The sequence below is a fragment of the Eptesicus fuscus genome, chromosome 6 (genome assembly GCF_027574615.1).
Source record: "Eptesicus fuscus isolate TK198812 chromosome 6, DD_ASM_mEF_20220401, whole genome shotgun sequence".
NCBI lineage: Eukaryota > Metazoa > Chordata > Mammalia > Chiroptera > Vespertilionidae > Eptesicus > Eptesicus fuscus.
The window spans coordinates 27,910,194-28,154,408 of record NC_072478.1 but is presented as its reverse complement, the minus strand read 5'-3'; the positions used below and the strand labels follow the sequence as shown (position 1 = coordinate 28,154,408).

General features: G+C 51.4%; 10 protein-coding genes, 1 long non-coding RNA gene, 2 other non-coding genes and 2 pseudogenes across 21 annotated transcripts; 6 read left to right on the top strand and 9 right to left on the bottom strand.

Moving 5' to 3' along the window:
- The first annotated feature begins 3,424 nt into the window (after positions 1–3,424).
- Positions 3,425–8,425, top strand: NMRK2 (nicotinamide riboside kinase 2). Of its 2 annotated transcripts, XM_008150622.3 has the most exons (7): positions 3,429–3,637; positions 5,851–5,941; positions 6,569–6,617; positions 6,704–6,860; positions 7,274–7,345; positions 7,697–7,803; positions 8,085–8,425. In XM_008150622.3, exons 1-7 carry the CDS (start codon positions 3,516–3,518, stop codon positions 8,168–8,170), a joined length of 684 nt encoding a protein of 227 aa, XP_008148844.3. In that variant the 5' UTR covers positions 3,429–3,515; the 3' UTR covers positions 8,171–8,425. The 2 variants fall into 2 exon arrangements, with proteins under 2 accessions (XP_054572892.1, XP_008148844.3); XM_054716917.1 differs by lacking the exon at positions 7,274–7,345 and having other exon boundaries at positions 3,425–3,637.
- A 10,795-nt stretch (positions 8,426–19,220) lies between these two features.
- LOC114234865 (U6 spliceosomal RNA) lies at positions 19,221–19,323 on the top strand. The gene has a single exon (XR_003621047.1). It is a non-coding gene; the product is annotated as a U6 spliceosomal RNA (small nuclear RNA).
- A 3,515-nt stretch (positions 19,324–22,838) lies between these two features.
- Positions 22,839–38,915, bottom strand: DAPK3 (death associated protein kinase 3). Of its 4 annotated transcripts, none has more exons than XM_008150621.3 (9): positions 38,836–38,915; positions 37,777–37,934; positions 31,928–32,288; positions 31,493–31,622; positions 30,860–30,908; positions 27,447–27,473; positions 26,667–26,819; positions 25,861–25,906; positions 22,839–25,408 (listed from the first exon to the last, which is right to left on the bottom strand). In XM_008150621.3, exons 2-9 carry the CDS (start codon positions 37,836–37,838, stop codon positions 24,872–24,874), a joined length of 1,365 nt encoding a protein of 454 aa, XP_008148843.1. In that variant the 5' UTR covers positions 37,839–37,934; positions 38,836–38,915; the 3' UTR covers positions 22,839–24,871. The 4 variants fall into 4 exon arrangements, with proteins under 4 accessions (XP_008148843.1, XP_054573484.1, XP_028015016.1 ...); XM_054717509.1 differs by having other exon boundaries at positions 38,859–38,905; XM_028159215.2 differs by having other exon boundaries at positions 38,828–38,900.
- Positions 38,916–44,047: 5,132 nt separating this feature from the next.
- Positions 44,048–53,784, bottom strand: EEF2 (eukaryotic translation elongation factor 2). The gene is made up of 15 exons (XM_008150620.2): positions 53,672–53,784; positions 52,499–52,713; positions 51,494–51,675; positions 51,198–51,409; positions 50,487–50,665; positions 50,248–50,353; positions 49,688–49,801; positions 49,312–49,450; positions 48,955–49,150; positions 47,998–48,256; positions 47,228–47,335; positions 46,161–46,514; positions 45,635–45,817; positions 45,422–45,554; positions 44,048–44,754 (listed from the first exon to the last, which is right to left on the bottom strand). The coding sequence occupies exons 1-15, from the start codon at positions 53,672–53,674 to the stop codon at positions 44,561–44,563; spliced, it is 2,577 nt and encodes an 858-aa protein (XP_008148842.1). The 5' UTR covers positions 53,675–53,784; the 3' UTR covers positions 44,048–44,560.
- LOC114234874 (small nucleolar RNA SNORD37) lies at positions 50,739–50,803 on the bottom strand. Its single transcript, XR_003621055.1, has one exon. It is a non-coding gene; the product is annotated as a small nucleolar RNA SNORD37 (small nucleolar RNA).
- A 10,418-nt stretch (positions 53,785–64,202) lies between the features above and the next one.
- On the top strand, positions 64,203–87,080 carry PIAS4 (protein inhibitor of activated STAT 4). 2 transcript variants are annotated; one of them, XM_008150618.3, is made up of 11 exons: positions 64,203–64,293; positions 69,482–69,908; positions 77,108–77,192; positions 77,957–77,998; positions 78,358–78,448; positions 78,558–78,686; positions 78,806–78,911; positions 81,707–81,780; positions 81,876–82,036; positions 85,269–85,399; positions 86,261–87,080. In XM_008150618.3, exons 1-11 carry the CDS (start codon positions 64,267–64,269, stop codon positions 86,527–86,529), a joined length of 1,542 nt encoding a protein of 513 aa, XP_008148840.1. In that variant the 5' UTR covers positions 64,203–64,266; the 3' UTR covers positions 86,530–87,080. The 2 variants fall into 2 exon arrangements, with proteins under 2 accessions (XP_008148840.1, XP_054573483.1); XM_054717508.1 differs by lacking the exon at positions 64,203–64,293 and adding an exon at positions 64,333–64,390.
- Positions 87,081–90,412: 3,332 nt separating this feature from the next.
- On the bottom strand, positions 90,413–108,475 carry ZBTB7A (zinc finger and BTB domain containing 7A). Of its 2 annotated transcripts, none has more exons than XM_008150617.3 (3): positions 108,391–108,475; positions 97,404–98,689; positions 90,413–95,320 (listed from the first exon to the last, which is right to left on the bottom strand). In XM_008150617.3, exons 2-3 carry the CDS (start codon positions 98,672–98,674, stop codon positions 94,822–94,824), a joined length of 1,770 nt encoding a protein of 589 aa, XP_008148839.1. In that variant the 5' UTR covers positions 98,675–98,689; positions 108,391–108,475; the 3' UTR covers positions 90,413–94,821. The 2 variants fall into 2 exon arrangements, with proteins under 2 accessions (XP_008148839.1, XP_054573482.1); XM_054717507.1 differs by lacking the exon at positions 108,391–108,475 and adding an exon at positions 107,131–107,397.
- Positions 108,476–123,617: 15,142 nt separating this feature from the next.
- MAP2K2 (mitogen-activated protein kinase kinase 2) lies at positions 123,618–149,478 on the bottom strand. Its single transcript, XM_008150616.3, has 11 exons — positions 149,123–149,478; positions 145,264–145,474; positions 139,231–139,377; positions 133,587–133,664; positions 132,742–132,793; positions 132,535–132,659; positions 131,523–131,736; positions 129,437–129,501; positions 128,001–128,062; positions 126,935–126,980; positions 123,618–125,135 (listed from the first exon to the last, which is right to left on the bottom strand). Exons 1-11 carry the CDS (start codon positions 149,212–149,214, stop codon positions 125,025–125,027), a joined length of 1,203 nt encoding a protein of 400 aa, XP_008148838.1. The 5' UTR covers positions 149,215–149,478; the 3' UTR covers positions 123,618–125,024.
- CREB3L3 (cAMP responsive element binding protein 3 like 3) lies at positions 149,469–188,424 on the top strand. Its single transcript, XM_054717504.1, has 14 exons — positions 149,469–149,705; positions 168,283–168,357; positions 169,383–169,550; positions 169,659–169,791; positions 175,652–175,719; positions 179,103–179,231; positions 179,614–179,911; positions 180,773–180,885; positions 182,953–183,090; positions 183,647–183,753; positions 185,489–185,557; positions 187,036–187,120; positions 187,339–187,435; positions 187,639–188,424. Exons 3-14 carry the CDS (start codon positions 169,440–169,442, stop codon positions 187,950–187,952), a joined length of 1,662 nt encoding a protein of 553 aa, XP_054573479.1. The 5' UTR covers positions 149,469–149,705; positions 168,283–168,357; positions 169,383–169,439; the 3' UTR covers positions 187,953–188,424.
- Positions 163,924–164,543, bottom strand: LOC103294229 (ferritin light chain-like; annotated as a pseudogene).
- Positions 188,425–189,072: 648 nt separating the features above from the next.
- SIRT6 (sirtuin 6) lies at positions 189,073–199,624 on the bottom strand. 3 transcript variants are annotated; one of them, XM_008150611.3, is made up of 8 exons: positions 199,524–199,624; positions 197,092–197,219; positions 195,201–195,383; positions 192,944–193,003; positions 190,907–191,002; positions 190,743–190,823; positions 190,070–190,193; positions 189,073–189,981 (listed from the first exon to the last, which is right to left on the bottom strand). In XM_008150611.3, exons 1-8 carry the CDS (start codon positions 199,587–199,589, stop codon positions 189,640–189,642), a joined length of 1,080 nt encoding a protein of 359 aa, XP_008148833.2. In that variant the 5' UTR covers positions 199,590–199,624; the 3' UTR covers positions 189,073–189,639. The 3 variants fall into 3 exon arrangements, with proteins under 3 accessions (XP_008148833.2, XP_054573480.1, XP_054573481.1); XM_054717505.1 differs by lacking the exon at positions 199,524–199,624 and adding an exon at positions 199,079–199,200; XM_054717506.1 differs by lacking the exon at positions 199,524–199,624 and adding an exon at positions 197,745–197,760.
- A 3,665-nt stretch (positions 199,625–203,289) lies between these two features.
- On the top strand, positions 203,290–227,568 carry ANKRD24 (ankyrin repeat domain 24). The gene is given in 21 exon segments (XM_054716915.1): positions 203,290–203,338; positions 212,284–212,370; positions 212,476–212,606; positions 212,685–212,773; positions 213,741–213,805; positions 214,338–214,395; positions 216,074–216,144; positions 216,334–216,440; positions 216,607–216,794; positions 217,248–217,312; positions 217,879–217,959; positions 218,098–218,205; positions 219,307–219,351; positions 219,440–219,538; positions 220,375–220,447; positions 220,679–220,797; positions 220,967–222,475; positions 224,728–224,895; positions 226,970–227,095; positions 227,319–227,384; positions 227,491–227,568. Coding segments are annotated over 21 exon segments (3,378 nt in total). The 5' UTR covers positions 203,290–203,293.
- LOC129149308 (uncharacterized) lies at positions 227,299–230,511 on the bottom strand. Its single transcript, XR_008556227.1, has 3 exons — positions 230,421–230,511; positions 229,865–229,932; positions 227,299–227,369 (listed from the first exon to the last, which is right to left on the bottom strand). It is a non-coding gene; the product is annotated as an uncharacterized LOC129149308 (long non-coding RNA).
- EBI3 (Epstein-Barr virus induced 3) lies at positions 229,704–236,845 on the top strand. Its single transcript, XM_054716916.1, has 5 exons — positions 229,704–229,764; positions 230,704–230,857; positions 231,922–232,100; positions 233,415–233,572; positions 236,446–236,845. The coding sequence occupies exons 1-5, from the start codon at positions 229,704–229,706 to the stop codon at positions 236,596–236,598; spliced, it is 705 nt and encodes a 234-aa protein (XP_054572891.1). The 3' UTR covers positions 236,599–236,845.
- On the bottom strand, positions 233,109–233,188 carry LOC114234859 (U4 spliceosomal RNA; annotated as a pseudogene).
- Positions 236,846–244,215: the final 7,370 nt, after the last annotated feature.

The following is a 244,215-nucleotide window of genomic DNA, read 5'->3' as shown; positions in this document are numbered from 1 at the left end:
GAGCAAAAGTTGAGCAGGCACACACCCCGGGCCCCTCTTTCTGGCTCTGAAGCTGGCTTCTTAGCTGGTGGTCATCGAGGTCCAGTTTCCGAGTACGAGGTTCTTGGCCTCAGTAGAAATGTCTGATGCTTCTCGACCTGGCCTGGCAGGGGGCTGCGTTTAGAGCTATCCCAACAACAAGAGGGAGCTAGTGGCATTTAGTACTAAGAAAAGGGATGCCCAGCGCTTTGCCACATCAAGGAATTGTCCCGACGCCAGCAGCTCCTGCCTTGAAAAATGCCAGGTTTCTGAGCTGCCTGGGCCTGCATGTTCTGGGACCCAGCATTGCCCTCAAGAGGCCAGGACATGGGGGGGCCCGGTGGGGTTTTTTAATTTGTAGTTCTGCTCTCTTTCCCGAATGTCACATAAAGAACAGGGACCTTGTTCCGTGCCCAGGTGCATCGCCTGGAGCCTGAGGCAGCAGAGGTTGGTGGATGGACCTCTCTAGGCTGCCCTGCGAAAGGCCCCTCTATCCCAGGCCCTAAGCTCCAGGTTCAGGTGACCAGCCTTGCTCATCTGGGCCCGACATGGTCCTGAAAGGCCCAAACTCCACCCCAGTGAATGCAGTAACTCCTGGAAGGCCGGTGCCTTGCTGCAAGGGGAGGAGAAAAAAAAAAAAGGGAGCCAGGGATAGGAAGCAATTCATTCTACCCAATCCCAGGATCAGTAAATGCCTGCAGAGGCTATAGACGGACAAAGGTGCTGACCCCATTCAGCCCTCAAGGACCCTGCAGGCTAAAGATTCTGGCCACACACAATTCCGACAGGTTCGCCGTGGTCTACCACCGCCCCTCCTGACCACCAGCACCACAGACAACTCTTGGACAAGCAGAACCAAGGACCCCAACTCAGCCACAGCAGTCCTTCCAGAACAAAGAGAGACCCCAGAGGAGGCCCTCTCCCGGCCAGCCACCTGTCGCAGGTGTGAGCCGTTCTGCAGCACAGTTCCGTGCAAACAGGGCCGCCATGTCCAGCCAGGCTGCTACCCCACCCTCTGAAACTGGCTTTGGGAAAGATTTGTATCTCTGGGGCAGTTTGGGCCCAAATGCCAAGGACCTGGATCCCTTGTCATAAAGGAACAATGAATGGACTCTCCTCTTGTGACACGTGGGGGCACCCCAAGTCCTGCCCCAAAGTCAAAGTTCACACGCCCATCCTTCCCATGGCAAGTTTTGCGGTTTTTAAAGACAAAAAACAATTCATTATGATTACTGTTGTGATGTGAGGACATCATTTCCATAAACTTTGGGGGATTTTTATGTGAAATAAACTATACCTGAGAACAGAAGTTTCTAGTTTTGCCTATTTCCAAGGGCTGTGGCCCTTGCCGGTCTTAGGTGAGTTTCAGAGGAGAAAATTTCAACAGCTCCATGCCTTGGTGACCTTGGATGACCTTGCGTCATCATCTGTCCTGTGTGGCTTCCATCTGTAGAGGGGGGGCCTGATGAGTTATTCCCAGTGTCCCTTCTGACTGCCTCTCTGTGATTCAAGTTCATTTCCTGCCCCTAATCCTTTCTGGAATCAAACCCAGTCAGCAGTTAATAGTAATAATTAATAATATTAATAATAATATATTAATTATTATATATGCATGTATAATTATACATTCTATTAATTACTATAGCATTATTATAAATTATTATCATTATTATTACTACTACAGAGTGGGAAAACTATTTCCTCTCTACACTCAACACCAACCCTCTGACACGAGATGGGGGGCTTTTTCCCACACCAAGCAATTCTCCAGTTCTTGGCAGACACCAGTTGAATGTCCTATAATTTAACTTAATTCTGACACTGCCCGGAGTTAGTGCAGACCCCACAATTGTCCCATCAGAAGCCGGTCAAAAGTAGCGGGTGCCCAGGTTACCCACACTTCTGTCCCACTTGGCTACAAATCTGGGTTCCCATACATCCCCCCACTTCGGGTTTGACAATTTGCTATAGCAGTTCACAGAACTCAGGAGAACAGCTGACTTGCTAGATTAGCAGTTTTTATAAGGACGAGAGCTCAGGAACAGCCAGATGGAAGAGACGCACAGAGCAAGGTTTGGGGAAGGGGCTGCCTCTCCAGGCACCGCCTCGCAGCCTGTGGATGTGCTCACCCACCTGGGAGCGCCCCGAACCCCTCCCTTTAGGGTTTTTGTGGCAGCTTCGTCACACAGGTGTGGTTGATTACATCGCTGGCCTTTGGTGATTGACTCAATCCCCAGCCCCTCGAGCCCCTGAAAACTCCATCCTCTACCAACACGCTGGTTCCCCTGGCCATCGGCCCCCATCCTGCGGCTCCAGGGCCTTCCCAAGGTCACAGCCTCAGCGTAAACTCAGGGGTGGTTGAAAGGACTTGTCACAAATAGCAAAAGACGCCTCTTTCATCTTTATCATTCATTCTGGAGCTATGTCAGGAATCAAAGACAGAAGTCCAAATATTATAACAAAAGATACTCCCTCTTCTCACTTAGCCTATTACAAGGGTCTCAGGAACTGTGTGCTGGGACTAAGACCAAATATCCATTTAATCTAAATCACAATAATAATAATAACAGCCTGTGCCCCACTAGTATAGTCCTCGTGTTACTGGGGGACACTGAGCACAGAGAGATGACAGGGCTCACCCAAGGTCACGCAGGACAGTTGGGGGGCTGGAACCTTCACAGGGTGGGTAGAACCTTCCGTCCAGATGGGCATCCCAGCGCCATCAGTAAGCAGCTGTTTGAACTTGGGCAAGGGTGTCCCTCAGCTTCCAGGGGTACAGAGCGCCGTGCCGCAAGGTCATGCTCCACCCACCCCATCCCCAGGCTGCCGAGAGGCAGGAGGCCAAACCCAGTGACTCCTCCAGGCCTCACATGATCACTGGATGAACGGCCGGTGTCACGCTGAGAGTTTCTGACGCGGCCCAGGTCACCAGAGCACAGCTATCTTGGCCCTCGCGGTGCTGGACCTTAAGCCCATCTTGGCGCAGCCTCCTTGGAGAGGGAACTTCCCACCGCAGGGGGGTTTTGGGTGGGGTGCTGGCACTGCTGCTGTAGCTGGTGATGGAGGGAAGGGGGGGGGGGCACTGGGGTCCCTTTCCTCAGCGCCACCAGAACCGGTCTTAATGTCAGGGTCAGGCCAGAGGACACACTGGGCGGGATATTTTTAGGAAGGGAAGATGTGTGGCGCCTTATCTGCCAGAGGGGCGGGCGGTCTGGCTGGGTGGGGGGGGCGAGAGGAGAGTAAAGAGAGCAGGAGGAGGGAAGAGGCAGCCGGGGTGACATCCACCCGCACCCCCTCCCGCCCAGCTGGCCCTTGACTAATTTAGGCAAAAGGCAACGTGGAGCTATTTCCATCCAGTGGGAACAGGTGCGGGGAGGGAGTGCTTGCTCCCACCCCGCGGGCCCAGCTGCCAACTGGCCGCGTGTGGCCTCCCTCGTGGCGGCCTCTGGGCCGCCCTCTGGGCCGCCCCGGCCTATAAAGGTGCCAGGTTTTTCTCAATGAAGCCGGGACGCAGCGCAGTGCAGCGTTGGACCCAGCCGAGTGCCCGGGATTCAGCAGGCCGAGCGCCATCCCCGCCGCCCCTCCGCGTGGAAATGAAGTGCATCGTGGGCATCGGAGGGTGAGCGGCCTGGGCGCCCGATGGGCGGCCTCGCGGGGGCAGAGGCGCAGGGGAGCGCAGGGGAGGCGGCGGGATGAATGGAGGGTTGCCTGGGGTCCCAGGGCCTGCCGCCCCACGTCTGAGTGAGTGGGGCCTGTGTGCTTGGTGGCTGGGCGCACCCATCTGGCTGGGCGCAAGGCCCAATTTTAAATTTCCAAACGGAAATTACTTTTCCCCACTGTACTCAGTGTAAAACCAAAAATCAGTGGGGAGAGAAGACTTTATGAAGCCCAGACGGACCCTTCTAGCAGGCTGGGACCGTCTTGGCGGGAAGGTGGGGAGACACATGGGCAGGTGGGGCAGCCCCCAGCATGGCCTTCCCGTGTGATTTCTGTCAGCATCTGGCAGTCAGGGGCCTTGCTTCCCAGGGGTTCTTAAAGTCTCCATTCTGCCCAGCTGGTGTGGGCTCAGTGGTTGACCTATGAACCAGGAGGTCACAGTTCAATTCCGGGTCAGGGCACATGCCCGGGTTTCGGGCTCAATCCCCGGTGTGGGGCATGCAGAAGGCAGCCGATCAATGATTCTCTCTCATCATTGATGTTTCTAGCTCTCTCTCCCTCTCTCTTCCTTTCTGAAATGAATAAAAATATATATGAAAAATAATAAATAAATAAATCTCCATTTTATTACCAATAATCAGGCCTTTTAAGATGATGCTAGGGAAGCATTTCGCCCAAGCAGGGGCTTAGGGACAGAAAGTCCTACCCGGGGAGTTGCCCTGGCCCCATTCCCTCACTTGGTTTAGACTTTTTTTAAATTAAAATTTAGAGAGAGGAAGGAGAGAGAGAGAGAGAGAGAGAGAGAGGGAGGGAGGGAGAGAGAGGAAGAGAGAGAGAGAGAGAGAGAGAGAGAGAGAGATTTGTTCCACTTATTTATGCATTAGCTGGTTGGTTGTTGTATGTGTCCTGATGGGGTGTGCGTGGAGGGGGGGGGCAGGGGGAGGCGTGATTGAACCCATAACCTTGGTGTAACCAACTATACTCTAACCCAGGGGTCCTCAAACTTTTTAAACAGGGGGCCAGTTCACTGTCCCTCAGACCGTTGGAGGGCCAGACTATAGTTTAAAAAAAACTATGAATAAATTCCTATGCACACTGCACATATCTTATTTTGAAGTAAAGAAACAAAACGGCAAAAACACCCGCATGTGGCCTGCAGGCCGTAGTTTGAGGACGCCTGCTAACCAGTCGAGCTACCCAGACAGGGCCCTCCCCCACTTGCTCTGCTATCGCCCAGTTTAAATTCCTAACACTTTTGAAGGAGGGCCCCTACATTTCATTTTGTTCCAGGCCCTGCAAATTCTGTAGCCACCATGAGTGCTAGGTGTGTCCTTTAGTAAGGACCCAAATTAACGTCAGGGATGTTCTAAACTGCTCCCCCTTAATATCCCAGGGTCCCCATTCCTGTCAGCCCTTGTAATCGGCTGCAGCTTTCCCCTGTTCCACACCTGGCTCTCTGCCTCTGATTCCTAGAGTAAACACATAAGGTCGAAGGGACACTGATTTCCAGAAAGGTCTTTCAGTTACCCTTCCATGTCCTTTGTCAGCTCCAGGAGTCCAGAGTCTTGCTCCCTCTGCCACAGGGTGACCCCCCTCCCCCGAACTGGTTTTCCTGGCACTGAAGGGTCCCCAGGATTCGGGACTTTCGGTGCTAAAAACAGAGACATCCTTGGCAAAGCAGGACAAGTTGGTCACCCTGCTTTTACAATTGCTTTTTTTTGTTTCTTTTCCTGTTCATAAAGTTGAGTGCCTCTTTTAGTTTTGCAGTGAACCACTGGCTTTCCTATTGCAAATATTTTTTCCTCCACCAGTTTGCACTTGTTTTAACATTTTGACCTTTAAAAAAAAAAAAAAAAAAGCCCTACTTAGGACTAAATCATGCTTGGATCTCAGTTTCCTCATCTGGCTCCGTCTCCTGGGTTTGCAAAGACGCTGAAATGAGTTCTGTGCTCAGGATGGTCCTGCGCCAACCAAGACTGTTAGCTATTTGTTTTCAGGCTTTCTGCTCCTTTTCGGGGCTTAGAAGGCCTCCTGTGAGTCTAGGCAAACAGCAATATCCGCTTAGCTCTAAGGTTCCCCAGTTCTGTGTTTATATTGGAGTTTGACTTGGGGGGTGCGGGGGGAAGAAGCGGCTCAGACCCCACCAGGCAGCCTCACCCTATGCTGTCTCCACAGCATGACCAACGGCGGCAAGACCACCCTGACCAACAGCCTGCTCAAGGTGCTGCCGAACTGCTGTGTGATCCACCAGGATGACTTCTTCAAGGTGGCTGCCCTCACCTGGGGTCAGAGGGTCACCAGGCTGCCCTGTCCTCTGCTGCCCACTGGAAGGGTCAACGAGATGGTGATTGAGTCAATCACCAAAGGCCAGCTGCCCTGTCCTCTGCTGCCCTCTGCACAGACCCCTCCCCAGTCAGGAGAGCAAGGGGTGGGTGTTCTCACTCACTGAGCAGCTACTATGCACCTGGCACGGCAGACTGGCCTTAGGCCGATGGAGACACTGCAGTTCCCAAAGGGGGTGTGCCGCCAGACCAGTGCCTTCTCCCTCTGCACCTCCACTTTCCCATCTGCAAAATGGGCTGAGCCCACCCTCCATGCTTTCTGGAGGGTGAAGCGTAATGAGGTGATGGATATAAAGTCTCCTCCCTCTTGGTCCCAAGGGTCATGAGGTGGGGGAGGGGAGTGTCCCAGTGCCAGCCTGAACCCGACCCGGCACCTCAGAGCCCGTAAGCATCAACTGCAGAGGGTCCGGGCAGGCAGCCCCGCCAGGCCCTGGGCCCCCCGCTGTGGGCTCTCTAGGAGCCGAGGGGCCCACCAAGATCCTGCCAGCCCAGGGTGGTGGTGAGGCGGGAAGGCGGGCACTGAGCCCGGGGTTCGGGCTCCTCTGTTTCAGCCCCAAGACCAAATCGCCGTTGGGGAGGACGGCTTCAAGCAGTGGGATGGTAAGGATGGCTGGCGGCCCCGCGCCCCTTGCCTGCACTGCCCCCCCTTTCCCCAACTCTGCCAACGCCGCTCTCCCTGCCCCCAGTTCTGGAGTCCCTGGACATGGAGGCCATGCTGAGCACTGTGCAGGCCTGGCTGAGCAACCCCCGGAAGTTCGCTCGCGCCCACGGGGTCAGCGTCCAGCCGGACGCCTCGGACACCCACATCCTCATTCTGGAAGGCTTCCTGCTGTACAGCTACAAGTGAGTGGTGGCAGGTCCCCCCAGACACTCTGCGCCCTCCCAGGGGTTGGGCTCAGCTCAGGGGAAACTGAGTCCTTCTTGGGGAAACTGAGTCCTTCCACTTGAACTCAGCCCTCTCAGGCAGAGCAGGGGCTTGGGCTGGACCCCTGGCCTCACTGTGTGACCCTGGCCAAGACATAGCACCTCTCTTGGCCCATCCAAATTGGGGGCTGCTGTGGGGATGTTCCTGGGCCTAGCAGGAGACTGGCCAATGCTGGTCCCCTCCCTGACCCCTACACCAACAGCCCAGACCCACCCCACCCCAGCCCTCATCACCCAGGAAAGTCCCTGGATGCCGAGGCTGTGGGGATGTGTACCTCTGACCCCCATGAAGCAAGGCCCATAGCGCTGACCGTGTCCTCCACCCCTGCCAGGCCGCTGGTGGACTTATACAGCCGACGGTACTTCCTGACCGTCCCCTACGAAGAGTGCAAGTGGAGGAGGAGGTGAGCCGGGAGGCCCTGTCTGGATCCCCCGGTGGGACCAGGAAACCACCGATGCCCACAGGACACAGGCCACCCTGAAACCACTTTGGCAGCCAGCAGCCTCTTAGCTGCCCGTGCTCTGTTCCAGAAGCCCCGGCCAGGGACCTGGAGGCAGGGCCTACCTCTGCACTGCCCTAGGCATCTCCCAGGCTCAGGGGGTGAAAATGGCAGAAGCGGGAGCACCCAGACCCCAGCCATGGCCCCTGACTCCGTGGTACTATCCCTGAACAAGTTCACATCCCCCAGGCTCTGCTCATGGTACCGCCTTGGGCAACATGGGCATCACTCATTCTTGCCAATCTCTCTCCCCAGTACTCGGAGCTACAAGGTCCCCGATCCCCCCGGCCTCTTTGATGGCCACGTGTGGCCCATGTACCAGAAGTATAAGCAAGAGATGGAGGCCAATGGCGTGGAAGTAGGTAAGGCGCTGAGTAGGACTGAGGCCTGGCCCTGGGGAGACCCTGAGCCCAGCCCCTCCCCCATGGGGACCATTTGGGAAACCTAGAAGTCCCTCCTCAAGTCTCACTGCCAGTCCCTCTTGCTTTGGACCCCGGAGGCTATTCTAGTCCAGCAGCCTGACTGCAGGTCAGCTTCCTCCTGGCCCGGACTGCCCGGCTCCCTGTGTGCGGGCCGCCTCCTCCCGGCAGCAACCCTGGTGGCCCAGCAGTTCCGGCCCTGACCATGGCCTTTCTGATTTCAGTGTACCTGGACGGCATGAAGACCCGTGAGCAGCTCTTCCACCAGGTCCTGGAGGAAATTCAGAACTCGCTCCTGAACCACTCCTAGTAGGGCTGGGAGAGGAGGGGCCCGACCCCGGACTGGAGAGACACACCTACAATTCCGGCCACAGTACGGCCAGGCTGGCGGCGTCCCAGCAAGATACCGCACGACCATTTTCCTTTGTGGATGTCTGTACATATGAGAGTGGAGGCCCCACTCACAGCTCAGCATCTCAGGGCCCAGGGATCCCGCCCTGAGATGCCTCTGTAACCTCAGAGCAGCTTAAGTATTAAACCTGATCCTATTTTTTTAACTGTTGGAGTTCAGCCTGTTGTATTTGAGGTGCCAAAAAGAACCCTCCTGTCCCTTCTCCTTGCTGCATTGGTGGCCTCTGGGGGCAGGGGGGGGGGGAGGGAGGGAGTGGGCACTGAGAGCTCTGGGCAGTTCGTCTCCACCTGTTGGACCCATATCAACATGACCCCAGGGGCTACTTGGGGTTACTTGCGGCTTCAGTTTCCCCAGAGGGGAAATTTCCTATCAGCTTTCTTTAAAAAAAAAAAAAAAAATTTGGCCCTGGCTGGTTTGGCTCAGTGGATAGAGCGTCGGCCTGCAGACTGAAGGGTCTCAGGTTTGATTCTGGTGATTGCGGGCTCAATCCCCAGTAGGGAGCATTCGGGAAGCAGCCGATCAATGATTCTCTCATCATTGATGTTTCTGTCTCTCTCTCCCTCTCCCTTCCTCTTTGAAATCAATAAAAAATATACTTTTTTTAAAAAGACCCCAAATAGCTGCAGCAATCTTGAGAAAGAAAAACAAAGTTGGAGGAAACACAATACCAGATTTCAAGTTATACTACAAAGCCACCGTAATCAAAACAGCCTGGTACTGACACAAGAACAGGCAAACAGATCAATGGAACAGAACAGAGAACCCAGAAATCTACCCAAGCCATTACACTCAATTAATATTTGACAAAGGAGATGAGAGTCAAGACAGTCCTTCAATAAATGGTATTGGGAAAATTGGACAGATACGTGGAAAAAAATGAAACTTGACCACCAACTTACACCATACACAAGGATAAACTCAAAATGGATAAAAGACTTAAATGTAAGTCGTGAAACCATAAAAATCCTAGAAGAAACCATAGGCAGCAAAATCTCAGACATCTCTCCCAGCAATATGTTTACAGATACATTTCCTAGGACAAAGCAAACTAAGGGGAAAATACACAAATGGGACTACGTCAAAATAGAAAGCAAAGGAAACCATTAACAAACAAAAAGGGAGCCCACTGTATAGAACATATTTGGCAATTATACATCTGGTAAAGGGTTAATATTCAAAATATATAAAGAACTCATAAAACTTAACAAAAGGAAAACAAACAATCCAATTTAAAAATGGGCAAAGAGGGGGCATGCAAGAGGCAGCCGATCAATGGTTCTCTCTCATCCTTGATGTTTATCTCTCTCCCTCTCCTTTTCCTCTCTGAAATCAATACAAATATATTTTTTAAAAGTGGGCAAAGAGCCCTAGCTGGTTTGGCTCAGTGGATAGAGCATCAGCCAGCAGACTGAAGGGTCCCGGGTTCTATTCTGGTCAAGGGCACATGAATAGGTTGTGGGCTCAATCCCCAGTAAGGGGTATGCAGGAGGCAGCTGATCAATGATTCTCTCTCATCATTGATGTTTCTATTTGTCTTTCCCTCTCCCTTCCTCTCTGAAATCAATAAAAATATTCTTTAAAAATAAATAAATAAATAAATACATAAATACATAAATACATAAATAGCAAAGAACCTAAATAGACACTTCTCCAAAGTGGACATACTGATGGCCAAGAGACATATAAAAAAAATGCTCAAAGGCACTGATCATCAGAGAGATGCAAATTAAAACGACCATGAGGTATCACCTCACACCTGTCAGAATGGCTACCATCAACAAATCAACAAATGACAAGTGCTGACGAGGATGTGGAGAAAAGGGAACCCTAGTACACTGCTGGTGGGAATGCAGACTGGTGCAGCCACTGTGGAAAACAGTATGGACTTTCCTCAAAAAATTAAATATGGAACTGCCATTTAACCCAGTGATCCCACTTCTAGGAATATATCCTAAGAAAACCGAAACACCAATCAGAAAGAATGTAGGCACCCTTATGTCCGTAGCAGCACAATTTACAATAGCTAAGATCTGGAAACAGCCCAAGTGCCCATCAGTAGATGAGTGGATTAAAAAGCTGTGGCAGCCCTAGCTGGTTTGGCTCAGTGGACAGAGCATCTGCCTCTGGACTAAAGGGTCCTGGGTTCCATTCTGGTCAAGGACACATGCCTGGGTTGTGGGCTCAGTCCCCGGTAGGGGGCATGCAAGAGACAGCCAATCAATGATTCTCTCTCATCATTCATGTTTCTATCTCTCTCTCCCTCTTCCTTCTTCTCTGAAATCAATAAAAAATATATATTTTTAAAAGCTGTGGCACATTTATACCATGGAATACTATGCAGCAGTAAAAAAAAAAAAAAAAAAAGAATCTCTTACCCTTTGAGACACCATGGAGGGACCTAGAGAGTATCATGCTAAGTGAAGTCAGTCAGAGAAAGACAAGTATCACATAATCTTGCTCATATGTGAAACCTAAATAACAAAATAAAGTGATGAATGAAGTGGATCCAGAGACATGGAAGCATGGAATAGAGTGTGGAATCTCAGAGGGAAGGCAGGGGAGGGTGGATAGGTGGGAAGTAATCAACCAAGTACCTTGTATGCATATATGCATGGATGATGGCCACAGGCAATGGAGTGGTGAGGGCTTGGGGAAGGGCTTGGGGAGGGCTGGAGGGAGTTAATGGAGGGAAAAGGGGACATATGTAATACTTTCAACAATAAAGAATTATTTTTAAAAAATGTGACTGTATCTGGAAGTGATTAAAGGGTGATTAAGTTAAAATGGGGTCCTGAGCCCTAGCTGGTTTGGCTCAGTGGATAGAGCATCCGCCTTCAGACTGAAGAGTCTTGGGTTCAATTCCGATCAAGGGCACATGCCCGGGTTTTGGGCTCAACCCTCAGTGGGGGTTGTGCAGGAGGCAGCCAGTCAATGATTCTTTCTCATCATTGTTGTTTCTATCTCTCTCTCCCTCTTCCTTCCTCTCTGAAATCAATAAAAATATATTTTAAAAAATAAAAAATAAAAATGTGTTTTAAAAAAGAAGGAGAAGAAATTTGGACACACAGAGGGACACCAGGGCACATGCGCACACTGAGGACACAGAGAGAAGATGCCCATCGGCAAGCCAAGGAGGCCTAAGAACGGACCAGCCCTGCAGATCCACAACAGAACTTGGGTTCGTGGTTGCCAGGGGCTGGAGGAGTGGGGAAGGGGGACTGACTGGTAATGAGGATGGGACTTATTTTGGGAGGAGGATAAAATAATCTAAAATTTATTGTATTCTAAAGTTGATGGTTACACAGCCATGTGAAGATGTAAAAAAAAAAAAATAGTGTACACATTAAACAGGTAAGTTGTATGGTATGTTAATTCTATCTCAATAAAGCTGTCTAAAAGTCCTTTAGGACTTACTTTAAAAAATCCAATGTGACTTTTACTTAATTCAGCAGCATTTTCAATATGTGTGACTTTAATAAGAAATACATCAATGCCCATTTGCTTATTAACAGCACATCATTGTCATGCTAATCAATTGGGTATATGTTTTAATGGGACACTAAATGTTACTTCATTCAACAAATGTTTATTGGAGCCCGGCTGGCCTGGCTCAGTGGTTGAGCATCTACCTATGAACCAGGAGGTCACCCATTCGATTCCCAGTCAGGGCACATGCCTGGGTTGTGGGCTCGATCCCCAGTAGGGGGTATGCAGGAGGCAGCTGATCCATGATCCTCTCTCACCATTAATGTTTCTATCTATCCTTCCTTCCTCTCTGAAATCAATTTTAAAAAATATTTTTAAATGTTTATTGGATATGTAGTATATGGATTGACAAACTATGGCCCATGGGCCAAATCCAGCTTACTGCATGTTTTTGTACAGCCCTTGAAATAAGAATGACTTTACATTTTTAAATGATGGGGGTGGTTATATTTCACTAGAGGCCCGATGCATGAAATTCATGCAAGCGGCTCGGCCCTCGCAGCCCCTCACAGCCCCTCACAGCCCCAGCCGGCTCTCGCAGCCCCTCACAGCCCCTCGCAGCCCCAGCCGGCCCTCGCAGCCCCGGTTTGTCCAGGTTGTCTGGATGGTGGTTCTGCTATTTAGTCTAATTAGCATATTAGCTCTTTATTATATAGGATGACACATGCAAACAATATGAAATTCAAATTTCAGTGTCTATAAATAAAGTTTTATTGGCACAAAGCCACATCCATATGGCTGCTTTCAAAGTACGAAGGCAGAGCTGAGTAGCTGTGACAGAGATCCTCTAGTCTGCAAGGCCGAAAATAATTACTTTCTGCCCCTTTGCAGAAAATGTCTGCTGACTGGAGTGGTGCATGCAAGGTCTGGAGTGGAGAGCCATGAAGAAAGACAGCCTCAGGGACAGGCCGTGACCGAGGTCACTGTGTCCTGGAGAACAGGTGGGAGCTGGAGCAGGACCAGGAGGAAGCACCTGGTGGGCCTGCCAAGGCTTGCCCCTTGCACAGGCACGGAGCAGATCTGCCTGTCACTGGGCCCAAAATAGTGCGGGACGAGACAGGGACAAGGGAGAGGTGGTTCTGGGGCAGCCAGAGCCCTGCCTGGCCACCCAGACACCTCGGTCATTCTTAAGAGAACAGTAGCAATAAGGTGACCAACTCAAAAAATCAGAAGACAAGTATCGGGGAGGATCTGGAGAACTTTGGAACCCTCATTCACTGCTGATGGGGATAAAAAGGGGGGTAGCTGCTATGGAAAAGAATTTGGAGAGTTCTCAAAAAATGAAATAAAGGATTACCATGCGACCCAACAATTCCACTTCTGGGTGGAATTAGAAGAATTAAAGGTCTCAAACAGATATTTGCACACCTTCATCCATAACAACATTATTCACAACAGCCAAGAGGTGGAAACACCCAAATACCCATCAACAGATGAATGGATAAACACAATGTGGTCCATCCAGATAATAAAATCTTATTCAGCCTTAAAAAGGAAGAAAATTCTGTGAAAGTTAGAGGTTTGTAAGAAAAATGTTAAAGAGAAGTTATATAAATGACACACCAGGACAAGCGCGAAATAGGGAAACAGATAGTTAAACAGCAGTTTGCTGCCATCTAGAAAATCTAGATACCAAGCAGTCCCCAGCCATCTAGTAAATCCTATCTTCCCTAAACCAGGGACACTTAAAAGTAAATGATTTGCACTCCTCCTCCCCAGCCAGAGGGTAAATAGCTTAAATCAGCGGTCGCCAACCTTTAGGATCTCACGGACCACCAGTGATCCGACGACCATCGGTTGGTGACCGAAGGCTTAAATCACCCTACTCACAGAGACAGATCGAAGAAATCCAATTAGTGTCATTTGCTAACCACACCCAAGGACAAATGAAGTTAAGAGAACATACCTCATTTTGGTATATCAGCATAAAGCTGATGAATTGTGTTGAGATCCTCCCCTAAACGCCCAGTCTTTAAAACCCCTCAAAATGAAGGCCCAGCATACCCTCTCCTGAATAATAAATTTAATTAAATGCATCCTATATAATAAAGAGCTAATATGCTAATTAGACCAGATGGACGGAATGACCTTCCAGAATGACCAGTGGGCAGGGGGTGGGCCGAGGGGTGTGAGGCAGCTGGGGTCAAAGGGCAGCTGGGGCCGTGAGGGCTGAGGCAGCCGGGGAGCTTGAGGGCCTACTCTTGCATGAATTTCGTGCATCGGGCCTCTAGTTTAAAGATAAAAAGTAAGCTAATACAGCCCAGCTGGCGAGGCTCAGTGGTTGAGCATTGACCTATGAACCAGGAGGTCACGGTTCAATTCCCAGTCAGGGCACACCTGGGTTGTGGGCTCGATCCCTAGTGTGGGGCATGCAGGGAGCAGCTGATCAATGATTCTCTCTCATCATTGATGTTTCTATCTCTCTCTCTCCCTCTCCCTTCCTCTCTAAACTAAATAAAAATATTTTTAATAAATAAAAATAAATTTTAAAAAAACAACCAGTCACAGCTGACATCAGGACCAGCTGCATTGAATCGTGGCCCCCTGCCCTGGTGCTGGCCAATCAATCAGTTGAGACCACAACCCTGAAAGGACACACCTAGAAAACTGCTCCCCTAAAATTTCCACCCTTAACACCCCTGGGACAGCGGACCCAGGGTGCTCTCCCTCCTGGGAGCACACCCATGCTTTCCCCTTGTTCTTCCCCCTACCCTTCCCTCTCCCCACCCCCCACGTTACCATTAGCTTCCTCACTCCCAAGCTCAAGGGCCTTTCCTTTACCTCCATAGCTTGTTTTCTAAGCTCATTTCTTCTGGGAATTACTTCTACCTCTATGATTTGCCAAATAAATGTTCTCTTACAAAAAAGAAAAAAAATAAGAAAATTCGGACCTGCTACAATGTGGATGGACTTTGAATACACTATGTTCAGTGAAATAAGCCAGACACAAAAGGACAAGTACTGTGTGAGTCCCTGGAGGAGGTCCCTAGAGGAGTCAGATCCCTAGAGATAGAAAGCAGGGGCTGGGGAAGGGGGAGCTAGTGTTTAATGGGACAGAGTGTCAGTTGGGGGAGAGGAGAAAATTATGGAGATGGATGGTGGGGATGGTTGCACAACACTGTGAATGAGCTGAATGATCCTGGACTGGACACGCAGAAATGGTTAAGATGGTAAATGTTATGGGGTTTGTATTTTACCACAATGAAAAAGAATGAGACCAGGGTAACCCCCTCATCCTAGTTTGCCCAGAACTGTCTCAGGTTTAGCACTGAAAGTTCCCTGTCCTGGGAAATTCCAGTCCCAGGCAAACTGGGACAGCTGGTCACCCTGCTCAGAGCCAGCCCCGAGAGGTCAGACTTCCTATGACCTGTCTCCCTAGGACTCAGAGAGGGAAATCAATCTGCCCGAGGTCACTCACTCAGCAAAGTTGAGATTTAAAGTCTGTCCGACGCTGATCCCATGGCTAAGCCGCTCACCCTCACCCCATCTGACCTTTCATTTCCTCACACCCATATCCCCAAAAGAGTTCTCTCCTTCCTCCCAGAACCACCTGAGGGACCAGAGAACCCAGCTCCAATGCTGGCGGCTCCGGGCACAGTGATGACATCGCTAACCTGGACCTTTCCCGTAGCACCTGCCCTCCCGGGACAGAACTTGAGACAAACCCAACGCTCCCCATCTTGTTCCCATCAAGTACCCCCGAGGGTATAACCTCAGTCAGCTCTCCCCGGGCCCCAGGATGGGATACTCCAAGAGTAGGCAGCCCAGAGCAGGAGTGGGCGGCTCCACCATCCAGCTGCCTCAGCCACTGCCTGGAGTGATGTCATGTGCCACCTCCATGACTCAGTTTCCTCACCTCCGCGCTCCGCGCATAATATGCTCATCACTGCGGTGCCCTCCGCCTAGGCCGGCCCTGTGAGCATGGGATGGGGGTGGGGCATTGGCACCTGCTGGACACCCGTCAGGCGATCAAGAGGGCCTGGAGTTCTCTCCACCACTCTGGGCCACAGGTACAATTTATTACGGTTTGCAGACGACAAAACTGAGGCCGACCTCGTCCGAGGCCACACACAAAGGCGGAGACAGGGTTCTGGCCAGGTGGGTGTGCCTGGGAACCCAGGCTGTGTCCCCCGTGGGTCCTTCAGGGGTCCCTGCTGAAGCCACTCCTCCTCCTGCCCGCAGGAGACCAGGAAGCAGGGCCAGAGAGGCCCACAGGACTACTCTAGCATTCACCTGCTTTTCCTTACAACTCTTGCTTATTGTATTGATTTTTTAACTAAATTCCTTTGCAGAGGAAATGTTATGGCAGCATTGGTGTTGATGGGGAAACCTGTTCCCTGATAAGCATCAGAGGGAAGCACCTAACTACTCACGTTACAATGTCTGTGCGCTTATCCCCTAAGACCGGCCCCAGGAATGCCCAGCACTCAGCACCCGAGCCCTTTAAGGCCAAGAACAACCTCAGCACAGCGCTTCCCAACCCACAGTGACCCTGCTCCCAGGGGACACTGGACACAGTGTGGGGACATCTGTGTTTGTCAGGACTGGGGGTGCTCCTGGCAGCACCAGGGGGAGGGTCAGGGGTGCTGCCTCACACCCCACAGTGCCCAGGACAGCCCCCCACAGAGAATGACCCAGCCCCGATGTCCAAGAGCAGAGGGGAGACCAGGGCGGGGAACTGGCTCAAACCCCCGTCACCTGGAGGTGCCCGGGTGGTGTGACTCACTCTGCAGAGAAGGCCCCGGGAAGGGGCTGAGAGCCCGGGACAGGGACAGACCCTGACACACAAACCCACGTGCCTGTCATCCCGTGGCTGACACCCTTCTGGGCCAAGTCTTCTCCTTCCCTGAGGAACTTGCCAGCAGTCCCCCTTCCTCGGCCCCGCAGGGCCCCAGGGTGCCGGCGACCTCACCACATGGAAAGGTGCCTCTGCCCCAGGGTTGCTGGGCGGACAGGAACCAGCTGGGCTCTTCACTGGAAACTGGCCCCCCTGCGGCTCCCTCAGTTACAAAGCCCCACCCCAGCCACCGCAGACAGACATACGGACAGGAGAACTTCCATTCAAAGTGCCCCAACGGGCAACCTCCAGCCCCAGGACGCTCACCCCACCAGCACTCTGTCTGGGCCCTGCCCCAAAGGTCTTAAGAGCTGTGAAAGGAAAACACTGAAACCCACAGCACTGATGGAGGCGGGGCCCAGGAGGCGGAGGGCCAGGCTGCAGTGCCCATATCCCCAACCACCTTGCTCTCACTCTATTTCGGGACCCCACCCCCACCCCAGCATTTGCCACTCACATCAAGTATCACTCAGCCAGCCCTCTTAATCAGCAGTTACTCTGCTGGCACCCTGCCCCCCACATATGTCCCAACAGAGCCAGAGCAGTCACCTCCGAAGGCCATCCTTACTGCCCATCCTTCCAGCTGCCAGGGCCCTGAGGGGGTGTCCCCGGGGCCAACTGTGGGAGGGTCTGCCAGTGCCTGGGAGAGGAGGGGACGATGAGGACAGACAGGGGTGGCTGATGGCCTCAACCACCAAATGCCCTCCACCATCACCAGGAGCTCCCCAAATCCACCTGGCACATTCTGGTGGTCCGGGGGTACCCAAGAATGAACTACTGCCTCCCTGTTCCCTTGAAGTGTCTCTGGCATTCAAGGTCACCAAACAACTGAGCCTCTGGGAGGGAAGGAGGTGGCAGGCAGTGGGGCAGCTCACAGAGCAGAAGCGTCTTGGAGGGTTCGGTAGATGCAAACAGAGTTCATTCTGCATGGGCCTGTAAAGGGACCTTCAAAATATAAAATCCCAAGGGATGGGGAGACACCAGGGTGTCTGGGGACCGGGGAGTGAGGGAGCCCCAACCTCAGTCCCAGCCGTCACTCCCCAAGGGATGCCAGCACTGTGGCCACATCCCCGCAAGACACATGCATTCTGGAGTCACCTGTCCCAGGGCAGGGGGTTCCTGGCTCTGTCCCCTCTAGGACACAGAGAATAGGTGAGGAGGAGGCCCAGCCCCCCCCTCCCCCCCGCCTCCTCTTCGTCCTCCTCGCTGCCCTCTTCCCCACTGGGATGGGCCCCCAAACCGCCTGGGACAGGTAAGTGCCACCGAGGCTGTGTTTCAGACATCCTTGGCATGGGGTATGTAGTTTCACCACTGTTCTGTGTCTCACTTTTCAGGCCACCGCGTGGGGTCGGGCAGAGGGATGGGGGAGATGGTTTACTTACTTTTCTTTTTCTCTCACAACAGGGAGGGGGTAAAGGTCTCAAGGGCTGAAGGAGCCGCTGAGGCAGGCAGACCTGGCTTTATAGGAGCCACCTCCCCATCCTGCCTCTGTGGTTATTAATAGCGACCACAGATTCTTGCTCAAATATGGTCAGAAGCATGACAGCTGCGAGCCTGGCTGGCACCTGCTGGTGGCCACTGGGCCTGGGGAAGATGGCACAGGACTGCCCTCTGACCTACGAGAGATGGGTAGCACTCTGATGAACCCAGTGTGGTGTGGTAAGTCCTATAGCCTAGGCCCCCCTACCCCCCCACAAATCTAACAAGACTCATGCTTGGGACACCCAGTCTGTGCTGGACCCTATGTACCCTTTCCTTCCACTCTCCCCTTCACCCTAGGAGGCAAATAGAAGCAGTCCCTGGGAGAAGGTAAGACTGGCACACAGAGAGATGGCGTCTATGGCAAGAGCAGGAGCCCAATCAGGCTGTGTTTGAACCCAGGACTGTCTGACTCATCTCGTAGGTAGTGTGTGAAAAAACACAAGCTGTGATGTAAGGCCTAAAATTAGGGCTCCCCTGGCCTCCCCACTGCACCTTCTGAGGAGGAGGTCTGCTTGCCCAACGCCCTCCTGATCAAGGGACAGGGCACAGTGGCTGCTGATCCCCACGTATCGGGTTTCACATCCCTGCAAGCCTGAGGAACCATTCGCATCAGTGAATGTGATCAATGCGCCTGCCCCTACCACCCCATGTCTTTCTCTGTGCTGATGGCCGTTTGGAGGACTTGACCTCCTCAGGAAGGCCAGCTTTGATGTTCTCTGAGCTTGGTCCAGCACTGAGACTCTGATTGGATTGGCTGTACCATCAACATGTATGCAGCACTTGACGGTTATAAAACCCCTCTACAAATTCCCACTTAATCCTCATGGCGTCTCAGACAGGGAAAGGAGGAATTACTACGATTTTGCATCTAGGAACACGGAGGCCAGGGCAGGCTACCATGCTGCCAGAGATCACGCTGCAATGTAGGGGGAAGGCCAGCTGTGGGAGTCGGGCCTCCCTCCCTCACCCTGCTGGGCATGATCTTTGCTTTGAGATAAACACCTTCCGAAGAGCTTCACACACACTGCAGCCAAATCCTCAGCCAACATAGGAGTAGACTCCTGACAGCTGGAGGGATGGAATTCAAGGATCACACAGCTCCTGCCTCCAAACCATCTTAAGAAGCAGGCAATGTGCTCGCTTCGGCAGCACATACTAGTATACTAAAATTGGAACGATACAGAGAAGATTAGCATGGCCCACGCGCAAGGGTGACACGCAAATTCGTGAAGCGTCCCATATTTTAAAAAAAGGAGCAGGAGCCCTAACCAGTTTGGCTCAGTGAATAGAGCGTCAGCCTGCGGACTCAAGGGTCCCAGGTTCGATTCCGGTCAAGGGCATGTACCTTGGTTGCAGGCACATCCCCAGTAGGGAGTGTACAGGAGGCAGCTGATGGATGTTTCTCTCTCATCGATGTTTCTAACTCTCTATCCCTCTCCCTTCCTCTCTGTAAAAATGTCAATAAAATATATTTAAAAAAAAAAAAAAAGGAGCAGGTAATAAGGGCAAAACCAGACAACAGGGAGCCCTCACTCCACGGATTTGCTGGATGGTTCACTCTCCCAGAGCAGAAGGAAGATGATGGCCCAGTGCTAACATGTATCCCCAATCACAATTCAGGAAAGAAAAGGGAACAAAGGCACAGCAAACAGACCAGGTGCTAAAAGAGGGGAAACGAGCAGAAGTTGAATAGTTCAGTAAATTGGCAAGTGGTTTGGTGTGCTTTTATCAGTGTACTAGGGGCCCAGTGCACGAATTCGTGCACCTTGAAAGAAACTGTGGGCTGCAAGGCTGCGGTGGGCACAGGGGCAGGTCTTGGCCGATCCTCTTGGCCCTTGCCTGGCCCCTCCCGCTGCAGCCTCCAGTCCCCTGTCTGCCAGCAGCCCGACTCCTGTCACCTCCACTCCCACATGCTGACGGCGTGATTGGGGCCAGCGCCAGCAGCGGGTACGAGCAGCAGCTGCTGCCCTGATCAACCCTCAGGAGCAGGGGGAGATGGATAAGCCCCTCAGGGGCAATCAGGGCTGGCAGCCACTGCTCGCACCTGCTGACAGCGACCAGGACCAACGCTGGGCACCGGCAGGAGGTGTGAGCGGGGGCTCCGGAGCCAGCAGTGGTGCAAGCAGGGCCAGCGCCAGGAGCAGGTGCAAGCACTGGGCAGGACCATGGCGTGCGGGAGCAAAGAATTATCAGTAACCACCAGAGGTTCACCCCAATGACAGTGACCAGCACCCCGCCTCGGTCTGGCGCTCCCGCTCACCTGCTCCACCATCCCACCGCAGCTGATGCCCTCCATGTTCTGCATTTGCCCCCTGGTGGTCAGTGCACATCATAGCAACTGGTTGTTCAGTTGTTCGGCTGTTCGGTCTATTTGCATATTAGGGTTTTATATATATAAATTAGTCAGCTACTGCTGCAGAACAAACCACCGCAAACAGTGGCTTAAAATGTGTGGTTTCTCAGTTTCTATGGACCAGGAACTGGGGCATGGCTTACCTGGGCCTTCTGCAAGGTCTCTCTAGGGGCTGCAATCCAGGTGTTGACCAGAGCTAGATTTCATCTGAAAGCTCAAATGGGTAAGGATCCACATTTTTTTTTAAATAAGAAAATACCAAGGCTTTATTTTGTTTCCTCACAAAGATAGCCCTGCCTGTTGGCTAAGTAGAAAGGATGTACACAGTTCTTATGAGCAAACAAGATTTACCTGCTTCAGAATGCATGCCATAATGCCGAAGAAGTGATATAAAGCCGGTAATGCTCTCATCTTCATAGCAATAAAATGCAAAATAAAACAAAAAGTAAATGAACTATGCCCTATCTGGTTTGGCTCAGTGGATAGAGCATTGGCCTGCGAACTGGAGGGTTCCGGGATTGATTCCAGTCAAGGGCACATGCTTGGGTTGCAGGCTCGATCTCCAGTAGGGGGCGTTCAGGAGGCAGCCGATCAATGATTCTCTCATCATTGATGTTTCTAGCGCTCTCTCCCTCTCCCTTCCTCTCTGAAATCAAAAAAATATTTTTTTAAAAAAAAAAAAGTAAATGAACTAAATTAGTGCTGGACATTCCCACAGGGAAAAGGCAAGAGGACTTTAAATCAACCAGTGGTATTTTTTGTATATGACAAAAAGAATTCCACGAGGCTGAGCCACCTTCACTCCTGTCTCCAGCTCTCCCCACCTGAGGCATACCAGTCTCGAACCCACAGAGCTGGCAGTCAGGAGCTTTTGCTTTAGAAGCCATGAGATAAGGGGAAAGTCTTGGAGGAAGAGAAAGTCTGGCTTTGGTGAGGCTCCTATGTGCATCAGTGTCGCATATGGAAGTTGACAAAATACTCAGCATTAGTCTTCTGCACAGAAATAGCAAAGGGCTCAAGAGTGAAAGGCAACAAGGCGTCGTGCTGGGTGGTTGATGGGGTGGCCCAGTAAGCCTGCCTGGATCTGGAACCTGAGCAGAGTCCCGGGCATAGAAGCTGGTAGGGTGATCGCCACAAGTCTTGGGCTGCTCCATGACTCATCCCCATTTGTCACTGTAGCTGAAGCAAGAAATCAAGATATGGATACTACTGTGAGGCTGGGCACTGGTGGGGAGCTGACCCAGCAGTCAGCAGGCTGATTGGGTGTGTCCTCCATTTACAATCGTGTCTTTAAACCGGCGCTGGATGTGCCTTGGAAAATTGTTGCTGGAAGCTGAGCAGGGAAACTGAACTTCACTATGCGGGTAGTGTTACGGAAGAGATCCCAGATGTTCTCAAAGAGCTCCAAAAGCTCCTCTGAGGTATTCTCAAACACAGCGATGCCTGCGGTGGATCTGTGGTTACCACATCCTCACTAGTGTGCTTAATAAACAGATGGTCTTTAACCAGAGCTATTATTTTCCACATGTGCAGCTGACCTCTACCACCTCTGCTGAATCCTGTTGGTTAGAACCTGCCACTAGGCCAGCCCACTCCTGGGGAGTGATTGGCAAGAACCAGGGGTCCTTGGGTACATCCCGGAGTCTGCCTGCAGCAGTCATGATGAGTAACAGCATACTAGCCCAGCAGGCTTTGCAATGGGTAGCGCTATTTGGTAAGTGCTTGTGTGGGCTACACACTCTTGGGGAGGTGCTTATGGCCCCAAGGTGGCTCCCCATGCCCTCAACTGACAGATTGAGTAAACTGAGGCTGCACTGAGCTGAGCCACTTAAGATAACCCAGGTCAGGAGAGTGGGGCAGAAATCATCTCCAGAGCAAGGACACTTGCCCGTCACCCCCTGAAAGATGCTGCAGATTTAGCCCTGCAGCATGGTGGACCTTGCATACTGAAAGGGTAGGTGTGAGTCCAAGTGAATTTCATTTTCTATCTAGTTTTGGGTTTGTTGTTTTTTTTAATGTATTTTTACTGATCTCAGAGAGGGAGAGGGAGATAGAAACATCAATGATGAGAGAGAATCTTTGATCAGCTGCCTCCTGCACACCTCCTACTGGGGACTGAGCCCACAATCTGGGCATGTGCCCTTGACCGGAATTGAACCTGGGTCCCTTCAGTCTGCAGGTCCACGCTCTATCCACTGAGCCAAATCTGACAGGGCATCTACCTAGTCTTTTTTTTAAATATATTTTCATTGATTTCAGAGAGGAAGGGAGAGGGATAGAAACACCAATGATGAGAGAATCATTGATCAGCTGCCTCCTGCACACCCCCAACTGGGGATCGAGCCCGCAACCCGGGCACCAGGTGACCCAAGCTGGCTACCCAACTTGGCCCAAGCACAGACAATGGCTGAATGTCAGAATTGGAGCTTTATTTCCTTTCGGCTCACAGCAGACACGTTTGCAGAGGTGTTATATGCATTGCAATGGAGCTCATGGAGGGGGTGCAGTGGATCCCACCCCCTCCACCGGACCCTACAGGCAGGCCTCAAGACCCTGCCTCAGCCTTGGCAGTGTCCTGGTAGCAGAAGCCTTGGTCAGCAGCCTCGGCAGGAATACAAGCCCCACCTGCCTGGTTCTTCCCTGCACTTGGCCAGGCTGGGGGTAAAGTGCCAACGCCACCAGTGGAGTCCCTTCCCTGCCTCAGATCCTGGCCCTGCCCTACCAGCCCCTGCCTCGTTCCTTTCTGGGGGTGAAGGGTCTACACAGGTGTCCCTCCCTTAACCCAACCTGCAGCAGAGATCTCTGAGCTCAGAGTGGCCACCAGCTAGGGACCCGTATTTTATTCAAGCCTGGACCTTGGAGAACTTGCATAGGAGGTACAAGATCCTGCTCAAGGGCAGCACCTAGTGGCACATGACAGCACTGCCCACTGCAACCCCTCTTCAACCCCACTAGTCCAGGGCAGGGCTCCTGAGGGTTCCCAGCCAGATGCGCTTGGAAACCAGCAGAGGCAGAGGCAGTCAAATGGGCTTCTCCCCACACAGAACAGCACAGCGTCTGAGGGTGCTAAGGAGTCCTAGGGCTCTCTGGGGAAAGGGACGCTGGGCCCATGAGCCTTTTGCAACTACGACTACTCCATGTGGTCCCTACCTAGGGATGCTGGCCTGGAGCCCTAAGAGTTCAAAAAGACTGGAGAAAGGAACGAGGCAGGGGCTGGTAGGGCAGGGCCAGGAACTGAGGCAGGGAAGGGACTCCACTGGTGGCGTTGGCACTTCAGGAACTGCGTCATGAGAAACTTGCACCTGGCATTATGAGGGAGTGAAGAGGAGATGGCTCCACACTGGGGAGGGCTACAGAGTGGATGACAGCTCTTTACTCCTGTCCCCAGCTGCTTGACCCCCAAGACCTGCCTCACCCAGGGAGTTCCTGGGCCTCAAGAAAGAAACAGACCCAGCTTTTGCAGATGTTTCCTTTACTGCACCTAGGCAACATGCTTAGCCACAATGCCCTCCTACTCCCCATACTACCTCCAGACTGACACCTCAAGGGCTGGGTCATCTCCTCAGCTCTGGCCATGGTGCCAGTTCAGAGTCCAGAGTGCCCCAGCAAGGGACTGGGAAGAACAGTGCTCAGAGGCCCCCTCCACCACTGACCCTGGAGGAGCCACCTCCCATCTCTAGAGGGGGATCAAGCTCGCAACCCCGGCACCAGGTGACCCAAAGCTGGCTGCCCAACCTGGCCCAAGCACAGACAACGGCTGAATGTCAGAATCCGGGCTTCATTTCCTTTCAGCTCGCAGGAGAGGCCCATATCCAGCAGAGGCCCCTCCAATTCTGAGCCCTGGGGCATGCAGGGGCCCTCAGAAACCCGCCCTGAGGCTGGGTGTGCTGGGGTGGGCAGGGAGGGCCTGAAGATGGTGACCAGGCCCTGCTCCATGTCCTCTGACTGCCCTGCAGCCCCCTGACCCGGGACATGCAGGCTGCCACCCTGCCACTGGGCCAGGCATGAAGCATCTGGTCCACCATGGCCAGTCCATCTTGGAGGTACCAACCCTTTGCAGAGTTCAGAGTTCCAGAGATGACACTACCCCAGAAGCACCACCACCACCCCACCCCGTCACCATTGTTGTGAGAATGAGAGAGAGAGAGAGAGAGAGAGAGAGAGATGTGGGGGGATAGGGGAAGCTAAGCCAGAGGGAGACAGGCTGTGCAGAGGAGGCCCAGAACAGCATAGTCTTCCTGGGGCAGAGCCGGCCAAGCCCCTCCTCTCAGCAGTGAATTCTGGGCCCCATGAAGCACATCCCACCCAGTCCAGCCTCTTCCCATCTCAGCCCCAGCCCGGGAACTCTCTAGAGCCAGATAATGACAGAGGGCCTGGCTCCAGGGCTGTGAAGGGGACACCCACCACCAGAACCCTCTGGGCCCACCCCCCACATGTGGCCCTAGCGGAGGCCACATTCCACCTCCTGTTGCTTCTCCTGCTCCATGGCGCGTACAAGATCCTGCACAAACCGCATCTCGGAGGCCACCTGCTTGGCCAGAGCCTCGTAGCGGTTCTCAAGGCGGCTGAAGCGGCGCTTGAGCCCGCTGGCCCCTAGCAGGGCACCCTTGGCCTCCTCCTGGGCCTGCCGTTGGAGGGCCTCGGTCTTGTGTAGCTCTTGCCGCAGCCGTCGCAGGTCCTGGCCAATGCTCTCGTTCTCCTCCCTGTACCAGGCCTCCTTCTCTTCATAGATGGCTGTCAGTGCCTCGATGTCCTCATGGAAGAGCCGCCGGCTGTGCTCCAGCCCACGCAGGCCCTCCTCGGCCGCCGCCACCTCCTCCAGTACCTTGGAGAAGCGCTCGAAGTTGATGTAGGTGTTGTTGGGGGGCATGCTCGAATGTGACTTGATAGTGTACTCCTTGAGGCGGGCTGTCTTCAGGCGCCGTCGCTCCGGCTTCCGGCCACTGTCTTCCCTCCGCACATTCCGCCGCCTGATCGCCTGCAGGGGGAGAGAGAACACAGCCTGGAACAGGGGCAGGTGGTTGACCACCGAGGGCCGCATCCAGCCCTCTGCTTGCTTTTGTAAATAAAGTGTTGTTGGCACACAGACATGCTTATTTGCATGCATATGGTCATGGTGCTTTCCTGATACAAAGGCAGAGCTAATACTGATGCCAGGGACCACAGAGCAAAAAATATAGTGATTGGCCCTTTGCAGAAGGCTGCCAACTTTGGCCTAGAGGTGACCCCTTCTGAAAGTTTCTGTGGGAGGGAGCCCTGCTGCATGCAGAGGGACCAAGGATGCCAGCGGATGCCTCGGTGCGATGGCTCTGACACCATTTCAGGGAGTACCTCATCTCCCACTGCCCAGGGCACCACTCGGGGACCCTCCCTGGATGCTGAGGGCTTGTCCCAACTACCATCCCTCAGTGGGAGCAGCCCCCACCTCACCTTGATCCAGGAATGCTCCAGGCTCTGGGAGATAGTCATTCTCCTCCTGGAAAAGCAACCCCCCCCCAGCCCTGGTTAGTCATGTGTGTGCCACCTGCACCATCCTCCCCCCATGGAGCAGCGAGCAGGGAAGGGGTTTTCCAGGCTCTCCCTGCCTCAGTTCTGCTCTCAGCAGCCCGTCAAGGGCTGACTCAGACACCTGTCCCTGAGGACCCCCAACCCCTAAATTCACCCTTCCAGCCTGGCAGCAAGTCCCTGAAATGACCTTGAAATTATACACAATCCAGAGCACCCACTCGGCTAAGCCAACCACAAGGAGCCTGTCAAGGCCCCTTTGGGGGCATAGGCTCTGGGTCCTCAGTATTCCCTGAGAGATTAACAGGGGGGAGACCTAGTGCTGGGATCAAACAACAAACAACTCACAACGCAGGTACCCACAGGAGGGGCCGGGAAGGCCACAAGAATGGGCAGAATACACAGGGAGGGCTGCAGCCACAGAGAGCACCTCCCTGTGAATGGAGGCTCTGTGCTGCCAGGACTTTAGGTGGTTTTCCTAAAAAAAAAAGTAGCAACCTGGAATTTCATGTGAAACCCCAATTTTGAAGTTGGCAATGAATTAAAGCTTCTTAAGACACAGTGTGGGCCAACCTAAGCCATCCATTGCTATCTCCAGCCCAAAGCAGAAGCCAGTTACAAAGACGTGGTGACCTGGAGAGATGTCTTCTCGGCCACACCACCCATGCTGGGGAGACTCGTTTGGCCTTCCCTACAGGGCTGCCCTGACCCCTCTGCCCGGCTGTGCTTACTTGGGGTCCTTGACAAGCAGCCGGCGAATGAAGTCCTTGGCCAGCTCGCTGGTGTTGCTGAAGTACTCCTCATCGAAGTCATAGTTCACGGCTGAGATATTGGTCAGGGTCTCCTGCTTGGTCTCACCCAGGAATGGGGACGCGCCACTCAAACTGGAAGACAAACACGGGGCTCAGTGTCCCCTGCGTTTGTTCTATCACCAGGCTGCTGCCCGGGCTACCACCAAACTCTGAAGTGCTCACGAAGGGGCGCTCACGAAGGGGCCAACAGAGGAAGGTGGACCTTAAGCCCTAACCATCCCCCCTGGACCTTCCAACCAGCCCCCCACCCCCAGCTGCCAACCAGAAGGCAGTAAGAAGTCAACACCCAGTTAGACAGATGCTAAAACTTGTGAGTAAAAATCCTTGTGGAAGCTCAAAGTATCTCTGTAGATGCACAATCTCAAAGAATCTGGCCCAGAACATTTAGTGATTCCAGTGGAAAAAACAGTCACTTTCCAAGAGAATCTTGGCTGATGCCACCTAGCACACGGCCACCTAGCACCACTGGTGATGACACAGGTGTCACCTGCCTTCCTGATACTCTGCACTGAGTGGGCCACACCACCACCCCTGTGGGGCTCTGGGCAATTGACACTGACTTATGGTAGAAAACATATATTTGGTCTTCAGCCTGGTCCTTGGATACATGGCTCCCGTAATCCTTGGAATTTCCTAAAACATAATGATGGCGGGGCGGGGGGGGGGGGGGGCAGCAGGAAGTGTCAGGCGGGTACTCACAGGATATAGGTGATGACGCCAATGCTCCTAGAAGAGGACACACGAGAAGAGAAAGGTCAGCTTAGCTGTGGGGTGCAGCACCCTGACTCGCAGAGTTTCTACAGGGCAGGGGCCCAGAGCCCACAAGGCTCTTGGGCCAGCTGGGCAGCAGGTCTGTCAGCCCACAGGTCTGTCAGCCCTGCTCCCCTTCTCCTGTCCTGGGGTCTCAGGACTGGCTATTTAAACACCTTTGGCCACACCCTCCTGTCAAGGCTCAAAGGGGCCACAGTGAGGGCAGGGCAAACAGCACCATGGCCGCACAGTCCCTGCAGATCTGGGACCCAGTATAGGGCCAGCAGGATCGGCAAACTATTTTTTGTGTTGTTGTTTTTTTTATAGAAAAGCAAGCAATAATGTACTGACCACAGCAAACACACACTTAGGACAGTGAAACAAGGACCATTTCCCCCTGCTTGTAAATCTCATGGGGTCCCTTAGAGATTAGGGGATACGTGCCTGTGGGGAAAGGAGGAGAAGGGAATGGCACAGGTATGCTCCCGAGGGAGAACATACTGGGACCTTCATTTTCGGGGTTTTTTTTTTTGTTTGTTTTTTGTTTGTTTTTTTAATATATTTTATTGATTTTTTACAGAGAGGAAGAGAGAGGGATAGAGAGCTAGAAACATCGATGAGAGAGAAACATCGATCAGCTGCCTCTTGCACACCCCCTACTGGGGATGTGCCCACAACCAAGGTACATGCCCTTGACCGGAATCGAACCCGGGACCCTTGAGTCCGCAGGCCGACGCTCTATCCACTGAGCCAAACCGGTTTCGGCCATTTTCGGGGGTTTTAAAGGCTGGGCATTTAGGAGAGGTGTTAGGGTGAATCAATAGACTATTCATCAGCTTTATGCAGATGTACCAAAATGAGATTTATTCCCTTTATTTGTCTACCCTTTGGTTGTGGTAGGAAAATGGCACTAATTGGATTTCTGTTATCTGTCTCCCTGAATAGGATGATTTAAGCTATTTACCCTCTGGTTGGGAAGGAGAAGTGAAAACCATTTACTCTTTTTTTTTTTTCCCCCACCAAACTTTTCATTTACTTTTAAGTGTCCTTGTTTTAAGGAAGATAGGATTTACTAGGTGGCTGCAAACTGCTATTGATCTGTCTTAGTTTCCCTATTCCGCCTGTCCTGGAATGTTCCTAGCTTCTTACTATTCTATAACATCTTTACATGCTCTTCCTTCTGTGGCCTAATCTTCTTTTCTTATAAGGACACCAGTCATAACGGCTAGGGCCTACCCTAACGACCTCATTTTATTTCTCTATAGACACTATCCCCAAAGAGGAGATACCGAAGTTAGAATTTCTACATACGAATTTTGGAGGAATACAATTCAACCTGTAACAGTCACTAAAAATAAGGAAAGCCTGAGAAATTGTCACAACCAAGATAAAACCAAAGACACATGACAACTTAATACCCTAAATGGGATCCTGGGACACAAAAACCCTGGGTTAAAATTTAGAAAATATGAGTAAACAGAGACTTTAGTTAATAATAATGTATGAATATTGTGTCCATTAATAATGTATCCATTAATTGTGCGACAAATAAATCATAGTAATGCACATTAATAACAGGAGAAACTGTGTGTGTAATGGGGATTTGGGGTGATTATTTGGGAATTCTGTACTATTGCTTAATTTTTCTGTAAATCAAAATCTGTTCTATCCCAGCCGGTGTGCTCAGTGGTTGAGCATCATCCTGTGAACCAGGAGGTCACGGTTTGATACCCAGTCAGGGCATATGCCCAGGTTGCAGTCTCAATCCCCAGTGCGGCTGTGCAGGAGGCAGCCAATCAATACTTCTCTCTCATCACTGATGTTTCTATTTCTCTCTACCTCTATGAAATCAATAAAAATATTTCTTTAAAAAAAACTGTTCTAAAAAATAAAGCCTATTAGTTTTTTAAAAATTAAATATAGTCTCAAGAACATCTTAAAAGAACTGACTTACTGTTACTTTCATTATAGCCCCAGGATGCTTTACAAAGTAGTCACACAAATGAGTCCTTAGTGTTCTGGTTTGTTCTTATTGCTTTTGCCTTGCTACACTCCTATCAGAAATTCCAAGTTATTTTGCTCTTTTATGAAATAACCACCGACAATCAAAATTTGTCAATTGCCCATGATGATGTTCAGATGACAATAATATCCACCACAGGACAATACAACCAAAACATTGGACACTGCCTCTTTCACTAGTGAAACTTAACACATAATGCCCATCACTGGACAAAACAAGAAAAATACCAACTAAGGAAGCTCATTACAGTGAACAGAACGCATGTGCCCTTGGCTATGCCTGCGTAGTCAGAGCTGCACAGCACAAAAGGTCCAGATCCGGGCCCTCCTCCTCCTCCCCCCGCTGCACCCCGCTCCCCACAGTGGGTTCAGACAGCGCATGTGCAGTGCTTAACAGCAGGTCAGGAGCCCAAGAATTAGTCCCTTCTCATCTTAGAAGAAAACTCTCCTAGTTAAGAGAAACGGGTCATGAGCATACTCCTTCATGAAGAGGACTGGTTTGACTCACCAAGTCAGGCAGACGTCGGGGCTTTGGGGATGAGGTTCCAGCAGTAGCGCCAAGCAGCATTAGCAGCCTACATGTTTTAAGTTACGCTACCTTTGCCACAGAAACCGAGAAGGTTGTAACGCCCCGGCCAGCCCCACGTGTGATTGTTTTCCACCACTTACTCACTGTGGATATGGAACACAGTTGCCGCCACCATTCCTGTAATGCCTCTCCACCCCTTTCCCAAACTGTTTTTACAGAGGGTCAGACAGTGAGCATTTCAGGGCATTGTGAATATTTATGGGCCACTAATGGTCTGTCGCATATTTGTCTGCTTTTTTTTTTTTTATCCTCACCCAAGAACGAGGACATTTTCCATTGATTTTTAGGGAGAGTGGAAGAGAGAGGGAAAGACAGAGAGAAATATCGATGTGAGAGAAACGCATCGATTGGTTGACTCCTGACCAGGGCCCGGCCAGGGAGGAGCCTGCAACTGAGGTACGTACCCTGATAGGAATTGAACCCAGGACCCTTTGGTCTGCAGGCCAACACTCTATCCCTGAGCCAAACCGGCTAGGGCTCTGCTGTTTTTAATGCCCCTTTAAAAAAAGCTGAGACCACCACCCGAGCTCCTAGGCCTGTTCTGGCCACTGGGCTGCATTTGCTGAACCCTATTCTAAGGCAATGGTCCATCCTGCCTATGCCCCACAGCACCAAGACCATGGGATGGGCAATGCCCCAGCCTATAGCTCCTGGGGATGAGCAGGGGGAGATTCACAAGGAGCGGTCCCAGGTGTGTATGCTGGACTCAGCACTGGGCAGCTCTGGGTCCCCAAAGCTACCCCTGACTCACCACATGTCCGCCTCCAGACCTAGGGGTTCATAGTTGACAATCTCAGGAGCTGCAGGGACAGGGAAACAGAAGGCACAGGGTCAGGAACTGGTTGCATCTAAGGCCACACTGGGCACATAGCCAAGGGAAGCAGTACAGTTCCCCCCAACCCCTGAAGTGGTCACTCGGGAAAACACCCACAAATACACAGGCAGGGCCAGTTCTGAAGCAGGAAGGTTGGGACAGTGACAGCACCAACCCAAGGTCTTTTTGTTATTGTTAATCCTCACCCGAGGATATATTTTTCCACTGATTTTTAGAGAGAGTTGAAAGGAAGGAGGGAGGGCGGAGGGGGAAGGAAAGAGAGAGAGAGAGAAAGAGAAAGAAAGAAACTGGATTGGTTGCCTCCCTCAAGTGCCCCCACCTGGACCAGGGGATTGAACCTACAACCCAGGAATCGAACCTGCAACCCTTTGGTGCGTGGGTCAATGCTCTAAACACTGAGGTCTTGAGCTTCCCCTTGCCCAATGCCAGGGCACCTGAGGGCAGTGAGTCAGACATCCAGGGACCAGGCCCACCTCACCCTACACTGCTGGAAATCCTTGAATACACCTACCCAAGCCCCAGCCCCTGTTGCACCAGGCAGGGCCTTACCAACAAATTCTGGGGTGCCAAAGATGTTTTTGAACTCGTTCCCGGCTTCAATCTTGTGAGCGATGCCAAAGTCAATAAGCTTGATTCGTGGGTTGGGCACGTTCTTGTCTAGGAGCATGATGTTTTCGGGCTGGGTTGGGGAAGGGAGAGCAGGGCAGTGGGAGGAGGATCTGCTGCTTCTGCTGGCCTGGCATCTCTGGGAACAGCACCTGGAATTTCCCTAGGCACCCCCCAACTCCCAGCCCGTGGGGTGTGGGCAGGCTGATGCCACCCTGAGGGTCCAGGCCTGAGCAGGTCCCTCTCCTCAACTTCCAGAGCATCACAGGTCCAGGAGGTGTACATTCTGTGCCCATGAAAGTAGAACCCTCTCTTGAGCCCCCATCCTCACCTGCGCCGGCCAGCCAGGCTGGTCCAGAGCTTCCCAGTGGGGCTTACCTTGAGGTCAAAGTGGGCGATGCGCTTGGAGTGTAGGTAGTGGACGCCATCCAGGATCTGCTTAAGGAACTGAGTGGCCTCGTCCTCCGTCAGCGACTCCTTCTCGGCCAGGAAATCAAAGAGCTCCCCACCAGAGACCAGCTCCAGGATGAGCACCACATCGGTCTTATTCTCAAAGATGTCGTGTAGTGTGATGATGTTGGGGTGCCGAATCTCCCGCAGGATGTTCACCTCCCGCTCGATCTCCTCCCGGCTGACCCCCCGCCGGCTGGATGACAGGCGGCGTTTCTTGATGAACTTGGCTGCATACTCCTTCCCAGTGCCCTTCTGCCGGCATTTCCGCACAATGGCAAACTGGCCGCTGCAGGGACAGAGGGGGAAGGGAGGTGACCAGAGCATCAAGAGGGACCTAGGCCCGCCACCCTCTCCTGGGGCACCATGTAGATGCAAGTCCCCACTGCGTCCAAGGTGTACCCAGTAGGTATGCTGCTATGTGAGTGCAAAGCGCACAAGACACAATGGCTGCCTGGCATTTTTTGCAACAGTGAAAAAAATAAAAACAGCTCAATGTTTACCAAGAGAGAACTGAAATCCATCATGGAAATAAATCCAGTGGAATTTTACACCATCATGAAAAAGAATGAAGGCAACTCTTTAAGCCCAGTGAAAAAAAACACCTGCAAAATGACACATAGAATGAGATCTTTTTGTTTAAAAATGGTATATATTGTATCCATAGATACAGATATATGTATGTATGTATATGTAGAAAATAAGGTCTGAAAGACACACACCAAGCTTTTAACAACAGCCGTCTCTGAGGATTGGGATGGAGGAAATAAGGGCCAGCAAAGAGGGTTTCTTATTTATTTTATACAATTCCATACTGATTCAACTTTTTATAGTATATTTCATTATTTTAAAAACCTAAGAAAAAAGAAAGAGCCAATGCCTTCAAGAGAGCTTCTTATTTAACAGGCAGATTGAAAGAAATGCACACATTTTCTTGTTTCTTATTTATTGATTTTATAGCGAGAGGGTAAGGGAGAGACTGATTTGCTGTTCTACTTATTTATGCATTCTTTGATTGATTCTTGTATGTGCCCTGACTGGGGATCCAATTTGCAACTTGGAGTATTGGGATGACACTAACCAACTGAGCTACCTGGCCAGGGTCAAAAATGCACACAACTTTCAAAACAAGAGAAGAGTGAGGATGCGGAGAAATTAGAATGGTCACACACAGCTGGTGGGAATGCAAAACGGGGCAGCTGCTGTGGAAAAGTCTGGTGGTTTTTCAAATGGTTAACACAGAATTACCATCTGACCTAGCAATTCCACTCCCTGGTATGTATCTAAGAGAAATGAAAACATGTGTCCACACAAAAACCTGCACACAAATGTTCATAGCAGCATGATTCCCAACAGCCAAAAGATGGAAACAACATGTTTCTGTCCATCAACACATGAACAGATGTGGTCCATCCACACAGGGGAACATTACCTATGTGAGCATGAAAAGGAGTGAAGCACTGACACTCGCTACAATGTAGATGGACCTTGAAATCATGACGCTCCGTGAGAGAAGCCAGACACAAAAGGCCACACAGTGTGTGATTCTATTTACGCGAAATGGGAACAGGCAAATTCAGAGACAGAACTGGGATAGTGGTTGTCAGGGGCTGGGGAAAGGGGATGGGGTGACTGCTAATGGGGAGATTAAATGTCCTAAAAATAGTCTTGATGGTTGCAGAACACTGTGAATGTACTGAAGATCATGAAATTATGCATTTTTAAATGAGTAAACTGTATGCTATTTAATTATATCTGAAGAGCATATTTTTCCATTGATTTTTAGAGAGAATGGAAGAGAGGGGAAGAGAGAGAACATCGATGTGAGAGAGACACATCGATTGGTTGCCTCCACACACACCCCGACCAGGGCCGGGGATCGAGCCTGCAACCGAGGTACATACCCTTGACCGGAATCGAACCTGGGACCCTTCAATACACACTAATGCTTTATCCACTGAACCAAATTGGCTAGGGCAAGATAGCTGTTATTTAAAAGAGAGATAAATTCTATGTACTGCACTCCAGAGAGCTATCCAATGTCCAAGCTATTGTTTTAAAATATATTTTTTATTGATTTCAGAGAGGAAGGGAGAGGGAAAGATAGAACATTAATGATGAGAATCATTGCTCAGCTGCCTCCTGCTCGGACTGATGCTCTATCCACTGAGCCAAACCGGCGAGGGTCAATGTCCAAACTATTTTGCTACCTAGGAACTTAGTTACATTAACTTGCTTTAACTCAGAAGTTGACTAAAAAAGGCCAAACAGTAAATATATTAAGCTGTATGGGCCACATACACAATTGTGATCTCTGTCACAATCTTTCTGTGTTCTTACAACCCTTTAAAAAAATAAAAAAGCACCCTGGCCGGTGTTGCTCAGTAGTTAAGATTGTTAGGGCGTATGCAGGAGGCAACCAGTCAATGTGTCCTATTCACATTGATGTTTCTCTCTCTCTCCCTCCCTCCCTCCTTCCTACTCTCTCTAAAAATCAATGGAGCCCAGCAGGCGTGGCTCAGTGGTTGAGCATCTACCTATGAACCAGGAGGTCACGGTTCGATTCCTGGTCAGGGCACGATTCCAGGTTGTGGGCTTGTTTCCCAGTGGGGGGCATGCAGGAGGCTGCCGATCAATGATTCTCTCTCATTATTGATGTTTCTATCGCTCTCTCCCTCTCCCTTCCTCTCTGAAATCAATTAAAAAAAAAACAAAAAACTCAGACGTCCAAAGGACAACTACAATTTATACAAGGTGCAACGTGGTATGCAGTGATATGTGTCATTAATCCTTCACTTCATTTATCGCTGAGAATGTTCTGGACCAGTGGTCGGCAAACTCATTAGTCAACAGAGCCAAATATCAACAGTACAACGATTGAAATTTCTTTTGAGAGCCAAATTTTTTAAACTTAAACTTCTTCTAATGCCACTTCTTCAAAATAGACTCGCCCAGGCCATGGTATTTTGTGGAAGAGCCACACTCAAGGGGCCAAAGAGCCGCATGTGGCTCGCGAGCCGCAGTTTGCCGACCACGGTTCTGGACCATTACATACAGTGGTGCTGTCCAAGGTAGCAGCCACTGGCCACACAGCAGCTGTCAGGCCCGTGTAAATTGAAATGTACTGTGAGCATACAATACAAACTAGATTTCAAAGGCTTCATAAAAAAAAAAAAAAAGTGAGCCCAGCTGGTATGGCTTAGTGGTTGAGTGTCAACCTATGAACCAGGAGGTCATGGTTCAAATCCTGGTCAGGGCACATGCCTGGGTTGCCAGCTAGATCCCCAGTGGGGGCTATGCAGGAGGCAGCCGATCAATGACTCTCTCTCATCACTGATGTTTCTATCTCTCTCCCTCTCCCTTCCTCTCTGAAATCAATAAAAATACATATTTTTTAAAGTGATAAAAGTTTTCACTAATGATTTTATAGCGATTACAAGCAAAATGATAATAGTTTGATCAACAAGGTTAAATAAAGTATGTCGTTAGAATTATTAAAATAATTTTTTTATGTTTTTCTTTATTGATTTCAGAGAGAAAGGGAAAGGAAGAGAGATAAAAAACATCAATGATGCCGAAACCGGTTTGGCTCAGTGGATAGAGCGTCGGCCTGCGGACTCAAGGGTCCCAGGTTCGATTCCGGTCAAGGGCATGTACCTTGGTTGCGGGCACATCCCCAGTGGGGGGTGTGCAAGAGGCAGCTGATGGATGTTTCTCATTGATGTTTCTAACTCTCTATCCCTCTCTCTTCCACTCTGTAAAAAATCAATAAAATATTTTAAAAAAAAACAACATCAATGATGAATGTAATACTTTAAACAATAAAATAAACTGTAAAAAAAAACACACAACATCAATGATGAGCGAGAATCATTGATTGGCTGCCTCCTGCACATCCCCTACTGGGGCTCAAGCTCACAACCAGGGCATGTGCCCTTGGCTGGAATCGAAGCGGGACCCTTCAATCCACAGGCCAACACTCTATCTACTGAGCAAAACAAGCTAGGGCCGTGGTCGGCAAACTGCGGCTCGCGAGCCACATGCGGCTCTTTGGCCCCTTGAGTGTGGCTCTTCCGCAAAATACCACAGCCTGGGTGAGTCTATTTTGAAGAAGTGGCGTTAGAAGAAGTTTAAGTTTAAAAAATTTGGCTCTCGCCGAAACCGGTTTGGCTCAGTGGATAGAGCGTCGGCCTGCGGACTGAAAGGTCCCAGGTTCGATTCCGATCAAGGGCATGTACCTTGGTTGCGGGGACATCCCCAGTGGGGGTTGTGCAGGAGGCAGCTGGTCGATGTTTATCATCGATGTTTCCAACTCTCTATCCCTCTCTCTTCCTCTCTGTGAAAAATCAATAAAATGTTTTTTTTTTTTTAAATTTGGCTCTCAAAAGAAATTTCAATTGTTGTACTGTTGATATTTGGCTCTGTTGACTAATGAGTTTGCCGACCACTGGGCTAGGGCATAAAATTATTAAAATTGACACAGCTTTAAAATTTTCAATTAAACTTCAATAAATTTCCTATGTGGCTCACATTATACAAGTTGCCTAGCTCTTTTGTTGTTTTTTCATTGACTTTTAGAGAGAGGGGAATGGGGGGTGGTGGGGAGACATCAATGTGAGAAAGAAAAATCATTCATTTGCCTCCTACACACACCCCAACCGAGGCCAAGGAATGAACCTGAAACCTAGGTATGTGCCCTGACGGGGAACTGATGGTGAGGCTTTCTGGTGTACGGGATGATGCTCCAACCAACCGAGCCACACTAACCAGAGCTGCCTGGCTCTTTCAACGGCTGCACAATATTCCACCCACCGATGAAGGGGCTGTGATAACCACTAAAGAGGCTTCCCATTTTTTGCTCATATAAAATCTTTATAGCAACTATTCCTGTTTCCAGGTCATGGGGCCATGTATGTATATATTCCCACTGAATTAATTCAGTAGAATCGGTGCGTTAAAGGGAATATACAGAGGACATTTTGCTGATTTTTACCAAACAACCCTCAGCGGGAGATTCTCATACATTTTCAACAATAAAGTTTGAGATTGGGAGGCAGGGGGAGGGAGAGACTTCATTCCCTACCACTCAAAACAGAAAATTCCTAAAGGAGAGACTTCAGAATCCCAAAGGAGCCTGCAAAGGCCTGATGCAGGGCTCAGTTATTTACATTCCCGTCTGGTGACATCATGGGGCCTTGGCCAGCAGCAAACTCACCAAATAAGGTTTCAGGCTGGGGATGGGGGGGGGAGGGGGGAGGTGGGGAGGGTGCCTGGCTGGTCTGGGGCAAGTGGGGGAGCAAACTCCCAAGGGACACTCCAAGGTCCAGCCAGGCAGGAAATCAGCTGCCTGGCTGGCAGGGGAAACCTCCTCTCTCTCCCATAAGAATGCTACACAATTGGCAGGAGATTGGGCCCAGGCAGGAGGCCTTCCCTGGAAATGCCAAGAACTGGGAGACTCAAGTACTCCCCCCTAAGAGAGGATTGAAGAGAGGGAGACCTCTACCAACTAAACCTGCTAATAGCTACATATGCCAGGCATTGTGTTAGGTGCCATATGTACTCAATTATGTTTCTTCCCAAAGGAAATGCTCAAAGGATGTCAGAGCAAGGACTCCCAGCCAGGATGTCTGATTCCGAAGCCCAAACTCATTCCACCAGCACATGAACTTGACTCACTTCTTGGAGGGTAGGATACAGGACATAAGGGGACATACTGTCCAGAAAACCCCGGAGTGCCTTTCTCCTACCCCGGAGCCTTGTCAGAGGGGCCTGCTCACCTGCCCAGCTCCTCCCCCATCTCATAATGGTCTTCCACATCTTCCTGCCTGAATGTGGACATGGTAGCCGATCTGCCTTCCAGCACCTTCCACGCCAGTGAAAGCCCAGTCACTGCAGCCTGGGGACAGGACCTCGGGAAGTCCCCTACCAAGTGACCCTGGAGGAGACAGGGTAATAGGGAAGAAAGAGTGAGATGCTAGCCATAATTCCCGGCAAACAGAGCAACCTGCTCACCAACCATAGGTTTCACATCACTCCAAGCTGAAGTTCCACGGTTTCTAGGAAGGGCACTTGCATGTGTCATCTCATTTTGACACCAAACAACCCAAAAGGTCGCCGAGTCAGTCAGCCCCCCTGTGCCACCTTGCTCCCATCACTCCCACCAGCCATACACCTCCTTACACACTGCCCTAGCCTTTTTCTAGGCTTCTCCCAGAGCCCCCACACATCCCTAAAAGTTCCGCCACATACGTCACAGCCCCAAACCCTGAACTCCCTCACCCCCTGCCCAACTTTCTAGTTCTAGCCTCAACACGCTCCCATCCTTCCTGCCCATCAGCAACCTCAACTCCTCTTCGTCCTTACCCATTTCCCCCCACACCTCAGCTAGTCTCTGAAGACCCTCCTCAGCGGTGTGCTCCCCAAGTCTTGAATTCCCCAGGGAATGGGCAATGGCTTCCAAACTCTTGCAAGCCTCCTACCCATTCTTGCCTACCCCTGACTTTCACCGTCCGTCCTAGCAAGACTAACCTCTTCCCTCTCCTCAAAGGCACCCCTCCTGGTATGAAAGGCCTCCACCCCTGTCTCCTTCACTCCAAACGGGGCCCGCAAAGGATCAATCTGTCTTCTCCATTGTCCTTCGCCCCCAACCTACGCGTAAGCTCCAAGGTAGACCCTGATAGCCCCCTTCATAGATAGCTCCAAGGGTCCCAACCCGTAATGTCTCTGCTCAAGCTACCCCGAGGCCGCCACGCCCCCCGCAGGCCCGGACCCAGACCCTTTACCGCTCTCCAAACGCCCCATCCAGACCTCCCCAAGTGTTCTCCATACCCGCAGACCTCGAATGGAATCCGCTCTTCACCTTCCACAGCTCGGAGCCCCGCCGTTCCCTTCGCCGCGCTGACGCCCGTAACGCGCTGATCCGCGCCGACGTCACCGCGTCTGTCAGTGCCCGGCCCTGGGAAGAGGAATCCACCGCCCATTGGTCAGCGCGCCCGCCACTCGTGATGCCCCGCCCTCTGCTGCCTTCCAGGCCCAGGCCCTCTGGCGTCCGGCTATCCACACCCGGATGCCGCCTCGCCATTGGCCTACAGGCTTGCCTTCATGCAGCTGATTGGCCGTAATGAACGCCGGTCAAACTTATGCTCTCCTCTGACGGGGGCTCTGAAGCTGGGAGGCGGGATGCTGAAGTCCAGCATCCCGCTTCCTGCCTTTCCTGGGCCACTAGATACGGGAATCCAAGGCCTAGTTCCGGTAATGGCAGCTCCTGGGGTGGGCTCCGGGGCTGCTTTAGTCCCTGAGTGGCAGTAAAATGTTCTCATCCACATTCCAAATGCATAAATAAAAATGCATATGAGGAGGTCAGTCAAATGTTGCCATTTATGCTTGAAGATCCTTCTGTGATTCCTGTCTGTCTCAAGATAGATGATAAAAAAAGGCTAGCGCCCTAGCTGGTTTGGCTCTGTGGATAGAGCCACGACCTGCGGACTTAAGGGTCCCAGGTTAGATTCTGGTCAAGGGCACATGCCCAGGTTGCCGGCTCGATCCCCAGTGGGGGTCGTGCAGGAGGCAGCCAATCAATGGTTCTCTCTCATCATTGATGTTTCTATCTCTCCCTCTTCCTTCCTCTCTGAAATCAATAAAAATATATTAAAAAAAAAAAAAAGCTAGCATTTACTGAGCCTTAGTATGTACTAATCAGTAAACTGAGTTAAAATATATTAAAATTTCTTCCTTTCTACAGTCAGGGAAACTGACACCCAGAGAAGTTAGGTAACCCAACCAAAAGGCAGTAGTAAATGGCATAGATGAAATTCCCAGATGGACCTTAACCCACAATCAATGCGGATCCACCTCAGATGCCACCAAACAAGGGCCCCTTTATCTTTTGGCCCTTGCCGACTGCCCTAACCACTTGCCATTCTCCCTAACCCATTTGCCTGCCTTCTGACCTCAAACATCACATGAGCTGCTGCTTCTGCCCGAGATTGCCTTCCTCCATTCTTGTCTAACTCCTATGCACACAGCAAAAGCAGCACCTTCTCCCATACCGTTTCCCCCTACTATTACATCTTCCATGCATATAATACTTTTCTTACAACCAATGAACCAACCTTGATACATTTTTATTAAGCAAAGTCCACACTTAATTCAGATTCCTGGTTTTCCCGTCCTTTTTCTGTCCCATGATCCCACATGATTTTGTTGCCACGTCTCCTTAGGCCAGCGATGGGCAACCTTTAGAGCTTGGTGTGTCAAACTTCGCCAAAACACTGAGCATAACTCGAGTAGTGTGTCACTTTAAGGAAAAAACATTATTTCGCAAATGTTTCATCCTCAGGAGCAGCAAATGTTTCATCCTCGGCATGCGGCCGCGTGTCATCAGAAATGGCTACACTTGTCAGTGCTGACACGCGTGTCATAGGTTCACCATCACTGCCTTGGGCTCTTGGCTATGAGTTTTCTCACTTTCCTGATTTTTGTTTTGTTAATCCTCACCCAAGGATAATCTTTCCATTGATTTTTTTTTTTTTAAGAGAGTGGGAGGGAAGGAGGTGAAGGGGGTGGGGGGGACATCAATGTGAGACATATCGATTGGTTACCTACTGAACTCCCCTGACTGGGGCCAGGATGGAACCTGCAACCCAGGTATATGCTCTTGACTGGGAATCAAACCTGAGACCCTTTGGTGGGTGGGCAGACATTCAAACCATTGAGCCAGAACAGCTAGGACTCCCGTTTTTGATGACTGAGTTTTGAGGATTGGTCAGGTATTTTGTAGCCTTTTCCTTAATTGCAATCTGTTTTTCTCAGTAGAGTGGAGTGATCGGTTTTAAGACCGGATGTAAAGTGCCATTCTCATCACATCATATTCAGGGTCCATACTATCAACATGACTTATCACTGTTGATGTTGAACTTGGTCACCTGGCACTAGATGTCAGGTTTCTCTTAAAGTTACATTTTTTTCTCCACTTCTACACTGTATTCTTTGGGAAGCTACTGATGCATAACCCATACTTAATGAGGAGTTGGAACATCATCTTTACTTGAAGAAACCTGACAAACTAGTAATTCAGACTTGTGTTTGACAGGCATTTTCTCAAAACAATGAACAAATCAAGCCTGTCACTTCAAGGAAACAATTGACAGTATTAGTTGCCAATGACAAAATTTGAGGTTTCAAGCAAAAAAATTAAAATTTTCAAAAGCTGCTTTTCACTTTAACACTTTCCTGATGAAATTAATAAATGTGACTTTTCAAGTGTTCTATGAAATGTGTCAACACCTCAAAGCTCCAAACTTGGTTGACCAGTGTTTCCAAATAGTCAACACTTGATGTTACAAAATCATGCATGGGGAAAAGACCCAAAGTGCAAGAGAGACCAATGGATTTTAATGTAACAGTATGAAAAGCTCATTAATATTTCAGATATCACATTGTAATTAATCTTTAAGAAACTACTTGTTGAGTTTTGTTATTGCATCAAAGAACATCCATAATTATCTGAAAGTAAGTATTAATATTAAGATGCTCCTCTCTTTTTCAAGTATGGGATGACTGAGGCTAGGTTATCTCCTTAAAATTCAACCAAAACAATGTATTAAAACTGATTTAATGAAGAAGCAAATGGGACTCCAGCTGTCTTCTATTAAGCCATAGATTTCAAAAACTTGCCAAAAATGTTACTATATTTTGTTTGGAAAATAGGTTCCCCCCCCAAAAAAAAAAAATAGGTTAACGTAATGGGTTTATCATTTTTAAATCAATTATTGAAGTTTCTCAGTTTTATTTTTTTTTTAAATATATTTTATTGATTTTTCACAGAGAGGAAGAGAGAGGGATAGAGTTAGAAACATCGATGAGAGAGAAACATTGATCGGCTGCCTCCAGCACGCCCCCTACTGGGGATGTGCCCGCAACCAAGGTACATGCCCTTGACCGGAATCGAACCTGGGACCTTTCAGTCCGCAGGCCGACGCTCTATCCACTGAGCCAAACCGGTTTCGGCATCAGTTTTAATTTCTAAATATGGTAAATATCAGTAAATATACCCATTTTAACAAAAGCTCTTTGGGCCCTGGCTGGTTTGGCTCAGGGGATGGAGCGTCGGCCTGCGGACTGGGAGGTCTCGGGTTCGATTCCAGTCAAGGGCACATGCCCATGCCGGGTCGTAGGGGCATGCAGGAGGCAGCCGATTGATGGTTCTCTTTCATCATTGATGTTTCTATCTCTCTCTCCCTCTCCCTTCCTCTCTGATATCAATAAAAATATTAAAAAAAAAAAAAAAAAAAAGCTCTTTGGGGTCCTCAATGTTTTGAGTATACAGGGGTCTTGAGGCAAAAAAAAAAAGGTTGGGAACTGCTGGCCTAATGCAACCATAAAAAATAATTAAAATCGGCTAATAAAATGAAAATATAGAGCAATACACACATAAACACTTGTAACAGACCAATACTCAGGTGTCATTACAGATATAATGAAGTCATCAGGCATCGGCCCTTATAAAGGGAATCACTGTGAATGTAACAGCTATAAAAACACGTCAATATGAAGGGGCTCTATTAGCAAGGCATTTATAAGTGGCACTGCCATCAGCTAATTTAGAATTGGTTAAAAATTTTTAGTTAGCCCTAGCTGGTTTGACTCAGTGGATAGAGCATCAGCCTACGGACTGAAGGGTCCCAGGTTCGATTCCGGCCAAGGGCACACACCTGGGTTTGTGGGCTCAATCTCCAGTGGAGGGTGTGCGGAAGACAACCAATCAATGATTCTCTTATCATTGATGTTTCTATCTCTCCCTCTCCCTTGCTCTCTGAAATCAATAAACTATATATTTTTAAAAAAATTTTTTTTAAGTTAAACCAATGCAGTTCCAACTTCTCAATTTGTAGTCATATCCCTGGCAAAACTACTAGGTACTAAAAATGTGCAAAATGGCCCTAGCTGGCTTGGCTTAGTGAATAGAGCATTGGCCTGCAGACCAAAGGGTCCCGGGTTCAATTCTGGTTAGGAACACATATACATACCTCGGTTGCAGGCTCCTCCCCAGCCTGGGCCTTGGTTGGGGGTGTGCAAGAGGCAACTAATCAATGTGTTTCTCTCACATCGATGTTTCTGTCTTTACTTCTCTATTCCACTCTCTCTAAAAGATCAATGGGAAAATATCCTCTGGTGAGGATTAATAAAAAAGCTTTTAAAAAAATGTGCAAATTGAAATACAATGTGGTATCCTAGATTGTATCCTGAAACAGAAAGACATTAGTCCAATGTTTTTGGTTTGACAAATGTACAATAGTTATGTAAGAGGTTATCTAACATCTTTGTAACTTCTTTGTAGGTATGAAATTACTCAAGTATATTTTATAGTGAAGCAATGATTTGAGATAATGGCAAAAAATTCTCACAAAAAGTTCTCGGCAACACGAATGAACTGGTGGGACTTCTTGATGCCAAGGGTCCAGAGTCTAGCTGGCCACGAGAACTTGTGTAAGTGTGGGTATTTGTGGCTTTTCCCCCACTGGACCATGGACTCCACAAGCAGGGACAATTTAGTTGTCCATGCCTGCACTAGGCATTATGGCAGCCCCAACACCAGACCATGAAAATGTAATGTTAAATACTTCCTTGCCCTGGCTAGTTAGTGTAGCTCAGGGGGTTGGATTTCCTGCCTTGCACCAGGTTGCCAGATTGGTCATGGGATGTGTGGCAAGGTGGGGCATAGATGACCGATGTTTCTCTCCCCACCTTGCGGTCTAAAAATCAATTTTAAGAAATCTTAAAAAAAAAAAAATCAGTTCCTTGGCTACACTGACCCCATTTCCACAGCTGTCTAGCCACGTGGAGATAGTGGCTGCCCCTCTGCACAGTTAAGACTGGTTTACCATCACAGCAAATTCCATTAGATGGCCCTGGTCATCTTACATTTGAACTGACACTTCAATGTTACATTGAACTTTTCGTATGACAGTATAACCCACGGCCACGCATACTGGCATAAGAAAGTCCATTCCAGCCTGAATGAACTCAGAAGGAAGTCAACAAAGGCAATCACCACCATAATCAAATTTATTATTCCAATGGCACTAATACAGCTTTGAGGTGCTCATGGTGACATTGCACAAAATTTCCTGCCTTCTAGCTTCTGTCCAAACAGAAATGTCTACCTGTTTATTCTTTCCCCCTTTCTGGGGGAAAATCCACTGTGGACCATTTACCCAAATAAACCTCTTAATGCGTTTTAATTCTTTTTTTTTTTCTTGGACATTTGAGTTTTCCTCAGAAATGGAAAGAAGTGTTGGGTGTCCCATTCCACCTCCCCCACCAGCCAAATAAGTCCCTGTAGCCAGGGCATTTCTGTTGCCTCTGAAATCTTGAAATAAATATAGAAAGAAACAGCATCAAGTGTTCATGTTGAGCGATGGCACAGAGTGGCCCCAGAACCAGCCAGGCGAGCGGCACTGTGTCTGGACAGTCTCAAGATGTTGTGGAGAATGAGGGCTTGTTGTGGTTGATCATGAGCCGGTGAGGGGGTGGCACCTGGGTGGCTGCAGGAAGGGCAACCTACAATTTGTCCAGGAAGTTGTCCAGAGCTGGGATGCCTTCCTTCAGGCCTTTGCGCTTACGTGTCTCGGCCACCACCTGGCTGGGGCGGCTGGTGTTGTCAAAGGGGTCTCCAGGCAGGATCTGCCAGTGGTCAAACACACACTGCGGAAAAGCCTGGCCACCTGTGTTGGATCTCAGATCGGCGGTGAAGCCTGTGGGAGAAGCAGGTACAGGGCTCGCTGGGCAGTCCAGACTTGGTACCCTGGCCAACCCCTGGAGGTGGGAATACTCACACCAGAGAGATCAGAAACTAGACAACTCGGACAGAATCAGACATTAACCTTTTGCACCCGGATGTCGAGTGTGACTCGACACGGTTAGCATCGGTAGCAGGAATCGAGAAAAAGCAAGCGAGTGCAAAGGGTTAAAACCCTTAACCCTGCTCCTCACCCTAGGCTTGCTCAGAGACCACTAAACAAGCAAAGTATAATGCTGACCCACCTCAATTTCCAGCTGTTCACCCTGAGGGTGAGCCTGAGCTACTTCTCTGCCAGACTCCATCTTAAGATCTTACAAATTTACACACCTGAGTGACCACTCCCCCACCCCAATTCAATTCAGAGTTCCACAAGAAGTGGGCCACCTTCTTTTTTTTTTTTTTGGGGGGGGGCCACCTTCTACTCCTACATAACCAGGCTGCTTTTACATCCCAAATGGACAGGGGAGTGGGGAGCAGTTTGCAGATTATATCCATGGTTCCCATTAGGCTGGCTCACTCTGGACCTTGCATAAGAGGCAAGAAACGTGTCTATCCTAAGTCAGTCTGGCTGGAGGACAGTGGACTGTGGGCATTTGAGAGCCACCCCAGCAAGCACTTACCAAAGGACTCATTGACAGGCAGGTAGGCCTTCACAACAAACATGGGGGTGCCAGCCACCTGGGTCTCCTCAAAGACATGGCCCCGCTTCCTGTTCAGGACTCCGTAGATACCACCAACCACTTGCTCTGGACACTGTCAGGCAATAAAAGGCTATTTAGCAGTTGCTAGGTAGGATGGGGACCAGTAGCAGCAGGACAATCAGGACTCCCTACCTGGATTTCCACAAGGTAGATGGGCTCCATGAGTCGGGGCTGGGCAGTTAGCACGCTGGCGTAGAGGCAGCGCCGGGCTGTAGGGATGATCTGGCCACCCCCTCGGTGGATAGCATCAGCATGCAGTGTTACATCATGGACATCAAAGCGTACACCGCGCATGTTCTCCTCACACAGTGCCCCCTACAGAGGAAGTGGCCAAAATCACTATCAAGCTCCTGCCTCTACTGCAGCCTGAGAGGTTAAGGCCAAGTCACACAGTTCTGCCCATGCCAGCCTCCAGGTCTGCAACCACAGAGACCTTGTATCTTTGCATCTCTTGCCAGCTCACCCTCCTCCCTAGCGTACCCTTTCAGGAGGTAGGACCACTGGCCCCACTTCACTAACAGAAATGAAAACAGGTAACCCCAAGGATCCCATCCCCACCAAAAGTCTGCACAGGTGAGAGACTGGGCCTGTGCCAAAGTCCCATTGATGGACTCGGATGCTAATGATTTTCCAGCTGGATGACCAAGTGGCCCCTCACCTCTTTTGTGGCCCACTGGAAGCCAGCCACTACGCTGTCCTTGATCTCGTTGAGATACTGCACACCCTTGGTGATGTCAGTAAGGATATTGGGCCCAGTGCCATCAGGCCCAAAGCACCAGATCTTGCGTGCCTCAGCCACATCCCACTCATACTTCTCAGCCAGGTATCGGGCCCGCTGCTTGAGCTCCTGGCGGGCAGACACTTCACCCTTGTCAATGTCCTCAGCCAGGCCATCAGGAAAGGGCCGCGCCTTCATGTACAGTCGATTGTGCTTATTGGGAGACTTGGACAGACAGAGCACATTCGACTCCTCGCTAACTGTCTCACGATAGGAGACAACAGGATCGGATTTCTGCAAAAGGAGCACAAAAGTCAGGCCTGCAGAAGTGACCGCCCAGGAGAGGGGTCTCCTAATGAGAGTCAGAAAACAGATCGGCAATGGGCACAAAAATCAGAACGACTAGTTTTAATTTAGTAGCACAGAGCCATGCACATCTCACTTCTGCATAAATACAAAGTATGCAGCTCTTCCCTTGCAGGGGGCTACCCACTGCCAATAGGACTGGCTAACGAAAAATTTATCTTGTGAAATTCTATGCAGTTATTACTTGAAAAGAAGCAATATGCAAAATGTAGGCACTAGCCTGATCCTATTTTGACACATGGAAGACAAGATGAAAAAGCAGTTAACTGGGGGGGAAAAAGAGAGATGTTATTTCTATGAGCGGAATGCAATTTAAGGGACTTAATGAACACAGATCCGAACTCAGTTATTTGAAAAAGTAGAGAATGAAAAACAGGGCCAGCAACTGGGCCTAAAGTTGGCTACTAAATGTCTATGCTCTTCAGAAGCTTGTATTTGGAGATTTTGGAAAGCAGACTCCCCACACTCCAACCTCAAAGCTGTTGAGGATGTGTATGAACTGCTGGTTTCACATGGCGAAGTCACCCTAGTTCCTAGGCATGGGTGGAAAGGAGGGAATCATCAGAGCCCAGCCTGGACAAGGGCTCTGCCATCCCTACATGCCATCCATCCCTACCCCTGCTAGAGACAGCATGCTTCACCTTGATGGGAATGCAGGCGTGGTCCTCCTCCAGGTCTTTCAGGCAGATCTCCAAGTGCAGCTCACCAGCCCCAGCAATGATGTGCTCCCCCGACTCCTCAATGATGCACTGAAAGAGGCCATATGTTAAGCCGAGAATCAAAACCAAAGAACTACTTGGAAAACCCAAGGAACTGGGGGCTGAGAATGGCAGGCTCCAAGCATCCCTTCTAGTTGGAGGTTTTTAGTGACATTTTCAGGGCCCATTGGGGGGGGGGGGGGGGAAGCAAGGGGTCATATGAGCCTTTTTTGCTGGTTCTGTGTTAGCCTAAAAAAAGACCCATCTATAGCCAGTCTATAGAGACCCAAGGCCTGGGCTCCTGGACAGTAAACTGACATTAAAAAGAGCAGCAGTGCCCTACCAGCATGGCTCAGTGGTTGAGCGTCGACCTATGAACCAGAGAGGTCACGGTTCGATTCCCAGCTTGGGCACATGCCCAAGTTGCGCGTTCAATCCCCAGTGTGGGTGTACAAGAGGCAGCCAATCAATGATTCTCTCTCATCATTGATGTTTCTCTCTCGCTCTCCCTTTCTGAAATCAACAAAAATATACTTTTAAAAAGGGCAACAGCTCTTTTGGGGAAGGTGTGCGTTAACACACACCTGAATTTCCAAACAGTTCCAATTGGAAGTCCCTCCTTATATGAGAAACCACCCAATCTTTTCAACTCAGACACCAACAAATTGACCCTGCAGGTGGTGGTGGTGCCTCCTGCCAGGGTACCTGCCCACCTGCACCATAGGGTCTGACTTGGCCAGCCGCTTTAAGCCCTCCACCAGCTTGGGCAGGTCAGCCGGGTTTTTGGCCTCCACGGCAACCCTGACGACAGGGCTCACGCTGAACTTCATCACCCGCATGTTGTGGGCGTGCTCGAAGGTGGTGATGGTGCCTGTTTTCACAAGGAACTGGTCCACACCCACCAAGCCCACAATGTTCCCGCAAGGCACATCCTCGATGGGCTCCACATAACGGCCCATCATCAAGATTGTTCTGGGGGAGAGACAAAAGGTATCAATGCAACACCACTGTGGTGCCAGGTCCCAGAATGGCTGGAAAACAAAGCCCTTCCTTCTGGAGCCTGTGGTCAGCCCTCCTGCATTGAGTGGTGGTGCCACCCCCTAGGACGTTAAGCCTTGGCTCTCCACTGTAACCCAGGTTACTATCTCAGCAAAGTGCTGGGCTCCTGGGTACCAAGACAGAGCACTACCTGCCATTCCTACATCCCCCATGCAGGGCTCCATACACCTGGCCCAGGGTTGAGAAAAGGCAGTGTGGTGTGGTCAACCCGTGAGGAGGGGATCCAAGTTCTATCTTCCCACCACCAATGCCTGGTATAGGTTTAGGGGGAGGGCTGACAGAAGACTGGCATTTCTGAGGTCAGCACCTGCTCTCTGCATAGGTGACAATAAACTGTGTTGCCACTGCTGGGAGATCAGGAACATCTGCCTCTAACTCAGGGAAGGGATTCTACCCTGATTATTAGGGGGAGCGAGCCCCCTGCTTCCTGTTGTACCTCATCCACACAAGCCTCTCCAGGTTGGACAAAAGGTGGCCAGAGGGCTCAGTACTACATCCTGCTGGGCACTTCATGTAAAACCCCTCTGAACTCCTACTCCTCCTGCAGCTTGGAGCAGGGAGGGAGGGCTGGGACCAGCCCTGGGTCACAAAGGACTAGCCAAGCACTTCACCTCTGGATCGGCTTCAGGTACAGGTCCTCCTTCTTCCCTGGTGTGTAGTTAGGACCCATGATCCTGACCTTCAGGCCGGTGGACACCAGCCCTGAGAAGACTCGACCAAAGGCATAGAACCGGCCTTTGTCAGAGGTCGGCACCATTTTGGAAATGTACATCATAAGGGGTCCTTTGGGGTCACAGCTTTTAATGCCTGAAAAAGAAAAAAAAAAATCCACCAAAGAAAGCATGATTCCCTTAGGGTTCAGCCTTCCAGAATCCTGAGACCCTTAAGCTTGGCAATGAGCAGCCTTCTAACCACGGGCTGCTCTGCCCACCCCCCCGACCCCCAGCCTTCAGGTGAACCCTACATACCCATGGCTGCCTCATCGTCGGGGGGACCCTCATACAGGAGCTCACAGCGGTACTTCTGAGCTGTCACGGGAGAGGGCAGATGGATGGTGATCATCTGCAGCAGGGCATCGCCAGCGGGCAACCAGCGGCGCATCACAGCCTACACAGAAGGGCCAGGAGAGGCAATTCTGAGGAAAACCTTCAGCATCACGTGCTCACCAAGGTTACTCAAATGCATGGTTCCCTCTAGAAGAGCCATGCAAACACCTGAGGTCTTCTGTCCACCCCTGCTGGTAGCCATGCTGCAGCTGGGAATGCTTCCAACAGCAAAGCCAGAGCCCACCACTGGCAGGGAGCCCTGATGGAGACTCTTGGACAGCCAGCCCCTCATGCTCACCTTCAGAAGTGGTTTGCCTTCTTTGTCCTTATCTTCACTGTCCAACTTGATGTCCAGTTTTTCAATCAATTTTGCTGTCTCCTCTTTCTTGAAATTCATGATAGCATCAAATACCTAATTGGGGGTTTGGGAACGTATTAGGAAGCCTGCAGCTGCTTCCTACTGAGAAGCCTAAGTAAGGCCATACACAGAGCAGAGAGAGGCAAGGTTACAAAAATCCTCACACCTTACCACAAAGGACTTGACCCAGACAGGGTAAGCCTTGGGGACATCTCCCAATAGATCGAAAAAAGTCTATTCTGACTTACAGACCATGAAAACATTTTAACTAACAAGCACTTAAATCCCAGTGGCTGGCAGAGCAAAACCCAGACCTTCCTGTCTCAGCTCACCTAACCAACCCCAGCCAGAGATGCTGATGGCCCTGGGGATTTCATCCTTACTGTGGTGCTGTCTCACCAATATCCCAGCAGCCATCTTGAACCTGGCCCTGCCAGGAGCCACTAGACCCAAGGGCAGCCTAGGGAATGCACATCCATCAAGCACGTGCAGCAGCTCACCTTGAAGATGGGGTCCAGGATAAGCTGGCAGAATGTCCGTGGCAGCTTCTTGCCATCAGGGCTTGTGGCGGACTTGCTGAATTTACCATTGGCTGGATCGAAGTACCTGAGGAAGGCCCAACACAATTAGGCTAGGGGCCCCAAATCAAGGTTAGACAAAATGACCCCACAGACATGAGGTGTCCCTGCCCACCTCACAGATTTGTTGCAAACACCCTGCTCCTCCCTGCAGCACTCACCGGTCACCCCACAGCTTCTTCATCATGTCCTCTACTTTCTTGGCCCGCTCAGCAGGCCCCAGCTGGCCCTCACCCTTGGCGGCAAATTTGGCCACATACATCTCTGCAAACTGCTTCAGAGTGAAGGCCCAACCGTGGAGACCAGACCCGAAGCCAACAGTCCCAAGGACAGGGTCAATCTAAGAGAACAAGAGCAAGCTGTGAATGGGGACAAACAGAAACCCCAGCTACCAAGTCCCTGGGTGCCATGGGCTTCAGACATCAGATTTCATCAATTGCCATCAGGTCAAAGTGAAGAAATTTTAGTCATCATGTACAGGATGCCCAACTTTGCCTTCATCTCCTCCACCAGCAAGGGTTAGCAGTAACAGAGGGGACTGCCCCGAGACTGCTTCAGCAGGCAGGGAACCCCCTACCACAAAGTCTCCCCAAAAATTGAAGTGTTAGATGAAGTCGGTACTAAAAGCATTCCAGCCCCATTCTTTGTCACCCCAACATTCCTAGAAAAACCAACTTTCAGATCCTCCAAGACGACCCAAGGGACCAGACTTGTGGTTCCCCCAGGACAGTCCCCACAGAGGGAGAGGGAGGTCACAGCCCTTTCCAGTCTGTGGGAAGAACACAGCCCACCCCATGGGAAGGATGGGAGGAATGCAATGGGCTAGACGGGAGCTTGTGGAGGATCCCGACTTCAGCTGGCAGGACACTTACCATGATGTTGCCCATGGGGCCGCTCTCGCCCTCTCCATAGGTGGAGATGATGACATTGACATTCTCCACAATGCGCTGGAAAGTCTGATAGAGCTCCTCAGGCTCCAGCTGCAGCTCAAGCAGAGCCCGGTCCATCTTGTTCATCATCAGCACAGGCTTGATGCGCTCTGCAATGGCCTGCCTCAGCACTGTCTCTGTCTGCACACACACGCCTGGGGGTGGACAGAGATTTTTCATCAGCCAGAGAGGGGACACCCCCAGGTTCCCAGCCAGGGATGAGGAAACCTGCTGCTTACCAGACACACAGTCCACTACCACCAAGGCACCATCAGTGACACGGAGGGCAGCTGTCACCTCTGAGGAAAAATCCACGTGCCCAGGAGAGTCAATGAGATTGATAAGGAAACCGGAACCATCCTTGCTCTGCTTGATGAAGTTCAAGTCGTTCTCTGAGAGCTCGTAGAAGAGGGAGATGGCCCTAAGGAGATTGGGACAGGTTGGATGAACAAAAGGCACACCTGTCCCGTTCTATATAGCTCTTCACTGTCCTCCGAAAACCGCAGAGGTCAGCCTGGGGTTCCAGCCCAAGGGCAGTCAGGACAAATAATCCCTAAGCACGACAGTATGTGGTAACAGGCCAGACCCACAGCCCTGAGAGAACACTGCACCACTTTCTCCACTGCATTCCTCTTCCCTAGAGACAGACTTCAGATCTCCCACAAAAGAGCCTTTGCCCACCTCCCTAGTATCAGCTACAAAGGGAAGAGCCCACCTGTCCAGTCCCCAGCATGGGTCCTCCCAAGCTCAACACACCTGATTCCAAATAGCAACTACATGCCCGGGGAAGACCACCTGTCACCCATCCCTGTGCCCTTCAGCCCCAGCTGAAATGGTCTCAGAGCAGATAAAGGGACGCTCACAAATTCCCAACGGAAAACAAACAGCAATTTCAGTCACTTTGCTTTGGGTTCTCACCCCACTGACATCTGGGATCAGGAATCTGACATTGGAGGGGGCACTCCCAGATACTGCCTAAAGGTCCTTGCCCCCTGGAATGGGGAATCACTGGGTTAAGCCCCTCTTCCTCTGCAAGTCCCAATCCCACTCCCATCACTGTCTCTCCCTGGCTGCAGAGCTTCCTATCTTACTATATTGAACCTCATTGTCTCTCATAATTCAAAAATCCAGACTCCTTCCCAGAAGCCCCTCAGGAAAGTGACTGTGTCTGAGGTCTGTCTCCACACCATGCTCCAGGTGAGTACCTCCCCTCCCCAGTCCAAAGAGCACCAGAGCTTGCTCACGTTGACTTGATGGTGATGCAACGCTCCTGCTCATCCTTCCGGGTGTCCGTGAAGCGGGTCTCCCCAGCCCGGGCAGAGGCGATGATACCGGCCTTACACACCAGGGAGTCCGTCAGCGTGGACTTGCCATGGTCCACGTGAGCGATCACGGACATGTTCCGTATATTGGCCTTCTTGTCCATGATGGCCCGGATCTGATCTACTGTGAAGTTCACCTAGGCCGAGGGAAAGGGGTGGCTCAGGCGGGTCCAGGAACCAGGCTTGGCACCAAGACTACAATACGGCCAGCACCATGGCCAGGAGTGGGCTGATCCTGGGACAACCCCAACTCCCACCCAAACTCCCCAGTCTCTGCTGATACCCCTTTAAAAATGCCAATTGTCCCATTTCTGAAAACCCAGATTTCTACTTGTCACTTAGAAGTGACAACCCAGAATGTGGGGCTGGAACTAATGACAACCAATTTCCTGTAGATGGGGTGACGTGTGTGCAATTAAAAAACATGGACGGTATAAAGCTCCCCCCAAACTCTCCCCGCTATTGCCACTGGGATTTCTTATGCTTTACCCAACTAAACAGATTCTTTAAAACCCAAGGTCACCCTTCCGCCTGGGGTAAGACAGGGCCAGCCACCCCTTAAGATTCCTAAATATGCCACCCTCCATCTGGTGAGAAGCTTGCGCACTGCAAGCCTCCACCTCGTGGCTCCGGAGTCGGCTTCACAATTGGGCGATACAAACACAGTTAAGGAACCAGGCCAACATTAGAAAAAGGCTTTTGGGGTTTGGCTTTCTTGGTTTTGCCGTTTCCCTGTTCCCGACAGAAAGTCGAACTTAAACTCCCGATCGGTGGGTTACATAAGGCGGCTCCCCTTTCCCCGCTGCCTTGGCGGCGCCCGCCATTACAACATCTGCCACATCATCATTAACACCCAACCCCGCCTCCGCCCCAGCTCTAGCCGGGCCCCGAGTCCCGTGAGTCGGCGGCGCCCTCGGAAGCGAGCAGCACGGCGCAGACATGGCGGCCGCCGCTTTCCCAACCCCAGGCCCGCCAGCCCGGCCACCGCCATGTCTCCTTCCTGTCCAACCGGCCCCAGCCCTCCAGACCCGGCAGCGCCGGCCCCGCAGGGGCCCCGCCACCGTTCTAGGCCCCCAGCCAGACGGTATTGCTTACCATGGTGGCGGATGGCGGTGGATTCTCCCAGGTAGATCCGAGAGAAGGGAATCGCGCCGAAGATGCGGCGACGCGGGCGGAAGAGAACGCTGACGTCAACACCCGACCTTTTATAGGCCAACGCCGGTTGGGCTGATCATCTGACTGCGCTGCGGGGGCGGGGCGAAGAGACGTCGTGCGCAGGCGTGCGGACGTGCTCTCTCAGGTAACCCTTTAGGTGCGGGTGGAGCTGCTATGGGATAATGCATCCTTCGTTCTGCAACTGGATTTCCCTGGGGTCGGCCCCTTAGCTGGAGGCACGCCTCTGAGATGCAATACTCAGGTTCATAAAGCAAAAGGTGCCGTTTTAGCTGAGAATATTAATCATAGCTTGCAAAATGCCAAACATATTAAAAAGCACAGTAAGTCCTGGCTGGGTATCTCAGTTGGTTAGAGCATGGAGGGGATCACCAAGGTTGTAGGTTCCATCTCTGGTCAGCACACATACAAGAAGCAACCAACGAATGCATAAATAAGTGCAACAACAAATCAATGCTTCTCTCTCTCTCTCTCTCCCTCTCTCCCTCTCTCTAAAATCAATCAATAAAAGTTTAAAATTAAGAAAGCACATTACAGAAGGACAGGTCGCATCGTCACCACCAGGGTGGCGGGGACGCAGGGTCGGCCGCTAGGGGGTGGGGTAGGGCAAAAAAAAGAGAAAAAATAAAAAAGAAAGCACATTACAATAGATTGTACCAAAGTCAATTTTCTGGTTTTAATATTATGTAAAATGATACCACTGGGAGAGGCTGGGGAAAGAGTACTTAGAATCTCTCTGTACTACTTTTGAAACTACATGTCTATAATTATTTCAAATAAAAGTTTTTTTTTTAATCAGGTGCTCATCACTCATTTCCACAAAGACAGGTTGAGTGTCCACCATGTACCAGGCATTGTTATTGGTGCATAGATATCTATGCTATATATGGATATACCAGTGAACAAAATACCACTTTATTAGTATGTGTTCTTACACTAGTTACTTGAATTTCTCTGTGCCTCAGTTCCTCATCTGTATAATGGGGGTACAAACAGGAAGCAGTGCTCCCAGTTCGGGGAGAGTAAATACACATAAAGGGATTAACTAAATACATGTAAAGGGATTAACACCATGCCTGACTCAGTTCTCAATACATATCAGCTATTTTAATTAGCTAGCATTGCTATTAAGACATTTAAGGCCCTAGCCAGTTTGGCTCAGTGAGTAGAGCATCAGCTGTGGACTGAAGGGTCCTGGTTTCGATTCCGGCCAAGGGCACATGCCTGGGTTGCGGGCTCGATCCCCAGTGTGGGGTGTGCAGGAGGCAGCCAATCAATGATTCTCTCTCATCATTGATGTTTCTATCTATCTCTCCCTCTCCCTTCCTCTCTGAAATCAATAAAAATATATTTAAAAAAAAAAAAAACAAAACATTTAAGGTCCTGGCCAGGTAGTTCAGTTGGTTGGAGTACAGTCCTGATACTCCAAGGTTTTTGTTTGATCTCTGGTCAAGGCATATGTAAGAAGTGACCAATAAATACATAAATAAGTGGAACAATAAATCTATGTTTTTCTCTCCCTCTTCCTCTCTCTCTGAAAAATCAATAAAGAAAGTTTTAAAACAAGACATTTAATTCAGGGACTGTTTTACAAAGTCTCAGGACCAGGGCTAAGCGCTTCCTTTCCTGGGCAACCTCACTCTCCGTTTCACTTCCTCTCCAGGGGGAGGTGCAAGAAAACTGTTTTGCATTTGTCCTAATCTAACCCTAAGGAATGGTTGTATTTTAGATCATTGGCTCCAAGGAACAAATTGGCATTCAATTTTGTTATCTTTATTCTTTGTAAAGAGCCCAGCTCAATGCCTGGTACACAGTAGGCACTCAGTATTTTTTACATCAGTGAATGATATTTTCAATAGCGCACGTAAACCTCTTTCAGTGAATCTTCCTTTAAATGCACTCTGTCAAAAGGAGAGGGACTGCAGTGGTTTTCCTGAGCTGGGAAAAAGAGGAGACATGCGTCAGCAAAAAGAGATGTAAAAGCGAGTCTGGAGTCTATAAAAAAACCTATGCACTCCTTCTACTCCCCCACGCTCCGAAAATGCATTGCACATTTTGCTTGGTAAAGTGATGTCCCAACCCTGATTTCTTTTAAGCAAAGATTGCTATCACCATCCTGCATTTAACCCAGGGTGAAACTGAGACAGGCAGGAGCTGCTCAATAAATATCTATTTTTTTTGAGGCTCAAAGCTGCAGAGGGAGTGGCAGGCAGCAGATGTCAATTCCATCTGCTCAAGCTCGGGTCTTTAAACACCCACACCTGTGTTCCTGACAGGTTTTATGTTAATTTTACAAGGCAAGTGCATGTGCCATTTGACCAGTTTTCAGCAATAGGTGTCCAGTTCCCCATTCTCAATAAATTTGTTTAATCTTTAAAAAAAAAAAATTTATATCTTTAAATGCACTGAGCACCTACTGTGTGCTAGGCTCCGTATTAGGCACCTCACAGCACTTCCTTGCAAATTGGGGCATTTCAGAGAAGAAACACATAAGTTTCCATTAAGAGGACGTAGAATTTGCTCTTGAATGAATAGATTGCTTATTGAGAAAATTTAATTAATATAAGTTGCAGAAGCGGGGGAAAGTTTAGGGGGAATAGGTAAATGTAAGTCTCTCCCCGTCCCCACCCAAACACTGTTAACCTTCATGGAGAGGTGTTCAGGCCCACAGCTGAAAGAAGGGGCCTACTGTTGGCTGGGGACCTCTCTCCCAACCGCCATCCTCAAACCCACATTTAGCAAAAGCCTGAGGAGGCACGGGGCTTCAGGAGTGAGCAAAAGCAACCATAGCCTCCTTCAGGGTCTGCAGTAATAAATACAAGGAGGGGACGCGGAGGTGGGGGGCGCGCGGAGGAAGGAATAACCACACGAAAGAAGTGACCTCTGCAGGGAGACTCCACTACGCATGTGCTTCCTGCGGTGCAGGGAGGGCGCAGAAGTGGCCATAGCGGCCCCTGCTGACCAGAGGCAGTTACTGCAACCCCTTGGATTAGACGCTGCCCCCACCCTTTAAATCAGTTAATTCGCTTAATCCTCCCCACCCAGTGGGGCTTTGGAGGGGTTATTTATGCAGAAACAAACTGGGGCTCAGAGAAGTTTAGTTATCTGCTCAAGGCCAACCAGCTAGTAAGAGCCAGAAACCAGTGACTCAAAAAGGCATGGTTTAGACTAGAGCAGTGGTCGGCAAACTCATTAGTCAACAGAGCCAAATATCAACAGTACAACGATTGAAATTTCTTTTGAGAGCCAAATTTTTTAAACTTAAACTTCTTCCAACGCCACTTCTTCAAAATAGACTTGCCCTGGCCGTGGTATTTTGTGGAAGAGCCACATTCAAGGGGCCAAAGAGCCGCATGTGGCTCGCGAGCCGCAGTTTGCCGACCACTGGACTAGAGGTATATACTGATACTGGTACACATAATGGAACATTATTCAACCTTGAAAAGTAGAAATTCCGAAATACAGCATGGATAAACTTTGACATTATGCTCAATGAAATAAGTCAGTCACAGTGATAGTGTTGTAATTTAACCTAGTTATGAATAACGAAGAGCAAAGGGAAAACCAAATAGTATAGGCATGCCATTTGTGCAGCCTTGCCAGGAAGCTACAGTTTAGATGCATGCCCAGGCAAGTCTGGGTAAAATAGGAAAGGTACTTTCCTGTCAGTCACACCTGGGAACAGATCATTGACCAGAGTAGGCATGGCCACTGCAAGCATGGGCAGGTTTGTGGGTTTTTTTGTGTTTTTTTTTGCATGGGCAGATTTAAGATACTTAATCTTTGCCCTAGCGCAGTGGTCGGCAAACTGCAGCTCGCGAGCCGTGGTTTGCCGCTCTGTTGACTAATGAGTTTGCCAACAACTGCCCTAGCCGGTTTGGCTCAGTGGATAGAGTGCCGGCCTGCAGACGGAAGGGTCTTGGGTTCAATTCCAGTCAAGGGTACATGTCCAGGTTGCAGGCTCCATCCCCAGTGGGGGGCATGCAGGAGGCATCCGATAAGCGATCCTCTCTCATCACTGATGTTTCTATCTCTCTCTTCCTCTCCCTCTCCCTTCCTCTCTGAAATCAAAAATAAACATAAAAATAAAACATAGAAAGATATTTAATCTCCTAAACAAAGGAGTTTACTCTCTTGGTTGGCTCTTGCCACTTACACTCCCAGCTGTGGAACTCTCATGCTCCTGCTCGCCTGCATTTCCCCACGTGGCCCACACACAATGGACTAATGGACTGCACCTAGCCGGATACTAAACTGGACCTAGCTCCACCATGGAACAGGAACTTTGGACACTGGCTTTGCATTTAGCTCTACTGAATCCTCAGCTGCACATCTTCCAGGACTGGATTAAGGGAAATGGGACTTTGGAAACCCAAGGATGTAATTCCATGCAAATAAAGCTTTCCACCACATATGCTCTCTTGGGGGCCTCCGGAAATGCTTATTCCAGTGGTACCCCTAGAGCCCCACTCCCACTAGCAACAGAGAAAGACCATCCACGCTTTTCTCCAATAACAACGTAAGGACAAATACTGTGTGATCCCACCTAAAAGAGGTCCCTAGAGGAGTCAAATTCAGAGACAGAATGTAGAATGATGGGTGCCAGGGGCTGGGGGAAGAGAAACGGGCAAGTTAGTTTTTAATGGGGACAAGTTTCAATTTGGTAAGATGAGAAACTTCTGCAGATGGTTGCACAAAAATGTGAATGTGCTTAATAAACTAAACTGTACAATTAAAATGGTAAATTGTACATGCCCTCACCCTCCTACTGTCTGTGCATGTGCTCGGGGGTGGGAACGGCCGGGGAAAGGTCAATGGGGGGAAAAGGAAACATAGGTAATACTTTAAACAATAAAAAATTTAAATTAAAAAATAAAATAAGCCGAAACCGGTTTGGCTCAATGGATAGAGCGTCGGTCTGCGGACTGAAAGGTCCCAGGTTCGATTCCGGTCAAGGGCATGTACATTGGCTGCGGGCACATCCCTGGTAGGGGGTGTGCAGGAGGCAGCTGGTCGATGATTCTCTCTCATCGATGTTTCTAGCTCTCTATCCCTCTCCCTTCCTCTCTGTAAAAAATCAATAAAATATATTTTTTAAAAAAAAGAAGAAAAAAGAAAATAAAGTAAAATAAAAGGTAAAATGTTCGTTATATATATTTTACCACAATAAAATCCACTGGTTTGGCTCAGTGGATAGAGTGTTGGCCTGTGGACTGAAAGGTCCCGGATTTGATTCCAGTCAAGGGCACATGCCCGGGTTGCAGGCTCGATCCCCAGTGGAGGGCGTGAGGAGGTAACTGATCAGTGATTCTCTCTCATCATTGATGTTTCTAATGTTTCTATCTCTCTCTCTCCCTCTCCCTTCCTCTCTGAAAACAATAAAAAAGGTGTGGTTTAATCAGGGAGCAGCTCTGCCTCATTACTATTTTCCAGATGTATTTCTGATTTAGTTGACCCAAGCCAGACATCCTGAATTTAAATTCTAGTTCTGCCCTCACTGGCTGTGTGACCATGGGCAAATTACATAACCTTTCTGAACCTCAGATTCTGCATATAAAATATTCAAGAGAAAACCACAGGCCCAAAATGGTGTCACTCACACTAAAAACCCATGATGCCAGGCTCTCCCTCCCAGAAGCACACACGCCCTGTGCCTTTCCCTTCCCTTACACTCCACCTCCCGCAAGCCCCCAGGCATGTTACTATCAGTTTCCTCACTCCCAAGATCCACGGGCCCTTCCTTTACCTCTATAACTTGTTTTCTAAGCCCATTTCTTCTAGGAATTACTTTTTCTACCTCTGTAATGTACCCAATAAATGATCTCTTACAGTACCCAATAAATGATCTCTTACCGTCCGACCGGTAGCTATGTTGCGCACTGACCACCGGGGGGGGGGGGGCAGACCACAACACAGGAGCTGCTGAGCTGCAGTGACTTGGCAGTGGTGGTTCTTGGGTGACACACCCGGAACCAGAGAGGAGGGAGCCCGATTCCAGGGTGCATCACCCAAGAACCACCCTCTCGAAATCCGGGACCCCCTGGGGATGTCAGAGAGCCTGTTTCGGCCCGATCCCCGCAGGCCAGGCCAAGGGACCCCATTCACTCCCCCCGGGGGACGTCCTTTGAGCTGCTGTGCTGCCCCAGGTGCAGCTGGCCAGGAGGGACCGTGGGAGGTTGGCTCCAGGGCATGTTCGGCCCTTCTCACCAAGTCCTGCCCTGCCCTCCAGCCATCTTCTAATTAATTTCCTTTCTTTTTTTTAATTAATTAATTTCCTTTCAATGTGCACGAATTCGTGCACCGGGGCACTAGTAAATAAATAAAAGCCCATGTTGCCAAACTGATCTGATAGAGTTTCACTTTCTCCCAGAAATGTAATCTTAATCAACCAGTGTGGAATCTTCTGGTAGTCTGGCCCTCTCCATCCCCCATAGAAAGAAAAGGCAATATCTGCATGGTAAAAATGCTTCCCCTTCCTCTTCCCCAAAGAAGAGATGTCCCAGCCCCAAAACAATCCTCCCTTTTCTTTTGTCAATATCCCTTGCTCCACCCTTCTTGCTATAGAACCTATTTTGTACATCATCCTTGGAGCACTCTTTTACTTGCTATATGGGATGCTACCTTATTAGTGAATCACTTAATAGAGCCAATTAAATTTTCAAATTTACTCAGTTGAATTTTACTTTTTATTTATTTATTTTTGAATTTTACTTTTCTGTTTTATTCATTTGTTTGTTTATTTATTTATTTATTTGTTTATTTGTTAATCCTCACCCAAGGATATTTTTTCATTGATTATTTTAGGGAGAGTAGAAGAGAGAGGGAAAGACAGAGAAGCATCCATGTGAGAGAAACACATCGATGGTTGCCTCCTGCACGAGCGCCCAGGAGGACCCCAGTCCGGGAGGAGCCTGCAACCAAGGTACCTGCCCTTGACCAGAATCAAACCCGGGACCCTTTGGTCCCCAGGCCGACACTCTGTCCGTTGAGCCAAACCGGCTAGGGCTGAATTTTACTTTTTAAACAAAAACATTGAACAGTACTTTCCCCTGTGCATAGGGCAGTGATGGCGAACCTATGACACATGTGTCAGCACTGACACGCGTAGCCATTTCTGATGACACGCGGCCGCTGAGGCAGCCGCATGCCGAGGATGAAACATTTGCTGCTCTTGAGGATGAAACATTTGCGAAATAATGTTTTTTCCTCCAAGTGACACACTACCCGAGTTATGCTCAGTGTTTTTGGCGATGTTTGACACATCAAGCTCAAAAGGTTGCCCATCACTGGCATAGGGGAACTTATGAGTAGAGATCCCAATAAAAAACAAACAAACCCTGATACACCCTGCTGTTAACCTTGCCCTATATCAGTGGATTACATCTGGGAATGATTCTAGCACCAGGAGACACGAGGTGATATTTGTGGTTGTCACAATGGGGGTACTCCTGGCATGGAGTTTGTGGAGACCAAGGATGCTGTACAATAGTCCATGCCCGCCACCTCAACCCCGCCACTCAGAACTATCCTGCCCTCAGTGTCCATCCTGGATTATTAGAGGAACAGGAAGGAAGCCCCTGTGGCTGCAAGAGTCGGGGTGGTGGAGAGTAAGTGAGCACTTGTGGACCTCTGGAAGGACTTGGGCTTTTGCCCCAGGGAGGTGGGAGCCCTGGCTCTGGTTAGAGAAGGGGTGGGACCTGACTCATGTGCTCATGGACGCCCTCTATTGGCCATTTATAGATAGTCTGTTGGGGGGCAAGGGCAGAGGGGGACTGTGCTGGTCCAGTCTGGAGATGATGGGAGCTGGATCTAAGTGGCCTTCATGGAGGGGGCCAGAAGTGGGCTGATTTACAATAGATTTGGACAATGGGACAGATAGTTTTGGCTGACGTGATGAATGTGAAGAATGAGAGTCCAGACTGACTTCAAGGTTTTGGCCCAATAAAATCGAAGGACAGAGCTTCCATTTTCTGAGAACATGAAAAGAGCAGGTAGCAGGTTCAGTGGGAAAGATGGAAAGCTCAGCATGGGCATGGTGTGTGTGTGAGAAATGATGAGATCATACCACATGCAAGTGCAAAGGTAGGTGGACATGGAGTCCAGAGCTGAGAAGAGGCTGGGGGCTTTGAGGGTAGATTTCTCAGTCATGTTAGGATTGCAGGAAGTAGGACACATGTTGCAAGATTCCATTTATATGAAATGTGCAGAACAGGCAAATCCACAGAGACAGAGAGTGGATTCGTGGTTGCCAAGGGCTGGGGAGGTGTTTAGGGAGTTACTGCTAAGGGGAATGGCATTTCTTTTGGGGGTGATAGAAATGTTTTAAAATTAGCATGTGGTAATATCAACACTCTTTACCTGATTGTACACTTAAAAACAAACCTCTTGACTCCATCCATTTCTTTCCATCCCCTCTGCCCCTCCCCCTGGGTCACACAAATCTATCTTACCCCATGTGATGGTTAAATTTATGCTTCTACCTGGCTGAGCCACGGTGCCCAGATATTTGGTCAAACATTATACTGGCCCAGGATGGGTGGCTCAGTTGGTTGGAGCTACATCCCGTACACCAAAAGGTTTCAGATTCGATTCCGGTCAGGGCACATACCTAGGTTGTGAGTTTGATCACTGGTCAGGGTGTGTAGGGGAGGCAACCAATCAATGTTACTCTCTCACATTGATGTTTTTCTCTCTCTTTCTCTCCTCTCTCTCTCTAAAATCAATAAAAACATATCCTCGGGTGAGCATTAAAAAATTATACTGAATGTGTTTTTGGATGATATTGATATTAAAATTGGTGGACTGTTAAATAAAATAGATTGTCCTACCTAATATGGGTGGGCCTCATATAATCAGTTAAAGGGATCAATAGAGCCCTAACTGTTTTTGGCTCAGTGGATAGAGTGTTGGCCTGCGGACTCAAGGGTCCTGGTCAAGGGCATGTACCTTGGTTGTGGGCACATCCCCAGTAGGAAGTGTGCAGGAGGCAACTGACCGATGTTTCTCTCTCATCAGTGTTTCTAACTCTCTATCCTTCTCCCTTTCTCTCTGTAAACAATTAATAAAATATATATATTTTTAAAAAGGGGCTCAATAGAACAAAAAACTGACCTCTTATAGCAAGAAGGAATTCTGCCAGCAGATGGCCTTCTGATTTGAACTGCAACTTCAGTTGTTCCCTGGGTTTACATATTAAGGTGCATATCTATATCTATCTATCTATATATATGTTTTATTGATTTCAGAGAGGACAGGAGAGGGAGAGATAGAAACATCAATTATGAGAGAGAATCATTGATTGGCTGCCTTCTGCACGCCCCCTACTGGGGATCAAGCCCCTTAACCAGGGCATGTGCCCTGACCAGGAATCAAACTTTGACCTCCTGATTCATAGGTTGATACGCAACCACTGGCTGGACAGGTGCATATCTTTTTATGCACCTGTTCGAGGTGACCTTGGTAAGTCAGTTAACCACTCAAGACCTCAGTTTTCTCATATGTAAATTGGAACCAATAATAGTATCTATTATTGGGATTGGCGGGTGTGAAGGTGAAATAACATGTTAAGTGCTTAAAACAGGGCTTGACACTTAATATTAGGTAGTATTATTAACATCATCATTATTGTTATTTCCTTCGGAAGTGGAATTGGTGGTTAAAGGTTGACATCTTTTTCCCAAAAGACAGCCAACCCAGTTATTTTTTACACCGGCGCCTTTAAATAGTCTCTGCTTCTCTTTCTCAGAGAAAAACTAATCACCTGGAACATGTAGAAAGTTTGAACTCCGCTGCCTGTGGGCAGTGGGGAGCCACAGAGAGCTCTAGAGCAGGGCTAGGTTCCCCTTACTGCAGATTCCAAAGGATTACTGAGGATGGAGAGGCGGAACTAGGGGCCGGGGGCATCGCCCTCAGGGGTAAGGGATGCAGGCGCTCCGGTGAATTGGGAAGTTGGTCCCGCATTTCTCCACCTGGGGCCAGCCAGTGGGTGCAGAGCCCGCTCCCTCTTGGCCGGGCCAGGACCCGGATGTGCAACGTGCGGGGCTAGCGGCCGCCAAAGCTGCACTGCACTCACTGGCGGCCGCTGCGCTAGGATAACCTTCTCCTCCCCCACGCCGGGCGTCGGAGAACGCAATGGGCCGCGTGACACCTGGCTGCACTGCGATAGCCCCCCCCCCCCCCCCCCGCCCCCGCTCTCGCCTTTCCTCCCGGACGAGACCCAGCACGCGGCCCCACCAGTACTGGGCTCATACCCCTTTAAGAAGCCAGACGGGGCCAAGGGTGGGCGTGGTAGCCGGGAGCGAAAGGGGGCGACGTCCCGCCGTCCAGATTGGCCCGAGGCCCAGGCGGCGGCCCCGCGCCTGCGCAGTGCGCAACGGAGGGCGCCGTAGAGGCGGGGGGTGCAAAAAGAAGGGCGAGCGGGTGCTAATTGGCTGCGGTGGCGGCCCCGCCCTCTAGTGGCGGGCGGTCACGTGACGCGACGCTGGGGGCTCCCGGCGCGGGGGACGCTGGTGGCCAAGATGGCGGCGGAGCTGGTGGAGGCCAAAGTGAGTGAGCGGCGGCGACGCCGGCCCGGGCGGGCGGCCGAGGGGGCAAGGGCCAGGCGGCGGTCCGAGGTCTGCGACTTCCGCATGGGGCTCCACGGTGCGGACCGCCTGCGGCTCGGCGCCCAGCCCCCTCGTTCGCCCCCCGGCCCTGGGGCTCCGGTTGCGGGCGGGGGGCGGGGAGGCCGGAGGCGGGGGGCGGGGCCCCCAAACCTCACCCTAGTCTTCGCGCGGGGAATCGGCCCTGGGCTTGAGGCAGGGTTCTCCCCGCTTCAGCCTGAGCGCTTAGGGTCCACGTCTCTCTAAACTCGGGCACCGGGTCGCGCCTCCCAGCTTGAGGCACAGTCCCCCCGGACAGCATGAGGGGCTGGGCTGCTCGTCCGCTCCTCGCCCCGAGCCGGGGTCCGTGCTCTTTGGTGTGGGGGAGTGTCTTCGCCTCCCCGCCCCTCAGGGCACGGAGGGTCTCAGCTTCCCGGTCCCACCGGGCAGGCTGCGGTTGGCCACTGCCTGCCCAGAAGGGTCCCCTGACCCTTCTACCACCGCTCCCACCCTCCGGGCTGAGGACTCAGGATCCTCAACTGCCCCCAAACAGAGCCTGTCCTCTTGGGGTCTTTGCCCCAGGGTGGAGTTTGGGGCCCCTATTGGGCTCTCGAGTGGATCCCAGAGCCCCGCCCCCTCTTGATGTCCTCCCTCTCACCCCCAAGTGGAGGCGGTGTTCATTGAGCTTGTTCTGCCCCCTGGGATGGAGTCCTGACCCCTGAACTTGGTTCAGAGCCTTCCTAACTACTATCTCTCCATTTTGGGTACCGGGCTCTCTGTTCTTCCTCCATCTTTCCCCTTAGGATAGCATCTGTGAGGCTTTGGACTCTGCGCCTGGGGTCTCTAAACCTCACAGACGCAGTATCAGACCCTAATCTTGGATGCTTCCCTATATTCTACTCCCCAATGAGTCTACTCAGATCGTACCACTCTCCCCACACAGTCCCAGAACCACTGCTTTAGGTCCCTTTATGCACCCAGCTCTGGTTTCTGAACTCCCCTCCTCTTCTGCTGGTCTGTTATGTTGTCCTTGGAGGTCCTTGTTGGTTTCAGGATAGGCCTCGTTCTGTAGGCTAGCTCCCTGGTGCCTCTCCTGCACTCTAGTTTGGGGCCCAGATTCCACATCCCATAGATACCATCCCCTCTCCTAGCTTGGGACCCCTTTAAATCCTCTTAGGACTAAACTGGGAGCACCCCCACCCAAGGAATATACCTTCCCCAGGTGCCTCTCCGAGGACAGGCTCCAGAACCCTTGCCTCAACTAGATTATGAGTCTCCCCTTCTTCCCTGAGAAGTTAAGGAACATGATACCAGGGAAGTTCTTCACTGGACAGAAGCACTGCCTCTTGCCCCCTTCTGGTCTCCCCTCCCCGACATCTTGACCTGTAAATGTTTTCTGTCACTCATCCCTCTCCTTACATCTCCCCTTCACTTCCCCCTGGGATCTGAAATGCAGCCCTCTAGGTTCTGTGATTATAGGGTTTTACCCTCCCTTCACCCAGAGCACCCTACTCCCTTCCCCCATACCTACACCACACACACTTCTGCACTTCTCCAGGGTTTGGAGAAATTGAAACTTGTTCTAGAGTAGAGAGGTCTGAACTCTGCAAGCTCAAGGTGGCAGCCTGCAGGCCTGATGTCCCTGGAGCCCTGAAATTTAATCTCCTCCAGGGGCCATTAGTGTGACTCTGGACCCCCACCCTCCCAGACAGAGGGTAGGGTCTGAAGTCTTTTTTATTCCATCCAGAGCCTTGAAATATGATCCAATGAACTCTATTTGACCCTCCGGTGGCTGGCCCCCCCCCCCCAACCCAGTTAAATTAAGTGGACCCTTTTTCAAGTTCTCTAAAACACTAGCCTCCATTCAAGGGGGCTTGAGACTGCAGCACCACTTGCTCTATCCTAAGGAGCTTTCTTTCTCCCTCAGTCTCTTGTGGTCATTGAGAAGTGCCTTCCATGTAATGGAAATGTCCCCCCTTTTAGGCGCTTTCCTAACCTCTCAAGAGCTGGAGATTTTGTCTTTTGGGGTGCAAAGTAGGCTGGTTCAAGGGAATACTGGACATCTGAGACTTAACCCAAGGCCCCTGATAGGTTTTGGGGAGGAGGAGTCGGCCTGTGAACTCCCTGGGATACCTTGTAGCAGTTTGTACCCATCTCCTATTTCCTGGTGAAAGGGGCTTTAACTTTCCTCCCATGCTCAATAAGCTGGAAAGGGGTTAAGTTAAGCTCAGTTACTCTATCTAGGCTGATGTTTCTCTACACAGCTAGTGCAACTCTGGAAGCGCTTGTGGCCTGGTGCTGTTTATAAACACAGATCTGAGGGGCAGGCAGAGGCAGGATGAAGCCTCAGCAGGAGGTGATATGTCAAGCCCTTGGGGCTTCCTTCTGAATGCTTGTGCCCCTCTCCCAACCCTCCCTCCCACCCACCCCCACCCCCAGTGTCAAGGGCAGGCTCCTCCCTGGTGGCAGCTGCTTAGAAATCAGAGTGACAGCTTGAGGGGTGTGTCCCTGGATGCTGGTGCAGGAGCTCCAGATGTCTAACCTGGTGGAGGAGGGTATGCCCTGGGGCGGGGAGGGGGTCTCCCAGGGGTAGGATGGCGTCAGGAGATGTGTTGTGGTTGGATTCAAAGGCCAAGCCCACCTGCCTGTGGCTCCATGGGAGGCCATCAGCTTGCACATGGCAGCGCCTCTCCCCTCACTGGCCTTGGACCTCTTCCAGAAGAAACAAATCTGTGAGCCTTTTTTCTCTGATCAAGGTAGGAAGTCAGGCTGAGAGAGGTGAAGCCTCTTTGTTTCAAAGCATTCTGGACTCTCTGAGGACCAGCGGACTGCTTAGGTACTTAGGTAGAGGGTGTGCTGTTGAGTGAAGGCCCTTCCAGGCCCCCAGGCAGCTGGGTGTGAGTGGAAGGTCCAAATGCCAGTCCTATCATTGCCACACAGGGAGGCATTGGGCCAACCACTTCCCTCTGGGAGCCTCAGTTTTCTCACCTATATAATGTTCAAAGCCCTTGTTAGATGAGTGACTGAGAACTCCCCTGTGGTAGCTGGCATATGATAGACACTCCACAGCTATAGTGCAGGAGCAGGAGGAAGACACTGCAGCAGAAAAAGGCTTGAGGTTTTGCAGGCAGGACTGGACAGCCCCCTCTGCTATCAGCGTGAGCCTGGTGTTGTACCGATAGAAGGAATCTTAGCTCTTGTGCTGACAAATGAGGAGCCCAAAGTGCAAAGAAGCCTGATGGCAGACCTAGGGTCGTCTGGGAACCTAGTGCAGAATCTGGTTCTGAACCCAGGGCTCCTGAGTCAGACTCCATGCCTCCCCCTTAAATAGCCAAGAAAAGGGAAACATCAGTGTCTCCTGGCATTGAGGCTGCTACGTAAACCCTGGCAGGGTTCCCACCCACCTCCAACAATAACACTTTCTCGGGTTTAGTTTAAGCGATTTATTGGTTTCTTTGGGTGCTATCCTGCCCCATGCTCGCCAGCTTTTCATATCCACTCTTGTCACTTGTACTGTGTTGTTGTTTTTCCGTTCCCCCTGGAAGTGTCTTTTTCCCACCACATTTCATTCAGGCCAGCTTCAGGGCTCAGCATGAGTGATCTGAAACTCTGCTGGCCCATCTTCTTGGTACACTTTGCTTATGAAGCTATTGGGGAACTCTTATTCCCCTTGGTGTCCCAGAGTCTCACAGAGGGAATGTACCTCCAGCTAACCCCAAAGAAAACATTGCGATCAACTGAGCTCTTGTGTTTGGCTTGATTTAGTTGGAGGGACCCTGCTAGACCTCATCACTTTGCCACAGTTCAGTTAACAGCCTCTCCAGCTGCTGGATTCCCAGAGCCTTCTTCTCAGACCCACGGTTCTTTTTTTAAATCCTTACCCCAGGATATTTTTCCATTCATTTTTACAGAGAGTGGAAAAGAGAGGGAAAGGCTGAGAGAAACATCGATGTGAGAGAAACACGGTGATTTGGTTGCCTCCTGCATGCACCCTGACCAGGGCACGGGCAGGGGAGGAGCCTGCAACCGACCAGAATTGAACCTGGGACCCTTTGGTCCACAGGCTGACACTGAGCCAAACCCGCTAGGGCTTGGTTCTTAATCGAGGCTGATCCTGCCCCCAGGGGATATTGGAAGATGTCTGGAGGACATTTGTGATTATCGTGACTGGGATTTGGAGGTGTTCCTAGCATCAAGTGGGTGGGGGCAGGGATGCTGCTTAACACCCCACAATGTCCAGGACAGCCCCCACAGAGGACAGTCCAGCTCACTTGTCTACATTGCCCAGATGGAGAAAGCCTACTGGAATGATCAGCTAAAGTGCTCAGCTGTAGGTCAATGCTGGGACAGTGTAGTAGAGATGAACAACTCCTGGCATCAGAGTCGGGCCTGGGTTTGAATGTTGGCTGTAATGTGGAGCTCACACCAACCTGGGGGTGTTTTAAGAGTCAAAGTTAAGTATATAAGACATGTCCAGCTCAGTTCCTGGCAGGTCATTAGTATTAAGTTGTGGCTATCATCCAGACCAAAGGGAAAACATGTCTGTGGCTGACATTGGTTGCACATTCATTCTGCTTTGCATGAGTTACCTCATCAGGTCCTTCCCACATCCCAATGAAGTGGATCCTGCCATCCTCCCCAATGAAGAGACTGAGGGTCAGAAAGGCCATCAGTGTGCTCTGTTTTGGGAGTGGCTGAGGCTGTTTATGGGAAAAACAGGATTCCCAGTTCCTGCCCTGGGGATGCTTTTAGGCCTGAAGATGTGAAAAGAGAACCTAAAATAGAAGGCGGGGGTGGGGGCAGTCAGAAGAGCTTTTGCTGTGTTGGCAATGCTGAGGAATGGAGCAGGAGGAGGAGGAGGGCAGCAGGGCTGAGCTGGGAGGGGCATCATGTGCAAGGTGAGCTTCATTGGAAGTGGAATCAAGCCCAGGCCAAGTGGGATTGATACCAAAGCCTCCTCCTGGGCTCCCCTCGCACCAGCCAGAATGAAAGGGGAGGGAGCATGGGATCAGGTGGTAGCTGACAAAGGCTTCATTTTGTTATCCCCCCACTCGGCTCAGGCAGTTCAGGGAAGCCCCTATGCCCAATTGGTGGCCCCTGACTCTGGCAGCCTTTCCCTCTGAGCATATGTGTCTGTGGTTGCTCTTCCCAGAACATGGTGATGAGTTTTCGAGTCTCCGATCTTCAGATGCTCCTGGGTTTCGTCGGCCGGAGTAAGAGTGGACTTAAGCACGAACTTGTCACCCGGGCCCTCCAGCTGGTCCAGTTTGACTGTAGCCCTGAGCTGTTCAAGAAGATCAAGGAGCTCTACGAGACGCGCTACGCCAAGAAGAGCTCAGAACCCATCTCCCAACCCCACCGGCCCCTGGATCCCTTGACCATGCACTCGACCTATGAACGGGCCAGCACTGTGCCCAGGACTCCACTCACAGGCCCCAACATTGACTACCCTGTGCTCTATGGGAAGTACTTAAATGGACTCGGACGGTTGCCTGCCAAGACTCTCAAGCCAGAAGTGCGCCTGGTGAAGCTGCCCTTCTTCAACATGCTAGATGAACTGCTGAAGCCCACTGAACTCGGTGAGTCCATGTCCTTTGGGGTCCTGCCTTCCAAGTTCTGGTGCCTGTGGCCATGGAATATTTTCTGAGAAGCAGCAAAGTCGGGCGGCAAAAGTCCTGTGGGTCTTTAGATTAGTAACCTAGTGCCATCGAACAATATATCCCAAATACCAGCAGCTTAAAACAATTGAGAGTCCCAGTTTCCAAGGGTTAGAACTCTGGAACGGTCTATCTGGGTGGTTCTGACTCAGAGTCCCTCGTAAGATCGAAGTCAAGGTGTTGGCCAGGGCTAGGGATGGTTGTCAGCCTGGTGTCAGACGGCCTCTTGTTAACACTCAGATTTTCCGAGTGTTCTCAGAGACCCCGCCTATTATCTCTTACATATCAAACCGCCCCCCCCCCCCCCGCGCCTCCATTTATTCATTCACTCACTCACTCACACAGTGTATACACCAGCTGAGTGGGAGCCCCTACATGTGCGCGCGCGCACACACACACACACACACACACACACACATACCGTTGAACCTCCACATCTTAGCTCAGCCCCTGCTACATGCCAGGCATAGGCCCTGGTCCTGAGTTGGTCCCTGGGTGCTGTGGCAGAGGTCACAGTCGCTTCACTGGCTACTTGGCTCACTCCCTTTCATCCTGCTGACCCAGCATCCTCTCTTGCTCAGCCAGGGGGGCCCCTCTTTGCATGCAGACTTCAGCTTCAGTCCTGTGTCAGCCTGCCCCCTCTGTCCGGCCTTAGGTGTGGGGGAGGGGTGGGGGTGCAGCTGCCTTTCTCTTCTTTCTTACAGACCTTGGGCTTTGTGAATTTGAGCCAGAGGGGCTGTGGTTCTAGGTGAGGCTGCAGGAGGTAGAGGAAGGAGTTCTGATGGTTTCGGCCTTGGAGTCTGAGGCCGTCCTCTGCTTTCTCTCTGACACGAGATGTTTCTCGCCAGCCCCCAGGTGGGGAGCAGGTTGGCCCGGCAGCACCTGTCACAGGGTTGATGTGGCAGTGCTGGAGTCCTCCAGGAAGACTCCCCCTTTATCTGCTCCCTCAACCTCTCTAGATGCTGGAACCCATCCCCACCACACCACTGGTTTCTCTGCGAGGTTTTGGGGTTCTCAGGACTGGCTGGCTAGCTAATCCTGAAGGTTGAGCTGACATTTTCAGATTCTAGAATCATCTTTGAAATGGGGAGGCTGGGTTTTCACCGGGAAGCTCAAGGCAAACCTGGCGCTGGGTGGGGAATGAAGCTTGAGGTGACTTTGAACTTGGGGTGGCTGGCAGGCTCTCATCCCCTGCCTGGACCATGGGCTTCCTTCCTGTACTGCAAGCCTGCAGCCACTCCCACCCCATAGTGCATTGCTTTACTCTGTGCCCCCAGGGACCCTGGTCACCTGATCTCCGGGAGAGTCTGCTCCCCTGACTACACCAGGAATTATTCTACTGGTGGCTCAGAACAAAGAGGCTGACCCCGCCCTGCCTCTGCTCCCACCCACTCCCTGCCCCTGTCCCAGGGTGTACCCCTTCACTGGGAGTCCCCCCCTTTTTTAAAAAAAAAACAAAACACAAAAAAAACACTTGGCTGCCTGGGTTCCTAGGGAGAGGCCTCACTGAGCATAGGCCCTAACCCTGTAGCAGTCTGGTCCCCTCTATTCCCAGACCAGCAGTTGTCCGCCCATCTTACACCCTGGGTACCTCCCCATATGAATTCTGGCACATTGGCCTTGCTCAAGATCTGCTTTAGGAGGCTGTGCTCGGCCAGCTTCCCTTTACCCTTTGCATGACCTGTCAACCATAACAAGGCTGGCTTCTAGATGGAACCCGTACTGGAACAGTAGACATAAGTCACACAGGCTGTGTTCGGGGGAGCGGGAGGGGAAGAATAGAGCCACAGACTCAGAAGTGAAGGACCTTAGGACACAGATGATATCCTCTGGTTGGGCAGGACCTGGCCCAAGGTCACACAGCATTGCTAGGAAGGGGCTCCAGGGCTGTACTCAGCCCTCATCTTGATTCTCATCCTTCTCCACACCATCAGTGCTTGCACCCCTGCAGGGAAGCAACTGTTCTGAACCACATAAAGGTTCTGGATCCCAGGCCTCCTCTCTGCACGTAGGGCCCATCTGTCTTTCCCTTCCCAGCCGGGATAGGCCAGTAGCCAGGCGCTCCCAGGGCAGGGGCACTTGCTTCTAAATTGCAACAGAGTTCAGAGGGGTCAGGAATATGATCCTGGGTCATGCTACTTTAACTTGGGGCTCACTGGGTACCTTACAGCCTGAGGGTTCCCCCAGCCCAGCCACTTAGGGTGTCAGCCAGAATCTGACAAGGAAGGCCCAGATCTCCCTGTCAGGATTGGGTGGGGGGAGGGAGGCCATTATGAGACTTGCGGGCGGAAAGAAGGAAACAACCTGGCGCAGTGCTGCTCTGAGGCTCCCAGCGTCCTGTGGCCAGCTCCTCACAGTGTGGGACATTCCGCCTGCCCCCACTGCCACCCCGAGTGCTGATAACTCCAGATGCCCCCAGTTCTCCACATGCCCCCTAGAGGTGGTCAGCACCCAGGTGGTTGAGAGCTGTTGGTCTGGTGCCTGCCCCATTGTTCATTCAGCCTGAGCTCTTTGGCTGGCATTGCCTAAGCAACAAGAAGGTGGTGGGGTCCCTGGCCTGGCACATTTTGCCAGGAAGTTGCACTAGAGGTGATTATAAACAGTGCCGTGTTAGGAATGGCCTGATTGTGGAATACATGGTCTATCAGTACCAGGAGCTCCTTACTATGATTTGTGGGGAGGTGGCATTCCTGTCCAGACCTGAGGTGTGAGGAGCATAAACTGGACAAAAGAGGGAGCGGGAAAGTGTGTTCCAGCCAGAGGCCCAGTGGTGAGAGAGCTTGTAAATGAAGGCCATTGTGATCAGAGCATGGTGTGGCATAGGAGGAGGAAGGGAGAACAAAGGCCAAAAAACATGAGACGGTGGGCCAGGGGGAAGCGTGGGGATTTTCCCAATGGCTTTGGAGTTGCTGAAGGTCCCATGAGCTTTTCCAGGTCTTGTTTTCTTGAGTTCTTTCTGAGGCAGGTATGATCTCTGAGGTGCAGTGGCCTGCCTGCCGTCCCATAGCCAGTGTGGTACATACCTAGCCCATTCCGTGAAGCCTGGACAGTCCTATGGCATTCCAGGTCCCAGGCTGCAAGCAGACAGGCTTGTGAGATGGAAGACCAGTCCCATCAATGGACTTCTTCAAATCTCCTTTTTTTTTTTCATTTAAACTTGGTAAAATTACGTGTTCATTATAGAAACATGGGGTAGTAGTAGAGAAACGAGCTGTGGCTGTGCTCCCTGGAGCATCCCTACTGGCCGTGTGGGCTTGCCGCCTTCTTTTCTCCATGGTGCAATCCTATGAAGATGTGGCTGTACCCTGTCTGTTGTCTTGTCATCCTCCTCCCACCCCACCCCAGTATATTGTGAGCATCAGGTCCTTAAATATTCTTTGCTGGTGCAGTTTTCGAGGCTGCCTGGTAGCCTGGGGTGGAGATGGATGTGTGGGCCCTCTTGGTTTATCATTATCTCGGGTCTAGCCCAGGGGCTGGTTCTCAGAATTCCCATTCCCTGGCGGACTCAGAGCAAGGGGTTCCCTCCCTCTAGTCCCTGGGAGGTGCAGAGGCATGTGGTTGTAAGCAGGGGCTGGGAGGGGCATATATCCACAGCTACCCAGTTTCCAGCAGTGTGGAGGACAACTGAAGTACTTTTTGGTTCAATTGGTGCCCATGATGATCCAAAGACACCTGGACACTGTGTTGATTCTTAAGAGGTAAAGATTTTGGCCCTAACCGGTTTGGCTCAGTGGATAGAGCGTCAGCCTTCGGACTGAAGGGTCCCAGGTTCGATTCCGGTCAAGGGCGTGTACCTTGGTTGCGGGCACATCCCCAATAAGGAGTGTGCAGGAGGCAGCTGATCGATGTTTCTCTCTCATCGATGTTTCTAACTCTCTATCCCTCTCCCTTCCACTCTGTAAAATGTCAATAAAATATATATTAAAAAAAAAAAGAGGTAAAGATTTTGGAGAAAAATGGAGCAGGGAAGGAGGTGGGAGTGCCAGAATTGCAAGGGTGGTGGTGTAGGTTTGTTTTTTTTATTAATCTTCAGCTGAGGATATTTTTTCCATTGATTTTTAGAGACAGTGAAAGGGAGGGAGGGGGGAGAGAAAGAGAGACTTTGATGTGAGAGAGACACATCAATTGGTTGCCTCAGGCACACACCCCATCAGACCTGGGGATCGAACCTGCAACCCAGATACGTGCACTTGGTCAGAAATTAGACCTGCAACCCTTTGGTGCACAGGCTGACACTCTAATCACTGAGAACACCAGCCAGGACGGGTGGGACAGTATTTATATTTTTTGGTACAGTTTTGTTTTTTTAAAAATATTTTATTGATTTTTTACAGAGAGGAAGAGAGAGGGATAGAGCTGCTTCCTGCACACCTCCTACGGGGGATGTGCCTGCAACCAAGGTACATGCCCTTGATCGGAATCGAACCTGGGACCCTTCAGTCCGCAGGCTGACACTCTATCCACCGAGCCAAACCAGTTAGGGCTTGGTGCAGTTTTTAAATAAAGGTGCTTGGGGAAGTCTTTCTTCCCAGTGCATTTTCACAAATTTAAAAGATACCAGGGAGGTGGAGATCATTGAGGGAGGAATGATCTAGCTAGAAGAGGGGGTGGTACATGCAAAGACCTCAAGGGGGGATGTATTTGACAGGTAGGGAGCATAGGAGGAAGCCAGGGTAGCTGCTGTGGAATTATGGCTACAGAGCTGGACAGATCATCCCCGAGGCCATATGCAGCAGACGGTGAGCCCTGGGAGCCTGGATACCAGCAAGTGGTATTTGTACTGATCAGAACAGGCAGTGGTGGTGGTGGGGAGAGGAGAGCACTGAGTGCCAATAGGACTGGCTGAGGAGTTGATGGGGGAGGGGATGTGACAAGAGTCATGGATGATGTCCATATCTCAGCCCTGAACAGCTGAAGGTGGAACTGGTGAAGGCCTGGTTTGGGGGAATCCCCAGCCCCCTTCTGATAGTGGTGTAAAGTATGCCTTGTCCCAGCTGAGGTGGCAGCTCACCTCCCGCCAGCCACCTGGCTTCCTAGGGGAGCAGTCAGCCACCCCAGGCCAATGACACAGCAGAAAATTAGATTCAGAGTCCTCACAGCAGCCTCACCTAGAAATAGGAGCCATTCCAGGAAAGGGGCCCTGGGTTCTGGTCCTTCCACCACCAGCTTGCCCACCTTTCTTAAATAATGTTTTAAAGAGAGAGGAAGGAAGAGGGATAGAGAGATAGAAACATTGATTGGCTGCCTCCCGCACGACCCCTACTGGGGATCGAGCCCGCAACCCGGGCATGTACCCTGATAGGAATCGAACTAGAGAACTCTTGGCTCTTGGTTCCCGGGTTGACGTTAAACCTCTGAGCCACACTGGCCAGGCTTGCCCACCTTTCTTACACTGTTGCTGCTGGCAGAGCTCCCTGGCCAGTGAGGGTGTGGCTCCCAAGAAGCCTCTGGGGTCCCTTTCCCTTTCTCCCTGGGGGGGGTCACTGTGAGGTGGGGTGGTATGTTCTCCCTGGGGGTCACTGTGAAGTGGGGTGGTATCTTTGACCTCCACCCCGTCTTGACAGCCCAGATAATGTGAAGCCTCCACAAATGCCCCTGGGCTCTTTGGGCAGGCCTGACTGAAGTATCTGCAGGTGGCCTGCCAGTGTCCCCATAACCAATTAGGTGACCCTCCTCAGGACCCCAACCAGGACTCTGAAGGGACCAGCAGGGCCCTCAACAAACAAGCATGAATGGGCAAGTAGTGTGGCAATTGCAGCAGCCACCTCTGTACACCACACCAGCTATAGACTTGGCTGTGCACTCCGAGAGGTGAATCCTATGCATGGAGGGCGCCTAGACTTGGACCAGGATAGGGGTACGTGGCCCCTCACAGATCTGGAGTATAAACTCAGGCAGTCTGGCTTCTAAGCTGGAGCTGGTTTTAAGTTTGAATCACATTTGCTTAAATAGATTACCTGTTGTGGTTTGGAATTCAGAAGGTTCTAAGACAAGGGTTGGCCAATTAGGGTGGGGGCCAACCTCACTGGCTGCCTGTTTTCCTAAACCAGTTCTCTTGGTGCACGGCCACACCCATGTGAACACGTACTGTCTCTGGCAGCTTCCATGGGACAAGGCAGAGTGAGGACATCAAGGCAGAGACCTTGTGGCTCAAAAAAGCCAAAAATATTTATACTCCAGCTCTTTATAGAACAGTCTGCCCACTCCTGTTCTAAAGGATTTGCAGTATAAATTTTAAAAGCTCCCTCCTACCTCCCCCAGTCCTCTGAGGCTGTGATTGTGGCCAGTTCTCACACCCCCTCCCCCAGAGACATCTCTTGCACAAATAAGCCAATGTGCACTTGCACAGACCCCCTCCCTCCATTTGGTTGCACAAGTAGCAGCATGATAAACAGGGCTCTGCATCTGCTACTTTCAGGTGACCAAACACCTTGTAGATTACTCCTTATTAGAACACAAAGAGCATCTTGAGCCTTTGTTACCTGTTTTCCCAGTTGCATAGTATTCCTTTGTATGAGACCTCCTGTAGCATGTCTTAACCAGACCCGGTGGGCCGGCAATCAGGTGGTTAACAGTTTTCTGCTGATAGAAACCATTCTGAGTAATGTATGACTGTGAGCGTTTCTCCTGTATGTGTGAGTGTGTCTGTGCTGATGGGCACGTGCTAACCAAATGTGCCAGAACAGCTGTTTGAGGTGGGGACAGAGTTGTTGCTGGTGTCTTACAGACCTGAAGAGAGCAGCCTGGCTCAAGGGTACGTGGCCTGTCTGTGCTGCATCCTCCCAGTAGCAGTTCTCTGCTACTCTCCCCTGGAGTAGCAGTTAACAGTTTTCCTGAATAGACACCTGAACTCCACAGGGATGATAAGGCTATTGCTCTGAGAGTGACCCTTGGTGGGGGGCATGGGGTGGGTGAGTGTTAAACATTCCCTGGACCATAGGCTGAGGTTTGGCCCCAAGAAAGAGTAGGTTCCCTCTCACCCTCATCCCTGCCTAGTAGGATTCAGTCTCCCATTTCCTGCTTCCCGGCCTGAAGAGGGCCAAGCAATAGAAATGACCGTGCTCATGGTGGGCACCCTTGCCGGGGACCACACATGACCCTGATCCCATGTTTGTGTTTAGTTCCACAGAATAACGAGAAGCTTCAAGAGAGCCCATGCATCTTTGCGTTGACGCCCAGACAGGTGGAGCTGATAAGGAACTCCAGGTGCTCCGGGCCCCACCCTCTGCTGACCTCCATGGCTAGATGGTGGGTGGGTGTGGTCTCAGGTGGCCTAGGAGAGCTTTCAGCCAGATATGATGCAGAACCTGCATTCTCACCCCCATTCCAATCAGGGTCTGTGTGCACAATCAGCAGCCCCAAGGGGTGGGCCAGTGTCTCCCTTTAACACGGTCTGTCCCCCTTAGCATTGTTGACATCAGGGCCAGGTCATTCTCTGAGGGAGGCCATCCTGGGCACTGTAGGGTGTTGAGCAGTATCCCTGGCCTCCACCCTCTCGGTGCCAGGAGCACCCCTAGTCATCATGACCACAGTCTCAGACATAGCCAGTGTCCCCTGGGGCAGAGTCGCCCAGGTAAGGATACGGGGCTGTCCCCAGGTCTCCGACCCTGCTCTCTGAGACTCCATCTCCAGCTGAGACAGCAATCACCACTGGAGCAGCCGCTTGTTGGGGCACTCAGCACATGCTAGGCCCGCATCTACCAACCTACTTAATATCCACACCAGCCCCCCATTGTCCAGAGAGGGGAAGTCATTGCCCCAAGTCACCAGTGAGTAAATGGCAGGAGAGAACATTCTAGGTGGTATCTATTGGTCTTTGATTCCAAGGGAGATAGTGGGTTAGGCTGCCTGGCTTGCCCAGGAGAGGCCAGTGGTCACCCGGCTGAAGGGTTGGCATGGTGTACTAGGTGCACTCCCACCTCACTGACCCCTCCTTTCCTCTCCTTCCCTGTGGTTTCCTTGGGGCACAGAGAACTACAGCCTGGGGTCAAGGCCGTGCAGGTCGTCCTAAGGTAAGCCCAGGTGTGCCAGCTCCCCAAGGGACCCTTGGCTATTTCCGCCTTGGGTGGCTACAGCCCTGCCGTGTCCCACCCCAAGTGCATTGAAGCTAGGTCCCCCTTCCTCACGACAGCCCTTCTGAGGCTCCCAGCTAGAGGTGGAGCCTGTTCCTCCCGTCTTCCTACTGGCTGTCCTTGGCTGTGGACATAACACTATCCATCCCCTACTCAGGCCAGACGGGCCCTGAGATCCCCTTGTGCAGCCCAGAATTGTGATCTATGCATCAGGCTAGACGCAGCCCGGCCTGTCATCCTTGCCTCTCCCAAGGGCCCTTCCCCTGCCCTCAGCCCCATGGTACCCACTGTCATTGCAGAATCTGTTACTCAGACACCAGCAGCCCTCAGGAGGACCAGTACCCACCCAACATTGCTGTGAAGGTCAACCACAGCTACTGCTCAGTCCCGGTGAGCAGGATCCATGGGCAGCCCCCGATCTGTTGTTGGGATGGCGAGCATGGAGGGGAGGGGAGGGACACAGACCATCTACAGTGGCTGAGCCTCCATCTGTTGCCAGGGCTACTACCCCTCGAATAAGCCTGGAGTGGAGCCCAAAAGGCCCTGCCGCCCCATCAACCTCACTCACCTCATGTACCTGTCCTCAGCCACCAACCGCATCACCGTCACCTGGGGAAACTATGGCAAGGTGAGTGGGGTGGGTGCTGCCCACTTGCTCGCCCCATCAGCCCTGCCACCCCTGTCCCACCTCTGCTCACCCTGCCTGGCCCCACCCAGCCCTAACATCCTTCCCCTCTCTATCCTCAGAGTTACTCGGTGGCCTTATATTTGGTGCGGCAACTGACCTCCTCAGAGCTGCTGCAGAGGTTGAAAACCATCGGGGTCAAGCATCCGGAGCTGTGCAAGGCACTGGGTGAGCACTGCAGTGCCTTCCCCTAGGTGACTGAGTGTGGTTTTGGCTCTATTACTGCTTACCCTCCCTTTGCTGGACGTGAGGAGCAAAGGGAGGGTTCCAGGGTCCATTCAACACCCTCGGGGTCAGGAAACTCGGAAGGTCTCTAGAGGATGCTGGACTGTCAGTGCAGAGGCCGGAGGCAAGGACAGGCGAGGTGTACTCATAGACTCGAGTGAGCCAGAGGGTCTGGGTGCGCTGAGCATGTGGGGCTTGTATGGAGCCTTGCAGGGGTGTGGAGGAGAGGAAGACCTCAGGTGATGGGGTCTGGCCTGATGGCTGCAGTGCAGGGAATGGGGTGGGTGGGGCCAGGAGCACGGAGAGGGGAAGTAGAAGCTGGATTCATGGTTGAAGGTGCATAGGGAAGACCCATGTCTGATTAGAAATGGTAAGACTGTTTTTTTGGTTTTTTTCTTTGTACTTCTAATAATAAAAAAATGTGTGTGTGTGGGTCACAGCATTTAAAAAACCAACAAAACATGCCATCAAAAGTGATAGACAAAACCTAGAACTGGTTCTGTCTCTTCCTGTGTCCCTGCACCTGGGGCTGCCCAGCCCACAGCTGTGCTCAGGAATTCCTCCACTTGGAAGCTGTGTGGTCAAATCACTGGCTCTTTCTGATCTCTGAGATGACTTCTGATGCCATCTGACGAGTGGAGTCACTGAGGTGCAGAGTGGCCGAGTTAAGGCCCTATGACCCCGGGGCCTCAATCTATGTACCCCACCCTGCTGCCTCCCCCTTCCCTCAGAGGGTCCTTTCTTCAACCCCCAGTCCCACCTCCCTCTCTCCCTGTGGAGACAGTGGCCAATTTGACCAGAGTGCCTGTTGGCCAGGGGCAGGGTTCAACATGGGGACTGGCCAGGGCTCATCCAGGCACCGGCAGCCCACAGGATGGAAGGGGGGCAAATAGAGGCCTGGCTTGAGTCCTCAGTGAGGAGTCAGGGCCTTGTAGAACTGTGGGCTGGAGGAGTAACAGCCTGGGCCTGGTAGGATGGACTGTTAGGTTTTTGCTGAAGGAAGCCCCGGCTTAATTTCCACAGCCAGCCCCAAGGTAGGCATCATCACCAGTAGAACTTCTAGTGACAACTGGGAAGTCCTGTTTTTTGTCTCACTTGAACCCTGCCTGATGCACATGCTTTCTCTCTGTCAGGGGAAAAGTGAGACCTTGCTTCAAAACCCAGTGCAGCCCTGCTGGGTAGCTCAGTTTAATTAAAGTTAGAGTGTCCCAATATGCCAAGGTTTAAGGTTCAATCTCTGGTCAGGGCACATAAAAAAGCAATCAAATGCATAAATAAATGGGACAACAAATCTGTTTTTTTTTCTTTCTGTCTATCTCTCCCTCTTCCCTCTTTTCCTCTACTTCTCTCTCTTCCCCACCTCTCTAAAATCAATTTAAAAAGGGGGGGGGGGTGGTCATGGTGATGGAAAAATAATAAAATCTTTTTTTTAAACAAATTTTTTGTTTGTTTTTTAAATATGTTTTATTGATTTTTTACAGAGAGGAAGAGAGAGGGATAGAGTTAGAAACATCGATGAGAGAGAGACATCAGTCAGCTGCTTCCTGCACACCCCCTACTGGGGATGTGCCCGAAACCAAGGTACATGCCCTTGACCGGAATCGAACCTGGGACCTTTCAGTCCGCAGGCCGACGCTCTATCCACTGAGCCAAACCGGTTTTGGCTCTTTTCTTTTTTTTTACGTCAGTGATACTGCATCCATTCTTAGCTTCCCAGGGTCATTTGATGAGCCAAGGCCTCTGGAGCCACCATCAGTACTTGTTAGGCAGAGAAGGGAACCATGAGATGGAAATTTATACTGAGGTGTGACTGGCTGTGAGGGAAAAGGAGGCCTCCTGGAGACTGCAGCCTGTTGGGCGCAGTTCTGGCTTCAAGCAGGGTGGCATCCATTCTGCAAGACCCAGAGTTGGTTTGACCTGAGACATCTGGGGATAAAGTTTAACTTCCTGGCTTTGAAAGCAGAACATGCAGCCCTGGCTGGTTTGGCTCAGTGGATAGAGCGTCAGACTACGGACTGAAGGGTCCCAGGTTCAATTCCAGTCAGGGGCACATGCTCAGGTTGTGGGCTCGATCCCCAGTTGGGGGCGTGCAGAAGGCAGCCAATTAATGATTCTCATCATTGATGTTTCTCTCTCTCCATCTACCTTCCTCTCTGAAATCAATAAAAATATATTCTTTTAAAAAAAGGAAAGAAAGCAGAACATGCAGGAAAAGGAAAGGAGGGAGACTGGTCCCAGGGCTGCACTAGGTGCTTTTCCTTCCAGTCTTTTCTCCAGCACACAGTCGAGGAGGGCTTTGGGTGCTACTATGAGCATGTTTCCACGTTGTGTCTGACTTTTTGGTGCCGTCGCCATCTTTTCCTTTATTAGAGAAGTAACATTTGATTGTGCAAGGGAAGCTGTGCTGGTAGGTTTGCTCCTACCCTTGCAGGGCCCATGGTGAGCACTCCTGGACTGGGACTTCGGTGCTCCCTAGTGAGCACTGTCTCGAAGCAGGGCCCTGCCTCCCCACCAAGGCTTCAGAGATGGTTTTCATCAGAATTAACAAGGCACACCAGGTAGCTCTTTTGGTAGCTGTGTGTTTCCTGGATCTTTCCAGAAAAGTCCTGTTGGTTTGCCTCATGGTGCACCCAAGTTGTCAGAAATAACTGTGGCTGCTGCCCAACTTGCCTCCTGGCCTGGCCCTGCGGGCACCTCTGCCCCTTCCCCACTAACACTGGCTGCCCCCTTCTCCACAGTCAAAGAGAAGCTTCGCCTGGACCCAGACAGTGAGATCGCCACCACCGGCGTGCGGGTCTCCCTCATCTGCCCAGTGAGTCAATATGGTGGTCCCCCTCCCTCCCCTCACCTGTGCATTATCTGGGGGCTGCCTGGTGGCCTGCTCACACCTCCTTCCTCTCCCCGCAGCTGGTGAAGATGCGGCTGTCCGTGCCCTGCCGGGCAGAGACCTGCGCTCACCTGCAGTGCTTCGACGCTGTCTTCTACCTCCAGATGAACGAGAAGAAGCCTACCTGGATGTGTCCGGTGTGCGACAAACCAGCCCCCTACGACCAGCTCATCATAGACGGGTGAGTCACTAAGGCACAGGGGGACTGCACTGCCTGCTGGGCTGCACCTCACCTCTCAAGGGTCTCTGGGGAGTGAGCAGCAGAGCCATGCAACGTGAAGGCCTCTGTGCCTTTTGGCAGCTTTGGAAGTCCCAGGTTACAAACAGAGGCAGGATTTATCTGTGCAGGCAGCAGTAGTGTAGCTTAGGGTTCAGAAGTGGGGCTCTGGACCCAGGAAGTCCACTATTCCCTGCATGACCTTGTGTTCTTGGAAGCTGTTTTTCTGCACATAACACGGGGACCTGAGAAACCCTTACCTCCAGTCTGATGCACAAAGCTGCTTCCTGAAGTTTGTTCAGTACAACCTTAGTCATGCCCTCCATAGAAAGGTGAGAAGGACACACATCTCCACCAAATTCTGGTCACATTCTCCTTGTCCCCTTCCTAGATGATGCTGGTGCGTGGCCAGACTGTCCCTCAGCCTAACAAGCAGGCCGTCCCCACACCGCTTGGGGACAAGGGGCAAAAGGCTGTTCTCCCCAAAAGGGAAACTTTGCTTAGGTCTTGGGTTTCCAGAAACTGAGCCCAGCACCTGACTGAGCAGCTCCTGCCAGGCACTGGCCACGCCCACCCCTATCCCTGAATTCTTATGGAGGCAAGGAGAGGTAGCAGCCTAAATAGAAGTTGGTACTCAGCTCTGGACCCGCCAGCCATTGAAAGCTGAGACTCGAAGCTTGGGGTGTGTACACAATAGGGTTGGGAATGACCTGGGGGTGAATTTGTCCCCTCATTCAAGCACTTATTTCAGGTACTATGTTTAGGGTCTTGCCAAGCCCTCCCTCCCAACTGTCCCGGGAGGTGGACCTTAATGGTCCCCACCTTTCAGATGGGGAGACTGATACTCAGGGGGATAGTCACCTGCCCTGGGACCCTCCAGCTCTTAGGTAGCCAGGCCAGGTTCAGCTAACTCTGAGCCTGGATCCCCTCCCCAGAGGGGCTGAACCACAGCCCTCTGTGCTATCCAACCTCATGGTGGAATGAGGAGGCCCCTGGGGCTGGACATGAGGTCTGGGTCTGAATGGCAGCTCTGTTCCCAGCCTGGCAGCTGTGCAGCCCAGCACCCGCCTTCCCTCCCCCTAACAGGCCTAGAGTGGGTCACTCAGGCTCAGGTGGTGGCAGCTCTGGCAGGGCTGGGGACAGTGGCTCTGCCCCACACAGACCACGATCCCAGCAAGCCCATGGGGCCTCACGTAGCCCAGGAAGCTTGCTGGAGGAAGGGTTTTTGGTTTATGTATGTACTAGAGGCCCGGTGCACGAATTTGTGCACAGGTGGGGTCCCTCGGGATGGCCTGCAGGGATCGAGCCGAAACCCGCAGTCCAACGCCACCTGCAGCTCCTACCTGCCGCTCCCACTCATCCCGGCCCCACTGTGCCTGGCCTGCCTCGCGCCCAATTAGTCCCGATCCAGAGAGGCTCGTGCTGCTGCCGCCGCAGTGCTTGCCATGAGCCCTGCGTCACGTACCCTCCTGAGGGGAATGGCCTGTGGGATTGGGCTGACATCCCCTGAGGGGTCCCAGATTGTGAGAGGACACAGGCCAAGCCAAGGGACCCCACCAGTACACAATTGGGGCCGGGGAGGGACCGCGGGAGGGCTCCAGGGCATGTCCAGCCCATCTTGCTCAGTCCTGATCGGCTGGACCCGAGCAGCAAACTAACCTACTGGTTGGAGCGTCTACCCCCTGGTGGTCAGTGCACATCATAGCAAGCGGTTGAACGGCCTTAGCATATCATTAGCATATTATGCTTTGATTGGTTTTAACAGTCGACCAGTCACCGGATGACCAGACACTTAGCATATTAGGCTTTTATTATATAGGATTCTTTGAGGTTCTGCCATCTGTTCCTCTCTGGCCCTAAGCTGGGTGATCCAGGTGTCCCCAAAAGTACTCTGTCCCAATGAGGACAAATATGTGACACCTTAATCAATAAAGAAATTTAAAAAAAAAAAAAAAAGAATCAACCAATGAATGCATAAATAAGTGGAACAACAATGAACAAAGCAAAAAAAAAAAAAAAAAAAAGTACTCTGTCCCAGACCCTATCTTCAGGGAACTCCCACCTGAGCTGTGGGGACAGAGAGAACTGAGCCAGATCCAGATACTGTTGCTTATGCTCTGCCTAGAGGAGGAAGAGGAACTGTAGAGTGGGGCTTTGGAGGGTGAGTAGGATTTTTCCAGGTAGAGAAGTGCATTGCTTTGTTCACACAAGGGTGACCCTCGGGGTGGGCCTATGAGTGTGGCGATGGAGGGGAGGCCAGAGGGTATGGGTGGGAAGGACCCCATCAGCTCCAGAGTGTGTCCTGGAGCAGGACAGCCTCCCTCCTGTGTGACTGTGACCTAGGTGGTCAAATTCACTTGGAGGCAGGTGCGACTTTGACACTGAACAAATGCTGGTGGCCATGGTGACCCATTGCCCCAGCAGCATATATTTTCTATGCACCAGGCCTGGCCTGGGCATTAGCTGTTCCTCAGGTCCCCCCAGCTGCTGGAGATGATGCGGGAGACTGAGGCTAGGAAGTGTCAGAGAGCAGGGACTAGACTAGAACCCAGGTCTGCTGCCACCTGGTCTTGTGGCCTCAGGGAGTTCACTCCTCCCCAGGTCTTAGGTCCTCCATTTTAAAATGGGCCTGGCTGGCAGTACCTTAGCAGCCAGTCCCCAGGGTCAGAGCACACCTCACTGGTTTTGGTTTGCCACGGGTGTGCTCTGGGAGACACTTGTCTATATGGGACTGACAGACTCTCCAGGGGCCTTTGAGCAGCACATAGCTGCCCTGAGCCTCAGTTTCCTCATATGTAAAAATGGGGGCAGCACAAAATCGGGATGCCAGGGCGGGGGCCACTCGGTTAGGGGACGGGGTAGGCAGGACCCTCCTCTGGCCAGCCTCCCGGGCCTCGTGCACTTAAGGCGTTGGAGGGAGTGCCTGCACTGTGCCATGAGTGGGTGACTGCAAGCCTTCAAGGCAACATGGCAGACCCTCCCAGAGGGCCTAGCTTGTGCAGACCCCATGCAGCGGGGAGACTGGCCCCCTCTCCCTCCAGGACCTCAGATCACTGGGGCCTGGCTGGTGCTTTCATGAAACTTCTTTTGCAAAGAACAAAGTGGCTTAGCGAGCATCCCACCAGAGTCCAGGGGAGCAGGGTATGGCTTAGCTGGCCTAAGAATCAGCTCTCCTGTACCTCCCCTCCGTGCCCAGGCTCCTCTCCAAGATCCTGAGTGAGTGTGAGGATGCCGATGAAATTGAATACCTGGTAGATGGCTCATGGTGTCCGATCCGTGCCGAGAAGGAACGCAGCTGCAGCCCCCAGTGCCCCATCCTCGTACTCGGTGAGTCCCTGGCCTGGCCCCCAACTGCCCCTTCGTTTGCCCCAGTACCTATTCTGGGGGTTTGGCGGTTTCTGAGTTTGACTTGTGTCCTGCTGTGTGACATTTTCATCTAATACACAGCCACCCCAAATGAAGAAAGACAAAGAAAACCAAAAAGGAAAAACAAAACAGGATCCCTGGTTAGATAGTTCAGTTGGTTAGAGTGTCATCCCGATATTGCCGTGGTTGTGAATTCGATCTCTAGTTAGGATACATACAAGAATCAACCAATGGCCCTAGCTGGTTTGGCTCAGTGGATAGAGCGTCGGCCTGGGACTGAAGGGTCCCGGGTTCAATTCCGGTCAAGGGCACATGCCTGGGTTGCAGGCTCGATCTCCAGTAGGGGGCGTGCAGGAGGCAGCCAGTCTAGGATTCTCTCATCATTGATGTTTCTATCTATCTCTCCCTCTCTTTTCCTCTCTGAAATCAATAAAAATATATTTAAAAAGAATCAACCAATGAATGCATAAAAATAAGTGGAACAACAAATTGATGTTTCTCTCTTTCCCTTCCACTCTCTCTCTAAAATCAATACATAAAATATTTTTTAAAAATGGAAAGGAAAAATAAAACAACCACCCCCGTGGAGTGGATCCTATCCCCTCAGAGTGGAATAGACCAGGGCTCAGAACTCTGCATTGCAGGGAGCACACAGTTATTTAGCACCTACTGTGTGCCGGGCCCTGTACAGGGTGCTCCCCAACGTCAGGAGGCCTCTATACGAGGCAGAAATGGCCTCTCAGGATTGCCCCTGCCCCTTGCCACCTCGTTTCCTCATTCGGTGGGTCAGCATTCCTGAGCATCTGTCCCTGTCATCCTCAGGCACCTCAGACACCAATGGGCTCCTATCCAGCCCCAACGTCAACGGTGGCGGCGGCAGCATGCTTGGGGGCTCTGCAGGCGGGGGCGGCACAATGGGCAGCATTGAGAATGGGAAGCTGGGAGCTGACGTGGTGGACCTCACGCTGGACAGTTCCTCATCCTCAGAGGAAGAGGAGGAGGAAGAGGAAGATGAGGAGGACGAGGATGAGGATGGCCCCCGGCCCAAGCGCCGCTGCCCCTTCCAGAAGGGCCTGGTGTCGGCCTGCTGACCGATCATCACCACCAACTGGTCGGACACTCAAATTTTACTGGTGCTCACCACGCAGAGGGGTGCAGGCGGGCCTTGGGGTGCAGAGGGAGGAGTGATTTTTTTTCTTTTTATTGTTGTTCATATGGTTTTCCACCCCTTTCCCTGGATCCTGGCACCTGTACCTCTGGACTCTCCTATTGGAGGATTAAAAAAAAAGTAAAATTACAAAAAAAAGTACAAAAGAGAAAAATGAAAAAACAAACTTAAAAACAAGACGAGCCACCCACACAGCTGTTTCCCCAGCAGGAATCAGAACCCAGAAGAGGGGTGGGCAGGACACTGCATCCTCCCAGATGCCCCACCTCTTTCGATGACCATTCCAGCTGGTACAGAGGGACCTGGGGCTGGCGGGTGGGGGCAACAGGGAGGACTGAGGGGCTCCCTGGCAGCAGCCACGACTTGGACATTCATGTTCCTTTGCTTTTCTTCTCTGTGAACTGTCCTCTTGCCCAGAGACCCTGGAATGGGCCTCTGAGCAGTGAGAGTTTTAGCCAAGAAGCCATGGAGTGGGTTGGGGTGGGGAGGGGGCGATGGGAGCCGTGAGCAGATGGGAGGGGGTGGGCTAGGGAGGGTTAAGCCACAGATGTGTTGTATTTTTTGAAAGTGCAATAACTTGGTATTTTGAAGACCCAGCATGTGGCCAGAACCCCCTTTGAGGTGGGGGCTTCAGGGTGTGGCACCGTGTGGCGTGGGGGGGGGTCTCAGTTTTTTAGCCAGCTACCTCGGTAACTCCAATTCAGGTTAACTTCCCTACGGAACAGTGCAGATGTCCACAGGTGCCACCGCCGGGAAGGTGGCCACCTCTGAGGGGCAGCAGGGACTCTTGCCCCGTCCTCTTAATTTGGGGTGGTTCCTTCCCCTCTTGCTCTTGGGTTTTCCGACGGGTACGAGGCCTGCCCTGCAGCCCCTCTCCCTGGAGCCTCATACTCGTCTTCCAACAGGACTGGGCTGGGGGCCACCCTTTAGCAACCCAGTTAGCCTTGGGGGTGGTCCAGCAACCATGGGGCTTCCATAGCAACCCCAGATGCCTCCAGGGACCTGCAGCTGGGTGCTTGGCCCACCACCCAGCATCCTTGCCCCCTCAGAAGCCACACTTCCCCAGACCACTTCTGCCTGCCCTCCTGTTTTGTTTTTTCTCTTCCCTGTCCCTTCCCCACCAACCCCAGAATAATTTTCCTTTGTATAAACAACTCTACTAGTCAGGAAGCAATATCATTTCAGGTCTAAAGACAAAAAGGACATAAATCTGGTTGAGGGCAAATTCAGTTTTACTGTATAAACTCAGTTGCGCAGTCCAGCCTCTCTCAGTCTGCACTGGCAGCTGAAGGCCGCTGTTTTCTAATATTTGTATTCTAATTTAATTGTTTTTTTAAAAACGCAAATAAAAAGGTCAAGGTGAAGCCACCATGGCATCCGCTTTTCTATGTGTCTGAGGTGTCAGGTGGGGGGCAGGGACCAAGTGACAAAACACCTCCCCATCCAGTTTTTTCTCTCTGCTGCATGATGTTCAGGATTCAGAAGGCACACATTTGGTCAAATGAGGAGGATTTCACTTTGAACTGCCTGGCCCAGGGTCCATCTGCTGGGCCTGGTGAGGCAGTCATTAGGCTCCCAAAAAGATGCTCAGCATCCTGTCACCAGGGAAATGCAAATCACAACCACTAGGAGGGCTAGAATCTAAGATAAAGCGACAGGTGCTGGTGAGGATGAGAAGGAACTGGGACACTCCTGCACTACAGGTGGGAACATAAGATGGTGCAGCTGCTGTGGTAAGTCTGGCAGTTCCAAAAAGCCCAGTCAGTGTGGCTCAGTGGTTGAGCATCAACCCATGAGTCACCTGTTCTATTCTGGTCAGGGCACAGGTCTGGATTGTGGGCTCAATCCCCAGTAGGAGGCGTGCAGGAGGCAGCCCAAGGATGTTTTTCATCAATGTTTCTTTTTTTTTTAAAAAAAAAAGACTTTAGAGAGAGGGAGAGTTAGGAACATCAATGATGAGAGAGAATCATCGATGGGCTGCCTCCTGCATGCCCCCTACTGGGGATCAAGCCCACAACCCCACCATGTACCCTGACCAGGAATCGAACTGTGACCTGATTCAGGCTAAGGCTCAACCACGGAACCACACTGGCTGGGCATCTCAATGTTTCTATCCTCCCTTCCTCTCTCTCTAAAATCAAAAACTTTTTTTTAAAAAACCTGGAGTTACCATCTGACCCAGCAATTCCACTATAGGTATCCGCCCACCCCCACCCCCACCCCCCCTGCCCAAGGGAAATGAAAACCTACCTTCTCATGAAAAGTTGTACATGAATCTTACTAGCAGCTTTACAATAGCCAAAGGTGGGAACAAGCCCAACGCCCATCAACTGAAGAATGGATAAAATGTGGCCCATCCACGCACTGGAATATTCAGCCATGAAAAGGAGTGAAGCACTGACACTCGCTACAACGTGGATGGACCTTGAGCACAGGACGCTCAGTGAGAGAGCCAGACACCAAAGGCCACACTGTGATTCCACTGATGTGAAATGTGAACAGGCACTTCCACAGAGACAGGAAGTGGGTTAGAGTGTCAGGGGCTGGGAGAGGGAGAGGGGAGTGACTGCTGATGGACAGGGGTCTTCTTTTTGGGGGGATGGAATGTTCTGAAATGAGATGGTGATGATGGTTGCATAATTTCCAATATGCTACCACCAGTGATTTTATAAGGGGGAACTATACGCGTACGAGATTTCAAAACCCAGAGCCCCTCTCCCTTTGGAGGGGATTCGGGAATATGAGTGCAGAGGCCACATGGACTGAGTGGCTGTTGAACCTGCTTTCATCTCTGTCCTGATCAGTTCGCCCTGTGGCTGGCTCAGGTTCCCTCAGTGTCTGGCTGTTGAACCACTGACCCCCCTCTCCCTACCCCCCCCCCCCCCACTCAGTCCATGTGGAGACCTGTGTCTGCCATGTGATCACACGAGTGCAGACCTTGCCACTGAAGGACACCCGGAGTCCCTCCCCAGCCCCTGCACTTGGTGGTCTTCCCACCCAGGGCCAGGCCAGGCCCTACCGATTCTCTGTGGTTGCTATGAAAATCTTCACAGAGTCCTGCTTGTCGTCTTTCAGGCTGTGACCATGGCCATCTGTGCCCCCTGTTGCCACTGTCACCCACCCCAACTCTAGGCGCTGCTGGCCTGAGTCGGACTGGGGGATGGCAAGGAGGAGAGTTCTCCCCAGGGCCCTCTAAGTGGCCATGTTTGGTGACCCCAACCCAGAGATGGGGGCTGCAGCCCACAATTTTCCTCCCCAGTGAATGGGCCCTAGCTCAACCTTCTCCCTGGGGATATGGAGGAAGCAGCCAGCTCAGCTCTTTGATCAGGGCACTGGGGCCCAACAGGGGGCTGCACTTTGGAGGCCCTTGGCAACTTGGGGTTCCCTGCGTAGGCCACCCCACCCAGGGCCTCCAGAAACCTTGTAGTAGGACGTGGCCAAGGAGCCCGCTTAGCAGGTTCTTCCTGCCTGCCCCCACTGTCCCTCAGGCCCCTTTTTGGAGCCACTTGCCCTCACCTAGGGGCGCCAGGCCCTAGCACTGCCAGACACCTACCCCACCCTGGAGCCCAGAGGCAAGAGTCACTGTCCAGACCCCTCCCTTCCCCACTTCACCTCCCAGGCCTGGCAGGAAGGATGAGGCTAGCGTGGGGCCCTCTCTCTGGAACCCAAGCTAGGACCCCCAAGTGCTATAAACAAGGGACCCAACCCATGGGAAAGGAGCCCCTAAACCCTCCACTCCCACTCCCCAGGCTCCCCCCAAAACAAAACACAAAAGAACATCAAAATCAGGCAAATGAGGCAGCAGCGGTCGTAACAGGCTGCGTTTAGTGGTTTTTTTTTTTATGTACAAGAAAAATGATTTTTATGTCCGTGTTTTCATCTTTTGTCTTTTTGTTTTTGTTTTTATTACTTTTAAAGCTTCTCCCCCCCACCCCCCAAAAGTGCATTTTTACCATTTTTTTTTAAATCTCCCACATTTTATAAAGACTCTCAAATACAGTCTATGGAATGTCTGTGCTCTGTGCCCCCAGGGGCGCCACCGCCAACCCCCCATTCACCAGGCCTGGTCCCCCAAAGTCCAAGGCACCTCATGTCTGGGCCTGGGTGGGGTTGAGGGTACCTGGCACAGGACCCCTGGCCGTTGGCCTCCAGGCAGCCCTGGCCATAGAATGGGGGTCTCCCCAGCCCCCTCATCTCCTGGTCCTGCCCCCAACCCACCTCCATGTAAATTTATATATTTAGTGCGAGATAGTCTTAACTCTGAGGTTATGACTCCTGGGCGCCCAAGACCCAGGCCCTGACCCGTCGTGCACCGGCCAACACCACCATTCCAGGAAGGCTGCTTCCTCAGCTTAAATAACTTTTTAAAATAAAACTGCAAATATAAATATCTTTCTTTCTCAAAAAATAGGATTTTTGCTTTTTTTGTTGGTTTTTAAATTTTTTTTTCCTTTCAGTCTCTGTCTCACCTCCTACAATCCTGGCTGCCTGGATGGCCTCGGTTCTGGGGGCCCTGGCCCCTGCCTCGGTCCCACCATGTGCGACACAGCTGATGGGTCTCAGTAGTGCAGACTCCCCAGAAGACCCAGGTGGGAGCTGGGGGCCCCTCCCTTCCAACCTGAGAACCCCCCTCGGAAGGAAGCAGAGGGACAGCCCTGAATAAACAGGGTGACAAGAGATGGCCACATGGGGTCTCCTGGGTGGGCTGCCCAAGGGGGCAGACTTTGGTATGGCCCACTGGAGCCCGGCTGGGCAAGGCCCACACCCATGCCAGGCTGGGCCTGGTCCGGCACTTTACATTCACTGGTTTTTAATTTTTTTTTTGCCTTTTTTTTTTTTTTCTTTTAATCTCAAAAGGCAGGGTCGGGGTCAGGCTGGGGGACTAGGCAGGGAGCAGCAGCAAGAACATTTATCTCTCTCTCCCAGTCTGGCAGGCTGGAGACTGATCCAGGTGGGGGCTCAGGGCCCCCCATCCTGCCAGGCCCACTACTCCTGCCCCCGAGCTCCCCCCAACAGCCTCCATCAGAAGTCCCCAGCCTAGACCTCACTCTCGCACACATGCGCACACACACATCCACACAATTTCACCAAGATGATGGAAATAACAATTTCACTTTGTCTTTTTTTTTTTTTTGTACCAGGCAGTTAAAAAAAAAAACACCCCAAAGAAAGAAAACACCAAAGAAAACCCCAAACAACCAAACAAAAACACTTTTTTGCTGTGTCCTTTCCGACCAGTCAGCACGTTCCCCCTCAAATATTTGTTTCCTGAAACGCGAGAATTCAGCAGTATCTTTGGCAACACTTTATCACAACCTTAATTTAAAGAATAAAAATAAAATCGATCCACATCTATATACAGTATGTGATTGCGCGGAGTTAGGGGGCTGGGCCGGGTGGGTGGGGGTCCCGGCTCTGGGCCCATGCAGAGGCTGTGGCCCCCGGGACAGACTGGCGGGCAGCAGAATAGGGGTTAAGGCGGAGTGGGTGGGCAGGGCTGGTGAAAGCTGGGTGCAGAGCTAGGGGTAGGGGTTTAGTGCAATTCCCAAGGAGCTTTGTGTTAAAGTGTGCTTGGCGGGGTTCAGCCCATGCCCCCACCATAGTCCCAGAGGCCTCAATTCCCCAAGTCGTCACCCCACTGGCCAGGACGACGGCTATAATTTTTCAGTTGGTTTTATTGCAAGGAGGTGTGTGGGTAGGGGGAGAGGGCTATCCCCTCAGGGAGCCTCTCTGAAAGCTGGGAGGGGGGCGGGGGGAGTCCCTGGCCTGGGTGCTCAAGCGCTCTGCTTGGCCTCTACAGATGGTTCTCTGAATCTCGCCCTGTGATGCTGGGGTATGAACAAGGCCACCTGGCCCTGGGCTCCCCTGCCACCCCCCTCAGGAGGGGGGTTCCTGAGACATTTGGGGGGCTGGCGGAGGCTGGGAGGAGACGAAACATATCCTGTAGAAACAATGGTGAAAGTTGCTTTCTTAAAAAGCTTCCCTTTAAAAAAAGAAAATGAAAAAGGAGATAAGATGGGGTTTGTCACAGAGCAAAAGGGTACCAGGAGACGGGCCAGAGACTAGAGGGGGAAGCAGGGGCACCCCCTGACCTTGGGCATTGATGAGGAAGGATCTCAGCTCAGCAGGATGTCTATATACAGGGTCCCACACTAGGCGTTGCATATGCAAGAGGGGGTAAAGGTGCCCTGGCCTCTGGCCACTTGGTTTCCCTGCCCTGGCCCCCGTCCGTGGCCTGTGGCTCAGTCTACACCGAGCCTTTGGGGAGCCAGGTGCCAGCCCCCAGATGACAGTCAGTGCCTTTGAGTAAAAACAGGGGTGCTTTGGGGGGTGTAAGGCCCTGGAGGTGGGGCCCCCTGTCACCCACCTCAAAGGGGATGGCATATCCAAGATGGCAGCTCCTCAGTGGCCACAAGGAAAGGCGGGAAGCCAGGAAGTGGTGAGGATGGGGGAACAGTGAGGAGAGGGGGAAGTTGGGGGGAACTGGATTGCTCTGGCTGGTTGAAAGGCCAGCCCTCTCTTGGGCCCATCCCTGAGCTAGGGAGTCAGTAAGGAGGGTCCCCACAGACATGGGTGGCCATTGTATGGCTAGTGGGTAATGAGACATCTCTAAATCAGAACCAAAAAAGGGACAGAATGGGAGGGAGTGGGGGACATGGCAGAAATACAAAAACCCCAGTCCTGCCTGCCAGGCAAGCCCCCATGGTGAAGCAGATTCACTCAGAAGACCTTGACCTCACCCATGTCACCCATGGCCTTCCTGACTCCCTTCTCGCCTGGGGCACAGAATTGGATTCTACATCTGTGGTGGGTTTTTTTAATTATTTTGTACAAAAATAAATCAGCTTTTAGGAATTTCTGTTTACACTCTCGCTCTCTCTCTCTCTCTTTTTTTTTTGTCTTTTCAACTTTTCATAGAAGTTGGTTGCAACTTGTAAACATGTTTTTAAATTAAGATAAAGTATAGTACCCGTTCTGTTACAAAGTGCCAAGACTTCTATTTGTGGTTGGTTGTCATTTTTTTTTGTTTCCTTTCGTTTTGTAAAATCTTTTTATTGCTTTTGTGACATTGGAACTTCTGGACTCTTCTCTCCCCTCTTCCCTGCCACCGTAAGACCCTGGGTTCCCTCTGCCCTTGGCTGTCTCACCCCACACTGTTGTCTGCTCCTCTGAGGAAAAGTTATATCTTATATATCTCTCTCTATATATATATATAAATTTTGTTTTTAAGGAGGAAAAGAGGGGGAAACAATCTAAAAAGTGCTTTAAAAAATTGGGAGAGGGCTAAGTAAGGGGAGAGGTGGGGAGAGGGTGAAGACAAGTTTTGAATCTCCAAACTTTAAATGGGGGTCTGAATGACCTGGGACAGGGGACACAGACAGGGGTGATGGGGGCGCTCTGAGAGGTGGCCCCTGGGTGCCCCACTGGGTTTTAAGTGCCATCAAGGAAGGCAACAGAAGCCCCTGGGAGCCATCCTGGTGCCCCCTCTTCCCATCTTCTCCCCTTTCTCCACACCTGGAAATAAATAGGTTTGTGTCAAAGTGGCCAGAAGATACAGGGGACCACAGACAAGGATAGGAGGCAAGGAGGCTATGGGGGAGATCTAGGGGGAAGACCCCCACTTAATAAGTGCCCTGAGGAAGGAGGGTGGGGGTAGGTTCAGGGGCCATTTTAACGTCCGCTCACAGCAGACAGAAATCATTTAAGGTCTTGTCTGAAAGACTCATAGAAACCAGCAAGGGGAGAAAAACTAAAGCCCACCCCAGTCCTGCCGCAACCCCTCCCTCCACAACAGCCCTCATCCCTGCCCGGGACCTGGGGCCCTGCCCAGGTCTCGAATGGGATCCCAGACCCCATGCTGGGGGCGCCCATGGGGGGTGGGGGGGACTCAGAACCCGTGTCCCACAAACCCCAAACCAAGCCCCGAAACTCATCGACGGGGTGGAGAGAAAGGGGAGTTGGGGGTAGAGGGCAAGAGTCCCCATGGAGGGAGAGAACTTCATGAAAGAGAAAAATCTGAGAAAAGCACTATCCTAGATTCTGTGATGCTTCATATATATATATCTGTATATATATATATATATATATCGATATAGATATCTGTATATAGATAGATTTTTTTTGTGTTTTTTGGGGGGTGGTGGGTGATTTTCTCTCTCCCTCTCTCTCTCTCTCTCTCTCTGTCTCTCTCGGGTTTTTCTTCTCTTTTTGGTTTTCAGGCGAGTCCAGCCGCGAAGCTGCCGTCGGCAGGGTTCCCAGTGGCCCCATCACCACCCCCTCCACCAGCACCCGCTACATTCAACCTGCCCAAGCCATCAGGGCTGGCCTCCTCCTCGTCCTCGTCCTCGTCCTTAAAGTGCTTCTCCTGGCCATTGCGCCGGGCCTCAGGGGAGCCAGGTGGGGCGGAGGCGCTGGGCGGTGCAGTGGCCCCAGGGCCAGGGTCGGGTCCCCCGAGCCCCCCGCCCCGGACTCGGGGCTTGCGGCCACGGCGCGAGGGGACGCCGTTACAGCCGTCTTTCTTGAGGTGTCTGTGCAGGTGGTCGGAGCGGACGAAGGTCTTGCAGCAGCTGTCACACTGGTAGGGCCGCAGGCCGGTGTGCACACGCATGTGGTTTTTCAGGTCGTAGTTGTGGGCGAAGGCCGCCCCGCACTGCTGGCACAGGTACGGCTTCTCACCTGTGTGCTTCCTCATGTGCACTTTGAGCTTGTCCTGCCTGTGGAGGGGGCAAGGGTCAGCGGGTGCTGTGCTAGGCCCCCTTCCCGGACGACCCCCCAACTCATGCGGGCCGTGAGGCTGACACTATGACCGAAGCCGGGCTGTGGCTAGGGAGAGTCCTGGGTAAAATGGGACAAGGGGCCAGAGGCCTCTCAAAGGTCTGAAAAGGGCCTTGGACCCTGCTTGCTGTGCGGTCTTGGGCAAAAGCTGAACCTCTCTGAATCCCTCTTCTTATCCATAGGAGGACGACAACCGGCCTCCTGCTCTACCAAGTCTCCCAGGTGCCCTGCCCAGACCACTGCATGGGGCCAGGTCACAGAAGGGACAGCAGGGACTCAGATCGTGCTCGTAGAATACAGAGATTCCCCCGACTGAGGCTCAGAGAGGGGGAGTGACTTGCACCGAGTTGCACAGCGGGTCAGGGGCTGCGAGGTGGAGTCAGCTCCAGTTTCATCACCCCAGACCCTGGCCAGCGTAATTATAGCCCCGCCGCCACAGGCCCTGCTTACTCAACCCTCTACTGTGACTCAGAGGGGCCTCTGGGCTCCTGGGCCTGGAGGAAGGGGTGGGGGCTGGGGCCCCGGGTCAGGGACAGAGAGCAGCCAGGTGGGCGCATGGGGGAAACAGGTTTGGCCTGGTACCTCTATGCTTCGGTTTCCTTGACTGGCAAATGGGATCAGCCCTGGGCTGGGAATAGGATGGCCTAGAGAACTCCAGGTCAGACTGAAATAGGCTGAGGCCTGTGGTTGAGGTCATAGGTCAGCCTGGTCACCTCTGCAGACCCTGGCTTGCTGAGCCCTCACAAAGCTGTTCCTCTCAGGCATAGAGACCCTGAAGGGCAAGGCCCATAGCCATCTCCATGCCCCATCTGGAGGAGGATGGAGCCCCCAAAACTAAAAGAACCACAATCTCACCAAAGGGGTCAGCCAGGCCACCAATTACACTGCTTGCCTTCTGGTAGTTGTCCTTTGCCCCTGCCTGATATTCCTGGGCCCTGCACTCCAGGCCACACCCTCCTCTCCTGGCCTGCAGGAGAGGGGGCCAGGGGTCAGCCCCCAGGTCCTATCCCCAAGGGGCAGAGCTGGGAAGCTGGGACAATGCCTTCTTTCTTCAGTCTGGGTGGGTGTGGCTGGGGGAACCCCAGGGTGGGTGGGGGTAGGGGGTGGTGCTGAGTCACCCAGCCTGGCCAGGCCCCTGCACGTCAACCCCTCCACCCCCACTAGACTGGCCCACAAGGCCCAGTCAGCTACCTCTGGACTTTTAAGACCAAATCACAAATTTCCCCAGCCCGACCTCCAACTCCTGCCCAAGGACCAAGCCCAGTGGCTCCTGTGCCAATTTCCCTCCCCTGATTGCAGTGATCCTCCAAGCTGAACTGGTCTCAGAGTCTTTGCACTGGCTGTTCCCTCTGCCTGTCCCTTCCCCCGACTCCTCCCCTCACCTCCTTCAGGTCTCAGCTCTGTTTAAAGCAGCACCCACAGCTTTTCCTCCTCCCTTTGTTCTCTGCTCTCTTCACGTTCCACCAACTAGTGTTATCAGTTCTTTGATTTTTATCTCACGCATGCTTTGTCCACGGGGATTTTGGCCTATTTCTCCACTTCTGCATCCCCAGCGCCTAGAACAGGGCCTGGCACCCAGGTGCCCCATAAAAGGTGGCCGAATGAAGTAAGTTTCCAGACGCACAGGAGACTTGAAGTGACTCAAAACAACCGAGCTCCCTGCTCCCTACTAGGCTGTTGGCCTCTCCCAAAGCAAAAATTCTCCTCCGGTCCAAAGAACCACCTCTGGGAAAAAGAGCCAATCCTGGTGCCCTCCCTCCCGGCCTCCCAAAGCACCACCTGGCATGTTTTATATTCTATGCGGTCATATGGTTTAGTGCCTGCACCCAAAGGCTGCTCTGAAGGGACACACTGGGGGGAGGGCACCCCAAAATTAATAAGATGCTCCTGCTTATGTCCCTAGAGGCTGTGTGTGTGTGTGTGTGTGTGTGTGTGTGTGCGTGCGCGCACGTAGCTGCAGTTTGAGCAATGGACCCAGGAAGCCACCAACACCCTCCGCCCCCGCCAGTGGCGCTGGCTCACCTGGTGAATCGGACCTTGCAGATGTTGCATTCATAGGGCTTCTCACCGGTGTGGGTCCGGATGTGCCGCGGGAGCTTGCCAGCGCCCTGGATGACCTTCTCACAGATGGGGCACTTCTGGAAGGCCTTGGCCCGGATCTTCTTCTCCACCTTCTGCGACCAAGCCGGGTAGACGTCGCTGTCATGGGCACTGCTGAAATACTTCAGATAGTAGTCCACGACACCCTTGTCGTCTGCCCTCGACTCGTCGTCGCTGTCCCCAGCCGCTGCTGACCCGGCCCGGCCCACCGACGACATCATCTGTTGTAGCAGTGTGCTAGCCGCAAGCCCGTCCGCATCGGTCCCATCGCCGTCCTCACCCTCAGCTGTTCCCGACAGGAAGCCAGGAGAGTCCCCTGGCTCTGGGGCTACCTCTGACAGTGAGACCTCCTCCTCCCCACCCCGGCCATAGTGGCCATTCTGTGTGGCAGCTGGAGGGGCCACAGGGGGTGGAAAGAGGCCCCCAGCAGGGGTATCCTCATCCCGCTCTGGCCACAGACCGGGGTTGCTGTCGCCCTCGTCCCCATCCCCGGCTGGGGGCCGCTCAGCCGGGGGGCCAGGCCCGTAGAAGTCCAAGCCATTGCAGTCACCTGCAGCCACGGCAGCCACAGCGGCAGCCACAGCCTCCTTGGTGGCATCCAGGTCATCGTCAGATGCGCCAAAGGCTGACCATGGAAAGCTGGCGGCGGCAGCAGCTGCAGCAGCGGCCGCGGGGGGCAGGCTGTTCATGGGGTTACTCTGGAAGAACTCGAGGTACTCCTTGGCACGGAGGAGGTTTCGCTGATCAATTTGATCTACCAAGTCCAGCTGCCCAGCATCATTGCCCGCATCGGCTGACAGGATCTGCCTGTCAAGGAGGTCGGCACAGACGTGGCTCACGGCGGGTATTTCCAACAGGCGGGCAGCACTGAGGATGTCACTCACGTTGGCTGTGCTAACAGTCAGCGTGGCCGTATAGGCAAAGTCCATGAGAGCTGTGAGCGCCTCGGCACTGACGAAGTCAATCTCGTACACGTTCTGCTGATCTACCACAGCGCCTGATGTGAACAGCTTCTTGAAGTACTGGCTGCAGGCCGCCAGCACTGAGCGGTGCGTGGGAAACTCTCGGCCCTCCACCAGGATCACCACGTCACACAGCAGGCCTTGTGTCCGCTGCTCGTTGAGCCCACTCAGAATGTCACTGCTGTGGTCGGGGAACGGAATCCCAATGGGGCCGTCCACGCCGCCGGCCATCTTCCGCGCCGAGACCTACAGCACCAGAGAGGAAGGGGTGGTCGTGAAATGAGAGGGACCCACCAAGGCTTAAGACCCTCAGAGTAGGGCCCCACCCTCGGTTTCCCCAGATGTGCACCAGGTCAGTCCATGTCTGGTTCTGCAGAATGTGAGATTATGCTAGCAAAACTCACACTGGGTGCTTGAGAGATGAAGACTGGCATCCGCCCCTTCCCTAGAGGGCTCACAGGCATGCCAAAGGGCAATATGAGGTGATGCAGGAGCATACAGTAGGTGCTCGATAAATGCCTCAATACAAGTTGTTTCCTAATGAATCTGAGTGCAGGCTTCTACCCATACCCTCTCTAGGCGGCCACGGTGGTGACAGTCACAGGCTCCTTCTGTACGCTGTCACCCTTGAGCCCCTGAGTCCCACAGGGCAGCACCATCTCTACTGCAGAAGTGAGAAGACAGGGCTCAGGGGGAGGAGCCCGTGTGCCCAAGGCCCCATAGCTGTGCCCCAACCAATATCCAACCGGCTTGGCTGTGCATCCCCACCAGTCCCCTCGGCCTCTCTGACCCTCACTGCCTCATGGTGAGACCTAGTTCTCTTGGGGGCCTCTGAGCCAGTAGGAAGGGGTGAGGCCAAGACCTAGCTGGGGTCATTGAGGCCATGGGTTTGCCCTGGTGTGGGGTGGCAGTGACTCTGAAGGACAAACCCCTTTCTGCCCCATTGGAGCCCCCAGGACAGCTTGGCCCTGGCAGTGAGTAATGGGGAAACCAGGCCACCTGACGCTCCTTTTCCCTGCCACCCCAGCCAACCCCGTCAAGGAGGAGCAGGGGGCTAGGGCCTCCTGCCTGCCCAGCTCTCTCCAGCTTTCAGCCCCCCGTCTGCACTGTAAAGCCAGGACAAGGCCCTGCCACTTTCTGGGCCTCAATCTCCCCACCTGTCAAATGGGCAGAAGCCTTTGGAAGAGCAGGCCATTGAGAGAACTCTGTCTGTCTGTCCCACCCCTCTCCCCACCCCTCCTTTTTTCCGCCTTCCCTTGGGCTGTGACTCATCCACCCACTCGGGCGCTTGTGCAACCCTCTGGCTCCTGTCCCCACCCCTCCACCCTCTCCGGGGAGCCCCCGGCTGTCCCAAGCCACCCAACACAACCCACATTCCTCCAGGCCCAACCAGCCGGCTCTTGGGCCACAGCTCCTGGACAGCAGGGAGTGGGCTGAGCTGGGCCTTCCTCAGCCTCCTAAGGACCCCAGCCTCTCAGCCGAGTGGCCCAGCCCACTCTAACCCAGATCCCTCCGGCAGTGCTGTGAGTGGGATTCAGGTGGCTGGCCCAGCAAGGGAGCCCAGGGTTGGTCCGGCAGGGTACAAGGCCAGAATGGAACTGTCCCGACCCAGGGCTGCTCGGGGAGTGGGGTCCAGGCCTCAGAGCTGACAGAGGCCTTTGTGCAGTGCTCAGGCAGGCACTACGCTTCCCAGGACGTCTCTCTCCAAGGCCCGCCCTCTTTCTTGCAGACTGCACCAGCTGCTCCACTGGCCCCTCTGTTCTGCCAGCCCTGGGGGGAAGGGGGGTCGGCTCAGATGTGGCTGCTGAGAGCAGGAGGATGGAGGTCAACCCCATCTGAGGATCGATCGGCCATCAGAGGAGCCCCTGTGGTGGCTTCCACCCCCTTCCACCATCTGCTGTCTGGCCTCTGGGCTCCAGAGAGTAAATGGAATCAGACTAGCCTCAGCCCCTCCTTACTTTCGTCCCCATCCAGGCGACCAACAACCCAAGATGGCTACTCTAGCCCTGCTTGCCATTGTCCCCCAGGTGCCCCTAAGGTCCCCCTGGACCCTGAGGTATCTCCAGGGGCCTCAAGGTCACGACCTGAAATATGAAATAGTTCAGGTGACTCACCCCACCCTCCCTCAAGCACTGAGCACACCAGGCCAGGGGCTAGCACAGCCCTACTTTAAGTGTTAAGATACCCAGGCTCCCGCTTTGCCAGAAGCCACCCAGCTGGAAAGGTGCAAGCCTGGGCCTCAAACCTGCCCTGGGACACTGGTCTCCACTAGTGGGATGAAGCAGGCCATGTGCAAAGGGCCTAGAGCAGCGGCCGCCAACCGGTGGTCCGTGAGGTCCGAAAGGTTGGCGACCACTGGTTTAAGGAAACCTTTGGAACAGTGGCCGCCAACCGGTGGTCCATGAGGTCTGAAAGGTTGGCGACCACTGGCCTAGAGCAGTGGTCGGCAAACTGCGGCTCGCGAGCCACGTGCAGCTCGCGAGCCGCAGTTTGCCAACCACTGGCCTAGAGTATCCATATCCCTGTCCTCTCCCAGGTGGAGCCTCTATTTCCCCAGCTAATCATCAGAGACCCTCCCTGAAAGGGCAGGGCCTGGGGAAGTGTCAACCAAGGCAAGTCCCCGTGAGAGTAGCATGATCCCCCATTTTACAGATGAAAAAACCAAGGCCCAGAGACTTATAAAATCCTGCCAAGGGTGCCCAGCAAGGCTGATCCCTAGGTTCTGGGGTCCAGGAGCTGATAGAGGTCAGAGACTGGCCCCCGGCCTACCCAACAAGCCATTATCTCTTTCCTTGCCCTGGAAACTAAACTGGCTCTGCAGACACCTGACCCACATCCTCTCTCCAGGAACACATCTCACCTACCTACCATGCCCAGAGCCACGGCCCCATCTGGGTCTCTCAGGGTTCTCCCTCTAAGAAAGAGGTGGAAGAGCCTGTGAGATGGGAAAAGGAGGACAGCTGAGCCCTCTTGGTGGGTCAGGTGGGGCCTGGAAGGAAAACACCCACTGTGTGCCCTGGGATCGTCTCAACAGGAGAGCTTCACCTAGTAGGTACTCCAGAAGTGGGGGTTTCCTTGGTAGTGACAATCCAACAAAACTTCTCTCCTCCAGGAAAGTACCACCCCCATGACAGCCAGTGCTAGGGTCCCCAGAGCTCAGGATCACACCCACCTGGGTTGTCTTTCATCACAACTCCACCCCCCAGAGAGCCTGCCCTCCTGGGATTTCCGGGGCCTCTGTTGACTCCTCAAGCTAAGGGGCAGGCCTCAGCAGGCTCCTCCTAGGCTGGAAGTGGAGTGCCCTCCTCCCTCTGGGCCACTCCTAGGCCCCTATGCTGTGCCCTCCCTTGGGTGGCGCACAGTAGGAGCACAGCATTCAACAAGAAGAACCAAAGACAGCTATGGGCTGGAGAGAGCCCACACCCAGCCCCACCCACCCAGCTAACTGACACACCCAGGACCAGAGGACAGTGCTGCTTCCACCTCCCATCTAACTTAGGAGGCAGGACCTCCTCTGGAGAGCTTCATCTGTACCTGGGAACTTTCAGGAACTAACCAGCACCTTCATTTCATCCTCTCCACTATAAAGCCCTGGGTTTTACAGAGGAGAGGCTTGGAGAGATGACAAGATGAGCAGCCAGGTGGGGACTAAGACTCTGATCTGAACTGGCCTGAATTGCTGCCACTCAACAGCAGGGACACAGGGGTGAGGTTAAGAATGCCTTGACCTGGTCCCAGGAGCAGCAACTGTCACCCAGGAAGGACCCCAACATCATAGGAAGGGTGTCCTGGGCATGGGGGACAGCAGAGGAAAAAGACTGGAGGTGGGTGCTTAGGAGAGGGGACTTGGGGAAGGAGAGGCTGCATTAACAGGAAGCTTTCCAAGGTCAGGCAAAAGGTGAGGATTGGGGCTGGGCCTTCTCCTCCCACCCACACTCCTCAGGAAAAAGAGGGGATGGCCAGGAGGGGGGTAGGCAGGTAATCACCACCCAAGGCCTTCCTGGAGGAGTGTTTGGGACAGGGGCAGCTTCATTAGGGGGTCAAGACCCCTGCATTCCCCCACCCAGAGAATACAAAAAGAAACCAAAGAAACATTAAACACCTATTATGTGCCAGGCATGGCAGCCCAGATCCAAACCCCAACTCCTCCACTTCTAAGCTGGGTGACCTTGGGCAAGACCCTCTGTGCCTCAGTTTCCTCAGGGGTCATGACAGTGGCAAGAGGGCTGGGGGTGCTCTAGGTCCAGAGTCCCACTCTCATCCATTCAGCAAATATTGCCTGGGCCCTACTATGTGCCAGTGCAACCCCAACAAGGCTGTTCGCCTCCCCCATGAGGATGAGGGGCTTTTTGAACTTCATTTCTGAATGTTATTCCAGCCACCTCACCACCCACTCTGTGCCAAGGAAGTGGGTTATGGTGCCCAAGGAAGAAACCACGGGAGCAAAACCAGGCCCAGAGAGGGTGGGCGGCTGGTCCAAGGTCACAAAGCAAGCCTAGTGCCCAGGTTCAGCTGCCAGGCCCACGCCCGGCTGCCCCCTCCCCCTCCCAGGCACACAGCCTGTGTTGCAAGGTTGGTCCCGCCGGGTTACCCTGCCCTGACTTGGTGCCAATCCCCGCCTGGCCCAGTCCCTGGCTGGGGGTTTAATGGGACAGGAATTCAGCATCTCCACTGCGGGGGGGGACACCAAAGGCCCAGAGTGGCTGCTGGCTGCCCCCTGCCAGCCTGCCCCCTACCTCCTTGCCCTCACAGGCCTCCCTCTGGCCAGACACCAGCAAACAGGCCTTCGGCCATTTTATGTGTCCATTTATTGCCCTAAATGGGGAGGGGCTTCCTGCCCCAGCCTTAAAGGGCCAGAGGCAGGAAGGCTGCAGGCCCAGTGGGAAGTGTGTTTGTGTGGGGGTGATGGTGGGAGGATGAGGTCATGGGGATCCCATCTGACCCCCAACTCATGGGTGGGGCTCAGGCTCACCCTGTTCCCACGCTTTGAGTGCTGTAATGGACCAGGAAGTACAGCCCCAACACCAAGACTGGGTTCCAAGAGGAAGCCCCGGGAAGACAGCCATTCAGGGTGAGGTAGAAGGAAGCGGCTTCCCGTCACTGCAGTAAGCAAAGCCGGGCTTCGAAGAATCCCATCACTGTCTACCCTGCCTTGCTCAGGCTGCACCTGCTTACCCAAGATGCCTGTGAGAGGTCTGGGTGACCTCTAGGAGCTCTGCTCCTGTCTGCTTCCAGACCTCTCCTTCTCCCTCCCCCTGGCCTGCTTGTCACCTGGAGCACTGGCACAACCCCCACCCCATCCCCAGTTCCAGCAGGTGGAGGGCTCTGCATGGAAGCCCCAAAAGGGTGCTCAGTCTGTTGATGCCCTAGTGTCCTGTGCCCATAAGTCCAGCCAGTTCCCCCGCAAAAACACACATCCTGATGTGAGGTGGGACTAGGCCTTGTTTTCCAGTTAAACCAGAAAGGTGTGGGTGGGAAAGCTTCTACCAAGTGGCTGTCCACAGCCTGCTGGGAGGACAGATGGAGGGGCTGGTCCTTTGGCCACGCTCCTCAGAAGAGCCAGATTCTCCAGGTGGCACCAGCGCTTTGGTGCTCCAAGCTCGGGCCTCAGCCCTAAGGGCAGTCGAGGTCTGATCTCAATTATCTCAACATCCATTCTTACAGCTCTGGGAGGCAGGGTCACTACCCCACTTTACAGCAGGAAACTGAGGCTCCGAGAGAGAAAAGCTACTCGTCCAGGTACACAGCAGAGGTGGATTTGATCACCGGCCACCTGGCTCCATCTGGCCTAACTAGTCTTCCCAGGGCGCCTTCCCCTCCCCCACCAGACTGCCCCTAGGTACCAGCAGATGACTAAATCCCCCACCCTGGGGGCCTTGGGGCTGAGGGACAGCTTATTCTCACGCCCCCTCAGAGCTGCCTTACGATGGCCCAGAAAAGGAAAAGGCTTGCCAGAGGTCACACAGGGCACTTGGGGCAGGGCTGGAGTCCAGCCAACATCTGTGAACTCAGGGAAGGGCCCTGACCCCAAGGGGCATCAACACAGGCATGCAGGAGGGGCTCCCCCTAAGTCCTGACACTGCACAGCAGTCGCTCGACAAACATTCCTGAGGAATCACTGAGTATGTCCTCACAATGACACTGTTGGGCTGAAGGTAACCTCCTCATTGTACTGATGGGAAAACTGAAGGTGGCAGAGGGGAAGTGCCCTCCCTCAGTGGACCTCAGGTGGAGCCAAAGGCCAGGCTGGGATTGGACCACACTGGCCCCCACCCAAGCCTGTTCCTCTGGTCCCCACTGACCAGGGCTGTTGCCGGGTGGTTTATGGTCTCTCAGGTGCCTGGAATCAAGGTGACAGGTGAGGGGTGCCGAGTGCCTCAGACACCCAGCAGGCACACACTCCAGCAGAATCCCTGTTGTACCCTGAGCTGACCCAGGTGCCTCCTCCATGAGAGAAAACAGGTTGTCTACAGGCACCACTTGGGGGACCCTACAACAAGCCTATGTTACAGGCAGGGGGGACACAGGCTACGAGAGGCCAAGGGGCATGTCCAAGGTCACAGATCAAGTGCACTGGCACTGGAGACCCCAGCAGCTCCCCTCCTAGGGCTGGCCCTGCTTCAGAGGGGCTGGCCCTGAGTCCTGGCTCTTGTGAGGTGACCTCCTCAGGTGTAATGGGTCATAAAACAAAGAGCCCTGCCCGTCTCTGATGGCCAAGGTGCAGGACTGTGGCTTGGAGGGGGCAAGAAAGGGCCTTGCAGGCCTTAAAGGTGCCTGCCAGGGAAAGCTGGGAGACAGGGAACTGGGTCTCATGCTGTGTGACCTTGGGCAACTCAGGTTCTCTCTGAGCCTCATTATTCTCTTTGGGCAAAGGGTTTAATAAGCCCCGGGAAGACTCCATTTGGCCAACAGGTGCCTGCTGTCAACCTCCTGGCCCTCTGGAAGACAGGTGGGCAGATGCCCCTCAGCTGGGACGCAGGGAGGACTTTGGACAAGTCCTGAGCCGGAAGGCAGACCACAGGGGTCAGACCCAGCTTTGGCTGGGTGACCTTGGGCTGCTCTCTGCTTCCCCTGGGCCTCAGTCTCCCCTGCCCAACAAGGAACCCGCTCTGAGGTTGACTGTAAGCCCCTGAGTTCCCACACTCAGGTTTAGCACCCCCTCTGAGCCTTGGTTTCCTCAAATATCGATGGGGACTGCCAGCAGCCTGACCCAGCTGTTGGTCAGAAGGACCCAAGGAAAAGAAAGGAAGTAAAAAAACAAACACAGGACTTGCTACTGCCCTGGAACCTTCCCCACTGGACGAAGGCTGTGCTCTGTCTGCTGGGTCTCAGTCTCCCACACAGAGAAAAGGACGCATCCATTCCCTGCAGCCACCCCAGCAGCTTCTCAGAGGGCCTCTGCTGAGAGTTGTATGGCTCCCAGCACGCCAGGGTGCTGACTGGCCACCCGGCAGCCAATCAGAACTGAATAATAAATACCCCCCCAAAGTGACCCACGAATTAAAATTTCAGTGTCCCCGATGGCTCCTCTTTCTTCATTAGGCATGCGGATCCCAGGGCTTCGCTCTTCCAGCCACTGGCTCCTGCCCCCCCTTCTCCCCGAGGCTCTTGTCTCCACAGCGATGGCTGGCGGTAAACAGAGACCCGAGCCCAGCTGATAAGTGCCTGGCATGCTCTAGGGGCCCCACTGAGGGGTGGTCCTGGGGGAAAATGCCTGGGCCTGGAGCAGCAGGGCCCAGCCTGGACTCCCCAGACCTCTCCCAAGACCAGCTCTGCCAATAGGAAGTGATTGGCTGGTCCTGGGGAGGGCCCCCCCAGTGTGGGAGCGGCACACTCAGGGTTACGCCCTGGCCGTGTTGGGTGTGTGTGGGGGGGTGACATGGAATTCTAGCCGCCCTTTCCCTCTCAGGCCAACCCTGCTCCTGAAGGCAGCTGGCAGGGAGAGAGGAAGCAAACCAGGCCTGCCACCCATGGGTGAGCCAGGTGGGCACGCCCGGGGAAGGGGCACCAACACCTCTTACTTCCGCCACCTGGCTGGGGGAAGAGAGGAGTTGCCTGCCTCCCCCCCTGCCAATCTGCCAACTGCTGGCTGCATTCCCCAAATATTTAGTGAGTGCCCACTGGGTGCCCCGGCCGGGTTGGACAGTAATCTCTTGTTGCGGTCCACCAGGTTCCCCAGCCAGCGCGGGCAGTGTCTCCCATAACCCGCAAAGGCCTGAGCCTGAGGGGGGGGGAGGCACTCAGCTTCAGCGCTTGGCTCAGGCCCCTGCCTGGTTCCCAGGCCCCGCGCTGGAGGAGAGGGCCGGTTCCTAGCCTAGGGAGGGAGGTAGAGTGAGGGAGGGAGCCAGATCCCACCAAGTCCTCTGCCCGGGCTCAGGGTTCGCACGTGGTGGTGGCGTCAAAGGAAAGGAGGGGGGGGTCTGGGCCAGAGGAGACAGGGTCACGCGCTTTGGGGGCGCGGGCGGTGGAGAGGCGTGCTCGCTGCCCCCTCTCCCGGGGCCCTGGCCGGGGCCAGGGCCAGGCGGCGGCGCGGGCAGGGCGAGGGGCCAGGCCGGTCCCCCCACCCAGGGATGAGTCAGGCCCGGGCAGGGGCAGGAAGCGGCCCCCTCCCCCGCGCCGGCCGCAGCGCACGGCCCCCGCCCCGGCCTGCGGGCCCCCGCCGCACCGCCCGACCAGGGGGCTCCTACCTCCTTCCCGGGTCAGCGGCGAGGGGGCCCGGCCCCGGCGGCGGCGGCGGCGGTGGCGGCAGGGCAGGCTTCCTCCGAGGGGCCGGGAGACGGCAGTGAGCCTGGCTCCGCGCCACCCCCCGCCGCCGGCGGCCAATCCCCACCCGGACTGGGGGGAGGGCGATGCAAATTACCCCGGATCTGGGTCCGCCCGCCCGCCTTCCCCACGCCCGGGCCCGGCCTGCACTAGGCCGTGCATCCCCGGGCTCGCAGGAGAGGCGCGGCCGCTCCGGCCGCCGCCCTCCCCGGGGAGCACCGGGTGGGTGACACCCCCCCCCCGACCGGGGCAGGGGGCCGAGAAGAGGGGGGCTGGGGACGGTTACACAACCAGGCAGGGAGGGGCCCCGGGGCGGGAAGGGGGCCGGCCCGCGGGCCGCGCAGCCGGAAGCCGGGGACCGCCACCGGCCCCCGGCGAGGGGAGCCTAGCTTCAGGCCCCGCCCCCGAGCCTGCTGGGCCCGCCCCTGCGCCGCACCGCGCGATCGGCCCGCGGCCATTGGCTCGCCGGCCCGCCGCTCACCGCCCCTCCTCCGCACCGCCCCTACCCGCGTGCCGCGGCGGGCCACCGACGCGGCGCACCCTGGGACTTGTAGTCCAAGCCGCCTACCACCTGCCTTCCGCAAACGGCAGGAAGACTACGACGCCCAGAGGAGCCCGCGGGCGCGCCCGCCCACCCGGACACCCTACCCCTTCCCCCTCCTTTGCAAAGCCCCCCTCCCTGTTTTTCAGCCCCCTCCCCCCTATACCCCATGGAGCTCAATCCCGGCCAATTCCAACGTATACACGCAGCACCAAATTGGCCCCGGGAAGTGGGGAGAGCGCCCCCAGTACTCAACAGCAAACTTAGCACGCGATGCGGCCCCCTTCTTCCCACGCCGGCTCCCCCCACCCTCAGTGCAGCCCCGCTTCCCCTCCCCCGCTTTCCGCGCGCCTGGGAGCCCCGAAAAGCCATGCACCCGGGGGGTGGGGAGCAGGCAGTTGGCGCACAAGCCCATGCACTTCGCCCCCAATTCCACCTCCCAGGAGGCGCCCCCTCCCCGGGCTCGGGATCCAGAGCGCCTCCAGCCTCCCGGCAGCTGCAAACCACCCCCTCCTCTGAAACTTGCGGGACGTCCCTGGCTCCCCGGGTCTCCCCTTCCCGAGAGAGCACGGGTGGGCACAGAGCCCCCGGTTCGTCCTCGCCCTGCACCCTGTACTGGGGAACGCGCCGGGCGCTGACTTACCTCGCGGGGCCGGGCCGGGGCCGGGCTGGGCCGGGGCGCGCGGGGCCGGGGCCCGGAGTTGGGACTGGGCTCCTCAGCCGCTCGCCTCCGGGGTCTGCGTCTCGCTCTCCCCCTCGCTCGCCCTCCCCTTGTCTCTCCCTCGCTCCGGCGGCGGCGGCGGCGGCGTCACTGCCCCTACAGTAACTGTACAGTACAGCCAAAGCCCCGTATGATGCTCGCGACTCCCTTCCTGGTTTCTCCGAGGGCAAGAGGGGTCCTCCCTTGTCTTAAAGGTGCCGCAGCCGCCGGCCCCCCCCCCGCGCCCAGCCCGCCCCCCCCCCCCCCGGCCTCGGAGGCCAGAACAGGCTCGGCAGGTCCCCTCTTGCCACGTCTCTGCCCTCCCGTGGGGCTTCGCCCGCTGCGCCAGGGAGACCGAGCTGTTATTAGGTTTTGTCAAGTTGTGGGGGGGGGGGTCCAGCCCGCCCCCAGTGTGCCCCCCTTCCTCTGACCTCTCCGCCCCGCCGCGCGGCGCCGTGCCAGCTTGCCAGCTTATCTGGCCCCAGAGCTCCCCGGGGCGCGGGGGGAGCGGGCCCCCCGGGGTGGAGGGGGTGGGGGACGCCAGATAAACAGGCCCCCAGCCTCTGCGCAGGGGCGGGTGCGAGGGGGGGCGCGGGCTTTGCCCCCGATGCCTGGGGCGTGGCAGGATGGCAGCGGGGGCGGGGAGGGCTGTGCGCACTGCTAGGACCGACGCGGGCGTGGGTCGCGGCTGCCCCGGCAGCTGAGGGTAGTGAAGGGGGGGCGACGGGGTGGGAATCCTGGGCCGGCCGCCGGCCTTCCCGGGGCCTCAGTTTGCCCAACCGCAGAAGGAACGTGGGGGCGGGCTTTTGGGTGACTACTCGGGTCCGCGGGGCTCCTGGGTCCCTAAAAGAAACAGCCAACCTGCCCGCCCGCGATTATATAAAGGAGTCGCCTCCGCCCGCTGCGCCAGAGGCGTAGCGGGGTAGGGGTTGGCGAGGGGCGGGCTGGACGGTTGTTTTCCAGGCTTTCCGAGTTCCCCCACCCAACAGCGGGCAGCTGGGCGGGACAGGGACCCGGCCCCGGACGCCTGGGTCCTGCGGGCCGCTCCCGAAAGGGTCTGCGTGGCTCGGGAGGGGCGGAGGTGGGGAGTGGGGAGGCGTTGGCTCAGCCAACTTTTTTTCCCCTGTCCATTTCTCCCACTTCCTCCCCGGTCGTGGGAGAGGTCTGGCGAGGGACGGGGGAGGGGAAGCAGGGGACAGCGGGGAGAACAGCCTGACCCGGGCCGGCCGCTGCCCACTGCACACAGTAGGCGCCCGGGAAAGGGCTGGCCGGTGCCATCAGCCGCCTGAGGGGCTTCGGGCCTCAGTTTCCTCTTCCTCATTCCCACGGACAGAGAGGGTTGACACCTGCTATAGCTGCCGATTACTGAGCATTTCTCCAGTTGCTGGCTCTGTCCGGGGTTCTGTTTACCTCCATTCTAACATCTAATCGCATTATCATTATCGTTAGTTATTAGAATTATTACCACCATTACCTTACAGGCAGGAAACGTCAGCCACCATAGGTGAAATGGACCCAGCCTGTTCTCTTGACTTCAAAGCTTTCCTCCCCTCCCCTCCTCTCTTGATTGCCTTTTCACACAAGGTGTTAAAAGCGCCTTTAAACTCCCAAACACTGAATCGGGGAATCGGCTTTTGTAATAATAATTTGGTTTCAAGGGGAACCCCAGGAGACCACTAGAGGGTAAGTGACAGCCCCAGGACTGGAAGCCTTAAACTAGCCCCAATTAGGTGGGAAGGGACTGAGGGAGGGGCCGGTGGATACAGGGAGAGGGTGGAACCAGGGACTTTGCTCTAACGACCCTGCCTGGCATAGAAGTCCTGCTTCCTTCTTTAACCACCCTGCTATCAGCCTTGGGACTAAAAGGGCCAAGTGGAAACACCACGGGGCAGGTCGCAGGATTGTGCTTGGACTCCTGCAGATAACCCAAGTTCAGGCCTTAGTCCCAAATGGTTTTAGTCTCCCCACCCCCTCATAAGCTCCTAGTGGTGAGTCAGTTTCACCACCACCACCACCACCACCACCACCCAGCCTCAGGTATCCTGCATTGGTTCTCCACAGTTGATAACCTGACTCAGAAGGGGAAGGAACTCCTGTGTGAAATTGGTATTTAATCCAATCCTGATGACTCCCCAGAAAAAAGCAGGGGTTCTATGATTCCACCTTACATTTGAGGAAACTGAGGCCCAGAGAGGGACCATAAGCAAGGATGTTGAAACCCGCATTCACCTGGCTCCGGACCTTGCCAGAGTGGCTGAGGGTGGAGTCCTTCAGGAAATGCCAGGGTGGCATACCCCTACTCCGTGCCCACTCCTATCTGGGTAGTGAAAACAGAAGGAGGGAGGGAGGGAGGCAAAGATTTGTCCTGACACCTGTCTCTACTCCCCCGCAGCCCCCCAAAAAAATACTCAAGTAGATACTATTTCGAAACCTAGTAAAGTAGAAAAAGATTGCCCTAGCCAGTTTGGCTCAGTGGATAGAGCGTCGCCCTGCAGACTGAAGGGTCCCAGGTTCGATTCCGGCCAAGGTCACATGCCCGGGTTGCAGGCTCGATCCCCAGTAGGGGGCATGCAGGAGGCAGCCCATCAATGATTCCCTCTCATCATTGATGTTACTATCTCTCTCTCCCTATTCCTTCCTCTCTGAAATTAATAAAGAAATACATATATATATTTTTTTTAAGTAGAAAAGATTGATTCACTGTGTGACTTATGCCAGGTTATTTAACCTCTCTGGTTCTCAGTCTTTTGGAGAGAATAAAGGTAGAGACTTCCTAAGGTTGTGACGAGGGAGAAACAAGATGGTGCCTATCGGAGGAAAATCCTCAATACATGATAGATGTGATTATGTTGTTGTTATTATTGTTGTTGTTGCTATTATTATTATCTGGGCAGAGATGAAACATTTCCAAAGGTGAAAAAGTCATGCCCAGCCTGCGTGGCTCAGTGGTTGAGCATAGACCTATGAACCAGGAGGTCACCGTTGGATTCCGGGTTCCAGGCACATGCCGGGTTGCAGGCTTGATCCCCAGTGCGGGGGAGTGCAGGAGGCAGCTGATTAGTGATTCTCTGTCATTATTGATCTCTCTCTCTCTCTCTCTGTCTCTCCCCCTTCCTCTCTGAAATCAATACAAATATTTAAAAAAAAGTGAAAGAAAACCCACAGAATGGGAGAAAATATTCGCAAGTCATAGATCTGGTAAGGGTCTACTACTTAGAATATATAAAGAAACCTTGTTGTGTAACCACTATGCTACACACCTAAAAACAATACAAAATAATATTGACTGTAAAGTGTAACTGAAAAATAAAAATTTTTAAAAAGAAACCTTACCCTAGCCAGTGTGGCTAAATGGTTAGAGCGTCGGTCTGAGCACTGAAGGGTCCAGGGTTCGAGGGAAGCAACCAATCAATATGTCTCTCTCACATCACTGTTTCTCTCTCTCTCTCTGTCTCCTCTTCCTCCCCTCCCTTCCACTTTCTCTAAAAATCAATAGAAAAAAAGTGTCCTCAAGAGAGGATAACAACAAAAAAGAAACCTTGAACTCAACAATTAGAACACAACCAAAATTTTTAAATGGGGAAAGGATCTGAATAGACATTTCTCCAAAAAAAAGATATGCAAATTACCAATAAAGCTCATGAAAAGTTGCCCAACATCCTTAGTCATTAGGGAAATGCAAATCAAACCACCAGGAGACACCACTTCACCCCTACTAAGAGGGCTAGAATAAAAAGGATAGACACTAACAAGTGTTGGTAAGGGCAGGGAGGACTGGAGTCCCCATACACAGCTGGTGGGAATGGAAAATGGTGCAGGTGCTGTGGAAAACAGTCTGGCATTTCCTCAAAAGGTGAACATGGAGTAACCATCTGACCCAGCAATTCCTTTTTTTTTTTTTTTTAAATATGTTTTTAAATTGATTTTTACAGAGAGGAAGGGAGAGTGATAGAGAGTTAGAAACACCGGTGAAAGAGAAGCATAGATCAGCTGCCTCCTGCAGGACCCCTACTGGGGATCGAGCCCACAACCCAGGTATATGCTCTTAGCTGGAATCGAACCTGGGACCCTTCAGTCTGCAAGCGGACGCTCTTATCCACCAAGCCAAACTGATTAGGGCAGCAATTCCTTTTTAAAATATATATATTTTTATTGATTTCAGAGAGAGGAAGGGAAAGGGAGAGAGAGATAGAAATATCAATGATGAGAGAGAATAATTAATTAGCTGCCTCCTGCATGCCCCCTACCTGGGAGAGCCCACAACCCAGGCATGTGCCCTGACCAGGAATCAAACCCATGACCTCCTGGTTTATGGGTCAACGCTTAATCACTGAGCCACACCAGCCGGGCTGACCCAGCAATTCCACTCCTGGGGTATCCACCCAAGAGAAATGAAAACATCTGTCCGCACAAAACCTTCTACGTGACTATCCATAACAGCACTATGCATAATAGCCAAAAATTAGAAGCAGTCCAATTGTCTGTTCATCAGTGAATGAATGGATAAACATACTGTGGTCCATCCACACAATGGAATATTACTTGACCATAAGGAGCGAAGCCCTGACACATGCTACAACATAGATGAACCTTGAAAACATTATGCTCAGTGAGAGGCCAGACACAAAATCACATAGTGTGTTTCCATGTATGTGAAAAGTCTAGAACAGGCAAGTTCACAGAGACAGAAAGTGGATTACTAGTTGCTTGGAAGCTGGGAGGTGTTGGGAGGGAAATAGAGTGACTGTTATTGGTCTTGAAGTTTCTTTTTGGGGTGATAAACATGTTCTGAAAATAGATAGTGGTGATAGTTGCACAATCTTGTGAATACACTACAAACCACTGAATTAGACACTTTAAAAGGGTAAATTGTATAGCATGTGAAGTATATCTGAATTAGAAATTATACATATGTAAATTACTTTTTGATTGAGGAATATTTTGCAGCTTACAAAACTTATATCCTCATTGTCTCATTTAATTATCAAAACGCCTAAGCTATTTTAAGAGAATGTGTCTCAGTTACTACAGAAGATCATACAGATGCTGACCAAGGAAGGGAAGGCTGAAACCCAAGTCCTCTGAGTTTGATGTGTTTCACACACACACACACCACAGAGTCCTGCCTCTGTTATCCAGACCACCATCAAAACCCAGAGGATGGGGGAAGTTTTAAAGGTTTCAAAGCTTCTTGGATGATCCAGCTTGACTTCTTGAGAGTTCCCGCCCTTTTGGAGGATAACCTGGGAGGAGCTTCTCAGGAAGTTCTGGGCAGGAGGGAGTTCAAATTTCTCCAGACTGGGGACTCCCAGATGAATTTGCAAGGGGAACCCTGCCATTCTCCACCCAGACTCCAGCTCCCCCACAGTCTATGGGGTGGCTTTCTGGGCCCCTAATGCTCCCATGCATGAAGCTGGTGTTTCTTAAAACCAATCGTTTTGTTCTTATCCTGCTGCTGCCCAGGTTACCCTCTGGCTCTTGACCGCAGTGGCGAGGGCCATATCCTTTTCTTGTGCTTAGGAAGCAGCCACAGAACAAGGGTAACATGTGCTTGAGCAGTTGGATCCAATGTCTTCAGGTTTTTCAGTGGGTATGGACTGTTTTCTCAACTGTGACTGAGAAGGGAGGGGATAAGGGGCCTCTTTTGGCTGCTGTGGATGAATTTGGGGCGCAGGTCCAGGGGACTCACAGCTCAAGGTGTTCAAAGTGTTTGCACATGGGCCTGGGGAATCCTGGTTAATCCTGGAGGAAGTTCTGGGAAAGGGAGCTGGGGTGTGTTCCAATTTTGCAAAAGGGATGGATGCAGACAAGGACACAGGCAGGTTCTAGAACCCAGGGATCACTGAACTTGATGTGGACCCCATGACCATTCTGGAACATTCTGTTCAGCAGTTGGTCTGCCTGGAAGACCGCATAGCCAACCCTGGGCGCCTCCTGTGGGCTAGGTCCCTGATCTCCAGCTGACAGTCTAGTGGAGGAAAAAGATAATAAACAAATAGACTACTAAAAGAATTTCAGACAATTATCAGTGAGTGCAATGAAGGCAGTTAACCAGAGTAATTGAAAAGACAGTGACCAGGGCCTGGAAGCTGTTTTTTAAAAATGAACATGTGTCAAAAAATAAAATAAAATAAAATAATAAAAATGAACATATGTCAAAAGATGTTATTTCACTCATTAATTAATGAGGGACCAGTAAGATGTTACAACAGGTTCAAAGGAAAAGTCTAAGAACATATATGTAGGCAAATAAGAAGTGCTGGAATGAATTTATAAACAGAAGCAAAACATAACTATGCTGTTAATTTGTATTTCTGTGAGCAAGAATCATAGCCATTATTACCAGTTTTCTACAAGTTGCAGAGTTGAAAAATAGCTCAAAGACAGCAAAAGGCAGGCCCTGGCCCGGTAGCTCAGTTGGTGAGAGTGTCATCACCATACACCAAGGCTGCAGGTTTGATCCCTGTCAGGGCACATGCAAATATCAACCAATGAATGCATAAATAAGTGGAACAACAAATCAATCTTTCTCTCTCTTCCCCTCTCTAAAATCAACAAATAAAAGACAGCAAAAGGCTCAGGACCCCATAGAATCAGACATCTAGTATTATCTAGGGGCTAGTTCTTTTATTAAAGTAGTCATCAGGGACAATTCTTCAAGGTAGTATTTGAGTAGAGATCTGTGGACAGGTTCCCAGGTGTGAGGGGAAAGGCTGGGAGGTAGGATTGAGCTTAGTGATGGAAAATCAGCCAGGAACCCAGTGTGGCTGGAGCAGCATATTCAGAGGGCAGTGAATGGGCACCGATAGGCCAGGTAAGTGCTTTGGACTTTATTTGAAGTTCATGGATTCAGCTTTAAAAAGGATGGACAGTCCAGCCAGGTGTGGCTCAGAGGTTGAGCATCGACCCAGGAACCAAGAGGTCACAGGTTCGATTCCCAGTCAGGGCATATGCCAGGGTTGTGGGCTCGATCCCCAGTGGGGGGCGTGCAGGAGGCAGCCAATCAATGATTCTCTCATCTTTGATGTTTCTCTCTCTCTCTCTCCCTGTCCCTTCCTCTCTGAAATCAATAAAAAATATATTAAAAAAAGAAAGAAAAAAAGGATGGCCCTAACTGGTTTGGCTCAGTGGATAGAGCATCGGCCTGGGGACTCAAGGGTCCCAGGTTCGATTCCGGTCAAGGGCATGTACCTTGGTTGCGGGCACATTCCCAGTGGGGGGTGTGCAGGAGGCAGCTGGTCAATGTTTCTCTCTCATCTATGTTTCTGACTCTCTATCCCTCTCCCTTCCTCTCTGTAAAAAATCAATGAAATATATATATTTTTATTTTTTTTTCAAATATATTTTATTGATTTTTTACAGAGAGGAAGGGAGAGGGATAGAGAGCTAGAAACATCTATGAGAGAGAGACATCGACCAGCTGCCTCTTGCACACCCTCTACTGAGGATGTGCCCGCAACCAAGGTACATGCCCTTGACCGGAATCGAACCTGGGACCCTTGAGTCCGCAGGCCGACGCTCTATCCACTGAGCCAAACCGGTTTCGGCGAAATATATATATTTTTAAAAGAATGATTAAGATGGTGAATTTTTATTACATATTTTACCACAATAAAAAAATCAGGGTTCTGATTGTTTAAAAAAATAAAGACAAAAAAGAGCAAAGAAACGACGTTGGGGTCTCACTTAACAAAGGTTGGCCTTTTTTACTCGGCAAGTGAGGACCTTAGGAAGAAAGGAACACACAAACTACCACCCACAGCTACAGAAGCAAGTGGCTACCCGCTCGGCTTCTGGCGTCAGACCTTTCAATCCTATTGTGACCCCTTGTAGGTGAAGCGCTGATTTTGTGGGCAGGAACTCTGCAGGTGGCAGGTATCCAATAAACCTGGAATTCGTGCACAGGTACAAAAGAGGCCAGGCGAGTTGCCAGAAGCCCCTCTGATTTTCCTTTTGGTAGAAATCTCCTCCCATTCAGGCCCCTCCCAGGTCCTGGGGCCCCTTCCAAAATGTGCTCTCAGGCAGAGCCAGCACACCCCAGGGTGGCCAAACCAGGTGTGCAGGTATTGAAACACTTCAGTACTCCCTGGCAAATCACTGCTGTGTGACACCCAAATGCTTGAGCCCTGTCCTGGGACACCCCCTGAGCATCCCAGGAGAAATATTCTCTGAGCAGCAAACACTTTCTGCAGTCTCTGACCTCATAGCAATTGGGCAGATGCCTGGTCTACTTGCACCTGGGGGCTTGGTGCGCCTCTCCTCAGAGGCTACTTAGACTGGGTCCAGGAGATGGAAGAAGGCAGAGTTATTGGGGTGCGGTTGCTGCCCCTGACTCTACCAACAGCTCAGAATTCCCTGTAAGGGTCTCTTCCAGCCTGAAGCTCGGTTCCCATCTAGCTCTGGCCCCTCTCTCCATTCTTGTGCTGTTATCTGGGACACGCCCTCAATTCCAGGCTGGACAACCGCTCCCAGGAATCTCTCAGAACCACGGTGGAGTGCTCCAAAGCTGGGGGTGGGGGGGTCGGTCGGAGGAGCCTGCCTCCCTTTGGGGCCTGGCTCAGAGCTCTGTCTCCACCACAGTCTCCATGGCCTGGCCCCACACTATGGGAATTTGCTTAGGAAAGTGGGTTGTCAAGACTGGACATGCTTCTGGCATCAAGTGGGTGGAGGCCAGGGATGCTGCTCAGTACCCACCGTGCCCAGGAGGGCCCCATCCCAGAGCATGACCTGGTCCCAAATGTCCACAGGAGAAACTCTGGACTGGGCCTAACTTCAGTCCTGCCGGCTTGCTTCCTCCCTCTCTGTGCTCTGCAGACAAGCAAAACTGCTGCTTGGGGCCTTGAGACAACCCAGCACTTAGCCCATTTGGCTGCCCTCCACCCGCTTCCAGCAGCCTGTCTCCACTCTGGAGGAGCCTTGGCCTTCCATCTGTGCAATGGGCCCTCACAGGCTGGAGCTGGGTAATCAGCAGAGCTGGCCCCTGGTTGTCTTCTCCCGGAGAGTCCCCCAGTAAGTGAACAAGGCCAGTCCCGTCCCTGCTGCCCACCCCCATTGCCAGCCATAAGATGGCTTCTCCTAGAGACACTCAGAAGGGTGGTGGGGACCTACCACCAGGGGCATCATGGGGTTGGGGGTGGGGGCGGAGGGGGAATGTAGCAGCATTCTGGTCAGTCAGACCTTTCCCCTCAGTTCTTTTTTTCTTAAATCACTGAAATTTAAAAGGCAACTCCTCCTTCCCTCCCTCCATCCCGTTGCCTGCCACGTGGGCTGGCTGGAGGAGTCGCCCTCTCTCCTTCTCTTTCCCCCTCTGCAGGCCGGCTTGGCTGCCAGGCAGTAGCTTCAGTTTCACTTTGGTGTCACCGGTTTCACTTTCAGGCCTAGGAGAGAAAGAAGAAGGGGGGGGGGGGGCAGGCTGTGTCAGGTGCAGCCTCCACCCCAGCCCCCTCAGGGCCACTCACTTCCTTTCTTGACCTTCCTCTGGCCTGGGCGTTCTTGGAATCAAGGTCAAGTTCTCTCTGCATGCCCTTGGGCCCGGCGAATAGCCTCTTGGCTCTGGGTTCCTTTTCCTGTGCTCCCTGCCCCTCATAAAAGTGGGCTGAATCATGTCCACCCCACAGGGTGCTGGGAAGAGCAAAGTCTTACTGACCAGGGCCAGCCAATGTCAAGAGCAGTCCCACAATGTCCCCAGTGGAAGGTGGCGGGGCAAGGTCCAAGGCAGAATAGGATATTGGTTGCCTTACCCAGCGAGAGGCCCTTGGCCCAGAAACCACCAGGAAGGAGCTTCTTGGGGCCCGAGTCTAGGGCCTGGGTTCGGGTGACAGGGCCCCCTGAGGCTTCCTGCCAAGGCTTGGGGCTCTGTGGCCTGGCAGACCCCAGCTGGAAGCCCAGCTGCTCTGCCTGCTTTCCAGCACACCTGCTCATCTCTGGAACTCAAGTGTTTTCTCCCATGCCCTGCTCCCACCCTGGCCCTACAGGATGGGGGCCCACAGCCTGGCAGACAGATCCACTCCCATCTAAGCCTGCCTGAGAGCCACTTGAGGGCAGGAACTGGGCCCATTCACCTCTCTCCCCAGCACCCCATTCAGGGCCTGATTAAGGACTAGCCAGACAGGACAGGGGAGTCACCTGGGGAAGTCAATAACATCCTGGGAGATAGTGTGTGCACATACATGACAGGGCAGTTTTTTAAAAATAACTTTATTGAGATATAATTCCCCTACCATACTGTTCACCCAGGTAAAGTAGGAAAATCAGTGGTTTTTAGTACATTCACAATATGGGAAACCATCACCACTGTCTAATTCCAGAACATTCTCATCACCCCAAAAGAAGCCCTGTCCCCATCAGCAGTCACTCCCACAAGCCCCTGGCACTCATGAACTCACTCTCTGTCCCTGTGGATTTACCTGTTCTGAACATTTTACATAAATGGAACCATACACTATGTGGCCTTTTGTGCCTGGCTTCTCTCACTGAACATAGTGTTGTTGTTGTTTTAATTTAATTTAATTTTATTATTGATTTCAGAGAGAGGAAGGGAGGAGAGAGAGAAACATCAATGATGAGAATCATTGATCGGCTGCCTCTTGCATGCCCCCACTGGGGATGGAGCCTGCAACCAGGGCATGTGCCTTGACCAGGAATCGAACCGTGACCTCCTGGTTCATGGGTCGATGTTCAACCACTGAGCCACACCGACCAGCCTGAGCATGGTGTTTTCAAGGTCCATCCATGTGGTAGCAAGCATCAGAGCGTCACTTCTTTTCACAGCTGAGTAATAGTCCAGTGTGTGGATGTTTTGTTTATTCATTCGTCCCTTGTCAGACAGTTGGGTTGTTTCCAGTGATTCATGCTGCTGTGAGTGAGGGCAGGCTTTGAGGTAACCCAAACAGGTGTGATCAGTGCACGTCCGCCCACGATAAATGATGTACGTGGTATTTTCTGGGGGCCAGAGGAGCCCCCAGCAGAGGCAGCCTGGCACCAGGCTCTCCAGGTCTTGGCTGGGCTCTGGGAAAACCCTGGCCCCACCTCCATCCAGGTTGGCCCGATTGTGAATTCCAAACACAAGACTCTGAGAGGCTTCCAGAAGCTGGGTGGAAGGGCCAGTAGGACTGGGAACTCAGCTCTGGAAAATGGCCCCTCCCCTTTAAAGAGGAGGACCGCTGGGCTGGGGGTGGGCAGGCCAAAGGGAGAAGAGGGGAGGGGAAGGCAGGGGAGGGACAAATGCGAAAATAGGGGAGGGGAGAGGAGAGACTGGCAGGGCAAGGAGGGCAGGACAGGGGCTTCCTCCATATCGCAGGTGGGCGGGAGGCCTCCCCACACCTGTGCCTCGCCTGAGCCTTCCCTTGGGCAGGGAGCCCCCTGGGCAGGGGCGGAGGAGGGGGAGTCACACAGGATCCGATGCTGTGACCTCAGAGTCACTTCCTGCTCTTTAATGTGGGGGTGAAGACAGAAGACAGCACACCTCCCACCTCACCTCGGGGTTTAGGCATCCCTCCCGCGCTGGGAGGTGGGGCCACCCCAGCCCCTCCACCAAGCTTCACCCCACCCCGCCCTCATCTTGGGACCTCAGGCCACATCCTTGCTAACTCATCTCCCTGCCCTGGGGCCCCCAGCATCGCAGCACAGTCCCTTCCCCTTTGCGGGCCAGCCAGACCCCAGGAATTTTGGTCCCCATCGCCCTGCCCCCTCCCCCAGCTCAGTTCCAGGTGCTGTGCTGCCCGTGGGAGACAGGTGCCGCGTCTCCTCAGGTGCTCACTGCCCCTTGGATGGGTCTTTAGGGAGATGTCCATTCACAACCACTGCCCGCTTTTGTTTGCTAATCCTCACCCAAGGATATTTTTCCCATTGATATTCGGAGAGAGTGGAAGGGAGGGAGGCTGGGGGAGAGAGATGTGAGAGGGACGCATCAATGGGTTGCCTTCCGCCAGTACCCGGGGTTGGGGATCGACCCAGGTACATGCCCTTGACAATCGGAAATCGAATCTGCGACCCTTCGGTGAGCTGGCCCAGGCTCTAACCACTGAGTCTGCCCACGTTTTAATTGGGCGATTTCCTCTTGGTTGCCGGGTCCTAAAGATTTTTCTTGTATTCATTCTGGCACCAGACTTGTCTCCCAAACAGGATTTGCAAGTATTTTCTCCCACTCTGTGGGGTGTCTTTTCAGTGTCTTGTTGCACCCAAGTCTTAAATTTTTTTTCCAAGTCTTAAATTTTGACTAAGTTCAAGTTCACCTATTTTTCCTTTTGCTGCTTATGCCTATGTCCTGTGTTGAAGATTCACGGCCACGCCCACGGCCATGAGACTGGGACCACGGGGGAAAGCTGAAGCACAGCTGTGCTGAGGGTTTGTGTGGAGGTCGGGCAGCTCTTGGCCGTCGGAAGCGGGAGGATGTTTGTCCTGCGCCTGAAGCCTGAGCAAGAGTTGGAGATGGGGATGAAAAGAGAACTTCCCGGAACAGGGAACAGCCATGCAAAGACAGAAAGGCAAGAGTAAGTGGAAGACTTGTATCTCCCCCTCCCTCTCCTTCTTCACCCCAAGAACCCTTGGGCAAGAACTCCTACCCCAATTTGGGCCCCCACAGAAGGGGGGAGGGGACCTGAGTAAGCGGGGAGGCCATTACTGGGGGAATGGCAGATGCCATCTCCTTTAGTCTGTGATCACCCCCTTTGCAGAGGAGGGAACTGAGGCCCACAGGGGCATGACCTTCCTGGAAGCTGCAGTCAGGGGCAACTGTGATGCTAGTCCAGCCAGTCTAGCTCCTGCTGCCATGGGTGGGTCCGGTGGGGAAGGAGGCAGGGCGCATGGCTTGAGGCCCTCTCTCACCTGAGGCCTCTCTCTTGTTTCTCCAGGTGCTTCTCTGCGGCCTCCCTGTCCCCTGGGAAGCCTGGGCAGAAACTCGAGACTCAGGCCTCCGTTCAGGCTGCCATGAGGCCCAGGCCTCTCCCTCCCGCCCTCCTTCCTTCTCTAGAGCCACCATGTCCCGTCCTGTTGTTGCCATGGGGACTGCAGAACAAGAGATCCTCTACTTACCTGGCCTGTAGTTCAAAGTTCAGCCTCCAGCCCCTTGGTGGCCTGCCTGGGGCTGGGACACCTGGTCAGAGGAGGAGATGGGGACAGGAGGCCCCACTGGTTTCTGGTTTCAGAGTCCCTTCCCCTTCCTCCCCCTACTCCGCCTCGAGCCCAGCTTTCTGGGAAACACTGTCAGGGCTTCCTCTGAACTCTGTTAACCTGGGAGTCCTCTGCGGGAGAGGGAGGCCAGTTCCACCTTCCAGACCTGAGGCTTCCTGCCTTGCTCAGCACACACCTCCTCCCACTGCGGCCGGCTGAGCACACTTCTCCCACCTGCCCACCTTCCAGAAGATTCTGGGCTGCCCCAGCCCACACCCCCTGCCGTACGATGTCCCAGGCTCTAGACACAGCAAGCCTGGGGGTTCAAGCAGGCTGCCCCAGACACACACAGACAAGCCAGGGTCTGACCTCTGCTGCTGGCGACTGCGGCCTCCGCCTGTGTCAAATGTGGGGAGGAGTTTGGGCTAAATCAGGCGTTCTCTCCTGAGCACCTTGGACATTGGGAGTGGGTCATTCTTTATGGGGGGCTGTCCCTGGCCCCACCCTCTCGATGCCAGGAGCACCCCAAGTCGTGACAGGCACAGATGTCCCCAGACATCACCTGCTGTCCCTGGGTTGAGGGGGCATTGTCCCCATTGAAGACCCTGTGGGCTAACGACAGCTGGGAGAGCAGAAAGGAGTTACACGTGGCCACGTGTGTCACCTGAGACGTGCTGTGAGGGCAAAACCCCACCTTACAAAGGCTTCGTCAGAAAGAAAAAAGAATGTAAATACCATAGCAGTTTTTCATGTTGATTACAAGGGTCCCCCTCTATTGTGTTAAATAAAACATACCATCAAATTACCTTCACCTGTCTCTGTTTCCTATTGTAACTGCAGCTGCTAGAAAATGGAAAATGCAGAGCCCCCGCCTGGAGTCGGCCTGGCCTGCTGGTTCTGCAGCCTTTTTTTCCATGATCACGCCTCCCCGCGCCCCCAAACGTTTGTTGTGCTCACAGAAGGGAATGCGACCAGTCCAGGGCCCAGGCTGATCTGGCCTGAGATTTTTTACACGATGAAGGGCGTGGGCAGACGCTTAATACATCAAGTATTTAGATAGGTCTGACCCCATGACATCTGGTGGAGCTGAGTGATCACTTGATTCCGTGGGTCACCACTGGGTTGTTGGGGTGAGCTACTGGCTCGGAGGCACACACGCCATGGAAAGACCAGGTGGGGACACGGTCTTTGGACACATAAAGTGCTGTTGAGCTGCAGTGACTCGTACCAACAACACACTTGAGATTTTCTTCCTGCAAACCAAGCACCAAAAAAAGCGAAGAAAACACACAAAACAAATAAATAAATGAAAGAACACCCATTGTGCAAGATTCTAAAGCTCTGATTCTTTTGGGGGGGACAGAAGTCAGACAGAGGGCTGCTGGGGTCACAGGGATTGCTGGGTCCCCCCTCCCCCCCAACACAGTGCTTGTGTCTTCTCACATACTTGGCCTTCCCAGGGTTTTGAAAGAACAACCACAAGAAACCCTGACACATGCACAAAACACTTGGTCTCTCCTAAGAACCAGGGCTGAGGCCGGATGACAACTTCTGCCTGGATCCCCACATGTCAGGAGACCCCAAAATCAAAGGCAGTCACGAGTTTCACTGAAGAGCCTGCCCCCTTGCAACTGCGAACCTATAACCACGATGCTGGGCGGGGAGCAGTTTCCTAGGTCTGTGGCCCCCTTTGGCCAGGGAGTTGGGAGCAGCTAGGCCTGGACCTGAGAACTGCAGTGACTGAATGAGAGGGTGCCAAATTTGGGGATGTTCTCAGGGAACGGGGGCTGAGGGAGACACCTGGTTCAGACACACTCAGGAGCCCCACTTTCTAGAAGCCTGGTTCTGGTGTGGAGTGGGAAGAGAAAGAGCCAGGTTCTAGACCAGTGATGGCGAACCTATGACACGCGTGTCAGCACTGACATGCGTAGCCATTTCTGATGACACGCGGCCACATGCCGAGGATGAAACATTTGCGACTAGAGTCTTGGAGTTTAGGGCCCCTTCCCCCTCTGAGGAAGGTCCTGAGGGAGCTGGGTACTCACAGAGCAACACCTTCATAACTTTTAGTTATCTTTTTATTCTTTTCTAAATCAAGTGAGACTTTGGGGGGAAACTATGAAGTGGCAAAAACCTGGAAAGCTGGTTGAAAAAGCCACCAACTCTTCTCTTCCATGTCCACAGGAAAACATGGGAGACCAGAGGGTCTCCACAAGAAAAGGATCTGGCAGTTCCCTCAGGGCCACAGCCCCTGCCTTCGGCTGCATCTCCGGAAACCCAGGGCCAGCTTGGATTGCACCAGGCCACATCCCGCTCAGAAAACCCTTCCCCTGCAATTTGCCACAGATAAGTATCAGCTTGTTTCAGCCATCAGGAGGTTTTGAGGGGGGCGGCTGACAGCTTTAACATCTTCAGCGTTCAGAAGAGGGGAGCCTCAGAAGCAGCCCTGGCCTCCACTTCCTACCTCTGAGCCCTGCAGGGAGAAGGCTGGCCACCCCACGGTGCAGGGGTCTGCGAAGACCTCCCTACAACCAGCTGTGGATGAACGGTTCAAGGGCCAGAAGAGTGGCGCCCTGGGTGGTCACTTTGGATTCACTGGGCGAGCAGAGGTGACTGAGGTGCAACCCGCCCACGCATGCCGGCGAGGGGGAGCACAGGCCTTATCTACCGAACCTGCTGGGGGTTTCAACCACACCGAGGGCTTGGAAACCCAACACTTCCTTTCTGCAGAGTCGAGTGTCGGCTCAGCTGCCACTGTGAAGAGTCGGAAGTGTCTGCTGCTAAGGCACAGGAGAGGCCCCGGACCCTCTTGGGGCAGGTCACACTGCTGAGGACACGCAGGGTCGGCTGGACCAGCTCCATGACAAGAGGCGGCAGTGGCCGCGGGAAGTGGACCTCACGACAACCCACCGCCTCACGGCTCTCTGGGCCTGCCAAGGGCCACCTTTAAGGGGACAGGTGTCAGCGAGGGGACAACACACAGAAATGCAAGGCGGCACTTCCTCTGTTTTGGTGAAAGATGTCAACGTCTAGGGGTTCCCTCTGAAGCTTGGTCCTTTGAAAAAAGAGCAAAGCCAGTTCCTGAGGCCACGCCCCTCCCAATTTCTCTGTGGCCCAGCTGCCTGGGGGCTGGAGCCGTCCTCCAGGGATATGTTCCCCTTGGGGTTGGACCAGAGGCTGACACCCAAAGAACAAATGGAACAAGTACAATGGGCTCGGTTTGCTTTTTCTTTCCCTGTTTTTTTTTTTTTTTTTTTAAACCTAAATAAGCAGGTTCTGAGACGACAACATGGGCAGTGTCACCCTTCCCCAGAGACCAGAGGGCCGAGGCTGCGACAGGTGGAAGAGGAAGTGAATGTTCCGCTGTGTGCACTCTCCTCCGGGCTCGGTGGGACGGGCGGGGAGGAGCTGGTCTGTCCTGGGCGGGAAGGGCGGGTGGACGGGATTCAGACAGGTCACCAGCAGAATCACACGGCGGTACGTGTGGGCGTGCTAGGCTGGTTCAGACGCAGCGTTTTACACAGCCAGCCGGCAAAATCCACTTCTTCCACCTCGGACCGTTTGATGAAGCCGTGGTTCTGAAAAGGAAGGAGAGGCGCCGTGAACAGCCTGGTGCCTGCAGGGAGGAGTAAGGGACCAGGCTTCTGCTCAGATATGGCAGGCCAGCTGGGATGAAAACCCCAAAACTGAGAGAAAAGCCCTCCAAAGCAGGAGGACACAGTTGGGACAGGGAGCAGGGAGGTTCCATGCCCGAAGCCACAAAGACATGGGACAGGGCGTCAGGGGAGGGGGAGGCTGCTCTGAGCTCCCTGGAGACCAGGCCTCCGCCTCACACTGCTGACCCTGAGGCCAAGTCAGTCCCTGTGGGCCGTCCTGGCACTGTGGAGTGGTGAGCAGCATGTCTGGCCCCCACCCACTCAATGCCAGGAGCACCCCCAGTTGTGACGATCATAGGTGTCAACAGACGTGGCCTAGTATCCCCTGCAGGCAGAGTCCCCCTGGACAAGACCATCTAATCTGGAAAAGAACTGCCTGTGTGGATAGCAAGTTCCCTATAAGCCCCATCCAGTATGGCAGCCACCGGCCACAAGCGGCTCCTCGGCCCCTAAATATGGCTTGTGAGGCTGAGGAACGGATCTGTGCATTCCACTTTGTCTTAAGGAATTCGATAGCTGCCCAAGGTTGGCGGTTCCAGCAGGAACAGCAGAGCACTGGAGCTTCCTGGTTCTGGGCTGGGTGGGGTGAACGAACGCTTTCTGATCAGGGTGTGCCTGGCAGGGGCGGCCCAGGACAGGAGGGCGGGGCCTCAGAGTCCACGGAGGGGTCTAGTCTTCCCATGTGACATTAAGGTCCGGACTGCTGCCTCTTCTGCAAGCCGGGGCAGGCAAGGCCACCTCATCTTCCTGAAGGCTGGTGCAAGCTTGGGTGAAACACCAAAGCAGGGAATGGAACTCCTGCGGTTTAGGGCGACAGGAGGAGTGGGTGCAAAGGTAGCCCCAAACAGCAGATGGTTTTACTCAGGCAGAGAGACCCGGAAGGTTTTTCCGCACAGTGTGCACGGGAGAGCTGGGGAGCAGGGAGCACTATAGGGGATGTCAACACAAATGCATTTCTCCATTTCATGCTTGTATCTTTTACAATGAACACGTCTCTTATACTGTACCACGCATTCTTTTAGCACACATTACTGGAAAATCTATGTCAGACACAGTAAGAAGTTTCTAGAAATATTCAGGCAGAGGCAGACCCCTTCCCACATGGTGCCCCAGGCGAGGCTTCCTATTTTGACCACAGCAAACGGTGATGACAACCAGGACACAGCCTGTTGCCACAACTAATAGTGGGGCAGGGTCAGAGCAGGTGCAGGGCCTTCTCAGAGGAGGCCCTGAAGGCAAGACTGACAGACAGGGAGCCGCGAGCCCTGAGAGGAACAGGGTGCATCCCTGGGGAGCAGAGCCATCCTGTGCAAAGGTCCTGAGGGGAAGGCAAGTTTCAGTGGCCACCTTGGTTTTCAGGGACATTGAATGGTGTGTGACATTAAAGGAAGGCACTGCCTCATGGCCTCCCTGACCTACGGGCAGCTCGACAAGCCCATGATGGGAGCGTCCAGAAGCCTTAGAGCCCATCATTCTGCAGAAACAGCCTCAACCACGCATGGCTGGGCCTATCGGTTCCCTGAGGAGCTGAGAGGGCAGAGACGGCTCTGGGTCATTCCCACTATGGGCCAGGAAACCCACAGGGTCTCCAGCTGAACACACACTCCATGACAAGAGCTGGCTCAGGAGGCCTGGCCGGGGCTTCCCTCTCCTGAGGAGGAGGGTGGGGCCCTGGGCGGCCGCTGTGCCCCGGGGACCCCAGAATCTGCAGCATCACTCACCATGAGCATCTTCAGATCTGCTCGCTCAGCTGGGTTCTTAATGAGGCTGGGGGTTCCATGAGGTGGAGCAGCAAGACAGAGCATGGGGAGACAAGATAGAGCAGTTAGTTGGTGGCCACGGGGACCGCCAGCACTCTGCTGCCTGGTCCCCTGGGTGAGGGCTCCAGCACTGGCTGTGGTGTGAGGGCAGGACGCCTAGGGGAGGGGAGGGCAAGGGTCTGAGACCACGACAAGAGGGAAAGGGGGAGAAGGTGGGAAACCCCCTGCTGCTGCTCAGTCAGAGGCCCGGCAGCAACTGCAGCCCCATTTCCAGTAAAACCCACAAGTTTGGGAGTCCGATTGTCAAAATAGAACTTTTTCCTTAAAAAAAAGCAGAACTGCCTAAACGCAGCTGCCCAAAGCAGCTTGGGGCCGAATGGTAATTCTTCAAACACAAGAGAAAACCTTGCATGGAGACAAAAATGCTCACACAGACAATGGGTAATTGGATTTGTGCCACACGGCGTTGGCCAGAAGTCATGCGGAAGGCCAGTGCACCTTCTCCGCCCAGAGCAGGTTTGCTGCTGGGAGCCACAGGCTCCAGGTGGCAGCGGGTGGGCCGTGTCTGCTCATCCCTCTTCTTCAGAGGGAACAGCTGACCACCTGCCAGAATCTGGCGAGGAAGGCTTGTTTAGAAGCTGGTGGCTTGCAGGGCTCAAGGGATTCGAGGAGCCTTCTAGCAGAAAGCAAGGTGGGAACAGCTTTATTTCCAAAGTGCCTGTAACCCTGGTTCACTCGGGTTTTGGGGACAGCAGCTGGACACTGTGACTTAGCAGCCTTGGAAAGGGAATCTGGGTTCTCAGGTGACCACAGGTATCCCACCGGATGCTGCTGTCCACCCGGCATTCCTGAGTGGTAGGCTCGGCAGAGGGGCCTGGGCCAGGGCCAGAGAGGGAGACCTCTAGGTTGATGGCTGGAAGTGTGGGCGGCCCATTCCAGGAGGCAGGCGGGCCCTTATGTTCCCCGAGGAGGGCCTGGTACCCAGCCCCACCCACCCGAGACCGCACTGGAGGTTATGGCACCTTACCATTTATTCACAAACTCCTGGAAGTCCTGGGTGAAGACACCACTGGGCAGCTTAGGAGGAGGCTGTGGGAGAGAATAGACAGGTGGGAGTCAGATGGTTCTGGAATTAGGGAGAAGACGCTTCCCAGCCTTGCCCAGGTGAGGACAGCATGGCACTTGGGGACCCTCAGGGCACACCTCTCCTAGCCCAGTCCCTTCACCCTGCTAGAGGCGGAGGGGGCACCCATCCCCTCTCCTGTCCAGCAGCTTCTTGGCTGGCCCGGCCTCCAGCTCTGATAACTGGGTTGGCCTCTGCCAGGGTTTTCTTTTGAAAGGTCTCATTTGGGGATCACACTGGTTCTACAAGGAAGGAGAGCAAAGCTCACCTCATTTATGGACAAGGGTGGTGTCACACTGCCCGAGCCACCCACCTGTGGGTGTCTTGAATGAGCTGAAGGTCTAGACTACAGGGGCAGCTAGTTCCAGGGGTCAGAGCCTGAAAGCTGGGCGAGCCCGAGGAGCCTGGCCTGGCACACACGTCCCAGGGCGGGGACAGTCATGCGCAGGACCCGTCAGAGGCGGTGGCCAGAGATTGTCCTGGTGAAACCCACAGGCCTCCTCTCCAGCTCCTTCCACCTTCCCAGGCCTGGGACACAGCCTTCCTGCTCAGGGAGGGAGGGGCTCGCTGGGTGGCACTGTCAGGTACACGCAGAGCTGTGTCACCAGTCACCCCACCCTGGTCTGTCACCACCGACCTCTCAGCCCTGGGCCAAGCCCCACACCACAGGCAGCCCAGCCACCCTGTTTCTTTGCCTGCCTCCAAAGGGCCACCGAAAATACACGTCAGCCCAGAGTCCCAGGGAAGGTGCCCAGGCCTTGTTGAGAGGGAGGCTTCGGGGTCAGGTCCTGCTCCACCCCTTCTCAGCTGCAGGCCCCTAAGGAGGCTGCTTCCATCCTTAGGCCTCGGTTTACCTGTCTGTACAATGGGAATATTCACATCACCCTTCCAGGTGCTCTGAGCCTCCTTCCCAGAGAGGAGGGGGCACCTGGACTTTCCCTAAGCGAGTGGAACTATTTATGACTTCATGGACACGGACTCCAAGATGCTCAGAGAGATGCTGGGTGTCAGAGCGCTGGGAGTGGCCTGGCTCCTTGGCCCTAATACTTGGCTATTGGCCTTGGAGGGAGAGGGCTGCAGTGGGAATTCTGGGATCATCTTTATAAACACAAAAAAATGTCCCTTATGGAGGGGTGGATTTCTGCAGTATGGCTGGAAGAGCATGTTTTTATACCTGATACCCTCCTATTGAAAAGAATGGTCTCCATCTCTCCCCCGGCACCCTCCCCAACAAAATCCTTAGTCTATGTGTCGAATCCTCCCTTTTTGCTAATGTATTCCTACAGGAATAACTTAATTCGTTGGCATGAAGACGTGCCAAAGGGCCTTCAGGTACCCACCTCGTTCACAATATAGTCCAGCAGTTCAAAGATAGCCATAGCCGGTCGGCTGTCCACCCCGTGACCTGCCAGGGGAGAAACAAAAACGGGGTGAAATGGGCGAGTGGCCGATGTGTTCCTGTTGGGCTTAAGTCTGAGCATGAATAAGCCAGCACTCTTCCCCCCACAGTGCCGAACCAGCGGAGGCTCCCCTGGCCTGGCTACTAAGTTCACTTCCTAGGAAAGTAACTTTACTCCGAATGAATTAATAAAACAAAATAAAACACCAAAATGGCCTGACTGGTTTGGCTCAGTGGATAGTGTCAGCCTGCGGACCTGCGGAATGAGGGGTCCCGGGTTCGATTCCGGTCAAGAGCATGTACCTTGGTTGCGGGCATATCCCTAGTGGGGGATGTGCAGGAGGCAGCTAATCGATGTTTCTCTCTCATCAATGTTTCTAACTCTCTATCCCTCTCCCTTCCTCTCTGTAAGAAAATCAATAAAAATATATTAAAAAAACAAACAAACACCAAAATGAACAGGAGCGTTTTTGAGAAGTTACATTTGGTGTGGTGCTGCGCCCAGGTGGTGCCACGTCACAGCCCCTGCTTAGTGGCACGCAGGCGCAGCGGGTGGTGGTGGTTTGTTGGCTGCACGCAAGGACAGCAGCGTGACCTTGCATGGAGCTTCGGGTGGAGACAGCAGTAGGCTGCTGGGGGTGGCTGACCCCGGTCCTAGACCCAGCTGGCCAGGGCTGGGTTTGGCAGTTGGACTTCCCCTTCTGTCTTATCCTGAAATGGGCACAGAGCTGGGGCAGGGGCTGGAGGAGATGGTGGCAGGCCAAGGTGGCCTGGCATGACCCATCATTCCTCCCAGCTGGGAAGGGGCCGAAGGGGAACACCAGGGAGGCTGCTGGGAGTTGGACTGGGAGGCTCAGGGGCAGGGCCTGAGGACACAAATGGGGGGAAGATTCTCTCCTTAGAGGAGTCTGGGTGCAGCCCCGGAAAGGAGAAGGTCTGGACTTGCAAACACTGTGAAAATCACCCTCTGACAACCCGTGCCCATCAATGGTGGACAGACACACACATATGGTCCAGGGGAACCCTCTTCGGCCAGGAAACGGAGTGAGGCACTGACACTAGTACAACGTGGATGGACCTTGGAAACACGATGCTCAGTGAGAGAAGCCAGACACAAAGGCCACAGTGTGTGATTCCATTTATGTGGAATGTCCATAAGAGACAAATTCAGAGACAGGAAGTGGATTTGTGGGTGCCAGGGTTGGGGATTCCTATTGGGGTGACAGTTGGACAATATTGTGAGGATACCAAATCCACTGAACTATAGGCTTGAAAAGAGGGAATCATATGGCACTTGAATTCTATCTCAATAAAACTGTTATGAAACCAGCCGACCACAGTCCACTGTATGTTCCCGTGCACTCTTATTTAACTCAGTTGCCTTCCTGTCAAGCACTGTTCCCAGGCTCTGCCACCTCAGCTGCGACCCTCCCCTTGCCACCCTCCAAGTGTGGAAGCAGCAGCCTGAACCTCTCAGCCTTCCACCTCACAGGCGGCAGCTCTTGGTATCAAGAATTGTCTGGGAGCCCAGTGCCCCCAGCCTCCTGTCTGCTCTCATGCTGTGCTGCTGGTGTGTCCAACAAACCACCGAAGGACATTCTGAATCAAGTTCCTTTCAATTTTGGGTCTCCCTGGAAGGCCCGGCCCAAACACAGCAGAGCGCTCGGGGCAGTGGCTAGGCGGTGCACATAGGGCATTCCCTGGGCAAGCCTCTGGCCTTTTTGTATGCTTGGACATTTTCGTGATAAAACGTTGGAAAATCCAACCCAACCAGTGGCTTGGCTGAGGGGCTGGCTTCTAGATCCCACCAGCTGGTGACAACAGGTGCAGCTGTCCCAGATGGGACAGGTCGGGGGCGCTGCTTCCAGCACGTCCCTAGAAGCCTCAGGACCATCTGAGGACTGCTGACCGCAGTTAGCACAACCCAGGGGACAGGTGGTGCCAAGAAGGGCCAGAGGGGAGGCAGCTGCCATTCCCCATGTTGGTCACTGCCCATTCAAACCGGAAGTGCTAGACTCAGGCCATACCACTGATGGGGCGTCCGGGGGGTCTCGGCCGCGGTGAGATGCTGTGAGGCTCTCCTTCTGCCCCATCGACCATGGGCCGGCCGAAGATGGCCTCCAGCTCCTTGGCATCCGGCGGGGGGATGGGGTATCTTCCGATGGACAGCTCCACCAGGGACAAGCCCATGCTCCAGATGTCCGACTGCACCGAGTAGTGAGTGCCTTGCAGCCGCTCTGGCTGTTTGGTGAGACAGAGAGGAAAGAAAGGCCAGAGGGAGACAGATGAACCCTGGAAGCTGAGGGAGCTCACTAGGTCAGGGTGGCAGCTGAGTATCTCTCCGCTGTTCCCTCAGACCCCTACCCTGACCCCTGCTAACCCTTTAGATACCAGAGTGATTCTGTATTCTCTCTCCACCCGCTTTGGGAGGTCCTCAGCACTTTTGGGAAAGAACGATAGTGGAGTGCCTCCTTTTTCACAGTAATCCCTAGCTCAGTGATGGGCAACCTTTTGAGCTTGGTATGTCAAACTTCGCCAAAAAACTGAGCATAACTCGGGTAGTGTGTCCCTTTGAGGAAAAAACATTATTTCGCGATATTTATAGTTTAAATAACATAAATGTTTCATCCTCGGCATGCGGCCGCCTCAGCGGCCGCGTGTCATCAGAAATGGCACTGACACGCGTGTCAGAGGTTCGCCATCACTGCCCTAGACTAACTTCTCAGAATCTGCTTCAACCATCACCCGGTTGTTTCCTAAAATGCCTGAGGTCTAGTTTTTTGGCTCAAAAATTAACTACTACTCTTCTGGACTGGATTTTTATTACCAGTGGGAAGAACCAGGCAGGCATTCCCAGAGACAAACCTGAGCGAGAACATGATGGAAACTAGAATTTCAGAGGAGAAATCCAGCAAAGAAAAGAGAAAGTATATTACGAGAATATGCAGGCTTTTGGAAAAGCTTCTGGAAAATGGGAAGAGCAAATGGGAAGGGGGAAGGTATGGTACGTGATGTTAAAACGCCTCTCAAAGCACTTACAGACATGTAGGATCGAGTTCCCACGAAGGAGTTGGCCATGGAGTCGATGAGCTGCCCGCTCACCCCAAAATCGCACAGCTTGATCTCCCCTCTGGAGTTGACGAGGATGTTAGATGGTTTCACATCTGAGAGCAGAGCCAGCGGGTGAGGCGTGGCTCAGGCCCACCCACTGGCCCGTGGCCCGGGAGGGGCTCCCTTGCATCTTACCTCGGTGCATGATCTGGTGCTTTTCCCGGAGATACGCCAGGCCCCGCAGAACCTGTGAGGGAGCCACAGGGTGGGAGGTCAGCAGGGCCGTCAGAAGGATGGGGTGCCACATGGGGGAGTCTGCCCTGGACAGGCCTGCAGGCCAGACCTCAGTGGCCACAGCATGTGGGACTAGTAACTCGTTTTCAGGGGGGGACGAGCAAGAGGAGAGGCAAAGTGATGGCACACCCACACTGGTGGGTACAGGTGCCTCCCTCACTGATTCTCACATGACGACCCACCCACGAGGCAGACACTGCCATCCCCTCGGTCTCAGAGGAGCAGCTGAGGCCCACGGAAACTGAGACAAGGCCCAAGGCACTGTTAGGGCTGTGAGTATGCGGCTGGCCACCCTGCCTCTGAACAGAAGTTGTACCCGCCCAATAGGCACCATCTGTTGAATGCTTTGGTTCCGGGGCTGTGCTAAGGACCCCCGCTCCCCAAACTGATGGGGTGAAGGGTATGGTGGCTTTGTCACCAAGTCAGAGAAGAAACACTCGTGATATTGCACTGGGGTACCCTGTGTGCCTGGGACCACATCATCAAGGTCCCATGCAACCTGGCACCTGGTATATGGGGCAGGAGAGCATTACCCCTATTTTATGGGCAAAGCGACGCCCCTGCTCGGTACCCTGCCAGTGGAGACTGGTGTTGGCAGTCTCCCTCTCTGCAGGGGCTGTAGCGACACACACCGCTGGCCATGTGGAGAAGGCATGAGTAAGGATCAAGTGGCAGAGCATGGGGTTATGAGTGCGTGCACGCACCCAGTGCTGCAATGGCGGGGGACCTGGCGCCTGCACACTCACCGCGATGCTGACCTTCCCCAGGATCTCTTCTGGAATTCTCTTGGCTTCTTTCAACACCTGGTCCAGAGAGCCACCATCCTGGGGGCAGTACAGGAGAGAGAAAGCAAGCGAGCTGAGCAGGCGGCCGGGTGGGGCCGCTGCAGAGACGATCCCAGAGGGATGCTGAAGTGGCAGGTATAAAAACGCAACATTTCCCTGGTTCCGGGAGAACTGAGACCTGCTTTGCTCCACGGGAAACAGAGGCCAGACCACAGCTCAAGGCAACCTGCAGCTTCAGGATGGCACATCTAGTGCAGAAAGGGGAAAGCGTACCTGTGACTCAGCCTTCCTGAGGTTGCCACAGCGGCAGGCCCAGCCACCAGGCTTGCAACTGGAGCCACCGGGAGGGCGCACCAGCTAGACCCAACCCCTTCTGGGCCTGGGTTCTTGTCAGAGCCCAGGCAGGACAGAGACTGAGAGCAAAGGCGATGCCCTGTAAGTGTCCAGCACAGGAGAAAGGCGGCCAAGCCAACTGGCCTCTTCCTTGCTGCCCCCTCCCCCACCTAGTTAGGAAGGGCCCTGCTGCCCCAGGGGCACAGAGGACACCTGGGGATGACACCTCTGCCGCTTCCCTTAGGTCTTGTCCTGTGCTGTGTTACGCATGGGATTGTCCTGTAAAGGACCTGACACAGGTCCTCCCAGTTGATCCCCCCACCCCACCCTGGGCGTGGCCCCAAATCTACCTGACAATGAGGAAACAAGTGTCTTGTGCAAGGCTGCCTGGTAATAAATCTGGAAACCAAAACTCAGGGTGTTGCTGGCTCTGGCCGGGTGCCTCTTCAGAGGTGGGGCTCTGAGCATATGCCTGGCGGCCCCCTAGGACTTGAGGTGACATGGCTAAGTTCCAACCACAGGCCGGAGCTTGCCTTGGTTCCCTCCACACTCCAGAGGGGAACTGAGGCTCAGTGAGGCCAGCATTTGAACTGGTGGCTGGGTGGCCCCAGAGCCTGCATTTCCTCTACTACGCTGCTCTAGGAGTCCACAGGTGTCACTTCCTCGGGACACCTTCTGCTTCACCTGGGGCAGGGAGAAGCCTTGGAGATGCCCAGGTCTCCCCTCTGGTACCCCAGCTATGTTCATGGAGTTTTAGAAAACCCAAATAGTTTGAAGCTTCAAGAATATGTGTGACTCTGTCAACAAGTAAGGGACCCAAACTTGTAGAGGGTGGGTGTGGCTGAGGAAGGCAGGAGGTGAGCCTGGTCTGACCAGGGTGCCCGGCCCACCCCGCTCTACCTGCAGGGCGAGATGGAAATTCCTTCTATTCTTCTCATTTCTTGTTTTATCAATCAACCTTAAAAGAATTAAAAAAATTTTAAAACTGTAATCCCGGTTCCCTAACACAGGTCCTTCTCCATTTTGCACTTTCATCATGTTGCTATGTTCACTGAATAAGAACATTCAGGGAGGAATCTCCAGAGAGGCTATGGTGAGGCACCGTGCTGGGGGCTCAGGAGTTAACTCAAAACACATGTGTGAAGGACACTGCTCTCTTTCATGGTCTCCCCTCAGCATTGGTAACACTGGGGCCAGGCTTCTCTCTGGGGGATGTCCTGAGCACTGTGGGGTTTTGAGCAGCACCCCTGACCTTCGCCAGCATCTCCCTCATTGTGAGAATGTCCCCTGGGTGAGATGCCCTGGTCTACAGCTAAGAGGGTAAGTCATTTGCTCAAGTCACACACACAGGATGTGGTGCAGGAGATGTCACAACTAGGTCTTTTTGACCCCTAAACCGGTCTTTATGCATGAGCATACAGTTTCATTTTGTGTGTGTGTTTTAAATGTTCTTAAATTTATACTTTTATTAAGTGGTGGTAGAAGAATACATATTTTTATAAAAATTTAAATGTAGATAAGTAACACTGATCCCCCAGTGATTCCACTTGCCTCTCCAGAAGTGTGACTTACAGTCTTCCAGATCCTTCTGCACATGTGCATACACATCCATATGCACAAGGAAATATAGTTTTAAACAAATATAAGTGGGTTCACAGTGTACATATTTTCCTCCTGGGGATTTTCTGATTCGATTCACACAGGCTGACTTTGTTTCTCACTGCAGAGCGGCCAGGAGGCATCCCTTCTCTGTCCCTTACTAACAACGATGTGTCTGATTTTTTTATTATTACAGAACAAGGGTTTTTTTTTCAATGGGTTCTACTAGAGCCTCAGTGGTGAGGAAGCAGCTCCCCAGCTACTCCACCCTGAGATACCCACTGTCCCCTGGGTCCATGCCTGAATCTCCCCCAGAAGAGACTTCGGCCACTCGGAAACTGCCAGCCCGCTGTCCCCCAGCCCCGAAGGCCAACACACTCTGGCCAGGCGAGGCATAACCATCTGTGCTGGACCTGGGCTTTATTATCATTAGGACTCTCTTCTCAAAAGCTGCAGCTGGAACCTCCCTGAGGGGAATTAGAGCCAATCCCACAATACCCTGAGTGAAGATGAAACCTCGCCCTCCACCAGGAAACAGTTCCACAAAGTGGGATATAGACTAGGCGGGCTGTCACAATGGTGAAAAAAGAGACAAGAAGACTCTGGTCTGGTAGCTCATTTGGGTAGCATGTTGTCCAGATACGCCAAGGTTGCAGATTCAATTCCCAGTCAGGGCACAAACAAGCAGCAACCAATGAATGCATAAATAAGTGTAACAACAAATTGATGTTTGTTCCTCCTGTTCAAATCAATAAATTAGAGAGAGAGAGAGATGAAGGCGACAGAGAAATATGGAGAAATGGTCCCAGAGACAACGGTGATATTTACTCATTGCCCTATGTGACGAGGGCCAGGGGAAAGGCAATACCACTGCCCTTGGCTTGACAGGTAAGTAGGGGTGAGAATCTCATCCAGAGTCATGTGCTGAGAGGTGGGCAGTGGGGCTGAGGCCTGACCCCAGGGAGCCATCTACACCCTTATATGGGGCATCCCACAATAAGGTACATGGATGCACAAAGCAACCATGTCCTCCACACAGGGAAAACCTATGAACATGTGAATGGATTCTGGAGGGGTTTATTCAACATAAATATACTGTTAAGGGCCCTGGCTGGTGTGGCTCAGTTGATTGGAGCACTGTTCCATGCACCAAAGGGTCATGGGTTCAATTCCTGGTCAGAGCACAAATCCAGGTTGCAGGTTCGATCCCCGATCTGGGCATGTATTGGAGGCAATGGATTGATGTTTCCCTCTTACATCAATGTTTTCTTCTCTCTCTCCCTCCCTCCATGCCTTCCTCATCAAGTCCCCCTCTCCCTTTTTAAAATATGTTTTGATTTTTTTTTTTTTGAGAGAGGGAGGGAGAGGGAGAAAGAGAAACAATGATTTGAGAAAGAAACATTGATCAGTTGTACCCCTACCAGGGATCCAGCCCGCAACCTGGGTATGTGCCCTGACCAGGAATTGAACTGGTGACCTTTCCATGTAGATAAGAATCAAGGAGGGGTGACACCTAACCAATTGAGCCACACCAGCCAGGGCACCAAGTCCCCTCTTTAAGGTTCATCTTAGTCTTGAAAATCACTGGCCTCCAAGATTAGCGGAACATAACTCCTATAAGGAGAAAGCGGGAAGCGCAGGCCCCACCTTGGCATGTCTTTTCATTTGGGCATTATCTATTTCTTCTACTGTCCTCGTCTGCTCGTTATAAAAGCAAACCAGCCGAAACCGGTTTGGCTCAGTGGATAAGCGTCAGCCTGCGGACTGGAAGGTCCCAGGTTTGATTCCGGTCAGGGGCATGTACCTTGGTTGCGGGCACATCCCCGGTGGGGGGTGTGCAGGAGGCAGCTGGTCGATGTTTCTCTCTCATCGACATTTCTAGCTCTCTATCCCTCTCCCTTCCTCCCTGTAAAAATCAATAAAATATATTAAAAAAATAAAATAAAATAAAAATAAAAGCAAACCAAAAAACCCAACTAGAAACTTTTAAAGGGTGAGCACAATAAATAAATAGAATGGCTAGCACTCGCCCCCTGCCTCCTGTTGGCTCGGACTGTGTGCTGCTAGGGTGCAGACGCCTAGTGCTGGAAACCAGTCTTACATTCACCAAGAACAGATGGGGGAGCAGAGGGGTGCTAGACTGTGCTGCTCCCCCTTTGCTGTAAGGGAATGAGGTGGTTTCAAACTGTAACGATATTCAGGGAGAACAGGTAGGGGTGATCAAGAGCACTGGAGAGGGAGGAGAGAAGGGGAGGAGAGGGAGAAGGGAGGGCAGGGAGGGGGCGGAAGGAGAAGGAAGGAGGAGGAGCTAAGTATAGAGGCTCTCCTCAGATCATAAAGTGACTTCCGTCCTTTCCCCTCCTTGATTCTTGTCTACATAGTAACTTTGCCCTGCAGGCGGGCAGATATGATCTCCCTCTCCTAGGTGAGGAACGGGACTCCAGGGTGCTGCCTGGTGGGGATCTTGATGCAGGGGGGTGGGGAGCATCTTCTGGCGGGCACTCCCTCCAAGCGGTTACCCAGGAAGGCTGCTCACAATGCATTCCTTGCAGTCACTTGCTCAATTTCGTTTCCTGCCTTCATTACAAAACTGTCAGGGGACAGCACATTTGCAAGGCATAACCGAAGCTGCTCATGCCATGTGCCTAAAGCCACACTGCGCCCTGCTTTTGCAAGGGCCCTGCCAGGCCTGAGCCCATCCAGCTGGGCAGCAGGCAGTCTGGTATCTGCTCAACTGGGCTGCCAGAGGGTCGGAGGCATTTCCCCCCAGGGCCTTCAGCTCTGACCACTTCTGCTTTCGTTACACCCAATACACCCAATCCCACCCACTTCTGAACTTCAAGACCAAAGTTTCTTAATTAGGGGTACAGCCGATGCTACTGTGGTGGTTAAAAAAATGATTGGTGCCCACGCTCCACCCCAGAGTTTCTAATTCCACAGATCTGAGCTAGGTGTAGATCCAGGTCTATCTTTAAAAGCCCCCAACTCGTACTCTCTCTAGAAGGCACTTTGGAGACATGGATCACATTTCCAATCTCGTGTACCCTCAGGCCCCACAATTCCCCTGGGAGGACTTTACCACTCAGGGATGCTTGCTTCCGTGCAAGAACATTCAAGGCAGCATCATTCAAAATGGGCAGAGATCAGAAACAATCTCAGTGTCCATCAACAAAATGTTCCAAAATCGGTGGTGGCAATGTTGTGAATATACTAAAAAACACTGAAATTATACACTCTAAAAGGGTAAACTGTCCAGTGAGCGAGTTACATCTCTAAGTGAGTTTAATAAATTACCTGACAGGTAAATGTGGGTGCCAGAACACTAGACTGGGGAAAAGAGCCGGCTCTATGTGCCGACAGGAAATAATTTCCGCCTTGTACCCAGTGAAAGAGAAAAGTTGGGAGGAGGGCGTCTGGCGTTTCAAGACGAAGGAACCTAAACATACACACCCGCATGGCATTGACTATCTCCGGGAGGGCCGCCTGGGAAAGAGGTGCACGGCAGCCTCTGGGGACAGGACCCAGAGGGACACAGGCAGGGGACCTCCTCTTCACCAGCCACCCTCTCATTCTACATGAACCCTTTGTCCTGCCATGTCTCGCTGGTTGCAAGCCCAGGCGGCTCTGGGACACTGGCTGGGCCCCTCGGGCCCGGGTGCCCCGCCGCGCTCACCATGTGCTCCATGCAGATGCTGATCTCCCCGTCGCTGTAGAAGGCCCCGTAGAAGCCGACAATGTACGGGGAGTTGCACTCATGCAGCACCTGCAGCTCTCGGATGATCTGGTTCCGGATGGCTGGCTTGATCTCCAGGTGAATCAGCTGCAAGGGAATGGGAATCGGGTTCAGAAGCAGGCTTCTGAGGGGCACCGGGAAGGCGGGGGGTGGGGGGGGGTGGGGCTTAGTCCTCTGTCCTTGAGGTGCTCACGACAGCATTCAAGACGTCAGCTACCCTGCCCTAGGTATCTATCTACCCAGGAGAACTGAAAATACAGATCCACGTACACACTTGTACATGTGTTCACAGCAGTGTGATTCACAATTGCTAATACACGGAAGCAACCCAAGTATTCAGCAACTGGTGAATGGACAAACAAAATGTGGTCCATCCTCACACCAGAATATTACTCAACCATGAAAAGGAGTGAAGCACTGACGCTCACTACAACATGGACCAACCTTGAGAACACTATGCTCAGTGAGAGAAGCCAGACACTAAAGGCCACACAGTGTGTGAGTCCATTTATGTGAAATGTCCTGAACAGGCAAATCCAGAGACAGGAAGCGGATTAGTGGTTGCCAGGGCCTGAGGCTAGGGCTTCTTTTGGGGATGATGGAAATGTTCCAAAATCGGTGGTGGCAATGTTGTGAATATACTAAAAAACACTGAAATTATACACTCTAAAAGGGTAAACTGTCCAGTAAGTGAGTTACATCTCAAATAAAGTTGTTTAAGAAACTCATCAACAGAGCAAACATTTTTCAATTGGTTATAGGGGAAGCTCTGTTAAGAGGAGCTTTCTTCCCACCAAATCGTATGAAGCCAGGAAATGGCCGGGCAGGGGGTTACTTCACCACTGCTCAGCCCCTATTTCAGGGGCGGGTTTCTCTGGAGCCCTTCCCACCTCCAGGTAGAGCAAAGGCAGAGAGAGCCTCTGGTCACCTGAGGATCCTAGCTGCCCTTCCACTTGAGTTCAATCCTGCAGCCAGGAGTGTCACCAAATTCATTACATTTCAAAAGGTGAGAAGCCCAAGGACCATGTGGAGACACGGAGAAAAGATAGCAGCCAAAACACCAAGAGCAGTGCTTAACTACAAAGCCTAAGCAAGCCGAGATCCCCTGCCCAGCGATACAGAGTGAAGGTTGTGGGTCCGGGTCCTGGCTACTTAGAATCCTAGATGCTCTGGCCATCGTGGTAAGTTAAGAAAAAGGTGAGATTTATGCCCCTTCCCCACAGAGGCAGAGGCAGATCACAGGCATCTGAAAGTGATTGCCATCAACTCAGATATTTATATAAAGTCGGTTACAACAGAGGTCAGTGATGAGGAGAAAGACAGCAAAGATGACCCTGCTCCGAGATATGCCATCGGGAGGGAAGAGAAGCAGGTGAAACAACCCCGAAAGGTGGGGGTGCCCCAATGGAGGAACCGTGGAGAGGTGATCTGGAGCTCAGGTGACACTGGGGCCAGCGTTCCAGAAAGAAAGACAAAGAATTGCCTGTTTGAGGACACCAAGGCACGAAGGGGTGTGTACCAAGTTGGAGGGGAGGGAGGGGGAGTCACAGGGTATGTGTGGGAAGTGTCACCTGCTCACAGGCCCATGCCAATGACCCTTGCAACCTTGAGTACTCTGGCAGGTCCTAGCAGCATGGTGCCTGTGCCCCCACCATGCCCAGGCAGTACCTCCTTGACTGGGCCCCTCCAGCCCCCAGGGCCCCTCAGGCATTTGGTTCTCCACCCAACCTAGCCCGCAGAGCCCAGCCTACCTACCCTCCCCGGGACACTGCACACCCCCACGGCCACCTCCAGGACCAAAACCACACCAGGACTCCAGTATGCTCTCTCCTTTGGTGGGACTGCATCCTCGAGGAGATGCCCAACATATGCACACATACGAGCTTCGAAAGGTTGAGATGCTGGGTCTGAAAATGAAGCTCTGATGTTTGCGTGGAAGATGGGAGGCTGATGCATAGGCAGTGCAGGGTGATGGAGCCCCGGCCGTCCAACAGAAATATACCATGAGCCACATAATTTAAAAATTCTTTTTTTTAAAAAATATATTTTGATTTTTCACAGAGAGGAAGGGAGAGGGATAGAGAGCTAGAAACATCGATGAGAGAGAGACATCGACCAGCTGCCTCCTGCACGCCCCCCACCAGGGGATGTGCCCGCAACCAATGCACATGCCCCTGACCGGAATCGAATCTGGGACCTTCCAGTCCGCAGACCGACGCTCTATCCACTGAGCCAAACCGGTTTCGCTTTGGCTAAAAATTCTTTAGCTGCTATATTAATGAAGTAAAAAGAAGCAGGTGAAATGAATTTTTCATGTCTTTTGTTTAACTTAATGTATCAAAAAATTATTGACATGGGATCAACGTAAAAATATTAATGACTTTTTTTTCAAACAGAGCCCTTGAAATCTGGTGTGTGTTTTTTGCACATGTAGCACATCTTGACTGAAACTGACCACATTTTAAGGGCTCAGTAGCTATATCTGACTCAGGGAGGCTCTTGATTAAGAACTTGAAAGGAGCCACAGATGAATGAGTGGCAGGGGAGCGAGAATCCCCCAGGCTTTAGAGAAGAGGGAGGGTGGACAAAACTGAGAACTGCACAGGATCCCAGAGGTCCTGGACGCCTGGAGTGAGGTGAATGTGAAGCCTCAGGCCCCAGGAAGTGAGAGGCTTTTGGGAAAGTTGTAAAGAGGGAACATAGTAAAATAACAAAATAAAAATAAAAAGGAGGGAACGTAGGGGTGCTGCTATGTGATCTGTTTTAATGCGTCTTGTAAAGCAAACCTTCTGGATTGAACAGAAGTCGGCACTGAGGGTGTGCAGAGAAAGAGCAGGAACGGGAAGGCACATGTGCTCACAGTTCACCTTGGTGACAACCCTGGGTGGGGCACACAATTCGCCCTGATGACAACCCTGGTGGGACAGGGTAACTGCCCCCACTGCACTGATGAGCAAGTTCAGGTTCTGAGACATTAAATTTCATTCCCACGGACACACAGCTGCTGAACAGTCAGGTCAGGATTGGGGCTGAGCTCACAGACTGCCAGAACCCATCCTCTTTCACAGCACCCTTCCGGGGCCAACCCAGCCCCACTTGCTGATTAAGTCAGAATAGTGCTGGAAGTTCAAACCAAACACAAAGCCTGTCTAGGAGTTTAGGCAGTTCCTACTGCAGGACAGGGCCTCTGAGCTAGGAATGGGGGTGGAGGGTACAAACTAGGAAAGAGGGACATGGATTCTGGAGGTAAAACCCTAACAGCTTCCACAGGGTCAGGGTCAGCCACAAAGGTTCAAATCCAATTCAGATAAGACCCAAACTAGCCTCAGTTTTCTCACCTGTAAAATGGGGAGGTCACTCAAGGTTTTAACACTGACTTTGACACAGGGCAATCACTTGAAGCATTACTATGTGGCCGTGGGTGGGTCACATGACCTTCATTGTAGAAGCAAGTACACATTCCTTTGCTCCAAGTAGAGGGAGATCAAGGGAGCCCTGCTGCGTAACGAATGTGCTAACCTCTCCGAAGAGCTCCCCTGCCCAAGCCTCGCAGAGGATTTGTTCCTAGGACCCTCGGAAGAACGCAGGAGTTACTGAGCCAAGAAAAATTTTATGAACAAGCCTGACTGTAGAAATTGAGAGACTGGTTTTCTTGGGCCTTACCGAACTGGTCTTGTTGCTTCCCCAGCCCGTCCTACTGGTTAGGATGATCCCCTGCCAATCACAGGGACCGGAGGGATGCTGGCCCACAGAGCAGGAGCTGTATGGGCGTCCAGGAGCTCCACCCAACCTTCACCCTCACACCTGCGGGCAGGCTGCCTTTGGAGATCTGATAAGCCTCACACTTGGAATGTGTGGAATTCATACCAGGCTTCCTGGAAAATTCGGAATTCCAACCAGGGTAGTGGAGGAAGGAATGAGGCCACTGTTTTTGTTTGTTTGTTTGTTTTTTGAGGCCACTGTTTTTTAAGAACTATTTTGTCTTGCCAATTTTCCCATCTGTGCCCTCAACTGAATAAAGGCAACAGACCTCCCAGGTGGACTGGCATTCCGGATGGATTAAAAGGAGCCCCTGACCGCCCCCAGAGCGGTCCAGGGCTCCTGGGCTATAAGGAGTGACAGCCCCAGACCACACAATGCCCAGTAGACAGCCTTCTCGTTCAATGTATTTGCCAACTGCCTGCACTGTTCTGACAACTGCTGGGAGGAGGAGGTTAAGATCTATAGGAAACAAAATCTGAGTTCCTGACCCTCATTTATTGGACCTTTAAAAAAAAACCAACTTTTTATTTTGAAAGAATTAAAGAAGCAGAGGGAAGTTGCAAAAACAGCAGAGTCCCTCGCCCTTCCCCCCACAGTGACATCTTCTATGATGAAGGACCATACCAGGAGACTGACACTGGGACAGCACCACCGCCACCTGGACTACAGAACTTATCTGTCCCCATTTTGAAGTCTGATGTCTTACTTCGAAGGCTTTTATAAAGCTGTAGACAAACTCCCAGATTCACGTTTATACAAGGCTGGTTGGGAACACCTGGAAGATTCCTCAGCTGGCCTGAGAGAACCCGGGTCCCTGATATAAACTCTGACCAGCACTGTTCTCAAGTCCCTCTTCCCCTCCCCCTCCCTGAACCTCATACCTGCCTTTTATTCCTGGTGCTTCGGGCAATGGCAGACCAGAGATTTCTGGGGCTGCTCTGGTTTTGAAGAGGCTGCCTGCGCTAACAGGACAGAAATAGGCTGCAGGAGGAGGGCAGTGCTCTAGAGGCAGGAGAAATAGCTACAGAGCTAAAACCCATGGAAACCAAGCTCATCATTCCCAGGAAAGGTGGGACCTGCTCCGGCCCACCAGGCACGGGGTGGTCAGGTTTCGGAGAATACAATTTGGAAATGACAAGACAGTGGGCTTCCAGAAATAGGTGGCTTTTGATGTCTGAAAGAACCTGACTGTATGAATGAAACAATTGGTCACCATGAAGCCCCTGCAGTTATGTGTTTGGAAGCCACTGTCCCCAGATAGTCACATCCCTCTTGTCCACTCCTTATTCTCCCAGGGTTATTACCGAATGTTTAATGGGAGGCTGCACTGTGGTACAGAAGCCCAGGTGAGGGAGGCTCAGGACTTCTCAGAGCCAAGGTTTGTACTGAAGGGTGGGGTGATAGTTGATTTAATGTGTCCACAGTATCCAGCTGTCTGGTCAAACACCAGTCTAGATGTCACTGTGAAGGTATTTTTCAGATGTGATTTAACATGGAAATCACCTGACTTTGAGAAAAGCACACAACCCCCCCATAAGTGGGCAGCCTCATCCAATCAGTTGAAGGCCCAAAGAGGAAAAAACTGAGGTCCCCCAAAGAAGAGGGGATTCTGCCTTCAGACTTAAGCTGTGACATCAACTCTTCCCTGGGTCTCCAGCCTGCTGGCATGCCCTGCAAATTTCAGACTTGCATGATTGCATAAGCCAATTCCTTAAAATACCTATACCCCGCCCTCCCATCCTAGTGCTTCGTAGTCTCTGGAGAACTCGGACTAATACAGGTGGTTTAGTTACCCCATTGCCCAGGGACCATCGCAGCAGAGGCCCTGTCTTGGGTCTGCAGTGTTTTCTTCTGGTTGTGAAGTCAGGGTGATGCCCGCTCTAAGGGGATTTAAATCTCATCCTTTCTTCCTGAAAACTCCCTCAGCTTTCTGGGAATCTGAATTTAAGCCGCCCCGAAGGCAAAGGTCAGTAAAAGAGAGGAAGAGCTGCTTGAGGCAAGCCAGCATTGCCGCATTCTAACTGGAAGCCGAACTCTTTTTCAGGAATGAGAACCCACTGCTGATGGGAGGGCTTCTGAGCACAGGAGACAGCAGGAGACAGAGGCCGGCACCTTTCCAACTGCTCTCCTGTTTCCAGCGACCTGCTCCCACCACACGTCACCCACAGAGCACAGGGACAGTACACCGCCTTGCCACTGGCCACCTCTCACCTTTCTGGCCATGATGAGGCCTGAAGGTCTGTGCTGGACCTTGGTGACCACTCCGCCGTTCCCAGCTCCCAGCTCTGAGATCCTTTCGAAGTCATCATCCTTGAGCTCCCCAACCTTGGCCTTTTGGGTGAGGAAGGCTTCTAACCGCTTCTTCTGCTGCTCATCAAGCTCTAGTTCCTCTAGCTTCTTCTGGAGGTCCACCAAGTTTGCTCTGTAGAGACCCAAGGGCAAGGATTAATGAAGAGTGTGCAAGCTGCCCAAATGACTCAACCTGAGCTGAGGGTACCATGTGGCCAGATCCTGGGTTTGTAACCAAAAGGATGCAGAGATGAATCAGATTTGATTCTTGGGCTTGAGGGGCCGATGATCCAGCAGAAGAGAAAGAAGACCTGTATACACACAGCTGACAAGAAGAGAAAGCTGGGTCGCCGAGAACTGAGGCCACTGCCTCTCTCTCTGCTCACAAAGGTTAGGAGACCTCAGCACCTGGAGGACCAGCTCTGGTTCAATGACCCTGTAATCAGATTCAGGAGCCCTCCTTCCTGACACAAGGGTTCCCTACCTCTCTGGAAGGAGACATGGAACTGGGGAGACACGACTGGGCATCAGGGGAGTGAAGGCCCAGGCCAGGATGTCTGTCTTCATGAGGATGGAAGAGCAAACTCCTTTTTAGTGGCCTCAGAGCAAAGAGCAAGAACCAATGGGCAGAAGATAGAAGTTGTAATTTACATGAAGAGCAGACTGATTTAAATAGTGCAGATAATCCCAGGGCATTCCACTCAACCAGCACACTCTTATTATATCCTGAGCACTACTGTAAACATTAGGCATTTATACCCACACACATTCCTGGACCAGTTATTAAAAAACCCACATGTACATTGCACTTTATTGGGTGATTCAAGGAATTTTCAAAGAAAAATCTGACGATCAGCTATTTTCACTAATGCCTTGGGGTAAAAAACAGTTCCTTGTAACAGGCAGGTAGACTTTAGCACGATGCACACAAGGACCAACCCAGTGCTGTCCAAACATACAATGTAAACAACATATGCAATTTAAAATTTATAAGCACATTAAAAATATATATCAAGTGAAATTTATTTTAATACATTTGATCTAACCCATCAAAATATATTTTGCAATGTGCAATAAATATAAACAAATGCATGAATATAAATTCCCAAGTGCCTATGATTTGCCTGCAACTTAAAGAGGTTTGAGCAAAGGGGCACACAGGCCAGGAACGAGAAGACCTGCCACTGGGCAATGCCACTTGAGCTGGTACTGCAAAGAGGTGGCTGGAAGGTAGGTGTCATTTCCTGAGCAAGTAAACCAGAGCTTCACTAGATTAAACACCATCACACTATCTTGTTTAATTCTCTCAATCCTCCTGGGAGGCGGGGTCTCTTGTAGAATGAAGCCCACGCTAAGGCAACAGGCCCAGGGAGGTTAAGTAACTAGCCTGAAGGTCACAACTCTAGCAAGTGGCAGTGTCTGGAATCAAACCTGTATCCTTCCTGATTACACAGTCTGTGTTCTTTTTTTTTTAATTAAAAAAATATTTTTATTGATTGCAGAGAGGAAGGGAGAGAGATGGAGAGACAGAAACATCGATGAGAGAGAATCATTGATTGGCTGCCTTTTGCACACCCCTTACTGGGGATAGAGCCTGCAACCCAGGCATGTGCCCTTGACTGGAAATGAACCTGGGACCCTTCAGTCCCCAGACCGACACTCTATCCACTGAGCCAAACCAGCCAGGGCCAGTCTGTGTTCTCGATGTCCCTTGTTCATCACAGTGTGCCCCTGAACCAAGACCAGGGGCCCAGCAGGTGTTCACTGGATGCCTGGTGAACCAAGACCTCAATGAAGAAGGAATGAGAAGGACTCTGATGGATGGAAGAGAGAAGGCAAAGGAATGAATGAATGTGACACAGTTCCTTCACTGGAGGGTAGAGAGACAACTTTTGAGGCCAGACTCTGGAAGGTCTCCAGCACTGCCCTGTGACATCTAAAATGCATTCTGGAGTCAGCTGATTAATCCATTTTAAATTTAATGGCAACTCAACTGTGGTTATAAAAAACCCTGGAATCCCAATGGCTGGCTTCCTCTACTGGGGGAATTTTTGAAGGGATGGAAATCAGACACCAGAGAGAGAGAGAGAGAGAGAGAAAGAGAGAGAGAGAGAGAGAGAGAGATTATGAAGAGGAGTGAATTTTTTACTATAAGAAACACGTCCCCACATTGAGCTATGCGCTTGGAGACAGAGAAAGATGTCAACTCACACACATACATCAAGACTCACATCCTTCCCTTCACCCTCACCTTACCCCTCACCCAGGTTGCAGAAGGCCTAGTCCCCTGAGAGGCACCAAACATGCCATTCACCCGATGCACACCACAAACAGATCACACCTGGTTTTCATGGGAGTCACACCACAAGCACAGTAAAGTGGCCCTGGCCAGGGGCCTCTGGGCTGTCCTGCTCTGCTCCACCATGCAGAACAGGGGTGGGAGGCCATAGAACTTCTGGGGTCAAGTAGTCTCCCTCGTGTGACTTCACAAGCATGGTTTCCCTCACACAATAAGATACTGCCTTCGTATAATCCCTCCACCCAGGGATGTTCCTTTCTCTGTCCCCTTCTCCACAAATCCTCCTGCTTCCCTCAATTGCCTCAAACCCTCAAACCTCTTGCACTTCTCCAGCCCCTCAAGGCTTTGCTAATCCATTAGATTCAGAATCTCTGCTTATCTGCTGTCAGAGGTCCCAGCAGGGTCCTCACTTCTTTCCTAGATGTCTCCTATTGCCCCACACAGGGAGTGAGGAGAATTTGCCCCTCCAAATTCTCCTCACTCCCTGCTTCCCCAGCCTCCTCTGGACCTCCTCACCACTCTCCCCAGCTTCAGGGGCTTCAACCCCAACTAGCAGGATTTTCTCAGGCTTCCTTCCCCCCCAAATTCCCTCAGGGAGCCTTCCCCCTACTACTCCACCGCTCAGGGATCCCTCCCACATCCTCATCTCTCAGGCATCTCTTTCCCTTTTCCTGGTCTTCAATGGACTTCCTCACCCATCCTCACTCCCAGGGACCTCGTTCACCTGTTCAAGATAGGCAAGGACCCCTTCCCACCACCTCACTATTCAGGGAGCCCCGCCCAACCTTTGACTTCACTATTAGGGACACCTGACCCATCCTCTCCTCTCAGGAACCTCCCCCCAACCATCACCCAGGATTCGCTTACTCAGGGACTCCCCCCTAACTCCAATTTCAGTACTCAGTGGCCCCACACCCTATCATTTTCCTGCAGGGACCTCATTTCACCCCGGTTCACTACTCAGGGACCCCACTCACCAAAATTTCACTATTTAGGGCCCCACAACTCCTTATTTCCCCACAGGAACCTCCTCTCACTCCAACCTTACTACCAGAACCCCTCCCACCTTCACCACTCAGGGGCTCCCCCCTCCCATCCCATCCCCTCCTCTCAGGACCCCATCCCTGACCTCACCACTCAGGGGCTCCACCCCTCCCACCCCATCCTCTCATCTCAGGACCCCTCCCCTGACCTCACCCCTCAGGGGCTCCCCCACATTCCATCCTCTCATCTCAGGACCCCTCCCACCACCACTCAGGGGCTCCCCCGCTCCCACCCCATCCCCCTCCTCTCAGGACCCCTCCCACCTTCACCACTCAGGGGCTCCCCCCCTCCCATCCCATCCCCTCCTCTCAGGACCCCTCCCCTGACCTCACCACTCAGGGGCTCCCCCACATTCCATCCCCTCTTCTCAAGGACCCTACTCCTGACCTCCCTACTCAGGGATCCCCATCCTCGCCCGGCCCGGCCCGGCCCACTCACTCGGAGGCGCCCTCGCTGGTGGGGGATGGGCCCTCGGCGATGGCGGGGTTGATGGTGAGCGCCGGCAGCACCGGCTTCCTCCGGGCCAGCATCGGGGCTCCGCGGGCCGGCGGCGGCGCCTCTAGCCGGGGCCCATAGGGGGCGGGCCGGGAGCGGGCGGCGCCGACACGATCCCGGAGCTGAGGCCGCGGCCTAGGCCGGCACCCGGGCGGCGCGGGCGGGGGCGCTGCGGACCGGGGCAGAGGAGCGCCGCGGGGCGCGGGGAGGAGGCCGATGCGCCGCCGCCGCCGCCAAGGCCGGACCGAGGCTGACGCTGCAGCCGGAGCCCCGGAGGCACAGGCGGGGAGGGGGAGCGACGAGATCGCGGACCAGCCTCTCGCGAGAGCCACCCCGGGAACCGCGCAGGCCCCGCCCCGCTCCTCGCCCGGCGTCGGAGCCCCAGCCGGGGGCCGCCTCGCGGAGGGACAAGGGGCGGAGACCCACCGAGGCGGCGCTCGCCCCACCCCCGCGCGTGTGCGCCTGCGCCGGGGCGCAGGTGAGGCCAGGTGAGGAGGAGGCCGCGGAGCGGTGAGGAGCCGGAGCGGTGAGTGGGGAGAGGCCGGTACCTCAGAGCCGTGGGTGCCGGATTGGGACGACGGGAGCCGCCGAAATCTCCAGAAGTTGTGGGAGACAGACCCAGAGTCAACTGAAGTCTTTTTGCCAATTATGGACACATAAGCCCCCACCAACTCATAATTAACCCCATTCGTTTGTGGAAGAAAGGTGTTTTAAAAATATTTTTATTGTGTTAAATATACGTAACAAATGTACCTTTTAAAAATTAATTTATTTATTGTCTAAAGTTTTACAAATGTCTCCTTTTTCCCCAATCGTCACCCCCCCCCCCAGCCATTCCCACCACCAAGCCCCCCCCCTCCAGTGTCTGTGTCCATTGGTTATGCTAATATGCATGCATACAAGTCCTTTGGTTGCTCTCTACCCTCCCTCCCCTGCCATTTGTCTCTGGATCTATTCTTTTTTTTTTTTAAATATATATATATATATATATTTTATTTAAAATATATTTTATTGATTTTTTTTTTTTACAGAGAGGAAGGGAGAGGGATAGAGAGTTAGAAACATCGATGAGAGAGAAACATCGATCAGCTGCCTCCTGCACACTCCCTACTGGGGATGTGCCCGCAACCAAGGTACATGCCCTCGACCGGAATCGAACCCGGGACCCTCCGGTCCGCAGGCCGACGCTCTATCCGCTGAGCCACACCGGTGAGGGCTAATATATATTTTTATTGATTTCAGAGAGGAAGGAAGAGGGAGAGATAGAAACATCAATGATGAGAGAGAATCAATGATCGGCTGCCTCGTGCTAGCCCCCTACTGGGGATGGAGCCCACAACCTGGGCATGTGCCCTTGACCAGAATGGAACCTGGGACCTTTCAGTTTGCAGGCCGACACTCTATCCACTGAGCCAAACGGCTACGGCTGGATCTATTCTTGTTCATCAAATTATGTTGATCATTATATCCCACAAATGAGTGAGATCATGTGATATTCATCTTTCTCCAACTGACTTATTTCATTTAGCATAATGCTCTCCAGGACCATCCATGCTGTTGCAAATGGTAAAAAGTTCCTTCTTTTTTATAGCAGCGTACTATTCCATTGTGTAGATGTACCACAGTTTTTTAATCCACTCATCTGCTGATGGGCACTTGGGCTGTTTCCAAATCTTAGCTATGGTGAATTGTGCTGCTATGAACATAGGGGTGCGTATATCCTTTCTGATTGATGTTTCTGGTTTCTTGGGATATAGTCCTAGGAGTGGGATTACTGGGTCAAATGGGAGTTCCATTTTTAACTTTTTGAGGAAACTCCATACTGTTCTCCACAGTGGCTGCACCAGTCTGCATTCCCACCAGCAGTGCACGAGGGTTCCTTTTTTAAAAATATATATTTTTTATTGATTTTTTTACAGAGAGGAAGGGAGAGGGAGAGAGAGTTAGAAACATCTATGAGAGAGAAACATCAATCAGCCGCCTCCTGCACACCTCCCACCGGGATGTGCCCGCAACCAAGGTACATGCCCTTGACTGGAATCGAACCTGGGACCCTTGAGTCCGCAGGTCAACGCTCTATCCACTGAGTCAAACTGGTTAGGGCACGAGGGTTCCTTTTTCTCCACATCCTCTCCAGAACTTGTCATTTGTTGACTTGTTGATGATAGCACCAATGTACCTTTTTAAAAACCATTTTTAAGTGTACAGTTCAGTGACATTAAGTGCATTCACATTGTTGTGCAACATCACCATCATCCACCTCCAGAACTTTTCCATCTTCCCACAGTGAAACTGTCCCCATTAAACACTAACTCCTCCTCCCCCAGCCCCTGGTTCCCACCATCTACTTTCTGTCTCTATAAATCTGACTCCTCTAGGGACATCATATAAATGGAATCACACAGTATTTGTCCTGTTGTGTCTGGCTGATTTCACTCAGCATAATGTCTTTAAGGTTCATCCATAGTTGTAGCAGGTGTCAGAATAGCCTTTCTTTTTAAGGCTGAATAATATTCCATTGTATGGATGGACCCCATTTTGTTGGTTCATCCGTTGGTAGACATTTGAATATTCCCACCTTTTGGCTATTGTGAATAATGCTTTGATAATGGGTATAAAAATGATGGGTGTAAAATATCTTTGCTTTCAGTTCTTTTGGGCGTCTTCCTAGAAATGGAATAGCTGGATTGAATGGTAATTCTATATTTGATTATTTTTTAAGGAACCACTATACTGTTTTTCACAGTGGCCGCACCATTTTATGAGAAATGTTATTATAACACTTAACTCTTCTAAAGATATAAGTACGTGGCACTGAATAAAGGACAGCCATTTAAAGGGGGAAACGTTGACTTTATGTAAAATTCACCACATTGCTTTTCTCTTTGTCATGTCTTTGAGCACCGGTGTACATTTTATGGTGGGGTATACCTTTGGGAACCACATGGGAAGAAACAGAGGGAAAGGCTCAGTCAACATTGTCTTCCAGGGTCCAGCCCAGGTCCCCTGGTCTCTCTGGCTCAGTCCTGCCCACTTCATGTCCAGCTGCCCCTCAGTTCTTCTTTTAACAGTTAATTTGCAATGCCCTTTATGTGCTAGATACAGTGCTGGGCATCAGAGATACAGTGTTTAAAAGATACACAATATACATAATTGCAGCCCAGCCAGCAGTGACTCAGTGATTGAGCATCGACCTATGAACCAGGAGGTCATGGTTCAATTCCTGGTTGGGGCACATGCCCGGGTTGCAGGCTTGATCCCACTGGGGGTCGTGCAGGAGGCAGCTGGTCGATGATTCTCTCTTATCATTGATGTGTGTGTGTCTCTCTCTCCCTTACTCTCTGAAATCAATAAAAATATATTTTAAAAAATATATACATAATTGCAAAATGTAACAATGCTCTAAAAATGCAAAAATGTAACCATAGCTCTTCCCTGATTAAAACTACTCCCAGACATGCCTGTCTTCTACAATGTGGGCCTTTTTAGTTTTGCATCTCACTGCTCCCACTCACCAAAATTCAGGAGAATGCTCACCTGGCCTCAGATAATGCCATGACCTTTCCCAGCTCAGGGCATTTTCACCTTCTTCCTGTTCTGCAAATTGATCTCGCTAGCATATTTTATTTTAGGCTATATATGCCTATAGTCCTTTTTAAAAATGGTCTATAGCTTACATATAATGAAATTGAGTGTTCAATTTCTTGAGGTTTTACCATGGTATGTACCCATGTGACCATTCCCGTAAACAATACGGAGAACATTTACATCACTCCAGAGTTTCTTCAGTGCCCTATTCGGTTAATAATTCCCTCGCCCCACCTAGCAATAGTGTGCTGGTAAATGTTTAACAGCGGGCTTTAGAAATGAGGGTGGGGGGAGACATTGACTTGTTGTTCCACCCATATATGCATTCATCGGTTGCTTCTTGTATGTGCCCTGACTGGGATCGAACCCAAAACCTTGGCTTATTGGAACGACACTCTAACAAACTGAGCTACCCAGCCAGAGCCACATTACACCATTATTGTGGTGTAAATATTTTCACCACAGCTGATTATCATGGAATTAGAAAGAATGTTAACAACAGACATCTATGAGCTAGGCCAGTGGTCGGCAAACTCATTAGTCAACAGAGCCAAATATCAACAGTACAACGATTGACATTTCTTTTGAGAGGCAAATTTTTTAAACTTAAACTTCTAACGCCACTTCTTCAAAATAGACTCGCCCAGGCCGTGGTATTTTGTGGAAGAGCCACACTCAAGGGGCCAAAGAGCTGCATGTGGCTCGCGAGCCGCAGTTTGTCGACCACAGAGTTAGGACAGGCTGATTGTAGCCCACCGCTGTCCAGAGACACCTTAGATTTTTATTTCTGTCTCCAAAGATCTGTTTTGCATGTTGTAGAGCTTCTCAGAAATGGAATTGTACAGTATGAACTCTTTTGTTGTTGTTAATCTTCCTGGCCTTAGGTTAGATGTTTTCCATTGACTTTTAGAGAGAGTGGAGAGAGAGAGAGGAAACATCAATGTGAGAGAGACACATCGATTGGTTGCCTTTCACATGTGCCTGGACCGAGGCCAGGGATTGAACCCACAACCCAGATTTGTGCCCTTGACTGGGAATCAAACCCTCAACCCTTCGGCCAGTATGGGTTAGTAATCAAACCCCCTAATCCACACCGGCCAGGGCCAGTATGAACTCTTTTATGTACCAACTTCTTTTACTCCAAACAATATTTTTGAGATTCATCCAAGTGATTGCATCTAACAATAATTTGTTCTTTTTCTTTGCTATATAATATTCCACGGTGTGTAGTTGGTGATTGCCCTCCCCAGAGAACCTTTTTGAGGAGGTTAAAGAGATCAAGTGTTTTCTCATAATCAGAATTTTCAGTTCTCATCGCTTCTCAGCCTTTGGCTAAGATCAAGTGCAGAATTTTCAGTTTTCCTTGGCTCCTACTTGGGATCTCAGCTTACATGCCACCTTTTCTCCAAAGTCTGATTTCCCTGCTTCCTGCTACTTTCCTACTTCTTGGCATTCCCAGTGCATCTGTTTGTTTCTGGTTGGTGGCTCTTGCTGCATTCTTTTTTTTGTTTTGTTTTGTTATTTTCCCATTGATTTTTATTTATTTATTTATCTTTATATTTTTATTGATTTCAGAGAGGAAGGGAGAGGGAGAGAGAGATAAAAACATTAATGATGAGAGAGTATCATCGATTGGCTGCCTCCTGCACACCCCACACCAGGGATCAAGCCCGCAACCCGGGCATGTGCCCTTGACTGAAATCAAGCCTAGACCCTTCAGTTTGCAGGCTGACGCTCTATCCACTGAGCCAAACCAGCCAGGGCTCCCATTGAATTTTAGGGAGGGAGAGTGAGAAACACAGAGGGAGAAACATTGATGTGAGAGAGACACATCGCTTGGTTGCCTCCTGCACACTCCCCGATCGGGCTGGGGATTGAGCCTGCAACCAAGGTATGTGCCCTAGACCAGAATCCAACCCGAAACCCTTTAGTCGGCAGTCGATACTCTATCCACTGAGCCAAACCAGCTAGGGGGCTCTTGCTGCATTCTGATTTACACCCCTGCTCTTTCATTTTGCCTTTTTAAAAAATATATATTTTTATTGATTTCAGAGAGGAAGGGAGAGGAAGAGAGAGATAGAAATATCATTGATGACAGAGAATCATTGACTGGCTGCCTCCTGCACACCCCCCATTGGGGACTGAGCTCACAACCCAGGCATGTGCCCTTGACCAGAATCGAACCCAGGACCCTTTAGTCTGCAGGCCAACGCTCTATCCATTGAACCAAACCAGCTAGGGCTCCTTTTCCCTTTTTTACTAGTTATGAATATTTTGAGGGCATGAAGATGTTGGATCTGTCTTCCTGTCCAGCTTGTTAGAGTTGAAGCGTCACACATAAATGCTACTTTAATAAATATGGGTGTTCCTGTCCTTGAGGAGATGCATTTCCTGCTAATTACCTGTTTCTCAGCACTTGTTATAGAACATGAGGTTTTATTATTGAGGTTACAGTACAGATGCACGCCCTCCTCCTCCTACTCTATCTTTATTAGTGAGCACATATCGCTCTGTAACTTCTCCCTGTTACATATCTCTCTCCTTATCATTGCTTCCAGTCACATTCTTGGTACATCTGTTCCATGGTCCCAGAGACTTGGGTGGCTCCTAAATCCCTCTCCCCACCCCCAGGAAATAAATTTCTAATAGCTTTGTTGATAGATTCAATCCAAGGTGATATTTATCTTGTTTGGGCACAATCTAGCATTACTATCACATGTGTACACACTTTCTCCACATGCACCTGAACTTCATTCTCTCACCTGTGCAATGGATTAACTGAAAGAACAGCTGACCCCACCCTTTAGGGAAGCAGTTTCACATTCTCTGGAATACCCTACGGCCCAGGAATTCTCTTAGGCATATAACCTAGGAAACTCTTGCCTTTGTATGACCAGGAGACACACACATGAATGTTCTTGATGGCACACATCTGGAAAGGACACAAATATCCATCCATGGAAAATTATTTCTTAGTATAGTCTCACAAAGAAATATTAAGCAGCAGAAGACTCACAAATGACAATATCATAAAAAAGCCTTAGGAACTTAAAGTGATGGAAGACTCACTGACATCATTTGTATGCAATGAAAATGGCTCAGCACCATTAGCCATTGGGGAAATGCAAAGTTTGAAATAAAATTTAAAATGCTGCCCTCACCAGTTTGGCTCAGTGGATAGAGCGTCAGCCTGTGGACTCAAGGGTCTCAGGTTCGGTTCCGGTCAAGGGCATGTACCTTGGTTGCGGGCGCATACCCAGATGTTTCTAACTCTCTATCCCTCTCCCTTCCTCTCTGTAAAAAATCAACAAAATATATTTTAATTTTTTTTAAATTTTATATTTTATTGATTTTTCACAGAGAGGAAGAGAGAGGGATAGAGAGTTAGAAACATCGATGAGAGAGAAACATCGATCAGCTGCCTCCTGCACACCCCCCACTGGGGATGTGCCCGCAACCAAGGTACATGCCCTTGACCGGAATTGAACCCGGGACCCTTCAGTCCGCAGGCCGACGCTCTATCCACTGAGCCAAACTGGTTTCGGCAACAAAATATATATATTTTTTATTTTATTTATTTATTTATTATTTTATATATTTTTTTATATATTTCTTTATTGATTTCAGAGAGGAAGGGAGAAGGAGAGAGAGATAGAAACATCAATGATGAGAGAGAATCATTGATTGGCTGCCTCCTGCACACCCCCTACTGGAGATCGAGCCTGCAACCCAGGCATGTGCTCTTGGCCAGAATCGAAACTGGGACCCTTCAGTCCGCAGGCTGATGCTCTATCCACTGAGCCAAGCCGGCTAGGGCAAAATATATTTTTAAAATATTTTTAAATGCTGACAATACCAAGTGCCGGCAATGATGCTGAACAACTGGGACTCTTAAGTTGCTGGTGGTAATACAAAAATGGTACAGCCCCCCCCCACCCCCCACCCCCAAAAATGACTTGGCAGTTTCTTAGAAAGTTAAGTACATGCTTACCATATGACCCAGCAATCCCACTCCTGGGTGTTTACCCAAGAGAAATGAACTTGTAGGTTCACACAAACACCTGAACATGAATATTCATAAAGCTTTGTTTATAATTGGCCCCAAACTGGAAACAACCCAAATGTCCTTCAGTGGGTTAAATAATAAACAAATTGTGGATTAATTTCATATAATGGGATACTATCCTATCTAATAAAGAGGGAATATGCTAATTGACTGTCATACCCTCACAAAGATGGCAGTGCCCACAGCCACAAGATGGCAGCGCCCAGTCCCCTCAGCCCTGCCAGGGGCGCCAGGCGAGTCTGGCCGCTCCGCGCATCGGCCTCCGGAATCCCCCAGTCCCCTCAGTCCCCCAGCCGCCCAGGGCCAGCCTGAGGTGCAGGCAAGCCGTGGATGGCAGCTGCCCAGCCGCCCAGAGCCACCCGAGGCTCAGGTAAGCAGGGCCAGCCAAGGCTTGCGCTGCTGGCAGTGACAGCAGCAGAGGTGTAATGGGGGCATTGCCTTCCCCTGATCGCTGCGTCACCTCCTGCCCCTGAGGGCTCCTGGGCTGTGAGAGGGGGCAGGCCGGGCTGAGGACCCCCCCCCAGTGCATGAATTTTCTTGCACCGGGCCTCTAGTTCAGTAATAAAAAGGAACAAACTATGGATACATGCACCAACTTAGGTGAAGCTCAAAGGCTGTGTGAAAGAAGACAGTCTCAAAGAACTACATAGTAACTTGGTTCCTTTTATATGACATCCTTTTGTTTTTTTTTAATGTGCCTATGGGGGAATGGCACAGTTGTGCTCCCTAAAGAGAGAGCGTGCCTGACATTCTTTGAATGACAAAATTATAGTGATGAAGAACAGAGATTGCCAGGTGTCAGGACTTTGGGAAGCTTATGGCTATGAGGAATTTTCTTTTTTTTAATTTTTAAATATATTTTTATTTATTTCAGAGAGGAAGGGAGAGGGAAAGAGAGGTAGAAACATCAATGATGAGAAAGAATCATTGATCAACTGCCTTCTGCACGCCCCCTACTGGGGATGGAGCCGGCAACCGGGCAGTGCCCTTGACTGGAATTGAATCCAGGACCCTTTAGTCCACAGGCCGACACTCTATCCACTGAGCCAAACCAGCTAGGGCAAGGACTTTTCTTTGAGGTGATGAAAATGTTCTGTATTCTGATTACGGTGGTGGTGACTGAATCTCAACATGTGACACATTTCCATACTCCTATACACATTACAAAAGAATGAGTGCATGTAAAATCTGGTGGAATCAATAATGTCTATTGTAGTAATGTGAATTCTTTGGTTTGGGTATTTTCTCTAGCTATATAGAATATTATCTTTGGGAAAGCTGCATGAAGGGTGCAGGTGAATTCTGTATTATTTTTTACAACTTTTATAAAAAATTATTTAAACAAACAAGGACAATATGGCAGTTCCTCAAAAAAAATTACACAGAACTACCATTCTACCCAGTAATTCCACTTCTGAGTATATACCTAAGAGAACTGAAAGCAGAGACTCAAACTGATACTTAAACACTCATATGTGTAGCAGCATAGTTCACAGTAACCAAAAGCACCCATCAACAGATGAGTGGATGAACAAGATGTGGTCCACCCAGAGTATTAACAGCCTTAAAAAGGAAGGACATTCTGACACCTGCTACCACGTGGATGAACCTGGAGGACGTGCCCAGTGAAATAAAGCAGTCACAAAAGGACTATTAGTATGATTCCCTTTATTGGTGGTCCCTAGAGGAGTCAAATCCATAGAGACAGAAAGTAGAATGGTGGGTGCAGGGGCTGGGGGAGAGGGAAGGGGAACAATTAATTAATAGGTACTGGGTTTCCTTTTGGGGCAATGACAATGTTTGATAGAGCTGATAGTCACGAAACATTGTGAATGTACTAAATACAACTGAATCCTTCATTATGCAAGCTTTTAACATCAACTTGTTCTATTTACCCATGCATTCATTGGTTGCTTCTTGTATGTGCCCTGACCGGAGATCGGCATATGGGGATGATGCTCTAGTCTAGCCAACTGAGCTGTCCAGCTAGGGCAGGGTCAAAAAATCTTTTTTTAATATATATATTGATTTTTTACAGAGAGAAGGGGAGAGGGATAGAGAATTAGAAACATCGATGAGAGAGAAGCATCGATCAGCTGCCTCCTGCACACCGCCCACTGGGTATGTGCCCGCAACCAAGGTACATGCCCTTACCGGAATCGAACCTGGGACCCTTGAGTCCGCAGGCTGACGCTTTATACACTGAGCCAAACCGGCTAGGGCTTTGGTAAAGGATCAGATAGCAAATTTTTTCTGCTGTACTCTCCAGCTGTGAGCCTGGCCCCCTGTGGGAGCTCACTGACCACCAGGGGCAGCTCCTATGTTGAGCGTCTGCCCCTGGTGGTCAGTACGTGTCATAGTGACTGGTCATTCGGTCTATTTGCATATTAGCCTTTTATTATATAAGATTGTAAAATGACCACCACAATAAGTCTAGTTAACATCCATCACCCACATAGTTATAAAAAATTTTTTCTTGTGATGAGAACTTTTAAGATCTACTCTATTAACTTTCCAATACACAATACAGTATTATAACCTATAGTCACCCCAGGACTTATTAATTTTATAACTGGAATTTGGTATTTTTTTACCTCCTTCACACATTTTTCCCACTCCCCACCCCTAGGAGTTTTAAAAAATTATTTTATACCATGCCTTGACCAATGGATGGTCAAGTTGATACCTATTTTACAGTTTGTGCAAAAGAGCAAGAACTAGGAGGAAAAGTGGAAAATGAAAGGAATTTGACTAGGGGAGGGAAGGGTAGTAGATGGAAATTATTTTTTGCTTTCTCATTTATGTCATAGCACTATTATTTGGTAATAAACAGATGTTTGTTTTCTTGTTAATTTTTTTATTGAGACATAATGTAAATGTAAAAATCTGCCATTTAAAAGTACACAATTCAGTGGTTTTTAGTATATTCACTGGGTTGTGCAACCATCACCACGTTCTAATTCTAGAACGTTTTCATCATTCTCGAAAGAAACTCTATCCTCATTAGCAGTCACAACCCAGCCTCTCCCCCAACCCCTAGCAACCATGAGTCTGCTTTTTGTCTCCATGGATGTGCATTGGCTTTTGCCACCAACCTGTGACTGTGCCAATAAAATGCCTCCCAAAGGGATGAAGTCAAATGTGATGTCTTAATTACTCCGATCAAAGTCCAAACTCAAGGTATCTAGAAAGAACATGATTTTTTTTTTTTTTTAACAGGGGCAATTGAAAATCTCCTGGGCTTGGCAAGATAGGTGTGTGCAGATTTCTCTCTCAAGGTTGATAGCTCAGGTGACCTTCAATTTATGGAGGTCTTTGTCAATGCCTTTGCTGGGTTTTCTCTGAAGCACAGGAGTCACTGTTTGAATAATTCGGCAAATGAGGAGCCCCTCAAAAATGTGGAGCCTTGAAAAATTTATTTCAACCTTCTGGGCCTCAGTTTTCCCTTTGGCAACGTGATTTTCTCCTTTGACATTAAAGCAGGATGTGGCATATTTTCTCCGTGAAAGACCAGATAGTGCCTGAGCTGGTTTGGCTCAGTGGACAGAGTGTCGGCCTGAGGACTGAAGGGTCCCAGGTTCGATTCCAGCCAAGGGCACATGCCAGGTTGCAGGCTCGATCCCCAGTAGGGGGCATGCAGGAGGCAGCTGATCAATGATTCTCTCTCATCATTGATGTTTCTATCTACCTCTCCCTCTCCCTTCCTCTCTGAAATCAATAAAAATATATTTTTTAAAAAGACCAGATAGTAAATATTTCCAGCTTTGATGGTCCCATGGTCTCTTTCGCAACTACTTGACTCTGCCTTTGTAGCAGAAACAGCCACAGATGCTGTATAGACATATGGGTGTGGCTGTGTGCCAATAAAACTCTTTGTGGACACTGAAATTGGAATTTCATATCATTTTCAGTGTCAGAAAATATCATTTTTTAAAAATATATTTTTTTATGGATTTCAGAGAGGAAGGGAGAGGGAGAGAGAGAGAGAGAAACATCAATGATGAGAGAGAATCATTGGTCGGCTGCCTCCTGCACACACCACACTGGGGATTGAACCCACAACCCAGGCATGTGCCCTGACTGGGAATTCAACTGGTGACCTCCTGGTTCATAGATTGATGCTCAACCACTGACCACACCAGCCGGGCTCAGAAAATATTCTTAACTTTTTTTTCCAACCAGTTGAAAAATGTAAAATTTGCTCTTAACTTGCAGACATGAGCTGGATTTGGCCCATCGGCCGTATGTTGCCAACTTCTGATACAGGGTATCATTTATGTTGGAAGGTATTTGGGGTATAACACATGTCCATGGAAAAATGCAAATCAAAACCACCATGAAAAATCACCTCACCTGTTAGAATGGCTGTCATCAGTAAATAAATTAAAAAAAAAACAAAACACAAGTGTTGGTGAGGATATAGAGGAAAGGGAACCTTGTGCACTGTTAGTGGGATTGTAAATTGGTGCAGGCATTATGGAAAATAGTATGAAGGTTCTCAAAAAATTAAAATTAGGTATATCATACGAGCCAACAATTCCACATCTGGATATTTATCCAAAGGCACGAAAATCCTAATTCCAAATGGTATACGCACCCCTATGTTCATTGCAGCATTATTTATAATAGCCAAGATATGGAAGCAACCATCAATAGATGAGTGGATAAAGAAGATGTGCTCCATACATACAATAGAATATTCCACAGCAATAAAAAAGAGTGGAAACTTGCCATTTGCAACAACATGGATGGACTTGGAGGGTATTATGCTAAGTGAAATAAGCCAGACAGAGAAAGACAAGTACTGTATCATTTCACTTATATGTGAAATGTAAAAAACAAAACAAATGAACAAACAAAACAGAAATAGACTCAGATACAGAGAATAAACTGTTGGTTGCCACAGGGAGGAAGGGTGGGGCGGATGGCTAAAATTAGTGAAGGGGAGTAAGAGGTACAAATTTCCAGTTATAAAATAAATAAATCCACTCTAGCCAGGTTGGCTCAGTGGATAGAGCATCAGCCCTCGGACTGAAGGGTCCTGGGTTCTATTCTGGTCAAGGGCACATACCTTGGTTGCAAGCTTGACCCTGGAGGCAACCAATTGATGTGTCTCTCTCACATCAATGTTTCTCTCTCTGTGTCTTTCCCCTCCCTTCCACTCTCTCTAAAAATCAATGGAAGAATATCCTCGGCTGAGGACTAACAACAACAACAAAAAGTGCTATGCAAAAGCAAGATGGGTGTTTGCAGCAGAATCGGATCAGATCGGATCGGATCGGGTCAAGGAAGCTTGAGTCTGCTGGGTGGGCTGGTTAATGTGTAACAAGAGGCTCTCCTGAGGAGGAAAACCCCTAATTTTTAGCATTTGCCATCTCCTATGGTGTAAATACTCCCACTGTGACCAATTTCAAGCTACCCATGTAATGTCATTGAACACGGCGTTATACAGAGCTGTGTATCTCACCAGCCAGAGCCAGCACACCCTATACTTGAGTCTTCTGTTTTGGTCCCAATATTCTGTTAGTCTAAGCATGCGTATCACTTACTTGCTCTGTCCTATTTCGTTACTGTGAAATGCAAGTCCTTGCAGGTGTCAAGTGAAATGATGCAGGTTGAAACACTTTGGGGGAACAAAGAATGGCATGCTATCCAAATGCAAGATACAGTTAAAAAGCATAAATTAAGAGGTTGTAGGTATATATATATAAAAGGGGCTTTGGAAAGTAACAACACTGTTCAAGAGTGTTGACATCTTTGGTTTAATTCATTGAAAACCCTTCAAGTGTGTAAAGCATGGTGGGATGGTGGGATTGTGACCCCAGGAGGGGGACGCCCTGGAGGCCTTGGCAGGTGACAGGTGGCAGAATTAGGGAAAGGAGGAGACACCAAATTAACCTCCCACTTTTCAGGAGACCATGGAGGGAGGTCCTCCAGGAAGGAGGTTGAAGAGGCAGTTGCTTGTGGTGTCCAGGAGAGGGCGCCAATACCGAACTCCAGTCTCCCCCAGCCCCAGGCCCTGTGTAGGAAGGGGAGGGGTCTGCCATGAGGCTTGTTGGGAAGAAAAGGGTGTGTGTATGTGTGTGTGTGTGTCTGTCTTTGAACCTAGAAGCCCCCTACTATGCTTTCAGAGTTGGAGGTTTGGAAGAGAGGAGTTAACAAATTGGGGCAGGTTTCTGCAAACTTTTTTTTTTTTTAAAGATTTTTTTTAAATGTGTATTTTTTTATTTTAGAGAGGAAGGGAGAGGGAGGGAGAGATAGAAACATCAATGATAAGAGAGAATCATTGATTGGCTGCTTCCTGCACGCCCCCCACTGGGGATGAAGCCCACAACCCCCTGCAAGTGCCCTGACCAGTTATCAAACAGTGACCTCCTAGTTCACAGGTCGACACTCAACCACTGAGCCACACCAGTTGGGTTGCAAACTTTTTCCTTGTAGCAAATACTTTCTCTGTCACAATTGGTCAGCTTTGTGCTTCTAGTTCCAAAACAGCCATAGACTACATGTCCACAAATGGGCCTGGCTGCATGCCAGTGAAATTTTATTTTAGAAGACTGAAATTTGAATTTCATGTAATTTTCCTGTGTCACAAAATAATTTTTTCTTTATTTTTAACCATTAAAAATGCAAAAAACTGCTCTTTGCTCTCAGGTCTAGCTTATCAATGGAGCATCAATGATAATAAATGTTTGTTTGACACTTACTAGGTATCAGATATTAAATGCTTGAATTCAGTGGTCTATATAGCTCATTTAACACCCAGAGTAGATCTTTTTTAACATCCACTCCTCTAGAAGACAGGAAGTTTCAGTGATGATTATGAAAAGCAATACATAATTATTGCCAGAAAAGAAATAGAGTGAATTAAAATTTTATTTTATTGGATATCGCATATATAATCATGCCAGTAACATACATAAATAGATTTCACTGGCCAGTCAAGGGAAAAAGTAATGAATGAATACTGTTTAATTCTACTAATTAATTTTTAAAAAATAATTTTTTTTCCCTGCAAAAACCTTTAGTGTTTCCTTTTGGTCCAAAGCAAGGGAGAGGGCTTCAGGGTGGTTAAAAGAATGGCTAGTGGTTTTGGGGAGAGGCTCAGACAAAAGCCAGACACCAGGGGAATGCAGAGGGGCCCCTCAAAGGCCTCTGGGCTCCAAAGGCTCCGAGTCGTGCTTGAGGGTGAGCCTTTGGAAGAGATACTCACCCAGCCCAGCCTGGGGGCTGGCCAGTCTGCGGAGGTTTATCAAGTAGTCGCCCATCTTCTTGATGAGTTTCACCTCCTCATCCAGGAAGTGGTTCTCCAGGAAGTCACAGAGATGAGGGAGGGTCTGCGTGGCAGAATGGCAGAACCCAGGGCCTGCAGCTCCAAAAGGGCCTTGTTCAGGCTCCTCTCCAAGGCCATGGCAGCTTCCAGGGCATCCTGAGTTTTGCCCACTCATCTTGGGAAGGCTTCAGCACGTCCTGGAAGAGAATGCGGCCACGGCACTGGTTTTGTATCTTTAAGAGATGCTTGGAGCCCTGGTGCTGCTTCTCCACCAACTCGAGGAAGAAGTGGCCCACGCCCTCCAGAGCCACATCCTTGTGGTCAAAATAGAAGCCCAGAGAGAGGTAGGTGTAGGAGGCCCGCGGGTGCAGGGTGGCCAGGCGGTTAACGGCAGCCTCCACCTCAGTGGAATAATTCTGACGAATCTGGGAGCTCATGGTTGTGCGGCAATGAGTTAAGGTAGAAAAAAAGGGTGTGTTGGCTGATCTCGGAGGTGGTTCTGAAGGTGGCGATGGAAAAGATGATGGAGGTGGTCGGAGGCTGGAAGAACAGGCATCCCTGGGTCTGTTCCATCCAAACATTGTTGAAGCAAGAGACAGACCCAGGACTGCGGAGGGCACTGTCTCTGAATTAAATTTTAAATTAATTTTAGAGAGAGGAAGGAAGAGAAACATTGATACGAGAAAGAAACATGATTGGTTGCCTTCCGCACATGCCCCAACTGGGGATTGAACCCACAACCTGGGTGTGTGCCCTGACCAGGAATCAAACCCTTGACCTTTCGGTATATGGGATGATGCTTCAACCAACTGAGCCACACCAACCAGGGCTCCATTAATTAATATTTTTGGAGCAAAACTTGTCTTTACATACTAGTCTGTTACAGTAATGAATAATAACATGACAATTTAGTAAATAAATAAATAACAGTTTAAAGAAGACATTTCCATTTAAAAAATATGGCTCAGCCCTGACCGGTTTGGCTCAGTGGATAGAGCATTGGCCTGCGGACTGAAGGGTCCCAGGTTCGATTCTGGTCAAGGGCATATACCTTGGTTGTGGGCACATCCTCAGTAGGGAGTGTGCAGGAGGCAGCTGATTGATGTTTCTCTCTCATCGGTGTTTCTAACTATCCTTCTCCCTTCCTCTCTGTGAAAAATCAATAAAAATATTAAAAAAGAAAAAAGAAAAAGATATGGCTCAGCCCTGGCCTCTGCGGCTCAGTTGGTTGAGCGTCGTCCCATGCACTGAAAGGTCACCGGTTTGATTCCTGGTCAGGGCACATGCCCAGGTTTTGGGTTCAGTTCCTGGTCAGAGTACATGCAAGAGACAGTCAATAGGTGTTTCTCTCTCACATTGATGTCTCTCTCTCTCTCAGCCCCCCTCCCCCCTTTTTCTAAAATTTATAAAACATATTTAAAAATAAAAGATGTGGATCAAATCCAGGAAAGAAATTTTGTGTTTGAATGAAGATTTGAGCTTACCAAATAAAAATGATGTAATTTACAGTTTGGCTCACTGTTTAAAATTTTATTTTTTTAAAATATATTTTATTGATTTTTTACAGAGAGGAAGGGAGAGAGATAGAGAGTTAGAAACATCGATGAGAGAGAAACATCAATCAGCTGCCTCCTGCACACCCCCTACTGGGGATGTGTCCACAACCAAGGTACATGCCCTTGACTGGAATCGAACCTGGGACCTTTCAGTCCACAGGCCGACGCTCTATCCACTGAGCCAAACCGGTTTTGGCTCACTGTTTGAAATTTTAAATACAGATGGATTCTTCAAGTGATCAGACAGAATAAAGGATGTGAAATTGCTCAAACTCAATTTCTTTGCATTTGAAATCACAGGGCCATCATTGTTTTTTAGAATCTACTGCTTAAACAGAAGAATGTGTGACATGAACTGTGCCCAAAGAGAACTCTAAGGATTCTGAATTGTTAAGAATTAATTCTCAAAATAAGCATATGAGGCCGCTGTGTGTCCAAATGTCTAATAAAGAGTTCTCAAAATTCACTTCCCTGTAGAATACAGTGTTTATTAAAGGATAAATCATAAGACTGTGCTCAGTCACAGCTTCTAAACATCAACAGCAACCACAGCAATAGTTTAGACCAGCACTTTTCAACCAGTGTGCCACAACGGTTTGTAAAACATGCAGTGCTTGTCTGTTCAGTCAGGGGCACTGACCTCTTTTCCCTGAGATTGTCAAATAACATAAATGACAGCAGCCAGCACAGGAATAGCTCCGTAGTTGGAGCATCGGTCCTCATACCAAATGGTCTTGGGTTTGATTCCTGGTCAAGGGCACGTACTCGGGTTGTGGGCTCGCTCCCCACCCCTGGTCAGGCATGTGCGTGGAGGCAACCAGTCATGTGTCTCTATCACATCAATGTTTCTCTCTCTCCCTCTCTCTTTCTCTCTCTCTTTTACTCTCCTTCCCTCCCTCTCTTCCACACTCTCTAAAATGCAATGGAAAAAAATCCACTAGTGAGGATTAACAAAAGGAAGAAAATTATAAATTATACTTATTTTTTTGTCAGATCAGCAAAAACATAATATATTTATGGCATGCCGCAGAATTTTAGTAATTAGTTTATGTGTGCCATGAGATGAAAAAGATTGAAAATTGCTGATTTAGACCAGGAGTTGACAAACCAGGGCTTGCTGGCCAAACCCAGCCCAATGTCTATTTTTGTAGGAACTAAGGATGTTTTTTTGTTTGTTTTTTTGTTTTTTTTTTAACTGGTTGGGGAAAAAAATCAAAAGGAGAATAATATTTCACAACATGTGCAAAGTAAAGAAGATTTGAATTTCAGCATCCACATCTGAAGGTGGCTGGCACACAACCACACTCCCGCATTCACGAATTGTCTGCGGTGGCTCTCGCACTGCCACTGCCAGCTGCCAGGTCGCCGTCCGGCCCGCACAGCTGAGAATAGTTACGCTCTGGCTCTTGACAGAACAAGTTTGTTGACCTCTGGTTTAGACCAATAACAGATTTCTTAGGGGGAGAGTATTTTATCACTGACATGGTTCAGAATTGCCTACACACAGCGATAATAGAAAAGCAACTAATAAAATAGGGTTTATTCTCCTTTCTGAATTTTCAAAAGACACTGTCCCCCTTCACTGATAACGCCTGGGGCGGGCTGCGTCCCTCAGCGCATCTTTGGTATGCCAGTGCTTACGGGTAGGAGCTAACTGGATCTTTACTATTATCCTCATTTTGGAGAGGGGAAGCTGAGGCACAAAGAGGCCAAGTAACTTGCTCAAGGTCACAGAGCTTGCAAGGAGTGGGGCTTGGGTTGAACCCAGAGAGTTGTAGCTATGCAGAGCCCAGATCCTCCTGCCTGGCGTTGCCATAAGCACTGCCACCCAGGGGCCAGTCTGGCTTTATATCCCAGCTTTGAATTTTGGCATCACTGCTTGCAACCTTGGGTAAGAGACAGCTCTTCTCTGAGCCTTCGTGTCCTCATCTATAAAGTGGTTATGACAAAACCCCCACTCATTGGGGGTTTGGGAGGATCCACATACTTAGCACAGTGCCTGGCAGAGTGAGTGATCAATAAATACTAGCTTTGCGTTTTTGTTTGTTTGTATTTTTAAAAAAATATTTTTATTGATTTCAGAGAGGAAGGAAGAAGAAAAGATAGAAGAATCAATGATGAGAATCATTGATCCTCTGCCTCCTGCACTCCCCCCCTGCCACCCCCCCACTGGGGTTCGAGCCCTGACCAGGAATCGAACCATGACCTCCTGGTTCATAGGTCGATGCTCAACCACTGAGCCACGCCTGCTGGGCTTAGCTCTGGTTTTTATTAGACCTGGAAGCTGGGCCTAGGAGGAATGGCACTGTTTTTCTTGGAGAAAAAAGTCCAAAAGAGTGAGGTGTTGAGAGGATTCACTGCACAAAGTGAGTTCTGCATGCATACTTGCATGTAAAAAATTGCATATAAAAAGAAACTAATGAAAGATAAGAAATTACTTCCTGTCAATCCTCTTTTAAACCTTCTGATTAAATAAAAAAGCACTCAACTGGGTACTGATGTGTTTTAAACACTTATTTACTAATTTTGTTTTAACAGAGTCACCCAGTCCAGAACCTTCCACAGGCAACAGTAGTGCCTAGAATTTAATAACGTTTCTTTTCCCTTGCCTCTGTTTTAGGTGCCTGGTGCTGTTCTTTTAATTTACCCTGGTGTTACAATGTTTCCTTTAAAGATAAATTTGTTGAAGAAAAAAGTTAGTTCAACCTTCAGTTTATCGTCAACTTCGCTTTATTCCTTTGATACATTTATTTTAGAAAACCACTTTCTAATGGTAAATTGAGACCACTATCAGATACCCCAAATAGAAGGTAACTGTACAAAGACATGCCGTGTGAAAATAAATGTTACTAAGTTCTGCTGAGGCTGGTCCTATTGCAGGCTGGTGACCTCCCTGGCATTCTCTAACCTGGAGATCCTGGTGGAGATCTGAGCATTCAGCGGCCTTCTGACATTCCGGCTGAGAGATCCCAGGGAGAAGAACCAAGGCTGGGTGCCGCCTTAGCTCAGCTCGGCCAGCCTCGCGCACGTGGGGTGGCGGGCCTCTCCTCATGTGTACACAACTTGGCCCATGACTCAGTCGAACGCCACTCCTGATCAGATTTTCCCTGGGATTAAACATTAATCCCATGTTTGACCTTATAACCTTTGGATCAATGGTCACATTTTACAGACAGGAAAACAGAGGCTCAGCGGGGAGAAGTGACTTCGTGGTGTCACAGCCAGTGTGTTGCTGAGCTGGGGACAGGATGTTGGTTTCTTTGCACCCCAAGTAATTCTGCACAAGATAGGAAATTTATGAACTGCTCTGAGACAAGGCTGACATTTGAACTTGGCCTCGAGCAGGCCCATTTCTCTTGGGATCTACTGTGCACATTGAATGTGAGGCTCATTCCACAAGTCTGTTGAAGCCACTTTGCTGGTAGGGGATCCTTTTCAGGGGGGCACATCAGTGACCAAAACAGACAGGTTCCTGCTCCCTGGTGTAAACAGATAACATAGATAAGTAAACGGAGCCCCTCGAAGGTGTATGCAAGACTGACTGGGGTTGGGGTGACTTTGGCTGGGGTGATAAGGGCAGCTTCCTAGGGAGGTGACCACTGAGTCAAGACCATCAGGGTTGGGTTTTGTAACAGTTTGGGAAAGGTGTTGTGGGTTGAATTGTGTCTTCTCCCCTCTCCACCCCACCCCAAATTCATATGTTGAAATCCTAACCCCCAGGACCACAGAACGTGACAGTATTTGGAAATACCATCCTAACAGATGTAGCCAGTTAAAATGAGGTCATTAAGGTGGGCCCTGATCCATGTGACTGGTGTCCTTATAAGAGGAGAAAATGTGAACACAGAGACACGGGGAGAAGACAGCATCTACAAGCCAAGGAGAGAGGTATCAGTAGGAACCAGCCCTGCCCACACCTTGACTTCCAACCTCCAGAACTGGGAGATAATACATTTCTGTTGTTGTGGCCGCTCAGTCTGTGTCACTTTGTTTCAGCAGCCAGGACGCACTCAGTGCCCGGAGACCCAGAGATGCCTACCACCCCACCCTCTGGGCACCTTCCCAGAGTCCCAGGTTGGAACGGGAGGAGACACCCTCTCTGTCTCCTCCCCCCGCAACAGGAAGGAAGGTGAGATGACCATACCTGAAGCCAGCAGAGCCCTCCTCTGGCTGGTGAGAGGTCTTCTTAGACCTTGGACCCACCAGCCATAAAGCAATCACCAGGAGGAGATGGTGGCAGACATGGAGGGAGAGGTGGGGATGGGAGATGCGTGGGGGCCGGCCGTGTTTGCTGGTCTAGGCTCAAGGCCTTCATGGGGCACTGCCCCAGGGACCACTCCTTCTGAAGCTGGGGGACCACCTTGCTGTGTGAAGCTAAGAGTGAGCCCTGAACAGCAGGCTTAAAGAACAGTATCCTGCCCTAGCTGGTCTGGCTCAGTGGATTGAGCCTGGGCCTGCAGACCTAAGGATCCTGGGTTCGATTCCTGTCAAGCTCATGTACCTCAGTTGCAGGCTCCTCCCCAGCCTGAGCCCTGGTCAGGGCTCGTGCAGGAGGCAACCAATTGATGCATTTCTCTCATATTAATGTTTCTCTCTGTCTTTCCCTTTCTCTTCTACTCTCTCTAAAAATCAATGGAAAAACATCCTTGGGTGAGGATCAAAAAAAAACAACACACACACACATACCCAGGCCTTTTAACCCTGCCACACACATGTCCCGCCCAGCCCCTTCTAGAAACTTCTAGAGCCATCACAGGACTGACCATTAGCCTTTTTACCGGAGGGGAACAAAGCCCTCAGTCCCCTTCCTTACTTCCCCTTTGCTCACTCTGCTCCAACCCCATGCTGTTCCTCCAACCTCAGGGCCTTTACACGACTGCTTTCTGCTCCCAACACTCTTTCCACATTCCCACCTGACCACCTTATATAAAATTACAACTCACCCCACACTCTCCATCTCTTTCCTGTTTTCTTTTTTTAAATATGTTTTTTAAAAAATGTATATTTTTATTGATTTCAGAGAGGAAGGAAGAGGGAGAAACATCAATGATGAGAGAGAATCATCAATCGGCTGCCTCCTGCACACCTCCCCACTGGGGATGGAGCCTGAAACCCAGGCATGTGCCTGACTGGAATCAAACTGGCGACTTCTTGGTTCATGGGTCAATGCTCAACCACTGAGCCACACTGGCTGGGCCCTGCTTTACTTCTATACATGGTCTCTTAATATTACTTATTTTCTTGCTTATGCACAAATGATATTATTTAGCATCGGTCTCCCCCAATAAGCTCCACTGGGATAGGGAGTGGGGAATATGTATGTTCCCTGCTGTGTCCCCAACACTGGCACACAGTAGGTGCTCAATAAATAGTGGTCACAGGAATGAATGAATGAATTATTGGACATAATATCCTTCAATCTTTAGGAAGGGCAGAGGGGGCCCATTCCCCACCAAGTTTTCCTCCTTCATGGTGTTTGGAGACCCTGGTTCACACCCTGTCTTCACCCACTCCCAGGAGCCCGGAACTTTCTGGAAATGCCACAGGGGATGATGTAAGAGGAGAGAGAACTGGGCGGTCTCCAGGATTCGGTGCTAATCAGTTAGCATTGCCCAAGAGGCAGATCAGAGTTCCCCCTCTCCCCCAGCCCCTGGCCTGCCCTGCCACACCCATGTCACAAGGGTTTTACTCACTCCCTGGCAAGGCCACATCCCAAGGGAGGGACCCAGAGGAGAGGAGGAGGAAAAGGGTGGGGGAGGAGCTGGAACCCCTCGCTTCTTCCCTGCAAAACTGACCTTAAAGAGAAGTGTAGAGAGAAGCCGAAAAAAATGGGAGGTGACATGGTGACAAGGGGCAAGCCCCCGTCTGGGCGTTGTCTCAACGGTGGCTGACTCATGGTGTGGCCACAGTGAGTCATAACCCCTTATTAGCCCCTCTGCCCGCCTGTGCAAAATGGGGACTGTCGTTAGGACCAGGCTTGTGCTATGGCCAAAGGGCTGAGGCCACCCAGAAGTGACAGGCAGGGGGCATTTGCCAAGCGTCTCAGGACTGGAGCACAACATGTTTCTTATAGAGACACAGACTGGTAATAATAGTAACAACCACAATGACTGCCAGGTTTTCAGACCTGACTCTGTGGAGGTCCTTCCAAGCATTTCACATGTTTTAATCCATTGAATCCTCCCAACAACCCAGTGAAGCAGGTCCTTTATCCTCTATTTTGCAGATAAGGAAACTGAGGCAGGGAGAAGCACAGTCACATAGTGACAAGGGGCAGAGTCAGGATTTGAACCCAGGCCCTGTTCTAACTCAGCACTGTCTGAGAGAAATATCACGTATCACTTTAAATTTTCTAGCAGCTACATTTTAAAAAGCACAAAGTAAAATTAACCTTCATCTGAATATATTTTGTTAATCTAAATTATTGTATTAATAAATCCAAGCTATTTTCATTTCAACATGTGGTCAATATCAAAATTATGAATATGGTACTTCACTTTTCTTCATACTAATCTTGGACACCCAATGTGCTTATCAATTTGGTCACTAAATCTTTATCGGAAATCCTTGATGTGTACTTATGGAGTTCAGAAAGTTTATAGTAAAAAGCGTAGATTCATAAACCCAGGTTGTTTCATGTATACTCAAAATTTGTCCATTAAGTGACTTGAGTATTAGTTTTAAATTTCAAATTAACAAAAATGAAATAACATTGTACTCGATTACACCCTTTATACTTCAAGTGTTCAATAGCGATAGTGGCCTGTGGCTCTTGTATTGGGCAGAGCAGGTCTAATCTGCTACACCTTGCTATTTCTAATAATGGCAAGTTCCAACTTTTTCTGAAAAGGACCAGACACTAAATATTTTCAGCTTTGCAGGCAACAGGGTCTCTGTTGCAACTGCTCAACTCTGCCATTGTATATAAAGCAGCCACAGACGTTACATAAACAAATGGGTGTGGTTGTGTGCCAATAAAGCTTTATTTACAAAAACAAGCAGAGAGCCAGAACTGGCTTACAGGCTGCAACAGTTATATTTATAGATGTTCAGTTGTGCCTTCTGTAAGTACTGAGTGGGCAGCTACTGTGTGGCAGGCATGGTGCCAGGCACTGGGGATAGTGCACACAGTAGATCTTGCCATGATGATTGTCCTTATTTTACAGATGAATCCTAGCTGGAGACTTTATTATTTTTATTTTTTAAATATGTCTTTATTGATTTTAGAGAGAGAGGGAGAGAAAACCAATCGGCTGCCCCCTGCATCCCCCCTTCTGGGGATCGAGCCCACAATCTGGGCATGTGCCCTGTTGGGGAATCTAACCAGCAACGTTTTTAGGTGCACGGGACAACACTAACCAACTGAGCCATAATGGCCAGAACATAGCTGGGGACTTTTTAGCTCTTTACCCCACACCTCTTCCTCTTTCTGATTAGCTAAGCTCCTGAACCAATATAGACGAACGGAAGGAACAAAAGACATTTTTGTTGCCTAACACAGAATAGACAATAAATGTGTGTTGAGCCCTGGCTAGCTTTGCTCAGTGGTTAGGGCATTGGCTTGTGGACCGAAGGGTCTCAAGGTTCTATTCCCAGTTAAGAGCGTGTACCACCTCGGTTGCAGGTTTGATCCGCCAGCTCAGGTCAGGGCGTGTGTGGGAGGCAACCAGTTGATGTTTCTCTCTCTCTCTCTCTCTCTCTCTCTCTCTCTCTCTCTCTCTCTCTCTCTCTCTCTCTCTCTCTCTCTCTCCTCCCACTCTCGCAAAGAAAAATAAATGGGGAAAAAAATCCTTGGTTAAGGACTAAAACAATAATAATGATAATAAATAAATGGGTTGAATTTGAACGTTAGCTCGCGGTGGGAGGGACTAGGCTAGAGGTGTGTGGAGGCTAGCTTGCCTCCTCTAGAGGGGCTAGTCTACCAGCAACATAGGGGAATGAGGTTTTTAGAAGGAAGCAGAAATCAAATTCTGAAATCATGCAATCAAACTGATACCAGCTGGCGGGCACTAACGCGGGGTCACAGCTGCATTCAGTCAGAGGCCCTGTCCTCGCCCTGCTTGTGGGGTCCTAATGAAGATGTGATGTGGCTCAGTGGTTAAGCGTTGATCTGTGAACTGGGAGGTCAGGGTTTGATTCTCGGTCAGGGCACATGCCCGGGTTGCGGGGGGGCCTGAGGGAGGCAGCTGATCAATAATTCTCTCTCATCATTGATATTTCTATCTATCTCCCTCTCCCTTCCTCTCTGAAAATATATATATATATATATATTTTATTTTTATTTTTATTTTTATTTTTATTTTTATTTTATTTTTATTTTTTGCCGAAACCGGTTTGGCTCAGTGGATAGAGCGTAGGCCTGCGGACTCAAGGGTCCTGGATTCGATTCCGGTCAAGGGCATGTACCTTGGTTGCGGGCACATCCCCAGTAGGGGGTGTGCAAGAGGCAGCTGATCAATGTTTCTCTCTCATCGATGTTTCTAACTCTCTATCCCTCTCTCTTCCTCTCTGTAAAAAATCAATAAAATATAAATAAATAAATAAATAAATAAATAATAATATATATTTTTAAAATTAATAAAATAAATAAATAAATGGGTTGAATGCATACCACAGTAAAGAAAATATATGGTGCAATGTTTATAATATTGTCCCCTATCAGTATGTACAACTAATCCTTATTCATTTCCACAGTTACATAATATTCCATTATGTGAATGCATCAGACTCTATTAATCAATGCCCTATTGATGGATTTTTAAAAATGGATACTTTTATAATGTTTTGGTTGTTTCTAAATGTTTTATGTACATGGTTATTTATTATATATTTTGTATACTTTTTATTGAGGTAGAATTAATTTACAATAATAATGCAGGTCTTAGGTGTGTTCAATTGATGAGTGCTGGCTGAGTAGTACTGTGTGGTATGGATATACCAGTTTGTTTATCCATTCTCTTGCTGTTGGATATTTGAGTTCTTTCCCGTTGGGGACAGTTATGAATAGAGTTGTCATGAACTTTCACGTCTTTTTGTGAACATACACTTGCATTTCTCTTGGGTAAATACCCAGGAGTGAAATTGCTAAGTCATATGGTGAACAAATGTTTAACTTTGTAAGAGACTGCCAGTTTTCCAAAGTTTACCAAAGTGATTGGGCCATTTTGATTCCCACCAACAGTGGGTGAGCGTTCCAATTGCTCCATAGCTTCCGACAACTTCTGACGTTGTCTATCTTTTTATTTTAGTCATTCTAGTGGTTATCTCTTAACGTTTTCATATGTCAGAAATGGTTCAGAACAAATCAAGTAAAAATGAAAAACAAAACACACCTATACAATTATGTTTGGGAAATGCTACAAACTCTGTTCGCTCCAAGAGTGTAAAGGCTCTGATAAGTTTTGCAAAGCTGTTTATTGACTCAGTGCTCCCTCATCTGGTTTGGCCACAGCATCCTTTTGGGGTTGTGTTTCACACTTAAACATATTGGTGGGATCTATTATGGAAATTTGAAGTAGGTGGTTTTGTTTAGTCAATGGGATAATGTGATGTCAAGGGTATCGAAAAGTCCTGCTCTCCCTCAAATGTTTATCCTTATCCTACTTGTTCAGATATTTCTTTTTTTTTAAAAAAAATATATATTTTCTTGATTTTTTACAGAGAGGAAGGGAGAGTTAGAAACATCGATGAGAGAGAAAAATCAATCAGCTGCCTCCTGCACACTCCCCACTGGGGATGTGCCCGCAACCAAGGTACATGCCCTTGACCGGAATCGAATCTGGGACCCTTGAGTCCGCAGGCCGATGTTCTATCCACTGAGCCAAACCGATCAGGGCCAGATATTTCTTCATTGGGGTTTATGAAAGCCTTCTGAAGTCTATAATTATAAAAATTTAAAGAAATACGAATATTCTGGGGAGGGGGAGTAGGAGGGTCTTAATCTACATGAAGATATAAATGAGTAATGCCACATCCTTTTTTTCTGGCAGGTTTTCACCAGAGGAGGAGGAGGAATTCTGTCTCAAGGGAACCTGGACTCCTGAGAGTCATGAATGGGGTAAGGGGGAGGCAGAAAGAAGTCCGGAAGATTTCACCTACTTGGTACACCTGCCAGGACAGGCTTGGCGCAGTGCCTCCACAGCGAAAGCTGAGTAAATATTATGACGGGATCACTAAAGACAAGCCAAACCAAACAAATCCCTTAAAGATCCACCTCAGAGCCATTGCAAAGGAAATAAGAGAGATCTGGGAGCAAGGGACAAGATAATGATACCAGCATCCAGAGGGGACAGCTACTGTCACACAGGGTCTCCCGCCCGGCACTGCTGAAATTGGGGTCATGTCACTCTCTGTGGGGCTGTCATGGACACTGGGGTGCTAAGCAGCATCCCTGGCCCCTACCTACTCCATGCCAGGAATATTCCTCAGTTGTGACAGCCATAGATGTCCCCAGACATTTCTCAGTGCCAACCCCCCCCGCCCCCGGGAGGAGCAACTGCTGCAATGTAACTTATTGTTGATACAAGGAACACATCATGTGTGGCACATAGTAGGTCCTCATTAAATTTTTGTTGCATGAATAAATAATGATCGATGCATTGAGAAATATACACCAGGATTTAAATTTTTGGGGAGCAAGGAGGGGTTTTTAGTTACGCTGTAAACCTAGCTGTTAGCATCATGCCTGGCATACAGAAGTCTTGTATTTTTTGTATAATATATTTTATTGAATTTTTACAGAGAGGAAGGGAGAGGGATAGAGAGCTAGATACATCGATGAGAGAGAAACATCGACCAGCTGCCTCCTGCACACCCCCCACTGGGGATATGCCCGCAACCAATGCACATGCCCTTGACCGGAATCGAACCTGGGACCCTCCAGTCCGCAGACCGACGCTCTATCCACTGAGCCAAACCGGTTTCAGCCATACAGAAGTCTTGATGTAGCCATGTATTCACTAAGTTCTCAACAGCTTCCTTTTTTTTTTTTTTTTAAGTATCTCTGTCTTTTATTTATTTAAAAAAATATTTTATTGATTTTTTTACAGAGAAGAAGGGAGAGGGACAGAGAGTTAGAAACATCGATGAGAGAGAAACATCGACCAGCTGCCTCCTGCACACCCCCTACTGGGGGTGTGCCCGCAACCAAGGTACATGCCCTTGACTGGAATCGAACCTGGGACCCTTCAGTCCAGAGGGCGACGCTCTATCCACTGAGCCAAACCAGTTACGGCAAGAATCTCTGTCTTTAAAAAAAAATTTTTTAATTGATTTTATAGAGAGAGGTAGAGAGAGAGAAACATTGATGGGAGTCATCAATTGGCTGCCTCCTGAATGCCTCCTACCAGGGATCCAGCCCACAACCTGGGCATGTGCCCTGACTGGGAATCGAACCAGCAACCTCTTGGTGCATGGGACGAAGCTAAGCCAACTGAGCCACACCGGCTGGGCATCAACAGCTTCTTGCTATATTTAGTGTAAGCCAAACTCCTGCCTCAGCCCAAAGAGCCCTGCACAACCTGCTCCTGTGCCCTCCCCGTCCTTACCGCTCCCTCCCTCCCTCCTCCTCACTCTGCTGCAGGCACCCCAGCCCCTCACTCTTCTCCCACTTGCCAGCACAGCCCTCCCAGGGCCTCTGCGTGTGCTATTTTTTTTTTTTTTTTTTTTGCCTGAAACATCCTCCCCCTAGATCTTCCATGGCTGTCTCTCTCTCATCATTAAGGGCTGTACTTAAATGTCACCTTCTAAAAGGGGCTTTTTCTAGTCTTCAGTTGCCCTTTATCATGGTTTCGCTTAGTTTTTCAGTAGTACTTATCCCATTTACCTGTTTACCGGTGTATTTATACGTTTATGGTCTAGCTCGTTCACTGCCTCACCCCTAGTGCCTAAAATGATGGTTGGTGCTCAATGAGGAAGAGTTGATTGAGCACCTACTGTGTGCCAGGCATTTCCTGGACACCGAGGACCCAGCAGAGAACACAGAGTCTCTATTCTAGCCCCTAAGGCCCTTCCATTCTGGGTACAGTGGGGAGGAGAGAACTGAGGGAAGACACCAAGCAAGTTAATACACAAGTAAGAACATTTTATTTTATTTTTTTTTTATTATTATTTTTTTAAGTAAGAACATTTTAAATAATGAGTTCAGTGAAGACAAGGATCTGATAAAGATACATGGGGAGTGGTCTTCTCTCTGCTGGGGTCAGAGATGGGCTCGCAGCCATCTGGGCTGATTCACAAATATCAAACATTCATGAATAAGTGGGCACAGTGACTGAGTCAGGGGTGGAGGAGAGGGGAGTTCCAGATAGAGGGAACTGCAAATGCAAAGGCCCTGAGGTGGAAACAAGTTTGGCTCAGTAAATAGTTGTTGAATAAATTAATGATAGAAGATTCCAGAAGGAATTGGTTACAGGGGTTCAGCCCTGGAGGGCTTGGAGGGTGGTAGGAGGTTGCCAGCTGTGATGAGGGGAGGGAGCTCCTGCAGAGAGAACTGCTTCAGCAAGGATCTGGGTGGTCCTCCTGTTCTGTCCTTTAGGAGTGGGCTGGACCGGCCAGGAGCCCTGGACTCTCCTTTATCCCGACGTCTAGGACTCTGATAAGAAACAGTCCCTAAAGTAGGGAAGAGGTCATGGCAGAGCGGAGGCACCCCAGACTTTGGCCTTTGCCCCTCGCCTGCAGGAAAAGCACAAAACATCAAGATAACGGGTCTTCTCTCCCCTCCCCCAGCCTGCCCTGGTATCACTGGCCCTTTACCCTGTCCATCTTGCCTGTCCCCCAATCAGCAGCTGGGGGTTGGCTGGGAGCACCCCAGGACTATTTCAGCATCTTTTGGGGGTGGGGAGACAGATCCACAGACAGGAACAAGACTTGGGGTGAGCCTCTACCGATCTGGGACACGGAAAGTAGCTGGAGGCAGAGCTGGCCGGGCTCATGAATGGAGATTTACCCGCTGGAAAGGTGAGCCCTGCCTGGGTCCGTAGGTGGAGGGGAGGTCTATGCCAGGAAACTCTCCCTAAGCTCCCAGAGTTGGAAGGAACCCCCACCTCATGGCACAGATGGGAAGAAAGGCCCAGAGAGAATGCAGTGACCAAAGCCATGCCTCCGTTCCAGGGCTGCTCTTACTTCTCCCCGGTCCCCCCCTCCCCAGGAGGGAGGACATGGGCAGGCTGAGAATGAGAGGGCCAATTCTATCAGCCTCCAGGGAGTGAGCAGGCTGATTGTCCTCGTGTGTACATCTGTCTAGCACTTTTAAAAGCAACCGGCTCTCATCCCGCCCTGGGAACTCTGGGTCAGCCCCTCAGCACTGATTTGGAGGTGGAAGCCAGGCCTAGGGATTGAGTGGGAATTGAACTTGAGCTGGACAGGCCTGGGGGGTATGCAGGTGGGAGATGGGGAGGAGAGGGGCTGTGTGACCCTCATGCCTGTCCCGTCCTTCCCCAGATGGCTTCTGCCACCTGTCCCATGGGCCCCATCGACAGCCTGGAGCTCCTGGACCTCCTGTTTGATCGACAGGATGGAATTCTGAGACATGAAGATCTGGGGGAGGACTGGGGCCACGTTGGAGACCAGGTGAGGCCCCCCACTGCAGCTAGAACTCCACTCAGCTCGGTAGCATTTCCGGCTCATGGTGTGTAATTTCAGCAAAGCACAGTATTGCGTCGAACCTCTCAGCTACCCCAAGGGGCAGGCAGCATCGGTCCGAGGTTTAGTAACTTGTCTGGGCCACACAGCAGTTTGGAGTTGGGTCCAAACTCAAACTCAGGGCTCGTGCCTTGACCAGGCCGGATGGTGTTCTCATGGAACATGATTGTGTTCAAGCCCCACAAGCCTTCATTCTGGTAGAAAGGACAAGTGAGGCCCAGAGAGGGTCAGTGGCTTGCCCACAGTCACACAGCAATCCAGAGCAAAGCACAGACCTCCTCATTCCCGCCCCACCCCCTCATGCCAGCAGGTCCTGCCAGCCCCGGACTCTGATGATTTCCTCAACTGTATCTTGGGTTCTGGAGACTCAGCGCCAAGCTCTCCTCTCTGGTCTCCTGCGGACAGTGACAGCGGCATCTCTGAAGATCTGCCCTCCGACCCCCAGGATACCCCTCCACACAATGTGCCCACCACCACCCCGGCCGGCTGCCATTTCTCGGAGTCTGGCAAGGGGCTCTGCCCCTCCTACCTTCCTATCCCCCACAGCCCCAACAGGCCTCTTGGGCCAGTGGCCCAAGTGCTCGAGGCCTCTGTGGCCATAGACCTGGGTGAGTTCTGTGTCTTTTCTCGCTGCCCTTACCTCATTACACACATACCCCTCCTTTTGAGATGGATGCTCTCATGGGCCCATTTTCTAGATGGTGAAACCGAGTTCCCATGAGGTTAAGCAACAAGTCAAAGCCACATAGCTGGGATGCACCCACGACAGGCTGGCTGTGACACCAGGTGTCATGCTGCCAACCTTGTCTTTGTACCTCCCATGCCTGGGTCATAGTAGATGCTCCATGAAAGTGAGAGGTCATGGATCCCAGTGGTCAAGGCCTCCTCTTGGGAGAGGCCTTATGCAGAAGACACCCCAGTAGGGCATCCTTTGTCCTTTGAGCCTTGCAATGGAGTGGGAGCTCTTAGGAATCCCATTGGAGAGCTGAAGAAACTGAGGCTCAGAGAGGTTTAGTTACTTACCCAAGGGCACACGTTTCACTCAGTGAGAATGAGACTCTAAAGTCTGTGCTCTGGAGAGCAGCTCACTTACGGTGGGCAGGGCACAGGTGGGAGGGAACCTGAGGTGAATCAGACCTGGTCCCTGCCCCAAAGGGAGATAAGGCCTGGCTGGCTGTAAATCCAGTCTGGAATCCTGGGCAATAACAGCCTCTCTCTCCTGATTGGCAGTGGGTCCCTCAACAATGTCCTGATGGATTTGGGTTTCTATCTTCCAGAGAGGGGAGACTGAGGCACCAGCTGTGTCTGTCCCCTTCAACCCAGGCCTTGGGGCCCCAAGTTGTACCCAAAATCCTTAGCACATTGGAGTCAATCCTGGAAGCCTAGGTGGAGGAGGCAGGTAGAAGCTGGGAGGTCAGCTTCCCCCACCTGACACTCTCCCTGTCTTTGTCCCCATCTGCTCTGGTTAGAAATGTGGAACCCCGGCCTCTATCCTGAGGAGCAGGCTGAGCTGGCAGTCTCGCCCCCAAGCTGCAACCTCACGGTGAAAGACCTCCTCCTCTCCGGCAGTGGTGGAGACCTGGTGAGCAGCCTCTACCCCAACTCCCAAGCATCAGAGCTGGGAGGCCGCTGGGGTGCACGGAGCCCCAACATCCCCATTTCAGAGACTGAAAAACTGAGTCACAGACAAAGGCTGTATTTGTCCAGGGTCATATCCAAAGCAAGTCTGTGGGTTCCAGTCCTGAGTTCTCTATCTCCTGAGCTGGGACACTATCTACTATAGTGGTAGTAAAAACAAAAACAAAAAACAACTAAAACTTACTAAGCACCTACTATAGACCAGGCATTCTTCTAAATGCTTTAAATGTATAATCTTTTAATTTACAATAACTCTGAAGATTGGGGATCATATTATATATTTTTAAAAATAGTTTTTATTGGTTTCAGAGAGGAAGGGAGAGGGCGAAAGAGATGAGAATCATCTATCAGCTGCCTCCTGTACTCCCCCTACTGGAGTACCCAGGCCTGTGCTCTGACCAGGAATCAAACTGAAACCCAGGCCTGTGCTCTGACCAGGAATCAAACTGTGACCTCCTTGGTTTGTAGGTTGATGCTCAACCACTGACCCACCCTGGCCAGGCAGGGACTCATATTATGTTAATTTTACATATAAAGAAATGGGCATAGAGAAGTTAATTTGCCTTTAGCCACCCAGCTGCTGCAGGCTCTATTCCTGGGCGGGCCTGTTGGGCCCATTGCATGCTGACCAAGGGCTTCAAGTTCCTCTAAACCAGATCTGACAACCCAATTAGTGCCCTTATCCCTCAAGGCCCAGAGAAAGTCAAGGCCCAGAGAGGTTAAATCCAAGTGACACAGCAAACAAGTAGCCCAGTAGGATTTGAACTCCAGTTTGTCTGATACCAAAAGTCATCCTGACAAGCTCGAGGCTAGACCAAAATGCCCCTCCCAACTTGAAAGATGTGGGGTGAGCACCAGCCGTGTGCTCAGCCTCTGGGGATCTCACGGTCAAGATGGGAAAACTGACTGCTCATGAAAGTGTACCAAGAAGGGAGAGAGGCTGGAGGGTCATTGCAGGTCCTGGAGGGCATCTTAGAGGAAGTGGAACTCTAGTGGCCTTGAAGGATAGACAAGGAGAATGATTGCTTTGGAAATGCTTACTGGGTTTTGTAAATGCATCAAGTTCAGTATCATTGTTCTTCATGTCAACAACCTTAAGATGTGGGAGACCTTATCCCCATTTTACTGATGAACACACTGAGGCTTGGACCCTGGAGAGAAAATGGTTGGACTAATCAATGAACTGGAGTTCTAGGTAGTGAAGTTTGATCCAAAGAATGACAGACTGCCCCAATCTCCTTTATGCCCGAGTCTCCCATTCCTTAGAAATCTGACATTTCTAAGACTTAAACATTCTGATGACAAGATTCTTTCATTTTTAATGTTTATCTATAATAATTTAAATTTAACTAAAACTATTTTGACTAGGGAAGTGCATTCACACAGTCCAAGTTCCAACAAAACAAATGAGTAGATTGGGAGAACCACCTTCTCACCCCAGTTTCCCAGACACCCAGCTCCCCACACAGGTTCAATTTTTTTCCAAAGAGATACCTTTAAAAAAAAGTTTAATATAAAAAGTAGCAGGCCACATGCAACAATGGTTTGCCCCCCCCCCCCTTTTTAAGTTGACAGTTTATTATGGGGATTGCTCCATAGCATGACATGGAGAGCCATCCCTTTTCAGAGTTGTGTAATACTCCATTGTACAAATGGGTCGTGCCTTATTTGCTGGATATTTTCATTGCTTCCAATCCTTTGCCATTGCAGACAGTGTTACAATGAATGTGCACAGCCCAGAATGGTGCCTGGAATGTAGTAGGTGGCTATAAATAGCTGTCTAGTGACTTTGTTAAGTGAATAAAAATCCTGTATGTCCCTTCTTTTGCATATGTGGGAGGGTATCTGTAAGATCAATTCTTGGAAGTGGAATTGCTGGGTCAAAGGGCTGTGTGCTGGCTAGTGGGGACTCTACAGCAGATGGATTGTTTCTCAAATCTGATGCCTCTTTCATTTCCCAAAGGCTGTCACTCTCTCTGCCCCCAATGCAATTGCCCTGTTTTTTCCATAGCAACAGCATTCTTTGGCAGCCCCCCACCTGTTGAGACCTGGGACTGGGCACTGCCAGGAACTAGTGCTGACAGAGGACGAGAAGAAACTGTTGGCCAAAGAAGGCATCACACTGCCTACCCAGCTACCCCTCACCAAGGTGAGATGGTGAGGCCCTTGGCTCAGAGTCTTCCCCACTTCCTGCAGCTAGCTGCTCATGAGTCTCACCTTTAGGCCTCCCACACTAAAATGGTTGGACGTGTCTACAACCAGAGTAAAAAAGTCATCCAAAAAGCCAACTTAGTGAGACCTCTCTGTCTGGCCACAGTTTTCACCCAGCCCTTTCACGTAATATCAACACCTGAGTTTGCCATTCCAATTGGAAGACATTAGTGTTGGTATCAGCTGGCCCCCATGAAAAGCACTGGTCTCAGGTATGACCAGAAGGTGGCGCAATTGCACCATACACAGAGTTTGGTAGCACGTTACTAACTGGGAATAGGAGCTGGATAGATTCCAGGACCCAGGACTCTCCTGGAGACTCTACAAGAATTTAGTGGGGTAGGAAAGCTGGTCTTGAAATCATCAGGAGTCTGCCCCCACGTCCCCGGGTCTGGGATGGCTCCCCTGGGAAGAGACTGGGTGAAATTGTGGGGTCCAGACAACAGAGTAGACCCTCCAGCCTGACTCAGCCTGTTCCCCATGTCACGTGGCAGTATGAGGAGCGAGTCCTGAAAAAAATCCGCCGGAAAATCCGGAACAAACAGTCTGCCCAAGAAAGCCGTAAAAAGAAGAAGGAATATATTGATGGCCTGGAAACTCGGTAAGGCTGGGTCCTGGGCATACTCAGGGAGGAAACTGAGGCCCAGAGAAAGGGATGTAATGGGCCTAAAGTCACAGTTTTTTAAGGCCTGACAAAATTAGAGTCGTCTTCCCTCTCCAGGAGAGACCTTTTTTCATGTGAGTTGCAAGAACGGAATATGCATAGAGTTGGCTCAGGGAAGGGTTTCAGGGTCCCTTTGTCCCCTATAATATGTGGTACCAAAAGAGAGAGCACAGAGCCATCTTGTCTGGCTCCGTGCCAGATCATGGGATATGGGATGCTCACTTCCCTGATTGAGATCACTGGTCCTCAGAGCTGTTGTGACTGCCAAGAATGACTTTATGGAATGTTACAGGTCTATTTGGGTTTCCGACTTATTCCTGGGTCAGTTTTGGGATGTTATATTTTTTTTGTGAAGATGCCGATCTCAAATTTATTGACATAAAATGGCTTATAGTTCTCTCCTATTATTTTAAAATGTTTTTATTGATTTTAGAGGGAGAGGGAGAGAAAGAGAAACATAAATGAGAGAGAAACATCAACATCAATTGGCTGCCTCCTGCACACCCCCCGCTGGGGATTGAGTCTGAAATCTGGGCCTGTGCCCTGACCAGGAATCAAACTGTGACCTCCTGGTTCATGGGTCGATGCTCAACCACTGAGCAACACTGGCTGGGCTATAATTATGCCCTTCTTAATAATTCATTTGTTTATTTATGCCTTCTCTTTATCTTTTTTATCAATCTTTCCAGAAGTTTGTATTTTATTATTCTTTGCAAAGAATGGATTTCTGGCTTTCCCTCCCATCCAATTGTATTTTTCTTTTCGAGTTCTTTCATCTCTACTGTAAGCTTGTTATGTCCTTTTTAGACTGGCTTTTTGTATGTGGGGGTGGGGGTGGATTTTATGCTGTCGTTTAGTTGATTGAGCTGAATTAAGGCTTTAATTTCCCTCTTAGCACCACCTTAGCTGCATCTCACACATTTTGATTTGTACTACTGTCATTGCCATGTGGACCCTAGGTTTTCTCTAATTCTTCTTTATCTCGTGAGTTATTTAGAGAGGACCTTTCAGAGAGGGGATTTCTTCTCTTCCCTGGTTGTGATATGAGGACTGACACATCCTCATGCTGTGATCTGAGTATTTAAACTCCACATCTGAGTGGTCTGGGCCACGACCATTTTCACAGATGCAAGCAGATGGGAAAGGTGTTCCATCAGAACCCTAGATGGAACAATAATCGTTGTCTTGTTCCTCAAATGCAATCTGCCAAACCCCTACTCAAATTTGCTTCATGCCGTTCTCCCAACCCCTCTGTGAACTAAATAACTGTAACCCAATTTTACCAATGAGGGGACTGAGGTCCGGTCAGAGAGCTGAGAGGCTCAAGGTCACAGGGATGGTGAGGAGTGTAACTTGGTTCTCCTTGGACTCCCAGCCTCCCTGCTATTTCATCCTCTGGAAGCACCACTGCCTGACTTTGGCATTCCATCCCAATTGTGGGGGCTCAGACTTGAATGAAGCCCCCCACACCAATGCAGAGATGGGACCTAGAAACCTGGCAGACATGGGTTCAATTCTGGCCCTCAGAGACTTCCCAGGGTGACTTGGAATGAGTGACTTCCCCTCTTTGGCCCTGGGTTCCCTGCCTATAAAGTGGAGCCTCACAGGAAGAGGTGACTGGGCAGTTGGTGGCAGGCATACTCTGAATGTCACTGTGACATTGTCCCTGCAGGATGTCGGCCTGTACTGCCCAGAACCAGGAGCTTCAGAGGAAAGTCTTGCATCTCGAGAAGCAGAACCAGTGAGTCTTGGTCCAGCCAGGGCAGAGGACAGGGGGAACCGGCCCCTAAATCCCTTGCAGGAGAGGTGAACAATGTGGGGCAGGGGGCAACTTCTGTGATAGCAGGGCAGGCAGGGGGAGGGGGTAAAGGAGGGGGGGGCACGGGTAAGGATTCCACCTAGAAAGGAGGCAGGCTGCATAGCAGAGGGGATTTGGATTTGGGGTCTTAAAAGATGTATAAGAGTTCATGGGGGAAACTACTCTCAGTAGAGGAAATGGCATATGAATGGCCTGAGGACATGGTGTATTGGAGAACTACACATAATTCCATCTAAGGGGTGCATCCACTTAGTCAGTTTATTTAGCATCTCCTCTGCATCATAGTTCTGGGCACTGGGGCCACAAATGAACAAAGAAGACACAGTCCCTCCACTTAAAGAACTCACAGTCTAGTGGCAGACATACTCAAGACAAACAAAAATATATAAAAGGTCATACAAATAGTGATAGTTTGTAGGAAGAAAAACAAAGTAGGGTGAAGGGCTATTTTATATTGATTTGAGAGAAACAATGATTTGTTGTTCCACTTATTTATGCATTCATTGGTTGATTCTTTTTTAAAAAATATATGTTTTTATTGATTTCAGAGAGGAGGAAGAGGGAGATAGAAACATCAATGATGAGAATCTTTGATCAGCTGCCTCCTACATGCCCCCTACTTGGGATCAAGCCCACAACTGGGCATATACCTTTGACTGGAATTGAACCCGGGACCCTTCAGTCCACAGGCCAATACTCTATCCACTGAACCAAACTGGCTAGGGCCTTTGGTTGATTCTTGTATGTGCTCTGACCAGGGATCAAACCCACAACCTTGGAATATTGGGACAGCACTCTAACCAACTTTGTTACCCAGCCAGGACTGTTGGGCTATTTTAGACAGGAAGATCAGATAAAGTGTTGAGATGAGGCCTAATGGGATGAGATAAAAACCAGCTGCCAAGACACCTGGGGGAACAGTGTCCTTAGAGGGAATAGCCTGTGCAAAGGTCCTGGGGCCCAGTGTGGCTGGAGCAGAGTGAGTGAGGGCGGCAAGTTGTTCAGGGCTTCAGTTGCAGAGAGGACTTGAGGGAGGTGGGAGCCCTGAGAGGGTTGGGAGAAGCTGTTTTACATTTGGAAAGCGTCCCCTAGTTGCTGAGTGAGGGCAAGAGAAGTAGGGGGAGGCTGGGGGGGGAGGGGATAGATATGAGGGGGACCAGAGAGGAGGCTTGAGTTGGCGTCCAGGTGAGTGATCCTGGAGGCCTGGATGGGTGGCAGAGAAGTGGGTGGGATGTCATTGGAGATTTACCAAAGCAGAGGGAGGGGGGCCTTGTAAGAGCAGGGGGGCCTTGAGGGGTGGACAGAATTCAGACATCAGTTATGCTGGGGAACCCAAGAAATGAACAGAGAACCAGGTTAAGGCCCTGTAGGGCTCAGCCAAGGCTGCTCATTCCACTAAGGTCCCTCTTGGAGCAGCTGAAGAAACTCCAGGCCATTGTAGTCCAGTCCACCAGCAAGACAGCCCAGGCAGGCACCTGCATAGCGGTGAGTCCTACCCCCTGCTCTGATGGCCCCCAGGATAAAGGGGTTCCTCAGCCTTGGCAGACTGGCCTGTGGGAGGGGGAAAGGTGAGTGTGAGTAGCATGGCCCTGGCCCCAGTTCAAGCATAATCCAGTCTTCTGGGCCTGTTTCCCTGCCCATAAGATGGGTGTGCTTACAGGGATAGTGGAGGGATGGGGTGACCCCACCCCCATCTCTGGCAGGTCCTGCTGCTCTCTTTTGCCCTCATCGTCCTCCCCTCCATCAGCCCTTTTGCCCTCAACAAAGCCGAGAGCGCCGGAGACTTCACACCTGTGCGAGGTAGGTGGGCCAGTGTCACTTTGGGGTCCCCTCTGGGCTGCATCATGGACAGCATCCCCATAGCTTCTCACGTCCTAATATTGGGCCTCTGGGGGAGGGGGAAGGAGCCCCCCATGCAATTGCTCCCTGAAGCTGGGAGATAAGGAAAGAAGGAACACCAATCTTCCTACCCCACCCCTCATGAACCCCCAACCCTCACTCAGTCTTCTCCAGAACTTTGCACAACGACGCAGCTTCCCGTGTGGCTCCCGACACCATGCCAGGTTCCGAGGCCCCAGGACCTCAGGCCGAGGCTGGCGCACCTCAGGGAGGGTCTCCAGGCAGCCCCAGGGTGCACTGGAAATCCCAGGACATGCTGCCTCTGGAAAACTCGACGGAGGAGCTGAACAAATCGACCCTGATCCAGGGCAACTGGGCAGAGGAGCTGAGCCGGGCCACCCTGCTGGACTGGGCCTCATCTGAGCCAGCACTCAGCTCAGGTCTCGTGGGGCTAGAGGCGGTGGGGGAGGAGCTGTGAGTACCACCTGGATGTCGACTCCAGGCCCCTCTGCTCAGGGGCACTGTGGTGGGCGCTGGAGCGGAGGCAGGGGACTGGAGGTGAGACAGAGACCCCTGTGGAGATGCCAGGATGGAGATGCATAAACACAGCTACATACCCGGGGACCCAGACACAGGAGCAGAAACTGATGCTCAGACCCAGGGCAACCCTAAGGCCACAAAGCCTGAGAAATACACACAGACCCAGGCACAGAACAAAGAGGCAGATACATACAGAGTAAGCCACAGACCCTGACAGACATACACACACATGCCTCAACAATTGCGCTGCCTGGGGACTCCTCCCCGTCCCTTCACACACAGGGAGGAGGAAGTGACTGAGACTGCAGGGAGCCTGGCCCCTAAGCTGTGGCTGGGCTCTGAACTTCGGGCCGTGGCCATCCTCCACCTTCTCTGACTGCCGTGATCCTTAATAAAATATTGCAACAGAACACGGCTGGTGTGGAAGTGTAACTAGGTAGAGGCTGGAGTCTGGGGCTCCCCAACCCCCAGAAGGTGGGGCTGGGCAAGCCTGGGATGGGGGAGTAAGGTGGGGCAACCCCAGGCACCCAGGCTGGAGAGGCAGCCCAGGAGGCGCCAGGCATGTCTTCAGCACCGTGGAGAGCGGCAGCTGACGGAGCACGAGGTCCTGGTGTCTTTGCCGGCCTCCAGAGGCCCTTCAAGGGCATCCGCCTTCTGAGGGACAGGCTGCCCACCCTGCTTTCACCCAGGGAGACTGAGGTATCACAAGTGAAGGGACCTGACTAAGGCTACAGCTGGGTTGGGGTGGAACCCAGGTTCACCTAGGCTCTTAAGGGGTCACCCCAGCCCTGCCCCTTTGCGTAGGTGTCAGAGGGATGCAATCGCGACCAAAGGATCATTCCTTGCGTGGCTCACAGCCTAGTAGTGAGAGCAAATACTTAGAAACCATGCAAATAGGTACACAATTACAAACTGAAAGTTTGAGGAATGCCGGCAGCTGGTATTGCCCTTCATCTGGATTGCATGGAAGCTCAGGCTGACGATGGGGGGGCGGGAAACACATATTCCTTCCCCAGGGCCTAGGACCTGGTGCAAGGTTGTGGGTGTTACACACAGACTCAGATGCAAGAAATTCTGCTTTTATTGCACTGAAGACTTTTCTGGAAGCGTGGAAGAGCCAGGTGGGCCCACCTTTTCCCTTCAGTCCAAAGGCAGTGCAACCCTCTATTGTCTGTCCCACCAGGAAGTTTGGCTCTTAAATGGAGGGTCTGCCCCTCTCCCTTCTGGAGGAACTGTGAAGGCCATTTGGGGGAGGCAAGGGTTGGGGGTGTGAAGGCCCAAGGAGCAGAGAAAGTTAATTTCTGTTTAGGCTGGAAACTGAGGGTGTGGCCACATCTCCCCCAAAAAACATCCTGAGTCGTGGGCTGGAGCAGAGAAGGTACCTGCGGTGTCAGCTCAAAGGTCAGGGTCCAGGGCAGGGTTGCTCCTCCCCAGACCCCTACCAGAGGCCCCTGGAGCTAAAGGAAGCCCCAATGGAGGGCAAGTTTGCCCTCGGGACTGCAGCACAGCTCTCACTGCCCTGAGATCTCCTGCCCCAGGACAGAGGCAAGTAACAAAGTGAGACCGGTAAGAAAAAAACAAACGCACGGTTTCTACAAAAAACCCCGCCCTCCCGGTCCCCCTGGTCAGCTGGGAAGCATCTCGGTCTTCACCCTTTTAGGGGTCCTGCGGGGGGCAGGACTGTCCAGCTGCTCCCTCTTGGGGCTGACGGGCCCAGAACCATTGTGCTGAGTGGGGGGTTCGGTTGTGGGCTCCTGCTTGGGGCTGGCTGGCGCTGGACCGTTGAACTGGGTGGGGGATTCCTCCTTGGGCTCCAACTTAGGGGCGGGCGGGCGGGGCAGGGGCGTCAGCGCCCTCTCTACCACGCGGGGGCCGTCCCAGGTGGGGATCTCCAGGCCCAGGTGTTTCATGAGCCGGGTCATGACCTCGTCTACATAGCCGTGGATGCGTAGGTCAGCCTGGCGGTCCTGCTGGGGCAAGGACGCGTGAGGCGGAGGCAGAGGGCTCATCGGGTCCTGGGGGGGGGGGAAAGGTCAGGGTGGACTCAACACATACGTGCTTGGTGGGCTGAAGGTTGACGATGACCAGCCTGCCTCCACGTCGCTTGGTGGCGAGCGGCAGGTTCCCGCTGGGCCGGATTTGGAGGGAGGTGCCTAGTGTGACAGACAGGTCCGCGATCCTGGGGCCGGGAGGCGGGGGTAGGCTGAGCCTCTCTACAAGGGTTTCTGCAGCCCTTCTCCTGCCTCACCCTTGGGGGTGGGATCTCAAACTCAACATGCCCAGGTGCACCCTGGGAGGCCAAGCTTCCCTAAAACCTGCCCCTGTGGCTTCCCTTCCACTGTTGGCAGAGGGGAGTTGTTGATGTGGGCGGGACCTTCCATACTTGGACTCCCGAGTTGAATCCTGGGTGGGTAGCACTGGACAGAGGAGTCACCTTGCTGAAGTCTGTTTCCTTGCCTGTAAAATGGGCCCAGTGTAGAACCCCCTGGGCTGTGGTGAGTACCTTGTCGGTGAAGCCCCTGGCCAGGGTCAGGTATGTAAGAGGGCTAGTACCTAGCTGCTGCCATTATTAGGGGAAATCAATGCCCAAATAGGGTTCAAGCTGCCTCCTCCAGGAAGACTCTCCTGACTCCATCTCTGAGCTGGAGTTCCTTGCCCGGTGCTGAAGCTGGTTGTGCTTTGCCCCTCTCCCTGCCTGCCCCACCCTGGGCTCATCTGGGCGTCTGACCTGCTGGCTTCATCAGCAAGAGTGAGGTCCCGCTCAGGCAGAGCATCCTCCCAGTCCAGGATGGTGTCTCTCAGCTCCCCCCTGCGATGGTGAGGGTTAGGGGGAGTCAGTGTGGAGACCTGCCGCCTCCCCGGGAACCCAAGGCATGGACAGGGGTTACTCACCTACAGGCCCGCAGGCCCCTTGCCTTGGCCATGGTGCAGAGCCGGCCAGTGGCTTTGAGGCCCATGCTGCCCACCACAGTGTCCCGGACATATTGCCTACGTTGGAGGAGGAAAGAGGGATGGTGGGGGTTGGTGAAGCCCACCACCTTCCCACCTTATGGCCCCACCCAGTGGTTCTTCATTTGGGGGGACTCTTGTTCTTCCAGGGAAGTAGGGGCTACATGACTAGAATCTAAGCACAGGGAAACATTCAACATGCCCAGAGGAGGGGCAGGGAGGGAGCCTTCCATGAAACAGCTGCTTCGCAACATCAACAGCATGGAAAACAGAGAAAGGCCAGGAACTGTTCTAGACAAAGGAGACTAAAGAGAAGTGACAGTGGCATGCAAAGTGTGACCCTGGCTTGGATCTTGGACGAGGAGAAAAACAGCAACGATGGGAGCACTGGGAATATTAATTGGAGACGGAATCATGTTGCATGGTTTTTACATTTCCCAACTTTAATAACTACACTGTGGCCCTAGCTGGTTTGGCTCAGTGGACAGAGCATCGGCCTGCGGACTGAAGGATTCCAGGTTTGATTCCAGTCAAGGTTGCTGGCTCGATCCCCAGTGGGGGGCATGCAGGAGGCAGCCAATCGATGATTCTCGCTCATCACTGATGTTTCTAATCTCTCTCCCCTCTCCTTTCCTCTCTGAAATCAATTAAAAATATAAATATATATATATATATATATAAAATAACTACACTGTAGCTGGGGAAGAGGATACTGAAGCTTGAGGGAGATAAATATCTTAAGGGTTTTGGGGCAAAGGATAAGGAAGCCTGCCACTTATTCTTGAATAGCACAGCAAATAATGGTAACAGAGAGAATGGAAGACAAATTGTGACAGACAAACTATGGCCCCATGGATCAAATCTGCCCCTCCTGTTATGTTTTTATAAATAAAGTTTTATTGGCACATGGCCATGCCAATTTCTTTATGTGTCATTTATGGTGGCTTCTGCACTACAACAGTGGAGCCGATGGTCATGAGAAAAACAGTCTGGCCCACAAAGCTGAAAATATTTACCATCTGGCCCTTTACAGGAATGTTTAACCCCTGGTCTAGGTTAAGTATGAGTTCATCATACATTCTTGTGAGTTTTCCATTGGTTTGAACATTTTTCAAAATAAATATGGAGAAATTTTTTTTATAACAAGTGGGGGAGGGGTCTCACTTGTGCCCCAGTCCCCAAGATTCCACCTACAGGAGGTGTGGGCAGGTCACGCTCCCGGCCACTGACATCCCACAGTTATTCGTATCTGTGAGGCTGCTCCCCCACAGAGGAAGACACACCCAGAGCCCACTTATTCCAGGAAGGGCTCTGGCTCAGCCTTCTCGGACCTGGGGTCACACCCATCAACCCACAACCGTTATGGATTGAATTGTGTGCCCCCAAATGGTATGGTGGAGTCCGAATCCCAGTACTTTAGAATGTGACCATATTTGGAAAGAGGGTTACTGCAGCTGTAATGAGTTAAGATGAGGTCACAATGGAGTAGTGTGGCCCTGGTCCAACACTAGTATCCTTGTAAGAACGGAGACACGGAGAAGACGGGCATGTGACAAAGAGGCAGAGGTTGGAGTGATGCATCTACAGCCAAGGGACGCCCAGAAGGTCAGAAACCACCAGAAGCTGGAGAGGTCGGAAGAATCCCCCTCCAGGTTTCAGAGGGAGCATGGCTCTGCCAACACCTTGGTTTTGGACTTCTAGCTTCCAGAACTGTGAGGACATACATTTCTGTTGTTTTAAGCCACTTGGTTTGTGATTACTTGTGGCAGCCACAGGAAATGAATACACCTCCCCAGGAGTAGGATGTGCCTTGCTGCCCCACACCCCCAGGGTCACCCCCCAGTCCTGTCCCCCCATCCTGGGTCTCTTGGTCTCAGATTCAACTCAGAAGGCCCTGTTGCAGAGCCCAACCTGGGAAGTGACAAAAAACGGGCCTGGGTCACCATACCTTGCCTGCCCCCATGCCCTTGTGACACTCACGTCTTACACTTGACACATTCTTCTACAAACATGTTCCCATGAAGCTCTGCCAGCTTGTCCCTGTGGGAGGAGAAGAGGTTTGGTGGTGCCGTGGGCTCCCTGAATCCTGAGGCTTCGGGTCTGGTGCCAAGTCCTCCTCCTCCAGGAAGCCTTACCTAAACCCTCATCCACAGGATCCATGGACTCCCTCTTTCTGGTTCCTCCAGGGGTGCAACCGTGGGCAGCTGGCCCAACCTCTTGGAGCCCAAGGATTCATTAACCCCACAGCTGACCCCACCTCCAGGCCTGGGCAGCCCATTCTATGAACAAAATCCACCAATAAACATGGTGGAACCTTCCAACGTCACCAGGTCTGAAGGATGGGAATTCTAATCCCCAGTTTGCAAAGGAAGAAATTGAGGTGATAGGTGGCTCTGGACATGTGCTTTGACACAGAGGAATATGAAATCAACTCCTCGAACTGTTGACTCCCTGCTGTGTGACCTTGGGCAGGTCACTTAACCTCTCTGTGCCTGAATCCCCATCTGTGAAATAGGATGACAGTGTCCACTCTTAGGAAGTTTATTAGGCCTGGAAGGCTCTTTCCTATGGCTCCCTCTGTCACCTCCTTCATGTCCCTACTCAAATGTCATAGCCACCCTGACCTCCCTGTTAAAAGCTGCAACTCCCCACACACTCCACCCTGCACAACCCTCTCTTTTTCTTCTATGGCAATGATCACTGTTGGACACAGAATTTAACATGCTTATTTATCTTGTTTGCTGCCTGTTTCCTTCCCACTATAGCGTAAGCCAGGAGGGCAGGGCTTTCTGTCTGTCTGGTATGCTATGTCCTGCCTCTAGAACTGTGTATGGCAGGCAGCAGGCACTCAATAGTTGTTGAATGTGGCCCATTTTGCTGGGGGATTGGTGTCTCCCCAGTATGCACACTGAGACTGGTGTCACTGAGAAGTGAGCAGTGGGTGCGGGGAGTGGCCTGGGTGGAGGCAAGGGAGCTGACTGAAAATCCATCAGTCAGGAAACCGAAGGCATTGAAATCACCAAATACACTCCTGTCCCCTCCCCTCTATCTCTGGGTGGCTCTGTCACATCCACCTACACACTCCAGCTCAACGTTGTCCAGGTGTAGGGCCTGGATTTGTGGTTCTTGTAGAAGCCCTAACCACCTGTGCCACGGGAGTGTATTTGCTATATGGTGAGAAAACGTTTGCCTTCATTTCTAGAAACGTCTGCACGTGCCCTAAGGGCTAGGTCTGTAGCCACCTACCTAGTGAATTACTCTGCTTGGAGGGATAAGAAGGTGCCCAGCAGTTACAGCCCAAATAGGGCCCCAGGGTCACCCAGCCAGGAAGGCTGGGGTCTTGCTTTCTTAGGTCTTTACATGTTGAAATGGATGAAGGCCCAGAACTTGGAGACATTTCTAGGTCAGAAGAGCTGTCTGACTCCTGGAGAAATTTTATTTCTGTGCCAGAGGCCTGGAGTTAGGACTCAGGCCCATTTCAGAAGCGAAGAGGACGGCTGCCTCATCCTCCTTTGCAAGCAGAGACAAGTCCTTTCCCGCCCCCCTTGCCTGTGGAGGGTCTGGCTACTTGTATGAACTGGGGCTCTCATTGTCCCCAAAGGTAAGATCAGGGAAAGTGGGGAGGGAGGGCGACACACTTGGTATTAAGGAATCGACCTTTCTGCCCGAAACCCGTGTTCACATTCAGAATGAAAGTTATAAAGACGAATATTAAAATGCAACTGCAGCCGAAACCGGTTTGGCTCAGTGGCTAGAGCGTTGGCCTGCAGACTGAAGGGTCCCAGGTTCGATTCCGGTCAAGGGCACGTACCTTGGTTTCGGGCACATCCCCAGTAGGGGGCGTGCAGGAGGCAGCTGGTCGATGTTTCTCTCTCATCGATGTTTCTAACTCTCTACTCTCTCCCTTCCTCTCTGTAAAAAATCAATAAAATATATTAAAAATAAATAAAATAAAATAAATGCAACTGCAAATCCTAGACCCTGACCACCCTCCTCCCCACCTCAAGGGAGATTTTGCAGCCACCCTGGGACCTGAAAAAGGAGGACCCGAATTCTTGAGATGTGCCCAGGAAGCACTGACAAAGATAGCTCTGGTTGGAGAAATCCTATTAAGTGGAAATGCTTTTCCCCTGTGGCCTTGCTGAATTGCCACATCGCCCTCTCAAGGGAGGGGCTGCCATCAACCTCTATTTTGCAAATAAGGAAACCGAGGTGCAGAGAGGGAGCCGGGTGTTACCTAGGAAAGCCAGAGCGCACGTGCAGCCCATCCACGTTCTGGCTGACAAGGAAGCGGAGAAGGCCCACCCGCTCCAGCTGCACCAGCGCCATGTGTGTCTTTGTGGGCCGTGCACTCTCGAAGGTGGTGTCGAACTTGGGAGCCAGGCCCCGCTCCTCCATCGTCCAGACGCCATGGGGGCCTCTGAGGGTGGCATGTGGGGAGAGATGCAGACAAAAAGTTTAGGGGTCAGAGAAAGGGGGGGGACATAAAAAGAGACAGACAGCCTGGCCGGTGTGGCTCAGTGGTTGAGCGTTGACCCAAGAACTAGGAGGTGACGGTTTGATAGGGCACATGCCTGGATTGTGGGCTCGATCCCCAGTAGGGGATGTGCAGGAGGCAGCCAATCAATGATTATCTCTTATCATTGATGTTGCTATCTCTTCCTCACTCTGAAATCAATTTTTTTTAAAAAAGAGACAGACAGCACTGGCTGGGTGGCTTAGTTGGTTGGAGCATCTTCCCGTACACTAAATGGTTGTAGGTTCGATTCCTGGTCAGGGCACACACCTAGGTTGTGGGTTCAATCCCCATTCAGTGAGCATACAGAGATAACTGATCAATGTTTCTCTCTCTCTCTAAAAATCAATAAAAACATATCCTCCAGTGAGGATTTTTTTTAAAAAGAGAGACAGACAGAATTGAAGATAGACAAACAGAGAAAGACAGAGAGAGAGAATGAGATAGACAAAGGGGTAAAGTGGGGGAGAGATTGAGAGGGAGGAAGAGGAGGAGGAAGAGAGAATAGTGTACACCAAGGGCAAAAATTAATTATTCAATTCAACCAACACTTCCTGCTGCTGCAGAGCCTGGCCCTGTGCTGGGTGATGCTGGGGACCCAGGGGACCCAGGCCCTGCCCAAGGAGTCCTTGGTCTTGTCAGGGGAGACACTGGTGGGCACAGACCCTTCAGCCCTGTGGGCTGGGCTGGCCCGGTGGAGGCAGTGAGGGCTCTGTGAGGACTATGGAAAGGCTTCTTGGAGGAGGCTGAGCTGTCTCTTAAACTGTGAGAGGGAAGGGCAGGGCAGGGCAGTTCAGGCAGAAGGGTAAGCAAAGGCCTGGGGTGCTGGCAACAGCCTGTGAGTTTGGGGAAATGCAAGTGGTCTGGGAGCTACAACGGGAGCGGGAGGTTGAAGAGATAACCTAGGGCTGGGTCGGGAAGGTCCTGGAACTCTCCTGTGTAGCAATGGGGAGCCAGGGCAGGTTATGGAGAAGGAGTGGGGGGAATTCATGCCTTAGAATTCTAACATTCCTCCAAGGAATCTGCTCCTCTGCTACTGGAGGCCCAAGAGGACTTGGAAAATAGTATAAATGCAATAGGCCTGCCCTTTGGGGCAGGGTTGCAAACTCAGCAACTACAGGAGCAACTCGGGGGCCACCAGGTTGAGAACCTTGCTTTTCAGCTCCAAAATTCTTGTCACACAGGTTGCCTGAAGATTAGGGTGGTTTATCAGATTTCACACCCTCAGTTATGGCTGAGGAAACTGAGGTCCAAAGGGTTAAGCCACTTGCCCGGTACCAGGTCTGATAGAAAAATACTTGCGAGTGTGGAGCTAATTGTCCCTGATGTGAATCTCCCTGCTTTCTAGGGTAATAGTACCGATAGTTAGCTCTGCACAGTGAGCCCAGCATCCCTTGTAGCTAGGAATGGACAGCGAAATGTTGGGTGTGATTTAAAGGGTCAAGTCTGAAGGGAGGGGTCTTTCCCATCCCAAACTCCCAGGGAATGGAGGATCCGACTCAGCGCGGGGGGAGGCAGCAGGCTGGATTCCGATGCCTGGGTCTCTGTGGCTCACAGGGAAGCCCTCAGCAGCTAGCAGGTCCCGCCTGACTTCCCCTCCACGCCTACAGACCTGAAGTCAGGGATGCCCGAGGCGGTGCTGATGCCAGCGCCCGTGTGGAACACCACATTGGAGGACTGCCACACCAGCTTTGCCAGCTCCCACACCTTCCGCTCCAACTCCTCAGGGGGGTCGAAGATCTGTTGTGTGAGAGAGCAAAGGGCAGTGACGTGATCAAAACGTGTCCCACAGTTGCAAGGCCACTAGCCGCAGACTGAGCTGCCCTTGCTTTGATGGGAGTGAATCCAAAAAGGCAGTTTGTCATCATGTCCCCCCTCTGCCCACAGCCCCCCAGGGCTCCCACCTTCCTCAGGCAAAAGCCCAAGTCCTCCCTGTGGCCTACTGCCTAAAATACTCTTTTCCTAGACTCCCTCACCTCCTTTAGGTCTTGGTTCAGAAGACACCTCATTTATACACTTAGGTTCGCAGTAGCATTACTTACAACAGCTAAAACATAGAAGCAAGCCAAGTATCCATTGGTGAATGAATGGATAAACATAATTCTGACACACGCTACAATGGGAATGAACCTTGAGGACATTGTTTTTGAGTGAAAGAAGCCAGACACAAAAGGACAAATACTGCCCTAGCTGTTTTGCTCAGTGGTTAGAGCGTCAGCCACAGACTGAAGGGTCTCAGGTTGGATTCTGATTAAAGGCTTGTACCTCGGTTGCAGGCTCAATCCCCAGCCCCAGTCAGGGCACCTGCAGGAGGCAAACAATCTATGTGTGTCTCTCACATCGATGTTTCTCTCTCTGTCTCTCCCCCTCCCTTCCACTCTCTAAAAATCAATGGGAAGAAAAATCCTCGGGTGAGGTTAACAAACAAACAAAAAGGACAGCATAGCAGGTTTGGCTCAGTGGATAGAGCCAGCGTCGCCAACCGGTGATCCGAGGACCACTGGCAGTCCGTGAGGTCCAAAAGGTTGGGTGGCGACTGTTGGATAGAGCGTTGATCTTCGAATCGAAGAGTCCTGGGTTCGATTCCGGTCAAGGGCACATACCTCGGTTGCAGGCTCCTCCCTGGCCCAGGCCCTGGTCAGGACTCATGCAGGAGGCAACCAATTGATGTGTTTCTCTCACATCGATGTTTCTGTCTTTCCCTTTCTCTTCCAATCTCTCTAAAAATCAATGGAAAAATATCCTCAGGTTGGGGGGTGGTGGTGGTGGAGGGGTAATGGGATAAGGACACATGTAATACCTTAATCAATAAAGAAAAAAAATTTTTTTTAAATATCCTCGGGTGAGGATTAAAAGAAAAAAAAGGACAAATACTGTGTGATTCCAATTTAAGAAGTTCCTAAGGGAATCAAATCCATAGAAACAGGAAGTAGATAATGGGTGCCAGGGGCTATAGGAAGTTAAGGGTTTCATGAGGTCTGAGCTTCAGTTTGGGAAGATGACAAAGTTCTGGAGATGTATGGTGGGGATGGCTGTGCAACATGAATATACTTAATGCCACTGACTGTAAGTGTACATTAAGATGATAAATGTTATGAAAGGTGTACTTCACCATAACAGAAAACACTGAAAAAAGCCACCTCAGGGATGCCTCCCGGCCACCCGGCTTCCATGCAGCCCCCAGCGCTCATCGCGGCCAGCTTTACTTTCCTCCCTAGGCTCTCTCCTTAGCTCCCGCCCCACTTCTTATGTTTATTTGCTGCTTCTCTCTTTTCCCCCTGGAATGAGGGGGTTTTGTCTGTCTTGTTCCCTGCTGTGGCCTGGTGCACAGTAGGTGCTCAATAAATATTTGAGGAATGAAGCCAACACAGGCAGGCGAGGAACAGGGCTTCCAGAGGGGTTCACACCATCTGAGAGCTCCTTACATGAACGAACTGAGTAGCTTTTATGAGATGAGGGCAATCTCCCCCCCCCCCCGCCCCCGCCCCAGTGTACAGAAGGGGAGACTCCTCTCAGAATGGAAGTGACAAGCCCAAGGTCTCAGTATGTGGAGGGGACTTCTCTCGGAGTAGCTGGAGGGGTCTTCCTGACATACTCACATCCATCCAAGGTTCCTGCCCAGCTCAGAACCTGTTTCCATCGCCCACAGGATCAAGTCCACTTCCCAGGCCGGCATTTGGGGGCTGCCCTCGCCTGACTCTAGCTTAATCTGTTCCCCAAGTGCATTTATCCCGCCCCCCGCCCCCCGCCTCTGCCCCTGCAGTGCCTCCCGCCGAGAACTACATCCCGGGCTACCCCATCGGAACTTCAGGACTTGGCCACGCGGCCCTTCCCTCGGTACCAGCCCCGCCGCCCCGGGCTGGGCCTCTGCGCGTCCCCGGGCGCGCTAGGGGGCGTCGCTCCCCACCCCCTCCTCAGGGGGAAGTTCCTCCCATTGTCTAGCTTCGGTGCCTCCAGATAGTCCCAACGCCCTGCTGCCGCCCGGCCCCACCCGGCCCGCGGCCATGGAAGGGGCGGCCTTCGGGGACCCCCGGCCACGCTCACCTCCGGGAGGCCGCACTTGCCCTTATCCGCGTACGGCGATAGCCCCGCCGCGTAATTCACCGACATTCTCGCCCCCCAACGGGAACAATAAAGTTTCCCTTGTTGAGGCCACTTCCGCCGGAAATCGGGAGGGACGCGGTAGAGGAGGGGCCGCCCGGCCGCTCCCTCCGAGGCGCATGCGCCTCTCGCTGACGCCTCAGGCGCCATTTTAACTGCTGGTAAAGAGGCCGGCTCTCTTCTCACCGCTCGCGTGGGGCGGGAGGGGGGCTGTGAGCCCGCGGGAGGCGGGGGCGGCCGCCCACGTGCGTGTCCTCCAGTCACCTCTGGTGCGGGGGACACAGCCATTTCCCCTTTTTATAAGTTAGTAAACGGATGCTCCCCCTCCACCCCCACCCCTGTGAGGATGCAGTCACAGAGAAGGGTCCCAGGACTCGGACTTCCATTTCCATTGCACATTTCAGAAGTTTATAAATTCCAAGTGAAGCGGGGAGCCCCACTAGAGAGAACTTCGGGTGACACTCTCAGTTATCTGACTGTTATTCAGGTGGGTGATGGTCACTCAGCAGGACTGGTCCCGTGGGCACCCAGAGGCTGGAGAAGGTGGCCTTTAGGACTCATTTAAGAAGCACGTGCTGGGGGGGAAAAAAGAAGCAGCACGTGCTGAGCGGCTCCCTCTGGAGCCTGCCCACGCCTTGCTTCCCCATTTCTTTCTCAGTCCTGCTTTCCCCCCTAAATTCTAAGGGTCCCAGAGACTTGCAACCAGGGAAGCAGTGGGCAGTGGCAGCTCATCCCAGGCTTACCCCTGAACCTGTCGCCAAGGCCCCCTCTTCTCTGACTTTTCAGTGAGCCAACAGCAGCTCTGCCTCCACTCACTCCTGTCCCTGTGACTGTTACTTCTCGGGGAGCCAACAGTGGCTCAATTCTTCCTAAAACAAGCAGTCCCTCCTCTCCCCCCCACTCCCCCCATCCCCAAGCTCTCTGCTGTTGCTTCTTCTATGCTAAGCCCTTCCTTGTTTCACTGTCCCCAGCTTTAATAAATGTGTTCTCAAAACAAACAAACAAAAAACCCCACACGTGTGGAGCACCTACTCCTGTGTGCTAAGGAGACACTGGAGGACAGAAGTGGCGCCTTGTGGCTAACGATGGGTACAAACCAGCGCCTGGGCAATGGTGACAGTGTGATTGAGGTGCAATGAGGGCACCAGGCAATGCGGAAACTCAGAGGAGGCACCTGACCCAGCCCGGGGGCATCCAGAAAGGCTTCCTGGGGGAGGGGATGTCATAGCAAAGATCTAAAGAGTGAGTAGGAGTGAGAGGGGGAGAATGATCAAGTTGGGGGGTGACGTGGGGCACAGAAAGAGTGCTCCTGGCAGAGGAAACAGCAAGTGCCAAGGCTGGGACAAGAAGAAGAGAGTAGCTCATTCCAGAAACTGAAGTAGGTCCGGTGATGATAGGGAGAACATCAGTGTCTTCCCACTAGATCCCGCTGGCCAACAGGCAGCCCCGCTGCCAACCTGCCTCCTCCCTCGGCTCATCCCCGGCCCCCTGGGGCTGCCGCCTGCTCAGAGCTGATCGGGTGTCAGAGCTGAGTGCACAGTGTTGCTGGTGCTAGCTGGTGGCCCAGCAGGGAGTGGGTAACCGGAGCCAGCAGTGAACACAGCGGCCTGGTGCTGGAGTCCCTGGAACTGCAGGAGGTAGGAGAGGAAGGAGAGAAGGGAGGCCTGGGATGGGGGCTCCCCTTAGCACCTCAGGTTCCTTGCCCCTGAGCTCTAGCATGGGGGAGAAAGGAGGCGCCGGTATGTATCCCACACTGAGGGGCCACACCGAGGGATTACCCAGGCACCCTGACAAACACGCACTTGTGCGTGCATGCGCCTCCCACTTCTCAGCCTTAGTCCGTCTGGGGTGTGTACCCTCCTTCCCTGCTGCTTAGGGTCCTGTCTGGCCTTCAGGCCCTGCTTATAGATCATCGCCTCTTCCGGGAAGCAGCTCCCTAGATGAGAGCACTTCCCCCTCCCCCAAGCCGATAGATTCCCACCTGCTCAACCTGTGGACTCCTCTCGTGGGTGTCTTATTACACTCTCCTCTGGGTGTGATTGAGTCCTTTAGACAGGGGTAAAGAAAAAGGACGGATGGGTGGTGAGCAAAGGGGTACATTGAGTGAATGGAGTAAATTGAAGAGATGAATGAACGGATGGGCAGTAGATGGATGAGTGGGTGAATGGATTTATGGAAGGGTGGATGGATGGTAAGTTGATAAGTCAGTGTAGGGTGGATGAACGATGGGTGAATGAGTAGATGGGTGGGTGGGTTTTGGATGTTTAGGTGAGTGCATACATGGGTGGGTAGATAGGTGCGTGGGTGGGTGGGTGATGGATGGAGAATGAAGCGTGGTGGAAGGGTGCTGAAGGACCATGAGAAGATGAGTTGGGCGGGTGAGTTGGTGGAGGGATATACAAGTCCTGAGGTAGGAAGATGGATGCACAGGTGCGTGGGTAGATGGATTTAAGGATGGGTTGGGGGTGGGGGGGGAAGAAGGATGGGTTGGAGAAGTCATGGTCAGGTGGGCAGGTGAAAGACACACCTTCACAGAAATCCCACTCAGACACGGGAAGGGATCCTGAGCCCCACATCTAGCAAAACATCCCTCGAGGTATACCTGTCTGACCTACCTATTCCTGCACATGTATGGAACACAGAACAGGCCAAGGTGCACAGGCATGCATGCACACACATGCCTCATGCTTGTGTGTGCATATACATGCACATAACCATCGACCCAGACCTCCTCCCGCCTTGGGTGACTTTCCTCCATGCTTTCACTCATGCGGAAGTCAGGCTGGTAAAAGGGGACTTAGCTGCAAGGATGTTCTCTCTGACTATCCAAGAAACATGCCTCTGTGCTAAGAGCCTCAGCTCTGGGCCTGACCCCCAAAGAGCCCCTAACTATTCAGGATGATGGAATTAGCCCAGACACTTTGAGCTTATGGAGCCAGGGCTGGGTTAGAAGCTAGAGCTCTGCCTACTGGTGAGAGGCAAAACTGATCAATCAGAACATGGGATTTTGAAACTGGGCTGCATAGGATGAATAGGAGTTCACCAGAGAAGGAATAAAGAAAGGCATTTTATTTTATTTTATTAATATGTTTTTATTGATTTTTAGAAAGAGGGGAAGGGAGAGGGATAGAGAGATAGAAACATCGATGAGAGAGAAACATAATCAATCAGCTGCCTCCTGCCCGCCCCCTACTGGGGATCGAGCTGACAACCCAGATATGTGCCCTGACGGGGAATTGAACCTTTGACCTCTTAGTTCCTGGGTCGATGCTCAACTGCTGAGCCACACCAGCCGGGCAAGAAAGGCATTTTAGGTAGAAATAACTGCACAGTCAAAAGTTTGGATACCAGAAAAAAACCTGATCTTCTTGGGCCACAGGAAATACTGGTGAAGTGCATTTTTGAGCCCCTACTGTTTGCTGACCCAATGCTACAGACCTCACTGAAAACTAACCATGAGTTGGTCAAGAGGGGTATCTTCGTTATTTTAAGGGTGAGAGATGTGAAACTGAGATGTGAGAAACGACCAGCTGATGGACACACAGCAGTCAGGAGATGGGGCATGTCTGTGTCCTGCTCAAGGGCCAGGGTGGCCCAGGGAGGAGGAAGTGGTCCTTTTGAGGAGGGGAAGGCTGCTGACCCTCCTGCTCGCCAAGACTGACCCCCTGACCCCCGGCCTTTCCCAGGTGGCCTGGGTTGAGGAGAAGCATTGTATGCTGGCCATGAAGACTCTCCGGGCTCGATTTAAGAAGACAGAGGTAAGTCTGAGGCCACTGGGATGCATGCTGTCCCCCAACCTCAGTGGCTGTCCCCAAAGCCTGGCTGAAGATCCACTGGGCCTTCGGGCCATGATCCCCTGCCCATCAGGTTCTTTTGGCAGCTTCCACAGGACCAGGGTCCTCCCTGTTCAAAACTCTCCCATAGTTCCTCACCTCCCACAGGCTCCAGTTTGCCCCTTTATTTCCTCTCTACTGCCCCCTGCTGTCACAATGTCCTCACTGTCTCCTGTTCGAGCTTTCCAGCCACCATACCTTTGCCTAAGCGGCTCCTCCGCCTGGAATGCCCTCCTCCAGAACTGTTGCCTACCAAACCCTTCCCATCCCTCCCAACTTGGCTCCAATAACACTTCTTCCAGAAGATCTCTGTTCTCCCTAGCTACAGTGACCACTTGATTTTCCGAGGACTCACTTTCTTGGGGACCTTGATCTCTTTTTTTTGTTTTTAATAGGCAAATTTTTTCTATTTTTCACATGTCAGAGCAACTTCACATTCAAGGAATTTAATTGTTTAAAAAATACAATTTAGCCCAGCCGGCGTGGTTCAATTGGTTAAGCGTCATCCTGTGCACCGAAAGGTTGCCAGTTTGATTCCAGGTCAAGGCACATACCTGGGTGGCAGGTTTGATGTCGGGTCTCTCTCTCTCTCCTTTCCTCCCTCTCCCTCTCTCTCATTTCTTCTTTCTAAGCATGTACTCAGATGAGGATTAAAAACAACAATGCTGTCATTATCTACATATTGTTACTGTCACATATTAGGTGCTTTTCAAGTCACATTTAATTGTCAGTATTTTACATGATGAAGCTGCCAACTACCCTTGGGGGGGGGGGATATTTATTGAACTTACTGAGGTGACATTGGTTAATAAAATGATATAGGTTTTAGGTGTACAATTCTATAATCACTTGTATATTGTATTGTGTGTTCACCAGATCTCTTGCTTTTGACTATTTATTCAGCAAACATTTGCATCAGGCACTGTTTTGGCATAGAACAAACAGCAATGAGTAGGGCAGGCAGAAATCTCTGTCGTCAGGTGCTGACAGCCGGGTGGGGGAGATGAACTCGAAACAAGATAAATGAGTGGAAAGGCATATTTTGTGCCATTGAGACAAAGAAAGCAAGGAAAGGGGATTGGAGTGTCTAGGGAGATGGTTGTAATTTTAAACTGGTTGTCAGCTAATTGAAACTGAGCTGTGTAGGATGAATAAGTTGTAATTTTATTTTTAAAGTACTTTTTTTTTTTTTTTTAGAGAGAGAGAGGAACATTGATTTGTTCCACTTATTTATGCATGCATTGGTTGATTCTTATATATGCCCTGACCAATGGAATCTGCAACCTTGGCGTATCAGGACAATGCTCTAACCACCTCAGCTACCGGCCAGGGCTAGGTTGCACTTTTAAACCTGTTGTCAGCAAAAGCCTTTCCAAGAAGCTGATATTAGAGCGAAGATCAGAAGGGGAAGGAGAGACTTGTGTGTTTACTTGAGGGAACTGCATTTCAGGCAAAGGGAATAGCCAGTGCAAAGGCCCTGAGGTGGGATCCAGCTGGCTTCCCTTAAAGCTAGCTTTTTAAAAAAAATCCTCACCAGAGGATATTTTTCCATTGATTTTTTTTTTTTTTTTTAGAGAGAGAGTGGAAGGGAGGGGGAGAGACAGAGAGAGAGAAATATCGATTGGTTGCCTCCTGCATGCGCCCCAACCAGGGGCAGGGATAGAGCCTGCAATGGAGGTACGTGCCCTTGACCAGAATCGAACCCAGGACCCTTCAGTCCTCAGGCTGATGCTCTATTCACTGAGCCAAACCAGCTAGGACTTGAAACTATATCTTGGACTGTGTACCTCCAGAGGGAAATGCTCCTTCTTCTGTCATCCCCACTCCCTCCTGCCCCCCAGTCCCTGCCAATGTGGGGGCCAGTTCAGGGCATAGATTAAGAGACCTAAGGGAGGCTTTGCATCTGGAGTCAGAGTGCCCCTTTGTGCTGACCTTGGTCAGGCTTGACTTCGCACTTACAGCACGAAGAAGCCAGGTCCAGAGAGGTGACCTCCCCTCTCCCAGTCACAGAGCACACAAAGCAAAGTGGCAGCATGAGGCTCAAACATGCATATGCCTGACTTTCCACCAAATGATAGGGCCTTCTATCGGCAGGCCTAGCCCAGAGCAATCAGAGGGGCTACCTGGAGGGGGCAGCGCTGGAGAGGAACCTGGAAGAACAGGGAAGATTTAGACAAGTGAAGACAGACAGGAGGGGGAGGGGGACCAGTGTGGGCAAAGGTTCGGAGGCTGGGCCGGGCCTGGTTGATTTAGGGACATACGGGAATATAAGCAGGTTCTTCTGGGTGGAGCAGAGAACATAAGGGGGAGCTAAGGGCAGAGAGGGCCCAGCCCGAGGACTTCTTGAAAGCCAGAAAACGGGGCATGGCCACAAGCCTGGTTTTAAAGTCAGGTGGCCTGGGTTAGAATCCTGTCCCAGACAAGCTGGGTGACTTTGGATCTGTTGCCACCCATTCTGTGGCCTCCCTCAGTTTTTTCAAATTATTTTGTTTTATTGATTGATTTTAACATTGCTTTTCATTTTTAATTTTATTTTATTATTCATTTTTAATTGAGTGTCATTGAATTCATTTTTTTATTTTTATTTTTATATTTTATTGATTTTCTGCAGAGAGGAAGAGAGAGGGATAGAGAGCTAGAAACATCGATGAGAGAGAAACATCGATCGGCTGCCTCTTGCACACCCCCTACTGGGAATGTGCCCACAACCAAGGTACATGCCCTCGACCGGAATCGAACCTGGGACCCTTCAGTCCGCAGGCCGATGCTCTATCCACTGAGCCAAACCAGTTTTGGCTGAATTCATTTTTATTTCATTTTATTTTTATTCAGATACTATAAATACCTTACCATGTATTTTTCTGATGTTAATGCATTTAATTCTCTTAATGAAATGGTAGCTTTCATTATCCCCATTTTATTTTTATTTATTTACTTATTTATTTTTTAAATATATTTTATTGATTTTTTACAGAGAGGAAGGGAGAGGGTTAGAGAGCTAGAAACATCAATCAGCTGCCTCCTGCACACCCCCCAGCAGGGATGTGCCCGCAACCAAGGTACATGCCCTTGACTGGAATCGAACCCGGGACCCTTCAGTCTGCAGGCAGACTGAGCCAAACTGGTCAGGGCATTATCCCCATTTTATATATGAGGAATGGAGGCCCAGAAAGGTTAAGGAATTTGCCCAAGGTCACACAGCTTGGAATTGAGACACCAGACTTCCTTCTCCCAGGGCTGCATTGCTGTGAACATGATCTTGGCTTTTTTTTTTTGCGGGGGGCGGAGGCGGGGGGAGCGCGACCAGTGCATTGATTGAAAATAAATGAAGAGAGAGAGAGAGAAATAGAGAGAAAATAATAAATGGCTCATTAACCTACAAAACATGACATAAGCTCAGTTTCATTTACTGTGGAATCACCATACATTTTTACCTCCAGTTTGGAATCGATTTCTAACTTGAATTTTTCACATTAGCCCCAAGAATTTCTGAGAAGTTGTAGCCAGTAGTAAGCCAAACAAATAACTTTAATTTCAAAAGCAGAATTATATTGAAATAAAATCTTTCAAAAAGTTTTGTGCAACTAAATAAAAAAGACTCCTAATTCAGGGCATGGGTGTGTTTTGATAGGTGTGTGGCACAAAGTCAAGGGGGAGAGAATGGGGACTGGAGGGTGTTAAAATGTCCAATTGGGTATGAGGGTCTCTGGGTGTCTGGGGGGTGGGAATAGTGTTTGCTCTGAGCAGGGAGGCGCCTGGGTTGGGCTGGGGGAACTGGAGCTGTAGCAGCAGCTGGGAGGCCTGGGGGAGTAGCTTGTCCTCCATTCTCCCCCCCCCCCCCCCCCCCCCAACACACACACCGGGCATCTGCCATCCCTCCCTCCGCCCCCGGCTCCAGTTTCTCAGCAGGCAGCAGGAGTCAGGTTCAGCTTTTGTTCAGCTCCCCGAGGGAAGAAAGCAAACACCCGTGACTGCAGAGATCCCACCTCATGTCTCTGCGGACCTTTTATTCCTCTCTTCTCAGCACACACGGTCCAGCCCTCACACCTTTGCTCCAGTCCTTCTCTGCCGCCTCCCGCTCCCTTCTGCTTCCTCTAATACCAGTGTTTTCTTCAAGGCCCCAGCAGGGGGCAATACTTGATCCGGGCCTTTCCCCGCCCTCTCTGGGCCTCAGTGTTTCCACCCATCACATAGGAGTTAACTGGGGCTGAGCCTAGTAGTCTCCCACTGACCTGCTGCCCTTATTTCAGGTTTTGAAAAATCCCACAAGAAAGAAGATTGGGGTGTTAGAGACTCATAGACTCCCAATGCCTCAATGCTTCTTAGAAAACCAATCTCTTTCTTTCTTTCTCTCATATTTATTCAACAAACAGTTATTAAGCACCTACTGTGTGTCAAGCCCTACTTAGGTGCTTGCTTGGTTTAATGCTATGTTCTCACTGTCCTGAAATTATTATTATTATTTAAACATAGTCATCTTTTTCTTTTAATATATGTGTGTGTGTGTGTGTGTGTGTGTGTGTGTGTGTTTTATTGATTTCAGAGAGGAAGGGAGAGAGAGAGATAGAAACATCAATGATGAGAGAGAATTGTTGATTGTCTGCCTCCTGTACACCGCCTAATAGGGATTGAGCCCGTAACCCGGCATGTACCCTTGACTAGAATTGAACCTGGGACCCTTCAGTCTGTAGGCCAACACTCTATCCACTGAGCCAAACCAGCTGGGGCTATTTTTTTCTCTTTTATTTTTCCCTCCATCACCATTTATCCCTCTTATACCTTCCCCCACTTCCACCCACCCCTTACCTTGAAAAAATTTTTAAAATATATTTTTATTGGTCTCAGAGAAGAAGGGAGAGGAAGAGAGAGAGAAACATCAGTGATGAGAGAGAATCATTGATCGGCTGCCTCCTGCACACTCCCTACTGGGGATTGAGCTGGCAACCTGGGCATGTGCCCTGACCAGGAATTGAACCATGACCTCCTTGTTCATAGGTCAATGCTCAACCACTGAGCTACACAGGCTGGGCTTACCTTGAAATTTCTTGTTGTTAATCCTTACCCGAGGATATTTTTGTTGTTGATTTTGAGAGAGAGTGGAAAGGAGGAGGATAGAGAGAGAGAAACATCGATGTGAGAGAGACACATTGATTGGTTGCTTCCCACACGCACCCCAACTATCGCCAGGGACCAAGCCTCAACCAAGGTAAGTGCCCCTGACCAGGAAATCAAACCTGAAACCCTTCTGTGGATTGATGCTCTAACCACTAAACAAAACCAGCTGGGCTTACCTTGAAATTCTTTTTTTTTTTTTTAATATATTTTATTGATTTTTTACAGAGAAGAAGAGAGAGAGATAGAGAGTTAGAAACATCGATGAAAGAGAAACATCAATCAGCTGCCTCCTGCACACCCCCCACTGGGGATGTGCCCGCAACCAAGGTACATGCCCTTGACCGGAATCGAACCTGGGACCTTTCAGTCCGCAGGCTGACGCTCTATCCACTGAGCCAAACCGGTTTCGGCTTACCTTGAAATTCTTAATAATTTTTTAAAAATATATTTCATTGATTTTTTTTTACAGAGAGGAAGGGAGAGGGATAGAGTTAGAAACATCGATGAGAGAGAAACATCGATCAGCTGCCTCCTGCACACCCCCCACTGGGGATGTGCCCGCAACCAAGGTAGATGCCCTTGACCAGAATCGAACCTGGGACCTTTCAGTCCATAGGCTAACGCTCTATCCACTGAGCCAAACCAGCTAGGGCAAAATTCTTAATAATTTTTTAACAAGGGAGCCCTGAGTTTTCCTTTTGCACTGGGCCCTGCAAAATCTATCCCCAGTACCTGCTAGGGATACAGCAGTAACCAAGATGGACCAAAATCCCTGCCCATGTGGAAATGACTTTCTAGGGGAGAGGCCATGAAGAAACAGAATGGAAAAAAAAAACCCAATGTTTTCAGAAAGGCACACAGTATGACATCAGATGGGGACAAGAGCAATGAAGGAGAAATAAGGCCTACGAAAGGGCTGGAGAGTGACAAGGGTGGTCAGAGCAGGCTGTCTGAAGGGGTGGCTTCCAGTGCAGACAATAGTAAAGGAATCAGCCTTGTGGACCGGAGCGGAGGGATGGCGCCCGGAGAGGAGGCTGCGGCAGGACAGATTGGACCAGCGGAAATAATGTAGGGGGAGGTGAGCTCAGGCACCTGACAAGGGGCGGGGCTGTTTAGAACAGGGGCGGGCACGTTTTTCCTGTTAAGGGCCAGACAGTAAATATTTTTGGCTTCTTAGGCCCTCAGACCTCAATTCTGCCATTGCAGCTTGGGAGCAGCCATGGCCATCTTTAATAGATGGGCATGGCTCTGTCCCAATAAAACTTTATTTGTGGACACTGTAATGTAAATTTCACATGATTTTCACGTGTCATGAAAAATTATTCTTTTTATTCCCTCCCTCCCCCCCCCAATGATTTTACACTTATAAGTGTAAAATCCATTCTGAGCCCTTGAGCCTGACAAACCAGGCAGGGGTGGGATTTGGCTGAGGATCATCACTGTTTGCAGATCCTCTGCCACAGGACTTCCCGGGCCTGTGAGCAGTCTGCATTTTATGCAAGTAAGATCGCTGGATTGCATGTAACATTATTATATTTAAAATAATTTTTCTTGAAATATTTTAAAAAATAGAAATTACAAAAAAGAAAGACACATGGGGGAAAATTAAGATCGCGGGCGGCTTTGGAGCAGGAGAGAGAAAGAGGATCTGGTGCGGCTTTAGGAAGCCAGGAGACAAGCAAAGGGGATCCGGGTAAAAGCTGGAAGTCCAAATGGAACCCTTGGTGATGGGGCTGGACCACCAGCGGGAAGGGGTGGACCTGAACGTAGTTTGCATCCAGTGGGGCTGGCTGGTAGATGGGGTGTGCAGTGAGAGAGAGGGGTCAGGTGATGCCAAAACTTGGCTTGAGCCCCTGGGGGGACAGCAGTGCCCCTGGCTCACTGTGGGGGCCTTCCAGGAGGACGGGCCAAGGGCAGTTGGAAATCTGAGGCCTGAGCCAGGAGATCCATTTCAGTCTCTTCTCTGGACAAGCCAGCCCCTTGGACTTAGAGCCAAAGGCTGTGTCTTCTCTGTCTTTCAGGGATTTAACTAAGCACCTACTATGTCCTACATCCCCAGGATTCAGCATTAGAATGCACACAGGTCCAACCACACCTTTTTTTGATGAGTGAATCCACATTTATGGCACATTTACTACACTGTGCTGAGTGCTTCGCATATAGTATCTCATATGGTCCTCCAATAACCCTCTGCAGTAGCTACTGTTTATTATGGAACCCATTTCCCAGATGAGGAAAGTAAAGTCCAAAGCAGGTAAGTATCTTAGTGGAGTCACATGGTACATGTGGCTGTGCAGGGAGTGAGGCCCTGGATTCAAATTCAGGTTTGTCAAGCTGCAGATCCCCACTGGTGGTTGAGTGAATGAATGAGGCAGTGAATGAATGATGGGTGAGTGAATGCATGAATTGATGAGTGAGCCGGGATGTCAGGGCGGCAGTGGAAGGCTCTGCTGTCCAGGGCTCAAGCCAAGAGTCTCCTGCCAGCCCCAACCGGCTTGAAGGAGGTGGAGACCACACAGTAGGCAGTTCCTGGGAGATACAGTGGGCAGCCTGCAGGGGTGAGGGAGCCAAGCCCCCTGGCTACATCTCTTCAGGGCCATCAGGTCAGGTCACCCCTCCCTGTCCACCCCACCCCTCCCCCACCGCCCAGTCCTGCCCCTCCCCCACCGCCCAGCCCAGCCGTCTCCCTGCCCCCCCACATTGAGAAAGGACACCAGGAGGAGGGCAAGCAAGCGGGTAAGCGGGGAGGAAGGGGCGGTGCTGGGTTTGGCACCACCGCTGGGCCAGGTCGCGGAGCTCTGGCAGTGCCTGCCCCTCCCTCCGGGCCCTCTGGCCGAGGATGCCATGAAGCAGCTGTGTCTGTGCGCCGCCACCTCCTTTGCGGTAGGCCAGGGGAGGGGCCTGGAGCCGAGGGACTGGGGTCCTAACTCTCCCCCTGCCCCGCCCCTCCCCTCCCCCTGATCATGGGGGCCTGATCACACAGGGGCCTAGACCCCCCCCACCCCCGGACCGGGGAAGGATGAGCTGGGATGGGGCAGAGGTGGGGGATGGATGAGGCTTTTGGGGAGACAGATGGGGACTTTGAGGACAGATAGGAACACCGGATAATACAGAGGGCTGTTGAAGGGACAGTTTCAGAGAACAGTTTTGGATGGGGTCATCTGGGGAGGTAATTTGGATGCTATTTACAGGACCATTTTTGGAAAAAGACTGACATTTGGAGGACAATTTCAGAGGACATTTGAGAGATTTTGTGGAGGATATTTTTGGGACAGATGATGGGGTCATTTGGGGGGACAGTTTTGGAAAACACATCAAGAACTTTGGGGAGACATTTTAGAATGCATTTCAGTTTTGGGGAACCGATCTTGGAGGACATTTGGGGGACAATTGTGGTATTTCAGGGGTAGTGGTAGAAGGATAAATGGCAAAGGATGGTTATGAGGGACATTTAAAGGGACATTTTAGGGGTTCCTATGGGAAGACTTCTGAGGGTAGTTTGGAAAGATGTGTGGATCAGTTTGATAGGGTGATGTTGGGAAGATGGCTATTCACTAAGGGACATACTGGGGTCTAGGCATAGGGGGCAATTTGGGGAAAGATGTTGGGGGCTTATCCGGCATGGTTTAATGGGAGGATGCTGACACTGGGTATTGGATGAACCGGTGGGGCGATGGGCCTAGGGACAGATGCTGGGAGGCACAGGCTTGGAGGACCCTGTCTCAGACTCCCACCAAGACCACCTCCCCCCACAGCTGCGGCTCAGCCCCACCGACCTTGGCTCCTGCCCTCCCTGTGGTCCCTGTCCCATCCCGAAGCCGGCAGCCAGAGTCAGGCGCCAGGCAAGTGCCCAGGGGCGGGTGGTGAGAGCCCAGAGCCCCTGCCAGGGGAAGGGGGGAGGGGGCAGTGGCTGCCCAGCCCCATGGTCCTCTGGGTGTGCCCCACAGAGCCAGGATTGGGGCAAAAGTGATGAGCGGCTGCTGCAGGCTGTGGAGAACAATGATGCCGCACGGGTGGCCTCCCTCATCGTCCGCAAGGGTCTGGTGCCCACGAAGCTGGACCCCGAGGGCAAGTCCGCGTGAGTGCCCATGCCCGGGGGGGTATGATGGCTGAGGGGTGGCCACCCTGCTGCTTACCCCTCACCTCTGACCTCCAGATTCCACCTGGCAGCTATGAGGGGTGCAGCCAGCTGTCTGGAGGTGATGCTGGCACACGGCGCCAACGTCATGAGCACAGACGGGGCAGGTACTGCCCACCAGGCCCCAGGGGAGGGAGGAGGAACTCAGACCAGGTGCCCAACTTGGGGATCCAGCCCGGCCCTGCCTCATGTCCTTAGTGTCTTGCTGAAAAGGGGGGAGGGGTTCCCTTTAGTGTCCACAGGGAGTCACAAGGGCATGCCAGGCTACCAGTGCCCAAGGACAGGGACCATGGCTATCTCCAAGCAAGGTGAGTTAACTTGTAGATGAGGAGCAGCTGGGACTCAGGTAGTGGTTGAATCAGAGGAAGTAGTTGGGACAGAGGAAGTATATGAGCTTGAGATGTAGCTGAGGGCATGAGAATAATAAGTCAATTTGGAGGGAGTATCTGAGTGTGTGGAGTAGCTGGGGTTTATAGGTAGCTGGAGCTCTGGGAATAGCTGGAACAAAAGGAAATTCGAGTTTATGACTTAACTAGGGACCTGAGGGAAAAACTGATATATACTTCACAGCCAAAAGGAGTAGTTGGGGCTCAGGGAGTAACTAGGCATGGAGCATAGTCATGTCTGAAGCTTCCAGCAACAGGCATTGTGCCAGGATGTGTAGAGTAACTGCAGATTTGTAGAGTATCAAGACATAGCTGGCACATGTGATAGCAAGGGTGTATGGATTAGCTGGGACATACAGAACAACTGTGGATTCTGAGGGGCATAGAAGGTGCTTCAGTGTGGCTGAGCATGTAGAGTGGCTAGGGATATGGGAAGTAGCTGGGCCACTAGGGCTTGAGGAGTGGGTGGGGGGTGGGGTGTAACTAAGATGAGATTGTCTGGGACATAGACTAGTTAGGGCTTCGGAGAGTCTGACCACAGGGAGTAGCATGGTTTTGAGAAATACCAGGGTTTGGAGACTTGCTAGATACAGGGAAACTGAGTCATCACAAATACTTGACACAGTTTGGGGAGCAGTCAGAGCTCCTTGAGTATCTGGAGCCCTAGTAAATCCTCTCTTCCTTTCAGGTTACAATGCCCTCCACCTGGCTGCCAAGTATGGGCATCCACAATGTTTGAAGCAACTGCTCCAGGTCATTTCCTTTCTTGTCTCAGATACTCCCTGAACTCCCAGATACTCCCATGCCCTGACTATTCCTGAGTTACAGCAATGCCCTTAACCCCAATGTATTCCCTGAGTCCTAGATATTCCTTGGCCTCTTTTACTCCTGAGCTACTCCTTCGATAACTAGGTACTCCCTGAGTGTCCAGATACTTCCTGCATACAAGATACATTCCCAATATCAGATATTTCCTGAGCCCCAGTTTCTCCCAAACCTTAGTTACTTTCTTGGCCACCAGTACTCTTGGAGCTCCTATCCACTCCCCAAACCCTCAGCTGCTTCTGAGCTCCTAGCTATTCCCTTTTTCTCACAAACTTTTATAAAAACAAAGAGTCACTCAGAGGCCCCTGAGGAGACAGGCTCCACAGAGCAGGTAACTGGGAGGGGAGGAGGGGGTGAAGCAAGGAGAGTGAAATAAAGCAGAGCCAAGGAGGGGCAGTCCCTATAGAAACCAGAAACAAAGAGGATTGGCTCTTGAAATGACCTGCTCCGCCCTCCCCAGGCATCCTGCGTGGTGGACATTGTGGACAGCAGTGGCTGGACGGCCTTGCATCATGCAGGTGGGTGCAGCCCAGCTTGTCCTGCTAGGCTTGGGGGTTATTCTACCCAGTGCCCTGGGGAGCTGCCTTCCTTCTCTTTCTTCCTTACTGAGCACCTACTGTGTGTCAGGCACTGGGTCTTAGCAACTCATTGAGCCATGATGATCCCATTGGACAGACAAGGTGATTGAGGTTCATCCACAAAACAGTTGGGAGGACCTAGGCCATCTGACCCCAAAGCACAGCCTACTGTGTGCCGGTCCTGATAGGGGATGACCAGAGTGTAATTTCCTTGGAGGAACGCTTAGAGCAGTGGTCGGCAAACTCATTAGTCAACAGAGCCAAATATCAACAGTACAACGATTGAAATTTCTTTTGAGAGGCAAATTTTTTAAACTTAAACTTCTTCTAACGCCACTTCTTCAAAATAGACTCGCCCAGGCCGTGGTATTTTGTGGAAGAGCCACACTCAAGGGGCCAAAGAGCCGCATGTGGCTCGCGAGCCGCAGTTTGCCGACCACGAGCTTAGGGAATCTCAGGAAGGCCGAAGGTCCAGGCAGCCTTTTAACTCATCAAATCCAAAATGTCTGTCCTCTAGGGAACACAGAATAAATTTGGGTCTGCCTTAGTTTTTTTAAACTTTATTGTAAGTCCCTGTAGTTGGAGTATGCTGCCACCTAGTGGTGGCCATGCCTTTGGTCACACTGTGGAAGCTCATTGGTTTTTTCATTCAGTCAATATTTCTTGAGTTCCTGCTGTGCACCAGGTTCTGTTCTAAGCATTAGGATTATAGCAGCAAACAAAACCCTGTACTCCCTTGGGCACACAGTGTGTTGACTTGTCCAGAGACACCTCCCAGCAGAAAGCCCTCCCTCCCTTCCCTTTTTGAGGCTCTGACGTCCCTATCTTCTTCCACATCGGCCTTACCAGCTTCCACTTCAAGACCCTTGCCCATGCAGTATCCTCTCCTTCCCCTTTCACCTTCAAAACTCACGACTCAGGCCCTCGCTGGTTTGACTCAGTGGATAGAGTGTCGGCCTGCGGACTGAAGGGTTCTGGGTTCAATTCCGGTCAAGGGCACATGCCTGGATTGCGGGTTCAGTCCCTGGGTGGGGTGGGAGGGGGGCATGCAGGAGGCAGCCGGTCAGTGATTTTCTCTCATCATTGATGTTTCTATCTCTCTCTCCCTCTCCCTTCCTCTCTGAAATCAATAAAGATATATTAAAAACAACAACAACAAAAACTCACAACTCAGATCAAACCTCAAGAAGCCTGCCAAACCTCAGCTAAGATCTGATCCCTCTGGTAAACAGTAACACTGCACAGGCAGAGGGTTTGGTACATAGTATGTGCACAATGAATGCTGGGTAACTCAAAGAGGATAAAGACATGAAAATCAGCCCAAAGTTCTACCTTAAGGGAGAACCACAGTGGGAGGTAGAAAGAGCTTGGGACTGGGAGTTAGCAGACCTGGGTCCTAATCGTGGCTCTGCCTCCGGCCCCACTGGGTGACCATGGACCTGGTTGGGCCTCAGTTTCCTCAACTGTAAAATGGGATTCATACCTTTGTTATTGATCTTTCAGGGGAGGTGGGAATTTCTCATGAAATAAAAGATCACACCCAGACAAAAGGCTCCCAGCAAATGTCTAAGCTTTACCCTAACTACCCACCCACCCCCACCCTTTTCTCTCTCTCCAGCGGCTGGTGGCTGCATCTCTTGCTCAGAAATGCTCTGCTCCTTCAAGGCACATCTGAATCCCCGGGATCGGGTGAGCCTCTGGGATCTTTAGGGGAAAGATACTGAACTTGACATATGCTGCCACCAAGTGGTAGCGTCGCAGGCAGCCTTCGAGAAGTGTGGGAAAGTCTCAGGTAAAGCTCAGGGGCAGTTATACAGGGGCTTCCCCACCTCCCAGGGTCAGCCTCTGACGTTTCATTCCTCCCCCAACTCCCACCAGTTGGGTACCACCCCCCTCATCATCGCAGCTCAGATGTGTCACACAGACCTGTGCCGCCTCCTCCTGCAGCAGGGGGCTGCCGTGAACGACCAGGACCTGCAGGGCAGGTGAGCACCTCTCCGCCTAGCCGGCCCATCCTGTGTGTGTAACACTGAAGCCTCTTAGCGTCTCTGGCTGGGGATCTTGTTGGCATGCTCCTTGAACCCAGGCTGGCGTTGGAGGCGGGGGGTTTGAGGACGTGCTTACCCTCTCAGTAGCCCCTTCTCCTGGTAGGACAGCCCTCATGCTGGCCTGTGAGGGGGCTAACCCCGAAACAGTGGAGGTGCTGCTGCAGGGAGGGGCCCAGCCAGGCATCACCGACGCACTGGGCCAGGACGCTGCTCACTATGGCTCCCTGGCAGGGGACAAACTCATCCTGCACCTCCTGCAGGAGGCGGCCCAGCGCCCCTCACCACCCAGCGGTAGGCAAGCCCCGCCTCTAAGCCATTTCGGGCACCCCCTTCTAGGCAGTTTCTTGCTACCCCTCTCTCTCCCTTCTGTGGATAGTTTCAAGGTATCCCTGTGTGCTGCATTGTAGGGGGTTTCTTGGCTTCCCTGATCCTAATCAGGACAGTTTCAAGGAGCACCAGAGCTTTTAGAATAGTCTAGGGGTCCACCCTACTTTCCTGGGTCATCTTTATTGTTGGGTCTTTGCCTTTTCTAAGAATTGGTGTCCCACTTGCTCCATCCTGAAGAGGCCACTGTCCTCTCGTTTTGAGAGTTTCAAGGCCCCTCAGCATTCTGCCAACATGGTTGATTCCCAACTTAAAAGTTCTGGTTCTTGGGCAATCAGGAGCTCCCCGCTCCTCCACATAAGTGCCCTGGGTTCACTAATGCCCTTCCGAGGGTGGGGAGTGCAGACCCGGAACACCCAGCCTGACCCTGCTTTTCTCTCTCCCCCGCCCTCCTAGAGGAAGACTCGGGCGAGGCATCATCTCAGGTATGGTCTCTAAGCAGTGACTGAGTGCCCTGCCCTGTGCTCACTGCCTTCCCCTCACCCTAAGCTCCATGGGAAGGGAAGGGAGAGGAGGGCCCCTGCCACAGGGTTCTGACTCAGAAGGACCTGTCAGGTACCTTGCCACCCCGTGACAGCGTCACCCACAGCATCACTGCCAGAACTGGCTGAGACATTGTGGGGATGAGGTCCAATCACGGGACTGGGGAGGGGGTGGGGGAAGCGAGACTGCTGAGGGCTGATGTAGTCAGGGAAGGAGGCAGGTCTGCCCTTTCCCTCTCCTGGGTTGCAGCACCTCAGCTCCACAGGGAAGGGTCGCTTGGAGACAGTTTGGTCTCGGTGGGCAAAGTCCTGAGGCACAGAGAGAAGCAGAAAGTAAAGCGAAAGATCTGGAACTCGCTGGGAACATGGTCTTATCCCCTTTGATGCTGGGATAAGTGAGGACCAGACAGGCAGGGTCACACAGGAAGTGAGGGCAGAGTTCGGGTGGGTTGACTTACCTGGTGGGAGGCTAGCAGGACTCCCATGTGCCCCTCTCCCTCTCCCACCAGAACTCTGTGTCCAGCCATGAGAAGCGAGGGGCTCCCAAGAAGCGGAAGGCGCCTCCGCCTCCCACCAGCACCCCTATGCCGGTGAGAGATGCCCTGGCCTTGGAGGAGAATGGGGGCCCCCAGGGGTGGGAATGGGGGAGGAGGCTCCTGCTCAAGTACGGGACGGAACAGCTCTTGAGCCTCATTTCAAAGTGAGGGGTCCTGGGGTCGGGGGCACAGGATGATCGAGATGCCTATGAGGAGATTGTGCGGCTGCGACAGGAGAAGGGCCGCCTGCTTCAGAAGATCCGGGGCTTGGAGCAGCACAAGGAACGGAGGAAGCAGGAGGTAAGGAGCAGTGGGAACACAGGCCTGGGGCTGAGCCTGGTGCGGGGTGCAATTCTGAGGGGAAGAATGCTCCTGCCTCCCCACCCTTACTCCTCCCTCTCTTCCCCTCGATCACTCTGCTCTAGCTCCTGGACCTCCTCACTGCTCCTCCAACACACCAGGCACAACCCTGCCTCAGGGCCTTTGCATGTGCTGTGCCCTTTGCTTACAACACTCCTCTCAGATCTCTCCAGCCTCCCTCCTTTACCTCTCTCAGGTCTTTGCTCAAAGATCCTTTGTCAAAGATACTTTCCCTGCCCACCTTATTTAAAATTGTAACACTCTTCTGTCGCTTCTCAGTTCCCTTTATTTTTTTTAATATATTTTATTGATTTTTTACAGAGAGGAAGGGAGAGGGAAGGATAGAGAGTTAGAAACATCGATGAGAGAGAAACACCGATCATTTGCCTCCTGCACACCCCCTACTGGGGATGTGCCCGCAACCAAGGTACATGCCCTTGACCGGAATCGAACCTGGGACCCTTCAGTCCGCTGGCCGATGCTCTATCCACTGAGCCAAACCGGTTAGGTCCCCTTTATTTTTAAAAAACAACAACATTTTTTTAGAGAGAGAGGAAGGGAGAGGGAGAGGGAGAAAGATCAATCAGCTGCCTCCTGCACACCCCCTACTGGGGAAGGAGCCTGAAATCCTGGCATGTGCTCTGATCTCGAATCGAACAAGATTCCAGATTCCTTTTGGTGCACGGGACAGTACCCAACAACCTGAGCCACACCAGCCAGGGCCCAGTTCCCTTTATTTTTATGTAAAGCACTTACTGTTATTTGACATATTTGGAGATACTTGATAAGTATTTATAGGATGGACAAATATTGAATGGGTGAGTGAATGAGTGAATGAATGAATTAGTGGCCAAAAATGGGGTCTGGCACAAAGAAGGCACTCAGTAAGTACTTAGTAATGAGTGAGCGGGTAGAGCAGTGCTGGGTGTGCAATAGATGCACAGCAGCTGTCTGTGGTTGGGACGGAGGGCTACTAAGCAGGAGGTGGGCCAGGGATGTCCCCAGCCCAGATGCAAGTCCTGTCCTCACTTCTTTCATAAGCTTCCAGAGGCGGAGGCCAGCTCCCTGCACAGCCTGGAGAGACAGGTAGGTGGAAGGTCGGGGGAGAGCCAGCCACCCAGCTGCCCAGTGTTTCCTCCCGGAGACCGGTTGAGCCTCCACCACCTTCCTCCAGGTGCAAGAGCTACAGCAGCTGCTGGCAGAGAAGCAGGAGGAGAAGGAGAGTCTGGGACGGGAGGTGGAGAGTTTGCAGAGCCGGCTGTCCCTGCTGGAGGTGGGCGGGGTGGAGAGTGTGGGCGGGGCCTCTCTTAATCAGTTGCATGGCAACCACACTAATATACAGTCTCACACACATGCAAACACACACAACAAACATACAAACACAATCACATACAGATAACACACACATAAAGGACACTTCCCAAAACACACAATCACACACACACACAGAGATGGACAGCCATGCTCATATACATGTGATCTTACACATATAACAGGCAAACAGACAACAAACAAATCCATGAAGGCACAATCACACACACATCACAAGTATGTACATACAGCAAACCCTTCTCATTTAATCACATATGCAGATGACACCCCCCCCAAATACATATAAACACACATTTCTCAAAATACATAATTACACAAACATATTCATGTACACATTCAAATGTAACCACACATACACAACAGACTAAAATATAAGTGCAGAATCACACCTTCACAGGAACTCACAAGGCAAAGGCCACTGCCCAGAGGGCACACACACACACACACACACACATGCACACACACGTGCTCACTGCACACCCACAACCTCACACCCTCGCCAGGATGGACCCACTGTCCCCCTCTCAGTCCCAGGTGTCCAGTCATTGGGGTTATGGTCACACACTCGGGCAGAGATTGGGCCATTTACTAATTTTCTGGGAGGCCAGCATAGTCCCGGGCACACAGTAGGCACTCTATACTTGTGGGCCAAACACAGCCAGTTTGATGCTTGTGGGGTCAAACAGACCCATGAACATGTCTGTCCACTCTAGATTCCTGGGGGTTCCTTGGGGTGTGAGGGCAGGACCCCAAGACAGACATTGGGCCCCCTTTCAGAATGAGCGGGAGAACACCAGCTATGACGTGGCCACCCTGCAGGATGAGGAGGGTGAGCTGCCCGACTTTCCAGGTGAGCCTCTACCTTGTCCTTCCCCCACGCACCCCCCCCCCCCACCTGGTCCCTGGGGTCCCAGGAGACAGAGCTTTGCCCACAGGCGTGGAGAGTTTGAAGCTGGAGAAAGGTTGGCCCTCAGTTGTTATTTATTTCACATGCCCCGGGGGCCCCAAAGCACCGCTGTAGACCCCAGCTTCCATCCCCTGCGGTTTGGGACCCCAGGGTCTGACTCTGTGACGCTGCCAGGGGCCGAGACGTTGCTCTCCAAGCAGCTAAGCCCGTCAGCCCAGGAGCTCTTGGCCTCGCTGCAGGAACAGGTGGCCACCCTCACCAGACAGAACCAGGAGCTGATGGAGAAGGTCCAGGTGGGGAAACCAAGGCCTGGTAGAGTGGCTGTGGCTGGGGACAGATCTGAGGGGGTTGGCATGGGCACATGGCTGAGTCCATGGGCAGGGAAGGTGGCAAGACTGCCTTGTGCCCCCACGGCCACTTCAGCTGCCACCGGCTCCCTCTCACCCCCACTCCCTCCTCCAGATCCTGGAGAACTTTGAGAAGGATGAAATGGAGGCAAATGGATCAGCCGAGGTCGTCCCCCTGGCCCTCTATGACTCTCTCCGGGCTGAGTTTGACCAGCTGCGCAGGCAGCATGCCGAGGCTGTGCGGGTGCTGGAGCAGCAGGAAGTACAGGGGAGCCCCAGAGAAGAGAAGGTAGCCCCTGGGGAACGCAAGGACACAGGAGCCAAGACCACCCAAAATGGTCCAACAGAAATGGAGATTGATGGCATCGTGGCTCCAGAAACAAAAGTTAATGGAGCTGAGACCACAGATGATGAGGCTGCAGAAGCTGGAACCACGGAAGCCAGGACTTCGGAAGCAGCATCCACAGGGACCGAGGTCATGGAAACTAAACCCACGGACAGTCAGGCCATGGAAACAGAGGGTGCGGGAGCTGAGGCTTTGGAAACAAAGGCCACGGGGGCCGAGGTCACAGAAACGAAAGCTCTAAGAGGAGGAGGAAACCGGGAAACACAGGCCACGGGAGCAGAGGCCACAAATATGAGAGGAGAGGAACCAGAAATGAAGGCCAATGGAGTGAGTGAAGTGGAAGGAGGGCTCAGAGGCACAGAGACCACAAGTGTGGAGGCCACGGGAGTGGAGGCCACCACCCCTAGTGTCCCCACTGGCCCCGTCCTACACCCCGGTGCTGCCGAGGCCTCGGAAAAGCTGCAAACCGAACTGGAGACTAGGATTCGTGGCTTGGAGGAGGCACTCTGGCAGCGGGAGCGGGAGGCAGCCACCGAGCTGGAGGCAGCCCGTGGCAAGTGGGAGGCCACGGAGGCTGAGGCTGACCGGCTGCCGGAGCGGGTGTGTGAGGCTGTTGGTGGTGACATGGTCCAACTGCGGGCAGCCCTGGAGCAGGCCCGGGAGGACCTCCGAGACCGGGACTCTCGCCTCCGGGAGCTGGAGGCCACCTTGGCCTGGCTGGATGAGGCCCGAGCGGCCAGACTGCTGGCCGAGGAGGAGGCTCGGGGCCTGCGGGCAGAGCTGGCCCAGCGGGAGGAGGTGAGGCTGGAGCAAATCCGGGAGCTGGAGGTGCTACGGGAGCAGCTGGCCACTTCCACGGCCACCGAGGAACAACAGCGGGCAGCTGCCGCTGAGCTGAGCCAAGCTCGGGAAGCAGCAGAGGCCCGGGCTGCTGAGCTGGCCGAGGCCTGCGAGGAGGCTCGGCGGGGCCTGGCAGAGCTGCGCGAGGCCTCAGAGGTGCTCCGCCAGTCAGCAGTGCCAGCCTCGGAGCATCACCGGCTGCAGGAGGAGGCCCTTGAGCTGCGGGGCCGGGCGGCCAGCCTGGAGCAGGAGGTGGTGGCCACGGGCAAGGAGGCTGCCCGGCTGCGGGCAGAGCTAGAGCGGGAGCGTGTGGGCAGTGTGGCCCGCTTGGAGCACGAGCGCATAGTGGGTGCACTTCAGGCCGACGTGGCCCGGCTGGAGGGGCAGCTGGAGGAACTAGGACGCCGCCACGAAAAGACCAGTGCTGAGGTCTTCCAGGTGAGCGTGGCCGAGCCCCTACCAGGCACACCTAGCAGCCACTTGGCCACCTGTTTTGACCGACCTTGCAGCCAAAGGATGTTTCAATCCCAGAGATTTCAGTCCAATAGACACTAGCCCCTGCCAGTGTTTCTAGGTCGACCTTTGACCCTGTGGCTATTCTGACCTCCTGGATGTTTCAGTTTGCCTTTTCTTCTTCTTTCTTTTCCTTTTCTCTTCTTTTGTTTTGTTCATGTTTTCTTCTTTAAATCCTTTTGGCTATTTCGACCCTATCTTTTTTTTTTTTTTTTTTTTAATGGTTAGCACTTTTTGTAATCTTTTTATAAAACCTGCTTGTATCCCAAAGTCATGGAGAAATACTCATATGTTTTCTGCCAGCATCTTTATTGTTTTTGTTTCACAATCTTGTTTATGCTTTGCCTCTAATTGTGTGTATGGTGTGAGGTGGGGATCAATGTTTACTCATTGTTTTGCAAGCAGTGAATTGGGGGTTTTACCCTGATGTTTTTACCAAATGTCCATTTTCTCTGCTGGTCAAGATTAGCCTGTTCCCCCCCATCCTCCCACACTGGCTCTTTTGAGATTGTCATTTTATCTTATGATCATTTTGATGCTTCACCCCCTTGTTGGAGAGGACCTCATGCACTGGGATTTTTTATCTAATTTTGAATCCAGTAGATTTTTATGCTGAGTTTTTTGTTTGTTATTTATTTTGTCCCTGATGGTGGACTCCATCTTTTTTCTTAAACAATACTGGGAGCTGTTTTAATAAATATGTAAATAAGAAGCTACATTTATTACTTGTCAGGAAATCATTTTCCTCTCTGAGCTTCTGTTAATTCACCCATATAACGGAGATAATAATTCCTAGTCCTCGCATGGAAATTAAGTGGCTTAATTTATGTTAGCTACTTAGGACAGTGATGGTACAAGCAATTTATAAATGACAGCCAGAATTATTCTTTCTCCAAGAACAACCTCTTTTGTAAAATATATATTTTTATTGATTTCAGAGAGGAAGGGATAGGGAGAGAGAGAGAGAAACATCAATGTTGAGAATCATTGATCAGCTGCCTCTTGCACGCCCCCTACTGGGGATCAAGCCTGCAACCTGGGCATGTGCCCTTGACTGGAATTGAACCTGGGACCCTTCATCCACAAGCCGACACTCTATCCACTAAGCCAAACCGGCCAGGGTGAACACCTTCTTTTAAAATTTTTTTTTTCCCCTTATTGCTTTTTAGAGAGAGAGGAAGGGAGAGGGATAGAGAGATAGAAACATTGATGAGAGAGAAACATCATCGATCAGCTGCCTCCTGCACGGCCCCTCCTGGGGATTGAGCTTGCAACCTGGACATGTGCCCTGACCAGGAATTGAACCAGTGACCTCTTGATTCATGGGACAACGCTCAACCGCTGAGCCACACCAGCTGGGAAGAAAACCCTCTTTTAAACCAGTTAAACCCTTGATCACAGTCCAACCTAAGTATGACCATCTTCATGGATGTCTGCAATTTTACCTTCCTCATGATCACTTCTTTTTTGGGTAAACTTTACAAGTCTGATTTGATTTATCAATCGGTTTAGGATTTATTTAAATAGTTAATGTGTGTCAATCTATACTAACTGAAACATCTAGTTATTATCCACTCTTCTCTGGAGCTGTTATTTCTATAAAGGTCTATGTTCCCTCTAGGATCGATTTTTTGCAAAGCTCACATTGCTCTGATCTTGATATTTTTGTGAAAATGCAGTCATCAACTTTTGAACATCTGTTTGCTTTTCATCCAAATTCTTCTGGTTTTCTTTCACTTTGTAAGAAATCTACAAACCTTCAACCACCAGCAGAGAAAAGAACATTAGTGGTAATAATAATACCACCCACTGGAATATAGCACTTACTGTGTGCCAGACACGGTTCTAATTGTATTCCATGTACTTGCTCATTTTATCCTCACAGCACCCTAAGAAGTGGGGAGCTATTATTATTCTCATTTTACATACGAGGAATCTTAGGCACAGAGAGGTTAAGTCCCTTGTCAAGGCCACACAGCTAGCAGGTCAGAGGTCTTTGGCAGGGTCAGAATGTTTATAATGCCCTGTGGAATTCGGAACTTCCCTGAATCAAACTCCTCAAGGCCAAAATGGGCTTGATTGACCTCAGGACAAGATAGAGGGTCAGAGGAAGTCTGGGGTTCAGGCATCTTTGGGGTCCAAGTGTCCTCAGGGTCACACGTGGGCTTGGGCCACAGGTGCAGCGCGAGGCCCTATTCATGAAGAGTGAACGACACGCAGCGGAGGCCCAGCTGGCCACGGCAGAGCAGCAGCTGCGTGGGCTACGCACGGAGGCTGAGAAGGCACGCCAGGCCCAGAGCCGCGCCCAGGAGGCCCTGGATAGGGCCAAAGAGAAGGACAAGAAGGTGGGTCTCCTTTTCCTATACTTAGTTGGAGGTCACCACTTAACAGAGATTGGGGGGAATCTAAGAATGTCCCAGCTGAAAGGGTTCTGGGAAATGAGCCCATTTTCCAGAGAGGAGACTGAGACAGAGAAGGAAGGGGACAACTCAGACACACAGGCTACTGTTCCAATTACTAATTACTCCCACAGTAACCTTTATTGGGTGCTTATTGCATGTCGGGCCCTGGGCTGTGCACTCAATATGGAGCAATGCATTTATTTATTTATTTACTTTTTAAAAAAATGTATTTTATTGATTTTTTACAGAGAGGAAGAGAGAGGGATAGAGAGTTAGAAACATCGATGAGAGAGAAACATCGCTCAGCTGCCTCTTGCACACCCCCCACTGGGGATGTGCCCGCAACCAAGGTACATGCCCTTGACCGGAATCGAACCTGGGACCCTTGAGTCCGCAGGCCGACGCTCTATACACTGAGCCAAACCGGTTTCGGCTATTTTTTTACTTTTTTAAATATTTTATTGATTTTAGAGAGGAAGGAAGAGGGAGAGATAGAAACATCAATGATGAGAGAGAATCATTGATTGGCTGCCTCCTGCACGCCCCCTACTGGGGGATCAAGCCTGCAACCTAGGCATGTGCCCTTGGCCGGAATCGAACCCGGGACCCCTCAGTCCACAGGCCAATGCTCTATCCACTGAGCAAAACCAGCCAGGGCTGGATCAATGCATTTAATCCTCACATTAAGTTCCAAAAAGATTGCTCTTTTTATTATCCCATTTGAGAAAACTGAGGCACAGAGAGATGAAGCCACTTGCCCAAGGTCACACAGCTATGCAATGGTTCTTCCAGGGCTCAAACCCAAGTTCCCAAGTTCTTTTCTTAAATATAAGAATAATGATAACTGAGGCCTCTGGTTGTTACTCAGCTGTTTTTCACACACCGTCACTTTTAATCTCACAACCCTAAGAGCCAGAAAGCATTTTTATCTTCATCTTCCAGATGAGCAAACTGAGGCGCTGAGAGGCAAAGCGAATGGCTCAAAGTTACACAGCATGTCGCTGGATAGTGAATGTGACCCTCAGAGCCCGAAGGGCTTTAGTGCAAAGAGTCATCCAGATACGACTTGCTGTGTGACCTTGGATAAGTCCCTTGACCTCTCTGAGCCCTAGTTTTCACATCTGTAAAATGAAGATAAAGTTGTGGTGGGATTATGCTTTATTTGTATCAGAGTTTCTCTTTCTCAGCACTAGTGGCAAGAAGGGGCAGGTCACTCTATGTGGGGGGCTGTCTTGGGCACTGTGGGCTGTTGAGCAGCACCCCTGGCCCCACCCTCTTGATGCCAGGAGCACCCCAGACATTTTCATTGCAGGAGAAGCCCTAGGTGTCCTCTGGGGGCAGCATGGCCTCTGATGAGAACCTCTTATCCGTAGGAATAATAATGGAGTTTAGCATTATCGAGTGCCTGCTCTTTGCCCAGCAGTTTACACTTAATCACTGTTCAGAATCAGTTAACTGGTGGGAACCATGATTCTCTTTACAGGGGAGGAAACTGAGCTCAGAGGGGTTGAGTCATCTCCCCAAGATCTCCTTTGAGAAAGGGATAGAGAGGGACCCAACCCAGGGCTGTCTGACAGCCACACCGGCCTCCCGCCCCTGTTCCACCAGCTTCCCTCTCCGGACTCCAACAGGGGGTGTGACCGGATCCGCAAACGTTTACTGTAACGGACCCGATAGGCAGTGTTTGGGGCTCAGGTCTGCCACTGCAGGAGAAGCCATAGGTGACCTAATGCGAATGGGCGTGGCCATGCACCAATACAATTTCATGTATGAACACGGGAGTGTGAATTTTATCTAATTTTCACGTGTCACAAAATAGCATTCTCTTTTTGACTTTTAATCCTCCAGCCATTTAAAACTATGGAAACCATTCTTAGCCTGAGGGCCAGAGTTTGCTAGCCTCTAGGATGTGACCTTCCCTCGCAAGCCTCTGTCCCACCTCTCTTACCCCTGCTGCCCCCAGCCCTGAGCTCAGGGTCGCCAGGGTGACCCCTGACCCCTCCCGCCCCCACCCCAGATCACAGAGCTCTCCAAGGAGGTCTTCAGTCTTAAGGAGGCGCTGAAGGACCAGCCAGCAGTTCCGGGCAGCTCCGAGGTGGAGGCCCTGCGCGGCCAGGTGGAGGCCCTCCAGGGGCAGCTGGAGGTGAGAGCCGCACCGGGCACACAGAGACCCCAGGAGAGGGCTGGGGGCACGCAGGAACCTGGGGTACGTGTGCCAGGCCTGGGAGGAAAATATTGCAATATTTTGTCAACTGGCACTGTGTTACTGGTCCATGCCATCAACATAGGGGCTCGGGGTACGAAGGGGGCGTTTGGCACCTTGGGGCTGTCTTGCTTTTCTGAGCGCCCATCCGCCACATCCACAGGAAGCCGCCCGGGAGCACAGCGCAGTGGTGGCCTTGTACCGGAGCCACCTCCTACACGCCATCCAGGTGAGTCAGCCCTGGCTTTGGCCACACCCCGGCTGCTCTCTGGCCCTCCGTTTCCCGTCTGTACAGTGGCAGGGCGCCCAGGCTCTCCTCTGTCCCCCCACCCCAGGGCCAGATGGATGAAGATGTGCAACGGATTCTGAGCCAGATCCTGCAGATGCAGAGGCTCCAGGCTCAGGGACGCTAAGCCTCAGGACACGGACCCTGCTTGCTAGGACCTGCACGGGGCGTGTTGGGGCTCACACTCTGACCTTCCGGACTTGGGGATCAGCCTGGCCCCGACCCGGCTGTCCCTGGTGTCCATGTCTCAGGCCCTGACCATGCCCCCCCCCCCCCCCCCGCCACATCGGAGAATCTGTGAGTTCCCTCACTCACGTCCTGTCGCCAGACACCACCCCAGGAATAAAGCTCACTGAGCCCAGGAGGCGTGTGGCCTGATTGCTGGGCGCCCGCTTCGGGGAGGGGAGAGGGTGGCCCAGATTAGGGTGAGGAGAGGGAGGCACCCCCTCCCGCACCCCAATCTCAGTCCCCATGATGAACACTGTGTTACTACAATATTTTAAAAAGTCAAAATGGATGCCAAAAAGTCCACCGTGAACAAAATCTCCAAGTTAAGGGAAGATAGGGGCCACGCCGGCACTTACCTCACTTTCCTTACCCTCCGCCCACCCCTGGGAGGGAGCCCCCCCCAACCCCTGCCCTGGCAACTTCCCTGAAATCCCCCGGTGGTTCTCAGCCCTTTCCAGCTCGGGAGAGGAGGTGACTAAGACTGTGAACCCCCAGTGTCCAGCCTGCCCCTGGGGGTTTCCTTGCTCATCCAGGGCAGGAACCGGTCCAGTAGGGCTTCAGCGGCCGGGCATCCCCATGGCTAGGCGAATGTCCGTGGGGAGGGGCTGCCCCCAGGTCTGTCTCTGTCTCTCTCTCTCTCTGGCCTGGGGTGTGGAGTGTGGCCGGTAAGGGTGGGGACGCGGTCGCTGTGGTCCACGTGTGAATGGGCATCTCCTGTGGAGATGCCTGGGTCTCTCGTGTCCCTGTCTTCTTTTTTCCTAGACCTTTGTGTGTCTATCTCTCCGTCTCCTGACCCTTTCTCTTTTTCTGTCTCTCTCTCTTTCTCTATCTCTCTTATCTCTCCCTATCTCCATCTCTGTCTCTCCTCTGAGTCTCTCACCCCCCTCTCCTCTCCTCTGAGTCTCCCACCCCCCTCTCCTCTCCTCTGAGTCTCCCACCCCCCTCTCCTCTCCTCTGAGTCTCCCACCCCCCTCTCCTCTCCTCTGAGTCTCCCACCCCCTCTCTCCTCTCCTCTGAGTCTCCCACTCCCCTCTCCTCTCCTCTGAGTCTCCCACCCCCTCTCTCCTCTCCTCTGAGTCTCCCACCCGCTCTCTCCTCTCCTCTGAGTCTCCCACCCCCCTCTCCTCTCCTCTGAGTCTCCCACCCCCTCTATCCTCTCCTCTGAGTCTCCCACCCCCTCTCTCCTCTCCTCTGAGTCTCCCACCCCCTCTCTCCTCTCCTCTGAGTCTCCCACTCCCCTCTCCTCTCCTCTGAGTCTCCCACCCCCTCTCTCCTCTCCTCTGAGTCTCCCACCTCCTCTCTCCTCTCCTCTGAGTCTCCCACCTGCTCTATCCTCTCCTCTGAGTCTCCCACCCCCTCTCTCCTCTCCTCTGAGTCTCCCACCCCCCTCTCCTCTCCTCTGAGTCTCCCACCCCCTCTCTCCTCTCCTCTGAGTCTCCCACCCCCCTCTCCTCTCCTCTGAGTCACCCACCCCCCTCTCTCCTTTCCTCTGAGTCTCCCACCCCCCTCTCCTCTCCTCTGAGTCTCCCACCCCCTCTCTCCTCTCCTCTGAGTCTCCCACCCCCTCTCTCCTCTCCCTGAGTCTCCCACCCCCCTCTCCTCTCCTCTGAGTCTCCCACCCCCTCTCTCCTCTCCTCTGAGTCTCCCACCCGCTCTATCCTCTCCTCTGAGTCTCCCCTCCTGCCTCTGTCTCTGTCTTTCTCCATGCGATCTCCCCCTCTGGGGTTTCCCCAGCCCCTCCTCACAGCAGCCGGAAGGAAGGACTGACTGTGCTGGGAAAGGCCACGGGGTCTCCACTTCTCCCTTTTGTGGCCTCTTCCCCCTGCCCCCACCCTCAGAGCCTTCCGCACCCTCGTCCCGGGTGGCCAGTACAGGGACTAGCGGATCTGCTGCCCCTGCTTGATTCCTCGCGGCCCCAGGAACCTGCCTGTGCGTCCCACCCAGAGAAAGGGAAGGGGGGCCTTGGCAGGGTCTGAGTGCCTGCTCCCCAAGGGTGCCCCTTGCCCCAGCTTCTGCAAGGAGCCCACAGGAGTCATGGCCCCAAGACTTCTCCTGGCCCTTGTCCTCTGGGCTGGCTACTGGCCCTGCAGTGGGAGTGAAGGTATGTAGGGCCCTTAGGGGGTTGGGGGACCAGGGCCAGTCTGGGGACTGGACTTTGCTGTGGAACATTCTGGGGTGGGATGGGAGGGGGTTACCATCACATTCCACAGATGGGGAAAGGGAGGCACAGAGAAGATGAATCCTACTCCAAAGTGACAACAGCCTGGAGGGAGAGAGAGAGAGAGAAGGGAGGGGGGGCGGGAGAGGGAGAGAAGGGGTGGGTGTTAATTGCATGCATTCATTTCATGTGCTTCAAAACAAAACTGTAGCCCTGGCCGGTTTTGCTCAGTGGGTAGAGCGTCGGCCTTCGGGCTGAAGGTCCCAGGTTGGATTCCAGTCAAGGGGCACGTACCTCGGTTGCAAGCGCAATCCCTGGCCCTGGTTGGGGCACATTGGGGAGGCAGCCAATTGATGTGTCTCTCTCACATGGATGTTTCTCTCTCTGTCTCTCCCCTCCCTTCCACTCTCTCTAAAAAAAAAAAAAAAAAAAAAAAAATCAATGAAAAAATATCCTTGGGTGAAGATTAACAAAACCAAAAATCTGTAACAAAGAGGAGAGACAGTAAAATATCTCCCTCCCATCAGGGTTCTCCACTCCCGAGGGCTCCTCTGTGGCTTGTTAACCCTGGGAAATGAGCCAATAGTTCCTACCTTTGCAGGTTGTAGGGGCGAGAGATGGCGGAGGTGCCTTTCATTCATGCACTCAATCCACCAGCCTTTGTTAGTGCCTCCCGCACGCCTGGCACTGGCGTCTCAAAACTGGAGAGAATCAGAATCTTATGTTTCAGGTTCCAGTCTGTGACTCTGTAGACCTCTCAGACTGGGAATTCCAAGGCTGGAATATTGACATCCCGGAAACCTGTAGGATCTGGGACCTGAGCATCTAGGGTGGCTTTCACCCCAAACCCTGGGTACGTGTGGGGTGGTCTGAAAGCTCACGCTCCTCCCTCCTCCCTCACCCCTGCAGCCCCAACCCAGTCCAGGGTGTGGTGCTGGGCCTTTAGGTACCCGATTGCCGTAGATTGCTTCTGGACCCTGCCGCCTGCTGCGGACTCCACCAGGCCCACGTCCTTCATTGCCACGTACAGGTCAGAGAGCCCGGAGGGCTTCCTGGAGATCCACAGCTGGGCCTGCAGGCAGCGCGGGCCTGGAACCCTGCGCGAGCGAGGGCAGTGCGGCCTGTAGAGCTGTACCTCCTACAGCACATGGTTCACGCCAGGGGTGTCGTTTAAAATGTTCTAGAAGCCACATTTAAAAAGTAGGAGGAAATGGGTGAAATTAATTTTAATATTTTATGTAAATAGTATCTATATTTCCAAATATGTATCATTTAATGATTGAGCATAATGTAATTGAACATACTTATACACAATGTATACATTTAAATGTAAAATAGAAATTAATATAGAAATAGCTAAAATATTATCGTTATCATTACTTTAAAAATTAATGAGATATTTTACATCCTTTTTATATGAAGTCTTCAGAATTCCACGTGTATTTTATGAATATAAAAGTGCATTTCAGTTCAGATACTAAACTTGCATTAGAAATTCTTGATCTCTGATTGGATTTCATAAAATTTGCATTTGAAGCAATAAATTCATGCATCCAACTTGTTCCAAACAATTTTCCCAAGTTTTCTGATAACTGGAAACATTGCATTTAGATTACATAAAATAAACCAAACTTAAAAGTCCCACTCAGTCATGTTAGCTGTGTTTCAAGCACTTGACCCCACAGGTGGCTAGTGACTGCTGCATGGGACAATGTAGAAACAGGACATTGTGAATGTTGTAGAAAGTTCTATGGATGGCACTCAGCTCAGGTCTCTAAAGCCTAGAATCCTTCGGTTTCAGATTCCAGAGTCTGTGACTCTGTAGACCTCAGAATGTGGGAATTCTAAGGCTGGAATGTTGATCTTCCAGAAACCTGTAGAATCTGGGACCCGGGCATCTAGCGTGGTTTTCACCCCAAACCCTGGGTACTTGTGGGATCTGTAATGTCAAGTGAGTGCCTCCCCCAGGGTCACAGAGACAAGAGCAGGACCCCGAACCAGGGCTCCTCACCTTCCGTCCCTACTTGGGATCTAGGGCACAGGCAGGGCCAGCAGGAAGTGCTGAGGTCCTCACAGTGCCCACTCCGTGCCCAGGCTTGGAGTGGCCGCCCACGGGGAGAGCCAGCCCTGCCTCCAGCCAACACCAGAAGCCACCAGCTGCACCATCCCAGACGTCCACATGTTCTCCATGGTGCCCTACATGCTGAACATCACCGCTGTCCACCCCTGGGGCAGCAGCAGCAGCTTCGTGACCTTTGTCCCAGAGCATATCAGTGAGTGGGGGCCATGGCTGGGGGGTGAGGAGGGTCACTGGCTTGTTTGTGCTCTTCCGCCTCTATAGGTACCCCCACCTTCTACCTGTCACACAGTCCTGTGTACCCCCACCTTCTACCTGTCACACAGTCCTGTGTACCCCCACCTTCTACCTGTCACACAGTCCTGTGTACCCCCACCTTCTACCTGTCACACAGTCCTGTGTACCCCCACCTTCTACCTGTCACACAGTCCTGTCCTCTGTCGTGGGTCCTGTGGGCTCCACTTCACAGTTAATCAAGAATCCGCCCACTTCTCTCTCCTCCTGAGCCTCCCTGATGTTTCTTTCTTTCCTTTTTCTTTCCCTTCAGAGAGGAAGGGAGAGGGGGAGAGAGAGAGAAACATCAATGAGAGAGAATCATTGATCGGCTGCCTCCTACATACCCTCTACTGGGGATCGAGCCCGAAACCCAGGCATGTGCCCTTGATCGGAATCGAACCTGGGATCCTTCAGTCCACAGGCCGATGCTCTATCCACTGAGCCAAACTGGCTAGGGTCTGATCCAGTTTCTTTACCGCCCACCTGAACCACAGTCCTCTCACCCTAGTTTCTGGTTCCCACCCTCTTCCCTCGCAGCCACCAGAGGGCGCCTTCCCTGAATCAGCCACCAGAGGGCGCTGTGACACCCTAGTCAGGTCCCGCCCCTCGGCCTACAGCTTTCTAGCTCCCGCCTTCCTTGGGATAAACGCCCAAGTTCCCTTATGACCTACAGAGCCCTGTATGACCTTTCGGGTCTCCTCCCTAGCAGTAATGGGGGTGGAAGGATGGCTGCTAATGGATGTGGATTTCTTTTTGGGGTGATGAACATGTTCTGATTAAATAGTGGTGGTGTTCATACACATTGTGAATGTACTAAAAACCACTGAACTGCACACTTTGAAAGGGTGAGTTTTGTGGTATGCGAATTATGTCTCAAAAAGTTGCAAGCCACTCTCTTCCTTGCACTCCTGAACTTTCTCCCCTCCTCCTTTTTTTTTTTTTTTCAATTAGCAATAATCACACCCCGGATAAACCTCATTGGCCACGATACTGCCACTGTGCAAAGCTCTTCCCTACTCTTTATGATCAGTAGATTTCCTTCTCGTCTCTTGCCTTCTGTCCTGTGGATTGAGCTCCAAAAGGAGAGGGGTTGGGTCTGTACTGGTCACTGCTGTGTCCCCAGTGTCCAGAACATCACTGGACACACAGTAGGTCCTCAGTTAATATTTGTTGGTTGTTTGCATGAATAAATGAAACTGCCCTCTGCTGACCCTGTCTCCTGTTTGTCTATCAGTCAAACCAGACCCTCCAGAAGGCGTGCACCTGAGACCCCTCCATGGGCAGGGGCTATGGGTGCAGTGGGAACCTCCCAGGTCCTGGCCCTTCCCGGAGATCTTCTCACTCAAGTACTGGATTCGCTACAAGCGTCATGGAGCTGCCCGCTTTCGCCAGGTGAGGAAGATGAGAGGCAGCTGGGGAGGATGATTCCCAGGTAGAACAGCACGTGTAAAGGTGCACTGAGGCCTCCCCTGTAGCTTGCGGTTGCTTGTGGCTAGTGTGCAAAATAAAGGCAGCCCAGCAACTCCACTCCTGCTCCTGCGTATCTGCCCAAAGGACTTGAAAACAGGAACTCAAACAAAATCTTCATAGCAGCGCTGTTCACAATAGTTGAAAGGCGGAAACAGCTCAAATGTCCATCAGTGGGTGAATGGATTCACAAAGCACGGTCCACCCACACACTGAATATTACTCAGCCATGAAAGCACTGACACTCACTGCAATGTGCATGAACCTTGAAAATATGATGCTCAGTGAGAGAAGCCAGACACAAAAGGTGTGTGCGTCCATTGATGTGAAATGTCCAGAGCAGGCACATCTAGGAATGGAAAGTAGATTCATGGTTGTCAGGGGCTGAGGAGGAGGATGGGGAGTGACTGCTGATGAAAACAGGGTGTGTTTTTTTGCGGGGGGGTAATGGAATTTTCTAGAATTAGAGGTGCTGGTTGCACAACATTGTTAATGTACTAAAGGATACTGAATTGTCCACTCTAGAACAGTTAATTTTATGCCATGTAAATTTCACCTTGATTGAAAACAACATATATTATTTTAACTTAAAAAAAGAGATTTTATTGATTTTAGAGAGAGAGAGCAAGCGAGAGGGAGAGAGAAACATCGGTCTGTTGCCTCCCATACCTGGCCTGACCTGGGATCAAACCTGAAACCTAGGTATTTGCCCTAACCAGAAATGGAACCCACAACCTTTTGGTGTATGGGATGACTCTCCAACCAACCAGAGCTGTTTTTTTTTGTTGTTTGTTTGTTTGTGGTTTTTTTAATATATATTTTATTGATTTTTTTACAGAGAGGAAGGAAGAGGGATAGAGAGTTAGAAACATCGACGAGAGAGAAACATCGATCAGCTGCCTCTTGCACACCCCCTACTGGGGATGTGCCCGCAACCAAGGTACATGTCCTTGACCGGAATTGAACCTGGGACCCTTGAGTCCGCAGGCTGACGCTCTATCCACTGAGCCAAACCGGTTAGGGCAACCAGAGCTGTTTTAACTTCTTCTTCTTTTTTCTAAAAATATATTTTTATAGATTTCAGAGAGGAAGGGAGAGGAAGAGAGAGATAGAAACATCAATGATGAGAATCATTGATCAGCTGCCTCCTGCATGCACCACACTGGGGATCAAGCTTGCAACCTGAGCATGTGCCCTTGACCAGAATCGAACCTGGGACCCTTCAGTCCACAGGCCGGCACTCTATCCACTGAGCCAAACTGGCTAGGGTTGTCTTAACTTCTTAAATAAAAAATAAAGGCAGTGTCCTGTGAGCATCCGAAGGTCGGTGTGTCCTGGGCAGTGCCGGGTCCTGAGCTGAGGAGCGAGTCTGCAGCGTGCGGTTTTTCACACCCTGCCCCGCGGATGTGGGAGTCTTCGGTGATGGGGAATCTTCTCCATCTGCTCTCAGGACAGTGGCCATGAACTATGGGTGGCTGCCGAGCCATTCCAATGTGGCGAGTAGCCAGAGAACTGGCTTTTAAATTTTACTAGTGTTCATTAATTTTTATAAGTCTTTGCAGTTTTAAAATTGAGATCGAACTCACATGCCAGAAAATTCACTGTTTTAAAGTGCTTAAGCCAGTGGCTTTGAGTTTGTTCATAAAGTTGTGCAACCATTAGCCTGAATTTAAAACTTGCAGCACCATATCGGCCTACGCTATGGGAAACTCAGGTAGGGCAGGGAAGGGAGCGAGGCAGACCTGGGGCTGGGCAGCTGAGCGTGGGGGCTGGATGGGACCTTCTGAGGATTGTGGGAGGTGGAAGGAGGTGAGGGCCAGGTCAGGGAGGGAGAGTGTGGAGCAGCAGGGACAGGGGAGAAAAGATGGACAGGAGAGAAAGCAGGAAAGGCGGACCTGAGTGGGTGTCTCATTCGTACCCATGGGACTTCAATCTTTGGAGGTCCCTGCGTGGGGACACGAGAGGCCAAGGCCATTGAGAGAAGAACTGATTACATTTCCTGAGAGAAGGGGACATGCCGCGCCACACAGGGCAGCACAGTCAACATCAGGATGCAGGAGGCTGGAGCAGGAGGGAGTGGCCAGCCAAGGCGGCGCTCTGCTGGGGCTTCCCTGGCAAAGGAGACAGGGTGGGGTGAATGCTGGGGGCTGGCGAGTGTGAGTAATCCTGTAGGCTCTGGGCTACATGGGTGATCTCAAGTTGCCTGGCACCTGGCACTGGGGTTACTTAGGGTAAGAGGAATACTGGCCTGTGTGGGGGAAATGAGAGAAAATTAGATGGGGGTTTAGACCGATTGTTGAGTTTGTATGTGAAAGGCATGCTCCTTTGCCATCTCTAACAATTGGCTGACCCCAAGAAGGGCAGTCTGTTCCCCGCCAGCAAGATGTTAAGATGCCAAAATATCCTCAGATACAAAGAAATTTTAAAAACATGGTTAATACAGTGGGACTGGGGGGTTGGGGAGGAAGGCATTGACGTCAATGATAGAAGCTCTGGTTTAGAGCCAGGAGGAGGTGGCGGGGGGAGGGGGAGGTCTGGGAGTAAGGGATCTCACCACTGAGACATCCCTCGAGACTGGACCATCCCTTGGTGCGGTCCAGGAAGGATTCCTGAACGAGTTGGCTCTGGGACCAGCAGGAAGTCCACACAGGTCAGGACCACACAAGCCAGACTGGGAGGGGCTGTGAGGGCGAACGGTTTAGGGTGGAGCGTGAGGATGGAGGCTCAGTCACACAGACCGCTGGACAATGGCCCTTGCCAGCCTCCTCACCCACTGACCACAGTCTTTCTGCTCTCAGGTGGGGCCCATCGAAGCCACGTCCTTCACCCTCAGAGCTGTGAGACCCCACGCCCGGTACTGCATCCAGGTGGCTGCTCAGGACCTCACTGACTATGGGCAGTCAAGCAACTGGAGTCTCCCTGCCACTGCCTCAGCGGCTCTGGGCCAGTAGCAGGGGCTTCCCAGCCCCCGGAGGAGGGGCTGGTTCTGTGACATCCCCTCCCCCTCACTGCTACCCACTCCAAGGTGGATGGAACCTGACTAGCCTGGGGTCGCTGCTGCTGAGTTGCTGGGCAACCTTGGACAAGTGACTTTGCCTCTCTGGCACTTAATCTTCTAATCTGTGAAATGGAGATGTACTCTCTCCTCTGACTGCAGAACTGTGAATGTGACATATCATTTATTGTTTCATTAGACAAGGACCATTGTTACTAGCATAAAAACTCTTCCTCCCTTTGTTCAACAGACCCAGAGAGGAGTTAGAGAGGACAGAACAGAGCGGGACACACATACAGTGAATCGCCACTCCGTGGAGAGGGTCAGGGCTGGACGAGAGGAAGAGGCGGAGCTTGAGGAGTTGGGGTGGGAGTGGAGGGTTTCTGCCTGGGATGGGATGGTGGGAGCCATTCAGTTCAGCGGTTTGGTTCACCCATCGTCTCAAAAGATGTGAGCCCCAGTGTGAGTGGACACAAAGGGGACATCAGTTTGTTTGAGAAGATTTCTCTGAGGAGGGGACAAAGCAGCCAGGTCTGGAAGGATTTTCTCAATCCATGGGTTTGTTTGTGGATTTCACTTAGTTCTCATCTCAGAGGTCACCTCCTCCAAGAAGCCTTCCCTGACCACATCATCTGTGGTAGGCAGAATGATACCCTACACACACACACACACACACACACAGACACACACACACACAAGATAATACATCCTAACCCCCAGAATCTGTGAATATGGTACCATACATGGCAACAGGGACGTTGCAGGTATGATTAAGAATCATGAGAAGACTCCCTATTTAAAGTTTAACTATCTTTCATTAAGTTAACGAACATCAAGGAGAGTTATTATCCTGGAGTCCCAAGGAAATAACAAGGACCAGGCAGGAGCCCTGGCCGGTGTGGCTCGGTTGAGCATTGCCATTCACCAAAAGGTCACTGGTTTGATTCCCAGCCTGGGTACATGCCAATTTCAGGCTTGCTCCCTAGTAGGGGGCATGCAGGAGGCAGCTGATCGATGTTTCTCTCTCTTCCTGTCCCTTTATCTCTCTAAAATCAATAAAAACATATTTTAAAAACTGTTTTAAAGAGGGAGGCAGGAGATTAGAGGGAGAGAGAGTGATGTGACAGTGGAAACAGAAGTCAGAGTGATATGGGGCCATAAAGTATTGCAGGCATCTCTAGACGCTGGAAAAGTCCAGAAAATGGATTCTCTCCTGGAGCCTCCAGAAGGACCCAGGACTGCCACCGATATCAGACTTCTGACCTCCAGGACTCGAAGATAATAGCTGTGTGGTAAGACATGGAGCTTGTGGTATTTTGTTACAACAGCCGTAGGAAACTCATACACCACTTTCCATAGTTACTCTGTTCTGTCCTCAGACCATTTACCAAGCCAGAAAAGGCCCTTTTTGTGTATTTATTATCCATCTGTCCCACAGCGATCCCTGCGAGGACAGGAATCTTCTGTCTTGTTCTCTGATGTGTCCCTAGAGGCTGAGCACATATCTGACACAACAAACATTTAGCTAGCCCTAGCCGGTTTGGCTCAGCAGCTAGAGCGTCAGCCCACAGACTGAAGGGTCCAGGGTTCGATCCGGGACAAGGGCATGTACCTCAGTTGCAGGGTCAATCTGTGGCCTATGTGGAAGGAAACTAATCTATGTTTCTCTCTCACATCTATGTTTCCCTCTCTCTGTCTCTCCTCCTTCCTTCCACTCCCTCTAAACATCAATGGAAAAATATCCTCAGGTGAGGATTAACAAAAAAAACTAAATAAATAGAACAAACATTTATCAAAGGAAGGGAGGCCCTGGCTGGTGGCTAAGTGGTTAGCGCGCCCTCTCACACACAGAAGGGTGGAGGGTTCTATTCCAGATCAAGGGCAGGTACCTGGGTTGCTGGTTCCATCCCCAGCCCCCGTGGGGGCGCCTGTGGGAGACAACCAACTGATATTTGTCTCTCAATCGATATTTCTCTCTCCCTCCCTCTCTCCTCCTTTCTACTCACCAAAATCAGTGGGAAAATATCCTCCAGTGAGGATAAATAAGAAAATTAAAATAAAATAAAAAGGAAGGAGGCTGGGGAAGGAATTGGGTGGGTTTCCTCTTTAAAAGGACACTTGGGCCCTAGCCAGTTTGGCTTAGTGGGTAGTGTTGGTCTGCGGACCGAAGGGTCACAGGTTAATTCTGGTCAAGGGCACGTACCTAGGGTCCAGGCTGGGGCCCTGGTCGGCGCCTGCAGGAGGCAACCAATTGATGTGCATTGATATTTCTTTCTGTCCCTCTCTCTCTAAAAATCAATGGGAAAATATCCTTGGGTGAGGATGTAAAAAAAAAAAAAAAGAAAAGAAAAAAGGACATTTGGTTATGGGGGGACATTTGGAAGCTAGTGTGTGTGTAGGGGGAAGGTGGGTTTGCAGCTTGGTCTTGAGTCTTTGCCTGTGGCTCAGGATAAACGGGGTGGGCCGTCCAGGGCACTCTTTTGCCCGCAACCTGTGTGACCCGTGGAAACTGACCGCAGTCCCCACGTGAGCCCTGCGGACATAGGGACGGACGATGTGTGCGTTCCCAGAGGCCAGCACACAGGTTTAATGCCCAACATGAACAATTTATTTGCTGAATAGAAGAATGAACAACAAGGAGTATCGCGAACAACAGATACGTCGTATCACGAAGAAATTTTAACAAGCCGCTGCTGACCTCTAGGACTCAGCACCTCCACGGAACGCCAAATCCAGACGCTCCGGAACCTTCGTGGCGAGCTATCACAGTTGCAACCCGGGAGGGAAAACAGCCGGAAAGATTTTAACAGGCGGGAATCGCGCCAATGACAAAAGCAGGCTGTGTAGGCTGCAGCCAATACTGGAGGCTGGAGCAATGACAGTGTCGGAAGTGCAAGGGACGGCGGGGAAGTCCAGTAAACAGCAACCCTACCCTGTTTCCTGGTACGTGTGAGAGGAGTGGGAGACAAAGATATCGGAGCGAAAAGTTTTAAAAGTAAGTGTTGGATGTCTGGAGCTTTATACCCAGGGCGGCATATCTCGGAACTCTGGCCGAGGTGATCCTCTCTAATTGGAACCTTGTTTTCTAGCCTAACGGCCTCCCAATCATCTTCCGCGAGAGGTGGGCTTTCGCTAAACTTTTCCCGGGATTTACCCAATCACAGGCGGGGGGCTTGGGAGGGGGGGAAGCTTGGAATATTTGCCCAATCACTTCCCATTATTGGGTTTCCGAAAGAAATTATCCAATCACTTCCCTTGGGGGCGAGGCTTCCTTTAAAATATTGTTTCCTCAAAAAAAAAAATAAATAAAATATTGTTCCCTCGACACCTTTTTTCACCTTCGGGGGCGGGACTCTGATAAGCCCCGCCCCTCCTGGGATCTTAGCCTATTGCGCTCCTAGAAAGGGTTAAGCTTTGCTAAATAAACTCTTCTTTGGCTTCAGGGGCCCCTCAACTTCTCTTCCCATTTCTGTTGTGGTAAAACCAGTACTAACCAGCACTCTTGGGTGGAGAGGGTCTTGCAAGGCAGGATTCGGCGTTTGGAAGAGAGAGCTCTGGAATTCTGAGTGCCTGTCCTCACCCCACAGGAGAGTGTGTGTTCCCAGAAAGGGAATGAGCTCTCAGGCCTGCGAGTAAGTCCAAGATGTCAGGATCGACAGCCTGGAGCCTCGGGTTGAAGTCGAGTTGATGTTCTTTCCTGTGACTCAGTGCCTTCATCTTTTAAACACCTGTGTTAGGAATCCAGCCCCAGCCTTTTCACATTCCAGTGCAGTGTGCAGGATTTGTGTCCTTGAAAGCCCTTTCACCGGGAGCATCCAACTGGGAGCCATCTATTTCTATAATTTACTATTAGATACTTCTGTGGGCCATGCTGATCATATCCTCACAAGTGGACGGGTTATATCCATTCAAATGAGGAAACTGAGGCCCAGAGAGGATATGGGATAGCCAGGGAGTGGCTATAGTCAGACCCAGGCTCCTGACTGTTACCTATGCTCCTAATCACTGTACTACACTGTCTCCCCCAGAGTCGGGTCCCCAGGTCTGAATCCTGGCTCTGCAATTCATGCTCTGAGACTGAGTAACTGAAACCGCCAGGACTGAGTTTCCTCTGTGAAATGGATGCATCACTCTCTGTCTCATGGAGACTTTGAAAGCCGTAAAAAGTGTTCCGTGTGGTGCCTGGCACCCAGTAGGTGCTCAAAAACACGAAGTGCTTTGTTTTCTCATTATCTGATGTAGTTATTTTTCATAATCCAAACCCACTTTCCCTATGTCTCCCATTTCAGGCTCCTGTGCAGGAAGTTTTAATTCAGCAAGTGTGAGGCTGCTGTCCTTAGAAAGGCCAGATTACAAGGTTGGACGTTGGCTGGCATCTGGGAACTTGAATTTCAGGATGGTTTCCACTGTCCCCTGATAAGAGTGGTTCCCTGGGCTTAAACTGTTTGCACAAACAGTTATGCTGAGCACCTGCTCTCCTCCTGGAGTCTGGAATCTTGGTCCGTGCTGGGCAGAGCTGCCTGCATGACCAGTCCCCATTGAGAACTCTGGGTGCTGCGTCTCCAGGAGCTTCTCCAGGCTTTTCACACCTGTGTGACTACTCCTTGCTGGGGGAATTGAGCACGTCCTGTGTGACTCCATTGGGAGAAGACTCTGGAAGTTTGTGCCTGATCTTCCTGAACCTGTCCCACGTGCCTTTTCCCTTTCCTGATTTTCCTCTATAACTTTTTGCTGGAATAGATAGTAGCCATGTGTGTGACCATATGCTGAACCCCAGCAGTTCTCCTACGAAATCACTGAACCCAGGAGTGGTCTTGGGGACCCTGGCACGGCTCCCCAAAGACCGCCAGGCAGTACATGGTGCGATTGATGGTTCCCTTCAACATGAGGTCAGTGCCCCCACATGGCCCCCCACACCAGTTGTGGCAGACAGATCCGATGTCTGGAGTCCAGGGAGTGGCTCATCACTGGCGATCAGACCAGGTCACCAGTCCTGGCTCAGACATCTTCACAGTGAGCAAGTGACGGCTCCAAGCCCCGCTCTCCCACCATCAGGATTATCTCCCTGCCCTCCTAGAGCTTCCAGCCAGTGCCTGCCTCGAGATCTTGACCTTGGATAGTGAAAGTGTGAGCACAGAGATGGGGCCCTGTACATACATTCACTTGCACCAGCAGCCATGACTGTTCCTACCTCAGGACCTTTGCATAAGCCGTTCCCTCTGCCCAGAAAGAACACTCTTCCTTTTGCTTTCACGTGACTCTTCTTCACCCGGGAGGTCTTGGATTAAATCTCACTTCCTCAGAGAGCTCCTCTTGAACCCCCATCTAACCCATCCATTATTTCCCCTCTTGTCTTTTACACCACTTTTGAATGACCATATACCAGTTCCAAGCCTCATATTTTTTCACATTTTAGCATAATTTGAAATCAGTACCCCTGATAATCAAAGATACCTTGGTTCAGTGAATTTCAGGGCATGTTTACATATTGATCTGTTTATTTTTTATTTCCTTCATTCTTTTTTGTTTTCCATTCAGCAGTCATTTATTAGGCACTTGCTGTGTGCCAAGGCCTAGGCTGGATACCAGGGATGCTTGGGGATCAAGACTGACAAAATCCCTGACCCCATGCACCCCACAGTCTGATGGGGAGTGGAGATAATAAGTGCTCAGGCGCATTCACAACAGGTGTGTGGGGGGCACATAAATCAGTCACGGGAGAGTGACTGGGTAGGCGGCAGGGAAGGGAGAGTGCTTAGCTGGGGTGGTCCAGGAAATGCCAGAAGAAATGCCAGCGGAGCTGGGGTCTGAAGCTGAAGGGTGTCATGGGCCGTGGGAACTGCAAGGACAAAAACCCAGATGTAGGACCAAACTGGGGGGGGCGGGGGGTTTCAGGGATGGCAGGAGGCAGCGTGCTGGGAGGGGAAGCACAGGCTGAGCAGGAGGGGCTAGGTAGGGCAGTGGCGGGAGTTCGGCCTTGCTCCCCGTGGCCTCCCTCCTGGTAGAACCTTCCCTCCTGAAGTCCAGGAGCCCCCATTTCACCTTGCCCCCGGGAAACAAAGGTTTGGGGGAGATATTTATAGCAGCATTATTTATAAAGGCCTAAAAACTGGAAATAACCTAGATGTACAGTAATAGGAGATTCTATGCACAAGCTGCTGTGCAGTGGAATGTTACATAGCCAATAACAGTCACAAGTTTACTTTGTCATCCCAAGTGTGGTATTAAAGATTTAGGGAAAGGACAAGGAGAACATACAATTTTTCTTCACATACTTATGTACTGTTTGAGCATATTTTTGCCAGAAGCTTCTTTCCTTTGGTTAAAAATTCAGATTTGATTAAAGTAAAAAGACAATTTAAAAAATTACATCTTTTATTTATGTTTCAACAACAGTTTTATTGAGATACGTTCTGCATACCATACAATTCACCCTTTTGAAGTGTACAATTCAGTGGTTCCTAGTATATTTGCAATGTATTAAACTACCACCTCTGTCTAATGCCAGGACATTTCATCACCCCAAACATAAGCCCGTCCCCATTAGCAGTCACTCCCCCTCCCACTCCCCAGCCCTTGGCAACCAGTAATCCACTTTTTGACTCTGTGGGTGTTCTGGACATTTCACATAAATGGAACCACACCCAACTGGCCTTTCGTATCTGGCTGTGTATTCTAACACAGAGGGCACCCAGGCCCTTCCCCAGGTCAAGGGTTTCGCGTCCAGCTCCAGCCAGCGATGTGGGCAGGAGGCCTTGGCACCAACCGGAATCACAACCAGACAGTCATGAACATCCTCTGAGGCGGGCGGGGACAGTGACTTGGTTTCTCTCCTGCCCCTCCCCGCCCCCCAGCCTTCCGGAACTCGGACTAAGCCGGCTTGTACTGCCAAGGGGCCCATGCTCTGCTCCCAGCTCTCCACCCTCCTCTTGGCTTTTGGAAACGAGGGACTTGGTTTCTCCCCTGCCCCCCTCCTACCAGCCCTCCTGAACTCGGGGCCCCAGCTTACACTGCCCCCTCCTGGCACTGAGTTCGGGGTGTGAATCCCTGGAGCAGCTTCCAACTGGCCTTGGCAGTCCTCTCTTGGATAGTTCTCGAGATGTCAGTCATGTTTTGGGCATGTGGTGAGCCTACCCACTCCCGATTGCCTCCCTCCCTTCTTGCCACAAAACCATCTGGAAGCAATAAAAGGAACCCACCCATCTGGCCTGGGCGCCTTCTCTCTACCAGAGTCTGAGGAGCGGGCACAGAACCATGCAACTCAGCCAGTCCTGGGTTCCTGCCTCAGAAACCATGAGATACATGTGTGTTGTTTAGCATGTGACCTGTGGGGATATTTGTTACACAGCAGTTGATAGCTAATATGGTCATGTGACCAGTAAGTCTTGTTCCCAAGCTCACATTCTGTCGAGGTGGCCAGGTTTCAACTCTGGTGTCATTGTCTCCCATTCCACACTTCCTGGTGGAAGGGCCTGTGCCACCATCGGACTCCTTCACGCCTTCTCTTCTCTCCCACCCTCCCAGGGTGTCTGACATCAGCGCTCTCTCTCTCTCTCTCTCTCTCTCTCTCTCT

Coding starts and splice junctions, on each gene's coding strand:
- SIRT6 (XM_008150611.3), bottom strand. CDS start 199,589: ATGTCGGTGAATTACGCGGCGGGGCTATCGCCGTACGCGGATAAGGGC. Junction 195,384..197,091: donor TCGGGCATCCCTGACTTCAG/GTCTGTAGGCGT, acceptor TGCCACCCTCAG/AGGCCCCCATGGCGTCTGGA. Junction 193,004..195,200: donor GTGCGCTCTGGCTTTCCTAG/GTAACACCCGGC, acceptor CTCCTCCCACAG/GGACAAGCTGGCAGAGCTTC.
- NMRK2 (XM_008150622.3), top strand. CDS start 3,516: ATGAAGCCGGGACGCAGCGCAGTGCAGCGTTGGACCCAGCCGAGTGCC. Junction 3,638..5,850: donor TGCATCGTGGGCATCGGAGG/GTGAGCGGCCTG, acceptor CTGTCTCCACAG/CATGACCAACGGCGGCAAGA. Junction 6,861..7,273: donor TTCCTGCTGTACAGCTACAA/GTGAGTGGTGGC, acceptor CACCCCTGCCAG/GCCGCTGGTGGACTTATACA.
- EEF2 (XM_008150620.2), bottom strand. Junction 50,666..51,197: donor GCCCCATGGGCAACATCATG/GTAAGTGTCCTG, acceptor TTGTTCTCTTAG/ATTGACCCTGTCCTTGGGAC. Junction 49,151..49,311: donor CGACGATGAGGCAGCCATGG/GTATGTAGGGTT, acceptor TTTCTTTTTCAG/GCATTAAAAGCTGTGACCCC.
- EBI3 (XM_054716916.1), top strand. CDS start 229,704: ATGGCCCCAAGACTTCTCCTGGCCCTTGTCCTCTGGGCTGGCTACTGG. Junction 232,101..233,414: donor CTTTGTCCCAGAGCATATCA/GTGAGTGGGGGC, acceptor TTTGTCTATCAG/TCAAACCAGACCCTCCAGAA. Junction 233,573..236,445: donor GAGCTGCCCGCTTTCGCCAG/GTGAGGAAGATG, acceptor TTCTGCTCTCAG/GTGGGGCCCATCGAAGCCAC.
- ZBTB7A (XM_008150617.3), bottom strand. CDS start 98,674: ATGGCCGGCGGCGTGGACGGCCCCATTGGGATTCCGTTCCCCGACCAC. Junction 95,321..97,403: donor TGCAAGGTCCGATTCACCAG/GTGAGCCAGCGC, acceptor CCCCCTCCACAG/GCAGGACAAGCTCAAAGTGC.
- DAPK3 (XM_008150621.3), bottom strand. CDS start 37,838: ATGTCCACATTCAGGCAGGAAGATGTGGAAGACCATTATGAGATGGGG. Junction 32,289..37,776: donor ATGGGGGAGGAGCTGGGCAG/GTGAGCAGGCCC, acceptor CTGTCCCTGCAG/CGGCCAGTTTGCCATTGTGC. Junction 31,623..31,927: donor TCGCCCACTTTGACCTCAAG/GTAAGCCCCACT, acceptor TCCCCAACCCAG/CCCGAAAACATCATGCTCCT.
- PIAS4 (XM_008150618.3), top strand. CDS start 64,267: ATGGCGGCGGAGCTGGTGGAGGCCAAA. Junction 69,909..77,107: donor GCTGAAGCCCACTGAACTCG/GTGAGTCCATGT, acceptor GTTTGTGTTTAG/TTCCACAGAATAACGAGAAG. Junction 77,999..78,357: donor GCCGTGCAGGTCGTCCTAAG/GTAAGCCCAGGT, acceptor CTGTCATTGCAG/AATCTGTTACTCAGACACCA.
- CREB3L3 (XM_054717504.1), top strand. CDS start 169,440: ATGAGGTCATTAAGGTGGGCCCTGATCCATGTGACTGGTGTCCTTATA. Junction 169,551..169,658: donor TCTACAAGCCAAGGAGAGAG/GTATCAGTAGGA, acceptor ACTTTGTTTCAG/CAGCCAGGACGCACTCAGTG. Junction 185,558..187,035: donor CATCTCGAGAAGCAGAACCA/GTGAGTCTTGGT, acceptor CATTCCACTAAG/GTCCCTCTTGGAGCAGCTGA.
- MAP2K2 (XM_008150616.3), bottom strand. CDS start 149,214: ATGCTGGCCCGGAGGAAGCCGGTGCTGCCGGCGCTCACCATCAACCCC. Junction 129,502..131,522: donor CCCCGGACGCCCCATCAGTG/GTATGGCCTGAG, acceptor CTCCCCTGGCAG/GTCACGGGGTGGACAGCCGA. Junction 125,136..126,934: donor CAGATCTGAAGATGCTCATG/GTGAGTGATGCT, acceptor CTTCCTTTTCAG/AACCACGGCTTCATCAAACG.